The sequence below is a fragment of the Lutjanus erythropterus genome, chromosome 16 (genome assembly GCF_056507025.1).
Source record: "Lutjanus erythropterus isolate fLutEry1 chromosome 16, fLutEry1.hap2, whole genome shotgun sequence".
NCBI classification, from domain to species: Eukaryota; Metazoa; Chordata; class Actinopteri; order Lutjaniformes; family Lutjanidae; genus Lutjanus; species Lutjanus erythropterus.
Window position 1 is genome coordinate 15,600,009 of NC_139332.1, and position 244,335 is coordinate 15,844,343.

General features: G+C 39.6%; 11 protein-coding genes and 1 long non-coding RNA gene across 14 annotated transcripts in view; 6 read left to right on the plus strand and 6 right to left on the minus strand.

Annotated features, from left to right (window-relative positions):
• Positions 1–2,561, plus strand: part of LOC146312852 (uncharacterized) — a 12,432-nt gene extending 9,871 nt beyond the window's left edge. The window contains exon 18 of the mRNA XM_084739087.1: positions 1,069–2,561. Within this exon, the coding sequence (XP_084595213.1) occupies positions 1,069–1,138 (70 nt within the window). The 3' untranslated portion in view covers positions 1,139–2,561. The remainder of the gene's footprint in view (positions 1–1,068) is intronic.
• A 372-nt stretch (positions 2,562–2,933) lies between these two features.
• Positions 2,934–7,271, plus strand: LOC146312853 (peptidyl-prolyl cis-trans isomerase FKBP14-like). The gene is made up of 4 exons (XM_084739086.1): positions 2,934–3,247; positions 4,632–4,783; positions 5,307–5,434; positions 6,585–7,271. Exons 1-4 carry the CDS (start codon positions 3,054–3,056, stop codon positions 6,741–6,743), a joined length of 633 nt encoding a protein of 210 aa, XP_084595212.1. The 5' UTR covers positions 2,934–3,053; the 3' UTR covers positions 6,744–7,271.
• A 1,532-nt stretch (positions 7,272–8,803) lies between these two features.
• wipf3 (WAS/WASL interacting protein family member 3) lies at positions 8,804–20,284 on the minus strand. Its single transcript, XM_084739761.1, has 8 exons — positions 19,760–20,284; positions 17,133–17,227; positions 15,422–15,557; positions 13,218–13,379; positions 11,788–12,513; positions 10,108–10,245; positions 9,517–9,621; positions 8,804–9,431 (listed from the first exon to the last, which is right to left on the minus strand). Exons 2-8 carry the CDS (start codon positions 17,208–17,210, stop codon positions 9,391–9,393), a joined length of 1,386 nt encoding a protein of 461 aa, XP_084595887.1. The 5' UTR covers positions 17,211–17,227; positions 19,760–20,284; the 3' UTR covers positions 8,804–9,390.
• Positions 20,285–24,476: 4,192 nt separating this feature from the next.
• Positions 24,477–27,233, minus strand: LOC146312855 (uncharacterized). Its single transcript, XM_084739029.1, has 2 exons — positions 26,894–27,233; positions 24,477–25,418 (listed from the first exon to the last, which is right to left on the minus strand). Exon 2 carries the CDS (start codon positions 25,396–25,398, stop codon positions 25,015–25,017), a length of 384 nt encoding a protein of 127 aa, XP_084595155.1. The 5' UTR covers positions 25,399–25,418; positions 26,894–27,233; the 3' UTR covers positions 24,477–25,014.
• Positions 27,234–36,176: 8,943 nt separating this feature from the next.
• Positions 36,177–46,538, plus strand: oxnad1 (oxidoreductase NAD-binding domain containing 1). The gene is made up of 8 exons (XM_084739875.1): positions 36,177–36,330; positions 36,911–37,023; positions 38,377–38,446; positions 38,615–38,718; positions 41,609–41,750; positions 44,358–44,603; positions 45,612–45,720; positions 45,968–46,538. The coding sequence occupies exons 2-8, from the start codon at positions 36,917–36,919 to the stop codon at positions 46,123–46,125; spliced, it is 936 nt and encodes a 311-aa protein (XP_084596001.1). The 5' UTR covers positions 36,177–36,330; positions 36,911–36,916; the 3' UTR covers positions 46,126–46,538.
• Positions 46,539–51,912: 5,374 nt separating this feature from the next.
• rftn1a (raftlin, lipid raft linker 1a) lies at positions 51,913–88,800 on the minus strand. Its single transcript, XM_084739722.1, has 10 exons — positions 88,504–88,800; positions 78,955–79,106; positions 68,565–68,748; positions 65,313–65,421; positions 58,077–58,773; positions 57,769–57,972; positions 55,990–56,099; positions 55,649–55,752; positions 53,044–53,119; positions 51,913–52,738 (listed from the first exon to the last, which is right to left on the minus strand). Exons 2-10 carry the CDS (start codon positions 79,100–79,102, stop codon positions 52,298–52,300), a joined length of 2,073 nt encoding a protein of 690 aa, XP_084595848.1. The 5' UTR covers positions 79,103–79,106; positions 88,504–88,800; the 3' UTR covers positions 51,913–52,297.
• A 1,948-nt stretch (positions 88,801–90,748) lies between these two features.
• On the minus strand, positions 90,749–98,264 carry dazl (deleted in azoospermia-like). The gene is made up of 8 exons (XM_084738496.1): positions 98,137–98,264; positions 96,894–96,985; positions 96,375–96,426; positions 96,216–96,282; positions 95,983–96,122; positions 94,949–95,029; positions 93,288–93,358; positions 90,749–92,140 (listed from the first exon to the last, which is right to left on the minus strand). The coding sequence occupies exons 1-7, from the start codon at positions 98,140–98,142 to the stop codon at positions 93,314–93,316; spliced, it is 483 nt and encodes a 160-aa protein (XP_084594622.1). The 5' UTR covers positions 98,143–98,264; the 3' UTR covers positions 90,749–92,140; positions 93,288–93,313.
• A 3,437-nt stretch (positions 98,265–101,701) lies between these two features.
• Positions 101,702–138,296, plus strand: dnah3 (dynein axonemal heavy chain 3). Its single transcript, XM_084738494.1, has 62 exons — positions 101,702–101,719; positions 103,173–103,274; positions 103,409–103,616; positions 103,731–103,776; positions 103,880–104,039; positions 104,134–104,326; positions 104,658–104,853; positions 105,491–105,616; positions 106,613–106,808; positions 108,174–108,353; positions 108,486–108,616; positions 109,447–109,552; positions 109,662–109,840; positions 110,016–110,200; positions 110,386–110,509; positions 110,828–110,981; positions 111,466–111,610; positions 111,794–112,005; positions 112,163–112,254; positions 113,047–113,161; positions 113,290–113,406; positions 114,186–114,365; positions 114,466–114,602; positions 115,275–115,476; positions 115,613–115,705; positions 116,277–116,387; positions 116,488–116,602; positions 116,694–116,892; positions 117,056–117,164; positions 117,246–117,359; positions 118,407–118,583; positions 118,999–119,090; positions 119,205–119,424; positions 119,964–120,098; positions 120,213–120,324; positions 121,982–122,223; positions 122,438–122,538; positions 123,161–123,266; positions 124,141–124,270; positions 124,358–124,588; positions 125,089–125,192; positions 125,278–125,572; positions 126,093–126,272; positions 126,364–126,487; positions 126,585–126,741; positions 126,833–126,976; positions 127,651–128,317; positions 128,401–128,566; positions 128,938–129,154; positions 129,247–129,429; positions 129,600–129,798; positions 129,954–130,467; positions 131,025–132,652; positions 133,253–133,478; positions 133,567–133,811; positions 133,919–134,035; positions 135,088–135,245; positions 135,563–135,730; positions 135,833–135,975; positions 136,083–136,287; positions 137,264–137,401; positions 137,499–138,296. The coding sequence occupies exons 1-62, from the start codon at positions 101,702–101,704 to the stop codon at positions 137,850–137,852; spliced, it is 12,123 nt and encodes a 4,040-aa protein (XP_084594620.1). The 3' UTR covers positions 137,853–138,296.
• Positions 138,297–143,167: 4,871 nt separating this feature from the next.
• On the plus strand, positions 143,168–181,006 carry LOC146312860 (inactive phospholipase C-like protein 2). The gene is made up of 12 exons (XM_084738652.1): positions 143,168–143,841; positions 160,060–160,161; positions 161,253–161,402; positions 161,566–161,726; positions 162,820–163,288; positions 163,919–165,142; positions 165,923–166,172; positions 166,287–166,573; positions 168,790–168,993; positions 172,710–172,785; positions 180,409–180,518; positions 180,723–181,006. The coding sequence occupies exons 1-12, from the start codon at positions 143,587–143,589 to the stop codon at positions 180,903–180,905; spliced, it is 3,471 nt and encodes a 1,156-aa protein (XP_084594778.1). The 5' UTR covers positions 143,168–143,586; the 3' UTR covers positions 180,906–181,006.
• Positions 181,007–183,904: 2,898 nt separating this feature from the next.
• tbc1d5 (TBC1 domain family, member 5) lies at positions 183,905–213,907 on the minus strand. Of its 3 annotated transcripts, none has more exons than XM_084739899.1 (23): positions 213,789–213,907; positions 206,172–206,223; positions 205,737–205,855; positions 203,850–203,907; positions 203,578–203,686; positions 203,278–203,367; positions 202,391–202,465; positions 201,257–201,324; positions 201,072–201,174; positions 200,167–200,255; positions 199,996–200,046; positions 199,755–199,824; positions 198,873–199,045; positions 198,624–198,766; positions 197,129–197,235; positions 194,660–194,745; positions 192,308–192,621; positions 192,098–192,160; positions 189,098–189,306; positions 188,737–188,836; positions 187,567–187,646; positions 186,447–186,707; positions 183,905–185,147 (listed from the first exon to the last, which is right to left on the minus strand). In XM_084739899.1, the coding sequence occupies exons 3-23, from the start codon at positions 205,834–205,836 to the stop codon at positions 184,848–184,850; spliced, it is 2,649 nt and encodes an 882-aa protein (XP_084596025.1). In that variant the 5' UTR covers positions 205,837–205,855; positions 206,172–206,223; positions 213,789–213,907; the 3' UTR covers positions 183,905–184,847. The 3 variants fall into 3 exon arrangements, with proteins under 3 accessions (XP_084596025.1, XP_084596026.1, XP_084596027.1); XM_084739900.1 differs by lacking the exon at positions 213,789–213,907 and adding an exon at positions 213,764–213,782; XM_084739901.1 differs by lacking the exon at positions 192,098–192,160.
• Positions 213,908–219,977: 6,070 nt separating this feature from the next.
• On the minus strand, positions 219,978–242,206 carry satb1a (SATB homeobox 1a). Its single transcript, XM_084739898.1, has 11 exons — positions 241,808–242,206; positions 240,466–240,695; positions 239,379–239,555; positions 239,164–239,290; positions 237,205–237,328; positions 235,159–235,270; positions 233,267–233,805; positions 230,209–230,406; positions 228,337–228,492; positions 224,562–224,765; positions 219,978–221,731 (listed from the first exon to the last, which is right to left on the minus strand). Exons 1-11 carry the CDS (start codon positions 241,846–241,848, stop codon positions 220,892–220,894), a joined length of 2,748 nt encoding a protein of 915 aa, XP_084596024.1. The 5' UTR covers positions 241,849–242,206; the 3' UTR covers positions 219,978–220,891.
• On the plus strand, positions 229,039–239,677 carry LOC146312863 (uncharacterized). The gene is made up of 3 exons (XR_014772105.1): positions 229,039–229,564; positions 230,240–230,415; positions 239,509–239,677. It is a non-coding gene; the product is annotated as an uncharacterized LOC146312863 (long non-coding RNA).
• Positions 242,207–244,335: the final 2,129 nt, after the last annotated feature.

Below are 244,335 nucleotides of genomic sequence, written 5' to 3' on the forward strand. Positions count from 1 at the left end.
TTCTAAAGCCTGAAAACAGAGCCAAGACGAGGAGCAGAGGTCTAATTTCCTCTCAGACCACTTGAATTATAACATGCGTAAAGGTTGTGTTTATGGAACTTTTGCCCAGCCCTACTTAACCCAGCTTTAAGTGTATATTCAAACATTTTGGGGCAATATACATATTTGCTTTCTTGCTAAGAGTTTAGAAGATTGCTACCACTCTCATGTCTGTATGCTCAGCATTAGGGCTGCATAATGTAGTAAAAAAAAAAGTCATGTTGCAGTTTTTTGACCAAAATTGCGATATGAAAAACAATTAGCGGGAATGATCGTTTTAAAACCCACAACATTCTTGCTGTGAGGCAAAAGTGCCAACCACTATTTACCTTTATCAGAAAATTCAGAATCTGCAATTTGGATATTGCACTTGGACATATTGCAATTTCAATAACATTTTGATTAATTATGCAGTCCTACTTAGCATTAAGATTTCAAGGAGAGAGAAACAGCTAGCCTGGCTCTGCCCAAGATTAAAAAACAGCAACCACCACCTCTAAAGCTCACTTATTTATGCATTTTATCTGATTTGATTAATCTGTACAAAAGAAAAAAAAAACTGGAACCCCCTGGAACTCACTGCTCCCAGCCATGAAAAGGTTCTTGGACTGTGTCTGCCTGCATAATCACAACTTATCATTTTTAAAATTTGGTTGTTGTGCAGATGAAACAACCAAAGTAATGATGGTATTAATTAATGAGCTGTTAAAGTGTTGATGAAGCTGACTTTATATCTTTGGAATAGAGGCAGGCTAGCTGTTTCCCCATGTTTCAAGTCTGTATGCTAAGCTAGGCTAATTGACTCCTGGCTCTAGTGACAATATACTGATAAAATATAAAATACACAATGCACAAGTAGAAAAAGTTAAAATACACTGTGCAATATCTTCTCATTTCACTCTGCAACAAATCAAATAAGCATATCTTCCTAAATGTGGAACTATTCCTGAGAGAAAATTGTGGAAATGTGGAGGTACCGAGTGTGAATATAAGCATATACTTAAAAATAATTTTCCATGTCTTCTGCAGGTCCTTTGGGCAGCTCAGATGCACAGACTCTTGCCTCATCGATTCCACTGGTTGCAAGTATTTCACCTGAACTGCAAAGTGAAAAAAAAGACCAGATTGCAGCTCTGCAGTTCCTCTTTCTGATCATGGGGACTATACTTCTACTGAAGTCTCACTCCTTAAAAAAGAACTGATGGACTGAGAGAGAGAGTACTGAAGGGAAGCTCTTGTGCCTGCTCTGAGCCATGAAGAGTCATGGGAGTCAGCTTTGAACCGACTGTCTCCCCTGCAGGTTTAATTCTTTCTTTGGCCTCAGGGAGCAGCTTCCTGTTACTGTCACTCCATCGGCTACAGCACTGTTATGGACACTGGTGATGGCGGGGAACATTTTAATGATTGTATCATATGAAATAGTGACATTGTGTATGACTTGCTGACTGTTGATGCAGAAATAAGCTATGTTCTCAACTTCTTTTGTAATGACAGAGAAAAAAAGAAGCCTTTTCTAAAAGAGGCAGTGATATATTGAAAATATTTGTACTGTAGTATGCAAATCAGGGGTGTTTAAATGTGTTTATTCCTGTACGATGTATTACAAAACATGTATTTATGAAGTGCAATGCTGTGATACTGCATGTTAAATGTGTACCAGCGCACAGCGAACTGCTTTAACTAGTGCTATAAATGTACCAGCCAGAGTGTGGCCCTCTAGAAGTGAATGTACAAATACCTGACATGAGGAAAATGAATGTAATACAGCAACCACAGAAGAAGAAAAATACCTGCAGCATGAAGAAACTGTTCAGTTCATCAAAATTAATTCAGTCAAATGTGATTAGTGGATAATCTGCCTGCATGATTGTAAATTTCATAAAGTACTGTAAACTAATAAAGATTAGGCCCACAACTCGTGTAGTTTTTTTAAACAATGGCTTTATTCACAGGTTTACACACTATATCATCCACAATCAGAGACATACCAGGGGCCCAAAAGTTGTAAAACAATTGATAAAAAAAGTGAGACTTAAATATCTCACAGAGCTTTAAAATGTTATAAAATGAATGTATTGTTTTAAAGTCATATCTGAAATGTTTTGCTAATGATTTTTGGATTTGTGAATATAAAATTTGGTCAAAATGGTAAGCAAATTAATCAGAACTGTGAATAGAGATTCCTGTAAAACACTGTCAAAAGGGGAAGTTAAGAAAACTTTAAAAAGTAAGGCAAACAGGTGCAAAGCTTTATTGAGTTGATCAAGTGAGTGCTAATTTGCTGGGTCAACATAGGTTAGAAGTTCACTCAAAGCACTATTTTAAGTTTGTCAGACTTAACATTACAAGTCAAATAGACGCAAGTACTAAAATTCACTCAAAGTACTATTTGTCAAAGTTGTTATTCACATCTTCTCATGTATTTAAGTCATGATAACTTTAAACTATTGCATTTGATGAACTGGAAACTGTATGTTCCTCTTAAAGTACCATAAACTACAGTATACGCTTTTCTTTTGTTTATTTTCAAAACATTAAGGAGTTTGACTTAATTCCTTTTTTTTTCTTTTCTTTTTTTTTTTTTTTACAGTGTATGAGGTGAATGAAGTTCAATAACACCAGAGGGGACAGCATCAAAGACCACTGAGAGATCCTTTGGTGAAACAGGCATGCCATAGTATAGAGTTAATTATTAACAAAGTAATAAAGTTTAAAAAAAAAAGTTCACCATGTTGGTTGAATCACTAACTTAATCATAAAATATTATTGTTAAACCGCTGTTGAAAGATAATACATTTATTTGTAAATAAAAAAAGTTGATGCCTCAGGGTATCTGTGAGAGGCTGTGTCTGTGGGCGGAGTTAATGTGCAAAAGCCACCAATCAGAGGACGACTTCCTGCAACAACACGCATGATGAAACTGCCACGTAGAGGACCAGCTGCACTCTGTTAAACATTTGCTGAAACACAAGAGTTTAACCTGCTATTTTTGTATTAAGGTTGAGTGTGTGAGCATGCTGCTGTCGGTGCTGAGCTGGCTCTGCTCCTCTCTGCTGCTGTCTGTCAGCGGGGGGAAGCTGCCTGAAGCCGAGGTCAAGATAGAAGTTCTGCACAAACCTTTTCTCTGTCACCGAAAGTCAAAGTACGGAGACATCCTGCTGGTGCATCATGACGGATACTTTGAGAACGGGACCATGTTTTTCACCAGGTGGGTTTCATTTCTTAATGTGAGTCACATGTGAGGAAGAGTTTCTCTGAGGCTGAGGAGAACATTTCTCCCGGCGAGTCCTCTTAAAAATGGAGGATATCGTTTCACCACGTTTAGCAAGCGGAACACATTTTTCTGTTTTATTCTCAGTTTAATTCACTGTTTGTTTGTTTTTTTCACATTTCACAGTTGAACGGTACGTGATGCCCGACCCTTTTCATGTAAGTGCGCGCGCGTTAAATCTCCATGGCGACGCCTGTGTCTATTAGGGTCACGTGGCGAAACATTTTAAAGGGTCAGTTCACCCGAATTACAATACATCCGTTATGTGTTATGCATCACTGAAACTTAATCTCTGCCACCGTGGACACTTCCTGTTACAGTGGAGCCGAATTTGGAGAATTGAAACAGAAAAGGTGAAATTTAACATGGAAAATGGAAAAAATAAAATATGACATTTGTAAAATTCAAAAGCAGCATCCTCATACTGGGTATACTGGGTATAATCTGCACAATTAACTATGAACATATTCTTATCACAGTAAATTAACACCCTCTGAATGATTTTGCCTTCGCAGACCATCGGTGGTTTAATTTCTCACCTTGCTGCAGTGCTGTACAGGTGGACTCCAGGGCCACATTCAGTCCCATCAAAACACCAAAACATTCACTTAAACCAGTGGTTCATTTAACACCCTGATGTCCACTGCCTTTTTAATAAGGCTGGGTTTATATATGCATGCTGTTGCTGATTGGGTAACAACTGTAACACACACACTTAACTGAAACAGATGTACCTCAAAGGCTGTTGCACACTGTTTCACAAGGTTTCAAGAAAACCTTGTTCAGCCCAGAAAACTGGGATTTTAATGATTAATCAATAATTATTAATTGCCATTAAGAATTTAATCAGTTAAAACTTTAATATATGTTTTGTGTACCATTTCTCTGGAGCTCACAGGCTTTCTCGTGGTCTCCACAGTCTCAGTGAGCTGTTTGTTGAATAAAGACAGGTGGACAAGAGCAGCTGTGTGGGCAAGAGCCAAACTGTTTAATTATTTTGTTCATTTAAATTGTTTTGCCTTGCAAATTAACTTTTCACTTAAATAATGTCCCTGCCTGGACCGTAGCAAAACTGTGCGCACCGCTTTCAGATTGAACGTTCCCCTGACCTCACTGTTGGGTGTGGTTACAGGTGAATAGGTCATCAGAGGTGAAACTGGTTTTAAACTTTAAACCAAAATACAGTCAGCAGGTCTATGAAATATATGCTCAAACTAACTAGGAGGGCAGACAGTGGGGAAGTATAGATTTTTTGTGATTCAGGTGTGCAAATATGTTTTTTCTTGTGGAATGTTTTCTAACTCTGGTGTGTGTCCACCAGTCGAACTGAAGGTGACAAGAACGCAGTGTGGTTTACACTGGGCATCAGAGAGGTGATCAAAGGCTGGGATAAAGGCCTGCAGGACATGTGCGCTGGAGAGAAGAGGAAACTAATCATACCTCCAGCTCTGGCTTATGGGAAGGAAGGGAAAGGTACTGTACTGTGTGTGTCTGTGTGCATGAAAGCATCACTGCATGCTGACATACAGATACATGACACTATCTTCTTAGAAATGCTTCATGAATGTGTACTATCAATACATATACTAAGCATGTATGTATATTATACTTGTTTGTCTTTTGAATGGCTTTGTAGGACTCCCACACTGAATGAAGCTTTCATTCAGTAAAATTAATCCACTTTTTCTCACCGTGGAACATGAGAACAATACTTTGCTTTGTCCTGGTAAGCACACACCACCCTGAGCTGAATGAACATTTTACATGACTAAAGACTAATTGCCATAACTAATAATGCAACCTAAGTTTTCTTCCTATTAACACTTGCAATGTATTTTATCACACATTATAGTGTTTTGCTGCATTCACTTACATTTCTGCAGCACTAACCAAACCAACTGTTGTCCTCATATCGAAGCATGCTTCCATAAACCTCATGTGATATCAACTCTGACTGTTAGCTGACCCTTTGTCCTGTGGTGTTGTCCATGGTCAGGTAAGATTCCACCTGAGAGCACACTGACCTTCATCATCGAGGTGCTTGAGATCAGAAATGGACCGAGGTCACATGAGTCTTTCCAGGAGATGGATCTCAATGACGACTGGAAGCTCTCCAAGCATGAGGTAAAGTAAAAAAAAAAAAAAAAAACATAAATGAATAATAAATGCAGGTATTTGTGTGACCTGCATATAAAGGCCTCCACCAACTGGAAAAAATAGACAAAAGATCACTAAAGATAGTGTCTCAGTAGGAAAAAATGGCACAAATAATTGTGTAAATACAAGTAATATATGGGGCCACTTCCCAACACAATTGCTATTATATAGTTTGAGTTGAAACAGACCATCAAGCTGCATCAGATTCATCAACATTAGTTCATAACAATCAAGTTAGAAGATGTATCAGGTACCCAGAAATTACAAAATATGATGTACGAGAATATTAAAGGTTTTAATATTCCGATAAAAAAATACTGTTAAGTATGACAGCATATTAGGGCCATTAAGTTGAGAGGTACAAATATATGTGAAAAAACTCATGAAATCTCAAAAGTCATCATTATTACAGTGTTTGTAAATTTTATGTGTATGCAAATGGCCGAAGTCTTCTTTCAAGTAGCTAGCTCAGGTTAGCAACAGTTTCTGCAGCATTTTACATATTGTTACACTGTTTCGTGTTGCAACAAGCAATTATTTTCATTATTGAATAATCGGCCAGTTTTTTGCATGATTAATCGTTTTGTCAATAAAATGTCACATTCTTTTGCCCAACCAACAGTCAAAAAAAACCAAAGACTCCTCATTTGCTGTCATAAATGACAAAGAAAAGCAGCAAAGCCTCATTTAAGGAGCTGGAACGAGCAAATGTTTTTACATTTTTGCTTTAAAAATGCCTGAAACGATGATCAAAATAGTTGGCAGCTAATTTTCTTTCGCTTCACTAAACAATTAATCGAGTAATTGTTGCAGCTCTACTATGGTTTTGTAGTAAGGAGACATACTATTTATTGAATTTACACAGTAATTTGGACTGTAACTTTAAATTAAAATCAAAGATTGCACATTTGTATGGTATGGAATGCTGTCTGTTTTATGGAATTTTTGGTTTATTGTGTTTTTATTGTGTACAATGTGCATGAAATTGGTTGTCAGATAAGATCATCTCAGTACAGGATAATCATTAATTAATCATTAATTATTGTCCATCCCAACACAATACCAATGTTCTCAGTCAGTCTCATTCATTATGTCTTACTCTCACCATTTCTACCAGGTGAAAGAATACCTGAGGAAAGAGTTTGAGCGTCACGGTTACCCTCCCAACGACACTCTACATGAGAACATGGTGGCAGACATTTTTGCCAAAGAGGATGCAAACAAAGATGGCTTCATATCCTCCAGAGAGTTTACTTACAAACACGATGAACTTTAGTCTCTTTCTGTGCCACGACTGACTCATGTAGTCTTCCAGTCTTTTTATAAATTCATAGTGGAAATACTTTGGTGCTTTGGAGTGTATATGTGCACTTTCTCGGGTTACCTGGAACAATTTCAGTTTTTTAGAAGCATTGTGTTGATGTGATGTAAACATGTATACTCCTGCTGTGTGAACATTTGTGTGGTAATTTGAGCCAACAGGATTTTTACTTTTTATTATTACAGTGGTGTTCTGCTTATCAGGTCATTGCATTTTTATGTTTTACTTGAATATGAACTTCAAAAGGACAAGCAGGTGTATAACAATATGAAAGTCCTAGGTTTGCTGAGTAATTGAGTATTCATAATACAGGTAAATGGAATCCAGCTGTCATTAATGTTATAAGAGACACCTGTGTTTGAAAAGTCAAAATGTCTGTGAGAAAGTTATATCGCACCTGCGTAGACTGTAATATCAGAGCTGAAAGGATGTATTGTTCAGCCCTCCTCTATTAAATTAAGTCAGGTTGGATCATGCTATACTCAGTGCACATGAAAGAATATAAAGTTTAAAATCCTTTCTGAAAAATGTTTGAATGTTTTAGAAAATGTTCCCACAGTGTCGAACAGAATCTAGACAGTCCTGTTTTTTTATAGCTTTGGGGTTGAAACTCAATAAGTAAATCTTTTGTTCTGATCAGATTTCAATGTTGATGTGATCAATAAAGTGACAATGTTTTAAAGAAAATACCGTGGTTTATTTGGTGGTCATGCCTTATAATACTTTGCACGTTGAACCAGCAGGTGGCACCGTCTTCACAGCTGTTAGTATTGTTAGTACACTAGGAGAGAGGGAACAGTACATCTCATTCATTATCTGTTCAAAACAGTGTGGCTTAGAACAGATCATTCACATAGTACACACATGTCAGAATATGTCTTCTACACTTTTATTATGGTTTTGTTTGTTACTTATAAAAATAATTATGTAAACACAGAAGAGCACCACTATATTGTATGTACAGGGATTTATGTGTAAACCCCCAAGGTTAGAACATCCTGCAGTTCAAGTGAATGATTACAGTATATTCACCTGGGGCCGCATTACAAAGACTTCCTATAATAAGTCTTGAGTTGAGATAGGAAGAGGATTTTTCCCAGTTTGGTATACAGAAGAAAATTAACTATCTTTAAGAATTTTATCTTAATTCATCCTCTTTTATCAATGTTTATGTCTGTTACCTACCAACCGACACTATTCTCATCTCGTAGAGCGAAGCAACTGTGTAACCAGTGTTCCTTTCCTCATTAAAATGTACTGAAACATACATCATTATATAGAAAAAAATGGGAGTGAAAACAATGACAGGCACTTAACTTAAAGACAAATATGAGTTAGAGCAGAGATCTCAAAGTCAACCTGGTTTGAGGCCACTGCTGGTATTGCCATCTCACAGGATGGCCACTTCAATGTTCAAGTTTACTACTACAAGAAAGCACAATGTTCCTGAAAATAAACTCCTTTTTCCATGACTATTACTAGCATATTTTTGGTTACATTGAAATTGGTATGAAACAAATAAAAAATAATAACGATAACTTCACCGTGTCAGGTATTCATTGTGTAAAAGCAATAAAACTGTACAGGCCTACAGATTAAAGTAGTCAGCCAACACCACCATTGGCTACTGTTTGCTAACCCTAGCTACCGATAGCTACTGTTAGCTAACACCACATTTAGCTGAACACAATTTATTGCTAGTTAGTAAATTAGCTACTACTATAGGTATAAAAGTTAAGTTAGGACAGCTTAACACTTTGGGAAGTTAGGATGCCTGTGTAATAAACTTTTCCTATCTTCAGTCAGGATAGGAACTTAGGAACGGCTCAAGGCTTTTTTCCAAAATCACATCAAGGTTACTATACTGGATCTGCAAGTAAGGAAGTTTCTGTAATAACGGCCCTGCAGTGTTTTCCACATTGAGTTTAAGATGAGGTTTACTTGCTGCTAACAGTGGCCACACAGGTTATTGAATTCTCAAAACAAAAGAAAACAGACAACATCTTGAGACTGTCTTGCTCCAACACTTTAAAAATCTTTACTGTACAAACTTCTTGTACAGTAGTTGTTGCTGGACCACAGATAGAGCACATGTCTTTACAAGAGCTTTACTATTCTGTTTCTGGGTTGAATGCAGACTTTAAAAGTGCTAATGTATAAAGGGAGAGATCATGACATCTTGACAAAAGTCTCAGAAACGAAATCAAAACATTCTACTCTGTATGTAGACACTGAAACGCTAACGAACTGTGACAAGAGTCATGTTAAATTTAACTAGTGGAAGACACTGTCTCTGGAGTGTATGTGTGTATGAGTGGGGAGAGCCCTCCTCCTCCTCACGCACATTCAAAACATTCCACACTGGAAAAAGGTCAGAGGTCACATGGTCTGTATGAGGCGGGAGCCTGTTTGACACTCACACACACACACACACACACACACACACACACACACACACACACACACAAATACACTAAACACAAACAACACAGAGCCTCATCCAAAGAAGTCCATGGCAGTTATTGTCATGAGAAGGAAGAGGAGGAGGAGGACAACTGCCTGATATGTGTGTGGGGGGTGAAGAACAGGGTGAGGCCTTGACTCATCTGAGGTGTGTCCTCATCCCAGGTGGTTTGGGGTTTACTGTGAGAGAGAAGAAAGAGGAAAGAAAAACTTGACGGATGATACAAAGTCATGGGTAAAGCTGGCAGATAACCACTGTTGCTACCTCTGTTTTCTTTGCTGGGGTAGATCCGAGGGAAAGGCTTGAATTCTTCGGGAGGCGGTAAGTCTTCTACTGGGTGGAACTGGAACTTGGATTCAAAATCATCCGCTAGAAGTAGAGGTACAATAATGATGTGATTAAAAGCTGCCATGCTGTCCTCATTTTCAAATGCTACTGCCATCAAAGTGTCACCTTTTCACCATTAATAAGATAGTTCTTATTAATTTAATTGAAGTTGTATGAGGTACAACTTTTGAAAAGCTAAATTTCTTCATAAATAAATTCAGAATAATTAAAAGCAGAAATGGAAAGAAACATAAAATATCTTCCACAAGCAATAAACACAGTAGTATGAAAAAAGCCATTCTTAGCCTTAGTTGTCTTAGCCAGCTGTTACTTTCAGTACAAGCGTCCATATTGTCCACATGCAGCAGACATCTCTCATCATCATTACTTATTCTTTTTTATCCTTACAAGCTTATTATTTTGAGAAGACACTAAAGCTCTGATTTACTTCTGTTGATGGTGTATGAAATAAGATGTATTCAGAAATGTCAGATATGTACAGTAATTGTCAGATAAACACAGTCTCACCCAGGCTATGCAGGTGTCCATTCCTGAGGCTTGATGGAGGCAGGGGAGGCGGCGGTGGAGGGGGAGGAATGCGGCTGGACAGCTCGGTGGTGGGGGAACGTGCCGGAGGAGCTGGAGGAGGGGCCAGCCGACCCACACCTGTTACCACGGGCGACAAGAGCAGAGGAGTCAGAGGGCTGTCAGACATCTGCAATCTACAACATGAGAAATAAATCAAAATCCATTATTATGTTCTTTTATTGTAACTGAGACAGCGAGGCCGTATCCACATGTTTTTTACACAACACATGTTCTGTTGCTTTTAATGACCAGCTGTAACAGCTGCCACAGGTTCCAACCTGTACTCACAACTAACAATTATTACAAATATTCCTGCTGGTGTTTTTCCCCCATAAACATATTTTTGAATTGTATGTTGTAAAATGTAGCGTTACGCTGTATATGAACAATACCTGCAGATAACAAAAGTTAGACATAGTCAAGCATTTCATTTGTACTTTTATATCTATTACTTTTTGTATTAAAATATTTACAATTAATCATGTAATACAAAATATACAGTGATTATACTATGTCATAAATAAAGCATGCAAACTATACAACATGTAAAATCACCCTTCAGAATTGAGCAATTTGAACTTAGAGAGAAAAGATAAGATAAAGGTAGAAAAAATGAAACTAAATTTGTGCAATGGAACCAGTTTTCCCCTCCTATCCTTTAACTTACAACCCCTCAGATTTAAGTTGCGACACCTGTGAAATGAATGGGAAGCCTAGAAAATAGGAAAAAGTAAAGTGAGACACTGTGGAACCTGGCTGGCATTAAACTAATCTACACAAGTGATAATAGAGGAGAAAAATACAGAAAGACTGCTATAGTCATTTTAAACCAGCAAAGATTTATAACCACCCACCATGTTGGGTTGATTGTAGTACACTACAAAATGCTGGGCCAAAAAAAACACAGTTGATTTGTACAATCATCCCAACATGTTGTGTTAACTTGGATTACCTCGTGCAACCCCTAAGATCTAATTTGTGAGACCCTTGTAAGATTAACAAACCTCCAGGTTTAAAGCTATTGTTTTATGGTGCTCTCCTGAGCCCTGTCTAACTTGTAAATAAGATTCATTTCTTGGGTTGGCTCCATCTTAATAGCAACACTTATTGCCATAAATTGTGTTTGAATATAAGTGAAAAATATTTCATATAATCGCTGCCTCCTACAAAAAACGACATTAGGTTCTTTCTTTCATCTACCTGACGACAGTTCTCCATTTACCATTAAAGGACCAGTGTGTACTATTTAATGGCATCTAGTAGTAAGCTCGCCGAATGAAAACATCTCATCTCACTCTCCCCTTCCAAGTTTGTAGGGGAAACTATGCTGGTAGTGAAATGATCATACAATGTGAAAAAGAGCCAGTGTTGGTTTGTCTGTTCTTGGCTACAGAAACATGGCAGAGCAACATAGCTGCCTCCATGGAAGAGGACCCGCACCCTCTATGGATATAAGCGGTTAAAAGTTATAAAGTTAACAAAATACAATGATTCTTATTTTCAGGTGATTATGCACTGATTAAAACATACTTATGAATATTATATTTTATTTCGACCATTCTGCCAATAAAGCTTACATACTGGACCTTTAACAGAAAAGTCATCTTGGTGTCCACGTACCTGCACTTCTGGGCACAGCAGGTGGCCGTCGGGTGGGAGCGTTACAGGGGTACGAGGGAGGCAGGGAGCGCATGGTGGGGGAGGGCACTGGGGCAAGCTTGGGTGGTGGAGGTGGAAGGGTGGACGGGCATGTGGGGGTAAAAGAAGCTGGGAGAGGGGGAGGAGGTGGGGGAGGAGGTCCCAGTGGGCTGTCCCGCAGGATGGGGAACCTAGAAGGTTCTGAGTGGACTGGAGAGGGGGGCGGAGGGTAGAAGCACCCTGAGGAGCGGTCCCCTGGAACGGCAGAGGGAGGCTGGAAGGGTGGAGGAGGAGCAGGAGGAGGAGGAGGAGGAGTAGAGGGTTGGGAGATGTTAGTGTGGTGGGAGTGCTGGATGGGGAGCCAGGTGGGCTTGGTGACCTGGGATGGAGGCGGAGGAGGAGGGCAGGAGGGGAGAGGTGGAGGCTTGTTGGCCGGCCGGTCCTGGAAGGCTTGGGGTGGCGGAAGCGGAGGAGGAGCGGAGGGAGGAACAGGCGGAGGTGGAGGGGGAGAGGAAGCGGGGAAAGGAGGTGGGTGTTTGCCGCTGTGAGAGGGGGACGGAGGAGCAGAGGACGAGGGAGCGAGCGGACGATGGACGGATCCTCGGAGCTCTGCTGTCCTGTGAGGCTCAGGGATGCTGCTGCTCGTGTCTGCTGCCGTGGGGGCGTTCCACTGGGGCTTCAGGGAGGCTGAGGAGGTGGACCGTGACACTTTAACACACACACACACACACACACACACACAGAGGAGTCATTTTGATGATCAAACTGTTCAGAAAAGAAACCAAAACACTTGAACATACATATTATGCACTACACACCCAATATGTGTGTCAAATTCACCCTATTATTTCATGTTTTAGTACATTTCATCATGATGATGACTTGACATGGGACTTGTCTACTTTGACTTGGAACCTGACTCAGGACCTGTCTGTTTTAACTTGGCTTTTGATTTGACTCTGGACTTATTTTTGACACAATGTCCAGCTTGTATTATGGCAGTTCCTGAGAGCCTCCTGGCCAGGTGGAGACGTGCAACCATAGTAACCCATGCCAACAATGAACTAATTTAAAAAATATATCACCTTGCAAAGTGAAGCCTTTAATGTAAATGTTATTTGTGTTCTGCCAGAGCTGCCTTGGTCAGTTCACCTTGTCTGTTATGTTATTGTTGTTACTGTTGTCACTACTGCATTGCATTGTGGAATATTTTTGCCAGCATAGTGTCCACTGTTTGCATACTGTATTATTTCCCCAGAAATAGTATGCACCTTGTATACTATTGGTTTCATACTATGTTTTCACATGTACTAAAAAATCTCACATACTGTTTTAGTGTACTAAATAACATGTTAGTATGGAATTTTGGATGCAGCCATAGATTTAGGAGGAGCAACACATTTTAAGCCAACCTGGGGTCTTGCCCGCTGAGTCTCTTTGTCCTATTGGCCTGAGAATTGGGAAGCCTCCAGCAAAAAGCCCACCCAAAGAGGGTGCCATGGGTGCAGATCCTCCCGATGAGCCCTGAGAGGCACCAACACTGCTGGACACATCTCCGCCACTGGCCTTGGGCTCTGGGGAACAATACATTACAAATTATTAATAACAATGACATCAGAGTCCATTTAATCAAAAGAGCAAGTCGACAGTGGATATGAGGCAAAATGGAAAGAGTATCCCAGTACAAGCAATGACTTGTGATTACAAAATAGTATTAACTTATCAGGACCACTTAAGTCCCCTCATCTCATTTACTGTGCACATCTGGCTTGATGTTATAAAGCAATTACATCTATGGACCCAGATTAAACAATGCTGATGGCTTGCACGTGACACAGAATTCACACAGTCAAACTGTATGAATTCTAGATTTAGGAAATGAATGGACAAAGATATTACTGCTTACTGTACTGTCATGGAGCAGAATGCATTACAAAGTAATGACACCAACAGAAAATTACAATTTGGAAGAGCATGACATCTCAGCTATTTACAGATAGGCCAATATTTTTTAAAAGAGCTTGGGAGAAATAAGGCAATTATGGAAGCTAATGATATAACACAATTTAGAGTACAGTTCTAATTCAGTAGTTTCAAAACTTTACCAGGGAACTGCAAAGGGTAGAGGACGTTCTGTAAACCAAGTTAAGAAGAGTTGGGAGTGACAATTAAATGATAAAATAACCAGTGAGCAGAGGGAGAACATGTGTGAAACTATTTTTCTACTTCGTGTTCTACGCATTGATGTGAATTTGGTTAGAAGAACCTTGTTCGTTTTTTCATTACTCCTAAAATAAAAAAAAATATATATTTAATATAGATAAACTATAGATGTTGGAGAAACTGTGGGGATGATGAGGCACTTTTTTGGAACTGCCCAAAGTTACAACTATTTTGGGAACATATTTGAAGAATCATGCAGCGTATTCTCAAGCTGATGATCCCACTGACATGCATGTCAACCTATTAGGATGACCTGCCAGAAGGAAAAACAAGAAATGACAAATATCTCCTGAAAATACTGACTGTATCAGCAAAAAAAAAAGTAATTACTCATAAATAGTTACAAACTGACCTCTATACAGTACATAATTGACTTGACATCATCAAATAGATTCATGAGATGAACAGAGTGACTCTCCTACAGAGACTAAGAAATGAATTATACATTGCAAGATGGGCAAAATGGACAAAGTATTTGTTGAAATAAAGAATGTGGCTGCTTTCCCATTATCCTCACTTCTCTAAAAGAAATTAACCTTCCTTTGGCCGTATGCTCTACCAGTCACTGAGATGTAGATACAAATTATGTGGTGCTGTAAAAAGAATCCCTGTCCATAATCCATAATAAAATACGTTTGTTATTTGAAAGCCATAGTGGCTTGCAGTGTTGTTGTTGTACTGTTCTATTGTTTTTGTCCCAACAGACATGCAAAGTCAGATTTTGGTGGTTTTTTTCTATAATATATTCATTCATGAAGTTATCGTTTTACACAGTCTTTTATGCGTTCAGCAGGCTTTCTAGCCGTGGGAATTTTGTTTTTAATTTAGACAAGCTACAGAGGCTGACAGTAATAGTTCAGGCAGGAACATGAGTACATTTTGCACCACCCAAATCACACAGTGTCCCCTGAGGGCCAACAACTACACACCTTTTCACAAAACTGTTTCCACCTGCCTGGCTCCATACATGTGACAATTCTACAATAAACTACAGTACTATTAACTGGCCAGTGGTCGCATGTAAGTTAAGCTAATTTCTCCTACATCTTCATTTGTATCGACATTACTGAGTGGACTGTATGTTGTGTCTGCTGTCACTGTATATGGTAGCTTCCTATTCTGCCTGCATCCTTATCTACTATAGGGCATTCCTTCCTGAAGTGTGCACTTTGTGTGTATGTGTGTATCTGTGCTCATACACAACTCAAAGAGAAACAACAAAACACTACAACACAAGCAAATACTCACACTAAAGCAACTCAACAAAATGTACACCATTACATTTTCTTCCTCACAGTGAGAATACAGTGACACGAGAGAATTGTTAGTGTGTGAACTCGGACTGAGTGTGTCCGTGGGCATACTGGTAGCATGGTAAGGATGTTGCTCTTACTATCTACGACGGGGGCACTGCGGTCGTTGACCTGTGTGACTTTCCTGAGCCTGGTTCCTTTCTGGATGTCGGCCAACAGGGCATTCCTTCCACCTCCTCCTCCTCCAGACTGGAGCTTAGGAGGCTCAGACGGACACTGTCACACAGAGAAAAAAAAAGGGAGCTTTCATAACTTTGACTAGTGTTTTGCACTACATGTGTTCTGATTTTGACATGATATAGGAAGGTAAACAGGTGTTTTTTAGTTCCATTTAATTATACTGGCAGATTCAAAGAACTTCAGTTCTAAGCCAGCATCTTGGTCAGAGGAACTGACCGGAGAACTGGTCATGCAGTCAGAGAATGTGCAAAGTCAACACAGAAAGGCTGCCTCCAAATCAGGATTTGAACCCGCCAACTTCTCTACCTAACACCCTCTTTAACCAATACCTTCACGCTGTGAGGCGAGAGTGCTAACCACTGCGCCACCACGCCACCTTTCCAGTGAGCCAATAACAAGTCAGATGACAATAAATGAATCACATTTTGTTAATTAACCAATAATTTATGGCATTTATAAAGAAAAAAACAACTATTGGTGAGACAAAGCAAACAATTTGAAGACTTTTTTTTTTTTACTATTTTCTAACATTTTCTAAACATTTAATCCAAAAAACATACTCAAGTTTACCTTAATTCTTCTGTCAAACAGAGACAAAGTAAGAAACAAAGTAAGAACACATAACTCAGCAAAACTGTTAAAGGAATAGTTCAGATTATTTGAAGTGGGGTTGTATGAGGTACTTTAGTAGACTTTAGTAAGTCTATAACTTACAATAAACGGCACTCAGCATGTCTCAGTTAGGAGAAGCAAAAAAGGGGCACCAGCACTTAACTGCTGTGGACAGTGTCAGCAACAAAAGGTATTTTAGGCACTCAGAAAAGTCTAACCTAACAAAAATATTTACAGTATAGCCAGAATATTTCCACAGTGTTCTGATGGGAAATGGCTTTACATAAGCCAAACACCGCTTTCTCCAAACCAAAGGCTGCCTGACAGCAAGATAAAGCCGTTTAAAATATTCTAAATGTAGCGTACACTTAAACTGATATGGATTTTGTTTTTAGCTGGACCATTTTAAGTGGCTAAAGTACCTGCTGGTCACCCTGTCCTCAGCAGTTCATTACTTAGCTTCTGTGCTTGTGCCCCTCTCTGCTTCTCCAACCAGGGGGTATGACGACCAGCATCTACTGTAGCTAATACACTGATTATGAATAAGTAGCTCATACAACCCCACTTCAAATAATCTAAACTCTCCCTTTTACTGAGGAAGAACACATTTAAAGTGGGGGAAGAGAAACAGATCATTTTTAGTGATCTGACAGATTCATAGAGAAATTATTATGTCCATTATATAACCCACATTGAGAAGCAGTATGAGTTGAGTTTATTGATGTGTCCTGAAGCCACTAAGCTGAGTCTATGCAGTGTGGCCTTGTTTGCTGGCAGCAACAACTCATTTAACATGAGGACACTGTGCGCCTGCTGTGGAAACTTTACACTCTTCTGCTACTGAGAGTCTGCCGTCTGCCCTACTCTGTGTGTGTGTGTGTGTGTTTGCGTTTGTGTATTACTCCAATCAATAATGCAAATAACCTCCAGGTGATGGTTGATGGTCAGTGAGAAGGACACGAGCGAGTGTTTACAATTGCATGAGAGAGAGAGTCTTACCTGTGGCAGGGCAGCACTGGGGGGTGGGGGTGGAGGGGGAGCCAGGGGAGGCGGCGGGGGAGGAGGGGGAACTGGCATGCTGAGGCCTCAGATACCTGCAGAAACAAACACACTCAGCATCATGTTCATGCTCTGCAGCCACCGACCGGCTTCTTCTCAGGTTTTTGTCAGAAGCTGCTGCTACTGTGCTAAGGGGCACATTCGGTGACCTCCTACCCTCATCCTTGAACAGGAAGCGCTTTCACCACCATACAGCGCAAAACAGGAAACAGCAAGCACTCCATCCTCTCTGGAGAAATCTGACACCCCCACCCCTGTCCTCCTCTTCTTCCCACAATCCCCTGTGTGGCGGTACTTGGGAGAGGAACAATGGAGCATGTTGTGTGAAAAGTAATGGACCCCTACCCTTCAGCCGCTCAGTGACCAAAGGCCTTCACCGCAGTGAGTGAATGGAAAACACACGGAGGAAGCTCCACAGGAAAGTGCTACAGCGTGCATACGCATTGTTCTTTTTTCCCAGATCATACTGATACAGGATGTCTCCTGGTTTAGTCATCAACTGCTTCAGTAATCTGAGTGATCTGCACCAGTGGCCAAACAACAACTTTCCAGGAACAGCTTGTGTCCAGGATTATGCGTTTCAATCTCCACACGTTGTTGGCAATTCTGCTACTAAATGATCCACAGTGACAGACAGTCACTGAGACCTCCGCCCAAACTTTTGACATCATAAATTCTTGACGAGCTGTCCTCCATGGCTGTGAGAGACTAAAACACAGAAGTGGGACATAATGAAGTACAACTGCTTTGTTACTTTACTGCTCTACAAAGCTAAAATGCAGTAATTAAGACCAAAATCTAACTTGACATTTATATTGCTGGAGAAAGAGTAAAAGGAGAAATCTGTAATATATTTACTACAATTATATAATAAAACAGCCAGTGTCCTTCAGAGAGCTACTTCTTACTTTTACTCACCGACTACACTTCAAATTCTGCACACTTTTCACTTTTACTCGAGTAAAGAAGTCGAATCAGTACCTCTGCTTTCACCAAAGTAAGTATCTGTACTTCTACTTGGGTCAAGAATGTGTACACTTTAGCCTCTACTGCTGAAAACAGTCTGACGTTTGAGCACATTCAGTTCTCTCAGAGGAATCTGCACATGCTCCTCCAGAGCAATTTAATTAAAACACAGAAGAGAACCTGTTTTGTTGAATCTCTATGTATATCTGTCCCTCTTGTCTTTGTTCATGTTTGTGTTAGTGTGTATGCGTGTGTATGTACAGTCCATGCTTCTCGTCTGTGCAACTGGCAGACCATCCTGCGTTTCTATTTCTATCTTCATATCTGTGTCAAGCAGCCACTGTGACACTGCTAGTGGAGGTCTTAAAAGGGGGCAAAGCTGGACACTGGTTTGCTGAGCTTTAGAAGAAGAACAGGTGGGACACTGATTGAAATGCACCTCTCACACCAGTTGTTGTTTCCCTTTGACCTGAGGGACGTCTTGTTCTTCCTGAAGCAAAGACAATCAGATGAGACACGTACAAGCAGCTGGAAGTGGCAGCTGCTGCAGCCTCAACAAGGGGTTTCTACACCTTTTCTGTGAAAGACGTGTATGTTTAAGGGTTTTGAGGGAGTATTTCCTCTCCCAATCAAGGGTCTAAAGTATGGAGGGTGTTGTGCACTGTACAGATTGTAAAACCCTCTGAGCCAAACTGTGATTTGTGACATTGGGCTATATAAATAACTTTTGACTTGACTTGCAAAACATGCAGAAAGATTGAGACCGTGAAGCCCCAGTTCTGGCTGACCTAAGTAACTTGAGGATATTACATAGTACTAAAACTATCATCATTTAACTGTAATGTTCTGTTTCAAACATTGTTTAGAGGTCTAACATGGAATTATTGACCCCAAACATAACATCAAGATAAGAAAAAATAAACATTTATTAATCCCCAGAGGAAAATTCACATCATAGCAGCAACAGCAAGAAGCTTGAAGGTATGTAGCATGACATACTGCACATTTTTTTTGTCTGTGCTTTAGTTTTTGGTAATCAAAATAATATGCATTTGTAATAATGCAAATCCTATATTACATATTAAACAAGAAATATTTCCTTATTTGGTGTAATAACAACCCTTTATTCTCTTATGTAATTCTGTAATTTCTGTATTTAGTCACTTTGATCAAATGTGCAACATCAGTTTGAATGACATAAAGACTTTTTCCTATTCTAAAAACAGAGGAAGTTTAAAAAAAAAAAAAGTCTTCAACACACAAGTGTTACAACGGTCATCCTTAAGTATTGTTTTCTTTGTTAAACTGGCACAAAAATACTGAAATACTGATCTGGCACGATATTATTCTACTGTATCATTTTGTCCTTAGTGTACCTCAAAGCTGTACACTGAGACACGAGAGCCTTGACATTTAGAGACACTTGCATGTCTTTAGAGAGACAGAAGAAAGGGTGCAAACACATCTCATCTGCTGAAACAGTTCTTGACTCTCCTTTATTTTTTTATTTTTTGCACATTTTATCACGCAGTTTTGTAGGAATAAGAACAACCAGCTGTAACATACAAGTACGCATGAGTGTGTGAGTCCATTTGTCTTACCGTCACGAAATATCCTAAATCCACCTGTTTGCAGAGGGAGCTTCAGTGAGATGGATCCCTGCGCACTGACCTCATACTGTACTCCTCTCTGCAGCACAGAGGCAAAGTTTCCAAGTTATTTTTAGTCAAATGAGGACACCACCTCTTATCTGGCTCCTGTTTCAAAAAGCTTCGGAAAGTTTTATATTTGTGTCCACATGTAAGAGGATGAAAACGTGCGATAGTGGTCCCGCACAATGGTCTCTTTATGTCAGCGGCTGTTTACGGTTTATTCCCTGGTGAGCGCACGGCAGGAGGCGAGCAGCGACAGGCCACACCTTACCGCCCCGGGCTCCAAACGGGAACCAATGGAGACAAAACAGAGACAGGGAGAGGCAGGACACTCACTTGGCTCGGTGTCATCGCCTCGGTTCATGCTGGAGTTGCCAAGAAACTTTCCCCTCACCTTGGATTACACCTGTGGAATAAAATAAACACCCTTGCACGCGTGGTAATTGGTTCAGACTGGGAGAGGGCAAAGTGTGCGCCACTGACTCTCCTGTTGAAATATAGCCTCGCTGACTGATTTATTTTTTAACTCGGTGTATTTTAGTTCTGTTCAGCTGTTTTTCCAGCTATATGACGGAACATTTCGCCCCCTTGTGTTTAAAATACGGCAATACAAGTTATTTACTCATTGAATCTGAATTAGCAGGTTAATATGAGATAATAGACATATTTCACGACAGTCATATTGATATGAAAGAGCAGAGTAGTCCCAGGCGTTTTCAATTATACTAATTAAGGCCCTGTTCCATTTAGTGTAACAGAGCCTTTCCAGTGAGCCAACATGCACTAGCAGCACCCTGACTGTCTGACCTGAATGGAACAGGACCTTAATTAGTATCATTGGTAACACCTGTCTTTACCCTACCATTGCATGTCAAAATGAATAAATCATTTGAGTAATTATTCAATGAAAAATATGAAACATTCCCTTGTTCCAGCTAACAATTAGCTGCTTGATTTAAAAATCAATATATTTGTTTTTTGGAGTGTTGTTCAAACAAAGTAAGCAAATTAATGGGCTTTATGTTTACCCTTCATAACAACTTGGCTGCTGTGAAAAGGGTCTATTAATAATTTTAGACTGGGTTGCACTGACAAATGTTACTCAAAGATTAGCTCTGATCAAGGTCTACTTAAAGTCCTCAGTATCAAAACTATGAGCAAATACAGATTCAGAGTTAATCAGAACTCTGCTGCACTATTAAAAATTCATCTCTGTTTAGTAGGGGTGTGTATCTCACTGACTGAGACCAATTCGATTCGTATCTTGATGCATGTTCAACGATACGATATATCTTAAAATCTTTAAACGGCCAATGATTCAGTTCGATATGATTCAGCTCTGTTACAGTTCAATAAAATATGGTGCAGTACAAGACAATGCAATGCAACATGTCATTCTTTACATTTTGATTCAATTATTGCTACATTTGTAAAGTGCTATTATTTGCAAAAAGACATCCTGATAGTTTTACTAAATACAGTAACAGCAGAGACAGAGAGAAGGGGACATTATAGTAGTGTTAACATCTTATTATGAGTCTCTGTACTGTAGCCTAAATGAGAATCTGTGAACAAACTTTAAAACTGTTTAAAATACTAGAAGTTTTGGTTTGGTGGTGTACAGTACAGTACAGTACAATGTCACTTCTGTCACTGTTGTCACACAGCAGAAGGAGGAGGGAGCACTTGTTTTGTGTGAGCGTCTGAACCGACGCACTCTTAACTTTCAGCTGCTCTGTATTCCTTAACATTGCAATATTTACTAAGAAAAAAATGTGTTACATTGTTTGCTAGCTAGAAAATAAAGGAAAAAAGTTAGCTATAACATTTGTTTGCTAGGTAAACATTAAAATGTTACATTGTTTGTTTTCAATTTAATCTAGGTTTACTGAGAGGTTTAAATTAAATCTTTCTTAGTTTTAAGCCAGTTTATAAATTTGGTGCAACATAATTTAAAGTTAAACCATGATTTAATTAGGTTGAAAAATAATATATGTATAAATATTCCTTGTTAGTACAACCCAGCTGAATTACATTACAACTGAAAATCATAAATGTTAATCATATTATTTTATATAGCCATAAATGGTGCATCAGTCATAAACCTGTTGCATAAACACTAATGCTGCCAACACACACCTCAAATCTCAACAGTGACACAGGAATGCAGTGACACCGGCGTGCTCCTCCCTTTAACGACAACAGTGTAATTCAGGCTTACGTGTGACATACGCTGCAGGCACTATAAATAAAACTAATTCCTTGTAATTGCCCTTTACACACAATGTGATAATCACACATTAGGCCCCTTCTTCTCCTCCTTACAGTAAATGATGATCAGGCACTACTATAATTCTTCTGCACATCTTGTGCACTTTCACAAGATGTGTCCGTAAGATGTGTCAGTCTGTATTTTCTCTTTAGTATGCATGAGTTTATGATTCAAGCATAGTTATATTGTAATGAATGCAAAGCATGCAAAGATGGCACCCATTCAATCCAATGAGAGTTGCCCACCTGGCGAATAGGCCAAAAAGGTTTTCTAGCTTCCAGGTTTACCTCCTGGTTTTACGGCCCACTAAATATGTGCAGCAGTGTTTCCCCTCTTCCCCCCTCTTGTTAGTTCGTGCTTGTTCTGTGGACATTGTGGAGATGTCATAGATTTTTAAATGGTCTTTTTTGGCTCTTGTTAAGTTTTCAAATATAACACTTTTGTGGATCAAATATTCATAATAGAAACAGTCATAACTGACCTTGTTTTCAGGTCAAGGTATCCTGTCAGCAGTTTTATAGGTGTCTGTTTTATAATGGTGGCCTATGAGGGAAAATGCTATTTGGCCCGATGGGGAATTTTTCGCTGCAATATCGTGAGTGGCCACTGGGAAAATTGGCAGCACGCCTGAGTGACAAAGCTCTGTCTATTTCATATTATACATGTATGGTTCCTTACCTTGGTCAGCTTTCTCAATTTTCTGTAAAAGGGACATAGGGTCACATCTTAAGTTAGCTAATGTTAGCAAAAAGCTAGCTAACTAGCTAGCTAATGTTAGAAAAGTGCTAGCTAACTAGGTAGCAAATGATTGATGTAGATTAGCTAGCTAGTTAGCAAGCAATTTGCTAATGTTAGCTAACTTGCTGAGGTGAATGACACATGCTCATCTTTGCTAATGGTTGAGGCTGTGACTCTGAATGTCAAACTTCATTGAAGTTGAACTCCACACAAAGCTAAGATGCAAATTTGCATGTGTTACAGTGGTTTAAAGGAAAACGTTGACTGAGGTACCAGGCTTGCTGCACAGGACAAAAAGGGGCAGGACTTAAATTGTGACTGAACAAAATAATGAAGCACATGTACACGTAGATACACTCAGACAACTGGTTGTAGGAGTTACCAGATTTATTTATCATATTTTACCTTCATTTAAGTATTCACATATGGTCCAAAAGTACAGAATCCCTGCAAAGCAAACTACATCGTGGCTGGGAAATACTTTCTTAGTTACATGGATATATATGGATATAATATTAGCTTCTTACTTCACTGTCAGTAGTAGCTTTGTTTTGGACCCATGCATTAAGTCATAAACAGGCTGGATTTCATCCTTCATTCAAAGTATTTCATGCTGGCAAGTGTTGTGCGTCTAAAAGCTGCACACAAGCATTCCTTAATTTCTTCCACTAACTGATTTTGTTTTTCACACATAATAATGAAATCATTTAACACCTTCATAAATATCCTTCTAACCCTTTAGAATCAACATTTTTTTTGAATAAAAACATTCATAAAAGGAGCATTATATTTATCCTTCATCATTACAAATATTATTCTTCATAAAGAAATAGTGTAAACATCTTATAAACAATATTTTCCTGAAGCATATCACACTTTATCTGGAGTATTGACAGAAAATGGCATTCAAAGATTTTGAAAAAGGTTGTAGTTAATTTTAGGAGTCGTCCAATGGGGACACTGTCCGTGACTGAAGACACTGTGGGACGTTAATTACATACTGGACTCTTAGGTGCTTCCTGCATTACTACCAGTGTTGGGTAGTAATGGATTACATGTCATTAGGATTATGTAATCAGAATAGAAAAATAGCTATAATCAGACCATATTACAGTTGAAAAAGTGTAACTAGTTTGCACAGCAAAAAAACAAGTTGAGAAAAGTCATTATTTCAAGGCAAGTGTCTTCAACATTTTTTCATTTTTGAAATCAAACTCAAACTCTAAGAGTTTGAAATGAACAAACAAAAAAGTTTCACAACCTACAATCTTTTGTTGAGATGATTCAATTTTCTTTTTACAAAAATAATCTTTGAGTTTTAGAAACAAAACAAATTAAATTGTTGAATAAATTGTCTCAACAAAAGATTATAGGTTGGCAAAACTTGTTTTAGTTTCTTTCAAAGCATAATAGTTTGAGTTTGACTTAAAATAAATAAAAATGAAGCCAGTCATCTTGACATCATGAGTTTTCAGAACTTTTTTTAACAGGGCATAGTTAAATTGTCATGGATTACTTGATTACATCTTTAAAATATGGCCATTTTAAAATTATGAAATATTTCGAAGACAACTGCTCCACAAAAAAAGAACCTGATGCAAAAATGTGCTTTATTTGCATTGAAAATGTTTTGAGATGTTTAAAAAATATATATATAATAAAAAATAATATTTTTGGAACTCTGCGCCCTATTTTTTACTGTAAGGAGCAATGTTTCCATTGTTTGATTATGAAGTAATCCAAAAGTATTCAGATTAGTTGACATTTTTTGTAATGCCATGGATTTGGTTACCAATTCAAAAAATTGCAAAATATTTTTTTATTCAGTAACTGACTACATTTTAAGGTAATCTGACCCTACCCTGATTAGTACTGCATGTCTTATTTGGGCTTTGATTATGAGATATTGTTGTCAAAACGACCATCATGAAGAACAAATCTAAAATATTTTGAAGTCAGTGTTTTTCACTGTGGCCCTCTGGCAGAAGTCCATCAACAAAAATGTCCAAATTTCCAATATTTCAAGTACCACATTACATTATTCCTGTAGTATGGGGTAAAAGTTGAATGCTCCTTGTCATCTTCATTGTCACCATCATAACCAACATACAGCAGACTTCATAGTCTAACTCACATCCTTCTCCTCTCCCTCAAACAAAAGCAGTCTTTGATCACCTCCTCCTCCTCATTACCGTCACCGTATTTCCTCTTTCTCTGATGCCCCAGTCTCTGTCTCTTTGTGCTCTATGGGAAGGCCTGAGCGAATCCTCCTCTTGTCCTTGAATCGACCTGAGCGTGATATCTTTATGTTCCTACGACACGTCTGCTCGTTGAAGACCGAATCCAGGTGGGAGTCATCGTAGGTGTCATCATTGCTGAGGCCGGAGCAGTTGTTGGACTCTTGCTGAGATGGTGAGGACTGGTCGCCGGCGGTCCTGGGCTCTCTTGACTTCTGGGGCTGTGGTGCAAAAGGGTCAAAGTCCTGGTCAAAGGAGTGGGACGTAGCATTGTCTTTGGGGCCTCCGGTCTTCCTCCTTGGCAGGAATGCCTTCCACCATTTTGGCTTCTCTGTTGTCATCTTTGACTGGAGGAAAGGAACTGGAGGAGGAAGCAGATGCCATCAGTAAGTCTGTGATGTTCTCCTCTGTATCAGTATGGTTTTAAGTGATATATTAACATCTGTGAGGTTATGTTCTGAGCTGGCTCCCAATTTACCTTAATCTCCTAGTCTTTACTTTGTCATACAAATTATTCCTTTAAAAACTACACTGTAAAAAATAAAAACTGTAAAGGTGAGAAAACTGTCTTCACTAAATGTTTGAGTTCGGAATCAAATTAAAACTGAAATAAACTAAAAAAAAAAAAAGTTCCCCAACCTATAATCTCAGGTTTGGCAAACAAAACAAAATGTATTCAAAACCAGTTGAGCAAATTCACTATAGTGAAAGTGAATGATGGTTAAGATTTTCAATTACAACCTTTAATTTTCAAGCACCCAAACAATGACAAATCAGATTGAGAGCTCACTGGGAACAATTTTTGAGATTTGTTGGGGGTTTCTAAAATGAAAAGATTCCAGTTTATCTACAGAAGAAATGAACCTAGAACCTACTTGTTTTAACTTTAAAACTCTTAAAACTTTAAGTTGACTCAATCTGAGTGAATTTAGTAATGTTTCAAAACAAATAAACTAAACTTTTCCAGTCAAATAAACTTCATTAACTTTTATCTTAATGTTAATTCAGTTGTACTTCAGAAACCATGTTCAGTTAGCTTTACATATTAAGTTTGACCTACACCTCTGCTGAATGTTAAGAACCAATGTCATTTCCTTTGATATTTCCTCAGTTTACACAAAGAATTTATAGAACCTTCACCATGGTTCACAGTGTCTTCATTATTGTGACACACGACATGTTTTCATCATACATATTTTCTTCTAATATAAAAAAAGAAGGGTCTCTGGGGAGTTTAAACTCTCAAACAATGTATGCTGGGAAATTGGCTGATATGCTGATCATGTTTGTTTAGAAACTTAATTTAATGAGTTGACTGGATTCTGTACAGTACATTCATTCAACTTATTATTTAAAATCACAATCAAGTGAGAAGAACTCATGTTTATAACTTCTGAAGATAAATACTAGACATTTTAAGTTTAATTAACTTAAATAAAACTTGTATATTCATTATGTTATTGCAAAAATATTAGTTGATCAGCTTAATTCCTATATGATTTTTTACAGTGTGATTTCATAAATATCTTTCTTTAAGATAATTATCCTAATATTCATCATGTTCCTCATCTACATCTTCACTCATAACAATCACCACAAATTCTACTTTGCATCAGATTATCACAATTTGTCTGCTCTAAATTTAATGTCACCTCTCTGATAACCATTTTCCCCTGGTGAGACGGCTTCTCACCAAGTAATCCTAAGAATAACCAGTGTAACCATGATTAGCTTCTCTGTAGAACTGGTTTAATGAGTCGTGAGAACAGAGGAGCAAACCCAAGCTGTGATTCACAGGTGAACAATGCGCAAAAAAAGGCTCTCATGAACACTCACCTGAGCTACAACAGGTGCTGCGTACACTTCAAATGACCCAAAGGAGTGTAAAGTGTAAATGTCACACTTTTGGACGGGACAGTGTGAGTGTCTTCTTCTTCAGTGGTGGAGTAAACTGTGACAGCAGTCCTTCAAGGGGTCGCAGCCGTATCCATTTTACGCATGAACCAGGTGTCCTGCCTCCTCACCTCTCCCAGCTCCAAACAGCTTAATTCTCCTCCTGTTGCACTCCTCAAATATCTCCACTCTTCTTCGCTGATTCTTGAAAAAACTACAAATGAACTGATACATTTATAAGGAACGACTTTCGTCTACTGAACCAGCAGGTTTCCGCCTCCGAAACTCTCAGGAGCGAGTGAGGATAGCACCTGTCCTCACTCCTGATTGGAGGAACCGTCGGGGTCTGTCACGTGACTCTGGCTCAGGTGAAGCCGCTGTGATGGGAGGTGGGGCTTGTGGTTGCGTGGCAACGTACCCCGTGGGAGCTTGCGCCTCTTCAGTGACAGATTTAAAAAAAAAAAAAAAAAAAAAAAGAGTCCTTTGTATGAGCCGAACCCAACCCAGGCCATGGAGCCAAATTATGTTCCAGTGTTTGGACGCCCAGTAGTTTAGGCTACAATGACTCGTCACGCCAAGGAAAGGATTGGAGTAGTGAGGTGTTTATTCAGCCAAGATAACGACCAAAACAGGTTGTGCTCGGCAGCACGTTGCTGTGAAATGAGAAAATGAGACCCTGTGCTGAAACTATCAGAGGAGACAGGCGACAGGAGGAAGTCAGGAGCCTCCTGGACGGACGTTTCTGCAGCAGACGTGCAATTGTTGCTGCTGTAAGTTCACATTAAGTGAGGGGAAGCAGTTTGGCCTGGCGCCAGTTTCACCTGCCCAGGTACTTCCGGATGCTTCTGCCTGACGTCGTGCTGTACTTTCAAGTCCGACAGTTTCTTCAAAGTTTCATTTAGTTTTTAAACCTGTTATGACAGCAGAGCAGAGCACAGTGATTCTGTGTCTCAGATGAACCTTTGGTTCTGCACTTGATAACATCATCTGCAACCCAGTATAGAGCCCGCATATATCCATATAGAGACATTTTTGAAAGACCAAGTGATTATAATCCCTAAATCACACTTTGTGATTTAAGGATTTAGATATTTGGGGATTTGTTAACAAATGTGTATACCAGTTTACGATAAGATTACCTTTATAAATGATTTACAAACCGTTTTGGGCGCCAACTAAAGATTATTTTCATTATCATTTAATCTGTTGATCATTTTCTTGATGGATAGATTAGTTGTTTGGCCCATAAAATGTCAGAAATCGGTGAAAAATGTTGATCACTTTTTCCCAAAGCCCATCCTCAAATGTCTTGTTTTGTCCACAGCCCAAAGATATTCAGTTTACTGTCACAGAGGTGTAAAGAAACCATAAAACATTCACATTTTTCTTTAAAAAGTGTCAAAACAGTTAATGAATTATCTAAGTAGTTGGTTATTAATATAATAGTTGACAACTAATTAAATCATCAACTAATTGTTACAGCACTAAAAAAAATAGAATTAGGTTATTAATTAGGCTGTAAACAGTGTAAATCATAGTAAACAATTATAACCCAGATTTCATAAATCAGTAGGTTAAATAACTGGCAAGATCCCGTTACTACTGACTAATAATTAATCGTAGTAATGATTTTCTAAGATTTCTAACTAGTAAAAGGGAGCTTGGTGTAATGTACAAAGCCCATCACCATTTAATAATATCAACATTTGTTATAATAATGAGGAAGTCTGCTGATATCTCTTTTTAAAATTCAATTTAATAAGCTTTATTGGCATGACATTTCACATGTGAAGACAACAATAATGTAAATAGCAATACTTCACGAAATAAAAGGTGTGGAAATAGATGAATGGGAAAAAAAATACAGAATATAAGTAAAATAATTAAGTCATTGTTTAATTAAATCAAGTACAACAGTCAAGTACAGATGCCATGACACTCAAGATAGCAAGATGAAAATGGCAACATAAACAATATGGCAAAGCCTTAGTGTTTGAATATGTTAATTAGATGCCAAATGAAACAAAAGTTAGCTTAGGAAGCATTGAGACTAAACAGTACAGAGAAATGTGGGCGCACTATTTGGCAAACAATAGAGTACTGTTGCCCTTTTTATCTAAGGTGTTGTAATATCTTATTAATGATTTCTGAAGTGTTTACAAGCTAATTAATAACCTAATTATAAACCATAGTTAAGTGGTATCCAAATGGGTAACAGGTTTTATACCATTATTGTGGGGTACCTCTGTCTGCTTTCTCTGGTTTGACCCCTGACTCACTAGGAGTGGTCGTGGATTAAGGCAGGTCAAGAGTCAGGAAGTCCTTTGTACCTGCTGCTGCAGTGCATCACTGACTCTTTTAGATTTTTATTTAAAGATAAATATAATGAGGCTATAACGTGACCAATTATATCACAAATGAGACAAGTGGTGAGAAGAAGACAGCACTGTAGTGAGAGGAGGCAGGATATGTGGGCACTGCAGCTCGTGTGTGTCAACTCGCTGTCGAAGAGAAAACAGAGCGAGAAACTGCACCAGGTACAGGAGTATCGATACTGTGAAAAAAAGCACTGAAAGCATTTCAAATATTCACTATTGATATTTATCAATATTTTTGACATCACTACTTCAGGCTTATTGATGTTAACATGTTTGTTGTGGTGCTCTCCCTTATCTTGTACTGCCTCGAGATCATCTGTGGGATTAATGAAGTATTTCATATCTTAATAAACTGGTTAACAGATGCTCAATAGATCAGTTGTAAGTTACGGCTTTTGGATTGCCAGGTGACAAAAAGTACTTTTGCTTTTTTATCTTTTCAAACTTGAAATTACAAAAGTTTATATTCAGTAGACAGTAATAAGGAGACATGGGTTTCTAATAGGCTGTCATATCTACAATCATAATGCTGATAAGCACTTAATAAGTTGTCATTACAATAATCCATCAAGTCCGCAGTGTTGAAAAGTAACAAAGTACATTCTCTCAAGCAAGTACTATATTTAACATACAATTTTTAGGTCCTTGTAATTTACTTAATTCAGTAGTAAGTGGTCATTTCATGTAACCTAATACCTTTACTTCAATGCATCTCAGAAGGAAGTGTTGCATTTTTTATTCCATGATAACTTTATGAAATATGATGTATTGTTATAAATTAACAAGACAGCAGTGTATATTACTACTACTAATTAAATCCAAAACAGATTTGTTGACAGGGGAAACGGATGTTTACATTACCAAAGTAGGTGTGAAAAAAAGGAAAAATGTTCATAAATAGAAGATTTTTTTCTCTCCACTTGGACCAGCTACGAGACAAGAAGCACATTAGTGTATCAATAGTACAATAAAATAATACAATATTTAATGGCATGACACAAAATTACCAAATATCATTTCAATATTTTAGGAGACTTTGCTGATACTTACATTTTAATTAACTGTTGTGTAACCACTTTTATTAATGTAAAGTATCTGAATATATCTTGCAGCACAAATTATCTAAATATATTTTGGTCCTCATGCCCTGGAGCTCCTTTGCAGAGCAGTCCATTGGAAGTGTCATTATTATGAACGAAAAACCTAAACAGATAAAACATGTGTCATGCTGAAGAATGATAAACACCAATTTTTTCACAACATGGAAACAGGCAAGTTATTCATTTTGATGGCAACCATTTTTATCATTGTGCAGAAGCCAAGTTTCGAAGTGTCATTAGATCCTCGTGCAATAACAAAGGAAATCACATCTCCTTGATGTGATGTTATGCTAAGAAAAGCTGTTATTTTCTTGGTATGCCCTTGGAATGAAAGAAACGGTTTCTGTGTGGGTCGGTGCCAACAGGAAAGACCCAGTCTGAGAAAGATGTGACAGAAACAGTGAGGAGGAGGAGGAGGGAGGAATCAGGGAATGCCTTTAGTTTCCCTCCTCAAACATTTAGAGTGAAAGTTGTTGTGGCAATAGGAATGTCTCACTCTGTCTCCTGCAGCAGGTGTCCTGCATACCTGGGGGACTCCCTCTCCTCTCGTCTCCCATCCCAGCCGAAACTCTGCAGCGGAGTCACTTCCTCGCTGAATGCTGTCCTTTATTTTACTTCATACTGCCTGCGCTCACATAGAGGTAAGCATGAAATCAAAGATAAATACACACTGTACATGATTCAGATGCAGATAAACCTACAGATTAATATGCTTGGGCTGCAACTGATGCTTATTTTCATTATGAACTGTCCCTTGAAATTTAAAAAGCAAAATCCTGACATTTAAGAAGCTTGAATCTATGGCATTTTGGACATTGTTATCTGATAAATTATCTATCAAATCAGTCAAAATAATCCTCCTACTCACCCACAACAACCCACATGTATGCAGCTTTTTCTACTCTAAACAGCATCATAATAATGACCGTGTGTTATTATGTCATCTCTCAGTTTTGCTCTGCCTCTCCAGCTCATATCTCCCCTTTCACATCTTTATCTCTCAATCCAAGCACAGGTAGTCTCACTGAAAGCTGATCATTAACTTCAACCAGAGCAGATAAGGAAAACATCCACGCTGAGATGTTTCAGATCTCAGAGCCGCACTGTAAACACCAGCCTCTCTTCACCCCGAGAACATGCAGTATGTCATCTGAACATGTAGTCTGAACACTGCAGTCACTGATCATGTTAAAGTTTTGACAGGAGGATTTCCTCGGGGGAGAAATCTCAGTATTTTCCCATTGAGACAGAGAGGTATGTGGAGAATGTTTGTAGAGAACTAGGTGACGTTGTAGAGATATTGAAACAGCGACTAGGTAATACCCTCCACCTGTATCTGTTTCTGTCTCAGAAACAGTTGACTCTCCTCCAAGCTGCATGAATCAAGTTTTTTTTTCCTCCCTAACAACCACACACAGTTGTGAGGGAGACCCAGCACAAGTTTACTTTTACTTAAAATATAGATGATCTGCTCTGAACTGCTGAAGTCAGTAATATTTTTGGACTGTTAGTTGTACAAACCCTGATTCCAACCCCCAACTGTGTGAAACAAATAAAAACAGGATGCAATGATGACAGTCAAAGGCAAGATATTTGTTCAAACTGATAAACTGTATTGTTTTTTAAATATATGCTAATGAATTTGAATTCTGCAGCACGTTTCAAACAAGTTGTGACGGGAGCAACGAAAGACTGGGAAAGTTGTGGAATGTTCAAAAAAATAAAACCTACTGGAACATTCAAAAGGTAAAAAGGTTAATTGGTAACTGCTGATAGAGTTATGATTGGGTATGAAAAGGGTGTCCTCGAAAAGGCTCAGTCATTCACAAGCATGGAGGCAAGGTTCACCACTTTGTGAAAAACTGCATGAGCAAAAAGTCCAACAGTTAAAGAGAAGTGTTTCTCAAAACACAACTGAAAGGAATCCAGGGATTTCACCATATACAATCCATAACATCATTAAAAGATTCAGAGAATCTGGAGAAATCTCTGCATGTAAGGGACAAAAATCAACTTTGAATGCCTGTGACCTTTGACCCCTCAGGCAGAACAGCATTAAGGACACAAAAAGAACACTACTTGGGCTCAGGAACACCTAGGAGAGCCGTTGCCGGTAAACACAGTTGTTGCAACATCTTCAAATGCAAGTTAAGACTCACAAAGTGAAAGCCCTCTATCAACAAGATCCAGAAACACCGCAGACTTCTCTAGGCCCGAGTTTATCTGAGATGGACTGACGCAAAGTGGAAAAGTGTGCTGTGGCCCGATGAGTCCACATTTGAAATTTTGTTTGAAAATCATGGACGTCTTGTGCTCTGAGCTAAAAAGGAGAAGGACCATCCAGATCGTTACAAATGCTCACTTCAAAAGCCAGCATCTGTGATGGTATGGCCATGGCATCATGGGTAACTGTTACATCTGTGAAGGGCTGAAAGGTACATAAGGGTATTTGAACAACAGTCATCCAGACAGCATCTTTTTCAGGGACGTGTCTGCTTATTTCAACAAGACAATGCCAATGACAATAGGGCACCTGAAGTCATATATCGAGCAAGAATGGGAAATAATTTTACCTTGAAAACTTCAACAGTTAGAGTCCTCAGTCCCCAAACACTTACTAAGAGTTGAGTGAGACTGTGAGTTTATATTTATAAAAAAATAAAAAATAAAATGTTATTAGTTTGAACATTAAATATATTGTCTTGTACTGTATTAAGTTGAAAAAGTATTTGCAAATCATTGCATTCTGTTTGTATTTATGTTTTGGACTTTTTTTTAATGAGGCTTAAAAGAGGATATTGAGTTTGTTTTAATCACTATATTTACCTTACTTTTACTATTTTTGTGCTATTTTTATTTTTCTCATTCATCTCAGACATACCACATGAAGTAAACCCATTGTTTTATTTGTTGTTTTGTTCACTGTAAATATAAACTACATGTTTTAACTTAATAAAAAGTTAGTGTCTGGGCTGCTTTAAAATTCTTGTTGCCTGATGTGCCTGATGTGAAAACACAAGTTGAGGTAATTTTGAAATGATTCAAAACTTTTCTCAGCATATAAATTAATACTAATTCAGCTGTACTTAAACAAACATGTTCAATAAACTTAAAATATTAAGTTGAACCAACAACTCTTCAGTCAAACTGACAAACATAACATACAAATTTGATTTTGACTCAGTTCTTAATTTCATACAGAAAACTTAAGCTACAGCTGCTTCTTTTGGAGTTACTTTGTTCCAGCATTGGCACAAAGACAAAATGTGAAACTGTAAAGGGGTAGTGACTGACTTCAATTTTCATATATTATATATACTCAAATATACTGTATATTAGTCAGCAAATATATTTTCTTCAAACTATAACAAATGGTCTCTCAACTAACGCATGTTGGAAAGTCTACTAATATGCTGGCCATGTTTCCCTTACAAACTTAATTTAATGAGTTGGTTGAACTATGTACAGTACATTCATTCAACTCAGCATTTAAAGACAGAAGACGTGAACTGTTTATAAATTTATAAATTCAATAAGTTTATAAGTTCTGAAAATAAATACGTGAAATTTTAATTAACTTGATTAAATAAAACGTGGCTAATTTAATGAGAAAAGATGAGTTCCTGTATGATTTTTTTTTTTACAATTTAAATTATTATCAGCATGCAATTAGTGTCAATAATCATTCTTAAATCTCAGAAAGGCCTGATCATGATACATATATACACACACACACACACACACACACACACACACACACACACACACGGATATAGCTGTTGTTTGCAAAGTCATGGGTTGAGACACATTGACAGACACACTGAATACAACAAAGTGACTCATTCAGCTGTGTATAAATACTTATGTTGACTCAGATGCACACTGTTCAAACTACATGCTCGTGCTTTTGTATGCGATGACGATAATGTGCTGCTTATATCACGCATGTGTCGTGCGTGTACGAGTCCAGTAAGTCATTGTGATGTGATAAACCTGAAAATCTCTATTTGTCATTGTGCAGGATTGAACAACAGGTTGAACCAAGGCGTGCTAACCATGGGAAAGAGAGCAGGGAAGGCAGCCAGTCGGACTGGTAGAGTCACCTAACAAACCTCTCAGAGGAAGTGAGCAGCTACTGTATCTAAGGATAGTAACGACACAGAGCTGGTTTTCTGGCCTTCTCAGACAAACCCTTCTGGGCCTTTAACCACCAGTTACCTCACAGATAAACAAATATATTTATGTTCTAGCTCACAAAAAAGGCTTATGTGGGTGAGAAAGTAGCAAGCACAGTACAAACTAAACAAATAAACAGTTAACTCTTCCAGATCATTTGGGTGGAGCAGGCCGAGTTCTGTTTTTGTGAACAGATTCAGTTTCGATGCATTGCATTGTGTGCTTGATGTGAAGATTGTTTGGCCGGTTTTATTCTCCTGGAGTCATTAAACTATGAGTAAAGCAGCTGAAACTCCTCTGTGATTACCACTGCACACACTAAAGATGAAACTTCAGGAATGCAGAAAGGAATCTAACTTACTGGACGTTTACTTTGTGTTTCTTTGTGTCTTTCTCTTAAGTGCAACTCTTATAACAGACTGACAAACACACACACACACACACACACACACACACACACACACACACACTTCTGTTGAGTGCCCTTGACCTCATCCCACACCACTGCATACCTCATGTTGAAAAGTTACCAAAAAGTTACTCTAACCTTTAAAACTCACTCGAACTACCAGAATACTGTTCATGTCTTAAAATAAGCTTGTTCATTTACAAGGCACACACACTGTCACTCATTACACACTGAGCTAAAAAAATAAATAAATAAATAAATAAACACTAACCACAGGGAGCATTAGATAAATAATGAACTTTTATGTTTGAAGTTTGAGTGATTTTTCATTTCTAAATTAATAATGAATAACTCCTTTTGTTTTTGTTTTTTTTACAATTATGACTGTACTAAATTATATGAAACAAGAATGAATTGGAAATACATCAATATAGTTCAGTATCCTCCATTTCCTCTATTTCTATCTTTGTTTGAAATAAATCAAAACATGTTAATTGCTGCATTAACCTGTTATGCAGCCATTTATTCACCTGCTGTTAGTTAGAATTAGAGCCCAAGTCACAGCAAGTGTGAAGATTAAACTTTGATCCAGACACACATTCCCCTACCCCAAGCAGTCTGAAATAAACTGTGAATTACTGAAGCAATAACACACCTTTTATTACAGACGAGGCCCAATTATAAGCTCTTTTTTTTTAAAGAACAATGCAGACCGCTGAAATGAAGAAAAGATTCTGATGTCGTTTGGTTATTTGACCACTAGATGGAGCCACATTTTTTTTTTTTTTTTATCCTCTTAACATCGGCCCTATACGCACACTACGCAAGTTGCGTAGGGCCCCGCGAGATACGAAATGGACCCGCCTCTTCCTCGTGTCAGAATGAAATAAAACTATTTTATCACGTTTGATCAGCGCCACTGAGCAGCAGCTTTTATAATCTGTAGCTTCAGCTCAAAACAAACTCTGAGGGATTAATATTTTATTTGAGTGCCTGAAGAAAACTATTTTAAAAACTCTTTATTTAGCCCAAGGTAAATATACAAAACAAGACAGAACAAATTTGAGGACCACACTTGTCTTGCAGGGAAAATATAACAGAAGCTAGGAGCAAACTGACCAGGAGAGGGCGCTACTGCGACAAATTGAACGTCAAGCTGCCTCATCAGGCAGAGGAAGAAATATCTGCAGGACAACCTGAAGTAGAAGAAGAACACCCCGGTCCTGTCATGTAATCATAACTTCACCAAGGTTATCCCGAAGATACTCGCGACAAATATGAAAATAATTTGACAAAAAGGAGTGTCATCTTATCTCGGTAAGAAAAAGAGCTCAGCACCTATTTGTTTGCTTATATTTATGTTTCTGTGTTACATAACAAACCGGCATTTACCTGCTAGCGGCGTTAGCTAGTGAGCTAATCATCAGCTGCGTGACAGAAGAGGTCACACCAAACTTCTTTAAAATATTCAAAATAATACAAGTAGCCGCTTTTTAATCAATATGTGACGCTTTAGGGTTTGTTTGACTCATTTCTTCTCATCGTTGATCATTACAATACACATCGGCGGGTGTCAGAGAGCATTATCAGTTACACTGTGGTCTTGAGGCACGCTTTCTCGCGCAGTCAGGTAACGTGAATGTGAGGGTATACTAGATCATTCCGTGAATGGAGTTTGGTGAGCGGTGCCCTCTCATCCAGAGGTTTGACGTTTCAGCTAAAGCGCATTGTCCGTGGGGCCCAGCTGTTGACTTTACAGAGGATTATTTCGATTTAAAAGAAATCTAATAGTAAAGGCTGGGTGCATGAACAGTCAGTATTGACATGTGATGCTAATCGTGGATGACAGTTGCTGACATTGACAGTTAACAGATGTTATCTGCTCCTTTCTGCCCAGGTCGGGATGAGCGTCCCGTGTTTCTTGTCCTCTGCTGCCCGAAGCTTCAGCCTGTCATGTCCGGCCGCCGGTCTGTTTTGCTGTAGGCTGCGGGGCCCCAGCTCCACCAAAGGGTGAGTTTCATCTGGAAATATTCCGCCTCTGTTTACTGTGTGTGCTGCCCTGGATGCTCACTTCTGAGGCACCGTGGAGACTGACAAGGACACTGACTGTAATCTGACATCATGCAGCGAAATACTTGTTAGTTGTGCTACTGGATCTACTTTGCAGATATCAAAGTGTCTTAAAGGGTCACTTCACACAAATCAGGAAAAATAGATTTCCTCACTTACCCTCAGTGTTGGGAAGGTTACTTTTGTAATAAAATAGGTTGCAGATTACTAATTACTCTGTTAAATATTTTATGACCAATGTAACTATTGTAATTATCTCATCAAAGTAATGTAACTAATGACATTTGATTAATTTTGTTACAAATGTTTTAAACTGGGCAAAAAAAAAGAAAGAAAAGTCTTAAAAACATAATTTAAACCAGGCAGCATAAACCCCTCAACCTTATTTTATGTGACTGATTGCAGTTGCTGTTTTACGGATTTTACATCAAGTATTTCAAATAAACAAACATATTATTAATATAGTATTGTTGAATTTCCAGCATTGAAAGGTATTCTTGATGACATAACCAACATTTTCAGCTGATCGCAGGCATGGCAGACTAGAGCAGTGTGCTTTGATTTGATTGGCAGGTGAGAAGTGGTGGAAATTTCAAATCAGAAACAATGTTCAAAATCTTTAGCACATACTGCACATACTGTCCTATCAATAGTGCTTGTCTAGACATATAGACTCATTGTAAAACATCCTACTCTTGGTGTTTCACTCAGTTTTGTTGCCAAAAGAAGATATTCTTGAATGGCAAAAAGATGCAAAAGCAACAGAATGAAAGATAAATACCACATATAATCTTTTTATTTAAAAAAAAATACTCCCATGTACCCTTTTATAATCAGCAATATTTTTGATTAGTAGCTAATTTAATAACTTTATTTGCTACTTTATTTATGTAACTAGTTACATGTAACTAGTTACTCCCAACACTGCTTACCCTGAGCACTACATAGCCACTCTGTACAATGGAGTTTTTTTTTTTTATATTTCATTCTTCAATTTTTTTGAGCATTACAATCAAAAGACTATTTGCCTCTGTAATAATGTGTAAATAAACAGTAGAAGTGTCAGTGGCAAACAGAACATAAGCACATAAAGCCAAGCCTGCGTGGCCAGCCACAACTAGCCATGAGTTATAATTTTGGTGAACTGGCCCTTTAAGTTAGTTGTTGCTTGTGGGCAATGAGGCCAAAGTCCACTCCAGTTTTTGAGTGTTCTGCTCGCTGGTGTGTAGCTGTTCACTGCAGAGTGTTTGTCATACAAGAAAAGTGACAAAAACAACCTTCTTTGTATTACAGTAGAAGAAACATGTCATCCAAAAGACAAATGGACCATCTGGAGAGGACAGCGAGCAACACCAGACAAAATGTAAGCTGACATTTTGTAGTTGAATACGTTCATCTTGATTTATTAACAACATCAGTTCATGAAAGTCCATCCTAAGATTATTAACCCACTCGTAAACTCTGCTCTCTTCCTGTGTGTGTGTCTGTGTTTGTTTGTTTGTTTGTTTGTTTGACTGGTTGTCTAACACAGGCTCTGTATCCAGCTCAAGTATGTGGCATCATGAATGAGTCAGAGACAGTGAAACGTTTGAGAATAGCCGTCCATCCAGACTTCAGCTTCAAAGCAGGACAGTGGTGAGTAGACTCTTAAGTTAAATTTTCACCAACTCATTGAAGATTTTTTTTTATGTCAGGTTAAGTAACGCAGTCACATATTGTTACACCTGAGGTGATGTCTTAGGTTTATTGAACTAATTTGTGACCTTTCCTGTGACAAATCAAAAAATCAGACTTGTGCCTCTGCCAGATGACTTGCAATTTCCCAAGCATTTAAAGAGCATTAAATAGATGAACACACAACTTAAATCAGCAGTGGCACAAAACACTGAATATAACACTTGATAGAACAAGGGCAGATGATGCAGTTTGATGAAATTTATAACTGAAAATGGCAACAGTGCCGTTACATAATTAATTAAGACAGGGATGTGATCTGGCAGTTGCTGTTCAGAAGTTTGGTCTATAATTACGATGTGTACTGAATAAGTTGGATATGCTTGAAGTGAAAATGCTGGATGCACTCATTGATTCTGAATGTTGCGTTAGATTGTAAATTTTGGAAATTATTACATCTACCTTTTCATTAAATTTAGACATTTGGATTTCACACAATTGGAAACAATCTCATGCAGTCATTACTGGAATTCTACAAATAGTATAATATCAATAATAATAATGTGCCGCTTTGTTCATCTGCAACTGTGTGAACATACAGCAACATTATAAATGAAGCTTTGACATGTTTGGTGCAGCCCTTCTGCCAACATCGCATGACTTCAGCCTCAGCCTTTTTTAGCCTTGTCTTATGAGTTTACATAGTAACACTTTATTGATGAAACAGAAATAAGCCGAACCTGCCAAAATACTGTGTCTGAGTTCAGAGTTTGCTTTGAGAAACTTTTCTATGGAGTCCTGTCAGAGGGCCTGTAGTGCTCAGAGTAACCACAAGGGGGCAGCGTTGTGTTAGATTTGTTCTCGCATTGGCCTGGTGGTTTTCTTTTCTCACAAAACTTTTACAGTAAACAGGAGTTCCAAAAAAAACCCTACGTCACAGTCAACGTGAGTCCACTCTTGATTCTGATGATGAAATTGTTGTGGAGATTTTTACTAAATAAGGATGAATGACCAATATTTGGGGCTTGATAAGTTCAGGTTTTCTCACGTTTGTGTGCAAAATTGCTGTATGCAGCTTTGATGTGAAGTGACGTTTAGGACACAGCAGCTTATTTCTGACTGGTTAATAACATCCGGAAACATTTGAGCTTTCAAGCTAACTTCCAGTCTTTTATAATCATAACGGCAAGTTAAATACTTCTTCGATGAAGGCAGAGCTTTTTTTTCTGTGTCAGTCTGTCAGTCAGCATTGCCAATGTTAATTAGTGTACCCTGCACATGCAGTATATGCACACGAGCCCATACTGTAGGTGGGTGGTGGTGAGATATAAAACTGGCAGCCAGTTGCCCTGCGGCGCCTGATAATGAATGTAAATAGATGGAAATCCTTGAGTTTCAATGTTTCTGAGAAAAAGGACTTTTTAGTTGTTCGTCTCCAGGTGGGAGAGGAGGAGGAGGAGGAGTAGAAGAAGGAGGAGGAGGTGGGTGGAACATATGTGTGCATCTTCACAGTGGATCCATATTTATGATGCCCGTGAGGGTTGTGGAGTCAGTGTCTCTCTCTGGTGTAACAGTGGGTCATTGTGTTGCTGGAACATTAGTCCAACTGTTAAACATTGCTGTTTTCCTCTGGGGGAGCTCTCTCTCAATGATGGACATATGCAGCCACGTTGGGTACAAGACCAGGACGCTACACTTTGTTTAAACTTTTAAGCAGACAACTTTCCATCTGGTTTGGTTTGGTTCTGCTTGGTTTCTGGAACAGGCTGCCCTCCTCACTGAGGTTAAAGGGGACTGAGCTGCCTTCATTCACGCTTTGACCCTCAGTTCATTTCAGCGTGTTTTTACTCTTGAATTAAGTAGTGTTTAGAAATCTGTGAAGCCAGCTCTGTTTCCAATCAAATAACGTTTGAATGGAAACTCGGTAATGATTAAAAATTTTAAAATCAATTAATCAATATCAAAGGTCTGCGGTTTTTCCAGCATTTTGTTTTTCTCTCCACCAGAAAAAATCCCACCCCTCCCTTCATGCCTCACGCCAAAGCAACTCTCCCCAAAATACATTAATGCACACCTTTATCATCTTACATTTTATATATCGTTGTATGGCATAAGTGTTGTCTTTTTCTGGTTTGAAAGGCTGCATTACAGTAAACTGATGTCATTTTCTGGCTGTTCTAGCTGTTCTATTATTTGCCTTTGCCATAATCATCAGATCCACATTACTGATGATTATTGATCAAAAATTGAATTGTGTTCATGTATTATGAAAGCACCAGTAAGCATCCCTACAATATTGTTGCAATATCAACATTAAGTTTTTTGGTCAGAAATATTGTCATTTGATTTAGTGCACATTCCCCAGCCTTACATTATCATAATGAACATAAATAACGAACATGGATATTGTTACTCAGTACTCTCAAGCTCAGGCTAGCATGTCAGTTTTGGGACATTTCTGCTGCACTCTCTTGTCCCTTCTTGTGTAACTATGTTGCTATAGCTTTAGCAATATGTCTACCAAGTTTTGTGGAAGACTGCTTTTGTTTTATAAAAAGACTGCTACTGACTTCTGTGATGTTTTTGTTTTTCAGTTGTACACACATGATTCAAACATTCATTGCCAGACAATTCATGCTATTTTTGCACATGCTTAGGTCTTGGCTGGCTACTTTTATTTCATCTTATTATAGAAGGAAAACAGAAGCACTTGAAGCTAAGAGGAAAAACTAATTTTATGCAGACAAAAAATGTACACATCAGATATAATATTTTAAAAAAGGAGTTTACATCCTAAGTTAGAGCATTTGATTTACTTGTGTTTAATTGTGTGCTGTGGTTGTGTATGCAGGGTGGATTTCTTCATCCCTGGTGTGGAGAAGGTGGGAGGTTTCTCCATGTGCTCCAGCCCAGGTTTGCTGCAGAGGGAGGGCGTCATCGAACTGGCCGTCAAATATACCAAGCACCCCCCGGCACACTGGGTCCACACCACGGTGAGTGTGGCCGTCATCTTTCATACAGAGAGGTATGATATTGATAACCTGGAAAGATTGCTGCCGAGGAGCAGCGATATTCTCGGAAAGTTCCCCCACATTGCTGTCTAATGGCTTGAAAGATTACATTGCTAGTGTGTGCATGAGAGAGACGCGAGAAGGAGAGAGCGCAAGAAAAGAGATGCAGAAAGAGAACGAACGGAGGAAAAGGATTGGGGTGTTGAGAAAAGGTGTTAGATAGGAAATGAAGACCGCCACATTATCACACAACTGGTTATTTTAAAAAGTGAAGCGTGAAAAGGAAAATGACAAGTGAGAAGCTATTTTCAGAATTAGTTTCATTCATTTCTTTATTTATCTTTTTCTGACCTGCAGAAACGATACTTATCTGTACTAAAAAGTTACATTAAAAGGTTGGGACACACTCCAAATTGAACATTTAATTAATTAAACAAGTCAGATCATTTCAGTTGTGTTCATAATTTTCTTTTAAGTTTTATCACCCATATGACCTGTGATGTTTTTCAGTTAAGTTTAATTGCATTCAAAGGTTAGTTACAACCTCAAAAATGTACCTAAATGAATACAGCACATAGACAAAATATTTAATGTTCAAACTGATTAACTTAATTGTTTTTTGTAAATATACACTCCTTCTTACTTTGATGTCTGCAACATTTTCCAAAAGAAGTGGGACAGGATCATGTTTACCTCTGTGTTACATCACCTTTTTACAACACTCAGTGTTTGTCTCTGAAAAAGATGGCCTTTGGATGGCAGCTTATGTTGTTCCAAACCCTGTATGTAGCTTTCCACATTAATGGTTCCTTCACAGATGTGAAATTTAACCATGATGCCATGTGCACTAACACACCGCCATACCATCACTAAGGCTGACTTTTGAACTTTACACAGGTAATAAACTGAATGGTCCTCTTTATCCCAAAGGGCACTACGTCCATGATTTCTGCAAAAGATCTGAAATGTGGACTCATCAGACCACAGCACACTTTTCCACGTTCAGTCAGTCCATCTCAGATGAGCTCAGGCCCAGAAACGTTGGCAGAGTTTCTGGATGTTGTTGATACATGGCTTTAGCTTTGCATGGTAGAGTCTTAACTTGCATTTGTAGCTGCAGCGACAAACTGTGTTTACTGGCAACGTTTGTTCAGTGTTCCTGAGCCCACGTTGTGTCCTTTTTACGATTATGTGAATTTTGAATGCAGTGCTGCCTGAAGGGTCAAAGGTCATGAGTATTGAACACTTTCTCTGCCAGCGTCTTAGAAAAAAAAAACTCACCAGCCAGCACCAGCACATTCAGTTCTATGGATATGTTAACATGGAACAGATCTAGTTTCAGAAACAAAAAGTTTTGTTCTAGCTTCATTCATTCTTTTCTTTATAAGCACTTGAATTTTAGTTGGTTGCATCAAAAAATCCACTTTTCAGACCAAAAAACTGAGAAAACAGCATTTTTGTGAGAGATAAATTTTTAAGCAGATACTGACTTCACAATCTTTTTTTTTTTTATTATTATTACTTCATTTTATGTGTGTGGCATCACTGTCACATGTGTGGCTAACATTAGGTGTGTATGTGTCCCGCCGCCCGCATGAAACAGCGTCTGAGAGGCCTGAGGGCTGCAGTGTGAGCAGCCTTGATGTGTCCCGGCTGCTTTAGGGTTTACATTTTACATAGCGTCCCACAGCGTCTTTTTTTGTAATTAAGTAAGTAGAATTGTAATAGTTTAGCGTGTACTTGTGTGTCGAGCAAGGCATTCTGATAAAGCATATATGGCACGCAAGTCTATGCAGGGTAAATAAAGGTTGGGTGGATACATAAATAAAAGCTTAATAATAAAAATATAGAAAGATTTGAAGAGAAGTTGGTTAGTCTTTGCTCTCTTCATCAAAAATGTGATTTTCTTGGTGGAGCATGTTGTATTTTTTTTCCTTCAAAGACATGCTCCAAAAGATATCCTTTTCTAATCCTGTGTGTGCGAATATTTGTATATGAACAATGTTTCCTTCCCGCTGCATCTTTCCCTTCCATTCCTGTACTCTGCGTGTTTGTTTGCAGCTTCTTTGTTTGATGACGGGCCTTAATAAATAGCTTTGAGCTACTACGCCGCGTGTAAATAAGTATCACAAAGTGGTGTGATGTGTTTGTGTGTTCTGAGACTTACAGCTCTCTGCTCTGGGATCGTTTGATGATCCGTTTGTTTGATATTTTTTCTCCGACTTCTCTCCGCGAGCAGGAATAGTGCAGGGACCATGATAGCAGATTTAGAGTGCGAGCATTATTATGCGTATGTGTACAAAAGCAGATGGAGGCATATTTACTGCTCCTTTTGACTTCAAAAGACCTTCTCTGTGCAACTTGTTAAATCACTTTCCCCCGTACTGTAGCATAGGTTTGTTGTGTGTATGTATGCTGATCTTAAAGTTTGTTTTTTTTACAGTTTCCTGAGGCTTCGATGTAGTTAAAGCTGAGATTATTTCATATTTCAAAAGGTGCATTTCACCTGCTGAACAAAGAAAAATATTTGGATCTCCTTTTTAAATTTGTCTTTATTTTTGTCCCTCTCTCCTCCCACCATCCCTTCAGTGTACAGTAGGCTCCCAGGTGGCCATGCGTGTTGGCGGGGACTTCTTCTTCGACCCAACGCCCTCTGACCCCTCCATGGATCTGCTGCTGGTTGCCGGTGGTGTAGGGATCAACCCCTTGTACTCTATCCTGTTGCACACCACAGATCTGCTGCATCTCAACAGAGCTTCTGCTGGTCGGGACTACAACATAGGCTCCGTCCACCTCTGCTACAGCGCCAAGAACACCCAGGAGCTGCTCTTTAAGGTCTATTTTTATTTTATATTGTTTATATTTTTGTGTGACATTTTAGGAAAATTTCCAGGTTTTGAACATCTCTCTTAAGTCGATGTCAAAGTTGATTTATATACTGAACAGGAATAAAATACCAAACAAACAAATGTAAAGTAAATAACAAAAATGGATAAAAATAAATAAACATAATAAAGAGACCAAACTCCATGAGTTGTATTGAATGCCAGTGAGAATAAGTGAGCTTTCAGCAGTAACTTGAAAGTTTTTAGGGTGTGAGCAGCTCTCACATGAGCATGTGGTTGGTTGACCTCGGTCCTCTGACTGGAATTACAGTAATCTAACTGAGAGGGAATAACGGAATTAATTACTCTTTGAATTCATACTACTTTGAAGGGAGATAGGTCTGTACCTTGGCTAAAAGTCTTACATGAAAAAAGTTTTGACAAGTGATCTGTTTGTCAAATTTGTGGGGCTATCAAAAATTACACAAGATTCATAGCAAAAGATCGATTTCAAGAAGCTAGAAGAGGGAAGTATACCATCAGAATCATTCAAAATGTCAGGTAGTCTAAAAGTAACAATCTCAGCTTTATTCTCTTTAAATCTGAGAAAATTTAAATTGACTTTGTCTTTTTAAGCCGTAAAGCAAAGGTTGCATTGAATCTTTACTTTTGTTTTTTTGTTTTTTTATCAGCTTTTGTATATCATCAAAACAGTGAAAATGATTATTATGGCTCTTAAAAATGAAGCATACATGATGAAGAGAGGAGCCTTGAGGGACCCCACAGGAAACTGGGGCTGCACTCGTGTCATACAGTCATACAGTCAGGTATGACAGGAACCATTTTAGGGCAGCACCTTTATTACCTGCACACTGTTCTGATGTGACAAAAGGATCCTGTGATCTTCACTGTCAAACGCAGCGTTCAGGTCTAAAAGCAGAGTTTCAAAGTGTAGAACAGCATCCATGTGTGGTGTGTTTGTTACAAATGTATTATTACCTGCCCTCTGTGTTCCCAGAACTCCATTATTGAGGCTCATCGGGAATTCCCTGACAAGTTCTCCTGTGACTTCCACATCACGCAACAGAGCACAGATGTTGACCCGCACCTCCAGCCATTTCTCAACCGTAAGTAACGGCCATACTCTCACACACACACACACACACACACACACACACACACACTCCTTTGTTTTAGTTTTGTAGTGATGGTTTAGTGACTGTCAGATTCTACCAAAGTCTGTCTTTGTTGATTTATTTCTGTCATCATGTAGAACAGGAACCATCAAAGTTCCTCATGAGAGACTCAGAGGGAGTGTAGGTGTCGCGGCGCTGAGTCTCGATTAACTGATTGACGTCCCTTGTGTCTCTCCAGGTGGGAGAATCTCGGAGGAGGAGTTGCGGGCTCATGTGGACCCAGAGAGGACTTTGTGCTTCCTGTGTGGGCCCCCGCCCATGATTGAAGCAATTTCAAAAACCCTCATGGACATCGGCCTCCCGAAAGACAGAATACTCTTTGAGAAGTGGTGGTAGAACCTCGAACGATTCCCACGATCTTACAGGGTTCTCCTCCTGGCTTGTGTTCCTTTTAGCAGTCTTCAGAGGGAGGATGTTAAGGGTGTGGTGAGAATGGAGAGCATCTGAAATATTCCAGTAATGTGGACATTAATATGACTGCTTGAGGAAGTTCACCCTCCATTCCTGCTGCTACAACCTGTGCCTGATCTCTGATAGACCACTGGGACCGCCCACTCTTCCGCTCACAGCTGACGCACCAAGATAATAGAAACAGGTTTTATTTCTTTTAATCTACAAATGACGACTGAGCAGACTGTAAAATTTTAACTTTGGCAAGACACTTGTGAGCTCACTGCCTTGTTGAGTAATGCACAGACTCTAAAGACGCATTGTGATTCAGATGTAACACATCTCCGAATCCAGTTTCATTTCCATTTCATTTACTTGACGGAGATTCTGCTTTAAATTAATAGATAATGTTTAGTTTTACTAATATATCTATGCAAGTTTGTCTTAAAGCAACTGAGATTTTTGGAAATGCACATATTTTCTTCTTTGCCAAAAGATAGATGAGAAGATGAATACCACTCTGCGACCCGTTAGCTAAATATGAAGCTACAGCCAGTAGCCAGTTAGATTAGCTTAGGTTGGCTTAGCATAAGGACTGGAAACAGGAGGAAACAGCTGGCCTGGCTCTGTCCAAAAGTAATAAAATCCACCTACCAGCATGTCTAAATTGTACAAAGAATGAGTTGTGGTTGAATGGGGTCATGTATCAAACTTTTCCAGAAAGTCCCTGCACCCAGACAAGAAATTGTTCAGCACATAACCCCCTGTAAAACAAACTGTAACTTGTTTTTACCCTTGAGTTTTTGTGTGGATAAAACAAACAGGAAACATCATGTTAAATATTGAGCTTTAAGTAGATTTTGTAAACTGAGCAGACCCCCCAGCCTTCTCCCTCTCTTTCCAGTCATATTTGTGTCTAATGTTAGCAGTGGTAGCCACATTAACAACCACATGCGAGTTTACTCTCACACATTTTAAATCAAAATACTGCCAAACCGATCACACTCATTAACATCCGGCCATTAGTTCCCCCTGCTGGGGCTGCAGACCCAGTTAGTGGCAGGTGGCATCACTCCCCCAGCATCATACAGTAGCCATCATCTATTAATAGTTTAACAGGCTAGTATTTCTAGTGCCTACTTGTGAGTCACATCGTTTAACTGATTAGACCAATGGTTCCCATCCTGAGGGCCCTGACCCCGACGACAGGTCACCAAAGCTTCATGGAGGGTCGCAAGGCCTCTCTCGTGGGATTTCTGGCTCTCTTCGTTCTCAGCTAGCCAACTGTTTGAGGTGGTTGAATTAGTTTGGAGTCCTTTTGCATTTCTCATCGTTTTAATATGAATTACTTATAAAATGACACTTTGTCGGGGGGCCATCAGTTTACTCAGCGATAGAAACGAGGTCCTTCAAGGAAAAAGTTTGGGAACCACTGGACTAGACGACTAATCAAGCACATCCCTAATGTTTAGTGAGATTTGAGTGTAGTATAGATCTTTTCATCTAACTCTCAGCAAGAAAGCAATTTATCGTGTTTCCCAGTATGTCAGACTTTTGCTTTAAAGTTCTTAGCAAATAGAGGGTCAGTGCAAACAATCTGTACTGTTATTTTACACTGGACATAAGCGTTTTTAAGAAGTGACTCATTTTCTTCTATCAGTACCTCATTTAATTTAATGAACTGTTCTTAGATGTGTTATACTATGTATAGATATACTTGGTAAGATAACTCAGAGCTATTTATTTGCAGACCTGCAGATTTTAGAGTTGTTTGGCTGATGTCTTCGAGTTACTTTGGAACGGCTGTTCTTCACATTTTACTCACATGTTAACTTCACACCAAGTTTATTTTTAGAGTCATAAACCAAACGTTCTCCCACATATTGGCCAGTTTCCCACCTGCTTTACTCACTCTCACTGTTACATGCATACACGGCGCCTATCTCACACATACTTCCACTCGATCACACACATCCACATACCCATAAACTGTTTTCTCATCCCGGGGTGGAGTGAGTATCCCATGGTGCACTGTAATGGAACCTCCAGGTGGTCTCTGATTGGCTTGGATCACTGAACATCCCTCGGAGATGGTTGCGAGCTTCTCGTTGTCGTCTCTCAGTGGGGGGTTGTGCTGTTGAGACTCATTTTCGAGTTGTTTCTGCGTTTCTTCATCATATGAGGAAAACTGTTTATGCCGGTAATAATGTGAGATTTAAAAGAAATAAAGGAAATTGAGTCGATCTGTTTTCAAACACTTTATTGACCTCTGCTTTTCTATAAAGACTTACATGTCACACTACTTACACACAACACGAGGTGGTCCAGGAAATAAGTAATAAATAGTTGATTTCTAATTTACACATTTTCTGAAGAGGAAAGGTCAGTTCTTTTAAATCACAAAAAAGCATTTTCATTTGCCTCTCGTTCTGCCAAACCAAGCAGACAGTCTTGGTTTGATTCAGTCAGGTTTTGTGATACCTGTCGCTGACATTTTGGCTACCACCTCATTACAATGGAGGTGAATGGACATCATTTGTGATGCTTCCTAGAAGCAATGTCCCAGTTCCTCTGGATAATAGACAGACCTTACTGTAATCAGTTTCCATAGGAACAGTTTTCTACTGAAGAATGGTTCCTCAGAAAACTGTCGACTGTGTGTTCTGTGGATTATCTAGGATATCCGGATTTGTTTTTGGTTTTATGTGATAAGCACCACAAACAAAATTCCTTTCACCTCCAGCATTGAAGTGTACAAACCTCAGATGGATATCTCAAAATCTGGCCAAATAAAACAAGAACTAGATATAGTCAACTTAAGTTAAAGGGACAGTCCGGCCCTAAATCAAAAATACATATTTTCCTCTGGCATGTAATGTTATTTATCCATCTAGCTTGTTTTGTATGCTGAATTTTGGAGATATCGGCCATATAGATGTCTGCCTTATCTCAAATATAATGTTACAGTGAAAAATTCAAAACCAGTGTCTCTTTCCAGAAATCATGACCTGGTTCTCAAGATAATCCACACATCTCATGAGAGTTTTAAGTAGAAACCACTTTCTGTCTGTTAGAAAGAAAGTAAATCCAGTAGATTTTAACATAGAAAGAAATTAGGTCCTACATGAAACTGCTCACGAAAAGGTCTGCCGGTTATCTTGAGCAGCCGTGTCATGATTTATAGTAAGAGACATAGCCGTTGAATTTTTCAAATATTATTAATATTATATTTTTTGGTGCTTTCACTGCCACAAGTTGATTGCCATCCAGTCCTGTTATTTTTGAGAGAAAGCAGACATCTGTACTGTCAGTACCTCCAAAACTTGACAACTTACACCAAAAATATCGAGATGGAAAAGTAACATCACAGGCCTGTGTAAAAATATGTACTTTAGATTTGTGTGTGAACTGTCCCTTTAAGTGACAGATTTTTTTTATTTTTTATGTAATTTACATGAATTGACCCTTTAATGTTTAGGGCCAATAAAACCTACTAATATCTCAATGCAGTGTAGAGCCTGGCCAATACCAATACAATTTAAATTTGGGTGTTTACATTGTGACTCAGATTACTACTGTGATAAAGTGAAGAAACTACAGTATGTAATGAAGACAAAGTTTCTAAAAGCTCAAAAATCATTTTCTGAACTGCAGTTTCTTGTTAAAGTGGAAACAGTCAACTTTTTTTTACTTTTCATTATAGGTGTAAATGTTGATTGCACAGTGTAATGGCTATAGAATAATGACACCATCCACACTTAGACTGGTTCCCTATAAGCCTCGTGTTCATCTGTCTGCTACCGGGCACGATTTTTCCCAGGAAAATGATGTCTCCATTACAGACTAAATTAATGAACAAATTCACGCTTTTTCTACTAATGTTTTCTTCTAACGTTACTCCCCCCTCTGCCCTGCACCCACCCCTGTTGGTGTGAAGCAATAACATTACTCAAGTAATGTTATTACTATGCACTGCGCATCATTACTACAGCTTATGCCTGTTCGCAAATTCAATATAAAATTGTGAAATTTTCAATTTACCTCTTCAGTGAACATGCTTCTTTGTCCTCTCTTATTTCCAAAATGGTGTTGCTCATTTCTTCATGGACCTAGGCTTTGACTCAGAGGGAAAAAGAAAACGATCTGATATTGTGTTCAAGTGTGTTCTCCCCGTTAGATAGTGTTCCCATAGTGGTGCCTTCAATGGTTGAGGAGTAGGTTATAGTTAAACATAGAGCTGCAACAATTTATCAATTAGCTGTCAACTAATCATTAATCATTTTGAGTTATTTTCTAAGAAATTTTCTGGTTTCTTTAGCCCTCTGTGATGGTAAACTGAATATCTTTAGGTTGTGGACAAAACAAGACATTTGAGGACGTCATCTTGGGCTTTAGGAAATGCTAAATGACATTTTTCACCATTTTCTGACTTTTTTAGACCAAACAACTAATCAATTGATTGAGTATATAAGAGACATTAACTGCCAATGAAAATAATCATTAGTTGCAGTTTATTTAGGTACTGCAGAGTAATGTAAGGAGGAACACTTGGTAACACTAGAGGGGCTGAAAAGTTGTCTGCGTCTACTTTAATTATTGGCCAACATTAAAGCCAAGACTGATATCCTGCCTGTGATGAGCTAAAATTGTCCATTGCAGAGGTATCGGTCAGGCTCTAAGGCAGTGTACTACATACTTTGCGTTCACTTTTTCACCTTTTGTTTCTATCTTAAATTATATACTTTACATATAAAAATACAGCGAGCCCAGTGAAATCAGTACTCCCTTTTCAACAGTCCTATTACAAGAAAGTAGTAAAATACAACAATGGGCGTGAAAATAATACTTAAGGCTTGGACCGGAGACTTGCTCTAGGTTGTACGGTTTCTTTTCATTTCATATACGGAGACATCAAACAGCAACACCGACCCAAAGCAGAGAACTGCACAACACTTTCCCGTTCACGGGAGCTACAACCTCAGAGACTCGGAGGAGCAGCAGCCTGAACAGAGCAGGCTGAAGTGAGCGTAACAGTACATGATAACCAGTAACAATATGACTTACTACTATGGAATGCAATTTAAGTCAGTATTAAATAAATAAAACCCCAAATCCAAAGGTACATCAGGTTTCGGAGCAACATATGCTGCCATCTTTTTTAGAGACCAAGACAGATGCCAAGACAAGATCTGTACATGTTACAACAAAGATCTTGTTTTTTTTTACTGTATTGAACTAAATATAGGTTGAAAAATATTTGCAATTCATTGTATAATGTTTTTTAGTGTCCCAACTTTTTTGGAATAGGGGTTTTTAAATAGAAAGTCAATGTAGTAAATACATAAATACCTTTCTAATCTAAAAAAAGACATTTGTCAAAGGACTACTTCTATTTATTCCAAGGGATTTGTATCTCACAAGTCCACATTTATTTATTTCAGGGGACTTTTACTTCCTTATGCCAAATTTATTTCCAGCTCCTTTTATTTCCACCTGTTATATTCAAATGAATGAGGCGTGATCATCTCACTGATTCAGACCAATACAGGAAGACTAAACACAACCTCAGAGACCAATGGAAGCCAGTTTTACAACAGGGAATAAAGTAATAATAAGTACCTGCTCTGTCTCAACTGTCACTGATTTATGGAGTTTCCTGATGGACAAAAAGCCGTCCTTGTCGCTAAAATAACCACTAACTGCTGCTGCCATTAGCTTGTTAGCTCAGTTAGCTCAGTTAGCCACGCTGCTGACCTTTGTTTTGTTGCCCACTCACTGGTGCTCATTTAAGCATTAATCACACTATGACCCTTGAAATAAAGAAAAGTTGTCCTTTGAAAATGCTCCTTTTTAAATCAAAACCTATTTATTGAACTACTCTGACTCATTTATTGATATTTACATTTATTTATTGCCTCATTTTTTTTATTTCAGGATTCATTTTATAGCCATATTTATATTATTTTATATTGACCTAAATGGCACTCCATAGACTACATCTGGACTATTTCTTGCAGAAAAACTAAAAGTCCAGATTAATAAATCTTCATATTAAAAGGCCTTTTTTGATAAACTAAAGAGGTCTCAGCTCCGTCTCGCCTGCTCTGTGCCCAATGTGTCAACAAACACCGGAAAACAGCTGCTGTTTGATCCGCTCCTCCGTCTTCACCTCCTCTTTGACCCCTCCCTCATCATCCCTCTGACACACATCTGTCCATCTTACTGACTTCTCCTGCCTGGACAGAGGGACCTCGTCGACGTCGGTTTCCTCTTCCCCCTCCTCAACAGACGCCCTGCTCCCCGACAGGAACAAGAAGCCCTTTTGATGCTGCGCATCCTCCTTGCTCTCCTCTCCACCTTTCTGAAGGCTTGCACCTTCGCTCCTTCCGCTGTCCCTGCTCTTCCTCCCCTCTGCCTCTTCTTCTTCTTCTTCCTCTTTTCTGTTTCTTCTTAACCTGTCCATCTCTGTCTCCATCAGTGGGGACCTGTTCTCTTCCTCTTCTTGTGATTCTCCAGTAGATTTCTTCTTCGCCTTGCTGCGACCCCTGAGGTTCAACATCTGAAACCAAATAGATGTGTTTGAGACAGTTGTGCGCTTTGTGCTGTGTCTTTTTCTTCCATCTCTCCAGACACCTGACAAACCACAACAAAGCCTCGTTCATTGACGCCTCTTTCCTGTACAGTTTGAGGTCGATTGTTTGCCTATTATTAGACTTTGAGCTGGTTTATACTTGCTGTACATCCCATATTTAGTAACATGACTTTTTAATGGCACCTTCTGTGACATAAAGTCACCTATCCTAAAGGCACAACAGAGACGAGTGACAGATTTGCCATGGAGATGGAAGACAAAGGGGAACAAACCTTGAAGTCTTTTCTCTTGCGCTGCAGAATGGGCCTCTGAAGGAAGAGGATCTGCTTGGTCGACAAACTCCCGTCACTACAGAAAGAAAAGAGCAGCACTTTTACTACTGTTACCTGTTATCTTACAATCTGATGAGCTTGCATATTGCTACATGTATTGAAATCCACTTTCTGTTGGCTGCGGTTTAGAAAGTGACAGGTTACACGACAACGGCACATCAGCGGCTGTTGTTCGCAGCTCCGACAGATTTCAAAAGTGGTTTCATGTTGAGAAGAGCATATGATCATGAATTGTTAGATCTCAAACCATCTGTCCTGTGTATCTAAGCAACACTGTCAGTCCTAAATCCCAAAAGAATGAGCCACACAAGGTAATTAGTGCTCACTGATTATAGGCGATGTACAAAGTGATTTAATGTAAAGAAAAAGGAAAGTTTAGTTGAGAGATGTGACTATATGGTTGGTATTAGTAAGCGATTAAACATTAAAATTGTTTAACACTAGAACCAGTCCCGTCTGTTTTTCAACTGAATGTAACTTTAGTTCAATAAAATATTAAAGTCTGTCAAGTTTTTTTTTAAAATGGGCATTTGTATCTGTAACATCTAGTGGGTAAATTCTACCCCTAAAGAGAATACAGTCATTTACACACTATTATTTTTGCACATTTAGATAAACATTTTATGTTGCTATTGACAACGTCTTTTGTTACCACCATGTGTCACAGAGCTGCATTGTAAATCATAGACTAACCTTCAATATGGATAAATAAAAGAGATTCATGAATGTAAATCAACCATTAGACCTGCTCAGTGCATTGAGAAGGATGGTTTGACAGTCAGTTTCATCTTGAATCTATAATACTCTTTAAACTGTACTCTAAAAATACTTAATTCTATACTACTTTGTAGCCCATATACTCTGTAGTGTCACCCTCATGATCAAAGTGACATGCAGCAAGGTGTAGTCATGGAGAAGAGAGACGATCATACAGACACACTGCTGCCTGTAATAATCCTATAATGTTTCTGTGATCATTCAGTAGGATCTGTGCTGCTGAAAATACACCCCCGACCAAGCAACCTCTGTGACAAAACATTTTAGGGTAGATACGATACAGTTTTTCAGATGTTTAAGTGTGGGAGTGGAGCTGGACTGTGCTGCTATAGTAATATAATCTGAGGTCAGGTTTAGACCATCAAAACTGCAGTATATTTTACAAAATAAGCTATATTAAAATGCTGGTGGTGTGGGGGCGGGGGGTGCACCCATTGGGCTGCCATCTGTTAAAAATGAACAAATCACCAAGTAGTTGTACCTTGAAAATGAATGCCTTCTGATAGTGGGTAAGTTTTAGCCATTCGCTGCAGGTATAGAGCCCTGGTGGTTCTAGTGATGGTCAGGCCAATCATCGGGCATTTTGAGACAAAATTAACAAAACATTTCTGTTAATGTGGCTGCTGTGTAACAATTTTGCCACTCCACCTTGTGAGTTTTGGGAAAGGTGGTGACAAAAGTTAGTTTTCAGCCCTGCACTATAACTCCCATGCAACCCGCTCTAAATGCCTGAATTTCCTCAGCCACCATCGTCTTTTCTCAATGTTAACATCTTTCTCCCATCTGAAAGGACAAAATCCAATCTGAAACTGTTACTGATAAGTGTTAAACATATATTATATTATGATGTATAGAATAATGCAATTGAATGGTGTTGGCTCTAACATACTGTGCCCCTCTCACTCTTAAATACCAGTTTAAAACAATGTTACTAGCTAATATAAACAAATTAGATGATATTGTGCATGAAATAATGGAATTACATGTGACTTTTCTTAAAAAGATATAGATTTTGATATCAGCATTACACACTTGCAATCAGCAGCTCTGCTCTCTAAATATCAGCCATTTACTGACGTTAATTGCCAGTTATAAACGAACACTAATCTGTGCATCTGTGTTCTGCAACTTGACTGGGACTGGACTGTTGCAGAGCAATGTACAAACACGTTCCTGCACACTAACGTTAGCTTGCTAGCTACTTTGTGTAGGTCCACACATTATCACAGTAGAGCCCCTATTTAGCTGTCTGGATGGATCCATAAAAGTGCCTCAAGACTGTATTCAGCTCGCTCTTCCTAACTGACTGAATGTCAATGTTGAATTTTTTTTGTGGTCTGAAAGAAAGTGAACCAACTACAAGATTTTATGATAGGAGATGTGATTTTAACATGATTTTAAAAGCTAAACTACAAATACACCTGTCTGCTGATTGTGAAATCTCTTTAGAGAACAATGTTATAAAAAATGATCTGGTTAATCCATGTACATATCACACAAGCACAGGTATTCTCCCTGATTAACAGGTCAAAAGATATTAGTGCTGTTCTTGTGTCCTACTCTGTGTGCTTTGTCAGATTAAAAAGTGTGTGACAGCGATCCCACAGTAATAAGCCTCCTTTTCCTCTGGTCTCTACATGTTGGTCACTGTAATGTTGATTTAATTGTTATTAGAACAATGAAATCTAATTACTTAGTCAGGACAAGCAGTTGTATAAAACCCATATTGGTCAACCACTAGTTGGTATCTTATGGTGTAGTTCTGTACCTGTTTGTCTTGACAATTGGTGTAGGTAAGACACACATCAGCCTCCATCCATACGGAGCCAGAGACTGGAGTAGGGGGATGTAGTCTGCCTTCACCACAACACCCTTGCAAGGGACAGACGACAGAAAATCAGTCAGTGCACACACACACACACCGGGAAGAAATTCATAAGCACATTACAGTATGTGTGCAGGTGAGCAAATTTAAGCTCATCCACAAGCATGCACGCTGCCTTCCTTCATCTCCTCTCTTATGTAATGTCTGACAGCTTACGCCTTCAGTCACAAAGGATTTGTCACAGAGCACATCTTCTCCAGAGTATTAAAAACTCAAAGACCCACATCAACAACGGTCCACTGCTCAACCACGATGGCATCGTACGAGGTGTTTGTGGTCTCCTCCGCAGAGCTCTGGAAGATGAACACGCTGTCCACGGATGAAACCCCGTTATCTGGAGAGACAGGACAAATGAGAGTCAGATAAACAGAGGAGGACAGATGTGATTCAGACAGGAGTTACAGGCTCATCTCCACTCTCCAATCTCCCTTGGGTCCCTTTGGCTTAAGCTTACTTATTCCACGGGTGACTGAACAGTGACTTATGGTGTAAGCCGTGGACTTAGGTCACATAACTCCATGTATATCATCCATTATCCAGCAGTGAAGCTGAGACCTACTGCCTGGCAGGTTTTTCCTTTTGTAAAGAATCAGAGGAAATCAGTGAAAATTCTTAGGTTTCAGTCAGCAGATAAGGTGAAACATTTACATATTTTATATTAACGATTGATGAAATGTTAAATGTGAAAGTGGTTGCTGCGAGTTTTCACCCAACTCCGCAGTCCCCCTTGGTTTTATGAGCATTTTATCTTCTTAACTTCGCTGTTTTGGTTCAGCCTCACTGGTCTTATCAGCCTCGTTTCCAGCTGCAGAAAGCAGCTGTTTTCAGGAAAAAGCTCTGATAAACCAACTGTCCACTACCTGTCCAGCAACAAACACCAGACAGACAAAGTTAGTGACGAGCTGATGAACGCAGTGGATCATTTAGCAGCTAAAGAGCCAGATGTTTCCCCCAGGAGTTGGTGGAGACAGAGCTAAAAGGAGTGTGAATATTGGAATTACATTCTGCCAGGTGGACAGAAACACGACTATGAATGAACGCTGCGTTGCTCTTTGTCTGCTGGATATGTAAATAGGCAACTGTCTGGTAATGCACGGTCCATATTAAAGGGCCAGTGTGTAGGATTTTTCTATTGGCAGAAATAGAACATTATATACATAATTATGTTTTCATCAATGTATAATCACCTGAAACTAAGAATTGTTGTGTTCATTACATTAGAATGAGCTGTTTATATGCACTGGTTGGAAGCCCTAAAGGCCCTAAAGTTCTCCTACACAGTTGGAAAGAGAGAGGTAAGGGAAGTCGTATTCAGGTGGTTGCAATCCTATATATATATATATGTAAGAGAACCTAGACAGGGCATTGCCAACCAACCTTGCCTCCATTTTTTCCCAGTGGCCAGTGGATGAAGCTATCATATTAGCTGTGTCTCACAATGCACAAGTAGACACTACATGTCCATTATGAATTATTCTGTAATGACAGAATAATTCATTCTGCTGTGCCGCTTTCTGGTGTGACTTGGCACCTATGCTGCCTAGACCAGTGGTTATATCATATCCATGCAAAATAGCCTCTACAACCAGCGGATGAAAAGATACTAGCCAATCAGGGGCATTTTCCAACATGCGGGTGGAACAAAAATCAGGCATCAATCAATCAGGGCCTTTGATAAGTCACACTCTAATAACTTCCACAATTTGACAACTGCACAAATAGCAAAAACTGGGCTTTGTTTTGACAGAATGTCTTTAAAGGATTTTTTAATGGTATATAATTTGCCTCTGAAGTTGGGAAAAAAAAGTTTGTACAAACTACTGATATGGTATATTTAAACTTCATTAATAACTTTTTTGTATATTAACATATGGTTGTAGGCCCACTCAGACTTGCCACACACACACACACACACACACACACACACACACCAGTGTGCCCTGACACTATTTGGGAACCATCAGCCTAGACTAAAGGTACACAGACACGGCCATTAAACATACCTTTATCATCTTCAAGGTGGAAAAACCCGTCGATGAGGTGTGCACCACTGGTGAAATGCTGAGTCATGTGGTCGAGCCAGTGCGTGTCGACTTCTGTGACCAGCCCTGCTTCCTTCTGTACTCGCAGTGGCACCCTGAGTGAGTAGAACCTCAGAGAAGTGTTCAGCTCCTCTGTGTGGTTGTACAAGGCAAAGAGCTGCATCCCTACAGGAGCACAGACAGAAAATGAACGATAGGACACCTAATAAACTTTGGATGATGAGGATTTGTCAGTTGATGCCAACAGAAACAAGAAACTGGTTACTTACTAGCCTGCGCTGGTGGTGAAGATGAATTCTTATCTTTCTCTGAACTCTTGAGCCGGATGTGGTTGTTGTTGTCCGTCACCGTAGAGCTGGACTTTCTTTCATGGTTTCCATCCAGTTCTGGAGAGCTGAGCCAGCTGTCCGAGCTTGAACTTTGTCTTTCTCTCCTGCTGGAGAGGTTACAGTGTTTCTCTGTGGATTCTTTGAGCTCTGGTAGTTGGCCCCTCTGCTGTCTGATTGCACCTGCAGCTTCCAGAGGGCTGGGACACAGCTGGTTCCCCTCTGTGTCTACACCGGGTCTGCTGTGATCTTGAGGTTGGTTTGTTGATTCTAGGCTGATCTGTAAGCTCTGGATTTGCTCACTGGACTCGTCTTGGTTAAGCTCAAAAGTCTGGATGGGTCTCAGCGGACTGAAATCTGGTTCTCTCGGCATCAAAGGCTCCCGGGTGTTATATTCTATGTCTTCATCTAATTCTTGAGGTTCAAAGTGGTGATGGTCAGATTCTGTGTCATTATGATGTGGTTCTGTAGGATCTGTTGGGCTGGTGTTCGCACTGAAGGGGTGTCTGTGAATGGGTGAAGGGCTTGAATGTAAGGAGGACAGCTCTTCAGGGTCCCAGTGCCCCAAGAAGCAGGGTCCTCCTCCCGGCTGCTGGAGGAAGCCTACAAACATCACCCCTTGCTCTGCTACATCCTGGATCTGTAGGGGTAACACATACACATATTAAGAAAAAGGGATAGCTCGGATAATTTTAAGTGGGGTACTTATTGATAGTGTATTACTTAGAGTAGATTTGTTTAATTGTGTGATGCAATTTGTGATGCATTCTGGTTGTATGAAAAGTGATATATAGATAAAGTCTGATTTATTGATTGATTGATTGATAGCTGGTTGTCAGCATACCCCCAGTTGGGAAAAGCAGAAAGGCAGCAGCACAGAAGCTAAGCAGAAAAGGGCAGCAGCAAAATGTATTTTAGCCATTTAAGTGAATTTTGAATATTTTCAAAGCTTCTCCATGGGCAAAATCAGTAATTTGCTGCTGGTCTACTGCTGCCTCAATCTGTTAGTGTGTTTGTATCATTGTGTGACATCACAACATATGGAAAACAATTTAACATGGTAATTGTATTGTTCTTAACTCAAATCCCATGATACTTTGCTTCATAGTAGCCCGCCTGCTCACAGTCGTCTACCTGAGGATGCTGCTGCAAAAACAAAGTAATTTTCTCCCAATGACAAACTGCCAAAAACAAACCAATGAGATGAAGCAGCAAAACTCCAGTAAGCTATATTTCATGTACAGATGAATCCTGATCCTGTCCACAGCAGTATATTGCTTAGCTTCAGTGCTGATGCCTCTAGGGTCTTGCTGACCAGCATCTACTGTACACTGTCGAGTACCTCATACAACCCCATCTTGAATAATCCGAACTATTCCTTTAATACCCATACAGAAGTCTATTAGAAGTCATTTGAGTGACACATAAATATAAAAGGACATCATTTGCAGCACCACAAATAAATTTGCAGTCTCTTCTTCTCGTCAGACAAACAAAGCCTCATTTACACACAAACAAAGGCTGACGTACGCAGAGTAGATATTCTGCAAAATAACAACCTACCTAATCATCTGCAAAGATCAAATATTCAAATGACAAAAGGACCTCATTATCTCAACGCATCCGTGTGCGTACATGTGTGTGTGACAGCGTGTGCGTGCGTGCGCATGTGTGTCGCTCCCTCCCGCGGAGCTCTGGTGGTTAATTGTCAGCTGATATTTGGGCTGACAGTTTTAGACAGGCTCAACGGGAGAGGAATCAGATTGCAAACTACCTCCAAAACAATAATGAGACACATCTACCCCCATTACCCACTACTTTTGACACTTCACTCATACACACACACACACACACACACACACACACACACACACACACACACACACACACACACACACACACACACATATATAAACAGTCTCTCTATTACCATCCAACACACCCACAATTACATGCAGTTTTATCAGACAAGTATGTCCGGGGACAGATTGAGAGTGGGTGGGCTAGTGGGTGCTGGAAAAATAGAAGTATAGAATTTCAAAACTGAACACACACTCACACACACACCAGGCTCCTGTCACTCTGTCTGCCCGGTGCTGCTCCTGGGTTCTTATCTCGAACTCTCTCTGGCAGCTTGTGATCTGATTGGTTATTCATGTCACGCTGCCGGAGCCTATCACATTATACTCAGTGATGTGCATTTCCATCCAATCAGGTTTCCCTTTGTGCTCTATGGGTGTTCAGATGCAAATCTATTCAATAGAGCACATTTTCATTTCCCCATTGTAGGACTGCTGGAGAATTCATGAGCAGGGAGACTAAAAGTGAGTTTTACAGCTGATAAATGCCAGTGATGACGCTGAGGTTGGTGGGCTACCTCAGGGTTAAATCTCACGATACTTCTGTAACCTACCATTCATTATATAGCTCCTCCTTCTGTCTCCTAGTTGCAGGATAGTGAACGGTGTCACAGGAGATGCAACTAGTGTGAATCCAATGTTGCACAAAATCCTCCCAATCAGGTAAATTTGCAATATTTGAAATGGAAAACCTCTCACCAAATCTACTCGATTTGAATTGGAGAAGCTCTGCATGTCAGGACAAGAGGCCATATGGCACAGACAGGCAATTACAAGCAGTTGCCTGTAGCCTTTTGAGCCCCGTAATGTTTCCGTCACTGTCACAGCAGTGCTGTGCCAACATGACAGGCACACACGAAAACACACAGTGCAATGAGAACAGAGACGGAGGAGGAGGGAGGGGTGGACTCTACATAGATGACGTTTGTTTAAAGATTGCTCCACCAATTTAGAATTGCACTCATATGAAATTGTCAAAAAGCACGTTACTACAAGTTAACCTTCAGAACTAATCTTTAAATCTTTCTGTCACTATGCCCAGAAAGCTTTCTGACAGAAAGCTTGTCTGTAGTACAAAGATGGCATAAAGAGCAACAAAATCCACACCAGGAGCAGGTTGTTGTGGATGAATGCATGAAGCACACAACTTACACCCAAGAGATGTGCAACTTATTGTTCACCTATTATTCACTTATTATTTTTGTGGGGTTTTTTAAAATATTATTTTTAGTTTTCTGTCACAGTTTGGTCAGTTTATGCAACAAACTACTTGGTTTGGTTTAGAAAAAGATAATGGTTTGGGGTAAAACAGACCATTAACCATGTGTTAGAAAGATTTCTGCCAGAAAGGCTAACTCCTCCCATGTGCTGTCAAACATCTGTTGTCTACATTACCTACATATCAACTCAACCAGTCAGACTAAGTTATGCTAAGTGTGGCAAAAGTAGCCACGAGCTGTTAGTCTCAAGGAGTGATCTGAGGAGGTCTGGTAAACTCACTCCTTTCTCCACACCTCCAGATTATTTCATTTTCAAACTTATAGTCTTTAACACCAGTGGATGCTGATTTAAGTATCATTATTTGAGGCAATTTATCAGACACTGTTTCATTAAATGGAAAATTCCACCTTGGTGTGGTATACTGCAGTGTCCACACAAGACCCTCCCTCCCCTGCCTGTTGACTTCAGAAAAAATATGAACACAATCGGCACAATTCAAATGATCCCATTTGATCCCACTAACTACGATTCATATTTTTTCAAAACTAAGGTCCCTTGCGGAGACACCAGAAGAGGAGGGATCTCACCTCTCTCTAATAATAGACAACACAAATCAATCAAATCCAGCAGACATGTAGCATTTTCAAACATAACACACTCTCTAGGGATCCACTGTTTCAATTCAACGGATCAGTATGCACGCAGATACTGACCTCATTAAGCCATGATGTAACAAATCTTCTTTTATGGTCAGTGTCATTATAAAATCTAGTGTTTCTGCCATCAGTTGCACTTATTAAGTAACAACTGGCCGCCTCGTGTCACTTACCTCACAGCAGGTCATTGCTTTTATAACCCTAATGGCTAGCTGTCTTATCTTTAAGTTAAATGGAAACACTATGCGCCCCCTTTCCACTGCATCTGACTCAAAGATATTCTTCTTCATATTAAATTAAAAAAGATAAGGTTTTTAATCAGTACATCTTTCAATGAGACCTGAGGCCTCATTACAGAAACTCTGAGTGTCAGAAAAGAAATGTCTGAAAATCCCACCTTATCTCCGATTAGGATATTTAGGATTTTTGTTATTACAGAAACATGTTTCTTGACTGCACTGAGGAAAAAACTGTTTCTTATCTATTTAGGTATAATAGAACTGTCCTACCTGAAGATTTTTCAAAGTTAGAATGACATACACCCTGTCCTAAATTCAACATAATTGACAAATGACAACAACAGTGTTGTTAGGTTTGTATGAAAAAGACAATGAAGATGGGAAACAACATGAACACCAAAATATTATGATTGAAACGCAACTAAAACTGTATGATGATGCTTTAAATTCTCCAGCCCATGCTGACTATTAATGGACATATACTGACTGCCAAGACAATTAATTTTGAATTTGATAGATTTAATTCAAGTCTGTATCCTGGGCCAATAATTGGAAAGAAACTTCCCAAAAATAAAAATTGAACACCCGCTAGCCAGCTGGCTATGTACAAGTTATAAGTGAAGTGAGACAGCCGTTGTCAAGGATACAGGCAGTCTTGTGTACGTTCTAAACACAGACACAGGCACGACAAATGAGTGCCAATTACAGAGTTTACAATTCTAGTTAGGACTTTTTAAGTTGAGATAAGATATGAGGTCTAAGTCAGGAATCATTTCTGTAACGGGAAGATAACTTGATGATGACATGGTTCTATTCTGTTTCCTTATTCCATTATTATTCAGTGTTGTATCAATGCTGTCCCATTCTCCTGACTCCTCCTCCACACCTTTTTTGCCTTGTGGGTATCTTCACAGGTCCATGACCTCTCAAAGGGTCTGTGGGAAAGGTAGGGTTGCTAGTTTGGATTCTGCTTTAAGAACTTTTGTTTAGCCACCCACTGATTTTGCTTGAAAAAATATTGCAAAGGTCCATTATTGGGGGTGGGGGAAGAAATCTATACAGCATAGCATTACAATCAATATACATATTAGCCAAGTATTGATCTTTCATTATATAAAATATTAACATTGCAAATGTGAATAGAACTTTTTGGTAATCAGTTGCTTTTTCAGTCCACTAGATGGTGCAGAGTTTTTTGGTGGTGAGGTCAGCAGAGGTCACAGTCGGTGGGATTGATTTATATGACAGTGTTGGTCAGTCTGTGTACTTGACAATCCCAATCGCTGCAATAAGATTGACTGAATTGAAATGAACAGACTGAAAACTTAAACTTATAAGATAACAGATATTAACAAGATTTTCCTTTGGGAATATACAAGCCCCAATTCCAAAAAAAATAGAATACTGTGTGAAACATAAATAAAAACATAATGTAATGATTTGCAAATTACTTTGACATATATTCATTTAAATACAGTACAAAGACAAGATATTTAATGTTCAAACTGATTAACTCCTCTTAAAGTTGGGGCGGGGGCATGTTTACCCCTGTGTTACATCACCTTTTTTCATAAAAACACTCAGTAAACAATTGGGAACTGACAGCACTAATTGTTGCAGACTTCAAAGTGAAATCCTTTTTCTATTCTAGCTTGATATCCAACTTCAGTTGAATGATCTGTTTTGTGGTATTTTGCACCTCATAATGCACCACACATTTTCAATAGGAGACAGGTCTGCAGTGCAGGCACATCAGTCTAATACCTGAACTCTTTAATTATGAAACCATGCTGCTGTAAGACATGCAAAACAGTGTTACAACAGAAAACGATATTGTCTGGTTGGCAGCATATGTTGCTCCAAAACCTGTATTCACCTTTCAGCATTAATGAGGCCCTCACAGTTTTTAACTTTTCAGTGGTAACAATCTGAATGGTCCTTTTCCTTCTTTATCCAGAGGACACTACGTCTATGATTTCTAAAAACAATCTGAAATGTAGAGTCGTCAGACCAAAGCACACTTTTACACTTTGTGTCAGCGCATCCCAGATGAGCTCAGCCCCAGAGGAGTCGGCAGTGTTTCTGGATGTTGTTGATACATGGCTTTCTCTTTGCATGGTAAAGTCTTAACTTGCATATGCAGATGCAGCAACAAACCAGATTTATTAAGCCTATGTAGTAATATCCCTTATTTTGATGCAGTGCCACCTGAGGGGTGAAAGGTCACAGCCTTGTCACCTACTTACAGAGGTGTCTTTGGATTATCTGAATCTTTTTGATATTATGGATTGTAGATAGTGAAATTCCTGAATTCCTTGCAAATGTGCATTGAAAAATGTTGTCGTCTGTTGCCCACACAGTTTTCCTCAAAGCGGCGACCCTTGCCTCACCCTTGCTTGTGAACGACCGACCCTTTCAAAGATGCCCTTTTCATACCCAATCATGACACTATCATTATGGGTGGGTGCATGGGTGTTTTTGAGCATTCAACAACTATCCCAGTATTTTGTTGCCCCTGTCCCAACTTGTTTAGAACCTGTTGTAGGCATCATATTCAGAATGTATATTTACAGTTCCACAGCATTATATATATTTACACAATGTCCCAGCTTTTTTCGGAATTGGGGTTTGCAATTTGCAGGTGAAAAAAGGTAATAAATCACAATATATGTAATCACAATACTCAGCATATCACAAAATGTTTAAAATCGCAATAATGTTTTATTGTGACTTAAATATCATGATACCCTATCAATGTTTTTACAAATGTAAAGATCAACTAGCCACCAACTGGCCAAACTCGGCCTTATGTTACCTTATGAAACTGATTGCAATCAAAGTGAGGCATACACTGTTTAAATTTAGGCAAAATAGAGCACTGGTATTTGATCTCCACTTGTAGATACCCCTAGTTCAGTTATTGGACTAGATTAAACAAATAAGTGTATATTTAAAATATTTTCCTCGTCTCCTTTCTTCTTTTAACTGCGTACTTCAGTTAGATTTGCTTTTGCATGTTTTCACTAGAGGGCCACTAGAAAAAGCAATATTAAGCCCTCTACCCTGCGTAGGTGGTACAAGAGCAAACCCAGTTCTTATCTCAGGCTTCAGGCATCTCTATTTGAAGACAAATCCAATAAAAGTGAATCATATTTGACCGAGCCAGCTTTGTTGGCATGATTGCGCTCCCGTGATTGAACTCACCCTCTTGACGTAGCTCTGGATCACCTCTGGGTCAGCAGACTGGTGACCTGCCACACACACATCTGTCTCTAGACGATGCCTTCCCCACCTCAGTTGGCTTTTCTCGGAACTAGAGGGTGAGAAATGAAATGATTTAAACAAATATTCAGAGAAAAGCATCTATTCTATGCCATTTAGTTGAGTTCAATTCTGCACTTGTGAACCGGAAAATGTAAAATGTTCTTGTCCTGTTATGACATTACCCTGGACTGCTTCTTCTGGGTTCGTCTCCTGTCCATTATCACTGGTGCAGTTCCATCACCAGGTACCATTACAGTCTAAACGAGCCTCGGCTCTATATAGATTCTGGCAGCCACGCTCATGTTCACAAGCACTCATTGACCCAGAATGATCACAGCGGAAACATAATGTCACTTCTAGTACAGGGTGAATTTTCTATTTAAGGAGAGCACACATTCACCGAAAGCACAATGGACTTATTAGACGCAAAAAGGGACCGAATTTCCTTCTGCTCCCACTGCAAGACACCATCATAAAAGGAGTATTCAGATACGCCTCTTCAGATTTGGATTGAGGTCAGTGGGAAGGCCGTGGTAATATCTTGTGCTCTGAGGCGTGAGTGACATTCTCAGCTAGATTTGAAACAGTAGATCTGTCAGATTTTTTTTCTTTCATTTTTAGGGTTTTTGATGAAAGGGGATGGCGGTGATGGGGACATAAAAGGCGGAGTAAAGGGGAAGAAGGGGGGTGCGGAGGACAAAAGAAACAGGGGGACGGCCATCACTGAAGTAAGCAGATGAAAGGATGGAGAGATGGTTTCTCTCTTTCAGCGTGCCGTTCCCCTCTGGTGAGCGCTGGTGATGCAATCAGCCGTCTCCACGGTGACAGGTGCCAGGAAGCAGCAGGACCACTTGGCAGGAGGGGCATCAAAGGAGCAGCCCGGCACCTGCCTGTGCACTAGTGTGTGTGTGTGTGTGTGTGTGTGTGTGTGTGTGTGTGTGTCAGTGTTTGTGCGTGAAGGAGCGTGTATACAATATGCTACTCCTTGAATTCACACTAAAAAGAGGACACAGAACACAAGAGGATGTCCCAAACTGTAGGATAAGAGATGTATTTCCTTTAATTACAAAGAGTAAGTGATGACAAATGAAAGGTTACATATATAACCATGGTTGTCTGAGTGAGAGGACACAAAGATTGAGCCACAGGAGTCCCCATCTCCATATAACAGACACATTTATTAATACAAATGATCAGTAAGTTCTACTAGGCTGATGTCAGATATGCTGAAGAGAATGTAGACCATTTTATCTCCTGTAGATCATTCACACATCTTTTATAAATGTCAGAAAATAAGTGTGTTTTAAGAAACTGCTACAATAAATGCTAGGATATAAAAAATCCCTATGAGGTGTTTGGTCCTTTATCTCTACTTTCTCTGAAGAAATTTGAATAGGGAGCAGTAAATATTTGTTTCAAATAATTTAACATACAGTATGTCATTTCTGCTGCTAAAGCTCTCTCAAATCAAAACAATAACAAAAGGGGATATACTGGGATATTTTATGCCTTTAATGACAGGACATGACAGGAAATGGGGAGAGAGAGCAGGAGAATGACACGCAGCAAAGGGCCACGGGCAGGAGTCGAACCCACGGCCGCTGCAGAGGACTCACAACCTCCACACATAGGGCGCACGCTCCACCAACTGAGCTATCCAAGCGCCCGTCAAGATTTTCTTTAAGGTACATTTCAAGCATTTCCAGCACCTTACAGCTGTTATTGAGCTATAAACAATCAAACTTGTGTTTCATGATGGAATTTTCATGTTGTATCACATGTCTGTAAGCAACCTGGCTGAGCCAATATCCAACTTCTTTTATTTCATTACCTAAAAATTTAAATATTCTGTCACGTAGCAATTTATTATTTAAGTAATCCATTTATCATTTTCCATTTATCCAAAACCCAAACTCTTTCCAGACTTTGACAACACCACGTTAAAATTCAAGTGTTTTTAAGGATTTCTAGCATCCATGACAGGCAACCAAATAAACAACCGTTATCATGAATAAAATTACAGATTTCGCCGGGTTTGAACATTGTTGGCACCTTTTTCCAAGCTTTGTCTAAGGGGAGGCCTGCAGTCTCAGACTTTCAAAACGTCTGATTTAAGATAATGTAGTACACAACTCAACAAGATATACAACAATGTGCATCAAAATAGGTCAGGTCCTTTTCATACAATTTAACGCAGAATTGTCACATATTGTACTTTTAATAGCAAATAAACAAGACTGAGAGCCTATAGCCTAGCTAGCAGCTCTGTGATGCTGTATTTAGGCACAGCATTGCTTTGAGCTAAATGCTAACATTAGCACGCAAACATGCTCACAATGAAAATAATAACATAATCATGTTTGGCAGGTATAATGTTTACCATGTTAGTTTAACATGTTAGCACTAGCACAATAGGAATGATACGAATGTCATTAGTTTGTAGTATTTGGTAATAAACCAAATACTTCACAAATTGGAATTTTTGGTCTGAGGATGGCACTAAATTAAATGTTAAAGAATCACCAAAGTTATCACAGTTCATCCTGAGTGGGAAATTAATGTCTGTGCCAAATTTTGTGGCAATCCATCTGATATAATTTGAGATATTTCACAGGTTAAGTGAAAACTTTGACCTGCTGGAAGCACTAGATGGAAAGTTAGAGTAAAGTCATTAGTCATTGTATGATTTCTGTTTGGGCAGATGTGTCAGCATCTCCCATGATTAGACTCTAAGAATAAAGCTCAGCTAACACGCTGCACCAAAGCTGACAGTAAGCAGGTATGAAAATAATGTTCTGCTCAAATGTTGTAGATTTTAGTGTCACCATAGAATAACTGGGTTACAGAAGAGATGCACAGTGTAGTCACACAGTATATTATCATGTATAGTCAAAGGTGAAAGAATTGGAACAGTGGGCTAAAATTAGCCATTTTTTGTGGCTGACTCATCTGCAATTAATTTTACATCAAGAGAAGGAGGTGAGGTGCAGAGTTTTGTTTGTGATATGGGTCTCAATTGGCTTCCATGTCAAAAAATGAAGTCACAAAAGCTGCTACCTTCTAACTATTGTCTAGATCTGTCTGCAAATGGATTGTCATTTATGTTCATCAATCTGCTACATAAATTATAACAGTTTTGTTCTATGAAGGTGGTTCTCATGCTGAAGACAAGGGTGAGTTTAGTTTGCATACCTCGGTGTCTCTCGGACCAGCACGGCTCGGTGGAGCTGGCGCTGGATGTGTGCATGACGAGGGCCGCAGGGATGGACAAATGGGTGGACAGCAACCAGGACAAAACCCTGTGCGTAGAGCTCCCTGACCTGAACCGGCAGCTCTCTGACCGAGGAGAGACAAAGCACCGATGACACCGGCACCTCTGGAGGGAGGAGAACGGGTGAGAAGGGAAGGAGAAAAACATGATTAGAGACACGAAGGGGTAATGGGAAATGGTCAAGACAAAGGACGTGACAGTTTGCAAAGGATGCAGGGGAGAATAGTGGTGAGGTGTTTGGAAGTGGATAAAAGCTGGAACAAAGAGGAGGAGTGAAGAAAAAAAGAGGGGGGAAAGAGAAAGAGGGACAAAGGGTGTGAGGAAACAAAGACAGAGCATGTTTCATTATGTTAATTCCCACTGAACAACAACACATGGCATCTTCACGCTAAATCTGAAACTAATTACACCAGAACTATTAGCCTCAGTCTGGCTTTTGGAAAACACACATGAAGCAGACTCTGTGTTGGGAGGGTAACCTTAAAAATGTATTCCTATACAGTTACTAATTACCTGTTAAAAAATGCAGTCAGTAACTAAATCCAAGGATCACAATATTGCAGTACACTTTTGGATTACCTCAATACAAAATATGGTGAAATTGTTCAGCCTAATATAACGTTTTACTTGCTTTACTTGTTTGTTTAAATGTTCCTTCCTTTGCTAGGTGTGAATGAAAATTTAGATTAATAGGGGTAATTATGAGTATAAACGTATTTAGTGAAGTAGCTTTTCACAATTCACACTCAAACTTCAAGTAAACTGACAAACTTACTCCAGTCTGGGGCTTCTGTTTTTACTCACACTACTCAGCATCACCACCCACAGTCCCAAAATATTTTTCAGTGGTCGTAACGGTAGTAGTGTGTAATATTGTTAGACAGCCTTCTGGTTTTCTGTGTGGTTAACGTTAGCGTTTCGCAGTTAGTCTGTGCAGGTAATATTAGCAGTTGGTCTGCACAGCTAACATTAACGGTCAGTCTGTGCAGTAAGCGCTAGCTGTTGGTCTGTGTCGCTAACGTTAGCAGTTGGTCTGACCTGTAAATGTTTCTTTGAGTCCTTTCACTGAACTGTGATGTTATTCTGCTTTTCTGTTTTAAAATAATGGCCAAATTTCCACTTAATGGAATGGCCAAGTTTTTTTCACTTGAGGCCATGATAGTGAATTGGCTGTAGGATTAGCTGGTTTCACTGAAGACCACCGTGGTATTGTGAGATGCCTGAAGTGATGTAATGTGTGCACACTATGCATGGTAGTATATTGTTCTTTATCTGATTCGTCATCTGATTGCATCTTTTAATCTGTGACTGTAACGGAATACAGTTAGCCTTTTTTTGGTTACATATTTTTGCCTACACTAACTGACAGTTGAAAATAATCCAAAATGAACACACGCATACATCAAAAGGTTGGAAAGACAATGCTATCACGTTGCCTGTTTCGGTGTGTGGTATTAGCAGCAATCGCTAACACAGGGCCGGTTCCCTTATTACCAAACACAATGGAAAGAAAACCCCTTCACTTCAGTGGAAATGGTTAGCGGAGCTTATCGTATGGGAGCAAACTGTCACGGCAAATCCACTAGGGAGAGCGCAGTGTTTGCGAGAACCGCCCTCTTGGGGTCAGTGCATTGTACTAAAGCCCTTCTCTGTGTTCACAGGCTTTTAAGGGAACACGTGCATGTATGGCTGGTGTGTTTCTGTATCGCTGAGTGAAGCCAGGTGTGTGTGAGAGAGGGAGAGGAGCGTGGAAAAAGAGCTGAGAGAAGAAAGAGAGAGGCAGTTAGCAGAGCAGTGCTGGAGAGAGAGATGAGGCTGTCTGTTTGTGCCTGAATGCTTGTCATCCTTTCCCATTCAATCTCATTTGCATGGGTCTGGAGAAGAGAAAATAACCTGAATAAATTAACTAGACACACACAAAAACACACACACACACAAACGCACAGGAAAAAAAAAGATGTGCAAGCCATCTCATTTTCAATTTGTTCTCCATCATCTGGCGTGTTCACACATACACACACTCACACACGCATATGAGAAGCTGGCCGGGACGCTAGGATACAAGCACATGAACACACTCTCCTGACTCCCATCTCAGTGAAACAATGGGAGAAAAACAGACTCCCTGAGAAAATCCAACCATCACATCAGCTTGGCGTAACTGCTTGGAACCACGAGAGCCTTTCATCAAGCAAACACTTAAACGGGTGTCTGTGGGGACTTATCAAAAGCAGTACAGTGATGATGATAATAATAATACCAGCTGGAGACTGGGGTGGGGTGTCGAGGGGGGGATAACAACGATCCTGTCACCGTAAACAGTCATTAGCCATCATTAGCTCTGCACGGCTGGCACTCACCCACCGACAAGACGCAGGCAAGGCAGCTAATTCAGGCAAGGCATACAGAAGTTATTAGGGTGTTATGCAGCGCTTTAGGCTGGGAAGCAACTTCATTTATACTGTCTGCCACTGTGGGATTTAAAGGCAGGCTGCAATTCCGCTCCAGAATGGGAACATGGGAACAGCTCAGGGCAGAAAAAGCCGGGTGGAGTTTTATAGTGCCAGCATGAGGGCAGAGGGGGGTGTTAGTGTTAGGAAGTGTGCAGTGTGTGTACATGTTTAAAGCTGGGCTAGGCAATTCTGGAGAAAGATTTTGTGTCTCATTTACAGGCAAGTGTGAACCAATCATGATGTCACCCATTACTTTGTGGACAACTGTTTTTAAGACTTTTGAAAATTACTGATTTCACCCATGGAGTTGGTTTGGAAAGATCAATATTCTGCTTTTCAATGTTGGTTTTCTGTCAGGAAAGGCTGTCTGATAGCAGTGTAAGTGTAAAGAAAGTGTACAACTGATTTTGATTTTTTTTAAGGTCTATTTAATCTATTTAAAATCTATTTGCGTGATGCACCTTTTTGCTTCTCCTAACTGGGGGCGTGCAGACCACCATCTACTGTAGCTAACACACTGACTATCAGTGAGTAACTCATACAGCCCCACATCAAATAACCTGAACTATCCCTTTAAGTGACTTGGAAAAATCTGATGGAGTGGTTGTTTCTGTATGCGTGAGTACATGAGTCTTTTTGTGACTTTTAGAGTCACATGCGCGTGTGAGAGGAATTGAGAAGCGAGATACAGACATCCAAGGGTCTATTGTTCAACAGACACAAGAAGCGGCTGAGCGGCTGTTCAGCTGTTGATCCCTGCTCTGCTATTTCCGTCTCAACCCGAAGCTCTGACCATATGACAGACGCCGTACGTTGTGAACGACGCCTCACTTTTTGACCCTGGATTTCACAAGCTGTATTCCGCGTATGTGAGAGTCATCCCTTTCCTGTAGCCGCTTGAAAGGGCTTATTAATTCCTTGTACAAATCCCTGAATTTCTGTGTGTGACTGTAAAGCATATTTTGTGGTGTATGCGTGCAACAGTATCTCCAGTGAGTGTGCATGGGGCCATCTTTTTTGCCTGCGTGTGTGAGCGCACGAGAAAGAAAGAAAGAGTTTGCACTAAGCCTGCTAGGTGATGCATGGGGATTACTACTCACAGCCACCCTCAAGGCTTATCCCTCTGCTTGCTGGAGGTTCACGTTTATTTAAATAGCCTTCTAATGACTTGCAGAGGTTTTAGGCTAGGATATGTGCCAAAACAGTGACTATAAAATAATCAGCTTCCTGGAGCCAGGAGCTCCCCACTGTTTTGGGAATGCGGCCGCCAGCTATGACAGTTGTTGGTCAGCATCTGAGCTTTGTCAAATGGGGTCTGATCTCTGCATTTATAGGAAATGTTTGAGAAAGAGCGCAGGGTTCGTGGAAATGAAGTAGAAACAGGAGGGAAAAAAAGGTTTGCTGTGGCGAGAACACAGTGTGGCACTTAAGGCGCATACACTACCATGTACTTGTGATGCTGTGAATCTCTCTGCCATCTTTGCTGGTATTATCTCCAGCCTTTTGGCCAATAAGACTGAAACAGCATCAAGTTTTAGTTTGAGCCATGGCAGATCAGCATTTTCAACAATCTTTCATAAAAAAAAAGGTTTATGTTTACCTGGAAGTGTGTGTGGCAGCAAAGATCCATCAAACTGATGGATTTGTGCTTCGCCTGCGCTCTGAGTCAAATACATCACACACAGATTCTGATAGCGGAAGATGTACCACATAAGGCAAAGGGGACATTTATCATACTTTGTAAACAAAGGAAATATGTATCATAACATTCAGGGGCCTTACTACAGAAACTGTTTGGTAACCATGGTAATTATGGTTAGGACCTCATTTAAGAAAAAAGCCATTACTGATGAAGCATTCCTCAGTCAATGTTTCTATCCTAACTTAAGATAGGAAAAGAGTATCAAACAAGCATCCTAACTTCCAAAAATTAGCAGACAGTAGCTAACAGTAGTGCTCACTAACAGTAGTTGATGGTAGTGTTAGCTAACAGTGGCTAACAGTAGCATTTCCGAACATTAGCTAATGGTAGTGTTCATTAACAGTAGCTATTGGTAGTGTTAGCTAACTTGTTTAATTCATATGGGTGCCATTTTATTTGAGACGGTGTCTACTTTTCCCACGCTCTTTTCTTTTATTTCCCAAGTTAGCCTTTTACCAAAAATAACATTTTTGTATGATTTAGTGTATGTTTAAAAAACAAAAAACAAAAACAAAAAACAAAAACAAAACATAGTTTGATTACATTGTCAAGTGGTGTGGGATCATTGGGACTTGTTTTCTCAACTACCATAGCTGATGAAAATGTGACATGACTGACATGCAGAAATCATGTTTATGACAACATTTTTTCACACTATGTTTAGTCCTCACTCCGTCATCACTCTGACGTATCTGATACATCCTGTGTTTTCACGACTGTTATAGCCATTAGTTTGCAACAGCTAGCAGTAAACACACAATTATCTGGAATAGATTATGGATTTTTCTGTGTTTGAAAATGGTTGGAAATATTTGGGATAATGTAAGTACACAACTCAACAAAATATATAGCATATGTCTAGCATTTTAGACCTCTTTGTGCAGGAATGTTACATATAATAGCTTTCAGACATAAGATAGGAAGTTTTTTGTAACGCGGCCCCAGGTGGAGGTCACATATACACACAAGCACTGACATGTACCTTTCCTGTCAGAAATAAACTCACCCACAGGTAGCATAAAGCCACGCAAACACACACACTCTGTTGAGCATTAGACACATGTTGTAAGTTTTAATGAGCCGAGTGGGTCTCCGTCTCTGCAGGGCGGCAGAAAGTCATCAGCAGAGTTCAGCTCCTCGCTGTCTGCTCCAGAGACCAGCGTTAGTCACACAGCATCACACCTAACTTACTTCCTCACACATCGTCAGACTCCTGACTCCCGCTCGCTCACTCTCACACCTCTGACTCTCTTTTCTCTCGACTTCTCCTCGCGCGCTCCGCCTCCCCTCCTCCCTCCAGACCTGACAAACGCTCGCTGTATACGTCTGTGCCTCTACACCTCCTTTACTTTATTCTGCCTCCCTTCTACTTTGCCCCCCCCCCCCACCTCTTTTCTGTTCTCCGCTTCTTCTGCTCATTATCTGAGCACAGCCTCGACGACAAAGGAGGCTGGGTTAAAATGTCACACCTGGCTGTTACATTTCATACTTCACATTGCTGCTGACATGTCAAGGTAACCAATCAATGTTTCCACAGGGATAATGAAGATCACGACACATTTTGTAAGGGCGCCTGATGTGTCAAGGCATAGCAGACACAATAAGTAGCATAAGACATTGGTTTTAGGTTGTATGATGAGATGGAGCTGAAATTCTAAGAGGGCCAAATGCCTGAAACACTGAACATATTTCTTTTTCATCCTCCCTGGATTCACCACAGGGTCGCTATGACCCATTGTGAGCAAGTTGGGCTTAGTCACATAGAAACATTTCTCAGCTAAGGCACTGCTGCAGTTGCAGCAAAGCTCATAAAACAAACACTACATTATCAGCCACATTGTTTCTGGTGAGTTTCATCAGTCACTAGTCAACGGTCAAGCTGGAAACCACAGAGCACTCCTCATCCCGAACATTAGGACTGAGTTGCACCAAGAAAGATTATTTAAGAAAGACTATATATATTTATATGCCTGTGCCTGTCTGCAGCTTATCTTACAAACTACTGGATCAATCAGCCTAATTTTTGTGCACATTCATGACTATGCTGAAGGTCCCTCTCTGATTCTGAATTTTTGAAAAACCTTGAAAACCTTTTGTAGTGGCTGTACACCGGAGACAGCTGTGGCCACAGGCATTATGTTTGGGATGAATGGATCATCCCATTCTTGTGAATATGATATCTCAAGAACGCCAGGAGGGAATTTCTTCAAACTTAGTACAAATGATCAGCTGGACTCACGGACGGATTGAATTGGATTTTGGTGAAAGATGAAGGTCCAAACTGATTTTTTATAAGGTCAAAGTTAAGCTTCAGTGTGACATCGTAATGTTCTGCAAAAACACTTCAAGCTCTCTAACTGCCATCAACAGCTGACATCTCACTCTTTTTACGCAGCCGTTAGGAGCACAAGTGATCAACAAGTGCTTCAGTTTGAAATCTCTTTTCAAGGGAGCACATATGTGGAGGTCATGTTAATGTTGGTGTAACTTTGTAAATCTCCGCTGTTGCATCTGGCAGATGTAGTGCCATTGCAGCTGGTGCGTCACCATGTGTTTCTTGGGAGGGATCTGCACTCCATTTCATAATTAGAAACTAATCTCAGTTTAGTAAATTCTAGTTTATTGACTTGAACCAAAATTAAGTGTTTAAACAAGATGGAGACACTTGCTTACTAAAATTTAAATAAATAATTAAAAATAAAAATAAATGTAAGTGCTGTCAGGACCTAGTAAAAGAGCAAGGGAAAACTTATTAATCTTGTGTGTTAGTTAAATGCTACATTGTTTGCTAGCTAGTTAGCTAAAAAGTTAACAATATGTTTATTATTCATTAATTTGAAGGTAGCTAAAATAGTTAGCCTTGTTAGCCGATTTCTGAGGGGACAGACTCTCATTTCATTTCCCCTTGAAAAAAAACTTGATGGCAGAAATAATGGTGCAATTTGATTGCATTTCTCAATCCACCTAAAAAAGGCAGTAACTTTAAAAATTAGCGAAGTTAATACTGGATCACATTTGAAATTCAAATGTAAAGGTTGGGTGCAACAGTATTAAGTGTAATCTTGATTTAAATGTAAGCTTTCTTGATTTAAACCTAGTTTGAAAGTTTAGTTCAACATAAAGTTAAACCATGATTTAATCAGGTTTAAAAAGGTATCCTTGTTGCTGCAACCCAGTCTACGCGCCTCTTCCTGAGAACACAACTTGGATTAACAAACAACCACCTCATCTCACATATGTCAGAGGGGCACCGACGAACATATTTGTTTTTCATTACTGTGTAGGAGTCGTCATGTCACGCTGGCAGGGAAATAATATTGTTAATGGAGGCCAAATTGAATTAAAGCGTGGATTTGACCGTGGGTTTCCTCAATGTCATGGACTGACATACAGATTCCTCTATCTCCCTCCTACACACACACACACACACACACGCACACACACACACACACACACACACACACACACACGGACAAACACACACACACGCGGACAAACACACAAATACAAATAAATCCCTTTGCTGGGAATGAGGTCCCTCAATCTCCACAAACAATCAGATAATCCTTCAGGAATCCTTCACTTCTCTTGGTCTCTCTATCACAAATGGATAGAGGGAGAGAGACGGAAAGAGGCAGGCATACACCCACTCACAACCACTCACACACACACACACATAAACACACACACAATCAATTCACAGTAGCTGTGTTTATCCTAAAATAGAGTATACTCATCTTAAGCAGCTCAGGTGGCGTCACTGAGTTTACCATATAAATGACCTGCCTGTCTGTCGAGAGATAACACTAACTCTGTTGACGAAGTGCTATAAAAGTGTTTTGTGTGCGCTTGAATGAGCCGCTTGTATGAACTGTGTGTGTGTATGTGTGGTCTTTCTGTATCAATATATGCCCATAAGATTAGACAATCTATCTGCTGCTGCCTTAGCGACGACAAAGACGAGCAATCCTCATGTCTATTGTGTGTTTTGGTCACCACCACTCTTTCGCCTTGCCAGATCTCTCTCAGCCAACACTAGAGCCGAACTCATTTGCCAAACATAACAGGACTGGCTGAAAATGAAGCCGACTGGCAACCAGAGCGTTGCCACTTGGCTGTGGCGTTTTGCCTGCTGTCTGTTACAGTGTTGCATTGGAAACTCCTCTAAAAAAAAAGGGGGGGGCTTCAGTGAGCTGCTCGCACCTGCTTGAGCTTGTCGGGTGATGGAGTGCACAGCGCAGGCTTGTAGAAACATTAAGCCATGAGGAAAAAGGGGTGATTTTTTATATCAGCTTCAACACTATCTGTTTCTCCTCCTTGCTGCCTCTCTTTTTCCCTCGCTTCGTCCCTCTCTTCTATCTCCTCACAGTCCACAACACCAACACAATGGCAGAATTAGTATTTTTAGAAACTAGACGCCTCTGGAGGATTCTCATCAAACGTTCTCAAGGCGCTGCGAGCACACACACACACACAGAAAACAAACACACGCACACGGTATCAGACACACTATTTTTCATATTCATAAACAGATACACTCACACACACACACAGTTCCCAAGACAGCATGCAAACACACACACCAGCTTTGGTGTATTGTCGTAGTGCGAGGGAGAGGCAGGGGGAAGTTAGAGGGCATGGCTGCAGCGCGCGCAATATAGCTGAATCTGAGAATTAGAGAACTCTTTGAACTCCCTGCAACAGGAGCCACACAAAGACACATCTTCAACTCATGAGCCACTTTTCACCCTCAAGATACTTACAGTATGAAAAGAGAAAACACAGTTGTGCAGAGTTGCTGACCTAAACATTTCATTTAAGTGGTTAAAGTGGGAATAGCAACTGTGGCTATTTTACGAGTGGAACACACACAAACACTGAGTTCAGGATGACAAAGCAGAGCAGAGGGGCGACAGAAAAGTTAAGCAAACAACCACACTTAAAATAAAAAAGGTGCTCAGTAAAAAGAATAACTTTCGATTATGACTAAATGTGAAGACACATTCCTTGGTGTCAGTTCCCACCCCCAGAGTGGAACTTGGGCAAATCAGATGTGAGTGAAGACTGCTGGGTGTATCTCATGGCCAAGATTTGTTATTTTCATTTGAGCAAATCGCCTCCATCATCACTCATTCGTTCACTGTTCCCTACAGTACACAGTAAGCACTCCAGTAAGCACTCAGTATGCTACCCTACTGTGAGTTACTTCAGACGCTCATGAATTTGTCATCCTAGGAGCGAGGAAGCACAGCATTTTGGAATTTTTGGCATAAAATATGCTAAATAAATATATAAATAACACAAATATGCTACATAAACTATAGTGTTTTGAGGCTGGAAATGAAGTTGATAACAGCATTGAGAATTAATCAAAATAGTAAAGTTGTGGGTCGTAAAAACAATACACTAAAAGACATTGAAATGCTTTACAAAGCCAAGGGTAACTTCGAAGCTGGTTGTTGATATTCTGTGGGTCTATATGTGGCCTTTTTCATATGAACATATGCATTTGATCCATTGCTAATATTAAAAATTTATTTGAGAGGCTTAAATTATTTAACATGAATGATAGACACACTCAGCCCTTGGTAGTACAGTTTTTTAAACCAGTGGACAGCAGACTCTAGTAATGTTTTAATTTAAACCTTGAAACTCACCTTGAAGTAATTTTAGCTTAAGTACATATGTTTTAGCATCAAAATGCTCTTTTCCCTCTAAAAACATTTTCCTTTATCAATCGACGTAGGTTTCTGTGTAATGGCGTTGCTACATATAAACCTCTTTGATTGAGCAAGAGCAGGTCATCAGCATCCTAACCTGCATTACTGCTTTTTGCAAACAGCTGACGAGTTGTTTCCATTTAAAAAATCTTGAAAAGAACACAGTCGGAATCGCCCTTTAACTTGCTTTATCAATATCATTATTTGTGTCAATCATCTGTGATAGAGAAATGTTACATGAAGGAACAGCACATGACAATTTCAAGAGTGGGAGAGGTCAAGTCACATTAAGTCCATGTCTCACTGGGTTTAACAAGCCCATCTTAAAATGGAAAAACTTTGCAAATGAATAGAGGAACAGTACAGTACAATCTTAAGTGCTCACAGGAGTGTTATACAGGAATAATTGACAGCACGTGTGTGATCTTCTCCATACCTTCTTTCCCCAACAGGAAATCCAGGAAGTGGTAGGTGTAGGCCACGCCCACTTTAGTCTCCACCTGAGGCCGTCGAAGGGTGGAGTAGATGTTGCCCGGGCTTCGCCTCTCTTCCGCCTTCCGCAACTTAGGCAGCCTACAGCCCATATCTCTGTGACAGAGGAGAGGAGAGGAGAGGAGAGGAGAGGAGAGGAGAGGAGATTTTTAAAAAGACAGGAGATGATGAGAAGAGAGAAACAAAGGAGGCTGCTAACTAAGACTCGAGTGGGAGACATGAAATTGATAGAGTTTCTAAATATACAGAACACTTTAGCACTTCCAACAGAGTGTGTGTGATTGCCACACACAAGTCTAAAGGCTATTGCTCACATGTGAGCTTGAGCTGCTGGAAAATAATGTGTGCATCTAACACACACAGACACACACACTGCAATAATACTGAAATATGAAAATGTCAGCCATTACCTGCTTGGTGGGCTGTGATACGGGCATCTCCTAATCAAACAGGGCTGATTGGGAGCGACATGTTTGATCAAAACGAATTAAAGCAGAAATGAGACTGATTTCCTGCCCTGTCAAGCAAAGCAACATGAGACTAGATAGACGGAGAGAGGAGAGGAGAAGAGAGGAGAGGTGTTAAGCATGTTTTACTTCTAACCAATTTATATGTTGATCCAAGGGCAGCCTTGAAGCACAAAGAAATCTGTTATTTTAATACATTTTCAGATTGCGTAAGAACCAGTAGATACCCTCAAGGGTGGGTGATTGAATTTTCTTTTTTAAATTCCTCCTCTCCTGAATTTCAACAGGCAATTTAGACCCAAAGATCTACTCGAGGTGCATAAAAAGAAAAACAAGACGAGCAAGGTGGCTTTTGCAACAAATGATTGGGAATTGGAAAAGCGGCGGAATGGGTGGAGGGTGTGAAAAGAGAGGGGTAAAGGACAAGAGACGAAGGGCGTGGTCAAATACCGTCAAGCTAATCTGATGTGACAGCGTCGGTACCCTCAAACCATCACCACAGTTACGCTTAATATCCCCGTCTGCCACGGCTTGTAAGAGCCACGCGGTGAGGTGCGCATCTGCATGTCTGTGTCTATGTGTGTGTGAGCATATGTCTTCCCCAAAGGCAGGTCTATATCTGTATCTCTGTATCTGTGCGGGGAGCGTGGAGAATGACACAGTAACTCCCATTGGGCCGAGTGCACGGACGTTAACTCGGCTAACGATCCTAACAGACTACATTAAGCCTGGTGTGTGTTAGTGTCTGTGTTTGTGTGCGCGTACAGCTTTGACTGCATGGTACGTGCGTTTCGAAAGGTTACGAAGTTGCGAAAAGGCGGCATCTTCGATACATTTTCATAGCTCATCTGTCTTGAGACAGAACACTCTGTCATTTTAAATTTTGCAAAGAACAAGCAATTAAGAGTCATTATTCTTTCAATACAACGTGCTCTTTCATAATGAGGACAAATGAGGAGAGATGGAGGGCTGACGCTTAGGGAGGGTTAGAGACAGAGCAAGAGAAAAAACAGGATATCTCGTCTCCCCTCTCCTCTTCCTCCCACCATCCTTCTCTCTCCTCTTGACCTGTCTGTTCCCGTCTTAAACTCTCACACCATTAGCTCCTCAATGTGTCTCATGATTTCTACAAAACTCTGTCTAACCTTGTCTGACCCATGCCTTAATCACCTCTTTCTCTTTGGCCTCTGCTCCTGCTTCTGTCTGTCATCCCTGATGAGGACGACTGCCTTCTTTCTATTGGTACAATGGCCCTGATTAGTCTGACGGCAAAACTCTTTTTTTTGTGTCCATCTGATTACAAGAACTCACAACCTTGCCTGTTTCATTATCTTGATTTTTACTTTCACTACATCCATCCACTATTATAGAGAGGCAAAGCCCATCACAGGGGCTGTACGAGGTGTATGCCTGCACAGGCCCTCGCGCCTTTATAGGCCCTTGAATCTGATGCAAATGGGATGAAAATCAAAGTGAATATATCCCAGCCCCAGAGCATGCATAATGGACTTCTTTATGAGAGTGAGAGTGAACCCTCCTAACTGGAAGAGAGGCAAACAAGCCAGCAAGTGAGCAAACAGCTGATTGCTTTAGGTTTTCCCAATGAGGATGGCCTAACCTGCTCCATGTGTCAGCAAACAGGCTATTTGATATGTCGCCTCTTTAAAAAAAACACTTCCCCTGGTTCTATTTTTGTGATGTTTTGCACACTTGCTTTTCCTCCAACATATTTTATCTGGTCAAAATCAATGCTGACATCCTTGAAGTTACTATTTCCCCCCCATAAAAGCAGTCAACACTGACAATGGGAAACTTATTATCAATGCTGAGAAGCAGCACCTTTTATATGATCCGCAGCAGTCTTTTTATGTGAATAGCCTCAAAATGGACAGGGTTTGGAAGGAAAGCAGTAAGCCACTGGGAGTTACAAGTAGGTAAACTGTCCTCCAACTATAGAGATATAAGACTGACTTCAGAAAATTACATGAGTTAGACACTAAATACAATAATACAATAGACAAACTCATCTGCAGAGGGATAAAATTGCAAGCTGCACTGCGGCAGCATTGCTCGTACTATAGCTGGACAAAAATATACTACACCGAGAATATGTATTAAGTAATGCAGTAGAACTAAAATACATGCATGTGTCCTGTGATTCATGCATATGCATGTGAACAGGGCCTCACACCCCCATACAATGGTACTGCCTTCCACTGTGCCCCGTGGGACCTTCTTTCTGGAAAAAAAAAAAAAAGAAAAAGAAAAAAGAAAGAAAAAAAAAAGCAAATGGTAGTCTTTTGCAAGAGGTTTGTCATAGTTTAGTAGTTTTGTGTGAATAATACTAAATAAGGGAAAGACTAGTAATTGATGTTTGTTGCAGTTTGAGGTGTCTTGTCAACAGTTTTGGAGACGTCTCTCTCATGATGGTGGCTTATGGGAAAGACGCTTTGTGTGCCACAGGGGAATTTTTCACTTCAATATCATGAGTGGCCACTAGGAATAATTTGGAAGCAAGGAAGCAATTTGTCTCAGTTCATACAATACATCTAAGGTTTTATCCAGCGACTCCTGGTCCTTTTATCAGCAAGGAAGCGAAAAAATGACCAAGACACGTTGCTAGTGTGACTACATCCTGGTACAAACTCTACTCTATCCATCTCCATCCTTCCTGTCATTACACTATAATGTTAAATTATGCCCCTCCACACTCCTCACCTACAAGCCACCCAGCCTCCCAGCCCTCACCAGCCTCTGTCCATCCAGTCCTTCTGTCTGGTGTCTCAATGAGTTTTCACAGCCCAAGTGCTCCCCTGCTGAGCATCTTAAGTCCCATAAAACTATTACAATGTCTCCAGACAGCCAGACAGCCAAGTAGGCCGTGTTATGACTCAGTTAGTGCATGTAGATCCACTCCCAAACATTTTCCCTCCAGGGCTGTGCTTTAATGTGCTCTGTCTGCGACAGGGACAAAGGGCAGGTTAAAGTGGGGATGTTTATCAGGCTTCACCTCTGGCTGCTTAGGAGGGAAAGGGCAGTCGAGGGTGACGCATACGGTACGATGGATGAGAAGGATGTAGTCAAAATCTGATAATGATGATGACATTCTTATAATTTTGTTATGTTACTGACATGATACGACTAGTCTTTATTAGAAACAAACATGAAAATAAATGAATCATTTTCTGTTTTGCTTCACAATAGTTTCCTGCATTACCCAAATGAAAGTAGTTTATTCTTTTATATCACTTAAAATGTTATTAAATGGATGGCAACAAAGATTATGGAATGAAAGTCAGATTATATTATGAATTTCAGAACATCTTCAATGAAAGTCGCAGAATATGGCATGAAAGTCAGAAAATATGGCATGAAAGTCAGAAAATATGGCATGAAAATCAGAAAATATGGCATGAAAGTCAGAAAATGTTGAATGAAAGTAATAGAATATAGTAGCCTGGGTCCAGACCTTCAAATCTGTCTACTCCACTGAGTTGGCTGCTTCTCTGAACATGGAAATGAGGTGACAGTTCAGTCTGATATCAGGTTAAGAATATGGAATAAAAGTCTGAGAATATGGAGTAATAGTATAATAATAGGGAAAGACAGAAAGGTCAGGAGTGTCATTTGCACCCTTTTATCAGTTAGTATTTCCTTAGATCCTCTTTCTTACCCTTTCCTTAGCCCCGGTATTTTAATACAATTTCTACCTTATCCCAATGCAAATTACAGCAATCACATTCATTCATTGTTCTTATTCATCTTTATGCATGATGCATTATGCAGTGGTAAAAAATCATAACAATTTGGAATGACTTGCTTACCATTTTGCTTGTGGCACTTTTGCTCTTAAATAAAACCTGACTGGTTCTAGTCGTGGTCTCGACAAGCCTACAGCTCCACTGTTTGATCCAACATCAGATCACCATTTTCATTGAACACTGACGGTTCAAAACAAAGGCCTCGCTTTAACAGATGAACTCTTGTCTGTGAGGTTTAGAAACAGATCTTTGTAATTGGACACAACATGGAATGAAAAATCAAGGTGGTTGTAGTAGCAGAGAATCTCCAGTGTCTTCAAGACTCGAGGCCTTTTTCTCTACATGTTGACTTCAAACAGAATCCTTCACTTGCTCTCACACATACAAACAGGCAGAAAAAGGCCTTGACAGCGAAAAACATCCATTAAACGGAGAGAGACGGGAGAGAGAGACAGATGAAAGGAGTGGAAACGGGAGAATGGAGTGGAGACGAAGACAGACGGGGAGCGGCAGAGGGCTTCTCATTAGAGAATCTCTTGTAACGGAGAGTTTTGAAATGACAGCGGATTTACGCGAGAGCATAATCCGTCGGCGCCATGCCACTGCTCTGTTACCTCCTCGTGCCACTCGGGGGGGGGGGGGTATGTCTGCTTTCCAAGAAGTGCAGCAGAGGGAGAGCTACAGGCGGGCACAGGCTTGGGAAAACTCACAGTCAATATAGACAGAACCATCAGGGAGGCTCTCCACTAGTGCCAAACGTTCATTCATATTTTTAGTCTCCTCCTAGTGAACACTTCAGATTATGACATTGTCTTCTATAAATAATCTGCAATGTAAATGACAAATATACATTTAAACCCACAAATCCCGATCCACTGCTGAGCTGACCAGTTACAGGTTACAAGGCTGTTCTGATGAAAGTTTTTTTTTTTTTTTTTTTTTTAGAAATAAATCAATCCATTTTGCCCAGAGAACTAACAAGAACCTTTCTTTAGCCATCTAATATTTGAAGGTTATTTGAGGTGAAGGTAAGTAAAGTGCTGCTGCTATGGTTACATTCAACTGACTATACACTGAGTACTGAGGAAGAATGACTATACTAGATGTTCCAAAAAGAGATGTTAATCATTAATTGATCAATCACTCTGAAGAATTTAATTTAATTTGTTTTGAGCTGCCTTTTTAGTCTAGATATACCAGTAATTGCAACCCATTTGACATTTTTTTGTTGGGCAGATACATTTGTCGAACAAGGACCACAGAGCTGATGGAGCCTTCAAACAAACCTTAAACTGAAAAAGATCTTATTTTTAATGATTAAGCAATTATTAATTGTTAACATGTTCAATTATCAGTTGAGGAAAATGCACAAAATTTGCTGAATACGGCCGAAATGAGGTGGCTTTTTAAGACCAAAACTCAATATGTTCCTGTACTGCAATTTCTTATTTATCAGCCACTGTATAAACCCATACTGTATCTGCAATAAGCCAGTAAAAGGCCAATATATTGGCCAATTTAACAACCGAGCTCTAGTCCCAATAGAATAGTTTTACCTGCCTGTGGTGATGATATAAGTGCACTTTAAAGCATCCCAATAATAAGGGGCTCAGCAGAGAAAATGCCACTCTGCTTGTAGTGCATTGTCTTTTATATACAGCATGTCTCCACAACACTGTCTCCTATGACATACGGTCGTAACAAATCTACATTACCATTAACAATTGAGGCTAATGCAAGAAGTAGTCTGGCATTAAGAAAAACATGTGGAGATCAGAGTACATAGGTGTATATTGTCAAAGCAAATTGTCAGACCATTAACATAATGATTCCCTAACCAAAAGCAAGTGGTTCCAGTAGCTGGTTCTTTGCCACACCTTAACCAGTTCAACTGCCACAGGTGGCTAGTTTTTCAGTATGATCATTTTGTTACTTTACTGTTTCAGGGTCTTGAGTGAGCTGTTATCAGAAGGCCCAGAATTTCTATTACCATTGTTGACTACAGCTACTGTATGCCCGGAGGATGAGTGTTTGCTGCATGTCATACAGTAGTTGTGTTCATTTCTGCACATGATGCACTAAACTGATTTATAGCAAGGATCCCCAAATAAAACTGTCACTGCTGGCTTCCAGTCTCCTTTATTATGAGACTTTATGGGACTGCTTGGAAGCCATAATTCATGCTGCTTGTGAGTATGCTTTCTATGCACTGAATTTTTAGCCTATTAACAGTGTTTGGCTGAATTAAGTCACTTTTTATAGTTGAAAAACGCAGAGGTATGGCGATAAAAACGGTCGCACTAGCATCAAGATCTTGTATCATATTGTATGTGATTCACTGAATTTCAAAATTAGAGGTGACAGACAGAGTCCTGGTGGGCTTCCCTCCCACTGGGCTGGAGCTCCACTCACTTTCTATCCAAGGATGGGGTATGCTGATAATGGAGAAAGGGAAGGACAGGAGGAGAGAGAAGGAGGGGGGCAACAGGAACAGACAGAAAAAGCAAGGAAGACAGACAGAGAGCAGACTGGGAGCATGTCAAGTTGCCTGGAGGGAGGTGTGATTCCCCCAAGCAACAGAGTAATCACCTCAAACAGTGTTTTAATGAGGCTGCATGGGGAGGATAAAAACAAATTATGACATTGATGTATCGGTTTGCTCATGCAGCTCCTTTGCACAGCCTATTTTGCTCTAAAAAAGAACAGTTTTGAACAAAGGCAGACCAATTGGACTACTGGGGCATCAATTCACTAAACCCTGGAGAGGGCTCTGAAGGTACTTGAATCCATCATTTAACATTTTAGACTAAAGAGCAGGGATGTAATGATAGCAAAAACTCAAGGTAAGATAATACCAAAATAAAAAGTCATATACCTGATTTATTACGATATTAGTGGGATAGTTTGGATTATTTGAAGTGGGGTTGTATAAACTACTTAATGATGCTGGTGAACATGCGCCCAGTTTGGGGAAATATAGAGGGGCACCAGAACCCAAGATCAGGAACATACTGCTGGGGACAGGGTCAGCAACAAATGGCATTTTAGCCACTTACAAAAAGTTTAAGTGTACGATATATTTTGAAATTTTTCACTGCTTTACTTTGCTGTCATACAGCCTTTTCTGACACAAAACTGGGATTATATAAGCCAAATATCACTCTAACCAACTAGACTTCAAAATCAATCATTGTCTGACTTTGGTGAATCCAAACCAATCTTTTAAAACACCAAAGTCACATTATAACACAAAAAAAACCTAACTGATGGAGGAGGCAGTAAACCAAAAATAATCCAAATATACCTTTTAATAACTGACAACTTGAATAAAAATAATTTATTAAATAATAAATCTGATGTGCAAACCTTCTACTGTTTTCACAAACTTTGTTTTTTCATTTAGTTTACCAAAGTGCATCTGCATAACAAAGGTAGCCAGCCATGACCTTAACATGTAATCTAATAATAATGCAATAGGTATCATCACAGTCTGGTATCGACGTTGGAAGATTTGTTAAATTTTAACAAGAGGGATGGACCTGCTTCATTTTGTTCACCAGCAACTAGTGAACTGAGTCATGGACGACTCTTGTAGCTGTGCACTTAAGAGAATATTCAAGGTCCAAGACGAAACTGACAGAGGGACGGGACTCTGAGGAAAAAAAGCCTGCTATTTCAGCACCATGGACAGCACCATGGATCTATCATTATATAGTCCAGTTAACCTACTGGTATTTCAGAGCTATGGTCAGGGCCACAGATTGTGATTGCACAAACCTCATTAAGATGAAGGACAAACGGGCCTCATGCACATTTGTTTTCCTATTTTTCTTTTATATTTGTTCTTACAAAAAGCAGTAAGAAGAAAATAAGAAACTCATGAATAGTATTCAAATAATGTGCACTGACAGCCAAGTCTGTTCTTACCATAGGATATTCAGTTTACTGTCATAAATGAGTAAAATAATGAAAATATTCACATTTAAGAAGCTGAAATGAGAGAATTTTGACTTTTTACATTAAGTATAAACCCAACCATAGTAATTTAATAATTGCTAAATAATCGATTAATCGTTGCAGCTCTAAATGCACATGTCAGAAAATTTTCACTTAACATAAGAAAACACCACAATAAATTCAAAGAAGGGCAGAGGACAGAAGTGCTGTGTGTAAACCACAAATCAATAAGACACTGACTTTTGACAATGTTTGAAACTCAGAAAAAAAGAGTAAAAGAAGGGTAGAGGAAAACAAATTATACCTAAAGATGGCAGACAAAAGAAACCAAAACTTTTTTAACTGACAGGGATAACAAGTGTTCCCAATCTTTTTGCATCACTGGTACAGGTGGTGTAATGTAAAAAGCTGCTCTTATGAGGAGTAAGAATAACTGATCACTTGTACAGAATCTTAACCCACTGTTTGCATGAACGATATGATAAAGTGGATGTCACTCACCACTAATAAGTGCTTTTTTCAAATAGATTTCCAAGCTAAATGGTGAGCAGCGCCCATACATACAGACACAGGCCTGCCCATGTAACTAATTGATGCCCCGTGCATTTTGTGAGTGCAGCCTTGCTTGAAATTACATGTTTCTAGGTTTCCTTTTTTCCCTCTTTGGCGCGTTCAACCTCAACCTTTCTCCACACTCAGCCAACACGTGGCTGCTGCTGCTGCCCGTTAACGCCGGTAGTTTAGTGAACGGGAAATGATACATGACAGGTCGCTTACGCACCAAATCCTTCTCCTTTTGACACACACACACACACACACACACACACACACTCCATCACCCCCTCTTCCATCTGCGCTCGGCACATTTACTCCGTCACGCATATCTTGAGTTCACTTCAACCTGTGACAGTGAGCAGAGGGGCTTATTCATTTCGTTCCGCCACGAATACAAATGGCACACAACATCACACAAATCAAACGACTGGCTGCTGGATGTCTAAACCAAGACGATTTTTCTCTCTGTCACAAGTGTTTTATTGTGAAAGGCCAAACCCAAACACTCCCCCGCGAGCCCGACTTTAATTTTGGAGGGCATTTATCCGACGTTAACTCTCTTTAAAGTTTTATAAAAGCTTCAAATCTCATATTCCACAGTGAGAACGAAAAACACGCAGAAATAAGAGAGACACGCGACATTTAGGAATACCGCATTTAGTTTTGGCCAAGACGTATCTAAATGTCAACAAAATATTCCAAAGTAGATGTAAAAAAAAATAATTATTTTGCAGATATGAGAGTTAAACTCACCAGTCAAGTCGTTCCCACTGTGGGTGAAGTGCGCGCTGAACTGTCGATGTGCGTCCCTCCTCTCTGTGATGTCTTCACTGTCTGTCTGTCCCCGTCACGGCTCAGATAACTGCGATCCAAATGGGAAGAAAACATGAATCCTCCATTTAAAAACTACAACTGACTGACTGCTGCTGCTGCTGAATCTCACGGGCAGCTCATGATAATAAACACTCCGTCTACCTCTCTGTCACCAGCGTGTGTGAAGAGGAGAGGGCGGTTTGTGCACATCCTCCTCTCTCCTCCGTGTTGTCTCTCACTCGCTGCTCTCCAAGGCTGGATACTCTCAAACACTCTGAACCGATCCTACTGTAGACTTTACAGCTGGGTCGCACCTAAGAATCGTTGTTTAAAATCATGGTTTAACTTTTTAATTGCGTTTTACCAAACTTTAAAACCAAGTTGCACCAACAAAGATTAATAGTTCATTGCTTGCTTACCAAATAAATAAATAAATAAATAAATTCAGGTGCTGTCGTGACCTACTAAGTGTAAAACTTAACAAGATATTTTTAATAAACAGCTAAACATTTACAACATTACACTGTTTGCCACCCAACAATAGCTAAAATGTTAAAATGTTACAGGCTAAAAAGTTAGCAAAATGTAGCACTGTTTGAACGCTAACGTTAGCTAAACGGTTAGCAAAACGATGTCTACTAGCTAACAGTAGCTAAATAGTTAACAAAATGATATATTGTTTGCTAGCTAAAGGTAGCTAAAAAGTCAAGGAAACATTAAATTATTTTCAAGCAAGCTAAAAGTTAACCAGTTATACTACTCACAATGGCTGCATAAATTTCTCCTTTTTGTTGACAAATTAACAGAGTAACATTCTTTATTTTGCTCATTTCATCTCATCATGACTGCCATTTAAAAAATTAAACCACCTTGAGGTTAAATGTAAAGGTAATGCTGGATGACATTTAAATTTGTTTAAAGGTTTAATGCAACAGAATTTAATTTAATTTAGATATACAGTAAGATAAATCTAAATACATGTTTACAGTTAATCTTTCTTAATTTGGAGCTTCTGTGCCAAGCCATCACAAGTAGGCTGGGAATGAGGCTATAGCTAACTAGCAAACAATAGAACTTTAGCTTTTGAAAATATAACATCTAGTAAACTTTTTGGCTAGCTCTCTAACAATATATTATTTTTGTTTTATCTACTTTTTAGCTAGCTAGCAAACAATGAAACAATTTGTTAATTTTTCAGATAGCATTAACCCCCCCCGTTTTTATATTTGCTGTCCTCACAGCCCTCTAATTCTTATTAATAAACTCTGCAATTTACATCAAACTGGTCCCATATAGAAGGGAAACCCAAACCCACAAAAGATCTTGTAAGAGTGATCATTTTCAGCCACACCACAAATTCTTCCAACCATAACTGAGTGTTTTTGGTTCTTCAGCCTACCAAGATCTTAAACACAGCACATTAAAAACATGATTAGTTTGTACAACGCATACAAGTCCCACTAAACTCAGATTCACTGAACTTAGATTGCTTTTTTATTGTGCAGTGGAGCTCTGCTTTATTTTAAATATGAATTTACTTACTTTAAACATAAACCTTATCTCAGATTAAATGTATCTTTGTTGGTGTAATCCATTGAACGATCCCAGTGATGATGAAATTATTAGATAAATCTCAGCAGACATGAATGAGGAAAGACTTAAGCTACTTGCACTGTTTGCAGATATTTTTGCTCCACTGGTAAAGTAAGTTTTTAAGCTCAGTCTGTTAGTCACACGTGGCAGATGTGGGTCTCCCATTAATGTTATTGAGGTTGGAGGTGTTTGTTTTTTTCGAGGGTCTCCTTTAGAAAATTCATATTTCATAAGAAGCTATCCAGACTTATCCATAATTCAGAAACGTCTGACTGGGGGTGTAGGTGGGTGGGGCTGTTGGGTGGTCGAGGGCTGGACAGGACACCCTGGGGAGCCCAGTCGCACCACCAGACTGTGACAAAAACAAAACGGTCTGTGACCAAGAGATGATGGGCTTGTTGCCAGGGAAGACCGGGAATCCAACCCTGACTGAAAAGCTGCATCCATTGACAGGCTTTTATGGAGGCTGAGAGCGGTGGGCACAGAAGGCTCCAACACCAACACCTGAAGTGTGAAATAAACAGCAAATTTTCAAAAAAAAAATATACAAGTGTTCAAAATGATGCAAAGAAAACTCCAGACCCTTACAAGCTTAAATGATAACATACTTCAACTTTTATTTATTAAACAAAAACACTGAAACCTTGAAAAACACTTAACAAACTGAACAGTGCAGTGCCCAGGCTCTCTGACAAACACAATTCTATCAATACGATTAGATGTCTGCACACAGGAGACGCTGAGGTCAAAGTCCAAACAAAACTACACACAACTGGGTCAAGAAAAAAAAAAAAATCTGTGAGGTACACCAAATACCAAATGTGCATCTGCAAACACACAAAGCTGCTCTTAAAGTGTGTAAAGCTAATGGAAAAAATCAAGTGCACTTAATTTAGAATATACATAAAAAGAATAATCGCTCACTCATTCAATGTCAGTAAAATGCTCCGTGCAAGATCACCTGCGATTATATTAAAACCCAAACTGCTGAGAGGAACAACCAGTATAAAGTGAACCATTTACAGTGAATGTAAAAGAAACAACAGAGCACCTAAGTTTAAATCATGTCCTTCATTTCAAAGTGGGTTAAAACTGCTTTCCACATTTTTTTTCTCCTAAACATGAAGTTGATTGATGAGTAATGAAAAAAAAATGAATACAGTGATTGTCCTTGAGTGTGGACTCCACCAGTCAAAGGATGGGCCACAACATGCTCAAAAAAGTCTGGCGTTTGACCGAGACGAGAAAACAGTGATACTGATGAGGCCCTGTAATGCGACAAAATTGCCTTTCACTTACTGCCTCAATCGACACCCAATTAAATAGAAGACCACAAAATAAATGCGAGTGCTTGAAATGAATGGAATGACCAAGTGCCCTTATGCTGTAGTAGACAAGTTAATGAAATTTCTTAATCAGAGGAGCATTAGACCTGAAGTGGAGTTAAAGAAGCTCCAATGCTGACACAACCAGATTGGAAAGACATTGTTGCAGAATATACAAAATGTACCTTTTATGTACTGAAAACCCGTGCAGAGGCTGGAAAAGCCCCCCCAAAAAACAAACATTTAAAATAATTCAAAAATAAATAATAAAACAGAAAATATAAATAGGCACAAAAGGTGAGCTTAAAAGTCTTTTTTAACAAAGGAAAGCAAAATAAAGTGTGAGCCCATATATCAGCTGGTATGGTGAAGGTGCTCTGCTCTTCCTTTGTGACTGTTACTGTGATCCATGTGTCTTAAAAGCGGTTTGACCGCACGACAGACGTGGTCAAAGTGACTGTGATCAAACTGGTACAGTTAAAGTGGAGAGCTTCTGCTTCTTTCTGGTGTTAAAATGGGTCTCAAAAGTTGAAGGAAGTAAGGGAGGAAGACAAAAGGAGGAGGGCTTTCTGAGGAGTTGAGGTTGCTTCCAGCCATCCGTAACATCAAGATGTCATCCTATCTGCACTTCAACACGCTGTAGCCACTGTAGCCTGTGTCTAAAAGAGCAGAAGACAGAAAATAACATAAGCAATCAAATAAACACCCACTCAGGATGGATAAGCCATTTTAAAAGCTGTCAGATATCAAGCAAATTCCTGAGGTTTAACTGTGTGTTTGTGTAACTGTGGTAAAGAATGTGAAGGACACTGAGGACAGAAAATTAATGGACTAATGCTGGGCATGACTGCAGAACATCATAGCTGAAGGAGGGGCAAAGTGATTGTGAAACAGCGAAATGGGCATACACAATCATGTACAGGGCATGGCCAACACAGTATCTAGGTCTTTAACTGAAACCAACACCACCATAACTACTTTGCACTGGTTACCAGGACTGATTGGATTATTCAACATGGGGTTTATTAGGTACATATTGATTATCAGTGTATTAGCTACAGTAGATGGCAGTCACCATGCCCCCAGTTTGGAAAAACAGAGCAGTCCTAGCACTTCAAAAAGGCAGTAAAACAGTCTTTTCTAAAGGTAAACCACATTAAGCAAAGTACCACTCTCTCAAATCATCCAAACTCCATGCGAAAAATCAGTAATTTTACCTCTCAGAACAGAGGAGTTAATCTTGATCTCTTAGTCTGTGTTATTGTGAGACTTCCGTGCATCCGAAATATCCTTTTGAAAACTAAGTCACACAATACTTTTTTTTTTTTTGTAATTCAAGGCACCAGTAGACCAGCAACTCATGTGTTCTGTGAGATATGGAGTTAACAGCGGTTTCCTGTTAGAAGAGGCTGTCTGACAACAAGGTAAAGCATTGAAAATATTCCAAAAAAAGTGATAAAGTGTACACTTAAAGTGACATTGATTTTCTTTTAGGTGGACATTTTTTAAGTGGCTAAAAACCTTTTCTTGCTGGCCCTGTCCACAGCAGTTCATTGCGTAGCTTCTGTGCTGGTACTCTTCTCTCCTTCTAACTGTGATTGTGCCAAATGCCATCTACTGTAGCTAATACACTGACTATGGATAAATACCTCATTCAGCCCCACATCAAATAATTTGAACTGTCCCTTTAATCGTCTCTTCCTTGACAAAAGGTGTGCAAGTCTGCAGACTTGTGGCCCTCCACAGCACACTGTTACCTACTGTATCCATGATATGACAACTCTTTGTTTGGAGTAGTGTTTTTACCTGGCAGGCGGCTCTTTAACTGTGGCCTACAGCACAGTCAGCATAGTCTGGACTCCACAGTCCACAAAGTTCTGGAAATGAAGTGGAAGATTATTAAAAACATTTTGAGAACAATCTCATAGAGATGCTTCAAAGACATAAACAACTGGTATAAAAACAGGCTCCCAAAAAAATTGCAAGGGCCACAAATCGCCATGTACACAAAGTCAAAATCATATGATTGTTTATAAGAATTAATTGTTGATATACAGTCTGTTCTTCAATATGTCAACACTGGCCAGACAACACCATCTAGTGGTCTGCAGGAACATTGCAGGTTGTAAATTGCACATGTAGGGCTGAGCGATTCTGAGAAAATTAAGAATGCACAACATGTTTTTCCTTCTGCCAATACAAATGATTACCTGCATCTCATGGCCAATACCAATACGTTAACCAATAACTTCAAATAATTGTATTTTTAAAAAGTTATAATCATCTGTAGTTCATGTACACTTGAGTGTAAGAAAGGCTAAGATGTAGCGCGCAAAGATGGATGATTTAATATTTCATAGCTCCAACCAAACCACTTCTAATTGACATCACTATTACAATAAAAACAGCACTGGTTCTTCAAATGTTTATTTGTTCAAATAAAAATAAATAAATTGTCCAAAAAAAAAAAAAATTACCATAGAATTCAAATTAAATGCTTTGACGTGATCAAATTAGATATTATTATAATAGATATTTTTTCTAGGGGTGCATGATGAACATGAGAAATTTATACCATTTAGTATTCTGATAATTAAATTATAGGTGATAACTATCAAATTGTGAATATTTTGACTGATGCTGCAATTGCAATATTATTTGAATTGCAGAATTAGAGGGAATGGTTATTTTTACATTATTATTGTCATTTTAAAACATTCAAATAATCATGGTTTGACTTTTATGGGTATCAGTGCCAAACATTTTCTTAAGCCTGTAGAATATTGTGTGCAAGCCAGGAAATCTGTGCAAGACAACAATACTTAATTTAAAATAGTAAAACAAGACATTTTGCCTTTTACTAATATTCCGCTTCCTGCAATCTGAAAGAAGCTGTAGGCCATTTTGTGATTTAAAATAAATTTCAGTTCATCAAAAATTTGTTGAGCTCTCATCACATGTACACAATGCCTCTCTAAAATATCAACAGAAACACAAAAATAAAGAAAGAAATAAAACATTCAACATAATCTAGTGGATTTCGAAAGTCTCCATCATCCATCAAGTTTTCATCCCACTAGCCCTTTGAGGTTCTCAAAGGAGAAATGATTTGCATCGTTTTGAAACTTAATTAAACTGACATCAACTCCTATTCCCACTAAATGCAGAGTCACCTGATTGACAGGTCGTGTCCTCTGGTCCGGTGTCCAGTGAGGTGGAGTGTACTGCGTGTGGGGGCAGAGGGGTCAGCAGTCAAACAGAGGGCAACAGACAATCCCAGAATTGCCTCTACAGGAGACTGGGTGTGAGTGTGTGGAGTGTCGGGTAGGCAGGGACAGGTGGATCCAAGCCAGGCTGAAACCTTCATCTCATATGCAGGAGCATATGTGCAGCGCCTCGGAGACCCTGCATGGGATGCTGTTGACTAATTGGTGTGCGTGTGTGTGTGCGTGTGTGTGCGCATGTACCTGGTAGGCATAGGCGTTCTGCGCGTAGTTCATTGGCATCTGTGGGATCATGACCCCTCCTAAGTTGGAGTAGGAGTATGGCTGCAAAAAGAGCCAGAAGGAACACTTTAAACCACAGCTCAGAGAGCAAATAGCACCCAGCAGATGTTATTATGAAAAAGACTGAAAGACTAAAGAAATATGTAATTCTGTTTCTCATGTTTGTGTGCTTGCAACAAATTCACCATTAGTGAGGGCTGCAAAAAATCTTGTCTTAGATTTTGGATATCTTATATCAGATATGGCGTAAGTGTTGCCTTTTCCCAGTTTTAAAGGCTGCATTTTTTCTGAACTGATCAGACTTCTATTGTTTGCTTTTACCCACTTAATCTTTATATCCACATTACTGATGATTATTTCACAAAAATCACATCACGTTAATATTTTGTCAAAGCACCAACAGTTAATACGATATAGTCACAATATCAAATACCAAGGCATTTTGTCAAAAATACTAATTCCTGACTGATTTGTATGACAGTTTCAAATTTAAGTTGATAAATGTGACAACTGTTTGATTACTGCACTTTGAAAAACTTATGTGTATATTGAGGTATAGCTCATATAGAGGTATGGCCTAATTATATTGAGATGATATTTATAAGTCATATCGCCCAACCCTACTAAATTTGCCAGTGTTTTTGACAGTTGGTATTGTCTGAATAATTCACCAACTTGGATATTATTAGTAACGTCATTAATCATGCCATAGCCAACTTTATTTTTTTTTAATTTTCTGGTAAATTGAAAAGTAAATTGATAGATTGTTCTCCTCCTTGCGCCTCTATTCTTGGCTGTGATAATGAGCAAACTTCCCCTCAGAGGAAATAAGGTTCATTTTCTTTACAGAGTGTAATAGAGAGAATAGAAATGCATGTGTGACAGCATTACCAATGCCACACACAGCGTGTTTACTCAGCTTGACAGCTATGACTCAATCTGCCTGTCGACTGAGATGAGATTCCTGATAGCTTGTTTATGTGCGGGTATGTTACCTGATTGTAGGGGCTGCCTCCGCTCAGGAAGGGTGAAGGTTGTGCCATGCCCCCTCCCATGGGTGAGCAGCAAGTGCAGTAGAAGTACTGAGTGGGGCTCATCCAAGGAGCTGGGCCAACAAGACCGGATGGCATGGACCCTAGATGACACAGCCGTATAAAACATATGTTTGGAGGCAAGATCATGTATTTGTAGCAGACCAAACATTCAATGAAGATTATAATATACATACGAGAGCTCCTTTCTTTCATGATGGCAGGGCCCAGCTTGAGTTTCCGCCCCTTAAAACTGATCTGTTGCTATGGAAAAAGACATTAACACAGGAAATATTTCTCTCAGTTGGTGATGAAAATAAGACAACAGCCCAGTTCACAGACAGACATCCACTCACCTCAATGATCGACTGAATGTTGACATCTTCATTGAAGTACACAAACCCATACCTATGAACACACAAAACAACTCGGAATGCAAAACAACACCGACTAAATACCAACATTCAATGCAAAACATGGAAAAGGAGTTCACATCTAGTTATGAAAGCTAATGAATATTCATAGAGACTGATTTGCAATTTAGTCCCCCAGTTTACACCCACACACTTTTACACGAGTTAACTGACAAATACAGAAAACATACTCTTATAGGAGAAAAATTTAAGACTCAAAACTCTTAATAAATCCATGCTTCATGAATGCCTCACTACAACAACACCCAAATGCATAGTTGTTCATTTAAATAATCTTTTTAAATTCTGTAATTGAAAAATAACTGATCATAACCACACATCGAGAATTTACTATTCTGTGAGAAGATTTGTTTTTAACACAGTAGCAAAAACAGACAACTCAACTATAATTATTACTTAAAGTACTATAAATTTAGAGTGTCTCAAAACAGCAAAACTCACCCTTTGCAGATCCCTCCACGGTACGTGATAATTTTGACTTCCTTGACAGCACCATATCTGGTGAAGAAGTCCCGCATTTCATTTTCATCCACCTGAAAGTTGAAATTAACTTCAAGTGAAAAACTGGATTTTAGCTGCGATACTTCAACATCTTCACTCCATTATGTACTGTAAATGAAAAGCAAAGCTGTGCGACTTGTGCACAATGTGCAGTTCAAATGCACTAAAACTGTTGTTTTCAAGCCCTCTCATCCATTAGACCTAATGTATGTATATTAATCTAATCTGCTGGATGTAAGAAAAGAATTATTAAAGAGCAGATATATTTTTATTGCCAGGGATTCCCTCTCAATAAATTAATGTATATATAAAATTAAACTAAAAGCATCAATATTCCGGGGTTAAGTGGTTACAAATTCAAAGGTGCTATTGCATTGAAAATTTAATTTACAATAGAATCAAACTTTCAGATGAATACCTTTTTATTATTATAACTGTATGGGAAGCAAGCAGGTATGAAAGCTACTGTATTTAGGCCTGGGCAATAAAAGTATGAAAACTGTGATATGTATTGTAAGTATATAGTTTATCAATAGCAATAAGAAAACTGCTGAGTAAAATGTTAAGTAGTTTCACTTAAATGCATTTAATGCAAATTGCCATGAAAGCACATGACAAATACACCCTAGTAAGGAATTGGTTAATAAAAAAGGACAGGTCAGCCTGCCAGCATGGCAGTCATCTGTTGTTTTCTATTGTTTTCTAAGTCTATTAAATCTATTACCCATGTGTCCTAATAAAGTAGTTCAAAAATAAAGAGGTTAAATTCAACCTTTTTTCTCCTGTCTTTATTAAGAATATTTCGTTAGAAATTCTCAATAACTAGACCAAAATGAAACATTTTATCATGATACATTTTTCCAGCCGAGCCCTACCTGACAGCAGTCCTTTTCACACTCAAAATAGTGAATGAATATCTAAAACAGATGTTCAACCTCTAAATCATTAACACATTTGCAAGTTTTCACACACATTTCTCAGCCATAGCATGTTGAGTACATTTAGATGAAGATCCAATTCTGATTCCTCGCTTATTTTCACAGATGAACTGCTTTGCCGGATTTGTCATCGTCTCTTTTTATTTTTTTAACATAACCTGTGTCATATGTGGGCAACCATTAAAATAATAATAATACACTAATACCGGGTCGTGTGAATGTGATTCAAATCCACCTGATTTTACCTTCATGTCAATCCCTCCAACAAAGAGGGCGTTGGGAGTCAGCTTGCCCTCAGGCAGAACGTAGCCATTTGACAACTTCAGGGAAGGTGAAATCTGGCTGTTGCTCCTGGGCTTGTGAATATCCTTACAAAAAAAGTGTGTGAATTATTGAGTTGCATGACAGGAAAATTCAGCCAGAACATGCATCAGCCAGAAGTGTCAAATTCATGTAATAATTAAGTTAACAGCAACGGTGGAAAAAGTATTCCGATCCTTTATTTCAGTAAAAGTATGGGTGCCACACTGTTAATATTGTCAAAGCATGTATTATCTGCAAAATTTACTTTTAAGTATAAAAAGTAAAAGTGGTCATTGTGGAGTGAAATGGTCACTGTCAGAGTTTTATTATTATATATGGCTTTTGTGGATTAATATAAATGCTGCTTTAATGTGTATGTTGCATTTTACCGCTGTAGATGTTTAAAGTTAGGCTAATGGTAACTACTTTATATAGACAACTTTTAATTTAATCTACAGCAATTCATCATATTCTAAAATCATATTATGTCTTTATAGGCCTACTGCATTTAACTTGGAAATACATTTTCCAGTTTATCCAAGAGGCTTTAAATAATCTATTTATCTTAAGAAGTAGGAAAATTTTCTCAATCCTTCAAGTTTATCATTTTTGCATCACAATTTTCATGTTCACCAAACAAGATTTGTAAACTAGCACATCTCTGCAGTACTACAGTATTTCATTATAATGCTGTTTTGTCACACACTTTTCCTTAATCAAAAAATGGCAGCTTTTGCGACTATTTCAATAATATTGCAATTAATTGGCCAGCCATCCAAAGAAGAAGGTGAATTTTGTCAACCCATAAAGGCATGCTTAATCCTTCAGTTTATCAGAGAAATTCCAATTTTAAGAAAGTAACAAATTTAGTGATAGATGGCTTTCATGGGGCAGGGTGGGTTGGAGAAAATGTAATCTGAAAAGTATCAAGTAAATAAAGTTTTCACACAAATTAAAGAATTCAGTATTTATTTCTGAGACATACTGGAGTTAAAAATGTAATATTTCACATAACGGAAACATTCAATTGAAAGTATCTCGTGTTAGTACTTAAATGCATTATTTAAGCAAATGTATTTAGTTCCATTTAACCATTTGTTATCACTGTTATTTGGCTGCAGATTTGTCAAAACCTGAAAACATTAAAGTTTAACTTTTCTGTAGTTGGTCTTGTCGCTAAAGTTCACCTGAGGACACGCAACATTCCCGGAAGAATTGTCATCAACACGTTGGTGGTAGTTTTGCTTTGTTAAATGTTAATTCGGTCTAACTTAAATTTACTTAACAATCAAACTTTGATCCGTCCATCAATGAAGCAGCCAAATTACAGAAGTAAGACAATAGCACCGACACAATAAGTTATCGACAGGCTTGTATCGTAAATATGTAGCGTGTTAGCAGCTCCTGTTAGCTACCTGCCGCTAGTGCGCCTTTTTCAGAGCCAAAGCTGCTAATTATCAAGTTAGCGAACAGTTAGCTAAGTTAGCACAGTAATTAGCTAACCTAGCATAATGCTTAGTAAAAGTAAGCATTGGTTTTAATTACACAAGGCGGTTGTATGGTTAGAATCGTTAGACTAAATTGATGTGCACAAAAATTAGTAACCGAAACTTACCATAGCTAAAATAATTAAAACTAATAAATTAGTCAGTCACTCAAACGTCAGCCACACTTCTTCTGCCCAACAACAGCCACCTCACGTCAGCCTAAACCACGCCCACAATCACATGACTAATCTAACATCCTATCAAATGTTGTATGGAAGTTTAATAAAGTTCAATTTTATCTATATTAACTTTTACTTTATTATCTTTATTGAATTACGAAACTGATCACAGAAGCTGTAAAAAGTTGTGCAAGATCATTAATTGTCCTGGAGAAAATGTCATCACTGCTACAGGACTCCTTCACAACTGAATTAAATATTTAAGAGGAACTTTTTAATCAGACCACAGTCCTGCTGTTTGTATTGATACTTTTGATAAATCATTTAACATTTAAGGAACTAATGACATTAGAACAACATTTCACTCTTCCTGGTCTTTTTACACATGCTTCGCTCTCTCATGCACTACATGCACTCAAAATAATTATTTTAATTAAATTGCATGTAAAATAAAACTCATGCCAACTTTTTCATATAAAAATTATAGCATTAATTCAGAAAAACTGAGCATGCACTAAGCTTCTGTATTTAAATGCATGTGAAATTACACAACTTTTAAAAAACTATTTCTTTGTTACTTTTAGGGTTAGGTTAAGGTCTGAGCTTGGTCAGTCAAATTTATTTATATTCAAAACACCATAGTTTCAGAATTTCACCAAGAAGAAGAAGCAGTGAGTCAATCCATTTTAATGTTTATTTTATTTTAGTCACTTAAGATCCATTCATTAAACTAAATGGAGTGGGTTGTACATTACAGAATTACTTTAATTTGTGCTTAAAATAAAACCAAGGGAACCAACAGGGACATTTATTGTTTACTAACCAAGTTTAATTTTACATGTAGTTTAATTAAATAATTGTTTTGCATCCAGGCGCTGCATAAAAGAAGGAAGCAGGTGCAAACGGAACAAGAAGAGTTATTCTGAGTGGTTCTGTCATTAGATCCTCATATGTCAAATGATTTATCAATGCCAGTATATTACAAATAAAAGGACCCAGACATGGATCTGTAAGACAGGATTTATTAATTATTATTGATTTATTTTGAGTTAAACGACAGTCATAACGCAGTGGTGCTTTTTTTCCTCCATGAAAATGTACTGCATATTCTGGGCTAGATGATCTGGGACACTCATACAGCCCACTGTGGAGGCACTTTCAGAAGGAGGGGCAGAGTGGCTTCCAGCAGAGGGCAGAATGCAGCTGCTGGGCGGTGATACTTCCAGGTAAACTATTCGGACATCCCACTAACCCAACCCAGACCCTTGTCCTCTTTTAATGGATGTATCGCAGCACTCTAGGTTGTGACCATATTACACACGGAAACAAACAAACGGTTCGACTTGTATCAGGAAACAAGCGCACAGGGCACCGCCCACCACATAGTTCAGCTTTTCTTAACAAGGTGGTTGGTGTTGCCATGGAGACGATCCGGGATGAGATCAACAGTGTTTCAGTTTACAGCAAAGTGATGGCTCTTCCTCAGTCAAAGCACTGACAGGGCAACACTAAACTCTCAGTAGAGTTAAATAGTCACGTAATTTGTATAACAGAAAATACTTCTTCTAATTCATAATCTGCAGCCAACTTCTACTGCTGACGGGCACTTTTACGTGAAACATTTATGCTAACGCGACGCAGCAATGAATGAAATCCTGCCGGCGTAACGTTACAGACTGACCGATAGAAGGTAACTGATATTAACTGACGTTTTTCGGTGTTTGTTTACTCGTTAGTTGATAGGTTATTCTCATAAAAATGGAAATGTCTGCCCTTTTTCATTCATACTTTGAAGTCATTTGCACTGTTTGTTGCTTTCACCAGCAGAAAAGGTGAACAAGATGGATCGGTTGAAGCAGGTAACGTTAACGTTAGCTAGCTTTCGTACATGGTCTGATTCTAAAATGCACAATACTGTTTAGTATTTTGCATGCAAATGGTCAATGTTGAGGTGCAGTTAGCTAGTTAGTTAGCTACAATTTGCAGTAGTTGGGTGGTAGTTTAGTCAACTACATTAAAATCTCTCTATATATATATATATATATATATATATATATATATATATATATATATATAATTATTATAACTAACTCTACATAGAAGTCACAAATAGAGCAAAACATATTTATACAAACCTGAATTTAAAAAAAGATACACACGGTGCTGTCTGTAAAGTTCACAGATTAAAGCAGTTTATATTGTATTATGTTAAAAAAAAAAGAAGATTTTCATGTAGGTCCATATCAGACAACGTATATGCTAATACTGATATGGGCCAGTATAGCTGTGATAGGCCAATATTTGCTGATGGTATTGGTCGACCTCTATATAAGTTTGACTTTAATTTTCATGGCATTCTTTGCTATAGAGTGTCACAGTATAGTATGCTATAATATAGCAAAGTGCCACAGCTCTGTTGGTCATGGTTGTCATTTAATGACAGTCACCTTCTAAATGATTAAAATCATCTTTTAACCAGGATGTCTGCAAATGGATATTATGAATTTCCCTAGGCATTTAGCATTTTTCTGATTCCCCTTCAACAATTGCTCTATCCTCTCTTTAAACACACAACATCACTCCTCAGGCTGCCAAAGTGAGGACTGGCCTGCCCTAGTCCCTAAATCAAACACACATACACTTCACACAGTGTCAGCCCTGTTGTATCTCTGTGTATCAATATGAAATTCCAGACTCAGAATGTGATCATTTCCCATGACATAGTTTGGATATAGTTTTGACAACCAAAGTTGTTTTTTGACAGTAGTTAAGATGTAGTTTAACTAGCCTTCATTGTGAAGTAGCTAGCAGTTTGGTTAACCACAGTTTTAATGTAGTTTCCCCAACACTGTAAATGGTATGCATTTATAACATCTTTAACAAGGTCTTTGTTACTGACTGGGGGTGGTGTTGCTGGGTGTGGGTGGGTTGATTTTTTTTCTCTTCTGCATTATTTTCTATAAGTCTTAAAAGAGAATGATGACTCTATTAGGGTTGCATATTTTCCTTTACCAATTATCTTTATATTTATGCATATACACACCAGTAATTCGTATATTTGTGTATCTATTCATGATTTCTGCATACTGCACTCCACTCTCAAAAAATGTTTGAAATAGCAACTCTCAACTCTGTAATATAAAATAAACTATTTGTCTTAATAGGACATATAACTGCATGTTGTGCAGCTTTTGTATTTAAAAAAGTAAGAGATCAAATGGGGTATTTAATGTAATATGCAAGTCAAAGTCTAAATGAAAGTGTCAGCAGTCCTTTGTGTTACAGCCCTCACTGTATTTGTCTGACCTACAGATGGAGGATGACTCTATCTACAACATGAGTCAGAGGAGAGAATATTCTGTTCCCCCACCTTTGCCTGTGTCTTGTAATGCAGAACCTTCAGAACTGTATCAAGTAAGAATATCAATCACTGTATCATATAAACTAGTACTTTGGAGAAGCTGGTTTTGGTCAGATATTAAGTTAAACACACAAATCTCTGTGCTACCATACACAATCTTAACATTCAAGCTGTTACTTTATCTTAGATAGTCTTGAGGCACAGCCATTACCCACCCATCCTCCAGACCAGTTCTTGGACCCTAGCTGTTCCCTTTAAAGAGCAACATCTTCACCGTACTCCCAGTGAGTCTATTGGAAACAACTATAGTCCCCAGGCCCAGGACCTTAAAATGACTAAATTCCAACACGGACAACATCCTCTACGCCAAGCCTTGGCAAAAACAACAGGGTCTTGTATCCTTTCAAGTTTCTTTCATATCAAACCCTTGCACTGTTCTTTACTTTGTGAACACTTCAGACTGCTCTTGAAACCTCTCAGAATGTTTTTTAACTAAACAAGTCTTTTAGCATCTACTTCACCTGGAAAGAAACAAGCAATTTCACCAAGGAGAAGGTAATTATGCTGTTAAAGCGACACATTTCAGCAACAGCATATCTTTTATGATGTTTTTTTTTTCTCTTGAAGCACTTGGTATGATTTGTTCATGCTTTCACAGGGATAGATCTTCACCCTCACCTCAGCCAAAGCCAAAAGGGAGAAACTTTCACACTCCTAACAGCCGGCCTATGAGTCCCGAAGAGCAGCTGGACATCATGTACAGCCAAGAGGAGAAGATGAGGGCCATGGAGAGAGAACCTAATGAGAGAGACCTGGAAGCAAGTATCAGTGAATTCAGTGATGAACATGTCAGTCGCTGATTAGAAGTCTCCTTTTTCTGACACGCTCTCAATCTCAATTTTGCTCACACAGCGGTATAAATACTACATCACCACGGGCGTCCCCAACTCTGTGCTGGCCCCACAGCCTTGCCAGCAGATGATGAACATCATGGGCCTGCTGCCTCCTGACACTAAGCATAATAGTAAACACCTCCAGATTCTGAGGGCAAACCTAGAAGAGGAGGTCAAAAGAGATTATTACTCCAGCCTGAAGAAGAGCATAGGTATGAAACATTAATGTGTCAGTGATTCTTTAGTAGCAATTTGGCTTTATTTAGGCGGGGTTTGCACCAACAAGGATTCATTTTGAAACTAAAGTAGACAGGAAAGGGAGGTAGAGAGAGGGGATGACATGCTGCAAAGGGCCAGCTGGCAGCCACTGATAGCCTCAGAATGTGTGGCGCACACTCCAGTGTTTTCATTTGGCATAATTAAACACAAAGAAATTTGATTTAACAACTATTTTCCTCTGTGATGTAATTCCTCTCTCGCCTTGAAAATGTCATTCTGTCAATCTGTTCGGCCTATTTTGCCTTCCATGTTGTTCCTTGACAGTGGACTACATTCTGATGGATCCGTCTGAGCGCCAGCGACTGTCCATATCCAGCATCCCCAAGCCCTTTCCCAGGAGGGTGATCCGTGCGCCAGTGCCGTGGGCAGCTAGTTACAAGGAGGCCCACATGTGGCAAAGCCAACATCTGTTTTCAGTCAGTAACATTATGGTCCTACTGCAGGATGTCTGGCTACACAGGTAATACAGAAGTCTACTGTACTGTGCTTTCAGTAAGGGGTATATTATATTTATTTATAAAACATTTTTCAGGACTCTACCTGTATCCTCTGCTACCTACGACTTTTCATTTTTTATTCTGTCAAAACTAATTCAGTAATTAATTCACATCCTACTAGACAATTTGGACATCTTACAGAATGTTACTGTAGTATGTGTTCATGTCCATCTAAATTTTCATTTAGATGGACATGTTTGTGTAATTCGAATTCGACTCACAATAACTTTGCATCTACAGTATTGACTGTTTGACATTTGGAATGAGAAATAATTGTAATATGTATATATTTTAAATGTATGTTTCTCCTTTATTCTTTCTTTCTTTGCTTCCTTCTTTGTTGTATTCTTTCTATCCCTTATTATTTTCTTTCAGTATTATTCTGATTGCCTTGCCTTGAGGTTTTTGGAAGGCTCTTTGTATAAACTTCTAGCTTTATATAAACTTCTAGCCTCCTACCTCTCCTGCTTTTCTTTAAACTTTGGATTCACGGTTATCTGAATTTATGTAGGTAGAAGTGTGTTTTAATATTTTTTTGTGTGCAAACAAATAAAATGAATAAAAGAGTAAAATAAATAAAATAAAAAAATATTGTTGCAGCTTCTCATCCTTGAGATTTGTTCAGTTGGAGGACCTTTTCTCCACCAGCCTCCCCCTCCTTCCATCTGAATTTGAAGAGTTTGTTCAGAGACAGTGCCAAGCCACAAGAGATGAACTGCTCCAAAAGTGAGTATCGCCAATGTTCCACTTTATCTCAAAACAGCCAGTCTGCCAGCGGGAACATAGGGTGATGTTCAGACTTAATCATTGGCTTCTATAGTGTGTACACAACCAACAGAGCTAATCCTGTTGTAGGTGCAGTCTCATGTTTCCACCTTGTCCACTTTGTCAGAGTGATGTCAGGCTGCCTTTCAGGGGGTTGCTTTACACACAGCCTCACTTTAGGATTCCATTGCATCCTTTGTTGTGTGCCTATTGTATAGCCTGTTTGACCATGTAGCAGCGCTGTAGGATGTCTCTGGCTGAATGACTGAAATATGAGTCAATGTAATTTGTAGAATTAGCTCCTGTTTGTTTACTGTCATGTTCGTGATTAGCGCCCGCTTGGATACCATTATTCTGCAGTGTCTCAGCTTCCCATACCAGCCATACCTGATCCAGAAGACATTATGTGTCTCTGTGGGGTTGTGTCAATAACAACCAGGGAATAAATAAAGAATATAATGATTGCAGAAACTAGTGTAGTCAGCAGACAGTCAGTTTCAGGTATTCTGTTACCACACATACTCTTGAAACAGGATTCTGATTACAGCAAAGAGAAGAATAATGACCACCAGTGTTAGGTGACAGAAGTCCAGTCCAGGCACACAGGCTGTAGTGAAACAAAGGAGGAGAAAATCAAAATGAGTGTCAGATTTGCAGCATAGTTTAGGTATTGAAAAAAAAAACACTTAATACACAGAGAATCAAAAGCAAAAGCAGGATCGGCCATCCAAGGCACTATTTTTTGTCAAGAACAGTGCAGCATAAAACCAATGATCAGTTGAACTTTAAAAATAAAGATTCTATAACAATGGCATAGCTAGCAGTGCTAAAAAATGTTGAAATGGAAAATGGAATCACAGTCACACCACTATGTGATATATTTTTTGTAGATATGACCTTTTCAATTCTTCTTACGCTTTGATATTAAATTAACTTATCAGGATTATCTTTTTTCAGGTGGCTACCTTACTGTGCATCACTCTTCAACATCTTCGAAGACCTGTGGCTGCCTCTCATACCCAAGAGTGAGCAGGAGGCTCCAGTAACTGTCCACGAGTTCTTCAACTGTGTGGCTGCTCTCATGTCGTTGCAGCTCAGAAGCTTGGTCATAGAATCATTACAGGATCTGTTATTTTTCTTCACTATACACAAGGTTTGGACAAAATTGTTGTTTCATTTTTTTCTTAAAGCTGCAGTAGGTAGAAAGCCTGAAAACAGTTGATTTTTGAGTCTCATCTGATTTTCAGTTCATTTTCTGTGTCCTGAGCCCCTCCCACTAGATGAGCAGTACACCCTTCTTGAGCACAAGCAAGCTTGGTCATTAGATGCTAGATGACACTGTTGGGCCACGGTTAGCGCATGTGGCTGCAGCCCGCTTGGAGGCAAATCAGGCTCGTGGTTCATGTCAGGCGCGGGTGGCCGTGATATAAGCAGTCATGAAATGCAACTCAGCGGCAACACAGTTTGTTTCACGCAGCCAAAAATGTCAGTACAAAAGCACAGCTTCTGTAATTGTGTCATTCACTCACCCTGTAAACGGCGGGGTGGGCTCCTCCATGGTGCTGTACACAGGTTTCTAAGCAAACATGAAGATAAATCCACTTTCTAATCCCAAAAGTTAAAAAAAAACTCTGAGCTCTCAGCTGGTTGGTCAGAACATCCGTAATTGCTCTGTGAATCACTGCTGCAGAGGCGCTGAGAGGCAGGAGTAAAAATAAATCTGCCTTTTCATCTCAAAAGTTTCAAAAACAAATGCTTTTGTCTGGCCGGTCCGCAGCTCCATGATTTCTTCGTTGTTGCTGCAGAAGGTTGAAGCAGGAGTGAAGATAAATCTTCTTTTTAATCCAAAACGTGTGAAACACACACTCTGAACTCCTCTCCCGCCAGTAAAGTAGCTGGCATCACAGCAACTCTGGTGTCTTTTTTCCTCCAGAAGCACCAGTCTGCTGACCCTGTCTTGCAGAGCTTCCTGGCTCTGAGCAGCTGTCTGTCAGCTCTGTGTCTCAGCTCCACCAGGTCCTCTTGGCACTCGGCAAAGCTCTGCGATACATGTGAATGAACACAACTGAAGGTGAACTCAGAAGTAACCGAGTGAGCTGACAAACTCCTGGGTTGAGCATGTTGCTCATTAGGCTGTTTTCTCTTTATTATAATGCCGTTTTATAGCGGCTTTTCTTGCAGTAGTCTCTGTCATTGATTCAGGATCTCACCAAGCAAACGTGCACGCACAGCTGTACTAGAAGGAGAAGTCCCCCAGATCCTAAAAGACCTGTTATTGGTTTAAGTCTACCATCACAGGCCAGATTCTCTAAATGCTGATAACAGAGCCATAGAGGAGGTGCAGAAGTCTAGTTCTCTCTCAGAAAACCTGATTTACTATATGCTGAAAAGTTTTAATGAAATTATTTCTCAATTATACCAAAACAATGTTGCCTACTGGAGCTTTAATACATTAATGTGTGAGAGGTGCACCCAAATGTACATGTACTTCTCAGCTTCCTGTGTTTGTGTTCTTCAGGATGGAAACGACTTTGGCGAGGTGTTTGATGAGATGAAGTACGTTCAGTCTCAGGTGCTGCTGGTTAAGCTCCAGGTGAAAGAGCCTCATGTTGACTTTTGGCCGAGCTTTGAGGAATGTTGGGAGATCGTCCACGGAGCCTTCATGGAAATCATCAAGAGTGCTGAGAATTTCCCAAGGGTACAGTATTCACATAGAACTACAAGCTTTAATGATCCTATTGCCATCTATTCTGTGTTACACAACACACACTGCTATTTCTGTTTATCTACAACAAATGTGTATAACCTGTGACTGATATACTTTGGCCAGGTGGAATGTAACCTCTTGCCTAATATCAAGAACTTGTACCTCCGCACCGTCAGTCCAGATGAGTCGCTGGTTACAAACCTAATCAACAAAGCCAAGGACATTTTCCACCAAAACACTGTGGGACCTAAAAAGTAATAACATGTGTACTGAATGTATATCTTTCAATGATTCTGATATACTAGCAAGTAAAGCTGTTAAAAATATTGATACTTAGGTACTTAAATTCTTTTTTTTCCCACGTTCATTTACAGTAAGTTAATTTCATATATGTATATAGAAAATACCAAAGCCATAAAAAATAGGTAACATTTTATACTATGGAGTGCTAATTAATTATATTTACTAATTAATAGTTATGTTATCATTTATGTAATTTGATCATAAGTTTGTATAATATTTAGTATAATAATTAGTTTATAAATTCTATATATTGTAACAGCTGATGAGAGACAACCACAATTACATTCTGATTAAATCTGTAAACTAAGAGTTTATTGTTGATATTAAGTATTTGTTAATGATTATCAAATTAATTGGGGGGGTCTGGGATCCCCCAGGAAATTTTGAATGTCAAACGTGCTGAAATTTACAGCTTTGCCTTATGTACTCATGTATTTAACTTATGTACGAAATGTTACATAGATGAACATATGTATGTATGCAGTGTTTTCCTAAATGTATCCAAGTAGTTTTGTTTCCTAAGCTTTACCAAGTAGTCGTTGTGCCTGTATTTTGAAAGTGTACCTGGATGTTGCATGTTTATTATTGATAACTTGACTGAGTCCTGCACATAACTATCAGTTTATCATTTATTAATGATGGTTATTATGAAATGTTCCCCCATGGTATCGCAAGAGGTATTGAGTATAATTTTTTAATACTAGTATAGTAGTAAAGTTTAGAATTATGGTATCTACCAGCAAGTGCAAGAAAGCTGCTAATACTGCATCTCATTCTTCAGGTATTTGAATGTATATCAGAAATACAGCAATCTACTGGACCACACAGCAAAGCAGGAGATATCAGCTTTTCTCAAAGAGAAGCACTCATTAGAAGGATTCATAAAGGTCATTAAACCTTTCCATCTATAATCCACACTGAACATTTTCAGTTTTCAGTGGGAATTGGCTGTCTGCTCGTTCTGACAAAGTCTTCTTTCCATCTCTCAATCTTCAGAAAATTGAAAGCATTAATCACGTCTGGAAGGAGATTGCCTCACTGCGTGTCACGGTGCCCCTGTCCTTGTTTTGCCTTTATGCTGGCGATCTGAATGGTGACCTGTGTGACCGTGCTGAGAGACTGAAAGACAAGATCATTACATTCAAAGTGGAGGAAAACCGAGAGCTTAACAAGGGGTGAGAAGAATCTCTCTGCCTTCTTAAACTTTTTTAACTGAATTGTAGGAAATGTCTGATAGATTCAATATCTAATTTCTTATCATCTACTTTTTTTTTAAGTTTAAAATCACTTACCTGTTTGCTTAAATTTGAAGAGAGAGAATTTCAACCATAAGCTATTATTCTTCCCCAGGATCTGTCAAAAGTATGAGGAGATTACCGAAACCATCAGAGGCACCCCAGAAACTACAGAGGAGTTGGTGTCTCTCAACCAGTACATTAAAAAGACCAGTGATGTGACCATTCACAAGCTGATAGATGAGATTGATGAGGCGGTGGACCGTCTCAGCTTTCTCCTGGACTACGCCATTCTACCCTGTATGTGAAACCTCTCATGGTATTTGCAACTACACATGAAAGAAATTGCATGTAATGTACACAAATGCTTACATATTTTTTAGCTAAACCCAGGGCCTATCCCTGTGTATGAATGTTGGAATAAAGAAATTGTGATTACACTTTTTTTTTTTTTTTTTTGGTCTGTCTCTTCTTTCGTCCTCTAGCTGATGACTTGAGGCTGAACTCCTGTGTTTTCCTGTGGCCCAATCAGATCCTGATTGAACTTGAAGACAGCAAGACTCGACTGGCCACCATGAGAGAACAGGCTGAGGACTATCTCCAAAGAAGGTTTGTGAACACTTGTCACACTTCTGGCTTCACTCAAGTGGCAACCACCGCCATGTAATGTAGTGTTTGCCACTTGTTTCTTCCTCCTCAGCTTCACCCAGGCATCAGTCAGTCTCCCGCATGAGTCATCTCTGAAATTATTTACAAAACACAAAAAGACCATGTTTTTCCTGTCTTTTTTCTCACACCCCTCTTATGATATGCTCCTATAATTTCAGTGTCTCCTCCCAACTGTAACATTAAATTGGGCCAAGGTCAGCATTCTCTAACACACTAAACTCACTATAATGTCTCCAACTTCTATCTCTACTACATCAGGATATTAGACTTTGACCAGAGGCTGCAGGATGTGGACAAGGAGATACAGGCCTTTAAGAAGAAGGAAGTAATGAACATGGAGGAAATGAAAAACAATGTGGGAAATCTCACGCAAATCACTGCCAGCCTGGAGGCTGCTCTTGTTGAGCTAGAGGTAAGAGACTCCGTTTCAGTCCATGAGATTTTGCTGAGTTTTTTTTCTGGTGATGTCAGGAGTGGTCATGGCCAGCGGGACTGGTAGGTTTTTAGGACAGTCTGTCAATCTGTCTGATAGATAATCTAATCATGGTGCAATAATTATGATTGAAGTGAGATGAACAGACTGAAAACTAGGGATGAATTGATTGCCGGTTTCATGAAAAAGCATGGTAAAATTCCTGATGATCAGTACTGCATCTCAAAATTGAATTATCATTGAAATATAACTTCCATCTGATGGAGATGATAACATTGTATTGTATCTTATATGTTGTAATGATATCATATTGGGCTGCCTCAGGTGAGTCTTGTGAGACTCACACAGTATATGTCTGATTTGAAAGTTTTGATGCCCAAGAAGAACATAGATCTTACTTAATCCTGAATGTCATGTTCTGGATGGTACCTGGAAAATGTTTATACCTCTGTCATTTCTACAGGATATCAACAAAGAACAGACTTTGCTGGAGAGGGAGCAGAGCCAGTTCCCAATGCTCCAGACTCTCATAGCTGACAAACAGCCTTATGAACAGCTCTGGACCACAGCACTAAACTTTCAGAGCATGTCAGAAGAGTGGATGAATGGTGGGTGACTCACAGTGAGGAAACAACACCCATTTTTTATTTCTGCCTTGCTGCTGCGTGGCTGCATTTTAAAGCTTTCCTGGAAATGGCGCAAATATTGACAAATGGCATGAAAAAGTAAGTAAAAGCAGGGTGCACAGTTGTTTTCACACTGATGTACCTTCTTTATCATTTAACTCCTAGGTCCTTTTCTACACCTGGATGCTGAGAAAATCTCTGATGAGTTGGACGTCATGTGGAGGACCATGCATAAACTGATAAAGTCTTTCTCCAATCTTCCGGGGCCTTGTCGTGTGGCCAAAAGCTTTAAAAGCAAGATAGACCAGTTCAAGCAGCATCTGCCCATTCTGACAACCATCTGTAACCCAGGCATCAAAGAACGCCACTGGGTGAAGGTCAGCTGAATTCTCTCTCTCTCTTTTTTTTTTTTTTGACTTCATTAGATCAGTCGACACTGATAGAAATCCAGTGTCAGATTCACTTTGCAAGTACTGAGTGTCCTGCATCTCCTGTGATCCATGAAACTGATGTGAATAATTGATGTGTCTGCAGATTAGCAGCATCGTGGGCTTTGATGTCAAACCTGATGCGAACAGTTCACTGCTGAACATGTTGGACCTGGGCCTCTCCAAGTTCTCTGATAAGTAAGACATCACACCCACATAAAGAGTAAAATGAATGTACTGTTGAGAGGAAAACCATGCCTTGCATAAAAGAAAGAAAAAGTGGTCTTGACTTTGTGTTAAAGGGATAGTTTGGATTATTTGAACTGAGGTGCTTATCGATAGCCAGTGTATTGCCTATAGTAAATAACCACAACCACTCAACACGACTCCATTGGCAAAAATACCGATTTTTCCTCACAGAACATGGGAGATGCTGGCCTACTGCTGCCTTGATCGGTTATCCTGTGTTGTCATGTGATTTTGGTGTATCTGAACTAACACAGAAGTCATGCAGTAACACAAAAATACCAACAGATTGAGGCAGTGGTAGACTGACAGCTCCTGTGCTCTGCAGGGTAAATTACTGATTTTGCAAATGGAGTTTGGTTGGTTTGGAGAGAGCGATATTTGGCTTTTGTGGATTTCCCATTGGAAAAGGCTGTCTGATGGCAAGGTAAAATATTCTAAATATAGTGTACACTTAATTACTATTGATCTTCTTTAGGTAAACCTTTTTAAGTGGCTAAAAATGTTTTGCTGGTCACCATGTCCAGAGGAATATATTGCTTAGCTTCCTACACTGGTACTCCTGCTGCTTCTCAGAACTGGGTGAATGCTGGTCACTACCTACTATAGGTAATGTGCTGGCTATTGATAAGTACCACTTCAGAAAATCCAAACAATCCCTTTAATCACACATATCCTGACTTATGGAAATATTCACCATGATCAGAAGGTGCAGGATTTTTTTTCATTTTACCTCTGCTATAGGTTGGAAGAGATTGGAGCTTCAGCCAGTAAGGAGTACTCTCTTGAAAAATCCATGGAGAAGATGAAAACTGAATGGACTGAGCTGCGTTTCTCCTTCACTCCATACAGAGATACAGTATGACAAACACATTCGAAGAATCACATCTTGAATGTTGAAATATTATAATGTTGGTTATGCTGCTGCCCATGAACTTCCATTAAGAGCATTGATATCAACTTGTATTAAACACACTTCTATCATAGGGCACCAATATCGTATCAGCAGTGGATGACATCCAAGTGCTTCTTGATGACCACATTATTAAGACACAGACCATGCGAGGTTCTCCTTTCATTAAGCCAATAGAGGCTGAATGTAAGGTAAGACATGGCAGCATAAACTTCACTTCTGGTCCCCTTAATGTGACAATTCACCACAAAATCAAAAACACATTTTTCCTTCTACCTGTTGTGTTTTTATCCATATAGATTGTTATGGTGTGAGCTGCAGAGTTCTGGAGATATTGGAGACACTTTTCTTTGCTTAATAAACTTTCAGATTAGAGATGAATCACACACATCACACCTATGTCTGTAAGATAGATACAGGTGTTTCTACTGCATACACCCTACAAGCAGCCTTATAAGTATTTTGAGATTTAAATCTTTATGACTTTGCAAATTAAAAACATATATAAAAGTCTAAGAGTCACCTCTGCCAACTAAGGCCAAAAAAGTAACTTGTGTTTGCAACCAGAGTTGTTCTGAGCAGGTGGAAGAGCAAGCACAATTTCATGCCAGAACAAATAACAAAATTGCCTGTTCTGCATAAACACAACTTCACCAGCACCACTCCACACACCTGTGAAAGTGCCTTTTTTGCAGCCATAAAATTACAACTATAAAAAAAGCTTGAAACAACCTGATTGAGAAATGCAGGCGAGAAGAAGCGAGAAGCGAGATCTATTTTTTTTTATTATGGACTTGTCTTGAAATGATTTTGTTTACACTAATATTTTTGTGTCATTTTTACCCAATTACATTAATTTACTTTTATGTGGGTTCTTGTTTTAATCATTTGTTTCTTGAGTACAGTGAGATACAACAATAGCTTCTTGTTGCTATAATTGTGTTATTGTCACCTTTACTTTCCTGCCTAGCAATGGGAGGACAAGCTGGTGAGCATGCAGGACATCCTAGACTCCATGTTGAAGTGTCAAGCTACCTGGCTTTATCTTGAGCCCATCTTCAGCTCAGAGGACATCATTGCCCAGATGCCTGAGGAGGGACGTAAGTTCGCCATTGTGGACAGCTACTGGAAGAACATTATCGGTGAAGCGGTAAGAGCCACTTGACACATGACCTCTTAATTTGGTTTGTGAAAACTGACTCTCATGCATTTTGCTTGGCTTTGGCTTCTGTGTGATCTCATTGGTCCAGGTTAAGGACACACATGTGCTGGTGGCTACAGGCCAGCCCAACATGCTGGAACGGCTGCAGGAGTCCAATGTGTTTCTAGATGACATCCAAAAAGGCCTCAATACCTACCTGGAGAAGAAGAGGCTCTATTTCCCCAGGTTTTGACCAGCAGTGGTAGAAACTACTGAAAGCATAGTCTAACATTAAGGCTGCACCGATCTTTTAAACTATCTTAAAATAGAGAATGAACTTTTTAGCCAGCTAGTAAACAACATAACTTTTATATAACTAGCAAATGAAGCTTTTTGTTAAATTTTCAGCTAGCTACCTGTCCACTTTTAGTAATCAGGCATCTCCATATTGATTGAACCATTTAATTTTGGTTTCCATCACTAAACTGAGATTTACTAAACAGACGTTAGTTTTGAATTGTACAACAGAGCTCTATATTTTATTTATTTTAAACATAGTATAGTTAGAATAGTTCAAAATTTAGTGTAGTTAGTTTACTTAAACTCTGATTAGAACTAATCTTAAATTAGATTCATGTTTGTTGATGCAACCCAGTCTATGTCTTGGTCACACATGCACAAAAATAAGGCAGTGGCCAGACATTTGCATGTTTTTTTCAAAGATGTATGTCATTCACCTCGGCAGGCAACGGCCACTTTCCTTCATTCGCATATGTGTGACTGGGCCTTAAGAGTACATTGTAATTACAGAACACCAAATGACACCGTAGACACTATATATATTAACAGTCTTTCTGTGGGTCTTGTCAAGTCGTTGTTTTGTTTCCTCTCTCTTCCTCATCTTCATCACATTCCCAGGTTCTTCTTCCTGTCAAATGACGAGTTGCTGGAGATCCTGTCACAGACCAAGGACCCACTTTGCGTGCAGCCCCACCTGAAGAAGTGCTTTGAGGGCATCGCTAAACTGGAGTTCATGGAGGACATGGCAATCACTGGCATGATCAGCTCTGAGAAGGAGACTGTGCCCTTCACAGAAAAGATTTATCCAGCTCAAGCCAAGGTAAAGACTGAGCACTGTTTTTATAGGTCTGGTCAGTAGTTGTTTTATATGTTTTTACATTAAATGGATTTATATGTATGTATCAAGTCTGTTTTTTATTCTTATATTTATGTTTTCTTAACAAATTTTACTTCAGGGTATGGTAGAGAAGTGGCTGCTGCAGGTGGAGAACTTAATGCTCAGGAGTGTTCGACATGTCATCCATCAGGGAGTCATTCAGTATACAGAGGTATTTGAACATGTAACTTTGTTTTTGAATCTGTGATGGACTTGAGTTGACTGGCAGTAAATGTAGGCATATTGTAGCTAAACTGGGGATTGGGGTGGTTTTATTTTAGGAATGGTTTAATGTGGTATGATTGCACAGCATTACCATTTTTTTCTGTTTCAGATTGAACATTTTCAAAATTTATTAAAATCTGTCTGTTTCAATCTGTGGACAGTGAAACTTTATACTTATCTTTAGTGTGTCAGTCAGTCTTTTACCACAGAAATGGTTCAATTGGACCTCTTCCCAACTTTTCTCTGCCTAACATTTTGGTCTTGTTTTTATTGGTTGATGAAAATGTCAATAGATTTTGGTGTTGTTTTCATAATAAATGATAATAATAAATGACGATAATAAATCATAAATAATGTTTTTATATCAGTTTTTGTTTAGTTTAGTTTGTTTTCATCAAAAACTTTATGAAAAAATGTCATTTACGAAAACAAAAAAAATATTCATCAACTATAACACTGGTATAAGCACTGAACAAACTTCATCTCTACTATGTAACACTTATTTTTCTTTGCTGTAGGTGCCCAGGAAGAAGTGGGTGTTGCAGTGGCCTGGCCAAGTTGTCATTTGTGCCTCCTCCATCTTTTGGACCACTGAAGTATCTGAAGCCATCCAGACCAACTCTCTGCCAGTCAGTCTTTAAATACACCAGTGTATCCCCTGCTAACCTCCACATAGAAAGAGAACTTCTACAGCTTTGTCTAACTTGTGATTTTCCATTCCATTCAAAGGCCTATGTAGAGAAGTGCAACGCCCAGATTGCTGACATTGTGGAGCTGGTCCGTGGGAAGCTGCCAGGAGGAGCGAGGATGACCCTTGGTGCTCTTACTGTTATAGATGTTCATGGTAATATAATCGTTATTTTAAAGAGATTAAATACGCTCTCTCGATTAAATCTAGCCTGCCAAAAATTCAAATTCTGTTTTCCCTCTTCCAGCTCGAGATGTTGTGGCAAAACTGGCAGAGGACCGCATCTCCTCGCTGAATGACTTTGCATGGATTTCTCAGCTGCGTTACTTCTGGGAGGATGGAGAAGTGATGCTACGCATGATCACCACCTGTTTGAAATATGGTTATGAATATCTGGGCAATTCCCCCCGTCTTGTAATCACACCACTTACTGACCGCTGCTACAGGTAACTTACATTTTATTATATTCCTTACTGTTGACTATGGATTGAGAGCTGCAAAATATAATTTCCTAACTTCCCTAGTTACTGTTGGCAGATTAACTTAAATGTACATGATGTGAAGTCCTCTCATCATATAATTCTGTCACATGACTTTGTGCTTTACCAGAACTCTAATGGGGGCTTTGAAGTTGAATTTGGGGGGAGCCCCTGAAGGTCCTGCTGGAACTGGCAAGACAGAGACCACAAAAGATCTGGCAAAAGCTTTGGCTAAACAGGTATACCAAATCTGGTTTTAGTAAAACACTGACATACATTTTTTTTCATGTATGGACATTAAAGCTTTAATGTTTTTCTAGTGTGTGGTATTCAACTGCTCCGATGGTCTGGACTACAAGGCCATGAGTAAGTTCTTCAAAGGACTGGCTCAGTCTGGAGCTTGGGCCTGTTTTGATGAGTTCAATCGCATTGAGGTAAGCATTATTATTATTGTTATACTGCTCAAATCTGTTAAATCAAATGTCACAAATACCCTATAAGAATGAAAACACTTCTATCACTGCCAAATTAAAAAAATCTCCACCTCCACTTGTAGCTTAAATTAACAGAAGAACCAATACTAATCATATCATTAGGGTGGCCTTGAGAGTGGAATACAATTCACGTCAGACAACTGAACACTTGTAGATCTTATTGTCTGATTAATTCTTGCTCATGTCAACATTAAGCTCTCTTTTTGCTGCTCCTGTCTTGCTCCTCCTCCTATGTCCTGCTTTAAATGAGGTTTTCTATATTTTGCATCTTTTTTGTATGTGTGTATGGATTGTGTGCATCATATATATCCTGATTGTTTGTATATGTTACTATTGCGTGTACTATTTTTAACAACCTTGTGTCCCTTTCCCATCTTTAAACTGCATGTCCTGTATTGGTTTTGCTTTGTTGTATTTTTGGAAGCCTTTTAACACGCTGGCCAGGAACTACAGCTGAAAAATAGCTGCTTGGCTAGTTCTGCCATTTTTTTATCATGTGTATTTAGTAAGTCTATTTATTAATAGACAGATCTGATTTGTCCCTCTCTAAATTCACTTAACTCATCTGATTTAACTGAATAGTAGTGAAATATTAATTAACAAATATTCTGTTAATTTTAAACTTTGTATTGTTTTTTGTTGTTTTTTTGTTGTATTAAAATGGAATTGGAAATTTGGAATCAAGTTTGCATGTTGGCAAAATCTGCTTTCCTCCAGCTCAGACACCCAGCCAAATATAGATCATTTGCAACCCAGCATGATGTAGAGACACTGCTTTTATTCAAAGTGAACTGGATTATTTTAATACCCTTTGAACTATCTTAACAAAAAGAGTAACTGACAGATTGCAACTCACACAAAACACTGAGAGAGAGTTTTCTAAATAAAAAAATGTCAGATTAGAACTCCAGTCTTGTCGGCATTACACTGGCTCAGTTTTCCTTACAGAGTTAAATACCAGCATCTTTTTAAATGTTTGTGTCACAGGTGGAAGTGCTCTCTGTGGTGGCTCAGCAGGTGCTCTGCATACAACAGGCCATTGCCAAGAATCTCAAGACCTTTCTGTTTGAGGGAACAGAGCTGTCACTCAACCCAACCTGCTCTGTGTTCATCACCATGAATCCTGGTTACGCTGGCAGGGCCGAGCTCCCTGACAACCTGAAGGTACACTGCTTTTCAAAAGTTTGGAGTCTTCTGTCACAAAAGCTACAGTCAGAAGACTGAGAAGACCACTCTATATTTTTAAATAGCTTTTCATGCTTTTATGTTGGAGAAAGTCGTCTTTACAAATAGATGTTATTTTGTTCAAAGGGTTTGCAAAAAAGTAATATTTCGCACACAGAGAACAAAATAATGGTTCAACCAGACAATTGAGAGGACAGAAAGAGATGAAGATTCCTCTCGGCGACAGATAAATAAGAATTTATGAAACCACCATTAGTAAAAGGAATTTGAGGATTAACATCAAAATCTGTGCAGATTTAAAGGGACAGTTCACACCAAAATCAAAAATACATTTTTTTTCCTCTAGATGTGGAACTGGATGTTTACCTGTCAATCTTGTCATCTTGTCTTGTAGGCTCTTTTCCGTACAGTGGCTATGATGGTGCCAGACTATGGTCTCATTGGAGAAATCTCATTATACTCAATGGGCTTCATTGAATCTCGCAGGTATGTGTGGATGGTGTCCTGGACAAAATATTTTTAGTCAGCATATTTTCTTCTGGGCTAGACTCCCAGATGGTTCATTCACCAAGCCTCACACATCTCCAATTTTACTGACAGTCTGGCCCAGAAAATCGTTGCCACCTACCGTTTGTGCTCCGAGCAGCTGTCTTCCCAACACCACTATGACTACGGTATGCGAGCTGTTAAGTCTGTGTTGACTGCAGCAGGGAATCTGAAGCTGAAGTACCCCGAAGAGAACGAGAGCGTGCTGTTGCTTCGGGCGCTGATGGACGTCAATATGGCCAAGTTTCTAGCACAGGATGTGCCACTGTTTCAGGTGACACATTCTGCACCAAGTCTGCATCAGCTGGTTGACAAATTATTAAAGGGATAGTTTGGATTATTTAATGCCTTTTCCAAAGGCAAACTGCTGTTCTATAAGTCAAATGTTGCTCTCTCCAAACCAACCAAACTCCATGAGTGAAATCAGTAGTTTTACCTCCCAGAACACGGGAGTTGCTGTTCTACTGCTGCCTCAATCTGTTAGTTTATTTGTTTCTTCAAATTAAAATGACTGATTTTACCCATGGAGTTTGGATGGTTCGGAGTGACCGATATTTGGCTTATGTAAAGTAATTTTTCCACCAGAAAGGGTGAACACTGAAACTGATAAGTACCTTTTGTTGCTAGCCCGGTCCACAGCAGTTCATGGTTTTGCTTCTGTGCTGGTATTCCCCTCTGCTTCTCCAAACTGGGGGTGTGCCAACCAACATCTACTGTAGCTAATACACTGACTATCAATAAGTACCTCATATAACCCCACATTACATAATCTGAAACATTCCTTGAAGTTCAAGTCTCTCATTTCGCCCACAGGGTATCATCTCTGATTTATTCCCTGGCGTGGTCCTTCCTAAACCAGACTATGATGTCTTCCTAAAGGCTCTCAATGACAACATTGCTAAACTCAACCTTCAGCCTGTCCCATGGTTCATTGGCAAGATTATCCAGGTAACAAGGAGGAGTACTGTTTTGTAATACTGAAGACTCATAAACATTGTTAGGCTAATTGTTATACTTCAAGCACATAAATGTGCTTAAAATTTGACTTGTGTTTGTGTATAGGTGTATGAGATGATGTTGGTGCGCCATGGTTTCATGATAGTTGGAGACCCTCTGGGAGGAAAGACTTCTGCTTATAAAGTTCTTGCTGCTGCCCTTGGAGACCTTTATAAGGGTAGGTATTAGGGCTGAATGATTTTGAAAAATCTCTAATTGGAATTGCTGTTTTTCACAATTTAATTTAAAAAAAAAATCAAATTAAAATGCTAAATCTTCTTCTCTAAACTAAATGCTCAGAACCCTAAACCCATTTATCAAATCATTCACTCTTCTGGCAAAACTTTCAACACATTCTTACTTGCTAAGACACATTTTGCACTGTGATGCATTTCTGCTGCTAATTGTTGAACACAAGCGACAGAAGCTGTACACAACTCCAACACAACTGAGATCATTTACACAACTCAAAATTCTTCACACTTGTTTCTAATGATATGAATTATAGTTTTCCACACTTGTTTTCCACCCTAAAATTGTAACTTCAAATGCAGTCACTTTAACCTGAAATATTGAATACTTCCAGTATATAATATGTTCTGTGCTAAGCTGTGAATAAGCATTTTTAGACATATATTTGAAAATACAAAAAGCATTTAAACATGTTAAATGTTTTTCTCTGGCTAAAAACTCTGAACTCTTTGTTTTCCACTTTTTTAATAAAGTGTGTAATGACTGCTCAGCAGTGTTTATATACTGACTGGCTGTGTGTATGATATACAATATTTAATTTGAAATGGTATGTTGACCCACATTTTGCCTTTAACAACTATTGCACTTCCTGCAATTTGAAATTTGCTGAAGGCTACATTGCAGTTTGTATACAATTTATATTAATTCTTCAAATAACTGGTATTTTTCAGCCTTTACCCTATTTTCCCACCTTTTATAGTCTAAGTGACTAATGGGGGCAACTATCTTTGAAAGTGGTCCAGTATTTAGACCACTGCAGCCATCAGCTAAAGCAAGTCCACTAAAAGTGCTTGTCTTGAAACAGACAACAGTCCCTACAGAGATAGACCTTTGTTTAAAAGAGTACAGTATATTTTTTAAATCTCCATTTAAACTTGACAGAAGTGAAATAAAACTCACCAAAAATGTCTTGCTTTGTCTGTCTAGTGTTCCAACAATCACCATTCCTGTCTGCAGAATAAACCATTTATTCACCAAGGTAGATGTGAAAATATTGGGAGAGGACAGAGAGTGAGGGCGGACATCAGAGAAGTAGTGGAGAGAAGTGGCATGCAGAGCCAGAATATCTTCACATCTAATGCAGATAATCAAGTTTTTTTCCCCAACAAAATCAGAGCTGGTGATTTTTGGAGCAGTGGAAAGATAAGCTCAGACAATTTTGGAGATTTTTACTTTGTTTGAATAAAGTGTGTTTTATAATGATAGAATTGCTGTTTCTGTAAATGGAATCTGGTGAGTATGGTGAGAGTATTAGAACCGCTGTTTTTGGTTGAACAAAATGTGGCTTACACTGAAAAAAAAGGTCTCTGTAGTTTTCATAATGTTGTCAGACACTTAGAATAACAATCCAAGCCCATCAGTGGCAAAAACAAGCACTTCTAGTGGACTTGTTTTAATGGAGCGTGGTTGTCCGGATACATTACCTTGCAGCTTAGTTTTGCTTCTGCTACCTACTGTGCTCTCCCTCAAAAATAGTCACTTAGAGACCCAAAAACATGGGAAAATATGCTGAAAATACCATTAGCAAATGCTCTTCTCTTTCATTTCTTTTTTTTCAATTATCTCCCATTTCACTCTTTCAGCCAAACTGATGGAAGAGTTTGCAGTGAATTACTGCATCATCAACCCCAAGGCCATCACGATGGGCCAGCTGTATGGCTGCTTCGATGCAGTCAGCCATGAGTGGTCTGATGGTGTGCTGGCCACCTCCTTCAGGGATCAGGCCATCTCCACCTCAGAGAACCGACAGTGGATCATCTTTGACGGGCCCATCGATGCTGTCTGGATTGAGAATATGAATACTGTGCTGGATGACAACAAGAAGGTACCAACCATTTTGATTCCTTCCTAACTGTAGAATTTTTCCAGGTGTTAAATCCTGATAGCAGTTAGTTAATCAATTGGTCGGTCAGGCTTTCATTCATTGAAAGACTTTGATATCTCAACAAGTGCTGGCCAGATTTAATGACATTTGGTGTGGACATTCATAGTTTTTCTAACCTTCAAGCCTCTGTCTCCTTCATTCTGTTCTCTCTTAGCTTTGTCTGATGAGTGGTGAGATCATACAGATGAGTCCCAAGATGAGTCTCATCTTTGAACCTGCTGACCTGGAACAAGCCTCTCCGGCCACTGTCAGTAGGTAAGCAACAAAGACAAAAGCTGAACCAGCAAGTGTGGTATATACTGTCATTGGTGGAAGTTGTTCAGAAAATCTGTACTCAAGTAGAAGCACTGTTACATTACTGAAATATAACTCAAAAAATACTGGTACTGGTGTTTGAAAAATGCTTAAAAAGAAGTCTAAGTCCAAAGTAGATTATTGGTTACTTTTCAACTGTTGATGTTTCATCTGTTATCAGTAGCAGGCATTCCATCCAAAGGTATTTAATGTTTCTCCAAATCTTCAGTCTAAATTACTCCCAGTCTCCTGCCTCTTCACACCTGTGCCTGATGCATTTTTATTTTTTCATCTGTATGTCATAGTTTTCATTGGCCCGTTTATAATCAGGTGTCCTTATTGGCTACAAAACTGTTGATAAAAGCATCAATATTCAAAATGTAGCCTACCTACTTTGTAGTGAATTGTGATTTCAAAAGTAACTAAGTAGATTACATAGTGAAATTAGTAAAATTACAGACTTTAAAAAAAAGAGTCATAAAAGTACAATTGCTCCACCAAAAAGACTTAATTGCAATAAAATTAAAATGATAAAATTACAAAAAAAAAAATGACTGTACTGATTGTAACCATCTGTGTGAAGGTGTGGGATGATCTACATGGAGCCTCAGCAGCTGGGCTGGTCTCCTCTCAGAGATTCCTATATGAACACACTGCCTGAAAACCTGAGCACTGAACACAGAGAACTGGTAAGATTACGAACATGCATGTCTTAACTGGCTCATTGATGGCCTTTTTGCATTTTTTGGTACTTCTATGACCTTTAAAGGGATAGTTTGAATTATTTGAAGTAGGATTGTATGAGATACTTATTTGTGTGTATTACTGAAGTATTTACCAGATAGCACACCCCTAGTTTGGAGAAGCAGAGAGGGGCACCAACTCAGAAGCTAACTAATGAACTGCCGTGGGCAGGGTCAGGAGCAAAACATATATAAGTGACTTAAGAAAGGCCCATAAAAAAAATCAATATTAGCTTAAGTGTACGCTATGAGTAGAATATTTTCACTGCTTTACTTTGCCATCAGTCAGCTTTTTCTGATGGATATATGTTAAATATTGCTTTCTCGCTCAACCAGACTCCATTGGCACAAGCAATTACATTGCTCCGCAGAACATGGCAGTTGTCAGTCTGCTGCTGTCTTGATCTGTTAGTTTGTTTGTGTTGCTAAGTGACTTTGGTCAATCCAAACTAACCTTTTCAAACACAGAGGTCACATAATAACACAAACAGACTAACTGATCACGATAACAGTTGACCAGCAACTCCTGTGCTCTGAGAGATAAAATTATTTGATTTTGCCTATGGAGTTTGGTTGCTTTGGAGAGGGCGATATTTGGCCTACTGACCCAACACTTTATTGCTTAGCTCCCATGCTGGTACTCCTCTCTGCTTCTCCAAACTGGGGGCATGCCTAACACCATCTACTAACTATTGAGTATTGTACCTCATACAACCCCACTTATAAATAATCCAAACTATCCCTTTAAGATGCCATATAGTTTGATGTTTCTTGTGTTTGATGTTTCTTATATGTGCTTCTTTGACTTTTTGTACGACAGATAATGGACCTGTTTAATTGGCTAGTTCAGCCCTGTCTGGACTTTATAGACAGGGAGTGTCGCTATGTGGTTCAAACATCTCCCATTCACTTGGCCTGCTGTCTAATGAAGCTGTACACATGCCTGATGGGTAAGTAATAATGACATTTAACTGATAATTTATACATATTTCTTTCCATCACTGGGAGTGTGTGTTAACATTCCTGTTTACACCTAGATGAAATTTCTGGGTCAGGAACCATTACACAGATGTCCAGCCAGCAGATAACCATGTGGCTGCAGGGTCTGTTCCTTTTCTCGGCCGTATGGACTCTGGGTGGGACCATCACTGGGGACAGCCGTAAGAAGTTTGACGTCTTCTATCGCAGTCTGATCAGTGGCATGGATGATGAGCACCCACGACCAAAGAGTATCAAACTCAAAAAGAACAACATCTTCCCTGAGAGAGGTCACAAAATTTCAACGACAATAGACCCTTCCTAAGTCCTGCCCCTTTTTGCTCTGTAATGACAGCTTGATACCATGGTCACCTTACTGTTTTTTGTACCAAAATATGCTATGCTAGGCTAGGCTGGGCTTGTCTGTGTGTAAAAGAAAACCACATTTTGTAGATGGTTAAAAGATGTTGCTGGGGGATCTGTAAAAGCTACATATATTAACCTATTAAATTAGCCATTGTTAGCAAAACCGTAGCTAACATCAATCATTAGCTAGCTAGTTAGCTAGTGTTTTGCTAACATTAGCAAACTTGAGATGTGACCCTGTATGTTACATGTACAGGAAAAGTAGAAAGTTGACCAAGTAACAGGTTTGCTCAACTGTTATTGGAGCACAAAGAAAAGGGGGCAGGACTTAAGAAGGACCAATTACATATAGAGCTACTATACTAATTCCAGAATCAGCTTTTTTAAAATGACTAATGCATGATATTTGCTTATCATTTTGCAGGCACTGTCTATGACTACTACTTTCATAAGGATGGACAAGGACAGTGGAATGTGTGGACTGATTCTATTACAAATGAAGAAAACGTCATTCCAGCTGGAGCCAATGTGAGTATGTTTATGTCACAAACGTTACTGCTGCTAAAGGTGCCACTGCAGGAGTCCATATTTGCTGACACTCTTTCCTCACCAGGTGTCAGACCTCATCATCCCAACCATGGAGACGGCACGTCAGCTTTTTTTCCTGCGCACCTACCTGGCACATGAAGTACCCATGCTGTTTGTCGGGCCCACTGGCACCGGCAAATCTGTCATCAACAAAAGCTTCTTGGTAAAGCTGCCTAAAGAGCAGTACATGCCAAACTGTATCAACTTCTCAGCCCGAACCTCAGCCAATCAGACCCAAGACATCATCATGGCCAAGCTGGACCGAAGAAGAAAGGGCATGTTTGGACCTCCTATGGGAAAGAAGTGTATCGTCTATGTTGGTAAAGATAGACACACATAATCCCTTACTGTTGTGTTAAGAGTGGATGACTGAGTGACAGTGTCACATTAAAGAAATGCTTTGATTTTTGTTAAAGTGGGGCTGTATGAGATACTTATCTATAGCCAGTGTGTTAGCCACAGTAGATGGTGGTTGGCAGAGTTTAGAGAAACAGAGAGGTGCACCAGCACAAAAGCGAAGCAGTTTACTGGTGTGGACAGACTCAGCAGCAAAATATATTTTAGCCACTACTTTATTACAGTACCCACATTAGATGACGGTTCGACACAGCTAGTTTAAGTGTATGCTATATTTAGAATATTTCCACTGCTTTACCATCACACAGCTTTTTCGAACAATTATGTAAGTCAGATATTGCTGTCTCTCACTCAACCAGCAGTCACTGGCAAAATCAGTAATGACCGCCATCTACTGTAGGTAATACACTAACTATACAACCTCACTTAAAAAATCCAAACCGTCCATTTATGTAGTGTTTGATAGTCATCTCTTCTACATAGATGATCTGAATATGCCAGCTAAGGAAATCTATGGTGCCCAACCCCCAATCGAGCTGTTGAGGCAGTGGATTGACCATCATCACTGGTATGACAAGAAGGACACCTCCAGACTGAACATAGTGGATGTGCTGTTTCTGTCTGCAATGGGGCCTCCTGGTGGTGGCAAAAATGACATTACAGGTATTGTTGAGATGAATATTTATTAAATATTTGCAATTTCTTTAAAGAAAGCAGCAGCAATAAAGTAATGATAAAATATTTGAAATGCTAGGCCGCTTCTCCCGCCACTTGAATATCATCACAATTGATTCCTTTGATGATGAAACACTGACCAAGATATTCACATCCATTACTGACTGGCACTTCAGTAAGGGCTTTGATGCCTCTTTCTACAGGTAACTTACCAAATGTGTATTATAATGTCTTACAGCTGTAGAATTATATAAATGGTCTCTATCAGAGAGATGTACCGTATTTTGTCTTGTGTCCAAGGCTTGGCAAGATCTTGGTCCAGGCCACCATGGCTGTCTATAAAGACACCATGGACAGCTTCCTCCCCACCCCATCTAAGTCCCATTACATCTTCAACCTACGAGATTTTGCTCGAGTGATACGAGGCGTGCTCCTGGCTCCGCATACACACATGCAGGTAAGAGTGGAAATAATAGTGATATGTTTGAATGAATTGTATTGAATTTCTGTATCTCTTTCTCATGTATGTTGTGTACCACATATGTCAGGACGGAGATAAACTGATCCGCCTGTGGATCCATGAGGTCTACCGTGTTTTCTATGACCGACTCATTGACGACGAAGACAAGGAGACATTCTTTGGCATCGTCAAAGACAGGACATCAAACTTCTTTAAGCAGAGTGTGGAAAAGGTACGTATTTGATTAGTACATACACACACACACACACACACACACACACACACACACACACACACAGTCAGCAGTTAACTTTCAGCAGTTCTGACATTTTTCATGTTATCTCACAAATTATGAGCAAATATGACTTGGAAAAAAGCTCTTTTAGCTCAGTTTAGTAGATTTGGTGTGAATCATTCCTAAGTGTTTCTGCTTGTAGATACATTTTGTCCTTCAGTAACTACCTCTGAATTCATGTGCTAGTTGGAAAGTACAAATCTAAAGGCCCAAATGCACTGAAAGCAATAATTGTTGTGCCTCATTTGACATGCATCAGTGGATGCTCCTGTGGCACACCGCAGGCATCAGATTTGAAATGCCAACACCTCAGAGCCAGCCGTATTTTGGGAAAAGGTCATTTTTTTGTGTATCTGTGTGTTTATTTTGTATTATCATTAATATTATTATCATTATTAATGTATTTCTTGAATAAAATATAGTCTTCTTGGGGAATAATGTTGCAGTGTAGTTTCTACGTCACTGATAAAACCCAAAACTATACAGTAACAATAGGATATCTGATCAAAAAAAGTTTTTGTATCATGTTGACACTTCTGTCCATATTTACACCACTACCACCAAACTCTAACTTCTGTGTTTAATCCATAACCTCTCCTATTGATATCTAGCTTCTGAGCCATCTAAACCCAGATGGAAAAGTAGCAGACGAGAGCATCCGTAGCTTGTTCTTCGGTGACTACGCCAAGCCTGATTCTGACATTAGGGCCTACGATGAAATCACAGACTTGCGTGCCTTACAAGAGGTGATGGAGTTCTACCTGGATGAGTACAACAGCTGCAGCAAGGCACCCATGTCCCTAGTAATGTTCAAATTTGCCATTGAACACATTTCCCGCATCTGCCGCGTGCTAAAACAAGACAACGGGCACCTTCTACTTGTTGGCATTGGTGGTTCGGGGCGTCAGAGTGCCACCAAGCTGGGCACCTTCATCAATGATTATGTACTGTTTCAGATTGAGTTGACCAAGGGCTACAGCATGTCAGACTGGCGTGATGACCTGAAGCGTATGATGCTTAAAGCTGGCATTGAGGGAAAGAGCCTTGTGTTCCTGTTCAGTGACAGCCAAATAAAGGATGAAGCCATGTTAGAGGACATCAACATGCTACTCAACACTGGTGATGTGCCGAACATCTTTGCTGCAGATGAACGTGCTGACATCATAGAGAAAATGCAGGGTATCGCCCGAATGGAGGGGAAAAAGATTGATGCCACTCCGCTCTCCATGTACAACTTCTTCATCGACCGTGTGAAAGCCAACCTTCACATTGTGCTAGGTAGGAACCTTTATGTGTCCCTTTTCTTTGTCTGACTAAAGTTTTAGCAAGTATTTGTAACTGGGAATTATTGTAATCAACAGCCATGAGTCCAATCGGTGATGCGTTTAGGAACCGACTTCGGATGTTCCCCTCTCTTATCAACTGCTGCACCATTGACTGGTTCCACGCGTGGCCGAATGATGCATTGGAGATGGTGGCCCACAAGTTCCTAGAGGATGTAGAAATGGACAGTGACATCAGACTGGCGTAAGGACATTAAAATGATGAAAAAAAATGTGACTAATTTCCATGGAATACCATTAGGACCAGACATAAGCGGGGAAAATGAGATGAAGAAGATTTCTTTTTAATTTTTTGTTTATTTTCAACTTTAAGTAACAGTGCCAGGTAAAAAAATGTTGAAAATAAAAATGAAATTTCAAGGATGAAGTCAAAATGTTGAGAATAAAGTTGAAATGTGGAGAATAAGACAATTTTTAAGTACAACATTTCGACATAACATTTCAGATATTATTCTGTACATTCCAGCTGCATAACAGTGGCATGGACTTAATTTGCATCTTGCAGTGTGCGGTACACCCACATCTTGTTTTGTTTTTCTATCTTTTATATCTCAGGGTGGTGGAGATGTGCAAGACCTTCCAGACAAGTGTGAGAGAGATGTCTCAAAGGTACTTTTCCAGACTGAGGAGACACAACTACGTCACGCCCACCTCCTACCTGGAACTTATCCTCACCTTCAAGACTCTGCTCAACGTCAAGAGGAATGAAGTGGATACTGCGAGGAACCGCTATATTGTTGGTCTCCAGAAACTGGAGTTTGCAGCATCTCAGGTGTTGTACCCTGTCAAGCAATTTTACCTTGGATGTTACCTTTTTTTCTTTGACTAAATGAATCATCATCCAACCTGATACAATGTCCACAGGTGTCAGTGATGCAGGAGGAGCTGACAGCCTTGCAGCCAGAGCTGATTCAGACCTCAGCTGAAACAGATAAGATGATGGTTAAGATAGAGGGGGAAACAGTGGAGGTGGATGCTAAGAAAGAACTTGTGTCTGCTGATGAGAAAGTAGCTAATGAAGCAGCAGCTGCAGCCCAGGCCATTAAGGTATTCATGTATTTTACAAACAGAAATGGTCCATAATTTATGCAGCTTTCAAATCTTTTTTCTCTCAAATATATCTGATAGTTTTAAAGATGTTAAAAATCATGCAGTAGGTATTTGCAGTATTTCAGTTTACATCAGACACTGATTGTTGTGTACTGGGTGTTTTTCAGGATGAGTGTGAAGGAGACTTGGCAGAAGCAATGCCTGCATTGGAAGCTGCCCTGGCAGCCCTGGACACCTTAAAACCTGCAGACATTACAGTGGTCAAGTCTATGCAGAACCCACCAGGTCTAGTCAAACTAGTCATGGAGTCTATCTGTGTCATGAAGGGCATCAAACCTGAGAGAAAACCTGATCCTAGTGGCTCAGGTAAGATCATAGCTTTGAAAGTGTGATTTTTATATGGTATCATTCTCATTGACAAAGGTTTATGCTGTACTAAATATACAAATATTCAGCTCAATAACAGAATATTGACAGAACAGAAGATAACAGAATTAATATTTCATATAAATATGTTGCAGGCAAGATGGTTGAGGACTTCTGGGGTCCCTCGAAAAAGCTCCTTGGAGACCTTAAGTTTTTGGAAAGCCTCAAAGCCTATGACAAAGACAACATCCCTGCCCCCTACATCAAGAAAATCAGAGATAAATTCATCGACAACCCTGAGTTCCAGCCCTCTGTTATTAAAAATGTCTCCTCAGCTTGTGAGGGTCTCTGCAAATGGGTGCGAGCAATGGAAGTGTATGAGCGTGTAGCCAAAGTGGTTGCCCCCAAGAAGCAGAAACTGAAACTGGCTGAGGAAGAGCTCGCTGTACAGATGGAAATGTTGGCTGTGAAAAGAGCGGAGCTGAAAGAAGTCGAGGACCGACTGCAGATCCTGAATGATGATTTGGATGCCATGATTAGTAAGAAGAAAGACCTAGAGGACAACATTGAACTGTGTTCTCAGAAGCTGATCAGGGCAGAGAAGCTGATTGGAGGACTGGGTGGGGAGAAGGACAGATGGACAGAGGCTGCAAGGCAATTGGGGATTAGGTACATCAAAATATACTGTATATTAATCTTTGCTAATTTACCCTTCCTAAGTCCTGCCCATTTCTGCACTGTGCTCCAACAAAAGCAAGCAGTGGAACATCAGTCAACTTTCTCCTCTTCATTTTCCCGCACACGGTGTTTCTTCCCAGGTGGCTCAGTTGATGGAGCATGCACCTCATGTGTAGTTACAACTTAAGCTAGCTAATGTTAGTAAAACACTAGCTACATAATTAGCTAACATTTGATGAAGATTAGCTATGAGATGTAACTAGCTCGTTAACGATTTATGTAGATTTGTTAACTAGTTAGGTAGTGCTAATTAGCTTGCTTTCACTGGTCCCCCAGCAACATCTTTTAACAATTTTAACGTTTTATTTTTCTTTTCAATATAGATGAGCCTAGCACATAGCATATCTGTGGACAGGAAACAGGAAAGAAGAAAGTTCACACAGGTTCCAAATAGGGGCGGGACTAAAGATAGGTCATTTGTCATGATATCTGGTGTGATGTGCTAAGTTTAATTTTAATCGAATTGGCATTATATTTTCCTTCTGCAGATACACCAACCTGACAGGTGACATACTCCTCTCTTCAGGAACTGTATCTTACCTTGGGGCATTTACAGTAGACTATCGTGTTGAGTGCCAGGAGCAGTGGCATATCCTGTGCCAGGAGAAGAAAATCCCCTGCTCTGAAGACTTTACCCTCAGCAACACCCTGGGCAACCAGGTGGCCATCAGGGCGTGGCAGATTGCTGGTCTGCCAGTGGACTCCTTCTCCACAGACAACGGGATCATTGTGTTTAACTCCCGTAGGTGGCCCCTAATGATTGACCCTCAAGGTCAAGCCAACAAGTGGATCAAGAACATGGAGAAGGCTAATAAGCTATCTGTCATCAAACTGTCTGATGGAAACTATGTGAGAATCTTGGAGAACTGCATCCAGTTTGGCACACCGGTTCTTTTGGAGAATGTTGGAGAGGAACTTGATCCGGTACTTGAGCCTGTGTTGCTGAAGCAGACCTTCAAACAGCAGGGTGTTGAGTACATGAAGATAGGAGAGAACATTGTGGAATATTCTAAAGACTTTTTGTTCTACATGACCACTGGATTGAGGAACCCTCATTACCTCCCAGAAGTGGCTGTCAAAGTCTGTCTGCTGAACTTTATGATCACGCCACAAGGCCTACAGGACCAGCTTTTAGGACTTGTAGCAGCCAAAGAGAAACCTGAGCTGGAAGAGAAGAAGAACCAGCTCATTCTGGAGAGTGCTGCCAACAACAAGCAGCTGAAAGAAATTGAGGATAAAATCTTACAAGTGCTCTCCTCTTCTGAGGGCAACATCTTGGAGGATGAGACTGCCATTAAAATCTTGTCGTCCTCCAAAGTCCTCTCTGAGGAGATTTCAGAGAAGCAAAAAATAGCCAGCATCACAGAGAAAGAGATTGATGACACTCGAATGGGTTATCGTCCTGTGGCTGAGCACTCCTCCATTTTGTTTTTCTGTATCTCAGAATTGGCCAACATTGAGCCAATGTACCAGTACTCCCTTACCTGGTTCATCAGTCTTTACATACATTCCATTGCTAAAAGTGTGAAGAGCGATGAAGTGGCTGAAAGAATCAACAATATCATTGAGCACTTTACTCTCAGCATCTACAACAATGTGTGCCGCTCGCTTTTTGAGAAAGATAAGCTGCTTTTCTCCTTGCTGCTCACGGTAGGCATCATGCAGGGTAAGGACCAGGTCGATGACCAAGTCTGGCGTTTCCTTCTAACAGGTGGCATTGCTCTGGATAACCCTTACCCCAACCCAGCTGCAGAGTGGCTGTCTGACAAATCCTGGTCTGAAATCGTCAGGGCGTCCAAACTTCCAAACCTGGATGGTTTCTTTGAGCATGTCCAAGACAACATCTCCAAATGGAAGAAGCTCTATGATTCAGGAAAGCCCCACAAGGACCAGTTACCTGACCAGTGGAGTGAGCTGGTTGGGATGGACAAAATGGTAGTAATCAGGTGCTTCAGGCCAGATAAACTAGTTCCAGCAGTGCAGGATTTTATAGTGGAAAACATGGGACAGGCCTACATTGAACCGCCCACCTTTGACTTGGCAGAGAGTTACAAAGACTCCAGCTGCTGCTCTCCACTCATCTTTGTGTTGTCACCAGGATCTGATCCAACTGCAGGTAACAGATTGAAGACGTGTGACCTTCCTGCATTTTAACACACAATAGCTCCACACTGTCTAGTCAATTTACAATAAAGCTGTGTTTCCATCCAAAGTCCCCACGACTTTTAGTCCCATGAACTACTTTTCAAGGAACTAAAAGGTTCCTTCACGTCATTGTTGACTACATGTCCACTGCAGTCTTAAGACTTGTGAAGATTAGGCAAAAAATAGTCTGCTGTCTTCTGTAACTCCATGTTGATGTGTCAAAGCAAAGTATCAGTTGCAGATTTTTTGACAGTGGGTGCTGAAGAAAAATGCTGTGATTACTTGACAATCAGAAATGTACAGCACAGCAACTCCCACCTCCAAGGTTCCTATACTCTTAGAAAGTACTATACCCAAGCAGGGACTGTTTGGGTGCAAAATAATGTTCCTGGAACTTAATTTAGACCCTGGTCCTTGTGGTGGAAATTCAACTGAGTTCGTCCAAAGGTTACTAGCCCTTGGGGAAAGTTTCTGGGGTGGAAACACAACTTTTAATACATAAAGAAACTTTAAGGTTCAGAGGTGACTTCTGGATGCAAAAGTCTAATAGAAGATTGCATTGTTTCTTCAGGTCTGCTGAAGTTTGCTGATGACCTAGAAATGGGGGGTAGTAAGACCCAAACCATTTCTCTCGGACAGGGGCAAGGACCCATAGCAGCTCAGATGATTGACAAAGCCATCAAAGAAGGCAGCTGGGTGGTCCTGCAGAACTGCCACCTGGCCACCAGCTGGATGCCCACTCTGGAGAGGATCTGTGAGGAAACCATCACCCCAGAAAACACACATCAGAGCTTTAGGTAACAGATTTTACACAGGGAGTTTAACTGTAAGATGGTGTTGCATGAAGACGATGATAAAAGGCAAATATTGTGTCTTGTGTCACAGGTTGTGGTTAACCAGTTATCCATCTGACAAGTTCCCAGTCAGTATCCTGCAAAATGGGCTGAAAATGACCAACGAGCCTCCTAAAGGAATAAGAGCTAATCTGTTGCGCTCCTACTTGAGTCACCCCATCTCTGACCCTGCCTTCTTTGGCAGCTCCAAAAAGCAGGTCATCTGGCAGAAGTTCTTATTTGGTCTCACTTTTTTCCATGCTCTAGTACAGGAGAGGAGGAACTTTGGACCTCTGGGTGAGAATATTGTATTTATCTGTTTTTTTGACACTTTTTGATATTTCAGCATTTTATCATTTTATCATTATTTTTTCGTTATGTGTTATTTGTCAATTTTCTCTCAGGCTGGAATATTCCCTATGAGTTTAATGAATCTGACTTGAGGATCAGTATGAGGCAGATCCAGATGTTCCTGGATGAGTACAATGAGGTTCCACTGGAGGCACTCACCTACCTTACAGGTGAAAGTTTTATAGCTGTTCACACAAAAGGGCATTTATTAACACCAATAAAGCTGGCAGCAAGGTGATATTGTGAGTGGGAACATCACTCTTGAATCACAGGCTATTCCCTGTAAGATGTCCTAAACCTTAGGGCAGGTGTTCTTATTTTTTTTGTTTTTAATCCATGACCATTACTACAAATCACAAATTGGCATCCTAAATTGGCCTCTTTACACATAAATACCATTATTGCAAGGGCTCAGTTCTTGCTTAACTTAATTGTTTGCCACTATACCGACACAGATGCGTGATGCTGATAACTTTTTCTTGTATGCTGACTTGTTTCATAGTCTGTGATTCAATAGATGTCATCATCATGCAGTCTACATACATCAAACTTGTTGTTGTACTCAAGTTGATTAGATCCATGTTGCACAGTATGGCTTCTAATAAACTTATAAGATTGCTGCAATCTCACAGTCTGTATGCACCTGTACAGAAGCTGCTCTGTAGTCTGGTGGTACATTCAAACTGAAAAATAGTCTCTGGTTTCGGTTTCACACAGACATCATTGAGAGTATACTCACCTCATCCATAACAGTTTGGTACAGCAGCTTGGACTTTCATGCACACAGAACACTGCAGTCGTAGTCAACAAATCATCCAAGGTTACTGCCTCCCCCCTTCCATCAGTTCAATCACTTTATTACAAACAAACAAAAGAGCAAAAAAGTAAATATATAATATAATAATAAAATCCCTGCTCACTGGCTCTTCCTGCTGTTGCCTATAAGGTCCATTAGGTCCCTACCTACCAAATCATCCCATATTTTCCCTGCTGCAATAGTCTCACAAACTCTGACACATGTATCTGCACTTAATCCAATGTTGGTCATGTGGCAATTAATAAATGATTGATTGATTAACATTATACATAGATATTCTGTAAATACTGCTTATACTTGGTATATAGTGACATGACTCAAAATATCTTAACATATATCACAACAATGTTTAAGGATTTCCCATTTTACTTTTGCTTTCAATGATCTCTTTTCTTCTTTTCTAAGGTGAGTGCAACTATGGCGGGAGGGTGACAGATGACAAAGACAGACGTCTCCTGATGTCGCTTTTGTCCATCTTCTACAGCTGGGAGCTGATAGAGCAGGAGCATTACCACGTGTGTGAGGGAGATCTGTATTATGTCCCAGCTCATGGCCCCTATCAGGTACTGTCAGAGCTGTGGTCAATTCCTAATTAATGCTGCAGCATACGACTGCCATATCTATCATTATGTCATGTCATGACATAAAGCAGCTGTCTTCTTATGTCATTATGGCCAAAGTAAATGCAGGATTTCATTTAGGCTGGATTAATGTTTGCAATTACTTTGCTATTAAATATTTGTCTGAAATGAAATCTAGTTAATGCTTGGCCTTGAGGGCATGAAGCTCACTATATTTAAAAGTCAAGTAATTCTTTAATCACCTTTTCTGATAAAAAAAAAACCCCAAAAATAATCACAAATAATTTTCCTTATTCCAGACATACGTTAACTACATTCGCAGTCTTCCAATTTGTGCCGATCCTTGTGTGTTCGGACTTCATAGCAACGCTGACATCACAAAGGATAATCAAGAGACCAATCAGCTCCTGGATGGAGTACTGCTGACTCTGCCCAGGCAGTCGGGAGGTGGGGCTAAGTCCCCTCAGGTCTGTGCTGCCTGATGTGTGAAGTATTTTGGCTTATGCTAATTTTCCTGAGATAACACTAAATGCAAACTTGTTTTCTCATATTCACACTTTGTGTTGTAGGAAATTGTAGATGAGCTTGCAGAAGACATCCTGTCTAAGTTCCCAGCAGACTTTGACATCCAAATGGTGATGGATAAATACCCAGTCATGTATGAGGAGTCTATGAACACTGTTTTGAGGCAGGAAGTCATCCGCTTTAATAGGTATTAACTTGTGCTACTGTGCCAATACCAATACACCAATACCAATAAAACACTGAGGAAACCCTTGACAGTTAACACTCGATCACATTCATCTCCCCTCTCAACAGACTCACTCATGTGGTGCGCGTCAGCTTGGTGAACATCCGCAAAGCTTTGAAGGGTCAGATTGTTATGTCTGCTGAACTTGAGAACGTCTTCAGCAGCATGCTGGTGGGCAAGGTGCCTGCTATGTGGGCGGCCAAGTCGTACCCCTCTCTCAAGCCAATGGGGAGCTACGTGACTGATCTCTTAGCCAGGCTGCAGTTCCTTCAAGTAAGTTATGATCGGGTCAGACCTCAAGCCAAGGTAACATATTTACTATGACTGGCACAATGGACAGAAAGGGTATTTTCCATGTTTTTGTGTGTCTAATAGGGACAACAGTTTTTGAAATTTGTCCAGTATTTAGGGAGAGCAGCTGTCAGCCACCAAATAAACTGTAATAAGTATAGTAGTAATGAGTATGTCCACTAAAAGTGTTTGTTTTTGCCACCGACAGGCTCAGGTTGTTATCGGTTGTTATAAGTGTCTGACATTTTGGAAAGGGCCACTACAGATATATACCTTTTTGTTAAACAGTAAGATCCTTTTTTGTTTAATCAGAAATAGCTGCTATATCACTTGATGGAAGCAACCAGACTGCGTAGACCAGAACGGTAATTTTGCCTCTCTAGTCTACCACTGTTTGATTGGATAATCGATTGGTTAGCGTGTTTGTGTTATTGTGTGATGGCGTTTTTATATGTGTCTGTTATTGTGTGATCTTTGGAGATTTAATAGGTTAAAAACCTATCAAGGGAGAAGTAGACAACAGAGGTAAAATTAAAAAAAGAAAAACAAAAATGATCGTACTATTGTACTATAGTGTTCCTTTCCATAATGTTGCCAAACAAATAACAATCTGAGCCTATCAGTGGAAAAAACAAGGACTTTTAGTAGATGTACTTTGACAATGCACAGTTGCCCAGAGGGATTATGTTGCAGCTCTATGTTGGTCTTCTTTAGTGCTGCACCACTTTCAAAATTTGTTGTCCCCAGTAGTCACTTAGACACAAAACGTGAGAGAATAGGGTCCAGGTTGGAAAATAGAGAAGTTACCATTTAATTTAGGGAAATTGATTGAATGTGCATAATGGATAAAATTAAGCTGACCTATTACATTCAGATCATAGTAAAGTTGGTTGTATAGAGAATAGATAACATTTAATTTTTTAATATACTAATACCTATGCATATACTTGGATGACAGGATTGGATCGATAACGGCCCACCTGTGGTCTTCTGGCTCTCTGGCTTCTACTTTACTCAGTCATTTCTCACTGGAGTGGCTCAAAATTTTGCCAGGAAGTACACCATACCCATCGACTACATCGGCTTTGAATTTGAGGCATGCATTTCTGATTTCTGTCATATTCATCATAATGATTTAAAAATGATAATAGGAATATATTGGGTTGATATTCATGCTCAGTGTTGTCCTCCAGGTAACCAAAGAGGAGAGCCATATGGATGAGAAGCCAGAGGACGGGGCCTATATCAGGGGTCTTTTCATGGAGGGGGCACGCTGGGACAGAGAGAACATGGTCATTGGAGAGTCCCTTCCCAAGATTCTCTTTGACTCCTTACCCATCATCAAGCTCAAACCAGGAGAAATGGCCAAGTTTCAGCATGAAAACATCTACGTTTGTCCCGTCTACAAAACCAGCGCCCGCAGAGGGACTTTGTCCACCACTGGCCACTCCACCAACTTTGTCCTGTCCATCGAGCTGCCCTCTGACAAGCCACAGAAACACTGGGTTAACCGCGGTGTGGCATGCCTCTGCCAGCTGGATGACTGAGTACTAGCATCAACTGATTCAGTAAGTTGAGCAATTAAAAAATTATAAATGCCAAAGAAAGCCTACGTGTTTGTTTGCCAAAGTAACGCAGGTGTAAACTGACACAGGTGGACACACATTTGTCCCATATTGGCAACCATGACCACAAGAAACATCTTATTTTTCATAGCAGATGACAATGAAATCTTATGATAACATTCTGTCTTAAAGAAAAACAATTATAACATATCTAGAATGATTTACTGGGAATGAAGTTTTATTTTGGTTCAGTTTTTTACTATGTTACCTGTAAAATATTATTTATTTTCAGTCCTTATTGTGCATTAGATTTTGGTGCACAGCCGTCACCAAACTCATATATACTGATATGTATGTATATTTGCACTTTATTGTACAATTCTATTTTCTATATGGTTATTTATGTTTCACAGTGGGTGGTGGGAAGTAACAAAGTACAAATACTTCCTTAATGTACTTAGGTAGATTTTTCAGGTATTTGAAGTACAGACTTTTATTTTTATTCCCTACATTTTAACATATATATCTGTACTTTTTTGCTCCATACATTTTCAAAACAAGCTTGATACTTTAGTGCATTTGAGAGGAATTTGCATCATTGCACATTGCCTTCCCACCATCAAGACTAATAAATGGATGCAAATGGGAACATAGAAAAAAATATTTCTTGATCTTGCCATCAGCGCATATCACGCATAACAGACATAACAAGATGAAAATGACATAAAATGAAAAAAGACATAACAAGACAAAATGAAAATAAACAAAAATTGTAAAAAGCCAAACAAACAAAAAAACACATAAAAGACGTAGCAAGACACAAAAGAAATAACAAGATGAAAATGAAGTAAAAGATGCAATATTATGAAACAGAGAAGAGGAGACTTGACTGTGGAGAAAAGGTGAGGTCCACTTGGCTTTGAACAGAAACAGTCGGTAGGAGTAAAGACAGGAGCCTGTACTTTCACTTTTACTTAAGTAAGAAAGTTGAATTTGTACTTTTGCTCTCAGTAGAGTCTGTACCTGTGAGTACAGAATTTGTGTACTTTTGCCACCTGGGGTTATTGCAGAGATTTATTACTTGATAATAAAGTCAACATAATGTCAAAACAACTGGGATGATGTCAGTATTTATGATGCTCTCTTATCTGTCCATGTTCATTTCCAAGGGAATTTTAATGTTTCTGGTGATTTCTGTAGCATAATGTCCATCTGGAATACATGTGAGTAGTTGTTCCAGTAGTAGTAGCAGTTCTCAAGTCACAAGTCCACCCAGCAGTATGCTCTGAAGGCTAACACTAGATGGCAGCAAAGGCAAACCAGTATTGCACAGCTCTGCCATTTGGTACCCACAATGCCTCTTCACTGAGATCCAGTCTCCACAATCATACATTTATGTCAGGCTTAACTAGTGCATGACTTATGATGATTTAATGCATGAATTAATGCAGGATGTATCATGAAATCCTGTTAATCATAAATGATCGAGTCACTATGACTTCATGTGATTAGTTCACACTTCATAGATCATCAGTTAAGGAATGTGAACGCACTGTTACTTCATGCTTTAATTGGTTTGCTATCAAGTTAGCTGGATTCCAGTTACTTAAAGCTTTGTTTATGTAACTGTATTTATGTTTATTATATATATTTTTACATCTGTTAATTAGCTACCTTAAAGACAAAGCCCCATAATGCAATGAGAAGCAGCTTTTGGAGAGGCTGAGGGAATACATAAATTAAATTTTATGTAACAAGAATCACATATCAATTAATGCATAGAGTAGCTGTGAATTCACATTCCTTAACTGTTGTTCTGTTAAGTGTGAACTCATCACATGAAGTCATAGTGACTTGATCATTTGTTAGTTGGGAGCAACAGGATTTTATAACACACCGTGCATTAATTCATGCATTAAATCATCATGAGTCACGCATTAGTTAAGCATTACTTAAATAATATGATTTGTAACCTTCATGTTAAGTGTTACCCTTTTTATGTACATTAATGTATGTATTGATGTGTATTCATGAAGCTAAACAGTGTGCCATCGAGTGCAAGTATGGGTTGTGGGAAATGGTTCTTAATTTTGATGCTGACATAAAAAATATCATTGTTGGGACATATATGAGTTGCCAAAATATTTTGACATTAGTGTCACTTGTGGTAATTATGTCAAATCATTAGCAAGAGCAAAAACAGTTTGTGAGAGTGCGATAACAGACCACCTATGTCTGTGTGAGGGCTGCATGATGCCAAATACCTGCCTCACCATCCCTGATTGAAGTCTGGCTGGGTGTGTGGCAATGATTTTCTGTCCCCGCAAGCAGATTGATGACTTAATTATGAAATGCTGAGATTCAGTACAGGATAAATGCTCTCTGCATACGGGCAGGACGCCACAAATCACCGCTGAGCCTTTTCATGATGGACCTGATTCAACCAAACTTTTGTGAAAGGAAGTTGTACATTAAATAGTGGTATAGTTTTACATACTCAGACGGCTGGTGAGTGGTGGTGCCTGGCTGATGCTGTTTTTATGTCAGCAATGCTTGATGTTCTCTATAGTCAGCACTTGTGGGTTCAGACATAATTCATCTGACATCTGAATTCAGCTGCAGCATCAATACGCACCCCAGGGCATAAAGTACTGCAACATTAAATCTGTTTATTATAAAACACAGCTGATGCAGGCTCCTGTGAGAGAAGCTCCTAACTTCAGTAGTGACCTTTTGTTCAGTGATAGAAGGAGACATACTTATACATCTCCAGGATCCCACCTATAACTATGCTATAAAAAAAAAACTTAAAAAGTAAAGGAACCAGCAGCAAAGCCTTTTTGAGTTTACTTGACTAAGGGCTAATTCGTTTCGTGGTCTCAAGTCAAGAAAACTTCATTCAAACTACATTTGATGAGTTGAAAACTGTGTTTGTATAACAGTATAAAACAATTTATGTATACAAAGTATCCAAAGTTTATAAGTCATGTATGTATACCTGTTATATTTCAAATCCAGTGTTTTCTTATTGTGAGAAGAAAAATATCCCCAAATATGTATTTTTACACAGTGCTGTTTATGTGTTTTTGATCTATAAGAACACACAGTGTCAAGTTCATTAAATATAATAATTTAAGTTATATTAAGTGTTCTGCATGAGTAGAACTAAACAGTAATGGTAAGTTTGACCAACCTTAGATACCACTTTGAGTGAACTTCTTAACCTAAGTTGAAGTAACAAATTAGCCTTTAGTTAAGTAAACGAAAAAGGCTTTTCTTTTTTTTTTTTACAGTGTTCCTTGGAGTACAGTCTGACCCCAGCTCAAGTTTAGTTGTGCTCTCAAAATATTCAGAGTTTTTAAACACCTGCAAGAGAAAGATCAAGCTACCCGGCATTGTGTCACCCTGCCTCTTGTCTCTTCAAGCTAATGCGTTGAATGTCCTCCTGAAAAAGCCCTCTGGAAAAAACAGATGATCATTTCCCTTTAATGAAAATGACCGAAGTGTGTGTGCCAAGAGGAGCACAACACAGAAATGTCCCCCCAACGCTTTATGAGAGTGCAACACCTCTATTTATTCAGCGCTGCATCACAAAAACTCAACTTCAGTTTTCTGTGCAAGGGCACACCGGTACACAGCTTTTATTGCAGTCATTACATTATGTTAATGTTGGGCTGATAATGAAATGGAAGAACCTCCTGTCTTTTCAGATAACGTTCTCCTAAATGATTAGCTCTACGTATACTGTGTTTTATTATGCGGAATTACGCTGAAAATTTAGGAACATAAATCTCACAGCACATTGTTTTTTTTGTCAGTGAACGCCGCACTGACCTTGATTTGTGTAAGTATTGGTATAACTGTGTGTCCACAAGCAGAATCATTTCAGCTATTTAGAGCTTGTTGTTTGTCTCGCAGAGTCACAGAAACACTGCAGCTCAGGCGATGTGGACGGCAGTCTACCTACAGGACCTTGATGCACCTATTTCTTTGTGTAACAGTTCCAGTAAATGCAAGAAAGTGAACTCATTCACTTTATTTGGCATTTACCCTTGAGGACGGCATCTTGGCATCTATCCCTGAGCAATGAATCACAAAAATGTGCCCTTGAGTCCTTGAGCAAAATCCATGACCTTGATTTCCATTCAATTTTAGAAAGACAGTTGATGGTGCTTTCTAGTGTGCGTGTGTGTGTGTGTGTGTGTGTGTGTGCGCGCGCTTGTGCAATAGTCTGCCTCAAAATGCACACCAGAAAAGAATATTAATTTGACTGCAAGTCTAAAATAAACTGACAGTGGCTTATTTTCTCCAAAGATAGTTAAGATTTCTACATATGCCATTGATTAAATTTGTCAGTACATATTTTTTGTTGACAGTGCAGATCAATATCTTAATTCTAAATATTATCAGTATAATAAATATTATGATGGTATCAATTTTATGCACAAATACACCCTTAATGTGTTGAAAAGGCGGCAACACCTCCTAGTATAGGAACCCCTGTTATAAAGTGTTTATAAGTTGTAAGTAAAGACAACTTAATAGAGCTGCTGTTATAAATGTTAATAAGTCATTAATTAAGGGTTTTAATGATCAGATGTGCAGTTATAAACGTTTATAATTCAGTAATAAATGGTTTTAATTATCAAGTGTGCACTGCAGTTATAATAGGTCATTAATAAAGAGTTCTTGTGTAAAGTCTGCAGTTACAACTATTCATAAGGGATTAATAAAGGGTTTTATTCATCAAATCTGAAATTATAAATAATGATAATACTGATAATGTTTTTTAATGGTCAAGTTTGCAATTATGAATGTTAATCCATTAATGAAGAGATATAATAATGAGTTTGTAATTATGAATGTTAATAGGTCAATAATGAAGGACTTAATTATACATTCTGCAATTGTAAGTGTGAAAGGTTAATGTTCTTTTTTTTTTTTTTTTTGGTTTTTTGTCGTAATAGTCTGCACTCCTTTTCTTGAATGACAGGATGATGAATTATGTCAAAGACAGATTTCACAACCTTGCAACCCTTAGTAATGGATTATAACTGATTTATAAACCATTAGTAAGTGACCATTGATAGAAAGCAGCAGCAAAGACAAAAACACTTCGTCTCTGAAGCAAAAACCACCCACACATTAGACAGAGCGGTGACAGATGATGACTTTATTATCAGTCTGCTGCTGCACATTTAAACCCACTGACTGTTGATGAAGACTGGAGCAAGACGACAGCAGGAGCTGGTACAAATGTACAAATCATCTCTCTCTCTCTCACACACACACGCACACACACACACACACGCACGCACGCACGCACACACACACGGTGTGTGACTGTGGCAGAGTCAGTGTGAGGACGGTTTAGATTAGGCGGCGGAGGCGACAACCTCCTCATTTCCTGAACGCAAGCGCACAGCGAGCTGTGGCGGAGATGTGATGAGTATTGGCGGCGGAGGTCTGGAAGGTGTGTCGGTCGCTGCTGTCGCTCAGCTGTCTCCCCCCCTGAGAGAGAGACAGTAGAGAGATCGAGACAGGGAGAGACACACACACACATAGAGAGAGAGGAGAAGTTTCCTCCGCTCTTGACGCACGCTGCTCGTCGTTCGTTCAGACTCCAGACGATGGCACGTCGGTGTCCGGGTGCAGCAGCACTGTTGGAGCCCCGCTGCTTTCAAGACAGCTGCTGAGGAATCCACAAAGTGTCACCATGGCTGAATTTGGCGAGAACAAGAGCGCCGTCGGTCCACCGGTTGCTGGCTGGAAAGCTGCGTCAGGAGGAGCCGGGACCGGGACGAGCCTGGAGACGCACCGGGGAGCGGAGCCGGTGTCAAACGGGAACTGCAGCGTGTCAGACACCGTGAAGAGGGTTCAAAACGAGTCCAGCTGCGAGTCCCCGACGTGGGAGAGCACGGGTTCAGACTCAGCCTCCAAACCGATCCCTCGACGCAGCAGTCTGATCAAGGTAGGCCGACATATCATCAAGAGAAAAGAGCTCTTCTAGCTTTAAGATGTGAGACGAAGGACTTGAAAAAATGCGTGCAAACTGTTGCTATATAGAAGGTGACAAATACCTAACGTCACCTGAAGTACACACAGACACTACAAGCCCCTGCAGGAATGTTAGGATGATGCCATGCAGCATAAATAAATACAGACTTTGATCTAAGATTAGTTAACCAGAGTTCAGCAAAAGTCGGTTTAAAAATGAGTAGCTACATTCAGATTTCATATTAGCTCTATGGCACAATTAAAACCATTCTGAGTTCAGTAAATCCAAGTTCAGTGATGTAAACAGAAATTGAATTAGTTTTTTTCAATATGGCGATGCTTTCTTACCCAAATTAAAATAAATAGATAAATAAAAATATAAGCTCCAGTGCTGTCAGGACATTGTTAAGTATAAACGACGTTGAGCTGCTCTGCAGTCCCTGACTGTGCTGTCTGCTGTCTGGCTAAAAGTAAAAGAAAGAAAGAAACGATTTAAATGCGCAGAATAATAAAATAAGGTTCTGTCTGTCTTTATTAAACGAATGGCTCTGCCAAACAAAACATTTACTGTCATTTCTAGAGTAACAAGTCAGACCAAGCTAGCTAAAATGTCAATATTGTGATATTGTTTGCTAGCTTGCTAAATGTGAAAGTTACATTGTTTGCTAGCAAGCTAAAGGTTTAAAAAATATTGTTTGTTTTTAAGTTATATTGTTTGATAGCTAGCATTACATCGTTCTGTGTACTAGTGAACTAAACGTTATATTCTTTGCTAGTAAGATGGAAAATTTTGTGCATTTTTCCATAACTGATTGTCGAAAGCATCAGCAATCAGTAATCATTGAATCATTACTAATTAGTAAGATAAAAAACGTACATCTCTGCCATTTTAAGTTTTAATAAAACAACTCTAGTGGCAAATTCATTATGCAAAACATTAATTCATAAAACACAAACAATTTAAATGCAAAGAATAATAAAGCTGTAAGGTTTTTGCTTGAAATGGTAGCTCTCTCTGCCCGTCTTTATTCAATAAATGGCTACACCAAACATAACAATGTAATGGGGTGCGATTACAGTCATTTCCTATAACAAGTCAGACCAAGCGAGCTAAAAAGTAAATATTGTTATTGTTGTTATATTGTTGCTGTAATTTATCAAGATATTGTTTGGTAGCTAGCTAAAAAGTTAGTTAGCATAGTTGCCCTACTCATGATTTAATTTGTCCTCCGTTTATAAAAAGTAATTTTTCTTAATTTTAAGTTAGTTTAAATGGTGCAACATGAAGTTAAACCATCATTTAATCATTACTCCCTTCTACTAATTATTAATCACGACTGAGTTGTGGTTTTGTGGACCCATGTCTCCCCTAACACTGCAGACATAATCAACCTTCAACCTGAAAATAAACGGTTAATACAGCAGCTCTGCCTCCTCAGCTTCCTCCCCCCTCCTCTGTGTCAAATAGCAGAATAATGTGTCAGCTTGTCTCCCTCACATGTCAGTGCTGTTTAGGAAATTCGGACTGATGAGTAGAAATATTTTGTGCTCCAAGATGCGCATTAGGCCAGGCCCACGTTACATTTAGGATGAGTTTAAATACCGCAGACACGTGCACCCCATGAATACAGCCCACGCGGGACCCCAAATCAGCATAAAAACATTCAGTTTCAGAGCTTTTCAATCATGTGTGTCATGCAGAGTCGATGTGTGCAGGCGCAGGTTTTGTTCCAGGCACAGACTACAGCAGGCGGTGTCACTTATTAGCACTCCATCAGCTATGGAGAGGATGGGGGAGGAACTAATAAGTGAAACCACCTGCTGTAGTCTTTGATTAGAATGAGAAATTGCATTCACTCCGCCCTCTGTGGCTCACACTTGAATACCCCTGTCCAATTAACCCCACCGCCTACACCGCTCTGAGCTCACACTAAGAAAATGTCAAGTTTACACAGATATCACACTTATAACGACTCATGTTGCTTTTTGACTGAAAAGGCATTTAACGTATTGTCATATCAGTAACAACTAATCAATAAGTCATCCCCTGACTTTGTCCTTTTATGGTTTTGGCCTTTGGGCATGTGGGAGGCCTCATATTGATCTCTAGTTGCTGCTTGTCTCTGGTGCTGCGGCCTGCAAAGACATGATTATTTGAACATGGCTTCATCTGCGTGTGATTGGCTCCCACTCAGCGAGACAGGAAGCTGGCCAGTTGGCCAATTTCCTTGCACAGTTCATGTTGCAATATTGATATTAAGTCATGAGCAGTTGGTGAGGACACGTCCCTTTCTCTTTCACTGGAACACACACACACCAATGTTTCTCACCTCCTTTGCCCACACACAGGCCTGCTCTTGTCTTTCTTCTGTTAGCCAGCCTGACATCGATGATTTCAAAACACTCGCTTGCTTCACTGAGGTTCTGGCGTCTCATGCTGGCACGGAAATGGCGTTAAATAACTCTTGGCTCTGCGAGACGCCTGATATCTACCTCAATGTTTTGATGTGTGGCGTTAAATAGCTCCAAAACATAACCATCACCCCGGGCACCGCCTGCATATGAGATATTTGAAATCTATGAAATGTGTTTGTATGTTCACTGGGCACGTTTAATACCGCGGACGCTCGGTGATCAACGAGCCGTCGACCAGCACACCAGTGCACATATGTTTGAGCTCTCACCTCATGTTTGTGTTTTGAATCACGTACACTTGCACTCTTAGAAACAAGGGTTCCAAGATGGTTCCTCCTGAAGAGTTCTTCCTTTTGGAAGAAAGTGAAAGAGGATTGTTGAGATCCTTGAAAAACTCTTTCATCATGCTTTTTTTGTATGATAACATAAAAGGGTTCTTGAGTGGAACCCCTGAGTGGGTTCTAGATAAAACCATGGTATCAAAAAGGGGATTCTTTGTAGAACCCCCAAACTGGATTCTAGAGAAAACCCCTGGAATATAAAAGGGTTCTTGGTAGAACCACCAGGGTGGTTTCTAGACACAACCCCTGGAATATAAAAGGGTGCTCAGTAGAACCCCCTGGATAGGTGCTAGTCAAAACCCTTGGAATATAAAAGGGTTTTTGGTAGAACCCCCTCTGTGGATTCTAGATGAAATTGTTCTTATGTAAAATGGTTCTTTGTAGAATCCCCTGGGTGGGTTATGGATGGCAGCATTACACTGTGGAATTGTTCTCTGTAGAACCTCTCATTGGGGATTCTGGGTGTTTCTAGGAATAACACTTTATGTTGGGTTCTAGGTAGAACTCTTTGGACTGTTTCCAAGTGAGACCTTAATAAAATATTGTCCCAGGAACCAAAAAGGGTCCTCTCACTGGTACGAGACAAAGAACCATTTATGGTTCTAGGCAGAACCTGTATTTCTTAGATTGTGAGGCTGTAGATGGATGGAGGTCAGTTTAGAAAGCAGGAGTTATGAATCCACCTGTCAACACAGCAGTGTGTGTGTGTGTGTGTGTGTGTGTGTGTGTGTGTGTGTGTGCATGCGTGTGTGTGTGTGTGTGTGTGTGTGTGTGTGTGTGTGTGTTGCTGTTTGCTGAACTGCCCCTACAGCTAAACTCTGGACTGCACACAATAGGAGTCTGGGTGGTATGTAGGCAGATAAACAGGAAACATGACATTCCAGTCCGGTTTTAACAGGAGTCAGGAGGGGATTCATGTCCAGTCTCCTCTCTCTCTCTCTCTCTCTCTCTCTCTCTCTCTCTCTCTCTCTCTCTCTCTCTCTCTCTCTCTCTCTCTCTCTCTCTCTCCCTCTGTGTGTGTGTGTGTGTGTGTGTGTGTGTGTGCCCCCGTTCTCTCCGGCTGAGGTAATGAGAGTACTCTTAATTGTATTTCATCAGTATGTTCTTCATGCTGTCCTCTCTTTTATTCTGGCTCTGTCTGCTGTGTGTGCGTGAAGGAGATGCAGAATCAGGTGCCCACTCAGTTTGTGTCTGTTTCGAGTTCATCTCGATGTAGATAACCGTCAGGTGCTCTCTCTTTCTCTCTCTTTTAGTTTCAAACAGACACATTTTCAGTCACACACGCAAACATGCACACATGCACAGACCTGCCTCCTAGTAAAACACGGCTTGGCACAACAAATATCAGTACTCATTACTCATCATGCCAACATACACTGTAAGACACTCTGAAAATACATGGCTGGCATGTTGATGAGTGTGTGTGAGAGTGTGTATGTGGGCACATTGCTGTCCTGTGGGAACCAAAACCTCTGCATTTCATTTACCAAGAAAAAACAATGCATTTTTACACAGTCCAATGCCAAGAATTGCCTCAACTCACAAGTAAGACTTCAACTTATCTGACAACCTGAAGGATGTTGGGAAGTATTCTTAAGTCATTTTTAGGGCAAGGCCACTCTGCCCTTTGATAAATACAAATTAATTGGGATATCATGACAAACTGTAGTGCACAAAGGCCAAAACCAGCGGTGCAATCACAACAAGTGATATTTAGCTGACATCACTGATATGATTAGCTGATAATTAGCCTGATCAACCACAGTCAGTAATCAATACAAACACACGTTATTAGACAGTAAAGCATTAATCAAACCAGAAAATAGCCATAGGTCACGTCAGACAATGTCATTAAACTTGAGTAAATTCCTTCTGTAGTCCTGACAAAACATTAACGTACAGTTTTAGTAATTTGAATTTTGTAGAGGCCCATTTTCACCAAGGTTAGTTATTATAATGAGAAACTTTCTCAAACTAATGACTTAAGTTATTATTTAGACACTAAAGCATTGTTTTGATTTAGTTTGTCATTATAATTAGTTACAGGATCTTCATTTTCTGCCATCACACTGGCAGAAATGGGTTTCCATAGAAATTAAACCAAAGCTCCCTGCACTCTCCCCAGAAAACAGCGTTTCAAACTCCTCTTATGAAATGTGACACATTATCAATTCCTTACATGCCCGCGAAAACACATAAGTCTAGAAACGCGAGATAAAAGGTGCCACATGTCGACAGTCTTCTTGTCAATTTAGTTTCAGTATAATGCAGAGACAGAGACGCCCTATACCTGTTATTTGATGCCTGTGACATCTTCTGCAGATACAGACTGGTGAAAGGCGTTGCTGTATAAGAATCAAGTTTGTGGTGAGAAAAAACCCCCCACCAAAAGTGCTAGAAGAAGTGCCACTACAGGCACGTGAGCTGCGCTGCTCACACAGGCTGTGGCTGCTCTAACCTGTGTGCCAAAGTTTGAAAGCAGGAGGTTCTGCAATCCACACATGCTGCAGAGTGTGTTTTATGAGGAAATCTACTTTCTACTTGTTACTTTCTTTTAATTTATTTAAATTTAAATGTATTAATTTATTTTTATTATTTACTTTCTTTCCTCCTCTTTGATGGTAATCTGAATATCTTTGAGTTGTCGACAAAACGAGATATTTAAGGATGTCATCTTGAGCTTTTTGAAACATTGATCAATAACTTTTACCATCTTCTTTCATTTTTCGACTAAACAAATATTGATTAATGCAGAAAATGCTCAACAGATTGATTGATAATTAAAATTATTGTTACAGGAAAGACTTAAAAAAAAAAGTTTGGAACAGTTTTTCAACTGACAAGACTGTGACAGGATTCATGAATCAGTTATTAATTAACTGAATAATTTTTTGAGACAAAAAAATATATCTGATTTCAGCTTTTTGAATGTGAATTTTCTTTCTTTACTCCTCTCTGACAGTAAACTGAATATTTTTGGGTTGTGGACAAAGCAAGGCATTTGGGAATGTCGTCTTTGACTCTGATCAGCATTTTTCAGGATTTTCTGACACTTTATAGACCAAACAACTAGTAATCGATTAATTGAGAAAAAAATCAACCAGTATGAAAATAATCGTTATTTGCAGCCCTGATGACCAACATCCAGAGCATCCACAGACTGGCCATTTGGCTGAGGTATAATTCCTGCCCTGTCAAAATGACTTTTTTGAGTCAGGAGATTATTAGCTTAGCTTAAAGACTGAATGCAAGGCTCTGTCCAAAGATAACAAAATCAGCACCTGCAAAGCTCACTAATTAACTCATGGAAGTATAGAGAGAGCCAAGCTAGCTGTTCCCCCGCGTTTCCAATCCTTATGTTAAGATAACCTTCTCCTATCTCATCATCGTCATATCTGATGACAGATATGAGAGTGATATCAATCTTTTTATCTAACTTTAGGTAAAAAAAAAGCAAATATTTGACTTTATTTGTACATTTTGGATGTCTTTGTGTGTGTTTTTCAGACTGAGGGAGCAGTGTTAGCCAGAGGTGTTCGCACGCAGCTGGGGAGGGTAGTTGTGTGAGTCAGAGCAGCCCTGAGCACCTCCTGCTGTTCAAATCAACATCTTTATTTTAGCGGCATAAGCATGACCCTGCACAGCCACAGGGAGCGCATATACCTCCTCACTGATTGTGATGGAGCCACAGAACATACTACTACTCACTAGTCACTGCAGATACTCTACATTCATAATATACACAAGGCATGCATGTGTAGAGCTGTGCAGAGATGTGTGTGTTTGTGCTGAGTTGGTGCCTGTTAGTGAGCCTCAATGAAGTCATCACTGAGACGTGTGAAACCCCACTCGATTCGTTTATCGTGGATTCCCGACTCAAGGCTCCAACCACCTGTTTTTGGTTTTAGCTGTTCTCCCATCTTCAGTAAACGCATCTGTGACGTTTATCAGCTGAAGTCGTGGTTAGCTCTCTGACAAGATGACCTTTTCAAGTCAACCTTTTACTTGTTTCAGTTTGTGTGTGTTTGATTGTGTGTGTATGTGTGCCTGAGTGCACATGGAACTTCAAAGGTTTGAAGCGTAAAAGAGCATCTGCCGCTCTACTTGCCACAAGGGCAGGGGTTTATCGTCAGCCCGAGCAGTCGAGTTGCTGTGAATGCTCACCACATTTACTGTTGAGCATTATTCCTGCTGAGCTGCTGACGGAGAGACTTGACCACACAGTGCTTCCTGCGTCCTATTTAACCCTGATGTCCTGTCCTGTACAGCGGTCTCATATATGCAACCACCATCCAACACACGCAAAGACAGACTGTCTGTCTTACTACACAACTGGTGACTTGTAAGTGAAAATGCAACGACATACCCTGAACAGGGCAGCAAAGAATAAACAATTTGATAATCAGTTAATGTAACAGTTATTTTTTGGATTTATGGATTAATTCTCTAGTCTTGGAAAGGTCAGTGAATGGAGAACAATGGCCATCACAATGTTCCAGAGCCAAACTGACCAGTCAAAAATACCCAAAGATGTAAAATCTTTACTTTGGTTCAGACTGAAATATCTCAACAAATAGGAGATGAATTGGTAAAAAAAATTTTGCACTCGTTCAAGGTTCCTAGTCTATATATTTTACTAACATTTGTGATCCCCTGATTTTTCCTCCAGCACCACCAATAGGTTCACATTTTGGGGGTTTGAGTGAAACATCTCAATTATTGGGTTGGTTGCAATAAAAATTTGTACACACATTTATGTTCCCCTCAGGATGAATTGTGATAATGACTTTGAAGACTCCCTGCCTTTTTAATAGTGCCTTCATCAGATCAGCATTTCCATTTGTCCAGTTGTTGGATTTCAGTACCTGCAAAGCTTTGCCATCAGCCTCAGCTGTACTTGGTGTTCAGAGCTTATTAGCAAATATTGGCATGCTAACATGTAAAAGGCTGGGTTCTCAATTGTGGCCTGCAGGCCTGTGCTGGCCCTCCGAAATGTACCCGAATGTAACATTAAATATATGCATTATATTTTAATCATCTGAAGTCCGTTTCAATACTTTCACTTTCAATAGCCAACATTTAACAGTAACAATAAGCAGTTACTGCATCAAACTGTGACCCCCAAACAAGCATCTGTCAGGTCAGTCATGAATGTCAACTTGAAGCTATTTATTTATTTTGCTGGACAACTTGACAGTTTAATGTGTAAGTCAGGTGGAAAATAAAAGTCTGTATGGCTCACGAGAAAATGAGATTTTTTTTTACGAGACCAATCACATGGTGGTGAACATAGCAAACATAATATTTACAAAAGTGAGCATTTTAGCATTGCAATTGTGAGTAGCATGCTGCTCAGAGTAGTAGCATGCTGTTGTTAACATTTAACTCAAAGCACTGATGTGCATCAGTACAGCCTCACATGGCAGGTAGCTTGACTGGAAGATCCACCAACCTATTGAGCCACTAATCGTCATCATATATGCATCTGCACGTACTCTGTGTTCATTTCGTTCGTATTTTCTAAAATCTAAAAGATATGGGAAAAATTTAGTTGGTAAAAAGAATTATTCGTTCACTTGTTACCAGTTTAATGTTTGCACAGAAAATCATGGTCTACAACGCTGACTGCGTCTTTCTCAAAAGGTACATTATTATAACTTCCTCCAGTGTTGCCATGTTTGTTGTCAGAAACGTCTGACTCTGCTTCTTTTAACACTGAGGAGTCCTCTAGTGGGTATGTTGCTTCACATCCAAGCCAATGCAAAGGACGCATACAAGTATGTGGGAAGTGATGGTTATAAACTGTAGCTTGAAATGGACGTATCTATATTCATACATAAAAGGGGGCATAAATGAGCCTTTAGTCCTGACTTCAGAAAATAATGGATGACATGAAGGTCGAAGCATCAGTATTGTTACTATGGTTACCTGCAGCTTATACCTTGTACAGTAATTCAGAACAGTGGATAAGTGGTTGACTGGAACTTTGTTCTCATATATATAGTTAAATGTACACCTGCCTGCCAGTCAGAATCAAGTATTTTCTCTAGCCATGGTATAATGTGATGATAAGAACAAAACACACACACATATTGGTGGGTGGTTGCCACAAATAAAATATTAAATCCCGATAGTAGAGTCCTTTACTTTCTCTTTGAAGGCCTTTTTTTGTGTGTTCCATACATCATGTCATGTGTCCAAGTAAATCACCTCTAACCCCCCTCCTGGTGGTGTTGAGCTCCAGGGTGAGAGGCACTGGAATAAACTAGGCCATTAATCATCCATCATCTGCCATCAAACACACAAGGCCACAGCCTCCCCGCCAATTTTCACTTCTCTATTCTTTATTTTGTCTCACCTAACAACCATCCCTCTGATTTTCTATCTGTCTTAATGAGTGGATCGAAGAGGACGCCCACTAATGACCTACATCTTCATTCATGCTGACTCGGAGCTATTGTAATTACTGTTACAGGCTTGTAGCATCCATAAGAACATACGCTGTCATACATCATACCATGCACTCATGTAAGCTGGCTAATGAAGGCACAAGGCCATGCTGGTCCCTGCAGGCAAATACCAAGCACAGAGACTCTAACATGCATGCATAGAGATTGACAGTAATTTGCCAAAGAGCTTCTTCATTTCATTTCTCACTCCTCATCTAGCTCGTCTTTCTTCTATATCCTCTCCTCAAGTTTCAGCTTTCTGTCATCTTATGTGTCTTTCTCTGATAACTGCATCTAATCTGTTCTGTCTCGTAGTCCTCCCCATTTCTCTCGCTCTTCGTCGATCCCCACTGCTGCATACAGTTCAATCAGTCTAGAGGTCCTATCAGGAACATCAGTAATTTCATAGCAGGGTGGAATTTTCCAAAGTAATCTGTTATATATTGCCATCAGATAAAAATTGGCAGATGAAAAAAAAATAATAAAAAGCTATACTTTCAGATGATGGTAAGATTTTTTCAGTTATTTTAATCTTACTTAAAGCAGCTACAATCAATATTTTCAAATTACCGTGTAATGTGAAAGTGTGTCTCCCCTACTGACAAACCCACAGAGAATTATAAGGTACAACAAAAATGCTGTTTTGTTTGAAATGGTGATTGTAAGTTGTAAGATTGTAAATTAATCTTGAAAGTGTGGAAATTGGACACTGGTGGCTGCGAAAAAGATGAATGTGGTCCGAGTACTGACAGCTGGCAGCTGTTTTCAACAAAAAACGCTTACCTGCCCAGTGTCAAAAGTGGCTGATAGACACAGGGGAACATTTAGCAACTTAAGACATTCTTTCTGGAGACCAAAACAGAGCTAAACGCCAGGAAATGTTGCCTTTTATCTGTATCAACCTCAAGGACAACAGTAACCCATTGATTCCACTGGCCACGGTACGTCTGCACCGTGGTTTTGCTGTAGCCGTGCCCAGTGAATTCAGGAGTTTTTATTAAAATCTTTATGTTCAACAGGTTGTATTAACAATGTATAATCAGTTTTTTTTCTCTGCATGGCAACTATTCAAAATTAGGTAATAAAAAGGAATTGTTATGACATTATGTGGCTTAAGTGTTGTCTTTGCCTGTTTTTAAAGGCTGCATTACAGTAAAGTGATGTCATTTGTGATGTGATCTGATTATATCCACATTGCTGATGGTTATTTATCAAAAAGTGTTTATATTTCGAAAGCACCAGTAGTCATCCCTACAATATTAATAAAATCAGTTAATATCAATAGTGAGGAATATTTTGGTATTTGATTTTCTCCCTTACACCCATTTGAACACATTTCCTGGTCTCCATGTTTCTCACTTGTTGAACTCACAAGTGTCAGACCTAAAAATAACAAAAACTGTATCAAGATGTTTTTTTGTTGCGTTGTCACACAACAGTGACATCCTCCCTTACTGTGTCACCGTATTAAGAACCCTCTCTGTCTGTCTTTCTTTCTTTCTGTCTTTCTTGCTCCTCTACAGTACATTGTCACTGTCACAGTGGAGCCACAGGAAGCCCTCTGTGACTGGCTGACAGGCGGCTTCCTGTTTTGAAGCTCAGTGGTGGTTTTGGAGAGTCATCTTGCTCTCTGAGAAAAAAACAAAATAGGGCTTTGAGATGCAGACATACAGCACATTCTGACATAGATTAAATAAAATGGAATCTGAGTTTCATCAGGGGGATGGAGCCTTTTTCTGTGTGTGTGTGTGTGTGTGTGTGTGTACTCTAATCTGATTAGACAGTGTGTGTACCTTTTTGTTTTTTTTAGAAAAATCAATAGATTTACCTTTTGTGTTGGATTCGGGTGTTTATCTACTTGCAGGTTAATTTGTGCCCTCTAGTTTTATCTTGTCAGGATAATTTATTCAGAGTCCACAGTGACGTCAGTGCTGTTTGGTTGTGTGTTTGAACTCCTGTCTCTCTGTCAGTTATTGATGTTGGAGGCTAACAGAGGTGAACCTGCAGACCAGCCTCACATAAGATAATTGAATTCCAACTGTTGAACAGGCCACTTGCTGAATCCTGGTGTTTTCCTGCGTCAAATAAAGCTCATGTCAGACATGCATCATGGAGGTTTGTGTATTATATTTTAAGGGACAGTATCCACCGCTTCAGTATGATTTCTGTCCATTGCTTCTGCATAAATCAGCATGACGTGTTGTTAGTGGTCACGGAGTGCGCAAATGTCTTTGGAGACATGTTATTTATGTGGAGTTTCCTAACTGGATGACACGTGCACGGCGTTGGTGCCGATACAGCTGCAGAGGGACCATTACTGCTAATGTCACACACAGAAGGAGAGATATAGATTGGGACCAACATTAATCTTCAGTGCCTGTCACTGCCACACTGCATGAAAGGAAAGAGAGAGTGTGACTGATCAGCTGGGACTGTATACTGCTGTGTAAAGGTGCATGTGCCTGCTGATTTAAGTCAATAACAGTTGACTCTGCCTGCACCTCATTCTGGATTGCTATGTGTTTTTCAAAAAAAAAAAAAATGTATATATATATATATATACATATAAAACTTTCTCAAATAGGAACAAGGTCAAAAAAGCCAAGAGACGGTATCAAAGGGGAAGATTATGTCATACAGCTAAGAAACACATGGGGAGATTATCACATCCCTATCAAAGACAGCATCATGGTTTTGCACTTCCCTTTAATGAAGTAGAGAATCAGAAACACAGAGACACAAACATGCACACGGAGGAGCACAAACAAATTGAAATAACACAATAATTAGGACTCCTTACTGATAGTTGAAGCTTCGAATCATCAGTCACAGACCCCTCAGTTGACTTACATTCTTGCAGTAGAGCATTTGTTTTTTTCTCTGTTAGTCAGTGTGCATTACAGTGACAGGATAAAACAGAAGCTTACAAAAATACACAAGGATAATATGGCAATGAGGAATCTATTTTTACATTAGCTGGTGCAGTTACTGAAAAAAAACCCCTCTTAATTACATGCACTGGTGGTTAACTGATGAGAGGCTGAAACGAGTGGCTGCTTAACAAGTTTCAGCTCTTGTTTTTTAGCTGCGTCATCATACACAGCAGTGCAACAGTATGTCAGACTGTAAACCTAACAGTTTGAGTCTCAAAATCACTGCAAAAGACAAAACTAACTGTGATGAGGTAGAGAAATGTGGTAGAAACATCAGCCCCCCCAGCGCGCTGCGGAGCACGCAGGGCGGGTGACGCTTGCTTGTTTGCTGGTGCTTGTTTTTGCTACTGACAGGCTCAGATTATTATTCTAAGTGGCAAGGATCGTCACAGAGACAGTTCTTGCCAAACTAACCAGACTCCCTTTCAGTTTCATTCAAACTCGACAGAAACTGTCTGACTGTTAAAACATTCACCAATTGAAATTAATTCATTGAAGATGCACGGAGTGTGCGGGGCTGTTGACGGGCTGCAGCGGCCTCGCCTGATGCGCCGTGGTGCATTTGGATTGTGCAATAAAACTGAAACATAGAAGGATGCAGACTTTTACTTTCTTTGACTGTGTGATTTTTCACATCACAGATGACAAAGAAAGGCATTAAGTCGTGAGTCTTACTGGTAAAAAATACTCATGAAGGCTGATATAGGAATTTAGAGTGACACACTAAACTGAAAAAAGTGACATATTTGTATTGGATGGCCAAATGTGATTGTAAGTTCTTGAAAATTCTTAGTGGTGGACAGCTCGCAAAATGAAATAGATGAGTAACTGTATATCGTAATCTGTGCAACCCCATAGCAAATTAGGTGTGCATCAGTACATTGTGTAATTTCCTAACCAGACCTTTCAACACAATGGCTTCCAGTCTGAAAATTATCTTTCAAATTGACAAATATCACCTGTGTAATTCATGGTACAATTCAGATGGGATCAAAAAGTTATTTGTCTCTTAACACTGATGACACTGCATATTTTTTCTAAAGTAAGGTCCCATGGTGGTCCATTGGAAGGGACTTCACCCCTGGATAGACACATAGGGCCCTTAATTAAACATTCATCCAGTATTCATCTACATATATTTTCAGGTCCAAACACAATAAATAAAATGTACATCCTCACCATTGCACGTTGTATACAGTTCAGATTTACTGTGATCAATTTAATGTCTAAACAGGGGAGTGATCTGCAGACGGTGTAGTCATCTACATTGACTTTCATTCAAAATATATAATTTTTCAGAGGGAAAGATAAAGAAGAATGATCAGCATTTCCTGTTTTTCTCTCCTGATGTTGAGGTGGAACTACATCTTCCCATCTGAGGTGGAGTTAAATTTAGAGGTGTTGCTGAAGCACTCCAAGGGGGGAAGCTTTTTTAATGAGAACACAGAATCAATTATCTCTATTACAAGTCAGCGTTTTATTTTGTTAATGGACCGCCTGCCACCTGATGTCTTCTTCGGGGACTAAAACTGAGCTCTTCCTTTTACCCTCTCTTCTGTAGTTTTCAGAGAAACATTCAGATGTGGGGGTCTTCTTGAAGGAAAGACTTACTATCTCTCTGTCCACACCCCCTTTGACTCCCTCTATCATGCCCCAAGGCACTAGGGGTATTTTTAGAGCACCACCTCCCTCTCTCCCTCCCTCACCACAGCAGCCCTAAAAAAACTTGTCGCCACTGGAAACTCTTATCCATCCTAATGAGGCAATTCTATGAGGATTTGTGACGGTTAGACGCCCTCTCTTCCCTTGGAGGGAAACCTTTTCATCCTCCGTGAATTATGCTTCCCCTCTTTCACGTGTTTATTCATATTCTTCAGATGAAACACACCATGTCTTTGTTTTTATTTCTTTCTTTTGTCTCTTTTTGCCTTTCATATCCCCCAGATTTCTTTCAATGAAGGGTTCCCTCCTCTCTGCTCTGATAAAAGATCCAAGTGCTCTTGAGGTTCACATGAACTCTTACTTGAATGAAATCAGAGACATGCTGATGAGTAGAGATTAATCAGCCATTGATCAGTATTCACAGACGTTCATTATAAATATGAAAATGTTGATCAGCCTACTGGTGATCAATGGACTTTTTAAATACACCAAATAAAGTTTTGAGAGGCAAATATATGAGCTTTATGCATTTGTTAGCCACAAAGCAACAGACTGCTGGATTTGATCTTCCACCGACAAAAATAAGCACTTTTATTCACTGTTTCAAAGCTGTCTGACCATAGACTGCAATATTATACTAGTATTACATTTAAAGATTTATTTTAATCTCATTTGAATTTTGTAGAGCTGAAATGAAATGGTAAATTCAGCAACCTTTACATCTAAAAAAACATTTTTGGCCATAAAATTTGTTTGGAGCCACAACCCTTTTTCCTTTGAGACTGTTCCCTTTTTTTAACTGACAAATTATTATTATTATTATTACATTAAAACTTTTTATTTTTATTCAGTGCAGAGGTTATACATATTTGCAACTGGGAAACAGTATAAGAATCATTTTAGTCTTAGCACTGATAAATGGAAAAAAAAAAATTAAATTGTATGCTTTTTCTTTATGAAAGCCACAGGGAGAAGGACAGAAGAGCTGCATGTGGCTCTGGAGCCACAGAGCGAGTTGATTATTTGCCAGAAAATTAATTGGCAACTTTTACTGATCGATTCATCCGTTAAGTCATTTTCAAGCCAAAATACCAATTTTCTGCTGGTTACAGATTCTCCAAGGTGAGAATTTACTGCCTCTACTTTTCTTACATTAGAACAAATTGAATATTCTTGAGTTTCGTTGTGAGTTTTGTTCTTGGTGGTAGTTGTGGGGCTGCAACTAACAATTATTTTCATCATCAATTAATTTGTTGATTATTTTCTCAATCCATCAATTAGTGTGTGTGTTTTATGAAATGTCTGAAATCGTGAAAAATATTGATTAGTGTCCTCAGACATCAGTTGTTTTGTCCATAATGCAAAGATATTCAGTTTGCTGTCATAGAGGCATAAAGAAACCAGAAAATATTTATATTTTACAAGCTGGAATCGGACAATTTTGATTTTTTTTCCCTTGAAAATTCTATACAATTAATTGTTGGCGCTGTAGATCTCTAAATTTGATGAAAATGCTGAAAAATGCAACAACTCAGGAAACATTTTCTGCACTAAAAGTGGCAATAAAATAACTGTTAAATGTTTTCACATATTGCCATGTCATGACTTTGATGTTTTGCCCTAAATTAGGCAAACAGTATCAATAAGAGTATCGATAAAATACTAATGACACCCATTTCTATTACTGCTTAGCTTCTCTGCTTGTGATATAAACAGTATGTAAGTAAGACAGAAATATCAATCACTCTGCTTGGCATTGAATCAGCTACAATTATGTTACGCTGCTTATCCTGCCTTAAATTAGCCTAAATGAACTCTTTGATTTGATTTAATCAGGAGGCTAATATATCCATAATTGAATAGCTTCGCCCACATACATGCTTTTATCTGTCAGTGTAGGGCTCTCTGTGGGGGTGACATCTGATCGGTCAATAAATCAGATGGATGAGTTGTGATGGTGAGCTCAGATAAACTGATTGGGTCTGCCGGTGTCGTTGTGGAGGGGCAGAATTAGAATGCTGCAGCCTGCTGCCTCCGTCTAGTCAGGTATGATTAATGGTGTAATGGTGAAGGGCAAGGGCAAGCAAAGGCTTTTAGTATCAGGAAAAACAATAACAGATTGGGAGGAGGAGGCTTTATGTGCTAGGCCAAATAATCTGTGTTTATGTATGGTTATATAAGCTGATATGTCTTTTAATCCTCTGAGATCCATTCAGGATGGGAAAAATGTTTGTCCTGCCCAAGCAAAGAATACTCTTCAGAGAGATCACTGTCTGTCTTTCTCTCTTTCTCTTTCAACTCATTTTTTTTCGTCTTATTACTCCCCCCTCCCTCCTCCTCTCTTTATCTCCCCCGTCCTTTCATCCTTCCTTTCCTCCCTCCTCCTCCTCAGGATGGGTCACGTGCTGGTCGGGAGAGGAAGAAGACAGTGTCCTTCAGCAGCAGCCTGACGGAGAAGAAGATCAGCAGCGCTGCAGACTGTATACACTCCATGGTGGGTCAGCTACAGTGTGACCCTTTACATAAAATATAAGTTCTACATACCTTTACATGAAATATTTAACGTGCAGTAGGCATCAAGGGGTTCCTGTTAGATCACAGACTTCTGAGCCTGTCAGACGCTCAACAGAGCTTGTTGAGAAGTGAAATGGAGTGAGCTCCGCACTGGAAGTCAGTGTGTGACAACTTCATCCATAAAACTCCAAGGCACTCTCTCTTAACACAGACCCTAGACCTTAAAACAAACAGTTCTGTTTCTTCAAGGATTTGACAGCATGGATGTTTTCTGACTGCAGTGAAAAAGCAACGTATTCCCATAGGATTTCCGTTTACCGCAACTGCCCAAATAATTATGTTTTATTTGATTTAATTGAAGGATACTGTTGTAAGTGTGGCATAGCTCCTTTAAGGAACAAGGGGGTATGTTTTTCATGTAAATGAGGGAGAGCGAACAGATGGTGCTGCTCATCGTGGAGCAAAAACTTAGCCGTAAATTATCAGTAAGTGTACAGTACAAGTTACAGTGTGTCACTTAATGAACACTACAGCTTCTCATGACCAATCAAAGTCTTGTCTGGAAAAGTGAAGGTGGTTAGCCTGGAGGTAAACTGAGCAGGAAAGACTAACGTTAAGCAAACGCTAAAGCGTACGTTACCGTTGTACCGTTACAATATCAGCTCCTGTGTGCTCATATCCCTTTTAAAAGCTGTGTAACACTGAATGTCTTGTGATTGTTTCTTAATTTTTACATGTTGAAAACAGTTGTTGTTGCTGTTGTTAGCAGGTTGTTAACTGTCCACTGGCAAGCCCATGATGCCTTGGGTGGAGTCAGAGGCTGTGTTCCTGACTTGTCGTGTGTGACAGCGCTGTTCAATAGATAAACAAGAGATTGACCCTTCACGTTTGTTTTATGGTCCAACATGACCATGCCATGCATTTTAATTGTTTTAAAAGAGGGTGCCTTGGAGTTTTTTTGTGACTTTTGAGTAGACATCTATACTAATCCAAAAAGCACCTCAAACAAACTCAAGGGGGAAAGACTCTGTCCCAAACATTTTTTGAACTTTGTCCATAACTTGCTTTCAGGTTGAGGGGAGTGAGCTGAAGAAAGTCCGAACCAACTCGCGTGTTTACCAGCGCTACTATCTGCTGGACACAGGCCTCCAGGCTCTGTGCTGGGAACCATCCAAGAAGGAGTCAGACAAGGCCCGGATCTCTCTCGCCTCCATACGAGAGGTCAGTGTTCAGAGAAGCAGCTTTCAACCCTCTATGAACGGCCTCACTGATTCTTTAAGACCGAGGCAATGGAAATATTTACAACTCAGAACCATATGGAAAACAACAGTTGATTTGTTTTTATTGTATGTGATGTAGGTTATTGTATCTCTTGTGGTTGTAGGTACGGACGGGTCGTAACACAGAAATGTTCCGCACCAGCGGAGTTTATGAGCAGATTTCCGAGGACTGTGCATTCTCCATCATCTATGGAGAGATGTATGAAAGCCTGGACCTGGTGGCAAACTCTGCGGAAGTGGCTAACATTTGGGTGACTGGCCTAAGGTATGATAAGAACAGTGTACACATGTGAATTATAATAACAGTCAGTATTTGGGCATTTTCTTCTCTGTTCTATAAAGCATTCTAGGTCAAGCTATTGTTGTTGTTATGGTGGTTTAATAGGAAGGACTAGTTCACCCATTAATTGAAATTTTGTTATTATCCCTCATTGCCAGGCAGATTTTGGTAATACCCTGTCTTCTTCTTCTGTTATGTGCACATAACACCTGCAAAAGTTAGTCAGTCAGCTGAGAAACTGAGAAATATGATCCAGGACATCCAGTTTACTATAAGAGACATAATTTTACAACTCTGGAATGTTATCACAGTGGCAACTGTTTCACGTATCTTTAGACGTGATGGTTGTGAGGTGCATGTATTTGATTAGCCTTCGCAGCGCCTTGCCAGATTATTTTCTGGAGTCCTTTGCGTTGGCACACACACAACGTGTCAGTGGACTAGCCCATTGAAATGATTGAGGAGGCTGTTTATTTTCACACAAGGCTTAATTATTGTTAATGCTGCCTTAATCAAGTCAAATTTGTTTATATAGTGTGGTGTTTCTCGAACTCAAGACTCAAGACCCCAAATGGGGCAAGAACATGTTTTTATTGGGTCGCCAACTGGATGAGTAAAATGCATAACAATGCTATGATATGTAACTTCATCTTCTTCATTAGATTAGAAGGAGAGCAACTAGTGTGTTTCTAGCTAGCTGACATTATATATCAGATTTAGTGGAAACTGTTGATTTAATTTTCTGGCTGTTACTGACATTCTGACATCCTGTCCCCAGCTCGCAGGCTTGTTTGGATCCTGGGGAAACATTAAATTTCTCTTTTAGGTCTTGGGAACCTCTGATATAGCAGCTCACAAATTTACCTTCAAAGTCTTTAGCAAGGCTCTCTCACTAAAACTGAAACAACCAAACAAGTGATGACAAAGATTTCATTTGAGGTTTATCAATGGTTTGGACATGCTGCTTTTTATATAAGTGTCAGCAAAATACTTTAGATGAAAATGTTCATGACGCAGTACAGAAAATATTCTGTCCTATTGCACCGGCCTTGTCCACTCTAATCTCATCTTCCTCCAGGTATCTGATGCAGTATGGGAAACATGCCCTCGACATGCTGGCCAGCAGTCAGGACAGCCTGCGTCTTGTCTGGCTAGAGCAGTTGTTCTCCTCCGCGGCTGATTCGGACCGACAGGAAAACGTTGAGGAAGGGATCCGCTTGCAGTCGGCCATTAAGTTGATACAGAGTGTGAACCCTGGGGTGAGCAGTAGCAAATTGGAGCACAGGTTTAAAGAGCTTCAAAGAGTTCGGGAGAGGATGTGTGGGCTCACCCAAGACAATGCATCTGGAGCTAAAGATCACAGTGAAAACAAAAGACTAATAGGAAGAAATGAGCGAGTCACCAAGCAGGAGTTCATCGAGGTCTTCCATGACTTTTGCACACGTCCGGAGATCTACTTTCTGTTGGTGCAGTTCTCCAGCAACAAGGAGTTCCTGGACACCAAAGACCTGATGAGGTTCCTTGAGGCTGAGCAGGGCATGGCTCAAGTGAGTAACACAAACAAATCATGCACACAAATAGCAGAAAAGAAGTCAGACATACATTCACAAGTGCAGTTTCCATTGTATGTCCCAATGTATGTATGTATGACTCTTAGCTAAGCCCCTCCCTCCTTAGTCACTATTGCTGTGTATGTCAAGCTTTCCATTCTCATAGTGCACATGTGCAGGTTGCAGCACATCTTGAGACAGTCACAGAGCCAGACCAACCAAACTGCGATTAAAAGGCAGTTTAACTCTGCTTAGACCTATGAGAGCGAGCCAGAGTAAGATCCATCATTGGGCCACTTTGATTCTGCATCAGCCGAAGTTTTTGACTTTAAACCACCAACTTAACAAATCACAATTTGACCACTGGTGGGATTAAGCCATGAGTCGTCCACAAGTCACTTTAGAGCAGGTAAAGACAAAGTTTTATCCATTCCTCACGTTTGTTCTTGTGGTTTAGGTTTTTGAGCACAAAGCTTCAGCATGCAGAGAAATGCAAAGCTTGACAGGCCTGCAGAGGCTTGTTATGGTTGCTTATCTATGATTGTACAGTTGCTGTTTGGAGGAGGGGCTTAGTGAAGGGTCAATTTCTCCTTCATCTAAATTACTTTCTGTCACTGTGTCGTCCAGGTGAGTGAGGAGACCAGCCTGAAGCTCATCCAGACCCATGAGCCATCGGAGAGGGGCCGGCAGCAAGGATATCTGTCGCTGGACGGCTTCACCAGCTACCTCACGTCGGCAGAGTGCCACCTCTTTGACAGGGAGCACCACACCGTGTGCCAGGACATGTCCCAGCCTATGTCTCACTACTACATCAGCTCCTCCCACAATACCTACCTCATCGAGGACCAGTTTCGAGGTCCGTCCGACATCTCCGGCTACATCCGCGCTCTCAAGATGGGCTGTCGATGTGTGGAGGTTGATGTTTGGGACGGCCCCAATGAGGAGCCAGTTGTGTGCACTGGACACACCCTCTCCCCACCACTGGCCTTGCATTGTGTGTTAGAAGCCATTGGAAGGTTTGCATTTGTGGCATCAGATTATCCATTAATTGTATGTATTGAGAACCACTGTTCACATCGACAACAGGAAGTGATGTGGGAACATCTCGTGAGGATACTTGGGGACAGATTATACACAGACCCCCCAGATGAAGACGAGACATACCTTCCATCACCTGAAGCCCTCAGGCACCAGATTCTTATAAAAGGTAAAAAGTTGGGGCCAGGTTGTGATGGGGAGGACGGGGAAGTAAGTGAGGAGGATGAAGGTGCAGAGATGTGTCAAAGGATGAAAGCAGCTAACAGTGGAGGGGCAGCGCCTGGAGGGAATGAGAAGGACATGGTGCAGAAAAGTGTCTCTTTCACAGCTGGCACTCCGTCTACTCCTCTTCATCTCCCTCCCAAACGTTTCCATCTGTTGAAGGAGCTCTCTGACTTAGTAACTCTCTGCTGCTCAATCCGCTTTGTTGACTTTCCGACGTCATCTGAAAGCCAAAAATCTTGGGAACTGTGCTCCTTTCATGAATCTCTAGCTCTGCGTCTTGCTAGCGAGAGCCCTGGCGACTTCGTCAATCACAACAAGCACTTCCTGTCACGGGTGTATCCTAGCCCAATGCGGATAGACTCTAGCAATATGAACCCTCAGGACCTGTGGAAGTGCGGCGTTCAGATTGTGTCCATGAATTTTCAGACAGCGGGACTAATGATGGACCTGAACACAGCCTGGTTCCGGCAAAATGGGAACTGCGGTTATGTCCTGCGGCCGGCCATCATGCGGCAGGAGGTGTCTTACTTCAGTGCTGACACCAGAGACACGGTGCCTGGTGTCTCTCCACAGCTGCTCCATGTGAAGGTATGGTGGAATAACATGTAACGTGTAGACTCTCTTCAAATCCACTGGTAATATCAGTCATTTTACCCTGCAGAACACAGAAGCTGCTGGTCTACCACTGCCTCAAGTCACAAAATGACACAAACTAAGCTATCAAGGCAGCATTGGCGAGCAGCTCCCTTGTTCTGCGAGGTAGCATTACTGTTTTTGCTCAAAGAGTCTGGTCTCTTCAGAGAGAGTGATATTTGTTGTATATTTTATATTTGTTTTTATTCATTTTCCATCAGAAAAGCCTGTCTGATATCAACGTAAAGTGGTTAAATATTCTAAATGTAGCGTAAACTTAAACTTTTTTAGTGTTTTTTAGTTTTTTTTAGCGTAGCTAAAATACTTTTGGCTGCCAGCCCTGTCCACAACAATGCAGTGCTTAGCTCCCCAAAATGATACTCCCATAGACATATATACATAGACGCTGCTTTGACCCTGCAATATGTCAGCATCACAGCCATATTGATCCAGTCTAATATGGTTGGGACATTGACATATGATCCAAAGGCTAAAAGGTGTGAAATTAGGCTTTCATTTCTATGTATATGTCTATAGCTACGGCTGCTTCTGCAAATTGGGTGCTTGCCAAGTGCCATCGACTGTAGTTATAAGTACCTCATACAACCCCACTTCAAAAACTGAACTGAACTGTTCCTGTAACAACATGTCCTACATCTTACACCTCATTTCTGATGGTCACCCTGTCCCTGAAACCTAACACTTGAGTGAATAACAGTCTGGTCCTTCTCCCAGGTGATAAGCGGCCAGAATCTGCCCAAGCCGAGAGGTTCGGGGGCCAAAGGAGATGTGGTCGACCCGTACGTGTTCGTTGAGATCCACGGCATCCCAGCTGACTGCACAGAGCGCCGCACCAGGACAGTGACCCAGAACGGGGATAACCCTGTGTTCGACGAGAGCTTTGAGTTCCAGATCAACTTGCCGGAGCTCGCTATGGTTCGCTTTGTGGTGCTGGATGACGACTTCATAGGGGATGAGTTTATAGGTTAGTGTCAGGTTGAGAGGTCATTAGGGCTACTGGAGATGATTTAATAGTTTAAGTTTGCATAAGAGTGGATTAGACTGAAAACTTTTACCTCAAATCTCCCTAACATCACAGGTCAGTACACAATCCCCCTGGAGTGTCTTCAGCCGGGTTACCGACATGTACCACTGCAGTCTCTGACGGGGGAGGAACTTCCCCACGCCAAGCTGTTTGTCCATGTGGCCCTGACCAATCGGAGAGGAGGGGGAAAGCCTCACAAAAGGGGTCTGTCTGTACGGAAGGCACGCAAGGGGCGGGACTACACAGCTCTGAGGGACTTGGGCGTCCGGGCGGTGGACGATGTTTTCAAGATGGCTGCTCCTCTGCTGAGAGAGGCCACAGACCTGAGGGAAAACATGCAGGTGAGGAGGAGTGAAGAGCTTCACACAGGACTATATTTGATAGATTATATTGTGTTTATAATACACACAATCCTGCTGTAATAACTATTTGCTTTAAATTATATAGATTTATAACTTTAAAACAATTAGTCAATCAACAGATTGACCAGTTGACCAACAAGAAAATAAATCAGCAAGAATTTTTTTATATTCCAATAATTTATCAAGCAAAAATGCGAAACATATATTGGTTACAGATTCTGAAATGGGACAATTTGCTGCTTTCTTTGTTTAAAACTGGCGTAAAGTGAATCTCTGGGATTGGGTTTAGTTTTATTGATCAGACAACAGAAAACAATACAAACATGTCACATGTGAATATGTCATATTGGGAAAAATGATTGGTGTTTTTATACCTATTTTTATTACATTTTCTAGACTGAAAATGAATCAATACATTTTTGGGGAGGCAGGATGTCCTAGAGGTATAGAGACTGGCCAATAACTGAAAAGTTGCTGGTTATTGCCTGATATCTAGGGAATGAACTACAGGGGAGCCGGGAGGGGGGCTTGGCTTCTTTAAATAAGACATGAGATCCCCTGAAAACATTATTTGTGAATTTTTGGGGGTGCTCTAAAATATTGACAACATGCTATTTTTTGCCATGCATTACTTTTTTTTCTCTATCTCCATCATTATGTATCATGCATAAAATTAGGCATTTATTATGTGTCATGCTTGTATGGCATGTTTCTCTTGCCACCACCATCGAAGTGTGGCAGAGCAATATCATAAACTTCATTCACTTCGCTCAAAGATCAGTAGTGTATGTTGTTATGGTTTTTCTCAATTATACCAAGAAATTATAATTTTTGTAGTATAATTATTGTGCTCATTTGTACGTGATGGGTATCGTTAACCGTTGTTGATAAGGACTCTATGCTCTGTGCTCTATGTAATGCTCATACATTTGTGTGTTTATAGTCTTCAGTGAGTGGTAGAGTTCGCACAATGCTCATATCAGACGGCTGTCGACTCATTACACTCCATCCATACATTTTCATCTTCACTCTGGCATTGCCTCTGCTCTAACCGATTTCCGTTAGGGAGGGGGATTTGATTTTCCCTAATCAATCACTAGACACCAACACATCCGCCTGAATGTAACGTCATTTTAACACGTACACATAGCCACGCCAACATATTGGTTTTGCTGGAGTTTAAAGTGTGGAGCAGAGCAAAGAGAACTGAATGAACCGAAAATGAGAAGAGAGGAGAAGAAGAGAACAGCCTCAACAGCAGTGTCTGTCTCGTCTATAGCACTTCAGATTGTTGTTATTGCTCCCCCTTGTTTCGGTGCGTAGTCTGACAGTGCCTGACAACAGTGTTAGTCCTGCCCATGGTGCTCATTGGATCAAGCTGAGGATGGGCTCTATATGTGTAACTATGACAGATATGCAAAAAAGACACATTTCGTTTGCTTTGTGTATATTGACAATAAACTAAATCTTCAGTTCATTGAAAAAATGTCGACAGAACTAATGACATTTTTTTTTTTTTGCAGCCCCAAATAATTTGCTTTACGCGTGATCATTAGAACTGAATGGGGAATAATAGGAATATCTAATGTCATTTGATCATTATCACTGTCTTCAAGTGCAATCGTGACGATTTTGTATACAACAACAAAAAAGAAGGAAACAAAAGACTGTCACTAGTGATGCATTCTCTGCAGTTGGTAAAAGCAGTTCTAACCTTTATGAGTCAGGCAGTAATGTGGTCTGTAGGTGCTTGTGCCACCCTGGGGCAATAAAACTGTAATTATATGTTCAGTCAGCACAGCGGGACTGTTGGCATCCACATCTTTCGATTTCTTTCATTTCAACATGAACCACTACAACGGCACAGCTGCAGGAGAGCAAATCAATAGTCGAAGGAAAAGAGAGCTCTCTCACAGGAGAGGCTTTTGATTACCTGCGTGTGTGTGTGTGTGTGTGTGTGTGTGTGTGTGTGTGTGCGAGCGAGATAGAGAGAGAAGGAGTGTGAAAGCAAATCTAGTGGGAAACAGAGTGGGGAAGAGATTTGACAGATTTTATGTGACTTGATTTAACATCATTCATAGAAATGTTTTTTTTTTCCATCAGGATAAAGCAATAAGAAAAAGAAAGACCGTGAAAGGATTTATATGTTTTCATGTTTAAATTTTCAGATGCCCTCTTCTGTTTTTTTTCAACAGAACTCAGTAGCAGTGTTCAGGGAGCTGTGCGGGGTGTCCGTGGTGGCTAACCTCATGCAGTGCGTACTAGCTCTGGGCTCCAGGGTGTCAGGACCAGATGGGGCGCCTTTACTACTGTTTGACCTCCGGGACCACTACCCCAGCCTGGAGCCGCAGGGGCCCCTGCCTGATGTCCTTCGCCGGGTCGTCTCCACCTATGAACTGGTGAGGAAGGAAGAGAGCTGACAGATAAAATGCTTATGTTCTTTCACCATGTAAAGGAGTATTCAGAGATCAGTGATGTTCAGTTTCATCCGTCTAAGCTCCCGACCACACAACAAGATTCACGATTCAAACTCGTCTCGCCCTAACATTTTCTTCTGAGGTTTATCTGTTGATAAAAGTGCCAGTAGATTTCGTCATAGTTTTTGCTATCATAAAATAGTTTTTATTTAGTTATAATTCTGTTTTGGTCAGTGAAAAATGCCATTGAAGCTATGACTAAAATTATTAGCCGGTGAAATTAACACTGGTATGCACTGAGACTCTCATCTCTGAAATGCATGAAATGGAAGGAAAGACCAAACAAAAGCAGCAAAGCTCATAAATCTGCCAGCCACCTCCCATCTCCTGTCTACTTGACCTAACAATGAAAGCCCTGTCTCCCAGACATGAGCTTCCTCTGTAGCCAATATGTTCTCCATATTGTGAGCCCTCATTGTTATGTAGCAGACAATGTTGTTTCCCATTTGTTGTGGCTGTAACAGGGCTGGTAACCACATCAGTGACATCCTCACCTTGGCCTGAATCCAGTGTGTTTCCACCCAAATACGCTGCAGACTTTCAAGCGAGGAGAAAGTTATTTAACAGACATTAATTTATGTAATGATGTCTAAAAATAAATCCAGCCATGGAGAAAAACTTCCCCGCAGGAATAAATACAAAGAGAGAAAGAGGGAGGGAGATAAAAGGGGGCGGAGAGGTCAATTGGTCTGTTAGTCAACTCATCAACTAGTCAATAAGATGGGATGAAACAGGGTGTTTGAGTGGGTTTAGGCTGATTGGCTGTCTTTCTATCCTCACTTTCATATTTAGCTTTCAACATGTTTCCCTTTGGTCTCTGTCCTCCTCCTCGTCCCTTATTCATCTCCCTCTCTGTTCCCGCCTCGTCTTTGTCCCTCTGGGTCTGGTTGATGGTTTTCTCAGAGCTGTGCTTCAGTGCTCAGTGGACTGGTAGCGTGGGGAATGCTTTTTTTTCAAGGAGTATGCATAAGACTGTCATTAAACTGTCATAACCATGCTATGACACCTGTCGTGAACACCATGGAGTCTTTATGAAACTAAAATTATGTCATTTTTAATGCAAAGTTTACATTGTTTGAGATGTCTTTGTTTTGACAACTTTACATTATCCAAGACAACATAACCTGTGAATATCTGTGTTATGACAACTTGACTTTGTAAAGAAACATAACATTACATTATACTGTCATTTGTGGTTGCTTTTGACACTTGCCTTCGTAAGACCATTATAAGAGTCAAATATTTCCTTTGACCTCACGTATAGTGGTACATTTAGACTTGATCATTAAGATGTAACTTTTATTACAATGTCAAATACTTTTATAACATCCTGGACTTCAAGTACACTGGTACCATTTGTACTTATCATAGTCATTAAATGTTATAAGGCTAGTTACAGAGTACAGTTCTAAGGTAATTTAGTTACAGAGTTGGACAGATAGTGGTAAGATAGTTTGTTGCTAAAGAAGGCTAACCGCTGTATGCTGTTATTTGTAGCTGGTTTTAGAAAGTTAGCTTGGTTAGCTGTGGAGCTAGCCACCTAATTAGCTGACTCTGGGGTGCCAGGAGCGAAACCCAGCAAAAAAAAAATCCATCTCGTTACTGTATTTCCTATCAAACTGGTCACCATCTATCTCAGCTGTGGATAATGTGGGGTTATTAGAAGGCATTAGTGGCTTAACTATGTCAAGTTGCCATAACAAAGACAGCTCAAACAATGTCAACTTCACATTATTAATGACATAATTGACCAAATAATACTTACTCAAAATAGTCAAATATTCTTCCTGTTCGTGACAGGTGTCATGACATGGTTATGGCAGTGTAATGACAGTCTTATGGACACCCCTTGAAATGGTTTTACTGCAGCCTGTGTTGCTGTGGTAAATGACGTTACGCTCCTTTTATGCCATCTGTCTGGCTGCTGCAATACTTCTTAAATTGATATTTGCTCAAACTGCACTTCTTCATGTTTCATATTAGATATTCCCCCGCAGTCTCTTGGGTAGGATGATGGACAGTCAGTATGAATTGCCAATTTAGAGATACTGTCCAGTGAGCATATGTGATGTGTGTGAATGTGTGTGTGTGTGTGTGTGCATTGTGCGAGAGGGAGGGAGACAGTCAGAAACAGGCTGTAGTGGAGATAAATGGATCTGTTTCTGGTCTTATTAAGTTATGATGAAGGTTTTGGTGTATAAACCATGACACTTTAATTTAACTATGGTTGTTTGTCACTGCTATGGAACCGTGTGCATGTGTGTGTGTGTGTGTGTGTGTCACCGTGTGTGTATGTTTAGCTACTTCCGTTTCTCAGCCAAGCAGATCAGAGTTGAATACCATTAGCATAGATTTGAATGTCGTTCTGCTAAATGGATTCCACACCTCAATCCTGCTGCCTGGAGGGAGAGGCAAACAACAAAGACAGGAAATGGGGATGAGTGTGTGTGCGTGTGTGTGTGTCTTGTTGAATTGGATCTGGTCAAAACAGTGTACTGTAGTTAATCCCTTATTTGTCGAACAACATTTTTTTCCCACAGTGGGGTCATGTCCCAGCAGGGTTTTTGAGAGGAGGTGCAGAATTAATCAGGCAGAAGCTCCTTGTGTCATTCCTGTGTGTGTGTGTGTGTGTGTGTGTGTGTGTGTGTGTGTGTGTGTGTGTGTGTGTGTGTGTGTGTGTGTGTGCATGTGTGCATGTGTGTGTTGTGTGGTCAGTTAAAGGAGCTGTGGGTGCATTCACGTGCATGCATACAGCATATATGCATGTGTCCACTGTACATGTTGTGGCAAAACAGCCAACAATGTGATTCTAATTGGCTAATTTCACAATTTTAAAGTTCACATGAAGTCAAATTCAATGGCCTCACTGTACAAAAGCACAACTTTAAAACTCTATTCACTGATTTGGGTTAAACTGGATCATATTGTATGGAAAAAATATAATGTGGTTTCCCCTCTCATATCCACCAATTGCTCAGCTTCAACTCTCAATGATTTAATTACAGAGTTTCCTGATGGACAGATAGCTTTAGCTTTTTTTTGCTAAAGTAGCTGTCAGCTATTAGCTGCTATTAGCTGGTAACAGAACCAGGCCCAGCAGCCTACCAGCAAACAGGGCCAGTCACTGGGACAAAAATAGCCTCCGAGACCAACAGGGAATATAGTACCAAGGTAGTCCGGAGTTTCCTGATGGAAAGACAGCTTAGCTTGTTGCTAAAGTATCTAAATTTAACTGTTAGCTGCCATTAACAAGTAATAGAACTGGGCTCAGCAGCCTCCCAGCGAACAAGGACGGTCACCAAGACAAACACAGCCTCTGACAGGGAATCCAGTACTGAGTTCGTTTACAGACTGGGAGTTTTTTCCTCAACCACCAACATATGCAAAACATCACACTGGTGTTTTATTTCATTGTAAATGTTCATCTCCCATGTGATTCACACCAATCTGCTCACGCTGCGCAACGTTTTTTATATAATGTTATTTTATAGCGGACAGTAAAACAGACTGTGTATGTGCTAAACTGTGTGATTTACGCACAGAAAACAAGATGGCAAAATGGTGAATGGTTTACGGTGAACTACAACTGTGTGTGTGTGTGTTTCATGCTGATAGATGTTTCCCTGTGTCCCCTGCAGATGGTCCAGGCCAACAGAGCAGTGATCGAGCTCTCCAGTGGAATACACGACAGGATCCTGCATATACAGACAATGGGTGTGTAGGCGTGTGTGTGTGTGTGTATGTATGCATGTGTTTGCTTGTCTCAGTGGGTATATGAGATGCTGCTATGGAGAGCGTGTGTTGTGATGTGTGTGTAATGAATAGAAAGCAGGCTATGCTCATGTTCCTAGTCCACTCATGAAAACTCCCACACAGCCTCTTCAACAGCGCTGTTATCCACACTGCAGTGGCTGCTGCTTTTGTCATTAACTTAAAGCCTTCCCTTTACTCTCCTATACTATTCTCTTTCATTCCCTTTTTTTTTATCTTTTCCTTCCCTTTTCCTTTTCTCTACTCATACTCTTGTTCCCTCTCTTCACTTCTTATAGCCTCTCTTTCCTTTCATTCCATTTTTGTCCTTCTCTCCTTGTATCCTCTGCTACTTTCCTTTCAGTTCCTTTCTTCCCTCTCCTGTTGTTGTTCATTTATTTTTCTCTTTTGCTTTCTGCCACCTCATCTCCTCTCCTCATTTGTTTCCTTTCCTTTATTTTCCTTTTTGTCTGCTTATGCACCTTTCTCTCATCAGTTATCCTCTTAGTGTATCCTCTTTTCTTGCCTTTCTTTTCCTCTCCTCTCCTTGTCTCTTTCCTTTCTCTTCCTTTCATTTCCCTACCCTTTGTCTCCTCTTCTTCTTGTATCATGCTTTTTCCCTTTGTTTCTTTCCTCCCACTTTCTTCCTTTTCCATTTCTTTGCTCTTCATCTCATTGTTCCCTTTCTCTTCTTTTCATCTCCTATTGTATCCTCTTGTCTTTCTTCTCATTCTCTTTCCTTTTGGGAAAGAGATTCCTATTCCTTTCATTTTCTTCTTTCCTTTGCTTTTTGTCTTCCCTCTCCTCCATTCCTCATTTTGTTTCCCCTTTCCTTTCCTTTCCTTTTCTTTTCTTTCCTTTCCTTTCCTTTCCTTTCCTTTCCTTTTCTCTCCTCTCCTCTCCTCTCCTTTCCTCTCCCACCATATTTCCTCCTGTCCCATCTCCTGCAGACATCTCTCTAATGCCTCACAGTGTTGCACATTAGATTTTTTCACCGGTGCAGCTCATCTGTATGTTTTGGACGAAGCAGCTTTAAACTGTCGTGGCTCATTGATCACCCTTCAGTCTCTTAAGCGAAGGGCACCATAGCTGACCTGCTCATATCATTTCTGTGATCTTTGGCAGTGGTTTGTTTACTGCAGCCAGGCCCCTTGGGTCATCTGACATTAGTCAGCCAGACTGTCGTCACAGTAGCAATAAACAACCTCCCCGACACACACACACATCAACACACACACACACACACTTTATCCACATCCCCATCCTCACCCTGATTCAGTCTTCAGCTGTCACCCAGGAGACACTGTGATTGACATTTAGATGTGTTAGCTGGTGACTTGGAGCAAAAAGTAAACACATTCACATTATTTTTTATAATTCTGTAGGTGCTGGATTAAAAAAAAAAGTTTCACATGTCATATGTTTTTTTTTTTTAAAAAAAAGTGACTCCTGGGAGGAACCTTTAAACATCTGTGTGTTTCATGAGAGTTTTGTGTGTTGAAACACAAACTTGTCAGTGTGAACAGAAAAAGGACTTGAAGGAGAAATTCATATCAACCTGAAGCAAACTGATATTTGAGAGGAGGATGATGTTTCAGTTGGGGCCATTGTGGAGAAAGAGAAACTACTGAATTTGATGGAGATGAATGTTGTTTACAAATTTGCAGACTGCTCCACTTTGCTCCCAGACAACTGATCCCATCCTTGACTGAACTTTATTTTAGGTTTTCTGGGGCCGCAGCATCGCTTACTCATCAAATAATCTGTGACATATTCATCTGTTTTGCAGCTTGGACTGCAGCAGAAGCTGACTTCTGTCTCACCGTATTATATTGTATCATAGATCTTTTACTTCACATGTGATCACTTGTGGTATTATTAGTAAATAGAGTGAGATTTTAAAGTGTGATAGCTCAGCCCTGCGCTGCCGGTCTGGTGCCAGTACGTTCATCTGATAAAGAGCTGCCAGAGGCCTGATCCTGTGAACAAAGCTCTTCCTGTGTGTACAGAGTAAAAATGGCAATCAGGTGATCCCAAGGCGGAGGTCCACCTCTCGGTTTGGGAGGAGGGGGGTGGGCAGCGAGGAGGCATAAACAGGTCACTCAGAGGGAGCCATGGGACGGCTGGTGGCAGAGATGGATGTCTGGAAGTTACATCAGAGCGGAGAGATGAAACGTAGAGGGAGAAGAAAGCCGTGGGAAGATGAATGGCAGAGATGGATAGCTAGAGGCAGTGCTCAGAGGAAGACAAGAACACCGAGGGAGAAGAGAGAGTGGTCCACTTCAGTATCAGGAAGGGCTGCTTCATGCAAATTAAATAACACTTATTTTCTCATGTACTTCAAGTGGTGTAAAGCAATGCTGATAGTTTTTTTTTTATTTCCCCTGCTTTTGAGATATTTATCTCCTTTTCACTCTTCTAAATGAAAAACACCAAGCTGAAAACACACGTTTTACTAATGTCTCCAGTTGAAAGTTTCAAATCTGTTTGACCTCTGGCCACACTCATCATCACCGATGAAATGTGTGCTCAGGGGCACGTTCAGTCTAAACCAACGTGTTGTAATTCACGGGTTGAACAGCCTGTTTCCCCGAAACGGTAAGAAACAGTGTGAAAAGTGCTTTAAGGCACGGAGAAAGTGAAACCGTGTGAAAACAGAATGAAACGGCGTGTAACATGCTTTGAGATACGACTTCTCTTGTTTGGTGTCAGAGGTGTTACCCAATCAGCAGCAGTGTGTATATGAGCCTATAATACTGGGTGTGTCTCTCGCAGACATTTTTTTTCACAAAGCTTTTGTCAACAACTAGTTCAACATTTACTCTTGTCCAGCGGCCTCTCACTTTTTATCTTCTTGGCTTCCTTCGTCAATGTCGTCCTCAGTCTCTCTGTCTCTGGCATGATATCAGAGTGGCAGCTGAGCCCGTTTACAATGCCTGCTGATCAGGCTCCAGTTCTGACACGACACCGCCGCCACCTCTGAACCTGAAAACCTTGTTTTCCTGGTAATCCAAAGCTCATGTGCTAGCAGTGTAAACAACAACACTTGCTGAGCTCCAAGTCTGGGCTAACAAGCTAACAGCAGCTACGTATTACTTCACTGTCCATCAGAAAACTTCGCGACCAAGAAACATTTTCTCCATAAATTTTACCAAAATCCGTGTATAGTTGGGTGTGTGTGACTAAAAGCTGATTTATGCCCCCTTTAAGTCTGTTTCAAAAGGTGTAACTATCACTGTCTACACACTGACATGCATCCTTTACTTTGGCATGGATGTTAAACAATTCATCCATTAGTGCAGGAGTACCCAAACTTTTTCTGGCATGCCATCCATTCAGAGGCCAAAAAAAGCTCACCCCCCCCACACACACACACTTTAGTGAAATAAAGGTCAGGGTGATAGCATCAGCAAACTTTTTGTTTTGTCCCCTACCTAAATCATATTCATTCAATTTAATTTCACTCCATGTCCTCCCTGCAGTGGCTCTACGACCCCCAAGGGGGGTCTGCTCCCCAGGTTGGGACCACTGCACTGCAGGGCGCCGCTCAGTCAAAAGTTCCCCCAAAGAAGAAGAAGAGTCAAAGGTCTCTGACGACAACCATAGCGATACTGGAAGAGGTTGTATTAGTGTACCTCTTAAGAAAGAGACAAAACCACAGATAGCATTGTAGACTGTGGTGGTCTGTGCAGCCATTAAATACATTGTGACATGTGGACAGAGGAGCTAACGAATTGACAAATGTCATTTCCAATACTCCACAAGTGTTCAGAAAATGTGCACAAATACAAATGCAAAATGTCCACAGAATGTTTCAGCCATATCTGGATGCGTATCTAATGTTTTACATTAGCTATGCATTTGTTGTGACCAATGTGACATAATGTGAGAACAGGCATATGGGGCACAGAGTGAGAATGACAGAGGGACCATTCACTTTACTACAAGTCAGTGTGGAAACTGTTACTTTAAGGTAGAATAGTTTCATGATGCTTTAAGAGCCTCAGTTGAGCAGCTGTGTTTCCTCCAGGGCCCTGACCTGTATAGAGGCTCACACCTGGATGTATACATACAGTAGATTTTACACTTCATGAGATGGTAATAAATATATATGCCTGATTGTTTCTTAATGCATGTGACCATCATGGCTGTTCACAGTTCACAGAGAGGACAGGAAGTAAACGTGACGCACTTCCTGCTCCGTCCTGTTTGGCTGGCCCTCAAGGTTATTCTGGCCTGCGGGTCAGAACCCTGTTTGTCTGTGTGTGCACACTATCCCAGTATTGGCTTGGAAATAATGTTCCCTCCACCGGCCTCGCTTGGTTTCACAGGGAAACAGACACACACACACTCTCACACATATACTACATTGGCACGTAGGCTTCGAGTTGCCTAGCAACGGCGCGGTAAAGGTTATTATTCAGGCAACTTCTGTAGGTGTGTGTGAATGTGGAGCCGTGACAACGTATGTGTGCGCAGGTGTGAGTCCACGCTCGCAGACGTTTAGTGACAGAGGGGTATTATGGGTGAGGAGTTGGTAAATTATACTCTCAACCAATCTGTTTACTCAGTCCTCAGAGTTTGTGTGTGTGTGTGTGTGTGTGTGTGTGTGTGTGTGTGTGTGTGTGTGTGTGTGTGTGTGTGTGTGTGTGTGGTCCAGAGCCTGACATGTTAAACGTCTGGGCTCTCGTTGATGGCTCACAGTGATGTGTGCCTCGTGTTAACCCACTTCCGGGTTTCCATGGTAACAGTGGGACAGTGGCCCGGGGCGGTCAGTGGAAGCCAGACACACAACACAACTCATTGCACAGACTCTAACTAGCCGGCGGCCTGACTTCCATGACGCTCCCTCTCTCTGTATCTCTCTTCATCTGTCCCTCAGATCCACTTTACATCATTCCTTTGCATTTTTCATAGCTCGTTCTTTGTTTCATCTTCTTCTCTCTGTGAAATCTCTGATGCTTATAGTTTGGCCAAAATGCCAAAGTTAGAAGACTACACAGGTTTTGAGGTCCATCCTCAGGCCCTGTTTCCACCAAAGTGTTTTTTCCCAGCTGAAATGCCAGGTGCTCTTCTGCAGAAGTAATTAATTCATGTTCTGCAAGAACTTACTTTCCCAGATAGTTATGTTATCAATAAAGACTGAATGTAAAAATGTCGACACAAGGTAAGGTACTTTCTCTGGTACTGTACCGATTCAAGGAGTAAGAGCAAGGCACAATTTGTAGTAGCCTATTTGTCCCGCCCCTCCTCTACTATGATTGGATGGCCGGGTAAGAAGTTATAGCGGTAAGCACAGCGTTTTACCCAAACTTGAACATTTTTCACCTCTGGGCGACCAGGAAAAGAAGCTAAACGTTCAGCGTTCAGAATAGACGCTGAGGTCTTGTCATTTTGCTGCCGTTCGTATTCATATCAGTTCAAAACATACACTGTGCTTTAGCAGGGATTAGCATTAATGTTTTTAGTCAGAAATAAACTTGTTCAAAGTCAATTTTTACTTGCCCCTGTACAAATTGTTTTATTTATGAGGAGTCATCATAAACAACAAGATTAAAATTGATTGTCATATTTATATAATAATGTTTTTATCTATAAAATGTCAGAAAAGTGAAAAATGACCATCCAGTTTTTCTAAGGTGATGCCTTTAAATGTCTCATTTTGATATTCAGTTTAATATGATAATAAATGAAGAAAAGCAGGACATGTTTATATTTGACATTTTCTGCTGTTTTTGCATGAAAGATTAGTATAATAATTAATCAGCTGTTAAAATAGTTTTGCCAGTTTCCTCAATCAGGCAAGAGAGTTTCTAGACTTACTAGCCCGACATGTCATTCTACTTGCCCCTGACAAGTGCACAAACCTTATTGTTGAACCCTGCTCAGAAAAAAAAAAGAAAAGAAAACACTTTAGTGGAGACAGCTTCTAGTCCTCTAGTGTGGCTTGAGTCTAAATTTCAAGAAGAGATTAATTAGAAGGGTTTCAACCCAGACTTTGGCAATTAGACCCCATTGATGTGAAGCATCTTCAGTAAGGTCTGTATGAAGACGGGAGACAGGACAGGATTCACCAGAGAGATGCTGGTACTGGTGGAGTGAAACCTGCAGGTGGATGATGGAAACCCACAGACCGATTAATCTGAGGAACGTGGGTAGAACGTTCATTGGTCAGAAACGTCGACGTCACAATTTGTGAACGTAGTTAAGGTTCAGCGTGGATAAGCAGAAGTGACAGAAATTCAATAAAGCCAGAAGATGAGAGAAAAGAACTCTTGTCAAAGCCTTATATAATCAGTGTGTGTCCTGTAACAGCAGATACTAGCAGGGGTCCTGCAAGAGACTTTAGTTTGTTTGACAAAGTGAACAAACGGCCTGGTTTTCACAGCCATGGTTTTCTCAGATAGTTTTTTGTCCCCCTCGTTTCACAGTGTACTCAAAACAAGGGGCTGGTCGAAAGACTGTTAGGAATGCAAGTTTGAGTGACACACTTTCTGAGGTCCATTAGGACTATTCGCTGTTGTGTAACGTCTGTGCGGTGGTGATAGTTTGTCAAAATATGTGGTGGTGTGTGGGCTGAAATGCCTGAAAGAGACGAGACCAGAGCGCTCTCAGCTTTAACTGATGAGTGAACAGAAATCAAAATCATCCCCACAGTACTTCGTGCTGACTCCTTTACACGCTCTAGGCTGTTTAATTGACTCTAGCAGCTTAATTTGAATTGAGAAAAGCAAACCGGTCACACCTATAAAGATAAATTATATGTGGTCACATCAGGTACTCACCAAGTCAAATGAACGCATGGTAAGAATTGCGTACCATTTTGAAGAGTGGGAGACTACAGCTTAAAGTCACTGAATGAGTGGATTGTTCACCTGAAGCACTTTCAAAAATAAACCTGGCTACGCTGGCTATATTATAGTCATATTCCATTTTCATAAATTTACATAATAAAAAGGCAAACAATAAGACACACTAGCAGCTCTGTGAGGCTATACTTAAACACAGTAGTACTTTGAGCGGTAGTTTAATGCTGATGTCAGAATGATATATTACTCATAGTAGCAGTTTCCATCAACAACTGACATAGTAAAAATTTAACTCAAATGACTGATCAGCTGATTCTCATACTACACTTTTGCATACTGCTCATAAACAGTTGAAGAAGACATGCCTAATTTGCAACATTTCAAAAGCTAGCGCTGGTGGCGCTGAAGTAAAAGTCAAGGGGACATCAGAGTTAGTAAGAGTTTCATGGCAGTCCGTCCAGTGGTCGTTATATTTACTAATTGCAGTGCCATGCTGCTAGCATAGCTAAAAACACTTCATTTTAAATTCAAATTGCAATCCAGCTTGTTCTATTTTGGTTGGTGCATCTTGTGTTCAGTTACATCGACACAGAAAGCCTGGATGATTGTGTTATCTGCGTTTAGACAAATTGACCAATTAGTCAGTGTCTTCTATAAGGGTTGACCTTTAAATTCTTTTGAAAAATAAAGTGCAAAGCACCATCCTGTAATGTGCTGTGTGTGTGTGTGTGTGTGTGTGTGTGTGTGTGTGTGTGTGTGCGTCTGTTTTCTGCTCTAGCCATGGAGTTTCATGAGAAGCTGCAGAGCCTGGCGGCGAAGGAGGGGCTGAAAGGTCGCAAGGTCAGTCGAGCGCTGGAGAGTTTCAGCTGGAACATCACCATCCTTAAGGTCAGAAACACACACACCCCCCCCACACACACGCACTCGTACACTCACAGAAACCCAAACAGCCTCTGGGACAGACCATTAGAACATGTTCTGTCCTCTAACTAGTTGCTCATCCTTTTTGCTCTCTTTCACTTCTGCCCTCTGTCCATGTCTCCCCTTGCTCTCCTGTGCTTCTCCCCCGATTTCCCTAATTTCCTCTGTCAGGGTCAGGCTGACCTGCTGAAGCACGCCAAAGCCGAAGTCCAGGAGAACATGAAGCAGGTTCACGATGCCGCTTTGACCGGAAACCTCAGCAAGGAGAGCGCCGGAGTGAGAAGAGTCCGCTCCCAAACACGACGGGGTCAGGACGACAAAGCCAACACGAGTGCTAGAGGAACCTCGGCGTAGCGAGCGAATGACCAACACATGAAACAGGACGTGACCAAATTGCCATCGTAGCTGCTGTGACAAAACCCTTTTCATGTCATTAAAATTGATGCAACATCTCACTCCGTCTTGGTGGCTGACTTTTAGCAAGTGTGGTGTTTTTAAGAGGGAAGAACAGAAGTGTTGATGAATGTAGAAGTCCTTTAAATGCAGCCACCATCCACCCACCTGCTGCAGATAACCCTTGAGAGCGTAGAGGTCAGAGAGCGCTGCAGAAGATAAACAACACTGGGGAGATGAATGTAGTTAAAGCCAAGGTTCAGTTTGTACTGTATTAAGCTGTAAATACTACAAGTGTCTATTAACCTCTTCTTATGTGCAACGTGTCTTGAAGAAGGAGGAAAATTTGTCATTTTTTTCTGGCACAGCATGGGATGACTCAGAGCTCAGCCAAAAGATGTTCAAAGCCCTTTGAAAACTTTTGAAATACTGCCACCTCCACATGTTAGCAGCTCGTGCTTCACAAAGCCACTGTCGAGCAATATCAAGCAAGCATTCATGTCGAGACTTGGTTAAGCTGTGTTTAACTATACGGAAGCCCATAGTTGCCAGTGTGATGAAAGAAAGATCCTGTAAGCCATTATGATGAGAAACGGTATTGAAATAATGAGTTATTATTTCAGAATAACGACTAATCATCATTAATGATAATTAATTTTTAAACCTGATTAAATCATGGTTTATCGTGATGTTGCATCAAACTTAAATTAACTTAAAATGAAAAATGATTACATTTAAATCCCTCGAAACCTCAGTTTAGTTTTTGCTCTAAATTTAGATTAAATTTAATTCTGTTGCAACAAAACTTTAAACTCTTATTTACAGTGATCCAGTATTAACTTTAAACTACACTTGAGGAGTTAACTGTCATCACAGTCATCACGAGTAGACTAGGCTAACCAACATTTAAGATTAATCTAGCTAACATTGATAACAACTTATTTTTTGACTTATTTTGACTCGCTAGCAAATAATTTACATTTGTAAAGCTAACTAGGAAACAATAAAACCTTTTTTTAAAAAAAACTTTTTTAGCTAGCAAGCAAACAATGTAACTCAAAAAAAACATTTTAGCTAAACAACATTAACTTGTACCCTTTTTTTGCTAATAAGCAAACAATATGTTTGTTTTTTGTTATAACTTATGGTTTTAAGTTTTAGCTGTTATCTTCAGATATTAACTCACTATTTTGAAATATTGATTATTTCGATACAAAGTTATTCTTTTAAGAAAGTTTCTCCTTCTTTTCACCACACTGGCAGAAACTGGCTTCCATATAAATGAAAGACCCCCGTCTTGAATATGTAAATTGGACACAAGCAGGAATCTGTGGATGTTTTAGGTCTTTTAATATTATGTCTGTCAGACTAGTACAACCCATTTATGTCTCTCTCCTGTTTACTTCCATGAAGCATTTATAAGTCCTGGATCGCTGCTCTTCATCCAATCACCTTGAGGTCCTTTGTCTTGCCAAGAAATTTTCCACTTCACCCTCTAAGTATTGTTGTCTCACACACAGTATTATATATTTTTGTATTTTCCTGAGGCCCTTGTGTTAATTAAACCACTGTTAGCCACCATTACGATCAACATGTAAACGTCAGCCTATAGGGAACAAATACTGTTATGTTCAAAGTGCTTAATTTGTGTGCAAAACACTGTACAGTATTTTAATATGTAATTCTATCCTTTTGCTGTAAAGAATATTTTACATAAGTTATTGATCCTGAATGAAACATTCCAGATACATGTTATCGGTGCAGTAGATGAGACTCGACCTGCTCAGCTCAGTAAAAGGTTGCAGTTCATGATTTCCTTCCTTCACAGTCGGTATGGAAATAAACTAGTTTTTAAATGACTGATGCTTGTGTGTGTGTGTGTATGTGTTTCTCGTTTGCTGCAAGAGCTTTACTTTGATGTGCATTCATTTACAGTGACACGTGAAGCCAGTTCTGCACAGTGCAGATGTGACAGCTGAGGACACTCGTCTGCCATATAAGAAAAACAGAGCTCTGCTGCTCTAACATGCAGTAGATCAAAGCCTCTAATCAGCTTTCAGTTACAGCTTCAATCCTCACCAGAGTTAAAAGATCACAGTTAGCATCAGAGAACTGATGAGTATTTATATGTTGTACTGCACTACTCTACAATTGATAAGTTAAAGGGAAAATTCGCCACTTTTTTGTGGATCCAATCAGTGTTGATGGTGAGCCTAGTGAATTGAAGCAATAAATTCATCTTCATTCTGTATGCTCCATTCAATATATATTGATTGAACTTAGTTTTTCACTCTAATTTTAGTCAGTGTATTAGTCTAATTTTATCAAATGCTTGTCTAATTATACTCAATGTTTAAGTCTAATTTCAGCCTAAGTTATAGTCTGATTTTACTCAGTCTTTTGTCATTGTGAACCTTTAAAGAGTCACCAGCATGTCAGTACAGTAGACTTGTTTGTGAGCATTGAAAGGACCTGTTGTTCATATTAGCCTAAAAAAAATTTCACATGATTTTTTTTCTTTACTCCATTCAATATTATGTGAAGTGAGTTTATTTGTGTCCAAAATTTCAATTGAAAACTACTAAGTTATGATGCACACAGTTGCTCCAATTTTATAACCACGGCCACGGGTTATGGATGGTGGCGAAAAAAGGGGGAGAGGCAAAACATCTTTAATTACATCTGCTTGTTGTTAGGCTGACCTCCAATAAAAACTATTTATCAAAGAAAACCATGTGATATAATAGAAACCTCTAAGACAGCTACCAAGTTGTTGAGAGAAATCTGAACCTCCAATAACTTTAACATTTTCTTTGACTTCATCTGTGAAGTAATGTCAAATACAGCAGGGGTGTATACCAACTATGTAACCCCGATATTTACACAAATGCACATAAAAGTTCACACCAGTGTCTCAAAAGTGAGCACAGATCTCCCAAACAGACGCAATAACTTCAATGTGTAGCAAGAGCGATGTAGTTTTATTGGTCTTGAGTTAATTATGCTGAATGGGCAGCTAGAGGGACATTCTTTGTGTGCGCTGCTTCACATGGTTTCCACAGGACACAAGAACAACTCAGTTGTAATGTGAGAAATGAAAATTACCACATTAAAATGTCCACATTGGAATCGATTTAAAAACAGAAGGAAAAGAAAAGACTTGTTCCATAATTTAATATTTTTTACCCAGGAAACTAAAGGTCTAAGGGTTAAAAATATTTTCTTAAAAATTAAAAAAAAAAAAAAAAAGGCTAACAAAAATAAGAATAAGATCACAGAGTCAGGTTTTGTTTGGTTGAGAGAAGAAGAATGGTCAGAGGCACTGGTTTAGGAGGGGGGAGAAAGCTGCCCTCGACTTGAGGACATCATCCTTCCTCTATGAGGACAGACGTACAGACATTGACACAGGCAGAGGTATGGCCAGATCTCCACATTCAGAAGAAAACGGAGCATCACACTCCCAATCATCATTACAGTAAGCTCGAGAGGAGAAAGAGTCCTCCCCTGTGAAGAAAAATGCAGTTTGAGGTCCAACCGGTCAGAGTAATCATGTAGTGACAGGGTAAGAAGTTCAATGGCGCCCTCTCTCTGTGGAGCAGGGCGCTACAGTTAAATATAATGAGCGACAAGAGCCAACATAATGAGGAAACAGGCATTAGGTAGAGGAGATAGCATACAGCGTCAGCTCAGACACAACTCAAGTGGCACAGATGACAGGTAAAGAGACAGAGTATAAGTAAGTGTGACTGGATGTGTCACAGTCCACGTGTGCAATTTTTCAGCTCCAGCGGTGCTCCGCCATAAACTGCAGACTCCACCCTCTGAAAGTCAGTTTTGTTTTTTAAATCGCATCCTCTTAGCAGGACGTGACACGGGTATAAGAGGAGGAGGCGACTGGCTCGTTCACAGGTCGTTCGGGTTGACGATGGTGAAGTCAGAGTCTTTGCTGTGGGTGGAGCCCTCGTCCGGGCTGGAGGAGCCCGAGGTGATGCCGGCCATCAGGGGGTCGTGGAAGGTTCCGGCCGAGCCCTCGGGCTCCATCCGCACCAAGCCGCGGCCTCGTCTGATCGGAGGGGTGCGCTCGGTGGCAGCCCTTCCTCCTCCCCCTACTCCTCCTCCGTCGGCAGCCTGCAGGTCTCCGTCCTGGGACACGAGGATGTAGTCATCCCAGTTCTTCCCTTCAGAGCCGAGGGAAGACGCCACCTGTACACAAGACAAGGTGAAGGTTGTCAATAGGACATGTCTGTCATTCTGCCCTCCTACCTTAAATTAAAAAAAAAAATGTCTGAAAATTGTACTGTTGTATCATGACAGCATCTGATACTGCATGGTTCATTATTTTATTTTTATTGTTGTTTTTAAGGTATAACTTCAGCTACAGTAACAACACATATGGTCATGTTTCAGAAAACTCTAAATGCAGCAAGAAGAAATATGAGCTTCCAACCTGACCACTTCAGTCTATTATTAGGTGGTATTAATAATTACTGGGGAAAAAACTCATTTATGTTAATAACATTAGAATAAACACAATATAAGCTTTGCATGCAGCTTGAATTTGGCGACAGCTTCATGGAAGCGCTCATTTATAATTTGTCATTGTATAAAGAAACACAAAATTCTTTAAAGCAAGTCATTTGACGTTTTCAAAGTGATTCTATTGAGATGAGACATATTCCATACTCTGTTCGCCTTCAGTGTGCACAATATTAGATACAGTCGGCCTAATAAAGTCAATGATCGCTCAAAGTTAAAAAGCAAGGCTCTCAAAAAGCTCTCACTCACTTGATGTGAGATTTCAGATGAATTCTTCATGAGATTATGACCATTTTTTTCCGGTGCTGCTCTGAGAGAGGCACATTTCATCACACTGTTTTATAGAAATCTCACACGCTGTCGTCTGACAGTGTTTCGCCCAAAGTGTTTTAGATTAGAACCTGACAGACATAGCAGCTGACCGATATTATCGGCCTGATATGGGCCTTTCATAACTGTATTGGACTAAGTCACTATCAGTGTGTACGATGTCTGATACTAAAAAATTAGTTGATACTGGAATGTTTTACTGTCTAATATTGGTTTGAGTGGTGGTACAAGGTGTGTACATAAACCAGGGCTGTCTGCTCTATGTTTGGCCCTAAAGCTCAACATATTCATATGCAACAAAACTCAGACTCCAGGGAACATGTGACTCAGTATTTTCATTATACAGTTGCTGTATTATGCAGCATCAGTCTGGCTTTGATTCATTCGCAGTGCGACAGCTTTAGGGTCACATGGCCTAATCCTGCAAAGAATACAATTCTGCTGCAAACATGGGATCATTTTGCACACAGGGTACAATTTGTTGTCACGAAAATGATCGGCTTTAAAGACACTGAATACTGGATCAAAAGGTCAAATAATGAGACCAAACGACTGACGAGTAATCCTGTCTGAACTGAGTGTTTTAGTTAATAGCAGTGCAGGTGCTGACGGCGCAGAGAGGACTGATTCATTAACCTGTTGTTCAGGTGGGGTTATCGCCTGCTCCTCCTCTTCCTTCTCATCCATGCTCACGCTCCCCTCCAGATCAGAGTCCCGGCTCTGCCTGCTGTTTCCCTGTTGTTGGTGGTCACCGTGGTGATTGATGGAGCTCAGAGCGGTTTCAGCAGCAGCAGCTGTGGAGGTGTAGTGATCGTCGGCGATGGTGATCTCCTCGTTCTCCTCGGCCTCAAGCTGGCTTTGGTTGAAGCGGAGAGCCCCCTTAAGGATGTCTTTGATCTGACAGGAAGTGTGACAAACGCACAAACATTATCACAGCATAAACACTATTATACAACAAGTAGCTCCAACCTGGCCTTCTGATTGGCCAACTAGAAGATATTCAGAACCCACAGTGAAAGTGTTGATAAACACCAACAAATATAACCGACATAACCAAATAAATTGTTAGATACGAACATACAAACACATCTTTTTTTTTAACACATTTTGACTTTACATTGCATTAAATCAGAAGTTTTTGGATCACAGATCAGCATCCTCCATCAGCTGTGCTGGTGAGTCTGTGACATGCTGCTACTTGCTTAAAATTTTAAAAATACATGTGAAGTTTGTGGATGTAATGGCTTCATCTGTCCATGGAAAATGTTTTTTTTTCAGCAGATATCCTAGTTACAGCATGATCGAGCAAACAAAGCAGTTTTGGTTTTGTGTGTTTGGTATTTATTAAGTTTGATCTCTAGAAATCAGTGATGTTAACGGGGGCTAGAAATTCTTGCTGTTGTTACTGAGGGTCGGCCTACTTGCTGGAGTAGTAAACTAGGTTTCATTACATAGGAGCTCTATCAACATGACTGACTGTTTTCCAGATATTAGTCAGACCCTGTGTGTTTCCAGGGAAACAGAGATAATACAAGCAAAAAGTTTTTTTTATCTTGAGAGTGAATTGCCCAACAATATAAATACATTCTGAGTACTGCTTGTATTTTTTGGTAGCCTGTTGTATAATTGCATTATTACACTTGAGGCTGAGCTTGAACGTCATTATTAGCACATCAGTAATACATCAGTGAAGTAAAGCTCATCTTCTCATGTAATATTGTTTAAACGTTCACTCTGCATTCATGCTCAGACTCACCTGTTTGAGTCCAGCCAGTGACACCAGGACTTCATCCTCTTTCTCCAGGTGTTCTTGGAGAATCACTTCCTGGATTTTACCTGTGGAAATACGGAGTCAGTCAGCGAGCTTCACAACCAGCCACTAAATTCCCATATCAGCCAGATTAATTACTGTCACTAATTAGAACCAAGTGTTTTGAAACTTGAGAAATGTTCCAACAAGACCACATTTGCTTCCTCCTGCAGGTTATTCTCTCTCTACCAGTTTATTTCATATGCATTTGTTGTTGTAGTATCATTGAAATTCACAAAATTGAGCAAAGAAAACATAGTGTCCAAAGCAGGTGCACTAATTCCTTGCTTAAAAAATGCAATGTGCTTAACAAATATGGATAAAACACTATAAATAAAAGTTCTGTGAGAGGACAAAAAAGGGACAGAAATTCAATAAAAAATTAATTAATTAAGGCCTGGATTCTGAAAAAAATAATATAAGATTAATAAAGATGTAAACAAAAAATACAGGCATTTTTAATCCATTGAATAAAATGTTTTACACAACCATAAATATATTTATTTAGTCACACAATATGTAACTTGTGCTTGTAGGAGACTCTCTCACATTAAAACAATAACAAAGGCGTGGTCTGATGATGTCATGAGTGGCATGGGATCATGGGAGTTGTTTTCTTCACTTTTAAACAACCATCATTTCAGATGAAAAACTATTTGACATGACTCAGGCAGAAATCATGTTCATAGACGAGGTAATAACCTCTAAGTTTTATTCATGTTGCCTTAAGTCGCATTTGCCATCTTCCTTCTTCGTTCTCTGACGTATCAACGTATCCTGTGTTTTTCCCGAAAGTTCTAGCAACTAGCAGCTAGCTAGCAACAGCTAACAGGAAACACAAAAAATATGGATTTCTCTGCATGTGAACATTGAAAACACTTGGGATGATGTAAGTACACAACAATCATTTTAATGTGGAAATATTACACATTATAGCTTTAAATACATTTTATTAAACGCTGGATTTCAGACACTAACCAATGATTTGTATCACAAACTGAAGTCTTCTTTAAAAAAAAAAAACAGGGTCAGTGTTCAAGGTCTTTAGTGTTTGAGCTGACTAATGTGGCTGAAAATGAGCATGGAGGTTTGACCATCTGTTTGTGTTGTACTCACAGATGTGAGTGTTCATCATCTTGGCACAGTATTTGCTCATGGCCTCCAGGTCGTTGATTTGACCCTGCAGGAATGATACCTGGGCTTCCAGGTCCTCCTCCTGTGGAGAACACACACAACAACCACACACAACAACCACACACACACACACAGGTTAGAGGAAGACAATAAAAGTGGGAGGGAAAAGAAATGAGCTTGGTAACAGAGGGCAAAGAGAGGGACAAGAAACCGATCGAGGAGGGATTAGAGCTGAAAGCATGAGACAAGATGAAAAGTGAGACAAACAGAGCCACAAAAACATGTAGACAGTCAAAAAAAAGAGAAAGGTGACTGGAACAATCAAGCGGGTCAAACAGCTCACCGTCTCTTTCTTGCCCATGGTCTTGCTGTGGGAGCGAGAGCGAGTGATGTTAAAGAAAGACTCCTTCTTGGTGGCGGAGAGCGGCGGAGATGAAGTGCTGACATCACTCCCTCTGGAGGGGGGAAGAGGCGGGGAGGCGGTGGACTGACCCCGCCCACCAGAGAGGCTTTCTATGCTGGGAGATGAGCTGACTGTCCTGGAGCTTTGGCCTGAGACAGGGACAGAAAGACAGCATAGTACTGCTTGAACGTGGATGTGTGTTACTGACCGTGGGTTTGTCTGATGAAACAATTTCAACTCAAGGTCCTTCACTGATGAAGACCATGAGATGCAGGTAAAAGCCTGAGAGAGTTAGTATTGTCACATAATATGGCTGTTTAGGAAGATTAAAAGAAGAGGCACAATGCTACAAATGTCTCAAGAAAAAAAAGATGTTACGGTGAAAGTCTTTTAATTTCTAATATCTAAATTAAGGACTGAAAGGGTACAAGAAGAATATAAAGCCTTGATTATGCAGTTAGAATAATTAGACTTTTAATCCTTACTGCACACATTGTGATGTGTAGTGACTTTGGCTGCAAGGCTCTCCGATAATTTATCAATGATCAAAACTGTCACTCTTAACTCTGCAATGATCACAGCTCCATGAAACTTCACGGCCACAAAGAAAAGACCTGGGACATTCAGAGGATCGATGCTTTTTCTAGGTATATTCACGTCTAGGTATATTGATCGACATCCAGTTGCCAAAAAATGCAGTTCTTATAGAAATCTAAAAATGTTCAAAGCTTTTGACCACAAATCACAGCAAAACTGCAGCAAAGTGAGACAAGACAGAGCATGAGAATGACCATCATATACTTCAATCATAATGTTCTAAGCCCTTATACGCTTGACTTTAAAAATTTGAATGGGCACATGAAGAAAACACATTTTAAATAGATTTATGACGAGAAAAATAGACCCACAACCCCCTGTCCTACCCTATGGTGCAGCGGAAGAGGTTAAACAGACGAAAGAGTGAAATTAATCTTGCCATCCTCTCAGACCATGAAGCCATTTCACCTCTATCCCTGAAAGGAGCACCCCCCCCCCCCCCCCTTGACACATCACACCCTCTCCTGCACCTCACTGGGTTGTTTATGAACGTGTCACACATTGTCATGTGTAGGAATGCAAAAACAGACTTAAGAGAGGAGTGAGGGACAAAAAGGTTTTCTGCTGCCTGAGGTAAACTGTAAACTGTAGGGATATTAAACAGTTAAATATAAAAAGCATTTATAATTTGATTAATTCAATTTGCATTTAAATGATGCATTAATAAACCCACAGTGAAAAAAGGTAATTAAGTTTGCTTCTTAATAACTGTCTTTATTCTGTCTTTAAATGATGAATGAATAACTGAATATCATAAAATGAAATAGCAAAATTAAATTTAAGTTTTTAAACTTACTTTATGTAAGTCAGTTTACTTACTGTATCCCGTCTGTCTGTCCATCACAAAGATTTTTTTCTTGCTTTTACAGTTTGTGATCGCCTTAATCTGAAAATCAGTCTCTGATCTAATTTAAATGTGTAAGCAGCCTGCCACCTAAAAATTAAACAAGATCCAATCCATGTTGTGTCAACAAGAGCTTTGATTGGCCAGCTGATTTGGGAGTCCAATCAGAGCTGTTGCTGCTTCTCTGTGAATGATGTTCATTAATGTGTCATTTAAATGCAAATTTAATAAATCAATTTAGAATTAGTTTTCACATTTACTAATTCCTGAATTGATTATAATTAAAAACTGTATACAAATTTTAATTATTCCAGGCCTTTTCCATTCCCTTACAGACAAAACACAGCAACAACTTAACTTACAGCCAGTGTCATTTAGAAACAAAGTGTGCGCGCGCGCACACACACGCGCACACACACACAAGCTCTTGAGCACACGGTCAAAGGAGAGCTGACAGCAGATGCCACAACACATCCATGATGTTCATGCTGTCAGTTTTATTTCCACTGATGTGGCGAGCTGTGATCTCCCTCTGCTGGTCAACATGTGTTACTACATGCTCTGCACACTAATGAGCCTAGCAGCTAATTAAGCAGCAGGAACAGATGAGCAAACAGTGAGTGGCAAACATACACTGTAAAAAAAAAAGAAAAGTTGAGAAAACTTAAAAAAAAAAAAAAAGTAAAGCAACCAACTGCTAAACCTTCTTCAGTTGACTTTGTCAAACTTAACATTACAATTTATTTACTTTAGAAAGCTTTATATTTAAAGAACTTTAAACTGTGTGTTCTTATAGACTGAAAATATGCATCAACTGCATAAAAATGCATATTTAGGGATATTTGTCTCCTCACAATATGAAAACATGGTGAGTTTGAATCCACCAGCTGTCTAGACAACTTGCTTTATTTTGAAACGCAAGTTCCATATATATGTGACTTAAAACAAGTGAAATAAATGCAGAGTAATCTGTCCTTTATTCAGTTTACTGGTGTGTTTCCTGCTAGCCAATGCTAGCTAGTTGGTATAAGTTCTGGGAAAACACGAAATATGTGGGATGTGTAAAACAGTTAGGAAGGAAGTCAGCAAACATGACTAAACTTTCTGCCTGAGTCATGTTAGATCAATCTCCCATGATGCCACGCCACTTCATGACATCATTGAACTAGGTCTTTTGTTATTGTTTTAATCTAAGAGAGACCTGTAAAAGAAGGATTTACTTATTTTGTGTTTAAATACATTGATAATATGAATAGGAATGTTAAATTTGACAAACTTAAGATAGTATATTGAGTGAACTTTCTAACACAACTCAGCCTTCAGTAAACAAACTCAAAAAGGCTTTGCAGCTGTTTGCTTTACTTTAAAGTTTTCCCAACTCTTCTTCTTCTTCTTTTTTTTTTTTTTTACAGTGTAGTGTGTAGACATGCAACGGAACTGACGCAAGCGTGGACAAACAGGGGGCGTGTCACACAAGCGGTTGCCATGGTAGCAGTTACCTTGTGTGTCAGTGTGAATCTGGGCTGGGGGAGAGACCTGAGACACTCCACCTGAAACTACATCTAACAGACAGGAGAGTCAAAGCTGATGCTGCCACACATCATCAGTGCTGGTGTTAATCTGAACATGCAGCTAATTCACTGGTTACAGAACAGCCAACAGAAAAACACAAATCAGTCGCTGGTAGTCTGCGCTCGGACAAATCTCACCTTTGCTGAGGTGGACAGGCATGCTTTCGGACTTGAGCAGGCGGTAGTGCTGATTCTGGGCGTGGCTCTGCGTCTGAGGCGGGGTGTGGCCCGACGGTGGCTCGGCCAGCGGGTGAGGCAGGGCGGGCGGAGGCGCAGATGCGGGGGAAGTTGACGAGGAGGAGGAAGTGGAGGAGTGTACTTCGCTGTTGATAGGCGAGATGCCACTGGAGCTGCTCGAAATGGCCGGAGCGATGAGCTTCCTGCCAAAGCTCAGCAGGCTGCTGGAGACCTTGTTGATGTTGAGGGGCGCCGTTTTTGTACTGGAACCAGAGCTGGACAGACAAAAGTATGATGAGGTGAAAAAGAAAAATAACAAAACCCAACAGGCAGAGGTTTTGCAAGTTTTAGAACTTTATCTAGAAATGGTGGATAGCTGTTTCTGTCAACCTTTTTCCAAAACCTCCTTTTAGTGTCTACCTTCCAGCAGTTTCCACTTTATTTCTTTACAGAATGAAGCTCAACTCACAGACATGTGAAACTGAATAGTTTCCATCACAATGTAAAACTAACCCTATTTTCTGGGTAAGGTTGCAAAGTAACAAAATTACAAGCAGAAGCTATTACCGGTGCTTCAAGGGAGACTTGAGAGTTGGCACTCCTTACGAGAGGAATATGTAAGATACCAGCGTTCAAAAATGAGTACTGCAGTCCAAAAAACCAGCTGGAGTCACACACCGTATACTAAATAGGTTGAATCCTTTTTTATTTTACAATCTATTGCTGAAGCGAGTCGTTTCTTCCCACCTTCTCCTCCTCGCAGGCTCAGGGACACCCAAACTAAAGGGCGCAAGATGAGTGCAACATTATACTTTGTTATAAACAGCTGATCAACTTCCAGTCTAGAACTCGTCGTTGCCTATTATTGTCAGTCAGTTGTCCGTCCATGCAAGGTTAAGTCTGTTATCCTAAAAACAAAAGCCCACTGCTCTGAAAATATACACTCTGGAGTTTCACATATTGTTCACTTTAACAGTTAAAACATCCACTCCTTCTAAAAGATTATAATTATTTCTTAGGACTCATAAACAGACACTCATTCTGCGAGCATTTGGCATTAATTTGAACTCTAATAAGGGTGAAAAAAAACAGATATTCTGCACTGGAATGGGAATTTCAAAGAATTACATGCCAGCTGTAGTGTTGTTGTCGGAGAAGGCAGCATTCCAACTTGGCATGTTTCCTCAATCTCTGATGACATATCATGGTAATATTATGATTTAGAACAGTAAATATATCACATATTTCTCCTACAAGCTGCTGCATAGGATACAAAGTCACAAGCCGAGGTCGTTAATGGTGCATTAATGTTCTCTTCGAGGGAGATTTGAGAGTTGGCTCTCATGATTCTTGAGCTCTGCTGTCAGACGGTCTCAGATGACAAACAAAAAGCACAGCCACTGTGAAGTAATGTGAAATTGATCACTTCATGTATCAAGGAGCTTGTTGTCTGCAGTGTCAAGTCTCAAATGTGCGAACAGTTTTCATAGCAGTTCCTACTTGCAGCTGAATTGCAGTGCACAATAACATAACACCGGCTTCAAGTGTTCCCTCAAACACTTGAATACCTCGGGGTGTTCTCTGTGATGGACTGCCAGTCTCATGCAAATTTCAAGTCTCTGTAATATGAATTTCATACAGAACGGAAATTAAATGGCAGCTGGTTTACAATTACAGGGTTTCTGCAGGTTTTAACATGTTAAGACCTTTGAAGATATTTTTAAGACCATTGTGAATTTAAGACCTACTTCATGTCCATACTGGCAAAGTTTGTATTGGTTGTTACTGGTTCCATGTTGGTTTGGTTTTGTAGTTGCTACACTATGAACAACACATTTTTCCCCAAAAAACACATTTAAAGGTGAGTTGATGCAATTTCAGATGATGTCTTTTACTGGGACGTCCCTGCTTTTTTCATCAAGACGATGCCAAGACACATTCTGTACGTCTTACAATAGTGTGCACAAACCAGCACTGTGGGAAACTTTTATAGAAGCAGTTTTTGAAAAAAATGAATACTTGTTTATGGATGCATAGTGAAGTGGTCTATGTACATTTTGGTACTTTTGTGAATGTGAAAAGTGCTAAATATTGAAATCTGTTGTGACTGCAGCAAATTCAAGCAAACCACAACCTCCATTTTCTGTGAAGGACAAAACTACAAACCTTTTACAACCACTTTAAAGGTCTACAAGGGGCTGAGTGTTTTATACCCAAAGTGGACAATTTGAAATGGTGCCCTGACATTTGAGAAGGATAGATGTGTGTGTTAGAGATAACAGTTGTGCGTGAGTGTGTGTTTGTGTGTTTTACCGTGTCTTGTTCATCAGGTCAGCTCCTCTTGTTTTGTAGTAATCCAGGTTCTGCTGGAACTGGTAGTTGACAGGTCGTGGATTGTTCTATAAAGGGAGGAAGAAAATAAATAACTTTTGTGACGGAAAAAAAAAAGTCTTGTGTGCGTGATGAACATAAGACACGTCAGACTACGATTTGTGTGCATGCATGACTACGTAAACAAAGAAATACATGGTGTTTCTGAGTAAGGACATATGAGTAATGACTGTCTCTCCTGTCTCTCCATCACCTTGTTATTAGGGATGATGTCCCCCCGCCCCAAGTGTAACTGTGATGTGGACGTGGTGTGACACGGTCGTTCACCTGAGGGAAACACTGTCGCGCTGGATCACTACGGGAGTGTGGCGAGCTGTTGCGTCTGAGCGTACGGGCCAGTGAGTTTTGAGGAGGAACAGCTGATGGTTTGAGTCGGGACAGTGAGGCGTTGGCCGAGGTCACAGAACCGGTAATGTTTTCATTATAAAGGTAAAGGAAAGAATGTGATCCTTTTGTGTGAGGAGAAGCAACAAGGCCTCTGATTTAGTGTGTGTGTGACTGGAAGAAAGAGATTACAACAATGAAACGAGTGTGTGACAGGAAAGACCTGCTGAGTTGCAAGATATGGCAAAAAAAATTACAACTAAAAAAAGCAGAAGCTCTCAAGCTGTCAACACCTAGTCTTGTTGTCACTCTCATTGTCTTGCAGTCACAACAGTCTATTATTACAAATAGTAATTACATCATCGTAATAGGAAGCAGCTACTATAATTAGGCAATACAAGTTTCCTGTTCAGGCTCAGATTGTTTCAACACAAACAATTACACAGTTTTTCACTGCATGTCAATTAAAGATGTGCTGATGCAATATTCAATTTTGGTTTCTGTCCGACGCCGTCCAAAATCACTGGACTGGTTATCAGTGAACAAAAAGTATAATCCAATACAATCCATTAGCTTAAACTTTAACATAAATGCTTAACTAAACTAAAAGCTAAAAAGGTGCAATTTGCAATTTATGTACTTATGCAATTTACCGCATGGCTTTTTAAAAAAGCTACTAAATATATATACTACTATATATAATATCTGATGACTTTTACAATTACTCTGTTGCTTGTCACAAGTGTTACATATAACATCTATAGTCAAATCATTACAATGGATCTTATGAAATCGGACTAGAATTAGAAAGCGTAAACACAGGAGGTTCAGCTGTACCTCCCTTCACAACAACTGGAAGGTTAAGCGTGAGTTCAAAGCACCTTTCAGACTCCATGTGATCTGAGCTGCAATCGTTGCTGGGTTCAGTGTGAATTTGGAATTTGAAAATAATGGGCAAAGCAGTGCCATTGTTGCGTTTTGCCTGAAAACCCCTTTGCTCATTCTCTCTTGCACACTTTGTGGCTGTGGCGTGCTACTGTGGCAAGTTTGGGCTTTTGTCCACCGACCGATGGTCTCAGCTACCACTGTACTGTGATGAACAGCGTATTGATTGGCTCCATCTCTACAGGCACGTGCTGCCTTTTGTTGACAGTATTCAGAGCATCAGATATAGACAGATTGTGTTCCACTGTCTCACAGTAGTTGGTGGTGGTGGAAGTGGTTTGAGTAGGTGGGCATTTTTTAGGTAGCCATGTTTTCCTAGTAAGCTCTGATGTTTGAAAGTTTCCTCTCATTTTCTGGTCACAGTGTGCTTCCTGTTTGTATGGCATTATGGGTAAAACATTCAAACAATATCAGTGGTCTGCTGAGCTCTAATATTATTTAAATGATGTGGGTTTTACCAAGGTTTAAAAAGCTTTCTTCACGTGTTGTTTACAGTGTGCAGAGGCTTTTTCACTTCATGGAAATGTTCAACTTGTATATATGTGCAACTTCCTCTTTCACATCAACTGCTTCATTGACTCCAACTGTGCTTCATGTGTTAACTGCAAGTGCCTTACGATCATTAAACTGTGATCACTGAACTGTAAGGAACCGAAACACTTGCTGCCAATTTTAACTTCTTTTTGTTTCACCAGAACATTTTCTCACAATGCAGCAGGACTTTTTGGTTTACACTACATGACTTGGTGTTTGAGAATTTTGTGTGTTTTGTGTTTCACTTCTGCAAATGAAAACTCTGAAAACAAGACAGATTACTCTGTTAGCAAAGTATCTCCTCTGCTGTAGGTACTGAATAATGAGAGAAAAGTTGGCATCTACCAAGAACTCAAGATCCAGGAAAATATTTTTTCCTCTGCATTTTCATTGTGTGTGTAACACTTCCCCCTTTCTCTTCTCCATTTTAACTTGTGACCGGTCAGACATAATGAAAGTGCTGAGATACCACAACAGGATTTTCAGGGAAACTGAAGATTTACACAAACACAAACTGTAAATCTTGCAAACAAAGGCAACACGTATATTCATTTTCCACTCAATTTAACAGTGTAGTCATTTCCTTACTTTGGGATCTCGGAGGAAAAGAGCCTTTTGCAGCAGAGAGTTGATGTCTCCTATTGGAGGATAGTGCATTAGAAGTCCCAGGCAGGTCTGGAAGTTACTAGCAATGACTGAAACAGACAAAGGAACAAATGCAGGATTAGTGACTGGGCACTGATTAGAACTCTATTTAAATACAGTACATTTCATTAGCCTGGGTCATCCTGTAACTAGTCGTGCATAGCCAGACCTCTCCCCATAAAGTTCTGGCTCCACACATTATTGTTCTGATATGTCCAGGACAAAGCAACGCTGCCCCTGTAAAATAGAGGACGGATGTTTTCCAGAACTAGAAGTCGGGAAAGAAAAACTTTGTGTTAATACTTTTTGAAAGCACCCAGTCACCCCTACACTTGTCATCCCTACACAGGGATTCTGCAGGTCTTTAAAAATTCTAAAAATCCAATCATCTGAATTTCAGGCCTGAAAATGCCTTAAATACAATTATGACAAGTAAAATTTGAATTTTGAGATTAACGTTACTTTTATAAAGTTGGATTTAACTTCAGTTGAAACTTGATTATTCCGGGGGTGTCGTAATTCAAAAAGGTTGCAAACCACTGCTTGCATGTAGGCTGCTAGTTCTGCAATGATGTTTAATGTAGCGACTGGGACAAGACAGCAGACAGAGACGAATGTCGAGTTAAACACACTCGGACACATGTTGTTACAGCGGGATTAAACCTGGGACCTTGCTATTATGGGACAGTTCTCCCACTAAATCTCTAAGTTGCCTATTTAACTCATGTATTATACACTGCACTCTGACTTGCCGCATATGCTTTCACAAATACCTTCAAATGAAAAAAATAACTTAAGCATAACGCTGCTGCATGATAAAACCTGGCAAACACTGAACGACTGGTCCAACCCACAGCTGCATCAGACCTCATCCAGTGCACAATCAAGTGTGTCAAAAATGATTTTCTCTAAGTGTTCCCATCAATCCTTGCATTTCCTCTACCTCCAGAGTACACTTCAGAACAGCACCTCTCTGATGAACAGATTCCTCTTTGTTCCAAGGACACTCTGCTGTAACAGCACTACAGAGCAAAACATCGACAATATCTGTCTTCTGTATTCAGTTTTTGCAGCTTAAACCTTTGTATTTAAGACTCGTCTCAAAAGTATGCTTGTATTTGATGTTTGAAGTGCAGATTGACTGAAAACTCTCCTGAAATGCTGCATTTGTGCACATTTGGTTCCCTGACATCTGCTCCATAGCAGCAGGGATTCAGTGTCTTCCTAAAAGACACCATGTTAGAGCTCGAACCCCCATCCTGCCTGGTATGTGTGGCAGCAGACATCTACTGTATTCTATTTAAAGCAATATGACTCCATCTAATTAAATGAGGTGGAGTAAATCACATTCTTCCAGTTAAGTGTTTCTTATGAAATTACATGCCACAAAGACAACACATGGCGTTATTGGATTATTTCAGTAGTAAATGGAGCGTACGAGCGTCTCGGATGTAGAGCAGCATGGCCACAAAGATGTAGTCCACCAGGTCCAGAGTGATGCTGTCAGCAAACAGGGCGTCCCACACCACCAGCAGGTCCTGGAGAGGGAACTCACGACCAAACAGCAGACGTACCCACCGTCTGCACGACAAACAGAGAAACGGACAGACAGAGATGGAGGGTAACTGCATTTTTGTACTAAAGGTCAAATTGCCAGACACACTGAACTTAAGGTGTAAATACTGACATGCCGTAGATTTGGGGGGCGATTTCCAGCCGGTTGAGGTGCATGTGCAGTTCAACATCATGCTTCTTCACCAGCTGGTCCTGGATGCGGTTGACTTTGGTCACAATGGCAACAGATGGCCCAGAGTCCTGGGGGCGAGCGAACGGGATGCTGGTCAGCATCTCTTCTTTACCCTTAGCAGCAGATCATTATGTAATTAGCATATGATTATATAAACAATAATTAGAAGCATCTGTTTTCATATGATCAACGTTTGCCACATATGTTGAAAAGAAGTAAGACTGACTAAACAGAGTTTATTTTAGAATAAGATCAGTTTAATCCAAAATGTGCAGGATTTGTTATTTAGATAGAGGAAGATACATTCAAGTTATAATCATTAAAATCCTTGTGAAATCAAAATCAGCCTTTTTCAGCAATTCCTCACTGCAGCTGGTTCAAATTAAAGGCATCCAACTTGCAAAACATGGAGTGGCTTTTATTGTGAAGCAGTCACAGGAAATGAAGATCTTGAAGATTATAACATGCCATATTTCCACTGCATGACATTGCTCAGCTTGACTCTACTTTGGTTTTGTTTTTTTTTTTGTTTTCACTGACATAAGTTGTTTTTAGTACTGGGTACTTTTTTTGGTATTACCAATCAGTTCATTATCAATAAGTCAGAGAGAATTTTTTTTTGTCTTGATGCATTCAGCCTGTATTTGTATCACTGTGTTACGCTGAAGATGATGTCACAGCAGTCACTCTGATGAATCCTGCCTATCTTTCTGTGAAATGGACAAAAGTACCAGGTACTAAAGGCGAGTCATTAGAGCCCAATCAGCCAGTGTTAATTACTGTAATTAGAACGTCATAAGCAGTTCTTCAGATCAGACTGACCTTCCTCACTTCTCTCTCAAAGCTGGAGAACCACGGCTCTGCTGTCTCCATCAGCTGCGAGAACAAGGCACTATAGACAGAGGTGTAAGCGAGAGTGAGAGTGTGTGAACCGGAGAAGTACAAAGATAGGGACATACTGTACACTGCAAACAGACATGTAAACCAGTTCCAATTAGTTGAAAGGTGATGACATCTCTGGTATCATTGGTCCGATATTATAGTATTAGAGGAGTGTACTCACTAGGCATCGTGCTCAAGGTACGCAGGGTTCAACAGACACTTCATCTCCTCACTGTGGAAAAACAAAAATCCATAAATATTTTGGCCTCTTACAAGAGTACAAGCAGGTCTAAGAGGCGTTCATGTCAACTAAAAGGTGAAAGATTCAGCTTCACAGCTATGGGGAACTGACCTCGGGCTGGCCGTCTCACTGGCATGCTGGAAGGCTTGATGGTCACAGTGCAGGACGAACACTATGGGAGCGAGCAACTCGTGCATCCCCTACAGGCAGAAGAAGACGCAGACATAGAGGGAACGTAAGACGTTAAGAGGAGAGGGGAGGGAGAAATTATGGTTCATTTGTGGTCAGTCTTTCTTTAATAGTGATGCACGAGGTTTCTAATCTGTGATGACAGGTTTAATTTAGATATTGTTAGCCGCTGCCCGGCCATGTGTCACTTCCAGTTTGCAAAAAAGATGCTGCACTGGCCGTCTATTAATTTGCTGGCACCTGTTACAGATGCTGATAATGATTAGGTTACAAAGGCATTTTGTTCTTTTGTCTGAGCGTGCTGGGCACTGAGAAGCCCACACATATATATGCCTTGGTTATTGGACTGTACAGCTCAATAAGAAAACCCAATCAGAGACATCAAAGGACCGATTTTCAATGACCTTTAAAGGCTTAGTTTGGATTATTTAATGTGGGGTTGTATGAGGTGCTTATTGATAGTGTACTGCCTACATTAGATGCCAGTCTGCATGACCCCAGTTTGGAGAGTAAGGCATTTTAGCCACTTCAAAGTCATCCACCTTTGGTTTAGAGAGAGCAATATTTGCCTTACATAAACAGCAGTTTCCTGTCTGATCTTTACTAAGTATCTAAAATACCTTTTGCTGCTGATCCTGTCTACAGCAGTTCATTGCTTAGCTTCCCTGCTGGTGCCTCTAACTGCTTCTCCTAACCGGGCGTGTTCCGACCAGCATCTATTATAGGCAATACAAAGGCTAAGTATCTCACACAACCCCACTTCAAATAAGCCGAACTATCCCTTTAAGCTCTGTGAATGGGCTGCTGGAACAAAGTGTCAGTCATACCTGTTTATACAGCAACTGTTCATTTTCTCTGGCATAACAGAAGAGAATGTCAGTCAGCTTGGTCCTCACATCATCATCCTGAAAGTAACGGATCTCAGGGAACCTTAAACAAACAGAAAGAAAGGGGGTTTCACTTGATGCCGACGCCAGAAAACAAGCAAATAAACATTGAAAGTGATACTGACGTTCTCAACACGTCCTGTTTGATCATCCCCTTCAGCTCTTTATCTTGGAAGAACTTGTTCCACAGGCTCTGGACAGAAGAAGAAATACAAACAATACAGATAACAACATTAAAGACAACAGTACTCACAGCTGGAGCAACAAGAGCCACTGTGACAAGACAATAATTATAAATAGTGACCTTTTTGTGAGTGGAAAACTGAAATCAATTCATCAATAAAATGAAAAAAATCAATCTGTCTTTCCAATAACAGAATTTTAAACAGCAGTTTCAACAGCTTTTCAAAGCATTAATTTGTGTAATTCCATTTTGCAGTTCTGTCTTGATTGATTAAGAAATTATGATATGCTAATTACAGAAGTGGCCAGCCACTTTGGTGTAATGCAGCAGCCTTTACTAAGTTTTCATTGAAAGTTCACTTGAAAGAACAGCAGAATGTTTCTGTTTCCTCCATAATCAGTGGCTACTTACAAACTCCTGAGACAGTTTAAGGCGGCTGTGTTGACTTAAAAACCAGTTGTTTATTTCTAAAAGAATTCCCTTAAAAGAACTGGTCCATGTAGACCTGAGTTAATATTCATTAATTACAGGAAACTTTTGTTGAATTGTATCCTCGTCTAAGAACAGATGTTACATTTTTCATGTTTAGCTAACCTGCTGTGGGCTGACTAAAAGACTCACACTAGCAATTAATTTGAATTAATTAACGGCAAATGTCCCAATTGAACACCGTCTCTATCTTCTCTTTAATTAGTACCAAAGTACAAAGGTCTTTCCAGGAAACGCCCTAGGAAATCGTTGTCCCCAGATGGCCAGTGAGTCAATTTTTGTTACCTTTGTTATTATCAGTGTGACGTCCTGAGTGGATTTCATCACCCAATCAGAAACTATAAGTGGTAAAGCAGCAAAATAAAATTGGTTTTTGAATATTATAAACTCTTTATTAATTGCCTAATCCAACATCAATTCAATGGCTTTGTAATTACTCTAAAAAATATGTTCAACAATAATGAATCACTGAAATAAGCTATAACTGTTGCAGCAACACAGTCTGGAGAAAATCTGAGTCACATTTTGCAGGAAAATATGAAGAAACAGGCAAACAAAGAGATGAACGCCGCACACAAACACTCACCCCTTCATCCTGGGACAGTGGATTGTTGACAACCAGGTCCTGCTGGCCTTTAGCCTTGCGAGGGTTGGTGATGTGCTGTGACAAAAACACAAACATCAGTGATCAATTAACTCCTAAACGGCTGCTGTTAGAAAGTTCTGTTACCATATTGTGACTCGAGTTTCCTCACCTAGAGCAGCATACTGTACTCTGAAGTTATAAGTAGGGCTGAGTGACATAGCTGAACAATTTATCATGATAAGATGTTAAATTCCAGTCATTATGAATAATTATTGATCATTTTTAATGACCTATTTTTTAAAAGATCAGGAGAAAAAAGTTGAATTTAAATGCCTTATTTTGAACTTAACTAACTCAGCCACTTTATTTATCAAGGCACTCGGGTAATAGATTTAATAGACAAAAAAAAGAAAACAAAAAACATGTTGATTGGCATGTCACTTGTAATAGGCTCCTTTATAAAGGGATATGACAGGCTTTTTATGAGCACATTTGTTATGTGTTTCACAGCAGTTCGCATTTAATACATTTAAGTGAAACAACTGAAGATTTTATTGAACAATTGTCTTATTGTGATTAATTCTAAGTGTCTATTGTCGATAAATATTGCTATTGTTTTATTGCCCAGTCCTCCCAGTTAAAAGCTCTGCTATGCTTTCAATGTCTGTGGTAGTCCAAACATTGAGTCATGACTCAAAATAATTAATAATAAAATGAATAATTTAATTCAATAAATAATTCATTGTGACCACCACATCTAGAAAAACAGATTATTTATTGTGCTATAATGCAACACAAAACACACAAAAAGCCACCGCAACTTTGGGTGACCTTATAGCCATTTTCTCATCATGCTAAGGGAGGTGGCCACACGGTGGCGCTCTCACCGTCTCTTTGATCTTCTCGTACTGGGCTCGGAGCTCCTTGGTCTTGTTGATCCACTGACTCTTGTCTTCTGGAAGAGCCTCCAGGTACAACTGCAGACAGGCGGTGCACAGGTTAGTTCATGCCACTCAACCAGAATTCACATGCAGAAACACTTTCAAAACTAAACTCTAGGCTGCTGTTTTTTTTTTACCAAGAAACTCTGCAAGCTGCCAGAACTGCAGTCTTCTCGGCTGCAGGAAAAATTGCCAAAGCCACTTTAATCAAACCCGATAGGACGGCTTGATCTATTTGGCAGTTACCTTCCAGCATACGCTCCGAAAGCGGCTGCTCCTCAGTCGACCATTGATGCCTGCCTGCCGGATCCTGGCCAGGTAATTACTGTTGAGGAACAAGTCGTCCCATTCTTTCCTGCGCAGGGGAGGGGATATGAGAGGACGAGGAGATTTATGAGCTTCTCAGCCCAAATTGGGCACGGCGTTCCATCTAATGTGTCATCCAGCAGTAAACCAGGAGGCTGGAGCAGTGAGCCGGGCCAAGAGTTTATGGCACACCCACACAAGAAAATACTCACCTGTATGAGAGGAAGGTTGACTGAGGCTGTGAGTAAGTGCTGCTGTCAAGAGATCCTCCTGTTAAAGCAGACACAGACATAACCACAAGGGGGAGATGTAAACAACCAGCACACAGGAATGGAACCAGAAATTTTTAAAGCTGGGTGGTATTCCATCAAGGGTGATAACTTAAGTGAAAAAGCCAGGCCTGAATTAACTTCAACTTCCACTCAAGGCTTAAGTCACTAAGACAATTTAGCCTTGTCTAGTCAACGCCAACTCAAAAAAAGCTTGCACCGTGAGCGTGCACAGAGAACATAAACAGCCCAAAACAGACGATTGCTGAGAAGAGGATAAGATGTCACGAAAAGAAGAGAAAATGAGAGCAGTTTCAATCTGAGCTGCAGAACAAACTCAAAAGGAATGAAGGATGTATCTTGGCAAGAAACCACAAACACAAAAAAAGTGAAAAGTATGAGATTGTGGGACACTGTGCCCTGCCCCTTTAGCTCACTTGGTAGCGCATCCACCTCAACAGCCACTTGGGTTTGATTACCAACAGCAAAAAAAGTCAACGAGCCACACCAATCATTTTTGAAAAGCTAAACAAGCCTACTTATTGTTTTATTTGTATGTGTTAATAAATGTCTAACCTGCTGCAGGACATGAGTCAGTAACTTCATGTTTTTTGTCCTCACAACTTGAACAAAAGAGTGAACGAATAAATAACTTCTTTAAAACTCTGGCACACTTTTTTCTTAAATTAGCATAATCTATTTCCATCATATTTGAGAGAGGGCAGAGATCTCTGATCTGGCTGATCTCTCCAAAACTTGGCAATCACATCAAAACAATCTAGATGGATAAACAGAACTACAGGTAAGAGAAAAATATTTCTATTTGATTTTGAACTGTCCCTTTAAGGCCGTGCAGCGGAACAAAAAGGGCCAAAGGCAGGGAAAGAAGTGACAACAGGGAGTAAAGCACCGTACTCCTCTTCATCTTTATTGGAGGTAATAAGTCTAATTTGGCCTGCAGGTGAACATGCAGTCAAGTTGGAGAGCTGTCTATCAACATTAGTTACAGGAGTAGATCATTCCACAGGGACACTCAGCATGAATATTCATCAGTTCCACAACATGCCAGCCCCCCACATTTTCTCTCCCTGCACACGTAAACATAAAAACACAAAAACACCCTCAGCCCGGGGGCGTCGCCAGCCACGTGTGTGACTCACACTTCACAGCGAGCTCCAAATTTTCTTCTTTATTATCTCTTTTTCCATCTAGAAGAAAAGTTATTGTGACTCTCGCTCCTACCTCGTGCCTCGTCTGCTGGTCAGAGCCATCACTCCTCTGAGTTTAAGAGGAGGTTTAATAATCTAATATAAATCTCTGGTGGGGGGGTAATATAACAAAATATCTAGAGGGTAGATGTTAACAAAAATGGATCAAGGGCCAAACTAAGAAAAAAGTCCTAATGCAACAGAAGCACTGGTATGTTTTGGTGTGTAGTTTGTATTTCAGAGTTTAAAGGGAAACCCCAAAATCAAAAAGATGTATTTTTCCTCTAACCTGCTATTCATCCATCTAGAATATTTTGGTGTAAGTTACCGATGGGACTAGATGGCACTCAGCTTGTGGTGCTCAAAAAATCTCAAGTAATGTCTCTTTTCAGAAATCATGACCCAGTTACTCAAGATAATCTAAAGATCTTGTTCTGAGCAGTTTTGTTTAAAAAATGAAATATTGTTGAAATAATTAGCCATTTAGACATCTCCAAAACACCAAAACAATCTAGATGGATAAGCAGCGCTACAGGTAAGAGAAAAAATGTGATTTTTTGATTTGGGGTTGTGAACTGTCCCTTGAAATTCTAGTCTAGTTAACTGTGAGAGTTTGACGTACTGCTGCGGTTCTTGTTGAAATTATGGAGCGGGTCGAAGCCCGTCTCCTGCTGCTCGTCTGTCTGGAGCGGGTGGCGGGTCTCAAAATTGGGGTGCTGCATGACCGCGACCCAGCCGGACCTGGCAAAAGTGATAGGAGACCAGAAAGAAACCAGGCAAAAAAAGAAAAAAGAAACAATAAGAAAGTGGAATTAAATCACATGTTGGTAACAGCTGGAGACTACGAAAACTAAAATCAAACTTTGGCTAGATTATCTCATATCATGCATGACTTCTGAACTCACAGGCGTCTGCTCTTCTTCTGGAACAAGAGAGCTGACCCTGACCTTTGACCTCTTTATGAAGGATTGTATGCAAAATCTATGTACTACAATCATTAAAAGTCCCATTGCTGCTGGCATTAAACACCCATGAACTGTTAAATCTCAGGACTTACTGTCACAGTCTTGTGGTTCTCCTCAGCCAAGACTCAGAAGAAAAAGATGACTCTGCAAGAAGAAGGGACAAAAATGAAACTGAAGACCTTCAGCACACAGGGATAATAAAGAACACTGGTTCTTAAAGAGCCAAAAATGATTTGGTGATATAAAAGGCTTGTGGATTGCTAATAAAAACAAAAAAGGAAACAGACAGGAGAAAAAGAAAACTACTTAAACTAATGTCTCATACTAACCATCCACCTTTAAACAAAATTTGGGAATAGATCAATCAAGAAGTAGAGGGTTAAGTCATATACATACATACATACACACACACACATATATATATATATTCTTAAATAATTGTGTTCCTTTTCATTGTGATAATCACAAACACAGGTTGCTGTTTATTCATCTTTTGAATTTAAACACGACTTTGCTGCATAAAATAAAAGCGTGACACTGATTACAGTCAGTGAAGAATGGCTTAAATTAACAAGAAGCAGTTGAGCTGCTTGATGCCCCGCCATGCTCACTGTGATATATTAAACATAAGCAGCAATGCTAATGAGGTCATTAAGTAGGCAAATTAATGCATTAATTAAATATTTTGATGTCAACAGGCTGGTCTTCACACGACACACAGACAGTATTCACCGAGTCTCAGAAGTTATATTTAGGAACTATTACAGTATTACAGAAGATTTGTTGTTGCTCGTATGATGAAAATGTGTGTAGCACAGTGCTTCAAAATGTAATGAGATCATCTCCTACAAGGGGAAGTTGTGATGTGAGTATGAAGTTCGTTTTAGATTGTGGTTTTGACACTGTAAGATATAATGTACATAATTATAAGGTACAGCAAGAAGGTCCTGGTTTTGAACCGCAGCTGAGGCAGGGTCTTTATAACCATCCATTATCTAATTGTTTTAATTCTTTTTTTAAGTGAGCTGCCAGAGTTAATAGCCCAACATGGCACCTTACTTGCCCTGCAAGCAGGCAGTCCTTATTGTTGAGCCCCGTCATTTATTGCAGCCCTAACAGTTAAACCAGATATATTGTGGAAGTCCATGACAATTTATAATGATTTTGGCCCAAACTGTCCAGTGGAGCATCAGAAAACGCAGGGTTCATTCAAAAATCAATATCGTAGTAGTTTAAAGATCATTGTTATTGGTGGAAAACTGTGCGGCGACCACAAATACCAAAGTTTAAATCAAACACAAGAAGCATTACAAAAAAAGAAAACAAAAACGTATAATTGAGTGAGGATTTTCGTCATTAGGTAAACCCAGAGCTGATGCCTCTCAGGCAACAATCACAGTTCTGAGAAAAGTTGAACTTTCTCTGTGAGGCATCACAATCTAGGTTAAACAATTCAGCCTCCAGTCTTTATCCGGCTTGGGATTATTCCATGTTTATGAATATGGTTAGCCTAATACACAGGCCTACAGAACAGCAAGCTTCCACACAGCATTATGTTTTCTTTCGCTTTATTAATTGTGGAAATAACGCAACAAAGGCATCCCTTTAAACCTATTAACCATGTGAATGGAACACTGCTCGATAAATCAGCTACACACGCCATCAAAATAGAAATAATTTTATATGCATAATGTATGTGCCTGTTTTCTTAGGAAACATCTGTTCTCCTCAAAGACTAATGCTCTCCTTAATTCTGAGGGGTTTTTCTCCCTTCCCTCATAAAAAGGATATTATCCCATTAAATAATCGTAACTAATCCACAAATATAGGGAAGGACAGAGGAATGCTGTGAATAGGTATCTCCAATAATAGCCTGTTTATTTCTTAGTTTTACTTTTAAAGATTGACATGAAAAAGATTTATCAAACTCTCCTGAGCAACTACAAATATAACAGCAGTCACCTCGCACAGAATATTAATTCACATCATCACTATCTGACTAAGATTTCCATCGCACAAAGTGTCAAAAGATATTTTGAGGAACATTTTTCCCTACAGACCTGCAACGCTAGTTTGTCCCTTCTTTCCAAAAATAAAAAGTCATTCTAAACTTTCTAAAGAGGCCTTCACAGATCTCTCGCTGCGACTTGTGCTTTGAGGAGGCGTGTGTGTCTGTGTGTAAGCCTTTGCGAGTGTTGAAAGGCGGTACAGGTAAAAGACTGGAGGCCTCGCCGTGTCAACTCGATCCTGCCTGAAGCCAGTCTTCTCTTAGCCTTCTGTTGCCTTCATTACATTCCTCCCATAGTCGAACGTAAACGTAGTCGAGCGACATCCTAACTTTACTACATAATAATCAAGGCAAATTAGCTTCTGCATAATTTAATCTGCAGCACCTGGAGACACCTCAATAATTCAAAACACGAATCTTTCATGAAATAATCAAATCAATACATAATGAAATGCATAAATAAATCAGCAGACAAATAACACCGCGTCCATCTGTTCGGAGGTAGAAGATCTGTTCCTGGGATTTACAACAACAGGCCGTGAAACTAAATCCAAACTGTGGCCATCACATTATCCTGTTACATACATTAAAGGAGAAATATGTAATATATTTACTGTACTAAATCATAAAATGACCATGATATGTCATCAGAGAGGAAACAAGCTACGTTGAAATACTGGCTACTACAGCCACCATGTTCTCCTTTGAAATCTCTGGAGCTGCAACAATTAATCAATTAATAAATTAGTCACCAACTATTTTGATAATCAACAATAACAATTATTATTATTATAACAATAATCAATAACCAGCCTGAGTAATTTTTTAGGAAAAAAAAAAATTCTACTGTCTTTACTCCTCTATGACAGTAAACTCAATATATTTGGGTTGTCATTAAAACGAGACAAGACAAGGACGCTATCTTGGGCTTTGGGAAACACTGACCAACATTTTTCATCACTTTCTGATATTTTAAAAACAAACAACTATTAATCAAGAAAATAACTGACCAATTATTTGACTATGAAAAGAATCATTAGTTGCATTCCATTTCACATTAAGCTTAATGCCTAATGTTCACTGAATGAAACTGTCTGTTTACGAGGTGTAAAAAAATCCTTAATTATCTTTCATAAGGAGCAACCTAGATGTTTACAATTGTTAAGTTCTAAGTGAAGTTGGCTGAGTAATATGTTAACAGATCTGGAAAGTAAGTTAGGCGGTCACTGAACTCCAGAGTGTGTATTTTCTAGAGCTGAGCCGATACACTAATCTTCCAATTCAATACCATCACAATACTTGGGTATCGATTTGATTCACTCATAAGTATGACTATTGTCCATGTATTGCAATTCATTTCAGCAGCATCGTCGTTATACTGCATATAAAAGTGGTAAATAAAATGTTTTTTCCTGCACAGCAAGCTAGTGTTATAAGAATAAACTCTTGAGGCCAAAATAAATAGAGCCCTTGAAAGCTGCACAAAGGACAAATACGAGTTTTGACTCTTTGAAGTTGGTGTAGCTGGTCAGTATTAAGTGCTGAAGCCAGAATAGCAGCAGCTATTAGTTTGTTTCCACGCAGCAGAGAAAGTGACGAGCTTCTCAGCATGATCACACACTTCATTTTATATTAAGCTTGTGAAGTAAAATGGATTTGTATTTTAAGATAGCATTATCACAAATGCGATGCTAATTTCCCTTGGTGTGCTAATGGGAATTCCTATTGTGTGTTCGCAACAAGATAACAGACTAAGAACTAGTTAATTATATAAAGAAGAAAACTGATTCAGCAATCTAAAAATTTAAACGAGTTGTAAAAGACTCAAGATACTTTTGAGAATTAACTTTTTGTCTTACCTCTTACGGAGCAGTGGGCTTTTGTTTTTTGGGATAACAGGTTTAGCTTTAAATTGACAACTGATAATTATAAATAGCTGATCAACTTACAGCGTAGGACTCAGCCTGCAGGCAACCTTCCTGAGTTTTGAGTCTGGGGAGGAGGTGGCACGGGAAAATAACTTGCTTCAACCTTACATAATATGTTAAATAGGGATTCATCCTAGTCAATATATGGTCCAACTCACTATTAGGACTGCTGTACTCAATTTTGAACCCTAAGATCTTATATATTTGTCCTTAAAGATTCCTCAACATTTTCTTTTTCAAAGTAATCACCTCTACGAAAGTCAAGTCACTGTGTGCTATTCACATTTCACTTCCCTTTACTTTAACACACACTCAATCTGAAAGGAGGGTACAATTATCACCATATTTGAGCCGAAAACTTTCCTCCTCTTCTTCGTTTTCCCGCTTGGATTAAAGCATCGCACTCTTGAAGGTCATGAGAATATTTCAGAGCCGCTGATCAGATGAACAGCAAAGTGAGCGTGAGGGGTTTGTTCGCCTCGACGCAGCAGCCAAGTTGACAAATTCAAATTCACTTCAGCTCTTCTTCAAAATGCAGGGGCAGGTTTTGTTCTTGTATTGGCTGACAACCACATGCTAAAGATCCCACGCTCGAGTTGAGCTGACATGAAAAAACACAAAGCAAAGCTTCAGCCTGCCCCGAGCTCATTGGCCTAAAGACACAAAGGCTAAACTATTCTGAAACTAAACCCGGATTAAATTGTATTAAATGTTTTGCTGAAGTGCCTGCAGAATTTAGAGACATCTGACTGAATTTGAACTGTAACTCCTCTGAACTGAACAGGCTGCGGCCTTGTTTTCAGCTCTGGAAAATGCTTTTCTATCACTGTCCACACTTTAAAGTCTTCGCTAGGGATACTAGTCACTGGCTGAACCCCTCCTCTAGTCTTCAGCTCATTGTTAGTGCAGTTTAATGTAAAACAGATTCAGTAAAGACTCAGTACGTGGGCTCTTAAGAGGATGAATATTCAAAAAGGATTGTGAGAGGAGCTGTCACAGTTGAAGCGGCAGATTGCAGTTTAGTAAAAGTGAAACACCCCAGCTAAACAAACTCACATGCCTCTACTTCAGCACTCAGCAAGAGCCCAGGAGCCTTCACAGTCAGTCACATGCTCCGCGAGAGGCTGAGAACACGCTCAGGACTATAACCCTGGCAAAATACCGTGAACTTGCTGGGTCTTGACTGATTCAATTGGCAAATACATGACGAGAGATTAAATGTGACATGAAATCTGTCTGTAAAAACTAGAGCAACATGGAAGTCTAGACAGGATAGCAAAGAAGAAGAAAAATATAAATATAGTTGTGCTGCAAAAAAAAATGTTTCTTTCAGACTTTACCTGAGAGCATTTGAGGGTTGACTAATCAGTCAATCAAAAGAAAACTAATTGCCAAATATTTTGATAATCAATTAATCATTTCAGTGATTTTTCAAGCAAAACATTTGCTGGCTTCACCTTAAATGTGAGGATTTGTTGCTTTTCTTCATCATTTATGACAGAAAAAGAAGAGTCTTTGTATTTTGGACTGTTGGATGGACCAAAGAAGAGACGTCACTTTGGGCTTTGGGAAATTGTGATGAGTATTTAGTTTTTACAATTTTTGGGCATTTTATAAACAAAATGATTTATCAAATTATCATGAAAATATTGTGTAGATCAATCAGTAATTGTTAATTACTTGTTATTCTGGGTGTCACAATTTCAATATTAAATGGAAAATCAATAGGAACAAGCTTTCAATTTCAGTAATCAAAATCAAAGGCAGAATTAGGGATTCTATTATTCTAGTATTTTCATTTATTTATTTATTTTAGAAAAAAAAACAACACTTCAAAGATGACACAGTGTTGCTTACCTGCTCTCATGTCACATATCTTTTTAAAGAATAATTTGAAAATGTAAATGACAGTTGTTGAGGCATAAAACCAATTATTTGTTGATCTTTATAAATCGAGACTTGACAGTCTGAAAATGACATAGCTGTCAGTGCAACAACAACAACAACTGAGAAAAGTTTAGTTCAACAAATCAAATCCAATCGTGGCCCTAAAATCATAAGTTTCAAATCAGAGAATTGTGAGAACCCTAATCATTGGTTGCAGTCCAACCATACTTAATCTTCTCTGGCGTTTCTTCTTGTAAATTACTGAACAACTTTACCTCGTCAGGCCTCTAAAAACTATAAAAACAAACCAAAAGTTGCTGATCTGCTCACAACTCACTGACTTATGCAACCAATGCTGAGTGGTCAGAAGTACATAGAGTTGTATTTTACGGCGCACAAGAGGAAGAGAACTAGAGGAAAACCTGAAGTGCAAGAAGGAAAGGGACAGTTCACCCCAAGATTAAAAATCTGTATTTTTCCTGTGACTTGTAGTACCTTGTGGTCGAGACGTCTGCCTTCCGTCCAGTGTAATGAGATTAAATGGCATTCGGCTCGTGGTGCTCAAAGCACCAAAATAAATACATAATTAAAGAAATAAATAATACATTTATAAAACTCAACAGTGACATCTCTTTCCAGGAATCATGACCTGGTTACTCAAGATAATCCACAGACCTTATTGTGAGCAGTTTCATGTAGGAAATATATTCTTTTTAGTTCAGAGAAAGTAATTCTGAGACACTGGTATTTTCCTTTTCCTTTTTTAACTTTAAGCACCACAAGCCAGGTGCCATTTAGTCAATTTATAATTGAGAGAAAGCAGACATCAGTACAGCCAAAACTCTGTAACTCACATCAAAACAATTTTGATGGATAAATCTATAAACAGCACTTCAAGCCAGAGTAAAAAATATGAATTTTCTGATTTGGGAGTGAACTGACCCTTTAAACATGCAGGAACAGACTGTGCAGTTTAGCAGTTTCACAAACTTCCCTGCCACTGAGCCACAACCATTTCCTCACATTGTACTTACAGTGATTACAGGCCAATGATTGTCTTTCAACACAACAAGCAGGTGACTGTCAGTTACGAGCCAGTGTCCCTCCTTGTCAGAGGAAAAGGGTCAACAACAACACAGCCACAGCTCTTAGGACATTTTTCTCTAAATCCGTAATAGCCTGCAGGCTGTACTCTCCCTGGCCTGCACACATATTTGTAATTACTGACCTGGTTCTGGGAAGTGTGGGGAGGTGTGTGAAACCGCATTAAACCGTGCAGACATGGCAGTGCTAGCTGTCACCAAACCTCTGCACTGCCCCTGAACGCATCACTAAATCTGTCAGGCAGGGTGGGCCAGCCCGAGGAAACAGGTTAAAAACACGCTACTCTGCGAGAACTAACCTGTCACGAAAGAGAGCCGTTTCTCTACAATATAACTCACAGCCAGCACTGACAGTGTGTCTGTAATTTCAATTAAAATGAGCGCAGTGTCCGTGTTTGCTGAACCACCGGTCGGGTGATGACAGGCAACAGGATTATCGATGCAGGCAGCAGGAGGGCAAAACGCCAAACAACAGCTAAGCTAGCTTGTATCCCGTGTCGGCTAACAAAGCTAAACGAAGGCTAAGCTAGTTAATTAAACGCGCTATAACACGATGTGAGCTAGTTGTAACTGTTGACTGGATACAGATGGCAGGAAGCAGGTAAGCTAACGTGCGGTTAGCCCGCTGTTAGCACCAGGCTGCACGGGGCCTGTTCAACACACAGCTGCTGTTAGCACCGAGACAAACTTATGACACACACGGACACACACAGACAGGCTAGAATGAGCGTGAGCGGTTGCAGGTAGTAATCCATTACCCTCTGTAGACTGTCAGATAGTTACCTGTTCAGATCATGCAGGGCTCCTCATTCTGCTGTCAGTCCGACTGTCTGCTGATTTGTAAACAGTAGCGGGTCAGGCGGATGTGCTGAAGACCAGCTGACTGATCATGTGACCAGGGAGCTGCTGAGGATGATGATGATGGTGTAGCTGCTGCAGGTAGGTTCAGCCTAGGCACAGGCTATCTTTGTTAGTAATGTTGACTGGAAGAAAGTTTGGTCCACACAAAAGTACGTCTTAAAAATGAGGTAAAAGAGTTTTATTTAAGTTGATCCACAGATTCTGTCCAGTGAAACACTTTTTTTTTTTTTTTTTTACAAAAGTCAAAGGGAGACATATGAAAGTTTATTTTTCTGTGAACTACATCCTGAAACCTGCTCTTGTGGAAGGATGTTAATATTTTCTTAGTTGAGAGCATTTTCACAGATTCAGCTTTTTATTGTAGAAATATTATATTTGGATGCGATGACTATGGTGACAAAGATGATAATGCATGTTTCCTTATTAAACCAAAAAACAGAAATTTAGTCATTATCTTCTCCCCCTCGTGCCAGCTGAAGGTCGAGATTAGTTTTTACCCCCACAAAACACTGCTGGAGTTTCATGGGAAAACAGCGTTGCAAAATCTCCCAAACAATGGTGACCAAATTTCAAATTTAAAAAACAAAAAACAAAACATAAAATGCCTCCATACTGCTCATCTGGTTTATGCAAGACTCCGAAAGACCAGAGAAGACAAGGCACCAGACAAGCAGTATGGAGGCATTTTATGTTTGTTTTTGTGTGTGTGTTGTTTTTTTGTTTGTTTGTTTTGTTTTGTTTTTTGTTGTTGTTAATTGTGTCTGAAAACTGGTCACCATTCACTTACATTGTTTGGAGGATTCTGCATCACTGTTTTTCTCTTTCCATTTAATCTAATTTTGGTGCTTGCCAAATTTCACATTCATAAATGTAAGTTAATGGAAAAAAGCAACTTTTATTTTTATGAAGAAAATGAAACAACATATATCTATAATTGAGACCTCACAAAGTGAAAAAAGCTTTGAAAACATTTTTATTTTCTCTGTTTTATTTATTTCTACTTTTAATTTAGAGCTGTTCTGCTTTTGTTTTGTGATGATGCTGATGTTGTCTCGTACGTGCTGACAGTTTTAAATAAAAAAAAAAAAAACAGACTACACTACTTTAGATAAACGTAGTGAAGGGAGATTTCATCAGCCGTTGTTTCACAGTAATATAATATTAATAAGAACAACTCTTGGGTTGCTAAGTTGTGGAAGCTATGATCCTCCTATACTATTTTTTATTCCTCTAAGGGATTTTAAACTACTTGTATGAAGTATGGAGAAAGCATCTGTGGGGTTTGCTTTTGTTCTTGGTATTCTGAATAGAAGTATTGAAAATCTTGCTCTCAACTGTTCCACTGAAACAGGAACAATAACTTTTTTCCATTGGTTAAGTTGGACATTGTGACCATTTCCCCATAAGTGACAACATTTTTCTTTTCTCCAGCACACTATTTAAGGTATAAATGTTTTTGCTTTAAAGTTAAAGTAATTAAAGTTAATGCATCATCCTTAGTGAAGGACATTGTTTTGAACGAATACTTGCTATTTGACAGGTACTTTGTGACTGTTTCCTGAAAAAGATTTGACCATGAGGAAACCTTCACAGCTTTCATTTTTCTTCTAAATCTGTATTTCACATCACGTCATTACTTTTATGATTTGTTTTTTATTTTGTCTTCGTATTCAACGTCCACCTGTAACTGTTGTTTTGACCAGGTCTCGTTTGAAAATGAGTGTCTCACTGAGCTTACTGTCTGCATCAAGGTTAATAAATAACAGTGAAGTTTTATAAAAAAAAAAAAAAAAAATCTGATCTGCAGTTAGGCTATATGTTAATTAGTTGTTAATAAATTGTTTTTGTTTTGGATCCTCTGCAGCTCTTTTCCATTAGGTCAGAGGTCAAACAGTGCATAATTACTTTATGAGTCAAAGAAAACACAAAGTGTCCTGCTGGAGGAGGATAAAAAATAACCAGTCAGATTTTCTAGAACTGAAAATTTGTTCTTATTAATGCTTATAACTGCCATATAAAACCATAATAAATGGATTGTTAATATTTAATCAAGTCATTAGTTACTACTGTTATTCCTTGTAAAGGTTAAAACTTGCCTTTTTAGAAATGGGTACACATTTAATAACTTACCTCTATTTTGAAACATACAATATGAAGACGTGCCTTTTCAACAACTGAATAATTGCTTATTCATAAAAGCCCCCAACACTTTTTTTGCATCAAAAAAAGAATCAACATATATGGGTGGTGCAATTGTGAAGGAAGGAATAAAAGAAAGAAAGAAAGAAAGAAAGAAAGAATGTTCAAGGTTGTGGTGAATCATACCACCAAGGAGAAATAAAACAAATCATGAATAAGCAAGAACACTGAAGGGGCCCTACAGCATGAGGGTTAATTAAGACAGTTTTATGGAGGCTTAATTGCTGCAATTTCTGAGGTCAGATGAGTCAAGTTTATCTGTGGAGTGCTTTTATCAGACACCTTCATCCCAAAGTGCTGCCCACAGACAAACCAGAAAACACAAAACACCGAACAAAATCAGCAGGACAGTCATGATGGGAAAATGGGAAAAGATATACAGGCAGTGACATTAAATAGCATTAATGAGTTGAATGTGTGCATTGGTAGTTGTGTGTTTATGTGTGTGTTTGTGTGGTGGTGGGGGTTAACACAAGACAGTCATAATGACCATCATCACCATTACCATCATCATCATCACAGGAATGGCATTTCAAGAACCATTATCATCATTATTATAGCTAATATTACTGATGATGAGGCTTTCATGGCCTTTTGTTGGCCCTGACTAAGGTATTGCCATGGAAACAGATGACAGAAAAGAGCATAGCTTTATTGAATTACTCCATAAAGCTATTCTGACCAAATGGGGCTTGAATGTTGCACCGTGAAAAGTCCCGAGGAGAGACAGATGAGGGCAGAGAGGGAGACGGAACCACAGATAGAAATAGCAGCTGAGACAGATAAAAGAAAAGAAAAAATTTAAAAAAAGAGAGACGGGAGATAGAAAACACTGGCAGCACTGAGGGACATGTGATTGTACAGAGACACAGATCCACTGGTACAGAGAAGCCTGGTGATCAGCACAGAAGAATATTGTCTGATGGCTGGAAACAATGACAGCAATTCACCAACATCAACATAGTCGCATTAGTGGAAATCATCAGTACTGACTCTTTACAGACAGTGGAGATCAGAACCATTGATTAAATCTTTAATGGGCTCTTTTACAGCAGGCTTGTCTTAAAATAGCGGTCTGACGAATGAGCTTCATCTCTTATTTACTTCTCTGCTTGTTTCAAAGAGTCTTTCCAGGGTGATAAATCTAATAGACTGTGCCCAAACTCAATTTTATACACTGCTAACACATGCCAACTAAAGTGCAAATGTCATCTGCAGATATTATTATTTGTACTTAAAGAAAACAACCATCTTTTATTAGTCAGACAGCAGAAATCGCCTGATTCCCTCCCAGCTAAATGTGTTTTCCCACAGAGTCAATCACATGAGGTTGTAAACCTGAAAAACATCATATTTCACTGCTGAGAAAACCACTTTAAAGTATTAAAGGGATAGTTAGGATTATTTTATGTGGTGTTACGTGATGTACTTATTGATAATCAATGCATCATCCATAGTAGATGGCAGTCGGTGCGCCCTCAGTTTAGGAGAAGCAGCTGGAGTACCGGTGTAGGAAGCTAAGCAGTGAAGCAAAAACATATTTGAGCCATTTAAAAAAAGGACCACCTAAAAAATCCATGTCAGAGTGAAAACAGCTGTTATATAAGCCACATATTATTCTCTTTTCAAATCAACTAAACTCCATAGACAAAATCAGTAATTTTGCCTGGCAGAACACAGGAGTTGCTGATCTGCTGCTTCCTCAGTCTGTTAGTTTGTGTTATTGCGTGATTTTGGTGCATTTATGGAACATTTTTTGGTGGCTAAAGCACATGTTGTTGCTGAACCTGTCCACAGCAGTACATTGCACAGCTTCCATGCTGGTGCGACTCTCTGCTTCTCCAAACTGGGGGTGTGCTGACTACCATCTACTGTAGGTAATACATTGACTAAGGTTAAATAACTCAAACAAACCCAGACTATCCCTTTAATATATACAGGGACAGAAATTTGTGAAATATCTGCCAAACAAAATTAACAAAATTTAAATTTGATTAACTGACTTAAAAGTTAAATGTCCAGGCTTATGGATCCTGAAAACACACATTTTTCATTAATGTCACCCAGATTGTTTCCAGCTGGAAGATGCTCACAACAGGTCGAGGTAATGAACATATAGTACAATTATGAACAAGCCTGATTTTTTTTTTTTTTTTTTTTACAAATGAAAGTGCTATCTTTTAATTTGAACATTTCATACACTGTAAAATATCATACAAGAATTTAGTGGAATCAACTAATGTTTTCTAATGTATGTGTTTTATTAATCTCACATTAATTCAACTTGAAAATTCTAATTTTTATTTTCAGACCACTTCAGAACTTATAAACATGAGTTGGTCTGATTTGATGAGTTGAATAAATGCACTGCTGTGAAACACTGTCATTAGACATCTCTGAACTAATTATTTAACCTAAGTTCAGTCGACTTACATTTTAAGGCAGCAGGAGAACTTATGTTTTTAATTTGAACCTGCTTAAAATGATTTACAGTATACACACTGCACAGCTTCAGTCTTATATTTCTAGTCCACGATCTTTAGAAACATTAAACATTGTACACTCCATATGTGACCAAGTGTCAAAGCAAACTTTAAGGAAAACTTTTATAATGCTGCAGCATTGTTGTGTCTGTGTCTGCTACAGTATGTACGATGATAAATCAGTACAGTGTGACAACCACAAGGTGTGTAAACATGACACTCAAAATGAATTCAATATTATGGGAGATTTATAGATTCATGCATCAGTAGAGATACTGCACATAAACTATGATGCGTTCAAGAGCAAATCAGGTCTCAACCAAACTTAATAGACATATACAAAGATGCCAAACTGGCCTTTGGATCGTACGTCAACATCACTGTCATTTTTGTTTGGTCAAAATTGACCTATGAACAATTGCATGTAAATGGGGGAACTGCTTTTTTTCTGAATTAAAGGTGCTGTAATGTCAAAAATTCTCAACTGACTGTGTAGATCATTAACCTGCAAATACACATGACTCATTGAAATTTGGTTGAGAAATTTAAAAGGTTATAGTGCTTTATGTCCAGTAAAAAAACATAGCTCCCGCATTTACATGTATTTGTTCACAGGCCTGTCTTGACTGGACCAATATGGCTGCCATGGTGACGAACCAGACCAACACGTCGAAGCAGACTGTGCAGCATCGACATATTATATGTCTATGTAAAACTTAATATTGTGAATAAAGCTGAAAAATATGAACAACAACTTACTCATTTGCAGTGGAGACACTTAATTTAAATGTCAATATGCTGATCTGCTTGGTTTATCCACCGTTTAATCTAATGAGCGATTAAGCACTGCAGTAAAGAGAAAATGCAGAGGATGCCCTGTCATTTATGAAAGGATTCATTTTAAATGCTGTATATATTCACAGATTCAACTATCATTTCATTTAAAAGCGCATTAGGAAACTTTATATTTGATGTGTATGCGACAGGCAAACTTTAACAAAAACAACATAAGATATAACAAAACGAAACTCTTTGATCTGATTGAAATCTGACCCAAATACAAAACATTCTTAAAGGTAGAATATGCAGGATTTGTCATTTCTGTTTGCAAGCGCACAATTCAAAGTCAGCCCCTCCTCCCTGGCTTAATGATCGAGAGAGAAAAAGACGTGGTGATTGAGAGAGCTAGAGAGTGAATGAAGTGAGGGCGCAGCATTAGCGCAAACAAAACAGTGAATCTGAGAAATAAAGCGTAATTTTCTGATTGTTTCACAGCAGTTATGCTCTAAAGTACAAATAATGATGGTCACACCCCCACATGATGCCTGATTGTTTGTGAATACAGTAAAATCTCAGTGCGTCTCAAACAGAAAAATATCAGAAAATAAGATAAAGATAGAGGTCAGGGTCTCTGCCGATACAGCACTTCCAGTAGGTTAAAGTGATGATTTAGAGGGATTACGTTTATGAGCCTATACATTGTTTTTAGTCCTGCATAATATACCTTTAAAACATGGTAAAAACAAAAGTGATTGAGATATTGATCATTAATTCATAAAAACAAATTGGCAGTGCCACATTCTTCAAGGCATTTCTGGCATGAACATTTCTCAAACTTTAGATCAGTCAACCAACTACTTTTAGACTGAGCTGCACCAACAACGATTAATTTGTTATCCCAATTAAATCATAGTTTAACTTTAAATTATGTACCAAACTTCAAATGAATTTAAAATGAAGAAAAATTCAATTTAACCTTCAGTTTAGTTTTTGCTCTAAACCTAGATTACATTTAATTCTGTTGCACCAAAACTTTAAACTTCAATTTAAAATTTAATTTTGGTTTAAATCACTAAACTTTACTGAACTGAGATTAGTTTTTAATTGTGCAACAGACCTCTACATGATTTTAAATAAACCTAGTTTTGTTAAACTGATTAGAACTAATCTTAGACTAAATTAAACTTTGTTGATGCATCTCAGACTAATTTATTTATTATTTTTACAGTGATATGTAATCTGAGGCTCTTTATAGTGGGGTCCCATTCATCCAGACACATATATCTACACACAAACAAAATGTTATGACATTATCTGCACATATAGTCACAGTTGTTTTCTGTCTCAAGTGCAGTGGGGATCTTCAAATCACAGGACAGCTTTCTGAGTATAATGTAGGTGTACTCTCTGGGTATTAACACCAGCATCCTTCTAAGCTGTGGTATAAACATATACAACAGGTCAGCTTTTAGTCTTTCCACAGCATTTAAGGAAACACATTTATAACACTCCCGTACCAAAACACTGTGAGTCATCCAGGCTATGTCACTGCTTGTATTTGGGTTAGATGTAGCTCTCCTGCTCCTCCTTCAGAGGGGGAACGGTTTGAGTGCCAGCATCTGATTCTTTCAAAACAGTTATATCGTTTACTTCATGTCCTGTTTGCTTCTCCTCCCTTCTTTCTTCTGTGTCAGTCTTCTCATCAGTTTCCTCCTCCTGTTCCTCTGTAGTTATGTCTGTCTGGGAGAGGTTCAGCTCCGTGCAGCCACGTTCTCGACTGTGTTTTGGGCTCGGACTGTTGTGTTGATGTTGCTGGTCGTGGTCCTGGCTGTTGAAGAATCTTCGGATGGTGTGTTTGGGGAGACCCAGCTGAGCTGACAGGGTGTGGATGGCCTCCTCGTCCGGGTTGAGGCCCACGTCCTGGATGAAACTCTGCAGGATTCCCAGTGCTTCATGGGACACTCTTAACCCCTCACCCTGGATCTCGTCTCTGTCTCGGACCTCGTTGTCTGCCTCTGAACACACCTCACCCCTCATGCCAGGCCACTTCATAGTGATCTTCTCCTCTTTGCTGCCCCCAACTCCTTCCTCACCCACATTTCCATCCCTTTGCTCCTTGCTTTCCTTGTCTCTCACCCTCTCTGTATAACCCCACTCCCCTCCCAGACTGCTCCTCTCTCCTCGCCCCCCCTCCATCCAATCCTTACTGTCCCCTCTCTCACCGTTACTGCTGCCCCTGCCCTGCAAACCTACCCTCAGATGGCCCCAGTTGACCCCAACCTCAGACTCAGCTGGTGATGCAGCACACGGTTGCCGTGGAGACAGGTGAGGCCCTGCCTCTGGCTGCAGGGGTTGATGGGGTTGGAGATGGTGTTGCTGTGGCAGCGGAGAGTTGCGTTGATACTGACAGGAGAAAAAGAGAAATTACAAGCAATTAGAGTAAAGAGCTGTAGTTGGTCTTTGGGTTTTTAACACCAACTCTTTTCCATTGTGTTAGTGTTGATATTAGTGTTTCATTTTAATGGTAGATGATGTGAAGTGAAGTCAGCCTACACAGAAATGTATTTGTATAATTTGAAGTGATAGGTCTTACAAATACTGAATTGAATTCTAGCTTTTTATTTGCATATTTCATTGCAGATTCTATTAAAGAAGTACATGTAATAGCTATATAATAATATACTTCACTGCTTAATGAAACATGCATTTTAGATAGCTACTGTATGTGAAAGAGAACTGGCATTCAATTTTCCATCTCTAAAATACAAACACTTAGTCACTGATATTAGAACTGCACTCACATAACGACAGACTAAACACTTGGCTTTCTGTGTTTGTTGGTTATGAGGCTGGGCGATATGGACAAAATCAAATATCACCATAGTTTTGATCAAATACCTCAATATCAGTATTTATCAATATTGGGACAGTATTGTAGGCATGACTAGTGGTGCTTTCACAAAATATGAACACAATGAGATTTTTGATAGTTAATGATCAGTAATGTGGATATAATGACTATTTGTGTAAGGGCAAATAATAGGCCAACTAGAACAGTCTGGAAAGTTAAGAAAGTAACAACTTTACTGTAATGCAACTTTTAAAACCAGGAAAAAACAATACCTACTCCATATCATGATACAACAATATCTGAAATCTAATATGATATCTAGTAGCATATCACAGTATCAGTATTAGAGGATTTTTGGGGCTGATGCTGATACTGATGTTAGGGAGTAAAAAAAAATTGACATACCAGCTGCTATTCCAAAATGACATCAGGGCACTGACACTGTGAACTCTCACTCATATTTATCATTCATTATAAGTAAATGTAAATTAAAAACAGACAAATAGAATTAAACTTGAATTAAGAAAATTGATTGAATATACAGAAAATGCTGCCTATAAAACAAACAAACAAGGAATAAATAAATAAAAAAATTCTGCATTATGTTCTATACAAAAAAGTTCAATATTGGCCTATCACAGACATATTGGTCTATGTCGGAATGAGTGAACAGTACATGTTGTATAATGTCAGCCGACCATTTTATCTCTTTGGTGCTAATTGATAAAATATTGATACATTGCCCAGCCAAAAGTGGTTATGTTTTACTTCTCAAGTGTTTCTCATGGTCAGTGGATGTATTCAGCTCCTTTAGTTAATTAAATGTACTAATACATCAGTGTAAAAATGCTCCATCATTAGTGAATGGACAGAGTGTGAAAAGAAGCTAAAACTCCACACCATTATTCAATTACTCACGTTTAAGAACTCATTACAAGTGATAGTCTGATCCCTGCAGCTGCTTATGTATATACTTCTCAGGAACACTGTTGTAGTATATACTGTCCTCCATGAAAATCCTACTCCAGTAAAAGTATATGAGTATTGGCAGCAAAATGTAGTTAAAGTTTTAATGTAAATGTATGGTTTGACCTTCCTGGCTGATCATTATATATGGTATAATTACATGGTTAATAGTAAAGCATCAGTGTGTCAGCAGTGTGTTACTGTTGTCGCTGCTGGAGGTGGAGCTACTTTGAACCCCTTTATATACAGTTTTATATCCACGGACTCCAGATAAACCTGAGAGGTCATGAGATGATTAATAGGAGGGAAAGAATATGCAAATCATTTTGTCAGTTTTTGGACTATCGCTCTTATCTTTGCTTTTTGGCTAAATATAAGATCATTTAAACATTTACTGAAAAGTGACCTTGTGAGAATTTCAGAGGGAAAAATCACTATTTTGTGAAGCTGATAACAACTAATAGATAAATGAAGTGTGATCCCAACTGCACAGTGCTTTTTGTAAGACATCAAAACAGTTTTAAAACCACTGCTTTAATCTTTCACCATGTATTGTATATTTTAAAAGCTTTTATATCATCCATTGTGTTAAATCTTAAAAGTAACTAAAGCTGTAAAATAAATGTAGTAGAGTAGAAAGTATAACATTCCCTCTGATATGTCGTGGAGTGAATATAAAAAGTAGCCTAAAATGGGAATAAAAGTACTGCTAAATTGTTTTTAAGTACAGTACCTGAGTAAATGTACTTAGTTACTTTCCATCATAACTCATGGGAGCTGTAAATTATCTGAATGTATGTATTGGTGGCAGTTCTGTCCTTCATTTGGCCTCAGTTGTGTGAAGTGAATCCACCAGTACATGTAAAGGCGTAATTTCTCTCTAATAATGCAATGGTATTCTAACTAACACACCAACACACTGTACTTTAACAAACAACGGGATACACAACCATTGTTTGACATGTTAACTGTGAGTCTGTGCTGTAATCAAGCCATCAATCCATGCACGAGCTGTAGGAGTGGAAGGAAAATAACTAATCAGCCTCACGGATCATTGCTTAATGCGGTAATCATCTTTTTCTTTGACATTTTTGGCATTTAGCTGTCATTACTGTGCTGCTTTTCCATCGCACACCCCCGAGATCTGTTGGCATTCAGTGTGATGTTGTTTTTTCTTGTTTTGTTTTATTTTGTTTTGTTTTTTTGATAAAATCCATATCCCATTATTCACTGATATTATTCTATATAACACTTTTCTGAAATTGATTTAGTGGCTTTTTAATTCCAATCTGTTGTTTTTATAGTTGGTAATGAAAAAAATGTAAATAATACCTCTAGATTTTTCCTCAAGCAATGTTTAGTGTTTGCAGGAGTCTGTGAGTAAATATTCTGTTTATCTTGCGTTTGTAGTCTCACCAGCGTATTGTCATTGCTGATCAGTGTGAGCCTGTCAGTGCAGAGCTGCTGTGCCGTTGTGTTGCTGCTCTCCTGTTCGTAGATGGCGTCTCGTTCAGTCTGCGACAGGCTGAGGAACCGGCGGATCATGCACAGGTTCTCCCACAGGGTCCGGTTCTCTGGGCTCGGGTCCTCTTTCCAACGCAACAGTTCACACAGCCAGCCCTGCAGGAGGAATAATAACACTTTACTGTAAGTCCACTGATTTAGCATTTACATGCAGTGTAAAAAATAATAACTGGTTTATAACACACCATGATTTTGCTGTAAGCAGATATAAGCGTGTATTAATGTATTTGCCTGTTGTGTTAAACTGAGCACACAAAGATGCTCTGTGGTTATTAAACAGCCTTTCCTTCACACAGAGGTCAAGACACAATGCCATCACACATTCACACATCTGAGGTGTCCTTAAAGATGACCCTGATGCCCAGCAAGCTCCTGTGGTGCAGCTCTATCTGACAACTCTGCAGAACAACAGGAGGCAAAGATGGAAATATCTCTGGTGTGGTCAGCTATAATCTTACAACAAAAAGCTTGTGAGCCACCAAATGTCCTGCCATAATTGCCATGATATATAAAGCATATCCATTAGCCATTCTAATTAGGTCAATAATTGCGTTAATTACTTCATTCATTAGGAAATATTTCTACATTAACAAGCTCATCTTCATATACTTAAGAGTATAATATTTTTTTTCTGCCAAGTTGAAGGTCCAGTTTGTAAGATTAACAGGGATGTTTGGTTAATTGATAATCACCTGAAATTAAGAATTATTGTATTTTCATTATCTTAGAATGAGTTGTTTATATGTACAAATGCTGCGGGTCTTGTTCGCATTTTTTACAGTAGTAGCAGTAGAGATGAACCAAACACTGGCTCTATATGCAGCCTTTTGGATTTTTTTGTGAGTTTCATGCCCATCATAGGTTCTCCTACACGCTTGGAAGGGGAGGGTGAGACAAGGTGTTTGCAATCTGTAAGCTCACCGCCAGATGCCACTAAATTCTACACTGATCCTCTAAGAATCAGAAAGAATGAATGCAGTTTTTATTTTTATGTCTGCGCATATATCAGAGTGGTGAGTACAGTTGGTATCGTTTATTTGTTCGTGTTTGTAAGCTTGTAACTGGCAGTGGCTGAGACAGCTAATGATAGCTCCTGCTGTCTGAACTGTGAAGTCCACGCTGCGCTGGAGGTTTCAGGTTTCTTTCCTGCATTTGCATATTAGACAGTGACTGACTTTTGAATTTTTTACATGGTAAACCTAGCTTGCCCTGGGTCTCAGATTTTAGGGGAGAGCACAGACATCAGTATAGGAATGTAAAAACACCTCTCTAGTGACATAGATACACGTCAATATATACATGATCAGATATTCTATCAGACAGCAACACAAGAAAAACACATTTTTGAGTGGACGGGATCTTTAAGTACACACATACATTGCTAAAATACTCATTATTCGTCTAATTTCTTTGGCTGTTTAAGTTTGATATAATGTCAGCTGATAAACAATTTTGTAAAACTGCTGGAATCCACATCTGGAGAAATTTATGGTTACAGAGTAGCTGCCTTCAAATGGAGCTGCTACTTCATTATAAAGACAGAGTCAGTTTGTTATCCTTTGTTGAGCATATTCATGCAGAATATGAGCACAATTTAATAATTTCTATTCTATAGCGGGAACCTCTGGTGTGGGACATCAAAATTGCCATGGCAACACCATGTAAATTTATACAAGTTTGATTTATGTCACCCCCACACACCCACACTCCTATTTATTTTGTGACTAATTAGAATTTAATAAGATATAAGTGGTAATAACTGCAAAGGTCTCTATCTAACTCTGAATTCACAATAATTTACTTTTCACTTTTCATCCAAAATAGGTTGTAAAGCTTCTTGTCTCAAAATACAAACCTAAGAAATAAAGTAGCAGTTTTGAAGCTCCTCTAATGGCAATTAAAGCCAAGAGATGATGGAGAGATTTTCTTATTAGCTCAAATCTTTTTCTGCATCAGGAGGGAAGAAACTTGTGAGTGGCAGATTGAGGAGGGTGAAGCCAAGCTAGTTTCAGATTCATGAACTGGAGCATGATTACGTTTGCAGGCAGGCTGATACGCACACACATGCACATACACACACACACACAGATTCACACAAACACACCAGCACACATACACCTGGCTGTAGCCCAAGTCTAGCACACAATGCCATCCAGATGCACAGTGCAGATAGAACAGAGAGATCCAGCATGGTTTTGCCTGCCAAACAGCCGGGTAATACAGAGAGAGATAGAGAAGGAGAGAGGTAAAGAGAACATAGAGAAAGTAAAGTGAAAATGGAGGCCAGCGAAGAGATAGAAAAAGAACCTCAGGGGTTTTGGACCACCTGTCTGTACTGGCATGACCGCTGAGTGACCTCCAAACATTTTCGCGATGAGTAAAGAGAAGAGAGAAAGGGGGGAAGAAAGGAAGAAAGAAAGAAAAGTGAAAATTGGAGACATGCACGAGAGAAAGAGAAAATGAGACAGCTAAAATCCCCCCATTCCATGAAGGGAAATTATCCTCAAAACAAAAGGCAATAACAAGCTTATGGGGCCGCCATAAAAATGAGAACAATAAACACTCAAATCATGCCTGTCTGTGTGTGTATGTGTGTATTAGTGCATTTGTTTGCCCATGTGTGTGTTTGTGGGACTGCGTGTGCTCATACAGTATGTCTGTGTGCGCGAATAAGTGGTGTGAGTGTGTGCACGTGTTTTTGTATAGTGACTATTAAAGTGATAATTTAGGACACAATAGCAGTCTGATGCACTGATGATAGTCCTCTGCAGAGTACAGCTGCTGGTTGATTATCTGGGCTTCCCTCCATACACACTAGCCACCCCTGGTTTAACTGAGGAGATGGATTCATCAGAGAAGCTGAATTTGAACAATTAAGCAGTAGATTGGGTGAAATATGTGCAAGCTTTGGGAGTAACGGTCTACATGTAACAGGATTCCATTACAGTTACACATTAAAAAAAAAGATGTAATCAGATTACAGGTAGTATGGCATAGTAAAAATGGGGATTATTAGCAGCATTACAATTTTAAAATACATTTTAAAATTATATACATACATCACTCTGGTCTCAGTGAAACCAGCTAATCTTTACTATCACAGCGTCAAGTGAAAAAATGATTTCAATAGGTGGAAATTTTAATTAATTAATTAATTTGTCGTGGAACATCAGTAAGCATACAATGAAAATACCATTCAAGAACATGACATCTAATTTAAATAAACATTCATAGGTAAGACCAACTGTTAATGTTAGCTACGCAGGCCAGCTGCTGACTTAGTTACTCAGAGATGCAGTTAGCTAGCTTGAGTGGTGACGATGGTGACCAGGATGGTGTGTGGGTAAAAACAAAATATGTTTCTGTCAGTTTACATTTGAGTGTGAACAGCAAACTTAACAGAGTACATGTAAATGAAGGAAGGACAAATAAAAGGAAGGAACAGTTGGACAAACAATAAACATTATATTTGGCTAAACCATATTTGGTATTGAGATAATTAGTTTAAGTACTTTAATATTGTGATATTTGGATTAAGTTACACATTTTTACCAGGTAATTAGTAACTGTACTGTAATGCATATTTCAGGTAAACCCTTCCAACCCTGAACATGCGTGTGTTTAAGAATGGACATCATCAGATTCACACCGCCAAGCAAGCAAGTACCTGACTCTTGGAGGCAGCCACCTTTGCAAACAGAGCCTGCGACACCTTGGCTCTCTTCATCTCATGCTGAATCTCCTCATAGATAGAAGTGCTCACATTGAGAACACAACTGTCCGTCCTCAACCCTCTGTCTCCTGTAACTGGGGACAGTCTTGCCTAAAGAGAAGAGAGAGAGAGACAAGAAAAGTGGGTGTATGTGAGTCACAGTAAGCATCTAAGTAATGGGCATTTGCAGCAAAGTGAAACGAATCTGATATGACTTGGCCAGGCGTTCCGGCAAACACTTCTAAGTATTCGGAAATGGGAAGTCGGTGAGGGATCAAGTCCTTTATGCAGCCCTGGGAGTGCCCATACAAAGCGGGGTGTAATCTGTGTAATCACTTCAAGTGATACTCGCTTGAAGTGAAGCTTGTCCCTGGCAGGAGAAGCAGCTGGCAGCTTCATGTATATTAGAGGAAACATGTGGCAGTCTGCACGCTCTCCAGGGCAACAGAGGGAGTCGACAGTGTAGTGCACAGGGAGCTGGCCAGTCCGGATTGGAAGAAAATAAGGGGGAAAAAATGAAGAGATGAAGCAATGGAAAAAAGAAAACTACTAAACTAAAGACATGGACAGAGGATGTTGGCCGGGTCAGTCTACTGCATTAACAATATTTTATTTTTCTTGCACTTCAGATGATTTTTAATGATCACTTTCTTATGTTGTTTTTTGTCCACTGTTACTTTATATGTTGTGCTAAACATTTTGAAAGGTTGAATAATATCACTTTCTTTGTCTCTTTTGTTCCAAGTCAAATGTGCACCTCTGATCATAGAACTGGTCCCAGCTTACCCCCTCAGTAGAATTGGTTGGAACCACCAACCGCAAAAATTAAAATATGTCTGAAAATTCACACCGTATTAATAGCAAAGATAATCATGACTATTGTAAAAAAAAAACAAGCAAACCACCATACAATTATTTTACATAGCACTGACAAAAGGCTACGCATGAATTCATACGATCATGTGAGCTAGCCGACCTACTGTGCAGCACCAGTCCGTAACTGTGAAGTCGATATCTATGTATTATTGAAACATATTGTCCAGTTAACTGTATTATTATTCAAATTGTGCAGAGATTCTGTGAGCTGCAAAGGATTGTTGTGTATCTTCACGAGCAAGAGACTGTGACGAGCCCTCCACCTCAGAAACCACCAGTGAAAGTGCAGAGGATGTGGCTAAAGCTGGTAAGAATAGCCATGCTACAACTTAGCAGCTACAAGTAATGTAGTATTTAATTGTGGGTCCCTGCTCGATCTCTCTATCAGTAACTCAAAGTAAACACAAAGTACAGCTGATAGGAATGTCATTCCTTTAGAGGTATTTGGTCCAAAAAACACATTGGTCAAATAACAGTTTTGACCTGATGATGACATTAACAGCTAAATAATCACCAAATGTATTATAAATCAGTCTAAGGGGAGCATAAATGTCTATACCAAAGTTCTTTGCAATTTCTCCTCAGTTGTCTTGACAACTAATGATGGTGCTATTAGAGGAAAGGTCAACAACTTTGCAACAACTTCCTAGTGTGATAAATTATGTTCTGATTATATCTGTGTTCTCTTTCCATTCATACAATACATATGAAAAAATGTCTTTTATAGCAAATTAAATTTCAAATCTGCTACATTTTACTCTTGCTGAGGTAAAAGACAGTAATTTACAGTCTCCTTGGGTAAAAAATTCAGCTAAGCTAACAGATCTCCCACTTCAATCTTCCACTGCTCTTTCACAAGGTGAAACACATTACTTGAAACATTTCATGGCAGCTTTGTGACACTCATTTTTGATTTCATCTCTCTGTTTCTCTCTCAATCTGCTGACTGACCTGTGTGGGTCTTGGTGGTGTGTTATTGCAGCTGGGAGTGAATCCAGTCAGGCTCCTGTCTTTCTCCTCCTGGTAGATGCGCTCCCTCTCGGCCTCGGGGAGCTGCAGGAAGCTGTACATGGCCCGAAGGTTGACTAGCAGAGACTGGGAGGCATGTGCAGGGTCCTCTTCCTTCCGCAGGATCTCTGACAGCAGGCCCTGGTGGAGGTAAACACACATAAATCAATACTCATTGATTAGCATAAGCCAGGAATACACAATAATATGTCAAATGTAAGATTCATTCAAACTTATTTGTGTATTTTGCATTCAGATTAATATTCTAAGAAAACTATTGCTGGGGTGAAACGTTATCTTAAGGCTACAGTTGTTTTCCTTTGAACTTTTAATCATCTGTAAATGTTTAAAAAATCTTGAAAGAAGCATTTCAACATTTTCGGAAAATTGCTCATTCACTTTCATGCTCAGAGTTAGATGAAAAGATCAAAACAGACTATCACACTTGCCACACACCTCTTCACGTCAGTCTGTTAAATATGAAGCCACAGCCAGCAGATAGTTTATCTTAGCATATAGAATGGAAAAAGAGGGGAAACCACGAATGTTTTTTTTTTGCACTTCAGTTTTAACAAATGACATCGTGTTTCACTCAGTAATCATTATTGATTGCTGGCAGGCAGTTTTTCTTTTTTACTTTTGGACAGAGCATTTTCCAGGGTTTCCAGGGTTTATACTAAACTAAGCTAACTGTTTCTTGGCTGTAGTTTTACATTTACCATTTCCCAAAAATGTCCAACTGTTGTTTTAAACAGCAACAGTTTGTCAAAGCAGACAAATTACACGATCGGCAAGAAATAAAACTTTCAACTGCACAGAGGCATGACAGAGCCCTGAGTCCAAATTGAAGCCAGTTCGGTTCCAGCCCCCTACGACCTTTCAAGGATAAGCGGTTCTGGACAATGAATGAATGAATGAAAAAAAGATGCAACACGCTCAACTCACTATGAAACCTTGAAAGCCCAGTACTGAATCTTTATTGTAGTTAGTAACAATTAAAAAAAAACAAAAAAACAACAAAGACCGGGACAGCACTCCACTTTAACTGTTTGACACAACCACAAGAGAGTGTGTGTTCTGGCAGTGCATCTTTTTTAAAGGCCACCAATATAAAATTCTGTAAGAAGTAATAAACTCTATCTATGTTTTTTTTTTTTTTTTTTTTTTTTTTGTTTTTGCAAAATAAGTTCAATACCTTAAAATGACTTACATATAGCTCTATACCTTGCCTTCATTTAGTATTCAAAGAATCATGAATATGCAAATAGTCAACACCCCTCCACGCCCCAACCCCCATCCCTAAGTAGCTGCACCTGGCCTTCCCTCCATTTTGCTAGCTAATCATGGTAACTAGCTACATCCGGCATCTCCTGTGGCCGGGGCATCGCTGCTAATGATATGTATAGCACCTTAAGTGTATGACGTCATTTAAGCAGAAAGGCTGAATCTGTTTTTTGAGACTGCTCTTGCTCACTGCAATTTCAATGCAAGAAATGCTCAGACATGGCATTTACTGCGTATTTCACTCCTGATATGTATAACGGCTAGCAGGAAATGCATTGTCACCCTGAATAAATTTTAGATTTCTCTGCTTTTAAAGATTGTTGGAAACATTTGGAATAATGTAAGTACAAAACACAACAAAATAGATGACATATGTCTAATGCTTTTGGACATTTTAATGGGTAAATATTACATTTTATAGTTTTAAATTACAAGATTTTTTTCAAAGCAGACACGTTGTATGATAGTTAGGTGGTAGCTGTTTAAAAAATCCCTTTCAAATGCTGAATGCCCTCAGAGTATGCATTGCACCTTGAACGTCATACATACAGGAGATACCATGATAGAGCTCATATTAAAGATTGATAGAAGAAAGATAACAATTAAAAGTTCCTCATACGCCCGAAGGAATTTCGCAAAGGCTCCTCATAACCAACTCTGAACCTCATTCAAAGAGGGACCTTGTCAACTTCCTGTGGTTTAGTGTTTCACAGCTATACATGATACAATTCCCAGTCAGTGCTAAGCACACCACTCGCCTGTAGAACTAGCATTATTCTGGGTGTATATGTGTGTGTGCAGGGACGCTTTCAAACATCACATGCAGATTGGAGGTCTTCCTTCCTGAAAAGAAATCAGATTTCACACTGGCATGGAAATGGAATGAGAGGAAACAGCCTTCTTATTCAAATCATGGATCATCTTTGGATCCACCCTACAAAAACCCCTCCTTCCTTCCAAATAGATGGAGGCTTTTTGTGAATCGCCAAATGACAAATGCTCCCCTCACGTCTATATGGCATCTTGGCATCAAGCCCAACTTGTATGGCTGGCACTGAGGCACCTTGGACTTGGCAATGGGGAAACACGGGGGTGGATAATAACTGGCTCTGCTTATTGTGATGAAAATGATAATGACGGTAATAATAATAATAATAACAATGGGCTTAGCCTGTCCTCTGAGCCCCATTTCTGTGGGTGTGGTGCTGAATGGAAGATGATGGACACAGATAACGTGGCATTTTAATCTTAGAGGCGATGGTAGAGGCAGATACGGATACAAAATGAGGGAGACAAATGGAAGGGGAAAGGGAAAGATTGAAATAAAAAGATGGATTGTCAGTCAGAGGTGGAGATTAAAAAAAAATAGAAGGGCAGCCAATGAAAGGTGGCAAGATGGAGGGACACTAAGATAGAGGGAGAGGTAGAGAGGGAGACAGCATTTCTCCAAGGGGTTGTGATTAGTTGGCCCAGCAGCTGCTTCAGTGCTGGCACCAGCTTTGTGCTGCAGAGAGCTGGCACAAACACACACACACATAAACACATGCATGGGGGGAGGGGGCACTGCGGCAAAGGCCATGCCAATGTGCCAACCATCAAACACACATATTCACAGGACACACTTACCTACAACCGCAACACCAGTAACACTTCCAAAACATGATCACAGCAAACACTTTCAACCTCTTTCAACACTGTTTGATGTGTGTGATCATACCTGGGTCCTGTTGAAGGCCACCCGGGCGAAGATGGCCTGGGAGATGCCCGCTCTCTTCAGTTCCTCCCTTACACAGTGGTAGATGTCACTTGGCACGTCTGTCGGCCCCACAGAAGACCCAGCCGATGTCTGGTTTTGCGGTCCGGCTGCAGGGCCTCCCCCCGGGCCGCAGAGTGCCTGCTGTGGGGCTTGGGAGTCAGGCGCTTTGGAGGAGAAGACCTTGGCAGGAGGCCTCCCAACAGGCGGATGGTTGAGATACTGCTGTGGGGATGGCGAGAGACCCTGGCCAGCTAACATGCGGCTAACAGCATACTGCTGGTTGAGAAACTGGGCCATCACCAGCTGCTGGTTGACCATTTGGGAGCTGAGAGGTGGGGTTACCAGCCCGTGAGGGCGCAGGCCGAGGGGGCGGCGGCCACATATGTTGGCTACTTCTCCGCGGGAGAAAAGAATTGTGGAGCTCTGATCGGCCGGGCTACTTGTGATTGGCTGCTGGGTGAGGGTGATATGTGCGGGCTGGTCGGTGAAGCTGTCCATCTCTGGTGCAGGAAAAGAAAAGACAGATGTACAATTAGTAACACACCAAATCCTGACAGTGTGTCTCGAATCAATGTCTCGTTTTAAGTATGTGGCATGTTCACACTAGAAAAATAATAAAGTGATGAATACTCAAAGACAGCATGCATATTAAGTACCAGAGGTGGAACCAAGTCAATTACTTGTTTTCTGTTATATTAATGTTCGGAATTTCGTATATAAAATCTTTTAAGCCACTGTCATGTTGTAAATACAGTTGATTTTCGAGTGTGCTTTGGACAGACACTGTTCTCACAATGGAATGTGCAAATTAAATGAAGGAACGGTTTACTGGACTCTGTAAAAACTTGGTATTTGACCCGGGGGAGGTGCATTACATCCTGCATCACAAACAGTGTTGTGTGCCTGATGCACATTCCTGTTAGCTCTCACTGGGTCATCTCATTGCTTTTTGGATCAGCTAGTAAAACCTGATTTAAGTGACCTAAGTTGTCTATTAACCTAATTCTTGCCTTAATCCTAAGATTAAACATTTAAGAGACTTCACACCTACTCCTTGTACTGCTGGCATGGCTGCAGCCATGACTAGACTTCCCAGCAGATTTTCAAATGACCTGACTGCTGATAACTTATCAAACTGACCATCATAACATTATGCTGCCAGTATTTGTGGCTAAAAAAATGTAAAAAGTGTTCAAACATATTGGCATTTAGATCGCTTAAATTATGTCCAACAACAGAAATCTACTCAGATTTATGCTGATATCAATTTATGTTAGTATCTTGCATCAATATAGTCTGTCCAAACAGGCTTACAAGGCAGATCATCAGTTTCCATGTACACCGGTGTGAGACTAAATATATAAATTACAGGAAAATGTGAACAGTATATTCTATATGTCTTCATACATAAACTGATCTCATATTGTATGTGTGTACTTGAGCACCCGGTGACATGGTCATGGAGCTGCTACGTCCTGCAAAAGCACCGTCCGTCTGTGAAATATCACATTTTCAGGGACTCGCTACAGCTCACGGCTGGAAATTTTTGGAACAAATTGTGTGTGTTGGTGACACACCTCCAGAGACATTTTGAGTAAAAAAATATTAAGTCATAAGGAAACATTCTGCTTTTTCTTTGTTAAGTTTAATCAGCAAAGTGGCAGTTACATTGATGTCCAACGTTGCATGTATTCATACAAGTTCTTGTTAGTATAAAATGGCTTGTCTAACTGCTGGAACAACATTCTGATTAGTGTGTAGTACATACTGTATATAATTAGTATGGATTTGAGACATGCTGTAAGACTTATCAGGCACACTTCATATGTACAGACGTGATTGAAATCTCTCACCCTTGAAGCATTTGGTCTTCTTGAAGTGCTTGTACCATCGACCAAACTCGTGACACTTGGCAGCTGAGACATTTGCATAGTAAGTGCTATTTACAATAGATGATATCATACTCTGAAACAGAGGGGAAAAGACAATAGAAATTCATTACATTTTCTCAGCTCCTGCTATGGGCGGCCTGGGTGTCTCAGCTGTTCACACATCTGATATTAATGAACTCCGATCTGTGTTATTAAAAAGACCCCCAGGTAAATAGGATAATAAAGACAGATGAGTGCGTCAGTGTGTGTGAGCTCCCAGTGTGTGTGTATATACAGCAAGTGTATGTATGCATGTAAGTGTGTGTGTGTGTGTGCATGTGTGTGAGTAATCAAACAAAACACTAGAGGTCATCAGAGACTATGCCTCTCTGTCAGTCTGTCTGTGTCACACACACACACACACACACACACACACACACACACACACACACGGTTTCTCCCCGAAGACCATCCTCTTCTGCAATCTTTACATCTGATTACACCTTTCATCTTCTCATATTTATTTTAATCTGCTTCTCACAAACAAGAGAGGGGGTAAAGGGAGTGATAGCAGAGACATGCACTCTTTGAAATAAAGGTACTAACTAGAACCATAAAAGGTTCTTCAGCTTGTCCTCATAGGTGAACCCCTTTCTGGTTCCTGGAACCCGTTCAGAGAGTTCTACCTAAAACCATCCGTGAAAGGTTTCAACCGGAACTGCCTAGGACTGGTTCTACAGATAACCGTTCTATGGCGTAATAGACCTAGAACCCTCTCTGAGGATTCTGTCAGAAACCTATCCAACTTCTAAGGGTGCTAACAAGAACCCACCCAAGATGTTCTACCAAGAACCTTTTTGTATTCCAGGGATTTCATCTAGAACACATTCAGGGGGTGCTACCAAGAACCTTTGTATATTCCAAGGGTTTTTATCTCAAACCCACCAAGGGGTTCTACTGAGAACCTTTTTAATAAAGGGTTTTATCTAGATACCACTCAGGGGACTATACAAAGAACCACCCACCCAACTGGTTCTGCCAAGAACCTTTTTATATTTAGAGGGGGTTCCATCAAGAATCTATGTATATTCCAAGGGTTTCATATTTTTATTCCAAATCTTTTATCTAGAACGGATGGAACCATTTGTCTGTAAAAGACGCTTGTCTTTAAAAAAAACAAATTCTTCAGAAACAAATGGTTCTGGTCAGAAGTTCAGCCCTTCGGGAAGAACCCTTTTGGAACCCTTGTGTCTAAGAGTGCTGGGGAGGAGAGATGGGGGAGGGAGGATTTGACTTGTATCAAATCTGCAGAGAAGGGAGGATTGTGAAGAAGAGAGAGATAAAGAGCGATTTCTCTTTATCAAACTGTAGATGTCCTACACACCCTCAGGCTGAATAACAGATAGACTAAGTTGATAATAATGAATATTCATATAGAGGCCTTCCCCCAAATACTGCATCATTAATGTAGAATTATTTCTGCAGTTGTGTCTGTATTTGCTTAATTAAACACACCAGAGCTGAAGACAGATCTTAAAACCAGATTTGGATGTTACTGCTGAATCAGTCAAGAGTGCAGAAAAATACCAGAGAGATGGAAGGATAGAGTGAATGAGAGTGAGATGGTGGGTGAAGCTGACAGACAGACAGAGTGACAGTCAGACAGGGTGGCAGTGGAAAGAATCAAGATAGGCAGCAGCCCAGGCTGCAGTAGGGCTTTTTAAGAGATAGCCATCTCTCTTTATCTGTTTCTCTCCTACGCTCTGCCCCCACATCTTATCTACCTCTGCATCTGGACTTCCTGTGTAACTATTGGACCACACGCTAACTCTGCCTTACACGTCAAAGTAGGCACAAACACACACACATTCACAGGACATGGAAGGGCAAATACATAACGGGCACACTTTGAACTTCTGTCCAAGCTCTCCTCTTTCTCTTGTATGCATGTTCTCTCTCTCTCTCTCTCTCTCTGTGTGTGTGTGTGTGTGTGTGTGTGTGTGTGTGTGTGTGTGTGTGTGTATAAACCTGGGACAGTGGACACTCCTTGGCCAAGGTGCTCTGGTTCATGTCCTTGAGGAGCTCCTTCAGAGCGTTTCTCACTGTGGAGTGACTCCACTGCTCAGCTGGTAGATCCTCCAGTTTGGGACAGCTAGACAATGAGCGAATACATGACATGACAGTTCAGTCCAGTGATAGACTGGACTGCACTTTCATGAAGCTGTGTAGCTTGCAGTTTCATTTAGAAGGTGCACAGTTGTATTTTTAAGACTAATAAGGTAAATAAGTATCAGAATATTTCCTTTTCTTGACATTTTGTGAATTTATTTTCTATACTGAATGAGTGTAGCGAACAAAAGGTAGCAAATTGTCACACACACACCTGCACAAATATATCTGCAATTGCTTGTTGTTAGGTCAATGGTTGGAAAATTTTAACATATTGGCCTACCCTACAGTATCCACTAAGTTTTATGCTTCAAAAACTGATTTCACAGGCTGATTAGTATTTCTTGTGATGATCAAACTGAACTTCATGTGTGAAATAAGTGCAGTGCCCCTTTAAAAGAAAGATATCCCCAAAACTCCTTTGTTTGCTTAGATGGAGGCTCTCCTGGCATGCATGCATAGGGTGATGTGCAGGCAAGACAGCAAGTAAGTTTGTCATCTAACACTTATACACACACTTTCAAGGGTGTGGATGAAAGTCTGTGCTGTGGGAGGAAACTAAACCTCTTTTGGCACTTTTCATGTATCTGTATAGTCAGTGTTGATAGTAAATGTACTAGCAGTGAGTTCCTCTATGTTTCTTTCTTTATGAGTATTTTTGCCACCTAATGCTGTGTTTTGGCCACATAGTAATGGCTAGAGCAGAGATACACAACAAGAAGCTTGTGCACATAGCACGAAGCACGAAGACATAGCTTTCCCGGGCCCAGCACCACAAAGAGTCTAAAAGGAGCTGAGTCCCCTTAGTTGGATATTTTGCCTTTTCTGTTCAAGCTTTATGTATTTTTAGAAATAGAGCAAAAAAAAAAACAAAAAAAAACCTAACGATGCTGTTGTTTCCGACACCACTGTTTGTTGTGCAGGCCTTTCTAAAGCTGTGGCCGTACAGCTATGGTTAAATCAATCAATTCTGCTTTATTTTTTGACATTTTTATCCGCCCCCTCAGTCACTTTATCCACATGCTGGGTCTGCATTCTCAGTCAGTATAGCACGCACTGAGGAATTTATCGTTCCCATTGACCATGTTTACCAGCAACACTGGACTGGACATCCACATGAAAAGTGCTGAACTTTCCCTTTAATCAACTAATTATGTGAATAAACTCGCAAAACAGCCTTCTGTCTTTGAGACAATGGGCTTTTTTTTATTGCAGACATGTCACAGCAGGAATAGCACAGTCACACAGGTGTAAATAATGAAATTAATAATGTCTGAATTCCATTTAGTGGCTTCCATTGTTAGCCGTAATTAATGTTATTAGTAACACCTGTGTTTTTTATGACATGTCAAAATGTCTGCTTCCTGTGGAGAAGGCCCATATTAACATCTCTACGTTTATCTTTTGTAATAATAAATATGCTGCACTGTCATAACTCTCATGGTGGGTTTGACCCCAGACACAATGTGTGGCAACACTAAAGCGCCACTGTCAAAAAATGGAAGGGACAAAATGTTACAGGAAATAACTTTTAATGTCTTCCACTATTAAAATGCTCATTAATATTCATTGCAACAAGCAAATAAAATCACTCATTAAACTTAATCTAATGGCATTAAAATAAGAATAAGAATTTTATCATTCTCTGCTTGAGACTGCACACCAAAATACATTTTGTGCGGGTCTGATTTAGTCCATGCCCTTTGGTTATTTTTTTTTTTCTTCAGAGTCTATTGGCTGCTTACAGACCGGACAAGGAATAGAACCTGACTATAACTCTAGACAGACATGTTTATAAATGTGACGTCAGCTCCGTACCTGTGCAGCTGTATTTTCAGGGTGATAACATGGTGAACGTCCTGCAGCATATCAGCCACAGTAGCATCAGGAGCATCAGTCACACAGGACAGGGGCACCGGGTTCCACTTGCCCACCTGGATCAGACCTGAACACAGAAGCAAAAATTGTGAGAAAACAATGAATGTTTTTTGTGTCTTTTCTTCTTCGTGTAGCCTTAATGTGTGTTTTCCTACCTTTAGCCTGTGCAGCAGAGCTGTGCGAGTATCCCAGTGTCAGCAGGGCCATCTCTATCAGCTGGTTAAACAGCAGATCTCTCTTGACCAACACAAACTCAGCATGTTCTTCTCTCTTCTCTCGTTCCAGAGGGCTTTCCTTGTGCTCCACCACACAGAACACTGGCAGCAGGCTCCCTGAGGTGATGGACACACTTATGTCATATACACTGTAAAAATTATACAGGACTTAATGGAATCAACTAATCTTTTCTCATTAATATTAATATACAAGTTTTGTTTATTTAAGCTCAAGGTTAAGTGCACATATATAAATTCTGCTACTAGGGGTCTCTCTCACATTAAAACAATAACAAAAGCTGTAGTTTGATGACGTGTGGGATCAAGGGAGTTGTTTTCTTCACTTTTGAATGATCACTGTAGCTGATGAAAATGTATCCGGCATGACTCGGGCAGAAATCAAAATACCCCATTACCTTTAAATTTACTGCATTTGAAGATTATTGGAAACATTTGAGATAACGCAGGTATACAACTGAACTGACTATATAACATATGTCTAGCAGTTTTTGGACATTTTAATGTGGAAATGTTACGTATTATAGCCTTAAAATTTCAACTAACTATTTTCAGAACACTTCAGAACTTAGAAAAACAACGTAAAAAGTTCCTTTTGACTTGAATTTATGAGATGAATGAATGTACTTACTGAATGTTTTCTTATGTACAACTGATTTAATATCAACTTTATTTGACTAGAAAACTTTATTTGTCGTGAATCATTAAAAACAATACCTCACTTTGTCTTTTCAAAGTCAGCCAACTTAACAATTTAAGGCAGGCCGGACACTTCACTAACTTTTTTAAGTTAAAACAGACAGTTTCTTTTTACAGTGTAGCATGATTATGGAGATTGCGATGTATATGGTGCAGACAGATGATACACATATGACATAGGGGGAATTATTCAACCAGAAGAAAATCTGTATCATGTTTCAAGTGAGTGTAACTAATCTTTTAGAGGGAAGTCCCCACTGAGCTCCTCTGCATCTATTCTCTGAACCCCTACCCATATCAGCCCCTGTACCTCTGCTGCGCCAGCTCTTGCTCTGTGGCCTCACTGTGGTGGGTTTCTGGGCCAGACAGGGGTTTTTGGCGACAGGACTCCCTTGCCTGCTCCTCTCCTGGGCCGAGGGTCCTGCTCCGTTTTGTTCCAGTCGAGCCAGCTTGGCAGGAGGGGGCCGGGGGTCTACAACGGGATCACTGCCCTCAGGTTTCTTGGCTCCATTACACAAGGCATCCATCTGTGGTCTCACACTAACACACAGACACAGGCACTGAAAAATCCAAGACTGGTACGAAATAAAATGAAAATACAAACAATCAAATAAAAATAATAAAAAATAATAAGAATAAAATAATGACAGAATAAATCATCATCATCATCATCATCATAAAATAAAAATTAAAAAAATCTAAATATAGTAAAATATACAAAATAAAAAAAATACAAATTAAGATAGATAACAATATTGATAATAATAAATAAGAAGAAATAATATAAAAATAAAAAATGCAAAAATAATTTTAAAAATAATACAATAAAAATTCAAAAATAAAATGCAATACAATATATATAAAATACGCCTTCAAATAAAATATATAATAACTAAACAATAAAGAAAATAAATTTAAAAATAACAAAAAATAAATGAAGTATAATATACGAAAAAATATGAAAAAATAATAACATATACAAAGATGTATGCAGATAATAAAATAAAATTAAATATATGAAATAAAAACACAAGTTCAAATAAAAATGTCATACAATATAAATAATAACAGTTATAAAATTAAAATTAAAATAAGAAGTAAAAAATTAAATGCAAACTAAAATACTAACAAAATCACTCATTTTGTGTCTGTTGCGATCAGCAGTGAGCATGTGGTGACCTTTTACACAGCATAGATATTAAACTACATACATTTCAAAGTACCGTAATGTATAGGATCTGGATACTAGTGTCTTAAGTATAAAAAGAAGCTGTTTCTAGTTATTTACAAAACTAGAAAGCACAATTTTGCAATACACGTACACACACACACACACACACACACACACACACACACTCAGATCTGAAGGATGTCCGGATCAGTAATTGAGGATGACCTTCACCCAGATGCAGAGACTGGGATAACCCTGTAAATCCAGTAAAAGTCCAGTAAATGCTACAGCGCAGCAGTTTCCCATTATAATAAAGCTGCTGTCATCTCCAGGCGCGCCGCTGTAAGCGACAGTCATTCAGTTCATCTCCAGCTCCGAAATGCGCGCTAATCGTCCCACGTCTGGTTCTGCTGCTGAAGTTTGATCGGGGCGAACAAACCAACCTGTTTCCACAACGTGCCCATCCGAGCTGCCATCATACCTCAACAGACCAGTCCTGCAGACATCATCGGCTGGATCCATATGTTATCCCCCGCTTCCATTGATCTCCAGCTGAGGTGCAGACCCGCGTCTTCTTCTGGCTGTCGGCACGCGTCCTTTCGCTCACATGAATCGTCTGTGTAACGTCGACATTATCTCGTGTTTACTGTCTGAGTAGTTTTGACCCTATCCCTCCTTGTTCTCCGACCGCGCTTCGCTCTCTGCTGTAACAATAAATTGGCCTTAGCGCAAGTTGAGAGCGACCTCCCGTCCGGAGCACCGGTACATGCTGCTGCTGTGGATCAGGCTCCAGAGAGAACAATACACGAATACACCCTCTATCATATATTATGCTACAGCAGTGACTCCGGGACAGCAGTTGGTTACACTTCAAAGCCCTATGCGCACGCCAAGAGAGAGAGAGACAGAGAGACAGAGAGAGAGAGGCTCACCCCCACCACACACACACTCACTCTCTCTCTCTCTCTCACACACACACACACAGACTCATAAATACGCGGACCCAGCTGCATTAGCATATGGTGTAATAATGAATTCACTAGCGCGCTCCGTAAATGTATTAAATGTGACAATTGCGCATAAATCTATTTATTATTTTCTGCCGCATGCTGTGCACGCACTTATTATTGTCTTTAGGGTATTGGAGCTCTCCATGGTAACAAAGTGGAGCAGGACGAGTTGGAAGTGGCTGACTGATATTAACTTTTCAATGTTGATGCTTTATTGTACAAGATTATCTATGGCTCATGGTTTGTATGTGGATAATCATGGATTTTACTCCATACAGCCAAGAATGTGCTCTGTATCACATTACAATTACCCTACTGTATTGTGGTATGGTAGAGCAGCCTATTCTTACACTATACTACTTTAAACAACACTATAGTTACTACATCATACTATTATTGTATGATATAGTAAGTGTCTGTATGGTAAGTGCTAGTGTAGTATAGTATAGTATAGTATAGTGTAGTGTAGTGTAGTATAGTATAGTATAGTACAGTAAAATATAGTATAGTATAGTATAGTATAGTGTAATATAGTGTAGTATAGTATAGTATAGTATAGTACAGTAAAATATAGTATAGTATAGTATAGTATAGTATAGTGTAATATAGTGTAGTATAGTATAGTATAGTTTAATACAGTAAAATATAGTGTAGAATAGTATAGTGTAGTATAGTATAGTATAGTATAGTATAGTACAGTAAAATATTGTCTAGAATAGTATAGTATAGTATAGTATAGTATAGTATAGTGTAATATAGTGTAGTATAGTATAGTATGGTATAATACAGTAAAATATAGTGTAGAATAGTATAGTATAGTATCGTATAGTATAGTATAGTATTGCATTGTATTTATATAGTGCAGAACATTGTAGTAGCCTATTGTAAGGCACTCATTATACTATACTAAACTATACTATACTATATCATAGTGTAATAGGTAATGCATAATGCTATTGGGCTTATAGAACTATAAATATAAGTATAGTATAGCATATAGTGTTGTATTTATACAATAGCAGTAGTAGTGTAATGTAGTATTAGTACCTACTACCGGTATATAGCATACCCATACTCAGAACTGCTGTAACACTACAATATACTAAACTGAACTGTATATAAATACAATACAGTACTATACTACAGTGTACTATAGCTATATTACAATGGGCATCATAACATTATGTAGTCTATTATACGTGATACATGATATACTGTAGCTTAGTATAGTGAGAACTTAAGTATATATGTATATATATATATAAATATATGTATTCAGAGGTTTTTGTTTTGTTTGTTTTACATATGCCGTAGTATTGTCAGTGGGTAACCAGGGGAACCGTAAGTTATTTGCAGGGCATTGAAAAGTCTGGGAACTCCTGGTGTAGGTCACTACAAAATACTGTACTATATAAATATAAAACAACACAACACAATACTATACTATACCAAACTATGCTAAACTATGATATATTATACTATGAACAGCCTATTATACTGTGTTATACTATGTTATAGTATTGTATACAGTCTACCATACATATACTATACTGTACTAGAATAATACAGCAGGTTAATTCTTCACACATAAGTTCAACAGACAGCAAGATAAAGTTATAAATAAATCTCAAAATGATTATTTGACTGTAATCATTTAACTCTGACACTGCTCACTAAATCATATTATAAAACATCTCAAAGAAAAAGACATGAAAGGAAACATTTTCATCACTGTACCTCAAAGTTTTGATACTGCTAAATCAATTAGCATAGAAAACAGCTCGTCCTCTGTCCTGTATCCTGAGTTGCAGTCAAGTTATGAGCAGACCTCCCACATGCAGTCCACTGCAGACAAGATGCACTACACCTCTGGAGCTGTGGTCCCTTAATGGTGCTCGAAGTGTCTGTGAAGGTATCACAAAGCCAAGTTTGGCAGGTGTGTGTGTGTGTGTGTGTGTGTGTGTGTGTGTGTGTGTGTGTGTGTGCGTTTGTGTGTCTG

Excerpts from the sequence above, each read along its gene's own strand:
- dazl (XM_084738496.1), bottom strand. Across the intron at positions 96,427-96,893 it reads CGTGGAGGGATCTGCAAAGG|GTATGGGTTTGTGTACTTCA; the intron begins GTGAGTTTTGCT and ends GTGTGTTCATAG. Across the intron at positions 93,359-94,948 it reads AGAACGCCTATGCCTACCAG|AACTTTGTGGACTGTGGAGT; the intron begins GTACATGCGCAC and ends CTTCATTTCCAG.
- LOC146312853 (XM_084739086.1), top strand. The coding sequence starts at position 3,054 with ATGCTGCTGTCGGTGCTGAGCTGGCTCTGCTCCTCTCTGCTGCTGTCT. Across the intron at positions 4,784-5,306 it reads TTATGGGAAGGAAGGGAAAG|GTAAGATTCCACCTGAGAGC; the intron begins GTACTGTACTGT and ends GTCCATGGTCAG. Across the intron at positions 5,435-6,584 it reads GGAAGCTCTCCAAGCATGAG|GTGAAAGAATACCTGAGGAA; the intron begins GTAAAGTAAAAA and ends CATTTCTACCAG.
- rftn1a (XM_084739722.1), bottom strand. The coding sequence starts at position 79,102 with ATGGGCTGTAGGCTGCCTAAGTTGCGGAAGGCGGAAGAGAGGCGAAGC. Across the intron at positions 65,422-68,564 it reads CTGGTCCGAGAGACACCGAG|TTCCGAGAAAAGCCAACTGA; the intron begins GTATGCAAACTA and ends CTCACCCTCTAG. Across the intron at positions 53,120-55,648 it reads CCAATTGTCAAGACAAACAG|TGACGGGAGTTTGTCGACCA; the intron begins GTACAGAACTAC and ends TTCTTTCTGTAG.
- satb1a (XM_084739898.1), bottom strand. The coding sequence starts at position 241,848 with ATGGATCCAGCCGATGATGTCTGCAGGACTGGTCTGTTGAG. Across the intron at positions 233,806-235,158 it reads GAAGACCAAATGCTTCAAGG|AGATGGACAGCTTCACCGAC; the intron begins GTGAGAGATTTC and ends TTCCTGCACCAG. Across the intron at positions 221,732-224,561 it reads TCAGCAATGACAATACGCTG|TATCAACGCAACTCTCCGCT; the intron begins GTGAGACTACAA and ends TTCTCCTGTCAG.
- LOC146312860 (XM_084738652.1), top strand. The coding sequence starts at position 143,587 with ATGGCTGAATTTGGCGAGAACAAGAGCGCCGTCGGTCCACCGGTTGCT. Across the intron at positions 143,842-160,059 it reads GACGCAGCAGTCTGATCAAG|GATGGGTCACGTGCTGGTCG; the intron begins GTAGGCCGACAT and ends CCTCCTCCTCAG. Across the intron at positions 161,727-162,819 it reads ATTTGGGTGACTGGCCTAAG|GTATCTGATGCAGTATGGGA; the intron begins GTATGATAAGAA and ends ATCTTCCTCCAG.
- dnah3 (XM_084738494.1), top strand. Across the intron at positions 103,275-103,408 it reads AACCTTCAGAACTGTATCAA|ATAGTCTTGAGGCACAGCCA; the intron begins GTAAGAATATCA and ends ACTTTATCTTAG. Across the intron at positions 108,617-109,446 it reads AACACTGTGGGACCTAAAAA|GTATTTGAATGTATATCAGA; the intron begins GTAATAACATGT and ends CTCATTCTTCAG.
- wipf3 (XM_084739761.1), bottom strand. The coding sequence starts at position 17,210 with ATGCCAGTTCCCCCTCCTCCCCCGCCGCCTCCCCTGGCTCCCCCTCCA. Across the intron at positions 10,246-11,787 it reads TGCTGTGCCCAGAAGTGCAG|GTGTGGGTCGGCTGGCCCCT; the intron begins GTACGTGGACAC and ends CCGTGGTAACAG. Across the intron at positions 9,432-9,516 it reads CCCCAGCAAAGAAAACAGAG|TAAACCCCAAACCACCTGGG; the intron begins GTAGCAACAGTG and ends TCTCTCTCACAG.
- LOC146312855 (XM_084739029.1), bottom strand. The coding sequence starts at position 25,398 with ATGACAACAGAGAAGCCAAAATGGTGGAAGGCATTCCTGCCAAGGAGG.
- tbc1d5 (XM_084739899.1), bottom strand. The coding sequence starts at position 205,836 with ATGCAGCACCCCAATTTTGAGACCCGCCACCCGCTCCAGACAGACGAG. Across the intron at positions 198,767-198,872 it reads GCCCCCCAAATCTACGGCAT|ACGGTGGGTACGTCTGCTGT; the intron begins GTCAGTATTTAC and ends TTTGTCGTGCAG. Across the intron at positions 192,622-194,659 it reads GACCTGATGAACAAGACACG|CTCTGGTTCCAGTACAAAAA; the intron begins GTAAAACACACA and ends TTGTCTGTCCAG.
- oxnad1 (XM_084739875.1), top strand. The coding sequence starts at position 36,917 with ATGAGCGTCCCGTGTTTCTTGTCCTCTGCTGCCCGAAGCTTCAGCCTG. Across the intron at positions 38,447-38,614 it reads CGAGCAACACCAGACAAAAT|GCTCTGTATCCAGCTCAAGT; the intron begins GTAAGCTGACAT and ends TGTCTAACACAG. Across the intron at positions 44,604-45,611 it reads CCCAGGAGCTGCTCTTTAAG|AACTCCATTATTGAGGCTCA; the intron begins GTCTATTTTTAT and ends CTGTGTTCCCAG.